The sequence below is a fragment of the Panthera uncia genome, chromosome D2 (assembly GCF_023721935.1).
Source record: "Panthera uncia isolate 11264 chromosome D2, Puncia_PCG_1.0, whole genome shotgun sequence".
Taxonomy (NCBI): domain Eukaryota; kingdom Metazoa; phylum Chordata; class Mammalia; order Carnivora; family Felidae; genus Panthera; species Panthera uncia.
In genome coordinates, this window is record NC_064818.1 from 45,951,149 (window position 1) to 46,174,098 (window position 222,950).

At 40.2% G+C, this 222,950-nt stretch overlaps 5 protein-coding genes and 1 long non-coding RNA gene across 18 annotated transcripts in view; 3 read left to right on the top strand and 3 right to left on the bottom strand.

Moving 5' to 3' along the window:
• Positions 1-18,562, bottom strand: part of NCOA4 (nuclear receptor coactivator 4) — a 24,875-nt gene extending 6,313 nt beyond the window's left edge. For 2 of the 5 annotated variants that reach the window (XM_049645367.1, XM_049645365.1), the window contains exons 1-5: positions 9,988-10,088; positions 3,205-3,359; positions 1,808-1,948; positions 1,545-1,633; positions 968-1,076 (exon numbers count right to left, since the gene is read on the bottom strand). In XM_049645367.1, coding sequence (XP_049501324.1) covers positions 968-1,076; positions 1,545-1,633; positions 1,808-1,948; positions 3,205-3,345 — 480 coding nt within the window. In that variant the 5' untranslated portion in view covers positions 3,346-3,359; positions 9,988-10,088. The other 3 variants (XM_049645368.1, XM_049645366.1, XM_049645370.1) reach the window with 3 other exon arrangements.
• Positions 18,563-20,601: 2,039 nt separating this feature from the next.
• MSMB (microseminoprotein beta) lies at positions 20,602-25,935 on the bottom strand (the record flags this gene model as incomplete). The annotated part of the gene is made up of 3 exons (XM_049646001.1): positions 20,602-21,071; positions 25,026-25,153; positions 25,736-25,935. Coding segments are annotated over 3 exons (513 nt in total), but the record flags the coding sequence as incomplete, so codon positions are not given.
• An 18,254-nt stretch (positions 25,936-44,189) lies between these two features.
• Positions 44,190-54,832, bottom strand: LOC125932800 (uncharacterized). Its single transcript, XR_007460755.1, has 4 exons — positions 54,584-54,832; positions 49,436-49,535; positions 46,044-46,133; positions 44,190-44,717 (listed from the first exon to the last, which is right to left on the bottom strand). It is a non-coding gene; the product is annotated as an uncharacterized LOC125932800 (long non-coding RNA).
• A 76-nt stretch (positions 54,833-54,908) lies between these two features.
• On the top strand, positions 54,909-116,917 carry WASHC2A (WASH complex subunit 2A). 4 transcript variants are annotated; one of them, XM_049645372.1, is made up of 31 exons: positions 54,909-54,998; positions 55,090-55,212; positions 56,004-56,168; positions 64,679-64,741; positions 67,128-67,301; positions 70,400-70,493; positions 71,294-71,352; positions 72,572-72,619; positions 75,000-75,110; positions 75,885-75,966; positions 76,513-76,584; positions 77,560-77,678; positions 78,131-78,188; positions 79,456-79,515; positions 79,898-80,071; positions 82,731-82,858; positions 84,154-84,240; positions 87,460-87,561; positions 89,086-89,217; positions 92,438-92,607; positions 96,958-97,060; positions 102,254-102,406; positions 105,274-105,456; positions 108,300-108,428; positions 108,559-108,639; positions 109,253-109,378; positions 110,535-110,597; positions 110,955-111,167; positions 112,835-113,452; positions 114,250-114,427; positions 116,199-116,917. In XM_049645372.1, the coding sequence occupies exons 1-31, from the start codon at positions 54,996-54,998 to the stop codon at positions 116,336-116,338; spliced, it is 4,011 nt and encodes a 1,336-aa protein (XP_049501329.1). In that variant the 5' UTR covers positions 54,909-54,995; the 3' UTR covers positions 116,339-116,917. The 4 variants fall into 4 exon arrangements, with proteins under 4 accessions (XP_049501329.1, XP_049501330.1, XP_049501331.1 ...); XM_049645373.1 differs by having other exon boundaries at positions 76,525-76,584; XM_049645374.1 differs by lacking the exon at positions 110,535-110,597.
• Positions 116,918-119,153: 2,236 nt separating this feature from the next.
• ZFAND4 (zinc finger AN1-type containing 4) lies at positions 119,154-207,796 on the top strand. Of its 6 annotated transcripts, none has more exons than XM_049645378.1 (10): positions 119,154-119,248; positions 128,367-128,667; positions 172,712-172,787; positions 176,016-176,083; positions 179,424-179,610; positions 187,978-188,125; positions 198,223-199,398; positions 200,134-200,188; positions 205,769-205,886; positions 206,868-207,796. In XM_049645378.1, the coding sequence occupies exons 2-10, from the start codon at positions 128,406-128,408 to the stop codon at positions 207,001-207,003; spliced, it is 2,226 nt and encodes a 741-aa protein (XP_049501335.1). In that variant the 5' UTR covers positions 119,154-119,248; positions 128,367-128,405; the 3' UTR covers positions 207,004-207,796. The 6 variants fall into 6 exon arrangements, with proteins under 6 accessions (XP_049501335.1, XP_049501333.1, XP_049501334.1 ...); XM_049645376.1 differs by lacking the exon at positions 119,154-119,248 and adding an exon at positions 119,312-119,762; XM_049645377.1 differs by lacking the exon at positions 119,154-119,248 and adding an exon at positions 119,312-119,713.
• Positions 207,797-215,974: 8,178 nt separating this feature from the next.
• The window catches only part of MARCHF8 (membrane associated ring-CH-type finger 8), a 122,635-nt gene continuing 115,659 nt past the window's right edge, over positions 215,975-222,950 (top strand). The window contains 1 exon segment of the mRNA XM_049646378.1: positions 215,975-216,350. The gene's annotated coding sequence lies outside the window, so the exon portion shown is untranslated.

The following is a 222,950-nucleotide window of genomic DNA, read 5'->3' on the forward strand; positions in this document are numbered from 1 at the left end:
TTTATATATATATATATATATATGTTTATATATATATATATGTATGTATCTCCAAGTTACTTAAGGACATACAAGACTGGGGCGCCTGGGTGGCTCAGTCAGTTAAGCATCCAACTCTTGGTTTTGGCTCAGGTCATGATCTCTTGGTTCAGGACATCAATCCCCATGTCAGGCTCTGCGTTGACAGTACAGAACCTGCTTGGGATTCTCTCTCTCCCTCTGTCTCTGCCCCTTCCCCGCTCACTCAACTAAGATAAATAAATTTAAAAAATAAATAAAGAGGGGGGCACCTGGGTAGCTCAGTTAGTTAAGCGTCCGACCTTGGCTCAGGTCATGATCTCACTGTCAGTGAGTTCGAGCCGTGCATCATGCTCTATGCTGACAGCTCGGAGCCTGGAGCCTGGAGCCTGCTTCGGATTCTGTGTCTCCCTCTCTCTCTCCCCCTCCCCTGCTTGTGCTCGCTCACGCTCCCTCTCTATCTCTCAAAAATAAAATAAAAAGCAGCACCTGGGTGGCTCAGTCGGTTGGGCATCCAACTTTAGCTCAGGGCATTAGCTCATGGTTTGTGATTTCGAGCCCTGCATCAGGCTCTGTGCTGACAGCCCAGAGTCTGGAGCCTGCTTCAGATTCTGTCTCCCTCTCTCTCTTCCCCTTCCTTGTTCGCACTGTCTCTCTCTCTCTCTCTCTCAAAAATAAGTGAACATTAAAATATTTTTTAAAATTTTAATAAAAAAATAAAGAAATACAAGATGAATTCTGGCGATTATCCATGAATCAATACCACATTCCAAGAACTACCACAGCCTAATGCTCACATCAACTTATTCAGAACATGAAACTTCTGAAGTTTTATCAAATTCTCAAGAAAGCCACTATTCATAGGAAAAATGTGATGTTTTTAAGACCATCTGTGAGTCCACAGATCTGAGAAGTGCACTATGAATTATCTGAGATCAACAACACTCACAATGGTCTTGAGGGATCCAAATGTGGTGATGGCCTGGCGCAGAGCAGTTGTGTCCGCTTCAAAAAGTAGGACAGTCGAATCTTCAGGTTTGAGGGTCAGATTGCCCAGTCTGGAGAAAAAATAAAACCTGGCTTTTTTAAGGAGTAACTATTTAATCCAAAACAAAGCCAAACTGTGAGTAATCTGAAATGACTACTTTTCTAAGAAACTCATCACAGGTAGATGACTTAACTACGCACCACCCAGTGTAACATTAAATATATAAAGCAGGATGACCTTATCACAGAAAAAAAGAAGTTAAATCCAAGACATACAATGAGTTACAGAATTGACTTTTTTAGCGGCGCCTGGGTGGCTCTGTCAGTTGAGTGTCCAACTTCATCTCTCAGGTCATGATCTCACAGTCCGCAGGTTCTAGTCCCACATTGGGCTTTGCGCTGACAGCGCAGAGCCTGCTTTAGGATGCTCTGTGTCCCTCTCTCTCTGCCCCTCCCCTGCTCTCAATCAATTTTGACTTTTTAAAAAATGTATCAAAGTCAAAGAGCCAAAAGTCAAAACAAGCAAAAAACATCTTTACCTCTCTAGGCACACAGAGACTTGATTGGCTAGATCTTTGTTTTGGGTGCACTCCAGTTGATGAATAAGACAATTGAACTGGCCCAGTAACTGTAAGAAAAATTGAAACCGTCTAGCCACACTGAGTATATCCAAGTTAACAAACAGCACTTGAAATTAAACTTTTACCTGATCTATATTAATGCTACATTATAGGAAAGGCATTCTCTGGAAACCAAAAGCCACAGTCAAAACCAATTACAGCCTTGCAACCAACCACCTTACCCAGTAGAGCTGTTGGGCCTGCTGCTGAAGTGTCTCTTCTTTAAGCTGATAGATGAGATCCACCTGTTCATACAGCCACACCTCACGGCTTCGAAGGCATTCCAGGTGACGGCTTATGCAGCTGTGAATCTGGGCTTTGACCTAGGAAATGCATACCTGTTAGCTTCACTCCTGTTATAAGCCCGAAGAATGGTGTTACCCACAGAATGGTGAGGTACTTAAACTTTGGGGGGGGTCACACATCCTTTTGGTTATCCAATGACATCTATGGAGCATCTCCCCAGAAAAACACATACTATATACTCAAAATTTTGCCTCTAATTTCAGGGTTTAGGGTCCCGAAGTCCACCCATGAAACCACCAAAGCCCCATGGACCCAGTTTAAGAATTCCAGACATAAAGACATTCACAGGCTCAAAAATCCTCATTCAATACACCCTCCCTCTGAAGAGGAACCGGCTTATTTGGGTGGCCTAAAGTAATCAAGAGAAAATAAATGATATGCCATGTAACACTGATCCCCCTCAGTTTTCCATATAATTTGAAAACCTATAGTCTGACAAATTCATCAGTGGAGTAAGATAGGAGTATTAACTTAATAGCTAGCCCTTATCTGTTTTCTCACTCTACAAATGAGCAATCCATTTACAGTAAGCCAATTCAGTAAAGAGATGTGCCACTACATGTCAATAGCTACAAGACCATTAGGGCAGACAGTTTAAGTAAAACTATAAACTAAATGTTTCTGGAAGCATAAACGGCGATTCAGAAAAGGACAAATGTAAAAATCCTAAGGAAAGAAACCAAAACAGCCATAAAATCTGAGAATTCACATAAGAAACGATTTTTAAATAAGTTTTTCTATATAATAAAGTTTTATTTCAAAGTCATGTAATACTTGGTCTTCCAAGTATTGGAAGTATTCCAAGTATTGGTCTTCACCAACACGGTACTAGTAGGCCAATGGAACAAAAAGATTTCATTCTGGCTTGCTCTAACAGATAAAGTTATTTACAGAACCATGCCACCAACAAAACCATGCCACCACCAAGTTAAAGGATGGTAGGGGACATGATGAAGTGCCACCCTTTATGCAACAAGGACACAGCTGAGCAGTAGTGCTCATTCATTTTGTTATGTTTTATTGATGGCAGTGCTTGGCACAGGGACCACACACAATGCATGCGGAACTCTTTACAGTGGTACAAGGTTTTCCAGACTCTTCTACCATATGTTTAATTTCCCCTGGGGATCAAAAGCATTAACATTTCAGGCATACCGTGCAAGGCATGGGGTGAAACTTTCTGGATGGCACTGAGAAGTCAAGCCCTTGGCCATGCTCTAACCAGCCCTGTGCTAAGAGCCCAGACAAGGGAAGAAAAAAGCGCACATCACACCTCTCGCAAGTTATCTTTAATTTGCTGTTCAGCCCGGAGAACTCCACCAATAGCAAGCTCCAAGTCCCTCCGTGCATCACAACACCTCAAAAGGGGTTCTCTATTACTGGAGCAGCCACTCTGGTCCTGTGAGGTACTCATTCTGCTCACTGTTCCTTTGAAAGAAAGAAAGAAAAAATCTAAATTGCACTGTAATTGCAACCAAAAACCACCTTTCAATCATCCCCCAACTGATCATTCCAACCAGTTCCCAATAACTAGCATAATTAGATTACTTCCAACACATGACCCAGCACACAGTATACTCAAAAAATACTGCTTCTTCCTTCCTGCTCAACACTACTGCATTCCTGACATATAATTCTAGGCATCTAGGTTAGTGACACTTTACATGTGAACAAACTGTTCCTAAAACACCAATTTTCCTGAACCGATAGAGCAATTATGTAGCCTCCAAAAAGTTAAAAGAACACTGGAATGTAAATTTCTATTTATAACACATGTAAAATCATAGGAGGCATGTGTTCTTATTTTACAGATTTAGAGGTGAAGACTAAAAGGTCTAGAAAGATCCATAATTATTTTGAAAAGTAGCGACAAACCAGTAATTGGTAAACAGAATTTAGAACATAGTTTAGATCTGGCATTTGCCTATATTTATTGAGAAAGAGGAAATTTTAATGTATTTCCTCTTTTCTCTTTTAGATGGGACTTTTTTTTTAATTTAGGAAGAACTAACTTAGGGATGGTTTCATAGCTAAGAAGTTTTCAAGAATGTAAATCTAACAAAATACTTTCATAGGATTCTGATAAGGGAAATGCTTACAGGCATTGGTGTGGCTGCTACAGGAATTTTCTACAATCCTAGGTTTACAAGAGATAAGAAACAGAAGTGGAAAGAACAGCACATAACCAATGACATAATAGGACACTGAAACAGAAGCATTGGAAAACAATGAAGCAAAAGCTTAAAAAAACCGCTGGAAGAAGTTTGTGTCTATCCTGGAAAGATCTAGAATCAGAGATCATTTGTAAACACTTAGAAAAAAGCAGTAATCGGTGTAGCCCAGCATGTGTTCACTAAGTCACTAAGCCCTGTGATACCAAAGTTTCTTCCTTCTTGAATAGTTTTACTAAACTGGCCACTCAACGTAATCCTGCAGCCACAATCTATCTGGATGCTCGACAGTGCAGCCTGTGACAAGGTTACATACGGTCTTCGAGGACAAAGTGAATATGAGCTAAACAGAACTACAACTAAATGGATTATTTTTTACAAACAACTCAAAGGATAACAGACTGAAGCCAGTGTGTGAAGTTTTTAGAGGTATGTTTTCCCCTATTACTCAACTGTTTTCCTTAAGTACCTGGATAAAAACAGAAGACAGACATTAAAGTTGGGGTTAACACAGGACTTTGACAAAAACAGAGTCCAAAACAATCTCGACATAACTGTTAAATCTTATAAAACAGAATGTAAATTTTTAAAACTTGAATGGGGGAAGATAAAGTAAAAGAGAATAAAATGTTTTTAAAAAGATGAAGATTTGTAATTGAAAGTATAGCTCTACATGAGTTAGCACTGTGCAGGGTCTAAGAAAAATAATGAACTATTTGCATTTACCAACAGTATAGCATTTGTCACAGGACTAATCTGTTCCATATTTATTACATTAAATTTGAAATTTTTTTCTGAATAACACACTTTAGAAAACGCATTTAAAAAAGGGAAAGGGACTCTAAAAATATGAAAAATTTCTCTAGGAAGGGAAGCTGTTCACCCTAGATAAGTTTCTGGGAGGACATGATTACTACACTCAAATACTTGGCGACCTGTCAAAAAAGACTTAGATTTGTTCAGAATCACCTACAGGGAGTAGAGGAGGATTAACATGAGACATCTGAGACATATATAAAAGAACTATCGGTTCTGAAGGCAAGGACCTTCTGAGAGATGGCTGCTCTTGGCTCAACAGCAGTCTACCCAGCGCAGAGTCCTCCAGATGACTGACACCTCATCTGAGACAAAGCGAACTTTGGCCTAGACTGCATCTCCATGCCTAGGTTTAGGACCAGATAGCTAGCTAGAAACTAGAAAGGGACAAAAGCAGTGTGATCCCCACCCTCAGAAATAAAATGATGGGGGGGGGCACCTGAATGGCTCAGTCAGTTGAGCGTCTGACTTTGACTCAGGTCATGATCTCACGGTTGACAAGTTGGGAGCCCTGCGTTGGGCTGTGTGCTGACAGCTCACAGCCTGGAGCCTGCTTCGGATTCTGTGTCTCTCTCTCTGCCCCTCCCCCATTCATGCTCTGTCTCAAAAATAAAATAAACATTAAAAAAAATAATAATAATAAATAAAATAAAACGATGGGAGGAAGAAGCCTAACAGGCTTTCTTTTTACCATCTCAGGAAAAGATCCAAGTGAGGAACTAGAGATCCTATAAGAAACTGAAGGCAATTCATGAAATTTCCAATTGTTTTGTTACCTTAGTCTGTTTCCCCATAATGACTTTTTTTTTTTTTAATTTTTGAGAGAGAGAGTGCGTGGGGGTGGGGGGCAGGGAGAGAAGGGCAGAGGAAGAGAATCTTTTTTTATTTTGAGAGAGAGGGGGCGCAAGTGAGTGAGGGGCAGAGAGAGGGGGAGATAGAGAAGTGGGGCTCACCCGATACGGGGTTTGTGAGAGAGAGAGAGAGAGAGAGACAGAGAGAGAGAAAGAGAGAGAAAAAGAGAGACAGAAAGAGAGAGAGAGAGACAGAGAGACAGAGAGAGAGACAGAGAGAGAGAGACCTAAGCAGGCTCCACACTCAGCACGGAGCTCAATCCCATGACCCTGGGATCATGACCTGAGCTGAAGAAATCAAGAATCAGATGCTCAACTGACTGAGCCACCCAGGCGCCCCTCCCCATAATGACTTCTAAAAAGCAAGGGCTTCCTTAACTAAATTTGAGAGGAATCGCTGTGGAAAATTTTTCCAACCCTCAAAACACCAACACCAGCTGTAAATACTTTGCTAACTTTTTTTTTAATTTAATGTTTACTTATTTTTGAGAGAGAGAGAGAGAGAGAGAGAGACAGAAGGTGAGCTGGGGAGAGACAGACACAGAATCCAAAGCGGGCTCCAGTCTCCGAGCTCTCAGCATAGAGCCTGATGCGGGGCTGGAACTCAGACCACTGAGATCATAACCTGAGCCAAAGTCAGACACTTAACCGACTGGACCACCCAGGCGCCCCACTACTTTTCTAACTTCTTTTTCACACTGGAAGCTGCCATGTGTTACGCATAGGAATTAGTGTACACTTGGTGCACGCTGGAGGGACTCTGAAAAATACAAGTGAACACAACACAAGTGCAACACAAGTGAAACGCTGGCTCATACTTGGAGAGCTGGAGTCACCTCATTACCACAAGTTGCTACACTTTGCACTTAAGAGTTCTATGCAAGGCATGTTTAGTTGTCTTTCCAATTATTAACCAAATTTCACCTGTGCCAAATTTCCCATTCTTAGGTCCTCACCATTTGTGTGGAATGCCACAATGCCTGGCACAGTATAAAATTTAATCAATAAAATTAAACTAGAATGCACTTCACAATGTCAAAACCCGAGCTCTACATCATATGGGTGGCACATTCAAATGCATTTAAGTGCTGACTGTTATTACTAGATCCCTATAGATGTTTTCAATTCAATCACAAGTACCATACAACTGTCTAATGAGAACAAAACATGGCAAATTGGTTTTTCTCCTTATCAGCTATGGACAGAAGGCAGGATGAGATTTTAAGTTACAAAACTGATTTTTCCCACATATTTATCACATGTTTTCAAATTAAAATGAGTGTTATCCTTCAAAACAGTCATCTTGTTAAGAATAAGGATCTTTAGGGTGCCTGGGTGGCTTGGTCGGTTGGGCGTCCGACTTCGGCTCAGGTCATGATCTCACGGTCTGTGAGTTCGAGCCCCACGTCGGGCTCTGTGCTGACAGCTCAGAGCCTGGAGCCTGTTTCAGATTCTTTGTCTCCCTCTCTCTCTGACCCTCCCCCGTTCATGCTCTGTCTCTCTCTGTCTCAAAAATAAATAAACATTAAAAAAAAAAAGAATAAGGATCTTTAGAGCCCATTTGTCAGTCGCTAAGAAAACCTGTTTCATTTCCTTATGATCAGTCCCAGGATGCTTGTCTCTCTGCTGCCTTTGGCAGTCTCCCCCACCTCCCTGTGCAGCAGTGGAGGGGACAGTCAGCTTCTATAGCCTAGATCCCAAGAAAGTAGTTATGCAAAGGCTTCCCTTTTTGTACTGCAGTGAGGAGGAAGCCCTCAGAATGGAAATCAAGAACACCACTACACAGGTGAACTCAAATCACAATGAGGGGAAGACTGACCTAGCTTAATGAAAGCTTTATGAAACATCACATCCAAAGAGACATGTATGAAGTAACTAGTGCATATGGTCATTTTCAACAATCCACCATTTGTTTCAGGTTTGAGAGCCTATTTTGCCTATTTTCTTACCTGTAAAAAGACTGGACCAAATCAGCTCTCAATCTAAAATTCCAATCAATTAAAGACTATTAAAAATGTTCTTTTTTGGGGCACCTGGGTGGCTCAGTCAGTTAGGCGTCTGACTTCGGCTCAGGTCATGATCTGACAGTTTGTGAGTTCAAGCCCCACATCAGGCTCTGTGCTGACAGCTCAGAGCCTGGAACCTACTTCAGATTCTGTGTCTCCCTCTCCCTCTGCCCCTCCCCTGCTCGTGCTCTGTCTCTCTCTCTCTCTCTCAAAAATAAATAAGTATTTTTTTAAAAAAATCTTTTTTTATTCATCTTTATAATCCAAAATACTGCCCTACCACCTTCAAAAGAAGACTGCCTTAAATGTATATTTTTTGAGACAAAATCTAAAATTTAAGTGCTTCTAAAACTTCCCCGCCTCTAGGATTCCTGTCCTAGGTTTGAGGGTAGGGGGAAGTAGGAGGGAGAGACACACGTACCCCTAAAATAAAGCTCCCGGAGAACCCAGAACTCTCCCAAAACAAGAATTCTACAAACTATATATGCCATCTTTGCACAGTGGTTGGCACAAATCTAATTATGAAACCCAAAGACCTTGAAACCAGAATTGAGCAACTAACCACAAATGAAACTAAGTCATTATCATATGATTTAACCATAAAATTTCCAAAAAGCAATAGCCCTCTTGTGACCAACACAAACCACAATTTAAAGTTGAAAAACCCGGGGGCGCCTGGGTGGCTCAGTCGGTTGGGTGTCCAACTTCGGCTCAGGTCATGATCTTGCGGTCCATGGGTTCGAGCCCCGTGTCGGGCTCTGTGCTGACAGCTCAGAGCCCGGAGCCTGCTTCGAATTCTGTCTCCCTCTCTCTCTGACCCTCCCCCATTCATGCTCTGTCTCTCTGTCTCAAAAATAAACAAACATTAAAAAAATTTTTTTAAGTTGAAAAACTCTTTGCCATCTCTTTAGTAGACTATTCTCATTGTACAGATGAAACCACAAAAGCCCAGACAGTTTAAATGATCCATCTAAAGGACCACAGCCATAACAGGTTTGGGTTTAGAACTGAGGTTCCTAAGGTCTAGTCCGGGATGCTCTGTAACCAACTTGTTCTTCTTTTAGTGTATTATCACTCACAAATTATTTTTATTTGCCAATTCTAGAGTCTGAAATTAACATCCCAAAAACAACAAAAAGAAATTAACATTCCAATAGAATACTATTGTACTACTGAAATAACTTACATTAAGATTCTGTCCATTTTCATAGTCCTCAATAAATTAAGACAGTTTTTCAGAACTTTTTTCCTTAAATAATGCTAACAAAATAAATAATGCTCGTGCACATCATGACAGGTTCAGAATAATCAAAACACTGCCAAGTACCAGTCCCAAGCAAGGAGGACAGGAGCAGCAGCCCTGGATCTGATCCCACATCTGTATCACAATCACTCAGAGTTCCATCCGTCTGTCTGAACAAAGGCTTAAACCAGGTCATCTCTAACTGCACCTTCCAGTTCTCAGTGTTTGTCACCCTTCCCACCTAACCTCCTCTCCAAGAAAAGAGGTCCACTTTTTAGTTATTTTCCTGGCATCCAAATCATTGCTAGAAACCCACACACTAAAAACCAATCCACAGCATACATCTATGTTTTATTGACTACTAAATTTGAAATACTGCCAATTTAGTTATCTTTGATGAGACAATATATAATAGACCGTTGGTACAAATTTTCAGGAAAAAAAATTATGAAGTAATAGTCCACATTCCATTTTACCTTGAGACATTTCTTCACATGTTCTTTCTTCTTGTTAAAAAAATTTTTTAAGGTTTTTTACTTCACAATTCATTACCTCAAAGGCTATATATCTTACCCTAGCCCCAGCCCACTTTTAATTCTTTATCAAGAAAGTATTTTTGAAATTCAGGATCTGATTCTCCGTAATTTTTTTATACCTGGCAAATAAGGTTAATGCCTGAAGAGACTTACACAAAATAAGATAACAATGAAATCTCCATAGCATATTTTAAGATTACAACTTCAGAGCTTACTGCCCTAGGATCTGTCTACCTTCATACACGGAATTACAAGCAGTCAACCCCAGCACATCAAATTTCCGAAGCAGTAACTGAAAACTGACCACAAAATTCCCCACCTAAAGCCAAGACTTTTCTAGTTCAAAAGCAACAATGACTCATGCAACTTTCCAGGTTCCCCCACACTTTCTAAGAGCACAGTAGCCGGTATGAGCCGCAGCCCGCAGGGTCACCTCTCAGCACGCATGCGCGCAGCCAGGGCCACAGAGCCCCTTCCTCTGCCCGGCGCGCGGAGTCGACTCAGAGCGCTCCCGCTGCGGCCCTGGGCTGCCCGACGTACCCCGCAGGCCCAGTCTCCGCGCGCCACCTGCCTGGTGAGCCGGAGGCCCCTTTATCCCGGACTCAAGGACCGAAGGTCCCCGAGGCCACGGGCCGCGCCCCGCCCCGCCCGCTAGTGGCAGCAGCCCACGGCGGCCGGGAACGCGCACGTCGGCGCCAGGGGCGGGCCTGGAGGACCCGCCCGCTCGGACGCCCCCATCCTGCCCCTCCAGCCGGAGGCCCCCCGCAGCCTCTCGCAAAGCTCCACCCCCTCCCCGCCGCTTCCGGAAGCCAGGGGCCCACAGACACCAGGGGGCTCCTCTCCAGCGTCCCCTCCGCCCTGCTGCTCCAACTCTTAGCTTGTGTCCACCTCGCTCTGTGCCCCAAATCGTCGAGACTTTGAGGACTTAAGGGTTTTGCTGCTAATCGTTACAGAGAAATAACAAACGTGGGTCAGTCAGAAGGCTTACGGAGTTATTCTTGGAATGTCCCTTCCCAGTAGCTTACACTTCCAGAGATCACCCCTGTCAGCCCAGCTGGGGTTCGGCCCTCGTCTTTTGTTCCAGGCCCTCTCAGACATCCCCTCATATCTGTGACACACCTCTACCTGTACCCTAGTGTCTGTCTCTCACAACAATCACATGCTCGCACACAAGCCACACACAGTCCAGTGCCGCTGTTAAAAGTCATGAATGCTCTTCATTCAAAAAAAAGCTTGCTTAGAGCACCTACCAGATGCCAAGCACTATTCTAGGTGCTGAGAATACGAAAGTTAAAATGAGAGCCCTACCTAGTGAGGCAGTAATACAAAAGAGAATGGACTCTGGAGGTAGACCATTTGAGTACAAAACTTTGCTTCCCACTTAGGTGCTGTGTGACTACAGGCAAGTCACTTAACCAATCTGTGCCTCAGTTTCCTGGTCTGTAAAATGGGGACATAATAATGGACCCAACTCAATGAGAATTACATGAATTGATACATGGAAAATGTTTAGGACGCTACCTGACACAGTATTCCTGTATGATTATCATGCTAATGGTACTTCTAGTCTGGTGCCTTTTTCTCCAAAAACAATCCTTACAGTCTGCATATCCAATCAGGCCAGAAGACAAAATCTAGACAGCACAGTCATTCCCTTCCAATCAATTATATTAATGCAAAATACTTGCTCTTGTCTATGTATATGAAATGATTTTTGTAAATAATAAGAGTAAAGAAAAACCACATGACAAAAAGCAAACACAAAAGGTCATCACCTTCAATTACGCATCCCTCAGATTTCAGATGAACAGAGTTTGTGGAGGCGCCTGTTTTATCTATCATGCACAAAGTTTCTGGGATCAAATTTCAGACATTACCAAAAATAATGAGAAAACAATTTCTTAAAGTTTTTTTTATTCATTATTATTTATTTTGGGCAGGGGTGGGGAGGGAGAGAGGGAAAGAGAGGATCCCAAGCAGGACCCACACGCTGTCAGTGCAGAGCCTGACACGGGGCCTCAATGCCATGAACCATGACACCATGACCTGAGCCAAAATCAAGAGTCAGATGATTAACAGACTGAGCTACCCAGACACCCCATGACCCTTTGTACTTTAAGTCAAATGGTTAGAAAGGAGGAATTCTCAGTCTATCAAAACAGAACTGATGTCAAAACTTTTTATCTTTTAGGTGTCCCTATAAAATACTCACAATGTAAATACAATAGAAACTATGTTGACCATCACCTACATAACTGATAAGCCCTACACTCACTCTAAAAGATCCTGACCAACGCCTCTACACCCTAAATGCTCCAGCTCTCCCTCACTTGAATTCCCAAGTTACAGTTACTAAAAGTCAGTGTTTTGTCAGCTTATGCCAACTTTAGTTGTTACTACAATGATGTGATTTATTAAGTATTACATAAACATAAGAAGACTGGGGAGGAAAAAAATCATAAAAATCTAGAAGAATTCTGCATTCAAACCACTTTGCAGGCTCCTCTTTACTCCCTTAAGCTTTATTATTTGCCCTTGCATCTTTATACAATGTTTACATTCTAAAGGGTATTTTACTCTCTTCTGCTTCAAGATTTCTATGCTTGCTATCTCAGAACAAGTGAACCATCCACTCCCAGTAGATCATCTCATCTAAAGAGAACATAAACTATAACTTTCCAATGACTCCCCACTTACCTACAAGATACAGTCCAAATTTTGTATAAAGGCAATAAAGTTCTCTATTTTCTTGTTCCAACATGGCTCTCCTGCTGTTTCCCCAAAGGAACCCCCACACCGTGATCTGCTACACAGCTGTTCCATGAAAAGTCCAGGCTGGTTCACCTTGTCCAGCTTGGCTCTCCCAACTCTCTCTGCCAGCAATACCAGTTCCCTTCTCCCCACCTGTCCACTTTCTAACCATGCCCAAGTCGCCACTACTGTGAAGCCTCTCCTGACCAAGCACCCCTGTCCTCAATAGTTTTAGCCAACAGGGTTAGCTGCTGCCTCCTCTGGATTCACTACATTCTGAACAGGTTTCCAGTATGACACCTGTAACATGCCACATTATTACACATTACATGCCTGCCTCCTTAGCTTGAAGATTCCCAAGAGAAGGTATCATATCTTACTTGGCTTTGTTCACTCTAATGCTTAACAGATAAGCCTGGTAAGGGTGTCTTGGCATTAACCCCCTTCCACTCTACATGCTCTACTGAATTGACTTAAAGAGAATGGTGTTCCTGGAGTTGCACAGTACTGTGACCCTAAACTCAACAGAGGCTTAATATATGTTTGATAAGTGGATGGATGAATGAGTGATAAACAAATGTTCAAGTTCAGACTTATATAATAAGTACAGTACAGTTCTTCTTTAAACACAGATAATCACCTTGATGTGACACTAAGGCCTGCATTAATTCAGAAGGGTTTTTCAGAGGTGGAAATGTTTCTAGCAGAAGGCTTAATTTTAGTTTTCTTTCAAACAAGACAAAACCGGCAAGGGTATTGCTACCGAAACCATGATCCCAGGATATGCACAGAGAAAAAGTATCTTTCCTGACACCAGATCTATCAAAGCTCAGCTATACAGATCCACAAACATCAGCAAATCTGTAAGTTAAAGGGGAAATATTAACTATATTTACAGCCAACTCTGGATATTTTTTTTCCCCTCAAGATTTTGCAGTACCACAGAAATTCTAGCTGACACCACAGAAGTTTGGTAGGCTTTCAGAACTGAGGCCCTGCCCTATTTTCAACTTGAACCTTCTGGCCATAATACAGTCAAGGATAGGAAAACATGTTACTTATCCACTATCGCAGTAATACCATTTTATCCCCGATTTTATGATAAGTATCTTGTGGTTTTTCCCACAGAAGTGAACATGTGATATAATATTTTCCCTTCCCTAAAGCTTGTGGGACTAGCAATAATGCCAAAGTCAAATTCAAAATATACCTAAGGTTATGTTCTTATGAAATCAGTAATTGTCCAAGTATTAAAAGACTTAACTTCTTGGGGTGCCCGGGTGGCTCAGTTGGTTAAGCGTCCGACTTCAGCTCAGATCTGATCTCGCCGTTCGTGAGTTCGAGCCCCCACATCAGGCTCTGTGCTGACAGCTCGGAGCCTGGAGCCTGCTTCCGATTCTGTGTCTCCCCCTCTCTCTGACCCTCTCCCTCTCACACTCTGTGTGTGTGTGTCTCTCTCTCAAAAATAAACATTTAAATTTTTTTTTAAAAAAAGACAACTTTTCTATGACCTTACTGACAATCAAAAACCTTTTAACCTATTTTGTCAGCTATTCACTCCTTCAATGAACCAAATTATCACATTTGTAGAGGACTCTAAGTAATGCTGGATAAGAGGACTGGAAGCCTCAAAAGTGCCCCCAAACATACTTCTACCCCCAGAGAAGAATATCTTGATTCCACTGAATAATCAAGTCAGGCAAAATCAGGGATGATGGCTTGGGATAAGAATGGCTAAGAGAATTAGAATGAATCATTCATATCAGAAGAAAAAAGAGTACTCTCAAAATAACAATTTTATTCACTTGCCAGTGAATCTACTGAATTCAAAGAGAATAAATACCATGTCAGGCTCCGAGGTACTGTAGGCTAGACGGGATGTTATGACTGAATGTTATAATTTAACAAGCAAAGACAAGCTGAGAAGGACTATATGGCAGCGCCTTTAACTGATAAGCACAGAAACACTATTTAAAGGGACTCAGTAGAGTAAAAGTGCTCAACTTGGCCCCCAGATCAGCCTAGGCCACTGGCATTGTTTCTGTGCTCTATGTTGAAAAAAAGTATTCAGACATACTCATAACTGAAACAAAGCCTAAATGAAAATGTGGACAAAAGCTTTATGAAAACTAAAAAGTAGCAAGAAGAGTAACAAAAATGTCATGGACATCTATAATACCTTCCTGAAAACTGTGCTTAAGCCAATACATACACACTGGTTCGTGCCTTATGGTCACTTTAGACTTGCAACCTAACTGGTATATAAACAGAGACAATGATTCCACTAATTTCAGCAATGCCTCAGAAAGTACAGTCTGAACCAGGAACACATTCTATTGTGCTCATCATGCATAGTGACAAGTCTCAATTCTCTGAGGCTCAGTATACTTCTTTCAAATAACTCAAAGATTAATATATTTTAATTTTTTAAATTCCAGTGTAGTTAACATAGTTGTATTAGTTCCCAGTGTACAATAAAGTGATTTAACAATTTCATATATTAACTCAGTGCTCATCAAGATAAGTGTACTCGTAATCCCCCAAAGATTGATATATGTAAAGCACTTAGAATAATGCCTAACACATAGTAAGAGCTATATAGGCATTAAAGTTTCCCCCATTATCCAAAAGCAGGGCATTCTGTGCAACCTTTCGTAAGTTGAAATGGCATAAAGAAGCAATTACCATTAATTAATATGGAAAAATTTTTGAGCATTTCCAGGCCCCAAAAATAACCTCTCTGAGGATTTTCTGATGCCTTACAACATATCTTTCTAATGGATGCACAAAATAAATTGACACAAAGCACTAATGCTCACAGACACAGTTCAAAGCTGTGGTGGCTTGCTGCTGAGATGCTGAGTGTAGTTCCCAGGGAAGGAGCTTGGTGGCACCACTCTAGCTGCTGGGGAGGCACGCCGCCTCTACATCGGCTCACTGCAAAATAAATGCTGAACGCTATATTCCCTTTTCACTGTTTTTTGTAAAAGCAAAACTCCTCTTTGGATTTCTTTGGTTAGCAAAAAAAAGATAACGAGTGCAGGTCTTTTGTAAAAGCAAAGTGGTATAACACATGCTTTAAAAAATCAAGGGATATCTGCAGCTACTTTTATCACTCTTGGTCAGAGAATGGGGTATGATAATAAAGAAGACATTTTATTATGTAGCTCGTATATTCAATAAGTCACCATCATCTCTCTCCAGTATTCCTGCAGAAACCTCATGACTGCTGCCCACCCCACCCCCACCCCCACCTACTCTTCTCTTTGCTGGCTCAGTCCAGCCACCATTGCTTCCTTGCTGCTCCCCCAGCATACCAAGGATGCTTCCACCTCCGGGCCCTTGCACTTTCTTCCAGAGGGCCTCATGTCCACTCTTTCACTTCCTTAGGGGATCTGATCACTTCCTTAGGCTGTCTTCCCAGTGAGGCCATTGCTCACTATCCTATACAGACTAAATCTTCCTTCCACAGTCACAGTTAATATATTTTCTTTTTCTCCATAGTACTTACCACAATCTGACATGAAGAAACCATTTATTTTCTGACCCCACTTCAGAAAACACACTGAAAGGTAAGTTCCACACAGGAAGAAACTTTGTCTTTTTGTCCACCATTATACAGTAGGTATTCAATAAATATTCGTTGAATAAATTCAGTAAACATTTAATATATCTTTGTGCCAAGGCTTTCTTTTACACATTATCTCATTTAGTCCTCACAAATATTTAAGGTACATATTATTGCAATTTTAAAAATAAAGAACCTAAGGCTTAAAAAACAACAAAAAAAAGAAAGTAAGGATTGAGGGGGTTAAATACATTACCTACAATCACAAGCTTCCAAGTGGAGGAACCAAGATTTAATCTTTAATCCCAGGTCTGAGTCATAACTCCTTAGCCACACAATGTATGTTAAAGGGGTCATTTAGGCATTGAGATTTTATGTATTCATTCAACAAATATTTACTGTGTGCTTAAGCTGACTATACTTATGATAGTCCCTGAAGCCACAACGGTGAACTTGCTATCTAGAGGAGAATTGTGCCACTGAGTCACCAAAAACTCAGCAGAAAATACTAATTATTTGAAATAAGAGACAGAGTTAAAAATCCATCAGCAGCGGCAATGACTGGCTCTGAATGTTCTCCAGTATGGTAACGCTTCCCTTACTCTAGGAGGGGAATTATTATAAAACATTAGCCAAGAGGCTTTTGAATGGGGGTAGGGATGTGTCAGAATATCCTGCACGGTTTTCTGAAGCCCCTACACAAGTTCCTGAGATTCTGGTACAACTAAGCCATTTAATAAAATGGGGTGGAGTGGGAAGTCCTACCTAATTCTAAAATAAGATCGCTCCGCCCCCCCCACCCCCCACCCCCACCCCCACCCCCAACCCCGGAGAATCACATTTTCCTTCCCTTACATAGCTCACCATGCTTTTCCACTTTTGAAATACCTGTTTGACCAACCGTGATAATGTAATAACAGAGGTTTATTTAAACACAAGATACCAGGAGCGCCTGGGTGGCTCAGTCGGCTGAGCGTTGGACTTAGGCTCAGGTCATGATCTCATGGCTCAGGGGTTCCGGCCCTGCGTCGGGCTCTGTGCTGACAGCTCAGAGTCTGGAACCTTCTTCAGATTCTGTGTCTCCCTCTCTCTCTCTGCCCCTCTCCCACTCGTGCCACGTCTCTGTCTCTCCAAAATAAACATTAAAAATCTTTTAAACACAAAATACCATAGGGCTGCTCCGATGGCTCAGGCGGTTAAGCCTCCGACTTGGGCTCAGGTCATGATCTCATGGTTTGTGGGTTGGTGCCCCACATGGGATTCTGTGCTGACAGCTCAGAGCCTGGAGCCTGCTTCGCATTCTGTGTCCCCCTCTCTCTCTGCCCCTCCCCCACTCACGCTCTGTCTCTCAAAAGTAAACAAATATTAAAAACGCAAAATACCATAAAACTTTAGACCCCTATGATTTTCCCTAGGGACTCAAAGACAAAAGTCTCATAAAAAGGGGGAAAGGAGAAATAAAATGTGAGGGATATTACGGGGCTAGACCTTACATATATTATCTCATTTATTTATCTTAACAACTGGACAAGCTAGCAAACATCCCAAAGAGCAAACCAAGTTAACTTCCCTAAGCCCCAAGATACACGCACCACCTCCCACTTCCACTGTACCATCTGGCAAGTCTTCCTCAAAGAGTCTGACAGTCTTTAAAGTTCAGAAATGGCATGCTAGGCCCCCAGTGCAGAAATGAGCCAACTATGATCACCCGTCTCACCCTCACCCCAGGAAGTTATTCAAGAGACCTTACAACCACATTTCCAAATTACCAGATAGGTGGTGGAAAGCTAAATCAGTCCAAAGACAGTTACGCTACAGTGAACCTTACCCTGATTAGAAAATACCGAAAAATGCTACTGTGAAAAAAGCTCTGCTTTTGTGACCTGACAGCTCTAGCGCTCTGACTGCTGTCATTCTTGATCGCATCATCCCTGGTTGTATCACATGGCACGTAACGCTGTTTTATATCATTGTTGCCCCGCCACAGGAATTTAGTTTCACGAAAATAAGCGCTGTGCCCCTTTGTTTTCATTGCTATAGCCTTAACCCCCTGAACACCTAGGCAATGAATAAATGATTGCTGGTGGAATGAATCAAGGAATGAGCAAAACTTGCTCTTCTCATCTGTAAAAAGGAGAGGATCAAGCTGCCTCTCGGGCTGTGAGTATTACATGAGATGTGCTGGCACTCAAAGGGCTGAAAAAAACATGACCTTCCTCGCGTTTCCACCCAGCAGTGTAGGAATGGATATGCCTCCGGGCCCATTCTGGAGAAACGGGAGTCTCTCTGCCCCCATGAGACCCTGGCGAGAGCAAGCAAAACCTTGCAGCTGTCACTCCCGGGGCCAAGAGAAGGCGGGCATAAAGAAGGTGGTGGCCCCCGGGCAGAGTGTTGAGGCCCGGGGAGAGCGCAGCCTCCGGCCGGCCGACAGTCAAGAAAAGGTGACCCCCGGACAGGACGGGTCGAGGGAAACGCTGGCCGGGAAAGGCAGGCCCAGGCCCGGTGGGCAAGCGGTCATGGCGCCCTGGAACAGCCCGCGGTGTGAGGGCTGGAGGAGTCGCGCCGGCCCGAAGGGCCACTGTGGTTCTTACCAGCTCCAAGCGCAGCGCCCGGCGACCGGAGTGGAAGCTTCCTCGGAGAGAGACCGGCCCGAACAAGTAAAGGGCCGAAAGGAAGAGTTCTCGCGAGAGCACAACCTTCCTCCCACGCCTCACGCCACACGTCTGACAGTCTCGCGAGATCTCTCCTCGGGTCAGCCCAAAGCCCTTGTCCGCCCTCTAGAGAGCACAGAGCGCAGGCGCACACTCGCCCCCGGCGCTGGAGGTCCGCGTCCTTTCACCGTTCCTGAGTAAATCAGGTTAAGTGAAGCAAACGTGTTGAGGGCAAACTCTGTGCCAAGGATGATCCTAAGTTAATGTCTCGTATCAAATGTCCTCATAGATAGATTTTAGTTTTAATAAACAGATGCAAAAATAAATCAAAACACAAAAGGACAAATCTTGTATGATTCCACCCAACATAAGATACGTTGAACAGTCAACTTACAGAGACAGAAAACGAAATGGTGGTTGCCACAGGCTGGGGGAGAGGACTTATTGTTTAATGAATGCAGACTTTCAGTTTGGGGTGATGGAAAGTTCTGGAGAATGAATGCTAGCGATGGCTGCACAACAATGTGTATGTAATTCCACTCGACAGTAAACTTAAAAATGGTTAAAATGGTAACTTCTATGTTCTGTATATTTTGCTTCATTTTTTTAATTTTAGTAAATAAATAAATGTCAGAGTCAGATTTCAAACCGTATCATCTGAGTCCAAAGTGTATGTTTCTTTGCACCACATCACACCACTCTGCACACCCCATGACCCTGTACCGCTTCTCAAAATTTGCCCAGTGTGGCATTACCCACATTAGAGCTTTTTTGTTAGTTTGTGACCAGATATAAATACAGGAATCTTTCTGTGGTCAGTTTTGACAGAGGCCCCCAATACTTAGCTCTCTGCTCCCCATGTTTGCCAGCAAGGTGAAGGACCATCAAAGTAGGTCCCACCCAAAAGTGACAAGGGGCAAGGCAATCTAAGCAGAAAGCAATGGGAAATGTGGGTTCAGATGCAGAAGCTAAAAGGCAGTCAGAGCCTGTATTGGAGCTTTGGAGAAGGAGGAGTAAGGCATGTTGGAGCAGCCCACAAAAGCCCCAATGAGGAAGAAAATCACCGTAAACACTGCCACAGGCAGAAGGAGCCAAGACTGTCCCTGACCCTTAACTCTCCTGTCCCCCTCCTCAATTCAGATGCAGACTCTGGATTTATACTTTTTTGTAACTACAAGTGACCAAAGCACTTTTTGATTACCTTAGGACCAAAATTCTCTTCAGGGCCCTACCTAGATTGCTCAACTAGTCCACATAGCATATTTAAACAGATAGGGTTAAGGGGCAGAGGAAAAATAAAGCTCTTTACCGACTGCCCACAAATTGTTCAACAGAGGACTGTTTGCTTGTTTGTGATCTGTCACGTACACACAGGCACAGGACTCTAAGCCCCAGGGCAGCGGGGACCTTGTCTGTCTTGTTCATTGCTGTAGCCCCAAGCCCAGAGCATTACCTGGCCCAGGCACTCAGTAAAGACCTATTGAGTAAACAAATGTTCTCTAACACAGAAACAGCAAGAGATGATCAACAGTATCACTGTTTTAAGTTCCTAAATTTTGGGGTGGTCTGTATGCCGCAAAAGATACTACAGCTCTGTACTCAAGCCATTTCCATCTACAGAGCAGAGTGCCTGGCCTTTTAATACCCCATCAGGATGTGTGTGGTCCTGGAGGCACTTCTCCCAGGCTGCCCTGCTCCAAACTGCCATAACCTCAGGGTGCCTAGCTGGCTCAGTTAGTAAAGTATGGGACTCTTGATCTTGGGGTCATGAGTTCAAGCCCCATATTGGGCCTAGAGCTTACTTAAAAAGACAAAAACAAAAACGCAAAAAGCTGTCCTAGTCTCAAGCAAGCACAGAGGTATATGAGGGACACGGTATAGAGCATGCTCTCTGAAGAAGAGGAAGGAAGGATAAACATGAAAAATGTTTCTCCAAGAAAATGTGGGATCCGATTTCATCTTGAAGACACATGTATTTTTTGGATTGTTCACCAGATAGCTGGATACCAGGGCAGCACATTGCAGACACATTAGAAGTGACAGTCGCAGCAGCGGTGCCCCGAGCAGGGGACATACGGTGATCTATTGCAGTATACATTATAAAAACATAACTTCTATTCACATTTTCCATCTCCTTGCAACGTTTGCATGCTTTATAATACATGTAATTTATAAACTAATGCATACATAATTTATGAACTAAAAGCATACACAGATTCAAGTGTTTTCTCAAAACCTTTTTTACGGGTAGATAAGGTTACACAATCATAGACTGTTAGAGGCCAAAAAGAACAAGGCCTGGCCTGGGAGAACATGGGCCCTCTCAGGCTGGAACCCCTAGGCCCATTGGAAGCACATTACATTACAGGACAATACAGGTCCTCTCTGGATCATTCTGTTCCACCACCTTATAGCTGCAGATCTCCTTGTTGAAGATTTTCTGGCACTTGGTTTTTGTCATAATGCACGGTTGTAGCAGGGCTGTCATTGAGACAAGAGCAAGGCCTGCTAGAAAGGATAGGATGCCCAGCCTCCCCAGGACCAACTCTGTGACGGAAACACCCACACTCCAACTGTCTGGGATACCCCTCAGCAACCTAAGGTCACTCTAAAGTGCCGCCTTTAGAAACCTAGACCCAAACACATAGAACCTGGACTAGCAACCCATAGACCATCCCTGGAATCATTCCTAAATTCCATCCTGCTTGCACAGAAGGACAACAGTAAGTTCTGACAGGTCCAGAAGCAGATCTGGGCCCCTGTGGGGCCCGGCAACTTGTGCCAGCCTGACTCTGCTTGCCCTCCCTACTCAGGAAGTGCCTGCAGTACTGATGTTTGAGTATGGGAAGGGAATGGTTGTCCCATCCCTGGCATGGAGGCCATTTAGGTAGGAGCTGGTTCAGCCAAGAGGAACAAAGACTCACTCCAGGCAGGGATCATGGAGCTCAGAAAGAATCTGATGAAACCTGGATGTCACCAGACAGAAAACCAGTTCTGAATTCAAGCTTGGAGGCTTGCTGCTCTGAAATCAATACTCAAAAGACAAGTGACGGTGGGAAAGGAAAAGTTGCTTTATTTAGAAAGCTGGCAGGGTGCCTGGGTGGCTCATTAGGTTAAACGTCCGACTTTGGGTCAGGTTATGATCTTGCGGTTTGTGGGTTGAAGCCCCCTGTCGGGCTCTGTGCTGACAGCTCAGAGCCTGGAGCCTGCTTCGGATTCTGTGCCTGCCTCTCTCTCTGCCCCTCCTCTGCTCGCGCTCTGTCTCTCTCTCTCTCAAAAGTAAATAAACAATAACAAAAAAAAAATTTAAAAACAGAAAAAAAGCTGGCAACCTAGGAAGATGGTGGACTAACATCCCAAACACCATCTTCCTTGTCCATGTGAAGCCAGAGAGGATTTTTTTTTAATGTTTATTTATTTATTTGGCTAGAATTCACAAACTGTGAGATAATGACCTGAGCTGAAACCAAGAATCGGACACCTAACCGACTGAGCCACCCAGGTGCCCCGAAGCCAGAGAGTTTTAAGGGGATAGTGCAGGACATGAGGGGGGACACCGTGTGCAGGAGAAGCTGGTGCTCAGGTGGGTCATCGTACGCTGACATGATGCTGAACAGACATGCTACCATCAGTGCCAGCTGTTTTCAAGTGCAGTCAGGACTTACCTCCGGGGAAAGTCTGATCCTTCATTCCTCAAGGCCAGCCAATTGTCTGCAAAATCTCAAGGAAAATAGTTTGGTTCTGCTACAAATCAAGGGGCTTAGGTCGGCAAGCAAGCAGTGCATAAGCTTGAAGCAAGTTAACTTTTTTTTTAATTTTTTAAATGTTTATTAATTTTTGAGAGAGAGAAACAGAGTGTGAGCTGGGGAGGGGCAGAGAGAGAGGGAGCCACAGAAACTTCAGCAGGCTTCAGGCTCCGAGCTGTCAGCACAGAGCCCGACGCAGGACTCAAACCCACGAACCATGAGATCGTGACATGAGCCGAAGTCAGACACTTAACCGACTGAGCCACCCAGGTGCCCCTTGAAGCAAGGTAACTCTTAAGACTGATTGGTGGGCTATTACATGGGGACCATCTCCCTGGGAAAATCCACCCACACATTCAAAGGTGCAAACAATTTTAGGGTTCACTGCCCTCTGGAAATACACCCACAAACCTCAGATTTAAATTGCCCCTCCCCAAAGTGTACACAGAAGAAGCCCCCATGGCTCTTTGTGATGTTTCCATCCAAAAAGTGACCCTTGACTTATTTTAACAAAAGAGAACTTTTCAATACTCTCTCCCAAAGAGTAGAAACCAAAGTGAGAACTGAAAAAAGATTTTCCCAGGGCACCTGGGTGGGGGTCCTGGGCAGTTGGGGGGAGACCAGGGAAGTCTGGGCCTGGGCCTCCTACCTCAGGCTGGATCGCTACTGGGCAGCTTGAGATCTGGACAGCGTTCCCCTAGAAAATACAATAGGTCAAAAAATTCTCCCAGATAAAATGTAATCACACCCTCTATTTTGCTATAGCAAAACAAAAACAAAAACAAAAACAAAAACTTCATGAGAAAAACTCAGTAGGCTGTGACAAAATTACAGGGAAAAGGAGTTGACTCTGAACAGTAGGGAGAAATGTAGAACAATGTGCCCAATGGGATAGGCAATGTCGCAGGAAGGAGGGGAGGCTCATCTTGAGCCCAGACTAAATGTCAGCTACTGACCCAGGGTCAGGGAACACAGAACCAGCATAGAGAAGGCATTAAAATATTGAGTCAATTAATGTATATGCAAAAGCTATTTAATATTTATACTCACCTGATTATCCCTATTTTATAGTAAGTAAACTTTTACAGGCTCAAAGAGATTAAGAAACTTATCAGGGTCACACAGCTGCTTTACAAGAAAATGGAGATTCAGACTCAGTTCCTCTGGCATCAAGGCTCTTCTCACTTCACTCTTTTCTACACTAGGTAGGTGGGAACCTGGGAAGAGGGTCGTATTGGCATAGCTGTGATGATGGAGCGCTGGAGGCAGGAGAGAGTGCCAAATCTGGGGGACATGGATGCATTGGCCACTTTGGAGATGCACTCTTATGTCAGAGAGTCATTAGCCCTTAACCTGGTCCAAAACAATCACACTCCAGAGTCACACTAACACTTGATACAAAGACAACGTCAAATTTCTGGAAACACAAAACCAAGGATTAGCTGTAATATGCAGTGACCCAACCAAGGCAATACCTGGGAACCTGCTTCAGCTAGCCAGCCAGTCAGTCTCCCAATCCAATATCCCTCTTATTCCATTAAGCACTTAGCATAGGGCACACTCAATAAATGTGTTTGGAACTATCCAGACACTTAACTTCTGTAGCACACTCAAGTATTTGATTTAAAGTGCTTATTTCTCTACTCACTGGTGGTGTCATAAGACTCCCTGAGGTACTTGTGTTTTGTGGGGTTTTTTTTTTTTTTAATTTTAAATTTTATTTTAGAGAGAGAGCGCATGTGAGTGAGGGAGATGGCGGGGGAGAGTGAGAGAGAGAGAGAGAGGCTTTTAAGCAGGCTTCACACTGAGCGTGACCTGAGCCAAAATCAAAAGTCAAAAGACAAGAATCAAAAAAATCAAAAAACACTAAACTGACCCAGCCACCCAGGCACCCCAGGCGCTTGCTAAATTTCAGATTCCTTATGTCCTACAGATTCTGATTCAGTAGGTTCTGGGATGGGCCCCAGGAATTTGTATTTCATCAAGCTTCTCAGCTGAGTCTGTGATCAGGCAAGTTTGGGAAAATGCTATTTATGCCAATGCTTCTGTCATCAGAGCTGCTCCTGTTCTTGCAAAACACTATAGGCCAAGGTTGGCGTGAAGACATCAGGTGGATTGCAGGGGAGGGGTGTGGAGAGTGGCTCTTATGGATATAGCTGCTGAGGAAACAGGAAAATTAGGGCCACAGTGTGGGTACTCTCTATCACCCCAAGCACCCTACCTACCAGTAAAAAAGGTTTTAAGCAAACACTTGAATCTGTGTATGCTTTCAGTTTATAAGTTATATGTATTATAAAGCATGCAGACATTGCAAGGAGATGGAAAATAAATGTGAATAGAAGTTATGTTTTTAAATGTATACTGCAATAGACCACCGTATGTCATACGTGTGTCTTCAAGATGAAATCAGATCCCACATTTTCTTGGAGAAACATTTTTCATGTTTATCCTTCCTTCCTCTTTCAGAATAGACACTTCAAGAAAAAAGAAGGCCCTCCTCTTTAATCAGACAGCTATTGTGAGCCTGGGGCCAAGTTTTTTGTTTTGTTCTATTTCTGTTGGATTATCTCTGCATAAATGCCTCATTTCTCCACTTTGCTTTGGTTCTGATCCCCAAATGCACATGTGAAACATCGTGAGTATTTTAAAATTTATGCCTGGGCCCCACCCCAGAACAAAGAGATCAGAATCTCTGAGCATGGGGTCCAGTCTGCCAAAGTTTTAGAAAACTCCCCGTGTGATTCAAATGTTCGACCAAGGGTGAGAGCCACTGCTTTAGATCCTTGGCGATCCCAGTGTGCTTGAGGAGTGGCATCAGCACCCCCTGAGGCAGTATTACACATGCCAACCCTCACTCCCACTCCAGGCCCACAGAAACAGAACCTGTATTGTAACGAGATTCCCAGTGAGGCTGCATGCACATTACAGTTGGAGAAGCACTGCTTTGGAATAGTTGATGGTTTTCAACCCTGGCTGCATGGAGGAGTTGATGAAGAATCTTTTAAATGCGCAGCTCTGGGGCGCCTCGGGGACTCAGTGAGTCAGGTGTCCAACTCTTGATTTCGGTTCGGGTTGTGATCTCACCGTTCGTGAGTTCCACCCCCATGTTGGGGTTTGTGCTGGTATCGCTGAGCCGGCTTAGGACTCTCTCTCCCTCTCTCTCTGCCCCTCCCCTGCTCATGCTTTCTCTCTCTCTCTCTTTCAAAATAAATAAACATTGAAAAAAAATTTTTTTAATGTGTAGCTCCTACCCCAGAGATTTTGATTTACCTGGGATGGGGCCTGAGCACTGGTAAGTTTCAAAAACCTCCAGGAAATTCTCAAACAGCTAGGGTTGAGAACTACTGTCTTATATAAATGGCATATTGCAATCCCTCATTTTATTTTATTTTTTCTCTATCTGCCCTAACCCTCCTTCTCATCTGTAGACTCAAAGGCCTTCATCTGCCAATGGGTTACACCTACCAGGCTGCAATAATATAATAAACATTGAGAAGCCAGGACTTACCATTAGATAAACCGCCTGGAGTGTTCTTATTAGGTATGACACAGCACTGAGCATTGCATAAAGTCACAAAGTTGGCCAAAACCCTGAGGCTGCCCAGAAGAACGTTATGCAATGTAAAGCAGAGGTGGGAAGGAGAACCAATGAATTCAGATGGTAATCACTGAGTGAAGTGTCCGGTACCAGGATCCCAGCTGGACTGTGGCAGGTGGTTTAAAGGTGGAGCTCAGGCAATCTGGCAAAGGAATAATACTCAGAATTACCCTCAGGTAGTCTAGCAGAGGAATAAGACCTAAATATATTACTTAAAATAAACTGGAGAAAGAGCTAAAATGTGAGCCCCAAGTCATAGAAAAATGAGAGTGTGCTATTTTATTACAGAGAAGGTTCAAGAAACCCTTGTGGATTAGTGATTTTTAGCTGCTTTTTTCAGAGTATGTATAATTGAAAGTATAGAAATGAGGCAGTAAAGGGACTTTCAAGAAGATGATAAAACACTGACAAAGATACAGAGACAAAGAAAACGCAGTAGGAGACCTGATGGCGCTAACTGGGTTAGCCAAAGTTCTCAGACCATGAGGCTAAGAACCTCATTTCCAGAAAATTTTTTTTTTTAATTTTTATTTATTTTTGAGAGCAAGAGACAGAGTGTGAGTGGGGGAGGGGCAGAGAGAGAGGGAGACACAGAATCCAAAGCAGGGTCCAGGCTCCTAGCTGTCAGCACAGAGCCCGACACGGGGCTCAAACCCATGAACCATGAGATCATGACCTGAGCTGAAGTCAGATGCTTAACTGACTGAGCCACCTAGGCGGCCCTCATTTCCAGAAAATTAAGGCATCTTGAGGGCTGCAGGAATGTATCAGTTCATCTAGGCTGATACTCTATCTGTGGGACAAAGAAAAGTATCAAGTATGAATTTTAACATGAGAGTTTCAGGAACCTTTTTAAAAGTAAGATGGGCTGAGGGTCTTTGTTCTGTAAAATGTATAAAATTAATTATGAACTGATGCTTCTTAAAGTAGTGCTACTGATACAAGAATAGAAAGACATAGGGAACACAAATAGAAAACCCAGAAAATGTATTTATAAATATATGTTAAAGTTTAACTAAAATAAGCTTAGCCTTTGAAATCTGTACAGAATGATTATTCAATAAATGGTATTTGATAGAAGAAGTGGTAGACTATTTGGGAAGAAACAAAACTAATTTCCTACTTTATTTCCCACAATGAAATATATTCTAAAAGGATTCAAAGGCTAAATTTTCACAATAAGATCATGAATGAACCCAGGAAATACAGATACTTATCTTATTCTAAGGAGAAAAGAAAAATAAATAGGTTTGAATATGTAAAAGTTGTGAGTCCATAAACAAAATTGGAAAGCAATGAATGACCAAATTTGGAGAACAATTTTGTTATATGAAGACTTTCTGTATATCAATGGGAAAAAAGAAAAACATCCTAGCAGAAAGATGGCAAAGGAAATAAAGCGGCAATTCACACAAATGATGACCAAAAACATGAAAAAGTTCAACTTACAGATAACACAAGAAATGTAAACACATTGATAAAATTGAACCATATGGGGTGTCTGTCCAATTGGATGGGGCCCCCAAATGTGGGTCCATGATGGATCGGGTGAAACTGGTGAAAGAATTCGTCTGAGGCAGAACAAAGGAGATAGGAATTTATTGAATACACCACAAGGGAGCTGCAGGCAGGACAGCCGAGGAGAGGCTGCCTGCAAGGAGGCAGTGGGAAGGGGCAGCTTTTAAAGAGGGAAGATGAAGGGTACTTGGGTGGCTCAATTGGTTAAGTGCCTGACTTTGACTCAGGTCATGATCTCGTGGTTCGTGGGGCTCTGTGCTGACAAGTCAGAGCCTGGAGCCTGCTTCAGATTCTGTGCTTCCACCTCTCTCTGCCTCTACCCCCTCCCCCTCTCAAAAGTAAATAAACATTAACAAATTTTTTTAAAGAGGGAAAATTTTTAAAGAGGGAAGATGAGGAGGTATGGCATTCTTCCATTCTCCCTTTTTTGGAATTCTCCCTTTTTTGGTAACTAAGCCTGGTAGTAAGCAGCCCATTGGTCAGTTAGAGTTTATGGACATTTTGAGGTGGGTCACCTGACGGGCTTGTCTGTATTCAGCCTGGTGGTGGTCGCTGTGGGCCCTTTCTACATTCCATCCCTCAAGCCTGCTTGCCTAAAAGTAACCTCTACACACAACAGAATAGCAAGAATAATTATTTAATTTCTAATACCCAGGGAAAATAGAGGTATCTATGGGAAGTGAAATGCACAAGGATGGTTTCTGTGAGAGCAAATTTCCCAATGACTGGCACAGTGCCTGGCACGGAGCAGCCTCACAGGATAGGATGACACCAGGGTTAATACAGGTATTCCAGAGCAGGAGAAAGATCCTGACATTGTCACTCAGTGCCACAGTTAGAGAGAGCTCATCTGCCACTGGTAAGGTGCTGGCAGGAAGGTTATTCTTCTCCCCACCCCCTCATAACCCCCACTCCCCCACCCCCCCCCCCCCCCACCCCCCACCCCTCCACCCCCCCCCAACCCCAGGAGCCTGAGTGATGGGAAAAGGATGTTGTGAGCAGGGGTGAGGAGGAAAGAAAACAAAATGAGCAGTTCTCCTCAGATGTCTTGTAGCCAGCTCTGTCAGATTGATTTTCAGCGTTTGCTCCTATTTCAACTTTCATCTTTATAGCCTTAGTTTTCCCTTTATTTTAAAATTTATTTCAGATGCACACATGCACACATACACACACACACAATTCACACATGTGATAGAAACAAAGAGAACGTGGTGATGAGCGAAAGAAAAAGTTCTGCAGTTGTACTGTCCAAAGAGAGCTACTGTTAGCATTTTGGAGGCGTTCCTTTAAGAGCTTTCTAGATATATTTCCATGTAGCAAAGGCAAGAATCACATGCACGTATCCCCAAGTTGGGACATCATACATATTGTTATACATAGGCCATCACATATTGTTATACACTCTGCTTTCCTCATTTAGCAATGCTGTGGCTGTGTTTGCATGTCAATAAATACAGGTCTGATCACTGTTTCCGTGAGGACATTTTATTCCATGGAATGGCTGAGCCCACATTTATTTGGTCAAGCTCTTGTTGAACACTCAGTTTGTTTCTTACCTTTTTTTTTTTTTTAATTTGGAACATGAAATTAGGAATTTTCTCCCTTAGATTTTATCCTTTAAATAAAATTTTCTCCACACTTATGCTAATTTTCTTAGGATAAATTCATAGGGGTAGAATTTCTGGGTTAAAGGTATTATTATTTCATTATTTTCTAATGTGGTAGATGGAAAATGTATTTTAGTTTTAATTTACTTTTCCTTGATGATTGGCAAGACTAGACATTTTTTGGTATACTTATTGGCCAACTGTATTTCTTCTTTTTTGAGTAGCCCATTCATGTGTGTACTTTACCTACTTTTCTGTTTTGGGGTGCTTATTTTTTTTCTGGCTTTACTAGTCTCTTAATATTTTAAGGATATTTAATTTTCAACTGTTACAAATGTTACCAATAATGTCCTCAACTTTTCATTGACAGAACGCCGATTCTGGAGTTAGACCTAAGGGATGAGAAATTTTCCTTGTTTTTGATTTTTACCTTGAAAATTATATGTTTTGACATACAGAGATTTTAAACATTTATTTAGATTTGTAAAGTATCTATTATGTGGTTCCTGCCTTTATTTATGTATTAGTTCATGGTTAGAGAGGTCTTGAGGCCTCTTTTGGGGGTTTATCACATTTTGAAACATTTTAATTCTGAACAACTAATGTATGCATAAGATAAACACATTTTTTAAAATGCCTTTCTTACACCTGTCTCCCAGTCTTTCAGTTTCTCTAGATGGGTCTCATGGCTGTTGCTGTTTCTACCTTTCTGGAGATGGTCTGTACATATATGTGCATGTGCATGCTTTGTAGAGGATAATTCATAGGGCATTATGCACACTGTTCTGCATCTTGCTTACTCCTCTTAGTGCTCTATTCTTTTTGTGTTCCCATGCCTTTAAGCCTTACTCTCACTTTTTAAAAAAACTTTTTATCTTGAAATAATTTAAGACTCACAAACAATTGCAAAAACAGTACAGGGGGTTCCAGTGCACCATCACCCAGCTTCCCCTACTGATAATATCTTAATCATAGCACATTTTCAAACCCAAAAACTTGACATCGGTACAGTTGTGAAATAGCGTAACTAAACTGTAGACTTTATTCTGATTCCCTCAGGTTTTTTTCAGGTGTGTCCAGCTCCCATTGAACACTTTTCACTTGGATGTCTGGGCCTTCTCCACCATGTTACTTTTTTTTCCCCCAATATTTATTTGTTTTTGAGAGAGAGAGAAAGAGCACAAGCGGTGGAGGGGCAGAGAGAGATGGAGACACAGAATTGGAAGCAGGCTCTAGAGTCTGAGCTGTCAGCACAGAGCCCAATGCGGGGTTCAAACTCATGAACCATGAGATCATGACCTGAGCCGAAGTCAGATGCTCAACTGACTGAGCCATCCAGGCACCCCACCACCATGTTACTTTTGAAGCAGGGTGAGGTAATTGGAGGGACGTGTGACATATCACATTGGCTCTGTCACTTGCCCAAAGTAACATCGGACATTTCCTAACGTCTTCACAATTAACAACCTCCACTGGACGGCTTTTATAAAAGTCCTTGATACATTTTCGTTTTATGTCTTTGTGTGTGTGTGATAAATCGGGTGTAGTAGGAAAAGTCTAGGATTCATACACTTTTAAGATCTTTTACGTATTTGTTCCATACCTTTTCCCATAAAGGTGGAAATAAGGAAATATAAACAGATGTAAGAGATCAGGGCAAGGAAAAAATGATTTAAAATTGGCCAGCTACTCCATGGCTTCCTGGGTGTGTGATCCTGGGAATGCAGGTGAAAGGAGTGGCAGGAATTTCCTCAGTGTCACCTGGGGAGTACTTAGCATGACAGGCTTTGCAGGCAGACAGACCTGGACTAGAATCCTGGTTCCAAAATGTTTGCTATACGATCTTGGGCAAATGACTTAACCTCTCTGTGCCTAATTAATCATCTAAAATGGGGATTATAATAGCACCTATTCTGGAGTTGCTCTGAAAATAAATGAGATAAAACATGCTAAAAGTAAAAAGTCAGATCAGGTCTCTACTCCACCAGTTTTTCGTTTCGCTCAGAGTCCAAGCTAGAGTCCTTCCATGGCCTGTCAGCCCCTCCAAGATCCTTCCTTGCCCCCTCACCCCTCTGGCCTTGTCTCGTACATTCCATCCCAGCTGCCCTCGCCCTCCTTGTTGGCTGCAGACACCCCGACCTTTATTCAAGTGTCACCCTCTCCATAGGCCCCCTCCTGAGCAACCACACAACATCACACCCACATGCCAGCCCTCACACTACCTTCTTCCTCACCTTCCCTCCTTTATGTTTCTACAAAGCACAGATCATCACCTACCTAAGGCACAGTGATCTGCTCACTTGTCATTGTCCGCCTCCCCTCAGCTACACCATCAGCCCCTTTAGGGCAGGCATTTTAACTCTTTTGTTCATGGCTTTATTCCCAACACTCACAAAAGTGCCTGGCACATTGTAGGGGCTTAACAAATACTCGTTGAATGAATGAATGACCAAAAAGTGCTTAGTACAGTTCCTGACACCCACCATATGCACTGTAAATGGGAGCCACAGCTGCATTGCTGCTGTTGTGTAAACTGAGAACAAGGTCACAGTCATCAGGCCTTCAGTGAGATTTAAATCAAGCCATATAGAGGTGCTTGGGTGGCTCAGTTAGTTAAGTGTCCGACTTGATTTCTGCTCAGGTCATGATCTCAGTGTTGTGAGACTGAACCCCCCATTGGGCTCAGCACTAGGCTTAAGATTCTCTCTCTCTCCCTCCCTCTCCCTCTACCCATCCCTCCAGCTCTCGTGTGTGCATGTTCCCTCTCTCTCTAAAATAAAATAAAATAAAATAAAATAAAATAAAATAAAATGTTCATTGTAACAAACTGTATTATAGCTTTTAAGCAGCAATGACTGTAAAGTAGCATCTGACAGCTGGAATAGCTCTCCCAGGATTGTGTGCTCTGGCTTTACAGACAAGGACTGAGACCGGGCGGGGGGCGGGGCGGGGGTGGGGGAGATCGAGTGATTAGCTAGTAAATTGCAGAGTTCCATACACTGCCAGAGGGAAATGACTATAGTCTCGGGGGACAGGGCAAAGGATGGAGGAAGAACGAGGGTGGGTGCACTTCACGTCATCATCCAAAATATAGAAATAGTGGTACCAGGCTGCTTCCCTCCCAGGGGCTATTATGAAGATGAAGACTCAGGGAAGTGACAGATGGCAGACCAAACACAAAACACCCTATAAACTAGACTTTCCTTGCTGTAATTATAACAAAGAATGCTCAGGAGTTTTCTAGTAGACAGCTATTGGTCTAATTCTTAATCTCGTGGGATGAGATGAGCTGTCTTTGGAATGGGAAGTACTGTTTTGCTGGCAGAGTCTGAGTCTTGCTAACACTTGATTGATCAAGTGGCAATGGGAGAGAATATGCCATCCTCTATCACCACCTAAAACCTAAAAGCTATTTTCTAATGTTTATTTATTTTTTGAGAGAGAGAGAGAGAGAGAGAGAGAGAGCACACACTCAAGTGGGAAAGGGACAGAGAGAGAGAGAGAGAGAGAGAGAGAGAGAGAGAGAATCCTACAGGCTCCATGCTGTCCCTGCAGAGCTGGATGCAGGACTTGAACTCACGAACCATGAGATCATGACCTGAGCCGAAACCAAGAGTCTGACTCTTAACTGACTGAGCCACCAGGCGCCCCTAAAGGCTGTTTTACGATGGGCTTTACAAAGCAGGCTTCAAAATGGAATCTTCCTAATGGACACTGTTCCTATGGAGAATTTCTCATGGAACCTATAAAGCCAGACAAGAATGGTCAAGGCACATTTTCCCACTGTGCCTCAGGCATACCTTACATCTTCTCAGCGGCTGTTTCCAGGAATTGGGACTACAGTGAGAAGTGGTGTTACCTCACCTGACTGCAGTTTGCCATACAAAGGAGTATGGACTCCATAGGATGTCAACCAGCATGTGAGCTCCTCAGCACCCCATCTATCACTGTGCCCACACAACCCCTACCTGCCTCAGCTCTACCCCATAGAGCTGGCTCAGCAGTCCTAGAGCCACATGGCCAGCTGGGCCCCCCTCGGGCTGATGCCACATCAGGGTTGGGTTCCTAGGATTAGCAGAGCCCCCACTCGCCAGTCTTCAAACCTAATACTTGTTTCCCATCGGGCACTCTCCCATCCTTTTCAAAATGCTCCCAGATTGTTATCCCTTCTCTTAAACCTCACGGCCACCTGTGCCTTCTTTACACCCAGAAGATACCCTCACTTCTTATCTTAAAGAGAACAGAGATGAGAACCGCCCCTCCCATCTGTTCCTTGGGCTTTCCCTCCAGGTCCCTTGCTCTGGATCCCATTCCCCCTACACATCTTCCCAGGGACTTCCTCCAGCCTCCCTCATGACAAGTGGGCTCGAAGGGGCAGATGGAAAAACATCCAGTATGGGAGAATTGCCGAGTTCCCAGCCAGGGAAAGAACAACCCTCCATGAAGGTCCACCCAGCCCCCTGTCAGTTTTTCATTTTAAGTCCTGTGATGCGCCATGGCAAGACCAGCTTCTTTCTTAGTCAGGATCTTGTCAGCTGTGTTAGAAAAATGAACTCAAATGAGCACAGGCAAAAGGAAGTGTTTTGGTTTCAAGTGTTCAGTCCAGAGGTGAACTAGCTTTCGTATGTAGGATCTCAGACTGTGTCAGACCTTATAGTTTTCACTCTCCAGAAACCAGAAAGATGGAGGCCGACCCTATTCCATGTGTTAATTTATGCAAAATGAACATTTCCATTTACTTTTCAAAGACAGTAAGATAAATTCCCTTCTATGTGCCCAAAGATGCAGCAGAAGGTGTTTTATAGCATCAGGAATGCTGTAGGGTGAACCCCTCTCTACATTGGGCAAGGGCGGCAGTGGGACAGAGATTGTGCAGTTCCAAGAGAACCCCACGGTGTGGCTGTGAAGCCACTGGAAGAAAGCAAGTGGGGTGCGTTTCCAGGGCCAGCGGGGACGCTGAATGCCATGAACCATGTCTACCAGGGGTAGGTGTCAGAAGAATGTTTGAGGCTAACAAGCCCGAGACCAAGAAGACTGCTGGTAGGTAATCTTTTTTTCCCCTGGAAGGCAATTAGAAAGCTTATCAGAGGAATGTGAACACAACAGATAAAACGCTGAAGCAAAGAGGAGGAGCTAAAGCGAACAGGTCTGGGATTAACCACTGAGAAATCCGGGAAATGAGAAACCAGGTTTTGCTCCAGACAAAGGAGGCCCCAGGCATTTCCTGGGAGCCTCAGAAATCTTTTTGTCAAGTGGATTAAAGGCTATGTAGTCAAGGGTTGTGTGTTTACAGTTTAGATCAACTGCACAAAGACCCTCAGGAACCACTGCCTCCCTGACCTTGATGGGTGTTGTCCCAAAGACAGCACCCCGTGTGAAGTCAGTGCTTGCCTCCTTATGAGGATAAGGTGATGACAGTAAGGCTCTGGTAATGGACAGTGGTTCCTTCTTTCTGGAGTGCTATTCACAATGTTGAACAACAGGCGTGACTCAACCACTAACCCATTGGTCTGTCTGGGGGACCCTGCCGTGCCAGGTATTACCTCTTCCACTTCTGTCTGGTGAGGTGTGGAGGGGCCTAGATACCCTGAAAGGCGAGTGGAGTCACACAGGGGTCTCCACCAGTAGCTCTGAACTGACGCATGCCAGCATCGTCAGTCCTGATCCCCTCTTGTCAAAGCAAATGTGGCACCAGCGCAAGAGAGAAGACAGTCACCAGCAGGCTTCACAGTCTCATTGTGAGCACTGCTGCCCAGAAGCCCCACAGGATAGAGGGCTAAGAGGTAGGAGTGGAGCAGAGCCAACCATGAGGACTTTCACAATTGCCTGCATGCATCACCTCCCCGAGTTTGCGCTAATTGCTGCACTGCAAAACAGGTATTCACACTCCCATTTTACTGGTGGGATAACTGAGGTTTAGATGGATGAAGAAATCTCTCCCAGGTTTTCAGGTGGTGAGAAAGAGGCAGAATTTGAACCCAGGCCTGTTGACTCAAAGCCTGTGTTCCCTCTACAGCCTGACGCTGCATCCCTCACACACCTACCTGACGGGCCTGCAACAGTTGGATTCAAGTGAAAAGAATTAAAGAACCGCCGAGCTGGAGCACCAGGATGGCAGCTGCCACCTGGATGGGGCCTTCAGGCCAGGGCATCCACTGGCCTCCTCCTTCCCCTCCTCCTCCCTTGACAATGAATGTGAGCCACCCATGACCTTTGGCATTGGGGAATTCCAATAGATGCCAGCGAGCCTAATAACTTAGGAAACAGCCTACTTGTTTTCATTTTTATTTTTCAAACCATCCTCCTTTAAAGTTTATTTATTTTTTTTTAAGAGGGAGAGAGAGAAAGAGAGAGAGAGAGAATCCCAGGCAGGCTCCTCCCTGTCAGCACAGAGCCCATCGTGGAGCTCGAATTCATGAATTGGGAGATCATGACCTGAGCCAAAATCAAGAGTCTGACGCTTAACTGGCTGAGCCACCCAGGCGCTCCAAAACCACCCTCCTTTAACAGGTGTTCACTAGCAATATAAATGCCTGTCGGATATAGTTACTAATCTTTGCCATGGTGGTCCAGGTAAAAAGGAACATACACTGCTAATTCAATGGGAGAACTTGGGCAAGTTGCCCACCTTCCCTAGGTCTTGTTACCAGGCAGAGAACCGGTTCTGAGCTCCGGCTCTGCTGTTTGCCACTTGAAAATCAACACTCAAGAGATAAATGACAGTGGGAAAGGAAAGCTTGCTTTCCTCACGAAGCTGGCAACCTGGGAGGATAGTGGACTAACATCTCAAAGACCATCCTCCCCACCGGCGAAGCAGAAGGGCTTTAAAGGGGAAGGCCCAGGAAATGGGGGGTGAGGTGTAGGGGCCTACGTGCAGGAGAAGCAGTGCCCAGGCAGTTAGTCATATTTTGACATGACCCTGAACTGACTGCCTGGCATCAGTGGCATCAGCTGTTTTCAGAGGTGTTTATGCATTACCTTCTGGGAAAGTCTCAAGGCCAGTGGCCTGCAAATCTCAAGGAAAGGTTAGTTCTGCTACAGACCAAGAGACTTAGGTCAGCAAGCAAGGAGCACATAAGCTTGAAGCAATTTAATGCTTAACTCCCGGTTGGAGTGCTGTTACAGTGTCAGATTCCTCTTTGGCAAATGAAGGAGTCAGCCCTCTATTGGGGTGGCAAGCTCAAATGTGTACACAGCCAGTCAGGTAACATAAAAAAAGAAGAAGAGACAACTTCCCCCAAACAAATTTGCTTTCTCTCATTTTCCTTGAAATGCATATCACCTCTAATCTATTTCACTTTATCTCAATTTTGACAGACATATGTATAGCAAATACATTTTGATGACCTTAAAAATAAAAGTTATTTCACCAGCAAAAATGGGCTTAAGAATAGTAGAGAATTGCAACTTGGGACAAGCAAGCTATGGCAAAAACCATAGGCTAGTCCAACAAAGGAAAGGAATGTTATTTTATGGAGAAGGAAGAGGAAGTTGGGAGGGGGTGTTTTGAAGGAAAGTCTCTTGGAGAAAAGCAGGAGTACAGGGTAATGACAGTTTCTAACTGGCTTTGTTGCTGATGTAGGAGATGCAATGTACATTTCTCCCGTTGGTGCTCCTAACTGATGATTCTTTCCTGTTGACAATTCTGTTGAGGTCTGAACTGACAGTTCTTCCAGTAATTGATGCAGAGTAGTAGGACTGGAGAGCTCCCCCTGCTGGCCTCCTGGCTGCATTTTAGTAAGCTTTCCCTTGATCAATTTTCAGTTTTTACTGTAAGAGGGAACTGGGCAAATATGGTGATAAATGCCTCCTGACACTCAGCACAGTTTTTTTTTCTTGTTTTGTTTTTTTAATGCTTACTTATTAATATTTGAGAGCGACAGAGAGAGCACAAGCAGAGGAGAGACAGAGAGAGGGAGACACAGAATCTGAAGCAGGCTCCAGGCTCTGAGCTGTGAGCACAGAGCTCAATGTGGGGCTTGAATGTGAGATCATGACCTGAGCTGAAGTCAGACGCTCAACCAACTAAGCCACCCAGGCGCCCCTCAGCACAGTTTTCAAAGACAGTAGGGATGATGGACATGTGCTGGCCCAGGAAGAAAACTCTCACCCCTAGACTGTGTACTTATGCTCTCCCTTTCTAAAATGTTCTTCCCCTAGATATTCATAGGCTCACTCCCTCACTGCAGGCTGTAGCTCAGAATAGTCTTCTGCTTGCAGTACTCTCTTCTTCCACACTGCTTTTTATTCATAGCATTTACCACTACCAGATACTATTTTATGTATTTGTTTATCACCGGCTTATCCACTGAAATGCAAATGCCATGAAGTAAAAACTTGACATATCTTGCTCATCACTGTATTCCCGGCACCCAGAACAGTACTCAACAAGTATCTTAAATGAATGAATGAATGAATGAATGAATATTAACAAGTTACTTTCAGGGTAAAGGGTTGGAACACTGAGGGGTGGAGGCTTTACTTTTCATTTTACACTTTCTGTACTATCTGAACTGTTCTCATCTCTTGCATATATTACTTTAAAACAATTTTTTTTAACATTTATTTATTTTTGAGATACAGAGAAAGAGCAAAAGCAGGGAAGGGGCAGAGATAGCGAGAGACAAATTTGAAGCAGGCTCCAGGCTCTGAGCTGTCAACACACAGCCCCACGGGGGGCTCGAACCCACGAACCATGAGATCATGACCTGAGCTGAAGTCGCACATTTCATTGACTGAGCCACTCAGGAGCCCCTCGTGTCAATTTGATTCTTAATCCAGCTAGAAGGACCCTGGAAGGGGACAGGAATTCTTGCTCCCTGCCAGGAATAAAACCTACACAGCTGCTACCTTGATCTTGAATTTCCCAACCTCCAGAACTGTAAGAAATAAATTTCTATTGTTTAAGCCACACGGTTTGTGGTATTTTGTTATGGCAACCCAAGCCGACTAATGCAACAGGAAAGAAAACAATCCAAATACAGTAAGTTCATTTTAAAGTCCCATTCATGTTTGAAGTAATTAAGTACACTATCCATAAAATTCTAGGTGAAATGAAAATGGTATTAGATTTCTGATGTATTTATAAATGTATTACATTTATTGCACAATAAACATACCTAGGTTGAGATGATATTTGAGGTCATGGCCACTATCCTCCTCGGTTAACCTCCCACTGGTTGGTCAGCACATGTGCTATCTTCCCAACTACTCGGAAAGGTCCCTCTCTTTTCCTTTCGACCCAGGTACTCTGTTTCACAAAGCCCAAGCTCACACCTCATACAGGATCTAATTCCATATTGCTTTCTCCAGTCATCTTTACTTTACCCTTATCTCCCTTCCCACCTACTACATTACAGAAAAGAAAACTTAAAAGTGAATAAAGATATTTTCTTATCTGGTTTGTCCTGAAGTTAAAAGGAAAGATTAAGTTAGATAAATAATGATAATATTTAAGGTAGATAAACATACAGTCCTGTGTCTATTTCCCTCAAATCAACTGCACAATAATGGGATGGTATGGACAAATATCAGCCAACAAGGCTTGCCCCTTCCTCCCACCCTACTCTACTTCCTGGTACCTCTAGACTGAGGGTAGGGTACTTTGGACAGTAATTCAGGAAGAAGTGACTCAATGCTGAACTGTTAATTTCAAAATGGACTTTCATAGCCCATGGCGGAGATAATAGCTTTAGAAGAAAAAGGTTTTGGGGGCCGTTAACGAAACCAATTCTTAGCCTGAACACTAGGCACAGAAAAATACCTACCACCAGCCAAACTAGATGAAGATCCCATAGTCCTGGGAAGAAAGAGAGGTGGAGAGGGGAGTAATAGATTGAGTCACTGATGGGGGTCCCTGAAAGGGAGCTCTTGCCCTACCATTTACCCACCCAGGCAGGTAGCAGAGGAAAGGGTGATGGCCATAGAACCCTCAGGTAAGTGGGGCAGTCTTTGAGTAGGAAAGGAAAGTTGTATTCACTTCTTGTAGGGCCAAGGGAGAGCAAGCCAGGTCTTCAAGCATCCCCACAACAGTGCACATGGTGACAGCAGCACTATGGACAACAGCTGCTCCGTCTCCTGTGCTCCCAGCATGGTGAGGGAACATATCTAAAACAGGCCCTGTGGCCTCTTAGAGGATATCAGGCCTGCAAGATCCTTGCAATGAAGACAAACAGAACTTCTAGTGCATGGAAGGATATTTTTGGAAACATTTCCAATATGTTTTTCTGTTTTGTAATTCCTCTTGCCTTATGGCTTCCCACCCATATGTCAGGGACAAGGTGGCTGCCACCTGGAACAAAGGGTCATTGTTCCATTTGGGGCCTCAACTGCTGGCTTCCCACCCATATGTCAGGGACAAGGTGGCTGCCACCTGGAACAAAGGGTCATTGTTCCATTTGGGACCTCAACTGCTGGCTTCTGTTTTGAGTTCCTACCCAGACAATGATCTTGAAGGTCAGGCCTGTTTCAGAAAGAGATTCAAGGTTCCTTAAGATTAGGATACCATGTATCTGGGTTTATATCTATTATCTCACTTTTTAAAAAAAATCTATTTTCACATTTTTAAAAAAGTTTATCTATCTATCTATCTATCTATCTATCTATTTATTTTGGGAATGCGTACATGCACCTGAGCAGGGGAGGGACAGAGAGCAAGAGAGGGAGAGAGAGAATCCCAAGCAGGCTCCCAGCTGTCAGTGCAGAGCCCAACTCATAACTCTATCCCATGAACCTTGAGAGCATGCCCTGAGATGAAATCAAAGGTTGGACACTTAACCAACTGAGCCACTCAGGCGCCCCTATTGTCTCACATTATGAAGAAGAGCCCCCTTTGGCCTTTTGGGAGCAATGGGAATGTTCCAAATTTTTATTGTGGTGGTTATATGACTACTCATTTGTCAAAACTCATACAACTGATGACTCAAAATAGGTGAATTTTACTGTATATAAATTATACCTCATAACTGATTTTTTAAAAAGGCACAGGATGCTGAAACTAGCAAATGGAAGTTGAATGAGGAACAGAATACTGTATCAATTCAAAGTAACCCCTCTAGATTGCTCATTAATTACAATTGAAAAAAGAGCAATTTCGATAGAGCCTAAGTGATACTACCTAAAAAACAATCCAATCTAATTGCCAACAATGGGGTTAAAATAAGCCTCTTGCTATGATGCCCTAAGGACATGCCTTGGTGGAATTCCTGCCAAAAATGCATATCTTTATCTAACCACAAGGAAATATCACGTGAACATGTTCTACACAATAGCTGGCCCATACCCTTCAAAATATCAAGGCCATGAAAGATGAAGAAAGGCTAAGGAGCTGTTTCAGATTAAAGGCAACTAAATAAATATGATCGTGGATTGGATCCTGGTCTCAAATCTAGACTATTTGGACAATTGGTAAAGTTCAAATATGGAGTGGATTAGGTCATTATTTTATTGGGGCGTGTGGGTAGCTCAGCCAGTTGAGCGGCTGACTCTGGATTTTGGCTCAGGTCATTATTCCAGGGTTGTGGGATTGATCTTTGTGTTGGGTTCTGGGCTGAGCATCCTGGAGCCTGCTTAAGAGTCTGTCCCTCTCCCCTGTTTGCACTGTCTTTCTTTCTCTCTCTAAAAAAAATAAATAAATAAAAATAATTATCTGATCAAAGTTAAATTTCAGGATTTTGGAGTGCCCGGCTGGTTCAGTTGGTGGAACATGTGACTCTTGATCTCAGGGTAGTGAGTTTGAGCCCCGAGTTGCATGTAGAAGATTACCTAAAAATAAAATCTTAAAAAAAATGAAGTTTTAGAATTTTGAGAAGCGTACTGAGGTTTGTTTGAGAAAAAAGCCATTGTTCTCAGAATAGTGACACAAATATCCATGGGTAAAGGGGCATGATGAATGCAAATTACGCTCAGATTGCTCAGGCAGAGACAGAAAGATGAAAGGAGAGCTCAACTGGGACATAATATTAACAGTTGGTGATTCTGGGTGAAGGGTATACAGGCTTTTTAAAAAACGATTCTGTAACTTTTCTGCAAATGTGAAACTGAATTTTAATTTCATTACAAGTTTTTTTTTTTAATTTTTTAATGTTTATTTTTGAGAGAGAGAGAGAGTGCATGTGTGCCCGTGTAAGCGGGAGAGGGACAGAGAGGACGGAGGATCTGAAGCAGGCTCTATGCTGACAGCAGAGAGCCCGATGTGGGGCTCGAACCCATAAACCATGAGAGCATGACCTGAGCTGAAATTGGATGCCCAACCAACTGAGCCATCCAAGGCACCCTGAAATTAAAAGGTTCAAAAAGTGTCCTCTTAACAGTCAATAAGCACATAAAAAGTGAGCACCACTTTATGCTCACTAGGATGGCTGTAATCAAAAAGATAAAAGCAAATGTTGCCAAGAATAAGGAGATATAGAAACTAGATGCAGTTCCTTAAAAAGTCAAATATTAGAGTTACCATTTAATACAGCAATTCCACTCCTAGTGTTGCAGGATTCTTTACCTCAATACCTGGGATTTGTTGTCTCGCCACTTCGAAGAATGAATAGGTGGACAAAAAATGAGCAGTAGGCAAGTTTCTTAGAGTAAAAGATCAGAAAGTAAGAATACTACGAAAGCTCTCTTTACAGAGAGGGGACACTCGAAAGTGACTATAGGCAGGGGTTCTTGTTTTATTAGGTTCTGGTTCCCCCCCCCCCACCTCCCCACCCTGGCTGTTTCCTATTCAGCTCCTACCCTCATTGGCTTGATAACTCTAGGTGCAGGTTTGTCCATTCCTGATTGGCTCAATTCCATTGTATGAAGGGTGGTCCTATGGCCATATCATTACTTGTGGGTCTTAATGTTTTATGGCCTATTACTGATTAGCCCTAAAGTTAGCTCTTTTGTCAAATTCCTGAGGGAAACCTGAAGGGGAATAGGTGGTGTCTGTTACATTCTTTAGAGGAACCTTATATCTGAGGGGGTTTGCTGTGGTCAGACATTCCCAGAATCTTCCAAAATATGTATTTTTCCCCACCCAAGGACTTCAGGTCCTAATCTTTCCCTCTCTGCCTATTTTTATCCTATCATACTAGGTAGATACCCAAGAGCATTGAAAACAGGTACTCAGATATATACTTGTACTCAGATATATTAATGTTTATAGCAGCATTATTCACAATAGCCAAGAGGTAAAAACAATAGGTAAAAACAACCCAAATGTACATAAACAGATGAATAGATAAACAAAATGAAATAGAACAGTATTCAGCAATAAAAATAATGAAGCATTGAAAGAGGACTTAAATCACCTCCATCTTGACCTCAGTCAGTGCTTTCTAAATCATTAATTCTTCTTTCCAGCTTATCTCTTAACTCAGAAAAAAGACCTGGAGGGCAAAGCATTCCCTTGATGGGAACCGAAACCATCCACTCCAGCAATAAGGACTGCCCTGAGCCAGCAAGCCTTTTGCATGATTGACTCCCAGACAACCTGACAGACCTCACCTTTATGTCCAACTGCACTCACACACCAACCTTTGTCCCATATTTTCCTAATATAAACCTGGAAGTATATTCAGCAGTTTAGAGACAGTCTTTGAGATGTTAGCCTGCTCTTTTCCCAGTGTCAGCCTCACTGAAACACATTCCTTTCTTGTTTCCCCACCATTCCTCTCTTGCCCTTTTGGTTTTGTCAGTGGCAATTGGTTGAACTTGGTCTGTCTGGGACCCCTGGAGCCAGGTGTTCTTGCATCCCAGTGCACTGGCTATGATCCAAAGAGACTACATGACCAGAGACAATGAGTATCTCTCAGAAACAGTAAGAGACAGCAGGTTGAAGACCACATGGGCACCCCCTCCAAAACTTTGACTTTGTGTAATCCCTACAACCTAGGCATGCATTGGAGAACAGAAGAAAATTCCCCAAAAGGGATGAGATGGAATTATCTACCATCCCAGTGCGATGGGAGCTTGAAATCAAATTTAAGTCGATGTGTACAAAGTAACAAGATGGGGTACTGTAATATTGTGATTTATAATAAATATATATTAGGTCTTCATCCCTATGCCTAGAACAAAGTTCCTGGAACCCTAGGGACTTCTTAAATGATAAGAGTGATAAAGGTGTTTTCTGTTATTCATAACAAGCCCTTTTCCGCTAAATCTGAATTTATGCTAATGAGGTGACATCTGAAAGCCCTTCAGTGTGGGGATTGGTTGCTAGCAGAAACAATTTTGTTATCAGAGGCTTGACCTCAGGGGAAGGGAGGGCCTGGAGGTTGACTCAATTACCAGTGGCTGTTTTAATCAACTATGTCTCTGTAATACTGAAGCTTCCATAAAAGCCCAGTGGAGTTCTGAAACCTTCTGGGTTGGTGAACACTGGGATGCACTGGGAGAGTGGCACCCAGAGAGGGCATGAAAACTCCACTACCCCTCTCCACATACCTTGCTCTATGCATCTCTTCTATCTGGCTGTTCTTGAGTGGTATCCTTTTATGATAAACCAGTAATCCTGTAAGTAAAATATTTGTCTGAGTTACATGAGCCACTCTAGCAAATTAATCGACCTGAGGAGAGAGTCATGGGAACCTCCAATTTATACCTGTCAGTCAAAAGCACGGGTAACAATCTGGACTTGAGATTGACATTTGAATTGGGTGTGTGTGGGGGGCGGGGGACAGTCTTGTGGATTGAGCCCTCAACCTGGGGGATTGGATGATATCTCTAGGCAGAAAATACCCTACCCAATGACACACACATTTGGTGACCAGAGCAGAAATGAAAAAGGCCAAGGGCTCTTTTAGCTCTGGAAAAAATGTTAATGAAGCATCTCTTCATAATTACATTTATCTTCCTAATTTTATTAAGTTTCTTTTTTTATTCAAAAATAGATTTTGCATTTTCTCACATCCTTTATGGCAACTCTTGAGATGATTCTACAGTTTTGCTTTTTTGACTTTTTTCTTCTTTTTATCCTCTTTTACGCATTTTGCCCACTCCCACCTCGCACCTCTGGCTACCAGCAATCTAATTCATCTGTTTTCTGTATCCATGAACTCATTGTGTTTTTGATTCCACATATAAGTGAGATCATAACAGTATTTGTCTTTTTCTTGTCTGCCTTATTTCACTTAGCATAATGCCTTCAAAATTCATCCATGTTGTTGCATACATATAGATATAGATATATAGATGATATATAGATATGTAGATATAGATGTAAATATAAATAGATATAGATATAAATTGCTCCTTGATGAGTCACAGATTAAAAACTATGCCAGGTAAATTGTTGGACAAGGATACTTTATTTGCAGCAAATAAGGAGATCACAGGGAATAACTTCCAAAGCTGTGACTCTCGAGCCAAGGGTAAATGGGTCCCTTTTATTTAGGGTTGGGATGAATATTTAGATAGGGAAGCCTTGTCATGGAATGTAAAGGGGAACATAAGGCAGTGCATGCAACTTAAGGAAGCATGCCTATATCACACATTGTATGTTATGTAAATGAGGCTTGTGCTCATCCTTGAGCAGAAGTTTTAGTATTATAATGAGGTAAAGGAAGTTGTCAGTCATTCTGCAGGTCACTCCATGGTCCATCTGTGCGGCGCGAGTCCAGGGTTATGGTCATATTGGTCTGGATGGCCTGGGTTGGCAGAAGGTCTTGTCAGGGTGGTCACTATCACTTGAGGGGTGCTTTTGGTTTCCATCAGCCTGAGTTAAAAGATGAGCTGGATAGAAGAGCTTAAGGAAAAATGTGGGACAAAGGTCAGTGAGTATAAGCAGGTGGGCAGTAAAGGTCAGGTGTTGGGTTCTAGCTGGTCACACAGTGAACATGAGGGTGCATATATCTATGAATTAGTATTCTCATCTTCTTAAGATAAATGCTCAGATGTGAAATTGCTGGATATGACAGTCTATTTTTAATTTTTAGGAAACTCCATTATATTTTCCACAGTGACTGCTCCAATTTACATTCTCACCAAAAGTGCACAAGCGTTCCCATTTCTCCACATCTTCACCAACACTTGTTATTTCTTGTCTTTTTTTTAAACAGGTATGAGGTGATATCTCATGGTGATTTTGATTTGCATTTCCCACTCACAACTATCAAAATGGCTAAAATCAAAAACACAAGAAACTACAAGAGTTGGTGAGGAAGTAGAGAAAAAACAACAGTGCCTGTACTGTTGGTGGGAATACAAAGTGGTACAGCTACTATAGAAAAGAGTATGGGGGCACCTGGGTGGCTCAGTTAGTTAAGCATCCAACTCTTGATCTCAGCTCAGGTCTTGATCTCAGGGTCATGAGTTCAAGCCACATATTGGGCTCTGCACTGGGCATGATGCCTACTTAAAAAAAAAAAAAAAAGAGTATGGAGGTTCCTCAAAAAATTAATAAAAGGGGCGCCTGGGTGGCGCAGTCGGTTAAGCGTCCGACTTCAGCCAGGTCACGATCTCGCGGTCCGTGAGTTCGAGCCCCGCGTCAGGCTCTGGGCTGATGGCTCGGATCCTGGAGCCTGCTTCCGATTCTGTGTCTCCCTCTCTCTCTGTCCCTCCCCCGTTCATGCTCTGTCTCTCTCTGTCCTAAAAATAAATTAAAAAACGTTGAAAAAAAAAATTAATAATAGACTTACCATATGATGCAGTAATTCCACTGCTGGGTATTTATCCAAGGAATTTGGAAACACTAATTCAAAGGGATATGTGCACCCCTATGTTTATTGTTTAAGATCTGGAAGCAACACAAGTGTCCATCGATAGAGGAACAGATAAAGAAGATGTGGTGTATATATGCAATGGAATGTTACTCAGCCATAAAAAAGAATGAAATCTTGCAATTTGCAACAATAGGGCTAGATCTAGAGAGTATATGCTATGAAATAAGTCAATCAGAGAAAGACAAATATCATATGACTTCACTCATATGGGAAATTTAAGAAACAAAGAAAAAAAAGAGAAAACCAAAAAACACATTCTTAATAATACAGAACAAACAAATAGATGGTTACCAGAGGGGAGGTGAGTGGAGATGGGTGAAATAGGTGGAGGGGATTAAGTGCACACTTACCCTGGGGCGCCTGGCTGGCTCAGCTGGAAGAACATGTGACTCCTGATCTGGGGTTGGTGAGTTTGAGCCCCACATTGGGTGTAGAGATTACTAAGAAAAAAATAAATAGACTTAAAAACAGAAAAAAGAGCATACCTCTCTTGATGAGCACTGAGTAATATATAGAATTGTTGAATCACTGTATTGTCCACCTGAAACTAATATAACAGGACTTGCTAACTCTACTGGATTTAAAAAAGAAAAAAGATCAGTGTTTGCCAGGTGTTTAGAAGAAGGGAATGATGAATAGGTAGAGCACAGAGGATTTTTAGGGCTGTGAAAATACCACGTGTGATACAATAATGATGTGGGTTTTTCATATAAGACTTTTATTATGTTAAAGTATGTTCCCTCTAGATCTACTTTATTGGTTTTTTTTTTTTTAATCATGAATGGATGTTGTACTTTGTCAATGGTTTTTCTGCATCTATTGAAATAATCATAGGGGCTCCTGGGTGGCTCAGTTGGTTAAGTGTCCAACGCTTGATTTTGGCTCAGGTCATGATCTCATGGTTCATGAGACTGAACCCCACATTGGGCTCTGCACTGACAGCGCGGATCCTGCTTGGGATTCTTTCTCTTCTTCTCTCTCTGCCCCTCCCCTGCTCTCTTTCTTTCTCAAAATAAAAGTAAATATTTAAAAAAAGAAATAATGTTTTTTATCCTTTCTTTTATTGATGTGATGTGTCACGTTCATTGATTTGTAAATATTGAAGCACCCTTGCATCCCAGGATAAATCCTGCTTTATTCTGGTGAATGATTTTTTTTTTTTAACTGTACTTTTGGATTCGGTTTGCTAATATTTTGTTGAGGATTTTTTGCATTGCATTGTGTTAATAATGCATGCGTTTTCATAAATATTTTTTTTTTTTTTTTTGTGGTGGCTTGCCACTTAATTTTTAAGAGCTCTTTTAATATCCCTTTAATATATTAGCAATATTAGCCATTTGTCTGTCATATATGTTGCAAATATTTTCTCCTGGTTTGTCAATTGTCTTTTGGTTTTGTTTGTGATGGCTTTTGGCCACGAAAAATGTTTTATTTTTATGCATTCAAATTTATCAATTTTTTTTTATTATTCTGGATTTCGAGTTATAGTTAGACTTCCCCCACACTGAGGCTAAAGAGGAAGTCATTCATGTTGTTTGCTAGTATTTGCATAGTTTCAGTTTTTACATTTAGGTGGGATCAGGCACATTCAAGGGTGTTATGACCATAGACTCAGTTTTTATATTTAGATTTCTAATCCAGTTGGAATTTATTTTTATGTAGTGTTAGCTATGGTTCCACTCTTATCTTTTTCCAAATGGTTACCCAGTTGTTACAGCACTATTTTTTAAAAAGTCCATTTTTGCCCCAGTGGCTTGAGATGCCCCTTTACCAATATTCTAAGTTTCCAAATGTGCCTGGGTCTATTTTGGGGCATTCTATTCTATTCTACTCTACTCTATTCTACTGGTCTGTTTGTCTACTCATGCACCGATGTAACAGTTTTATTACAGAGGCTTTATAGTATATTTTCTTGTCTTATAAGGCTAGGCCTGCTCAGGTTTTCCTTTTCATTGTTGCCAAAATATTTTTGCATGTTTGCTGAAAATGCATAACCTGAATTAATCATGAGGAAACTTAGGAGAATTTTATAAAAGAATTGGCTAGCATTCTTCAAAACAATATTAAGGTCATAAACAAAAAAGAAAGATGAAGGAATAAGGAGACATAATAAATGTACTATGTGGTTCCAGGTAGATAAAAGGACATGGGACAAAGATGAGGTTTAAATGAGGTCTATAGATTAAGTAATAATAATGCATCAATGTTAATTTACTGTCTGATTGTACTGTGTTTATGTAGGTTATGAACATCTGGGGGGCACCCTGGGTGGCTCAGTCCATTGAGGGTCTGACTTCAACTCAGGTCCGATCTCACGGTTTGTGGGCTTGAGCCCTCCATCGGGCTCTGTGCTGACAGTGCAGAGCCCGCTTCAAATCCTCTGTCTCCCTCTCTCTCTGCCCCTCCCCCATGCATGCATGTTTGTGTGCATTTTGTCTCTCACTCTCAAACATTGGGGCACTTGGGTGGCTCAGTCGGTTAAGTGTCCGACTTCGGTTCAGGTCGTGATCTCATGGTTCATGAGTTCGAGTACCACTTCGGGCTCTGTACTGACAGGTCAGAGCCTGGAGCCTGCTTCAGATTGTGTCTCCCTCTCTCTCTGCCCCTCCCCTGCTCGCATGCAGTCTCTCTCTCTCTCTCTCTCTGTCAAAAATGAATAAACATTAAAAAGAGACCATTTGGGGAAACTGGGTAAAGGATATGTGGGAATTTTGAAAATTTTTTTATAAACCCGAAATGATTTCAAATTAAAAAGTGAAAACATTAAGGGCACCTGGGTGGCTCAGTTGGTTAAGCATCCGACTTTGGCTCAGGTCATGATCTCATGGTTCTTGGGTTTGAGGCCTGCATTGGCCTCTGAGCTAAAAGCTCAGAGCCTGGAGCTTACTTCCGATTCCGTGTCTCCCTTTTTCTCTGCCTCTCCCCTGCTGGCTCTCTATCTCTCTCTCAAAAATAAAGAAATATTGAAAAAAGTGAAAACATTAAAAGATGAAAAAATTTAATTGTATATAATATTTATTTATTATATTTTATTTATTATAATTTACTTATAAAGTTTTATTATAATTTTTATATTTTACTTATTATAAGTAAATTTATTTATTATAATTTATTTATAAAATATTTTAACATATATAATCAACCTCTTGGCCAAATATAGGAGTTGCAGACTTGTAACAATGGGTGAGTAGAACTATTTCCTAGTAGTGTTGCTTTCATTAAACTGTCAATGCAGGAACTGGACTCCCAGGATTACAATTCTCCTTGATAAGACTTGCCAACCACTTCCGGGAATAATGTTAGCATTATTCGAGGGTGCAGGTGAGATGCCTGCCTTCTGATGTATTTGGGCAGGTAGCTGAGCCAAGGGGAGGTTGAATAAACATGTAGAAGGGTTAAGGTCCTATAATACCAAAACTCTAAAGGACTTGCAGCAGATTGAAAATTCCAACTCTTGAACAGAGAGCTCAGTGATTAACAGAGGCGGGCAGAAGGGTTGTGCTAGAAATCCATTCCTGAGGGCCCTGAAAGTGCTGCTTGTTGACATATCGAGTCAGAGTATAGTATCAGCAAGTAAAGCTGCTTTATCTCCAGAACTCATCAGCCTCTGTCACTTTGTGTATGGGTCAGCTTTTCCACCCAGGTCAGAGAGCAGGGATCCCTTTGACAGAGGAGCATGTTGTCCATACTGTGGGGCGCCTGGTTTCTGGGTTTTCTGACTGGGAAGCATTTCTAGCCTCACCTCATGTGGAGCCTCTGAACTGCCCGTTCTTGGAGAAAATCTTCTCTTAGGCCCTTTAAATGACTCTTAGAAGAACCATGGCTTGCCACTAGAGGGACTTCTGTAGAAAACAAACAAACAAACAGGGTGGCTAGACTCTATTTTCAAGAAAGTAGAGTTAGAAAATCAATCCTTATATTACATATAGCATATTTGATGGTCAAACTCAAACATGGATATTTTAACTCTGGGAGTATTTCAGTGTAACATCTGAGAGCTATGCATTATAAAAGCATACAATGTTTTTTTTTTTTTTTTTTTTTTTTTTTGCCAGCTTTCTCAGCCTGTAATGCCCTAAAGTTGTAAAATTAATCACACTGAACAAAGAAAATTTTACAAATTGTTTAATACCTTTGACTTGAATCCTATCTTTACTGAAAAGGCAAGCAGCTAGTGGTTTACATTGTTATGTGTACCTTAAACTAAGCTAGAAGTTATTATAAAATGGAAGATTTTTGTGATGTTCAGTATTTCAAAAATACTTCCAGTAAAGAATAATTACAAGTACATTTTAAGAGTTGTAAACCCACTTTTCAGGCAGTAGTTTGTTTAGCTAAACTAAGGGTTTTGCCAGAAATGAAGAACAATGTCATAAGTAATTTTGTGTCTCATTAAAAAGAATTTGGTGAGAGAAGGGCGATTGGCAAAACCTATCTCAGAGGTAAGAAATCTAACCTTAACAGTGGTAGAGCTTGACACTGTTGGGACACAGTTGGACACATTTGCTGTTCACGCTTCGTTTACTAGTGCAAAATGATAACAGTAGTAGTAATTTTGAGAGTTTCAATTTGGCCAAACTATTAGATATATAATTCATAAAATACTAAAATAGTATTTAAAAAATAACTACCATTTCTTTAAAAAGAGCATATAACTTACAGTTAGTAGATTTATTGGGTCAGATCTATATTATTGGATTCTTAGTCTTGTGGGTCCTTATAAAACAAAACTCATAAGCCCTCTGGAGCAATCAGAACTACAGAGAGCTAGCAGTACATGCAAAGGGACTGGGGGTTTGGTTAGAGATGGTTGGTTACAATCCCAAACTCTAATACTATAGTCACACCATTTATACCACTCAATTACTTAGAAAACCAGCTGGATTTGAACACTTTTTAAAAAATGTTTATTTATTTTTGAGAGAGAGAGAGAGAGAGAGAGAGCAGGGTAGGGGCAGAGAGAGAGGGAGACACAGAATTTGAAGCAGGCTTCAGGCTCTAAGCTGTCAGGACAGAGCCTGACCTGGGGCTCAAACTCACGTTCGTGGGATCGAGCCCCACATTGGGCTCTGTGCTGACAGCTCAGAGCCTGGAGCCTGCTTCGGATTCTATGTCTCCCTCTCTCTCTGTCCCTTGCCTGCTCACTCTCTGTCTCTGTCTCTCTCTCAAAAATAAAAACATTTAAAAAAATTAAATAAAATGCTGGATATGTCAGTGGCTTTTCTCATTAAATCCTCTAATATTAATGAACAATGAAATATCCATTAAACTATTAGGAAATAAGATATACTGGATTATGCAATGCTGAGTTTATGTCTTCAACAAAATTGTTATACCTTTCCCTGACTTTAAGCAATATCCACACTATAGTCATTCATTAACTGAAAAATAAAGAGTATGCCATTATTTCCACTATGTGAAAAATAAAATCTTGTAAATCATAAAAAAAAAACCCAACTCGTATTACAACTACTTAAAATATTGTAAACTTATCAAAATGCACAGGAAAAAAGTTTTTTGTTTTTAAGTAGGCTTCACACCCAACATGGGGCTTTAACCCATGACCTCTTAGATCAAGAGTTGCATGCTTTACAGACTGAGCCAGCCAGGTGCCCAGAAACAAGTTTTAATATACTGTACAATGGGTAGATTCATCTGAATTCTCAGGCATGGTTATGGCAGAGCAAGAGCTCTCTAATATGAACAGATTCAATAAAAAGCATGACTTAAAAACATTTGAAAAGGTCTATGGGAGAAGTACCAGTAAAGAGAGCAGTATTGAACACACAGGAAGTGGAGTTCAAGATAGCATTATCCAAGGGGAGGCTGGAAAGCTTCCATCAAGAACACAGTGGCCACTAATCTCGGGCAAGAGTAAGGACAGTGTTTCCAGAGACTGAAAGAAAGGGAGCATGTAGCCGGTTGTTTTTGCTTTCCTAGCATCTCTTCTCTTTGCTTTTGGTTAACAGCACCAATTTCAGTCCCCCTTAGAGGTGGAAGGAATGGGGGTATGACCTAAGGGGAGCCAATCAGATTTTATTTATCTTAGGAATTTGGAAGTTCAGAAGAGAAACACAAGAAGGGAAATGATTGGGGCTGTCATTCTGATGGCAGTGGCTCAAAGGGGACTCCCGATTTCCTCTGGTTTATGCCCTTCCTAAGACCTGCTTGCTTAGCTTTTCCTTAACTGTGAATTCTGTAGGTTTTTTCTCCAAATTCTATTTTGTTGGTGTTTGCCAGTTGAATTCTGTTGTGTGCAAATAAAGAACTGTATGAGATACAGGTGTGTACACATTGAAACATCTTAAGTATGAGGTAAGAAGTCTATTCTCTCTTGCAGAGGCAAGTGGGGTAGATAATTTGAAAAACGTGATGAGCGGCGCCTGGGTGGCTCAGTCAGTTAAGCATCCGACTTCGGCTCAGGTCATGATCTCCCAGTCCGTGAGTTCAAGCCCCGCGTCGGGCTCTGTGCTGACAGCTCAGAGCCTGGAGCCTGTTTCAGATTCTGTGTCTCCCTCTCTCTCTGACCCTCCCCTGTTCATGCTCTCTGTCTCAAAAATAAATAAATGTTAAAAAAAAAAAAAGAAAAACGTGATGAAATTATGGAAGGGAGCTATCAAGTATAAAGATCAAAGATAAGCAAAAGGACTGCTAATCAGTGCTGAGAGTTCAGCCAAATTTGCAGAATATGAATTTGTAGTGATTCCATTCACGAACCTAGGCGCAGGAAAGGAGAAAGGACATCATTGCACTGATTTGTAGTTAGGAGCTAGCAGAACTATGTGTCAGAACCTTGACATACAGATATTAAAGGGCTTTCAAGGGAAGTTGAAGGCTACTATCATGGGCTCTACGCAGAACAGGCAAGGAAATAAAGCTAAGAGGGTGGAATTGGGGGACAGAAGGAGAACTGAGGGATGGGTTTGGGTTAGTTGAGAACAGACGAGGAAGTAAAGGCTGCTTTATTGCAGTCCAGATTTAGAAGAAAATCAGGTGATAAGGTTCAGGGTGTAGGTAAGCAAGGTGCTTAGAGAATCGGGATATTGATTGAGGTTACTGAGGCACATCGAAGCTAGGGTCATTATATGGCTCCTGAAGTTGCCCATGATGATGTCAGACGAGATGCCAAGTGCAGTAACCAGTTCACCTAAATTTTACCAACCAAACTCAAGAGGTTTTTGTTTTTCTTTTTTTATGAATGTGAGGGAACAGCTAGAGGTTGATAGATGGTCACTTAAAAATAAAATTCTTTTTTTTTAAATTTTTTTTCAACGTTTTTTATTTATTTTTGGGACAGAGAGAGACAGAGCATGAACGGGGGAGGGGCAGAGAGAGAGGGAGACACAGAATCGGAAACAGGCTCCAGGCTCCGAGCCATCAGCCCAGAGCCTGACGCGGGGCTCGAACTCACGGACCGCGAGATCGTGACCTGGCTGAAGTCGGACGCTTAACCGACTGCGCCACCCAGGCGCCCCAAAAATAAAATTATTTTGGGGTGCCTGGGTGGCTCAGTCGGTTGTTTCTGACTTCCACTCAGGTCATAATCTCATGGTTCATGGCTTTGAGTCCTGTGTCGGGTTCTCTGCTGTCAGCACAGAGCCTGCTTTGGATCCTCTGTTCTCTCTTTGCCCCTCCCCTGCTCATGCTCACTCTCTCTCTCTCCAAAATAAATACACATTTAAAAAAAAAAGTTCCTTTAAAAGAACTAAGACTAGCTACAGGGTAACAGTGGCTAACTATGTAGGTTCCCAGCTTGCTTCTTTACTGGTTAATTCTGAAGAAGTTATTTATCTTCCGATGCCTCAGTTTCTTCAACTATAACATAAAGATAATAGTACTTGGGATGCCTGGGTGGCTCAGTCGGTTAAGCCTCTGACTTCAGCTTAGGTTAAACCTCTGACTTCAGCTCAGGTCATGATCTTGCAGTTCGAGAGTTCGAGCAGTGCATCAGGCTCTCTGCTGCCAGTGCAGAGTCTGCTCCAGATCCTCTGTTTCCCTCTCTCCGTCCCTCCCCTACTCGTGCTTTGCGTGTGTGTCTCTCAGAAATGAGTAAACATTTAAAAAAAGAGACAATAGTACTACTTTCTGGGTCACTGAGATAATTAAATAAATTAACATGCATCAAATAGTAAATACCGAGCACTTCATAAATGTTAGCTATTATTATTAAAGGGAGACAGATCCAAATACACTATAACACAATGTAATATTTTATGATATGTGTACAAACAGAAAATAACTGACAGGGGCATTAAAACTATACTTGGGATACTCGGGGAAGTTTTCACTGAGGTGTTAGAGGCAAAAACAAAAGAAAGCGGTAAGATCCGTTTAACGCTCTCCCTAAGGCAGACATTGTGATAGCTGTTTTAAGAATATCATCACATTTAATACCATGTCCCTGCAAGATATGTATCTTCCTTTTACTGAGGAGGAAAGCTAACGGAGATTAAATAACTTACCCTTGGGTACAAAGGAATGAAAAGAAACTGGAATCTTTATTTAGATAATTTAGTTAGTTGGTCTGGCACAAGCGGGACTCTGCAGAAGGAATTTAAAGGATGCGTGAAAATAGCCTAGCAGGATCACTGAGCGCTAGTGGGGAACTGGGAAGGTTGAAGATACAGTCGCAGCAGGGATCAGATTATAAAAGGTATTTGCTTGTCTTATGAGACGTCTGGGCTTGAATCTGTGGGTAATGTCCAGGGAGTAAAGGATTTTAACCAGGCCCTAGGCAGTGAGTTGACACCAAGCAGGTCAGCGGGCATGATGATGGCCAGACTGGCCAGTCATTCTTCACTTAATGAGCGCCTGTGCGCCAACCCCGCGAAGGGTAGCGGAGATGCAACAAGGAAAAGACGCAGCCGGGTGTAGCTTTCGCCCTGCTCACCTCGCGCAGAGGCAGAAGCCCCCAGGCGGGTTGTTCCACAGGTTTCTTTCGGGCTTCCCCCCTGAGCCGAGCCGGGCCAGCAGCGTGCTCCTCAGCGGCCGTCTGCGCTCGCGGGGTCAAGTGCAACCCGGCCGAGCGCTTCCCTTCAGCACCCCGTGGCGTCGGCATCCTCCCTGCTCCCAGCTTCCATGCGAACCCAGCAGCAGGCCTGCTAACTCAAGCCTGTAATCTGCAGACCCTTTTTTCTTCCGGCGGCACCACACATCCGGTCACATGTGGGGCCGGTCACGTGAGAGTTGGTCACGTGCTGGGGCCGCAGGGCTCGGGGCTCGGGGTTTGGCTTCCGCAGACCTGCGGACCTTAGCGGGTGCGGTCGTGGCTGCCCCGGAGGCCGCGGAGCTGCCCGACTGGGATGGTGAGGGCGGCGGGCCCGGGTCGGGCCGGGGTCGGGTCGGGGCCGGTGCCTTCCCCAACCTCAGCCCGTCTTCTCATTCTTCCCGCTGCAGATGAACCGGACGACCCCCGACCAGGAGCGGGCGCCGGCGTCCGAGCCCGTGTGGGAGCGGCCCTGGTCGGTGGAGGAGATCCGCAGGAGCAGCCAGAGCTGGTCGCTGGCGGCCGATGCGGGCGTGAGAGGCGGGCCCCAGGGAGGGGAGCGGAGGGCGGGCCGCCTGGGGTGACCCCGCGGCTTGCGAGCGGGAGGACCGGAGACCCCGATTCCTTCTCCACTCGGTGTATTCTGCTGCCCCTGTTCATGCGTTCATAACGCATCCCTCCCCAAAAACGCCACTGTGGCAGTCCCTAGGCACCTGGGCGGGGGCGGGCCCATCGTCCTTAGCCGGCTGAGTTCCCCCACTCCGACTGCAGCCCAGATGCAGGTCTCTTCCTTGTTTGGGTTTTCTAGGGCTGCTCCCATCTCCGTCCTGATGGAGGCAGATAGGTTATCTCTGCGCCGCGGGTTTGCTAGGGCACAAGTGAGGCCATTTCACTTTGGGACCTGGACTGTGTGGGGAGGTAGACAAGCCTGTATATGGATATCCTCGAGTGGGACTTTAAAGGCCGGGGACCCAAGACTCCCGAAACTGAGATTCCGAAGTCCCATATGAACACGATTTTTTTCTTTTTATAAGAGTGGCAGTTTGTTATTTTGCCCTTGATCTGGGATTTCTGTAGAATGATAACCAAACAAGACTTTAAAATTCGTCCAGAATCGAGATAGCAAGTGTCGGTGTACTCCTTGCCGCTGTTTGGATGAGCTTTGTTAATGTTTTTCAGTGATACTTGGTTTTGGGTGTTGTCGAAAGCAGCATCTCTTACATTCTAACACACAAAGGTGAAAGGAAATGGGTTCTTTTTTGTTTTGACACACGGAGTAGACTCATTTGATATTGATACTACTGTATGTTTATTTTTTAAATAGCTACTACAGTTTCTACAGGAATTCTCACAGCAGACTATCTCTAGGACCCATGAAATCAAGAAACAAGTGGATGGGTTAATCCGGGAAACTAAAGCCACAGATTGTCGCCTACATAATGTCTTCAACGACTTCCTTATGCTGTCTAATACCCAGTTCATTGAAAACGTGAGTTACTTAATTGTGTCAGACTTATAAATAGTGTTTTCTGGAGGAACAAGAGTCCCTTGGGGTATTAAATGATGTATTATTAGGTACCCTCCTCAATTTTCATGAACACAGGGGTTCTTGGTAATTGAAGCTTCTTTCTCTAGGATTAATGCCTTTTTAAATTAGTACAGTTTGTTTTTTCAGGCCTTTAAAAAAATCTAATGATAAAATTACCTTCTAGTTTTTCGTACCCTTTTAGTTTTGAGGATAGTCAGCACTTGTGCTGGTATTCCCCCAAGCCTTATTGTGGCCATGTCCCTTAAGGAGAGCTGTACACCTGCCTGGTCTGATCCTGGTCTGACCAGCATGTGACTGCACTATTGATTGTGTCCATTATGTTCTGATGAATTCTGTTAAAGGCGTATGTGTGCCTACTTGAAATACTCTTTTTTGTTTTGGATTTTTTTTAATGTTTATTTTTGAGAGAGAGCCAGCAAGAGAGAGAGAGAGAGAGAGAGAGAGAGAGAGAATGAGAATGAGAATGAGTGGGGGAGGGGCAGAGAGAGAAGGAGACAATCCCAAGCAGGCTCCAGGCACTGGGGTGTCGGCACAGAGCCCAATACGCTGGAACTCGTGAACTGCGAGATAATGACCTGAGCTGAAGTTGGACGCTTGACTGACTGAGCCACCCAGGTGCCCCTGGAATATTCTTGATTAATGTTTTGTTATGATGGCTGAACCTGTGGTACAGAATCAACTCTAGAAAGATTACTGGGCTTTAAGCCATGTGTGATTTTCCCTATATGTATGTATGTATTGTATTGTATTGTATTGTATTCTATTTTTTTAAATAACTTTTTAAATTTATCTCCAGGTTAGTTAGCATATAGTGCAACAATGATTTCAGTAGTAGATTCCTTAATTCCCCTTACCCATTTAGTCCATCCCCCCTCCCACAACCCCTCCAGTAATCCTCTGTTCTCCATATGTGAGAGTCTCTTATGTTTTGTCCCCCTCCCTGTTTTTATATTATTTTTCTTTCCTTCCCTTATGTTCATCTGTTTTGTATCTTAAAGTCCTCATTGAGTGAAGTCATATGATATTTGTCTTTCTCTGACTAATCTCGCTTAGCATAGTACCCTCTAATTCCATCCACATAGTTGCGAATGGCAGGATTTCATTCTTTTTGGTTGTCAAGTAATACTGCATTATATATATATACACCACATTTTCTTTATTCATCCATCGATGAACATTTGGGCTCTCTCCATACTTTGGCTATTGTTGATAGTGCTGCTGTAAACATTGGGGTGCATGTGCCCCATCGAAATAGCACACCTGTATCCCTTGGATAAATACCTAGTAGTGTAATTGCTGGGTGTAGGGTAGTTCTATTTTTAATTTTTTGAGGAACCTCCATACTGTTTTCCAGAGTGGCTGCACCAGTATGCATTCCCACCAGCAGAGCAAAAGAGATCCTCTTTCTCTGCATCCTTGCCAACATCTGTTGTTGCCTGACTTGTTAATGTTAGCCATTCTGACAGGTGTGAGGTGGTATCTCTTTGTGGTTTTGATTTGTAGTTCCCTGATAATGAGTGATATTGAGCTTTTTCATGTGTTGGTTGGCCATGTGGATGTCTTCTTTGGAGAAGTGTCCATTTATGTCTTTCACCCATTTCTTCACTGGACTATTTGTTTTTTGGGTGTTGAGTTTGATAAATTCTTTATAGGTTTTAGATACTAGTCCTTTATCTGATATATTGTTTGCAAATATCTTCTCCCATTCTGTCGGTTGCCTTTTAGTTTTGCTGATTGTTTCCTTTGCTGTGCAGAAAAATTTTTATTTTGCTGAGGTCCCAGTAGTTCATTTTTGTTTTTGTTTCCCTTGCCTCCGGAGACATGTTGAGTAAGAAGTTGTTGTGGTCAAGGTCAGAGAGGTTTTTGCCTGCTTTCTCCTGGAGGATTTTGATGGCTTCCTGTCTTACATTTAGGGCTTTCATCCATTTTGAGTTTATTTTTGTGTCTGGTGTAAGAAAGTGGTTCAGGTTCATTCTTCTGCATGTCGCTGTCCAGTTTTCCCAGCACCATTTGCTGAGGAGACTGTCTTTATTCCATTGGATAGTCTTTCTTGCTTTGTCAAAGACTAGTTGGCCATATGTTTGTGGGTCCCTTTCTGGGTTCTCTGTTGATCTGAGTGTCTGTTTTTGTGCTCTTCCCTATATATTTATCGACTTCCTAAGTACTAGTCCTAGGAATACATAGTTAAATTAGACAGAACCTCTCTTTATTATTTGTTTATTTAAATTTTACTTATTTTTGAGAGAGAGAGAGAGAGAGAGAGAGAGAGAGAGAATCCCAAGCAGGCTCCATGAACTGTGAGATCATGACCTGAGCTGAAATCAAGAGTTGGATGCTTAATCAGCTGCGCCACCCAGGCACCCGATAGAGCCTGTCTTTAGAGAAGATCACAATCCTCCATAATAGTGTAATTCCAGAATAGGAAGGAAGCAAGTGTGGCTAGAGCCTAGTGAGTGAGTGAAGGAGGGACTGTTAAGATGAGGATGGAGAGGAAGCTTAGTTAAACTGACCTATATTTCTCAGAGGGAGGTTAGCCTAACTTTCTGAGTGTCAGCCATAGATCATCTGTGGAAAAAGGATTATTAAGTAGGTTATTTCCTGAGATTGTTTAGGTGTAAAGTGATAGAAAGGATTTTGAAAATTGCTAAATTGTAAAAGCTCTATTCAGGACTTTTAAGAGAAGACCAAAGAGCATCATGCAAGTATCTTAGGCAACACGGTTGTGCATTTTTTTAGTAGTTCAGGTTGAATTGCCGCTACTAGCATTTTTGGGAGTCTGTAAAATAAGGATCTTAATGAAGGTATTAGAGATCTCTTTGCCAGTAAGTTTAAGATAGAGCCAGTATTTTAGTAAAATCTGTAGTCACTTTTTAGTCATCTATGTAGAATGTCCGTGCTTGGTCCTGAGCATCTTTCTCACTGGCAGAGGCAGTTTAGAGGTGTATATGCAGCCCATCATCTTTCCATGAAGCCAAATTTGGTGTCCATTCTGGTATACTTGTTGCTCTCATTCTGTACTTTTCTTGCTGGATCAGGTGCTCATTTCTTCTCTGCGATCAGTGTTAGAGACCTAGATGGGGCATGGAGTAGAATTGGGAAGGGTCTACGCAATGTGCCTGTACCACATGGTATTGGATTAGCATCTGTTTGAATTTTTGGGGTTAGGTGGGTATCATAAACTGTGTTTTCTGAATCACAGTCTTCATGTCTTCCTTGTCTTTTGTTCAACTGTTCTTTTCTGGTGAAGTTTTTTTTTTTTTTTTAAGTTTATTTATTTATTTTGAGAGATGAGTGCAGAGAGAGAGGGAAAGAGGGAATCCCAAGCAGGCTGTACTCTGTCAGTGCAGAGCCTGATGTGGGGCTCAATCCCATGATCGTGACCTGAGCTGAAATCAAGAGTCAGATGCTTAACCTCCTGAGCCACCCAGGTGGCCCCTGGCCAAGTTATTTTAGATTTTGAGTTTTTCTTGATGTAGCAGAGTTTTTTTTGTGGGTTTTTGTTCTCCTGAAATTTTTTTTTTTTTTTGTAGTAGTTCTTTATTTCTGTTCACTTTTTGGATTCCCTTTTTGCCACCCATCTTTACATTTCCCTAGTCCTTAACCTTCTTCCCCTTCCATTCTGCAGCCAGAATTCCCCTCTCAATGTACCTGTTGCCACTGCTAAGTTTAACTGCTTCTCACACCTCCTGTAGTGCAATGTGTTACATGTTCTTCTCATTCGTGGCAGAACATGATGATGTTAAGAGTACAGCTGGGGCGCCTGGGTGGCTCGGTCGGTTAAGCATCCGACTTCGGCTCAGGTCATGATCTCACGGTCTGTGAGTTCAAGCCCCGCGTCAGGCTCTGTGCTGACAGCTGAGAGCCTGGAGCCTGTTTCAGATTCTGTGTCTCCCTCTCTCTCTGCCCCTCCCCTGTTCATGCTCTGTCTCTCTCTGTCTCAAAAATAAATAAACGTTAAAATTAAAAAAAAAAAAAAAAGTACAGCTAACGGTTAATCAAACTCTGAAAAAATCTGCATGCTGTTAATACATTTGGCAGTGATTTGGCTTTTTATGTATTTTCTTCAAACCCTGACATTGGTACTCATGTATTACAATTCTGGTTTGGGCGCCTGGGTGGCTCAGTCGGTTAAGCGGCCGACTTCGGCTCAGGTCATGATCTCACGGTCTGTGGGTTCGAGCCCCGCGTCGGGCTCTGTGCTGACAGCTCAGAGCCTGGAGCCTGCTTCCGATTCTGTGTCTCCCCCTCTCTCTGACCCTCCCCCATTCATGCTCTGTCTCTCTCTGTCTCAAGAATAAATAAATGTTAAAAAAAAAAAAAAAATTCTGGTTTGAATGATGTTGCCATTTGGTTTCATGATAGTTTATTGGAAAGGTATTCAAAGGTAGCTTTCTGGCTTTTAGGAATTAACCTCAAAAGCAGGTACTAGGTTGAAAAATGCATTACAGAGGTAGTGAAACTAAAGAGCAATCAGGGCTTTCTAGGGCAACAGAAATGAGTTCCTTTAGTAAAGGCTCAAGAGGGAATTCTGAAGGAGGAAAACTACTAATTAACAGTGGCCAGTGCTTCAGTGTGTTATCAGAAGGGATTCATTAAGCTGTTAATTTAGGAATTTTGTTCTAAAACATTGAGTGACCTAGAACAACTTTTTTTTTTTTTTTTTTTAAGGTTTATATTTTTAGTTATCTTTACACCCACTGTGGGGCTTGAACTCATGACCCAAAGGTAAAGAGTCTCATGTTCTACCGACTGAGACAGCCAGGCACTTCAGATGTGACTTCTTTAGTATAGCGCTTCTCATGATTATAATTTTACACTTATTGATGTGCTCTGATGTGTCAAACTATCCTACTAAATCAAGCCCCACATTTTTTTGTGAATGTTGTATTCCTTGGGGCCAGCACACTTCTTCTTTTTTTGTTGTAATTTTTATTTTTTAATGTTTTTTTTTTTTTTTTTTTTTGAGAGAGACCGAGCACGAATGGGAGACAGGCAGAGAGAAAGGGAGACACAAAATCGGAAGCAGGCTCTAGGTTCTAAGTTGTCAGCACAGAGTCTAAAGTGGGGCTTAAACCCATGAACCGTGAGATCGTGACCTGAGCTGAAGTCGGACATTTAACCCACTGAGCCACCCAGACACTCCATGGGGCCAGCACACTTCTGATTTGTAGAAACCTAGTGAATATTTGAATGAATGAACGGGAGAACACATAAATGAAAAGGACTAGGGCTGTGTATAATTTGTTAAGAAATCGTCAGCCCCTGGTCCCTTTTCTCCAGTTCACCACCTCATCTCTTCCCCATCTCCCCAAATGAAGAAAAGATCCTTTAAGGGAAAATATTTGAGATGTTTAACAATTCTGGGAATGGCTACCTGATTTAAAAATGATCAAAAAACACATGAAGCTGTGAGATTAGCCTGGTCACAGTGAAGGAAGTTAGTGTGGATTGTCTGCTGTGTGCTGAGTACTTGAGATCCATAGTTCTTATCACTCTTGGAAGATCCCATGGGTCTCGTGTGTTTGCTGGTTGGTTTCGTAGAGGTCATGTGTGGCCTCCAGCCACAGGCTACTGATGTTTCATGAGGTAGTTTTTAATGAGAGCAGGAGGAAAAAAAGTAGGACTTTGGAGCTATTCAGTCATGAGCGTGAAGCTCAACCTTTTAGTTTAAATGGTCTCGCTATTTAAAACCTGAAGTGACTTTGGTAGGTGCCATGTCTGAAAATCTCAATTTTAAGACCTATTTACTTTTTTGTCCCTGTCTTTGAAAATTAACCCCTCCAAATTTCTGCTCTTTATAGTTCTTTTTTAAAGTATGGAAAAAGAAGCAGCATCTGAAATTTCAGATGGTGGAGAGGTGCCTGCCAACATACTGGCATATAAATTCTAAGTCCATTTCCCACGCAGACATTGGCCTGTAAGTTTTTTCTTTTTTTTCCAAGTTTATTTATTGGACGCCTGGGTGGCTCAGCCGGTTAAGCATCCAACTTCGGCTCAGGTCAAGATCTTGCAGTTTGTGGGTTCGAGCACCATATTTGGCTCTGTGCTGATAGCTTGGATCCTGGAGACTGCTTAAAATTCTGTTTCCCTCTCCCTCTCTCTGTCCCTCCCTGCTCACGCTATGTGTGTGTGTGTGTCTCTGTCTCTCAAAAATAAACATTAAAAAAAAGTTGATGTATTTATTTTGAGAGAGAGAACGGTTTGGGGAGAGGGAGAGAGAGAGAGGGAGAGAGAGTGAATGAGAATCCCAAGCAGGCTCTTGATACAGGGCTGGATCCCATGAACTGCAAGATCATGACTGGAGCTGAAATCAAGAGTTGGATGCTCAGCCAACTGAGCCACCCAGGCGCCCCAAAGTTTTTTCTTTCTTGTTATAAAAGTAATAACACTTGTAGGAGAGATTGGCATAGATAAAAAATATCAAAGTGTAAGAAATTAAAACCACAAAAAGTCAACCATAATTCCACCTCTCCAAATTAAGCAACCATTAAACACTTTGACATATTTTTCTAGTGTTCTTTTTTTTTCAAATTTTGTAACGTTTATTTATTATTAAGACACAGAGAGAGACAGAGCATGAGCATGGGAGGGGCAGAGAGAGGGGGAGACAGAATCTGAAGCAGGCTCCAGGTTCTGAGCTGTTAGCACAGAGCCCTACACAGGGCTTGAACCCACAAACTGCAAGATCATGGCCTGAGCGGAAGTTGGATGCTTAACTGACTGAGCCACCCAGGCGCCCCTCTAGTCTTTTTTTTTTTTTTTTTTTTTAATGTTTATTTTTGAGAGAGAGAGAGAGAGAGAGCGCGTGAGCAGGGGAGGGCAGAGAGAGACACACATACACAGGATCCGAAACAGGTTCCAGGCTCAGCTGTCAGCAGAAAGCCCCATGCGGTGCTTGAACACACAGAGTGGTGAGATCATGACCTGAGCCAAAGTTGGATTCTCAACTGACTGAGCCACCCAGGCACCCCTAGTCTTCTTTTTTTAACTTTAATCTTTCCTATACGTACATATTTGCAGACTGCATTTTTCTTAATGATAATTATTAAGCATTTTAAGTCTTTTGATAGAGATTTTTTAATATAAATTTTTTAATGAAATTTTTCACATGTCTAGAAAAGAACAGATAATAACCATAAATGCTAATAATATGCACCAGCCTGCATTAACAGACTTTTTTAAATGAGTTCTATTTTTTTTTAATGTTTTTATTATTTATTTTTGAGAGAGAGGGAGACAGAGGATCCGAAGCGGTCTCAGTGCCGACGACAGAAAGCCCAACGTGGGGCTGGAACTCACGAATTGTGAGATCATGATCTGGGCTGAAGTTGGACGCTTAACCGACTGAGCCACCCAGGCATCTCTGCATTAGCAGACTTTAAGAATTTTCCGTTTGCTTCAAAGGCACCAACTCCTCATTTTTTATCTTAGCTCTAAATACTTTAGGTGAGGGCCCCTTTGTACCTCTGTGTTTTTATTCTTACGTGGAGAGTGTAGATCTGCATGGATGTATATGAGTGCTTATATGTGAAGTATGGGATAGGAGTGTTACCTTGTTTTTTTTCCCCCATATAGGTAAGCTTTATTGTACAGTTCTTTTCCTCACTTACTTACATGTGTGAACGTATGTGTATCTATGTTTGTGTTTTTATGAATGTAAAATTAGCCTTATGTGTAAATGCAGATCAGTTTCTTGCGTCTGTATTTTATTATGCTTATCTGCTGTGTGCCGGGATCACAATCTTAAATACTGCAGATTTCTAATAAGTCTTCTTAGAACACGTCCCCATGTCTTCTTTTTAACAGTTAAAAAGTAAAGGAAATCACAAGGAGGTACTGGAGCCCTAGCTCTGTTTTGAGCCAGCCAGGTGCCCTGCCATAGCTCTGTTTTGGAAAAGAGATGCCTGCCTGCCCATGCTGTATGGGCGGAATGCCTGGCCTTCTGGCAAATCCTTGGTGGGCTCGGCCTGTCTGCTTTCATATAAGTGGGATAATAAGAGCTTATCAACCATTTGAAGCAACAGGATGGAATAACTTTTACCATTTCCATTGCTCAGAATGTTAAAGTTCTTGTTACCTAGTAGGTAAGTTCTACCAGTTGACATTTTCCGTAGCCTCTCATTGAAGTATGTGTGTCATTGCCCTGTCAGCGTTAAGTGTTAGGTGAAGCCAAAAGGTATGAAAACTGGAGTCTTCATTGTTTTTGTGACTCTTTGGTCAACATGAGATGGAGCTTTTTTCATGTTTTCCAGTCATTGTATGTCTTTAAATTTAATTTTTGGTGAATTAACTACTGTTCTTTGCTTGTTTGTCCTTGACCAATAGCCTCAGTCATTTGTTGAGTAATCCTTTCTTCTGTGTCTGCCTTTATTGTGTGTTGAATTCTTATATTACGATTCGTTCCAAATGATATTTTGACCATTTAAAAATGAATTTGCTTCCCTATTTAGCGTGTATACGATGAAGAAGTGGAGGAGCCGATACTCAAGGCTGAGACAGAAAAAGCAGAACAGGTACTTTCATTAGATCCCTCTTTGTTGAGTTCTTGACTTAGGGAAGAAAGTGGTGGAAATTTGTAATGTGGCCGGTGGGGGATTGTGGGCAGAAGGATGGTTCCTGGGGCAAATGGGAAGGGCTGCTCCTGACACCCCAGGAATGGAACTGTGGTTTGTTTCTGAAATGTAGTGTATTAAGAAATATGTAAAGTTTTTGAAGTCTGGCATCAGAGCAGAGTGCAGGAGATTTTCTGTAAAAGGCCAGATAATGTTTTATGTTTGGCTGGCTCCCTTGGTCTCTTGTCTCTTTCCCTTCTTTTTGCTCTTTCTCCTCCTTCTCCCTGCCTCTCCCTGCTCCACCCCCAAATGTGGAGGTTCTACACAATAGACCTTGAGGGTTCTACAACAATAGACCACAGACTGGGCTGTACGTTGTGAGTTCTTTGAAGACCATGCTTCCCTATTGTCTTATGACACCATTGACTCCTGCCAGTTGTAAATGACTGAGGTGAATGCTGGTTTAGTGCACAGCTTGCTGCAGGATGTGTTAGCCCAGAGAGCACAGAATGTGCAGTGAACATTTACTGACTCCAGAAAGATTGCAGGGAGCTGGTAACTTGAACACATACTTGACCCTCAAGAAGTTATGGTCTTAGTTGGAGCAGTAGGACATAACATGTTGGAGCTGCTAACTGTTCTGGAAGATCAGATGAGAAGAGCTCAGTGGTATAAGCAAGGAGAACCTACAAGGATAAGGTGTTAGCTCGGTGAAGAAGGAAAGGCCAGATTTTAAGGCCGAAATGGCCTTAAAAAAGAGAGAGAATGCCATGCACTAAGTTCAGAGTTGGGGGATGTGCCTGGTATTTTACAGACAATGATAGTGGAAGATATTGGTGGTCAGCAGGAGGAAGGAAAAGGAAGTGAGTGGTGGGTTCATAAACCAGGCTAAGGAGTCTAGGGGCAGCAGTTTCTATCTTTTTATCTCTGTGGCCTTCGCATGTTTTGGATACATAAACACTCTTCCTGGGTGTTGTCACATCATGGGCCAAAGCATAGATAAGACCTTCTGGACTTTCTAGCCTTCTGGCAGAAGTTGTATTCTTTTCCTCCCCCTTAGAAAAGCACTGGAATGTAAGTTCATAATCGGAGTAGCCTTGACTCAGCTCTAAGAGAAAATATAAATCACTTGAAAAAGTTGGTACTTCATCAATAGCTATTATGTATGTGAAGCTGTTAGGATAGGATATTAGAAACCAGCTACAGTTCTGCCTATTCCCAGGTTAAAAAAAAAAAAAAAGTTACTTTGTTTTTAATGATTAACTCAAAAGATTTGCTGACCATGTAAATGCAGTGGTTTGTGGTTACTTGGTTACACCAAGTCAGGGTTCAGTTTGAAGTGATGAGTATTTAGTGAACTATTTTTAAAAAGCCCCTATGTAATTATTTCACAAACCTGTTTTCACACACTTAGTGCAGAATTAGCTATTTAACTAGAACCAAGCATACTACAGTGGAAAAAAGATGCAGCCAGAACAAAAAAGCTGGATTAGAAGGATTTCCATACTTGAGGTAAAAGTATAAAAAACTCATAGAGTTTTCCCTTTGTCCCTTACAACAGCACTGTATGGTTTGATTCCTTCTGTAATTATGTATCAATTTCTAGAATATTTGTGAAGAGGGGAAATGACACTAAATTCTTTTTTCAATATTTCTCACAACTGATGACACAGTTGAGTGTGTGAGGGGACTGTCACTGACAGCTGCTGTTGTAGGAAACGGAGGCCTGTGGAGTGTTTTCAGCAGGTTGGTGATATGTACAGACTTTTGGTGGGGGCATTGTTCTCGGATGGTGTACAGGATAAGTTGGAAATGATACTGACCCTCTGTTGGTCTGAAACACATTTATAAATAGCCATAACTACTAGTTTTTTGTTTTTTTATTTTCACTAATTGAAAGATGACATCTCTGGCTGGAGTCCCTTTCTTCTCAGTTTTAACTTCTGAAATTGTCCCAAGGCCCATTAACCAAGGTTAGTGGGATCCAGTCATGGTGAACCTGAAAGTCTGGGCCCTTTGTTCCTCCAGTGGTAGGGGAGTCGGGTGCCACTGGAGGGCTTGTGACATCCCATTCACAGGGGATGTTTACATAGGTTACCTAACCGAACTGTCATACATAGTGTAGTAGTGCTTTTGTTGCTATAGATGGTGAACAGGGAGTTCTGGGACCTTCGGTAGTGTGATCCATGTCCAGAAAGTGACAAACTGGGGATTTAAAACTTACTCCAAAGTCTGTCAAGGCATTCAGCAGAGTCTGACTTGTTAACATTTGTAATTGATTTCTTTTTGTTTTATTAGGGCGGTATCAATAGTTTGGAGATCTGTACTGAACAGTATTTTTTTGTAGGAGAAGACCCGGGAACAGAAAGAAGTAGATCTGATTCCTAAGGTTCAGGAGGCTGTGAACTATGGTTTACAAGTATTGGACAGCGCATTTGAACAACTAGATATAAAAGCAGGAAACTCAGACTCAGAAGAAGATGATGCTAATGAACGGGTGGAACTGATCCTTGAACCAAAGGTAAGGACGTTCAGTTCATGTTACTTGTTATTACACTTGTTGTGTTTGGGGCACTTTACTTGGGTACAGAATTAGTAAGACATGGGCTTGACTTTTAGGAAGTAAGTATGGTACTTAGCAGTCTCACATTGACTCCGTTAGAAACACTTGCTTTACCGGATCGTTGATGGAGCACCCAGCAGGTACAAGGCAGCATGCCAGGGCAGGGGAGTACAGAGGTGCAGGGCATGGCTCCTACTCTCCAAATGCCTATTATAGCATGACCAGTTGGTGGGAGAGAGGAGACATCTACATGAGTCACCGTCATAAGTGCTCTGGGAGAGAACTGCTTCTAGCTGGGGAAATGAGGGTACAGATGAGACCCGAATTGGGTTTGGAAGTATGAGGAGATTGTTGGGAACGTGAACTTCTGTAGCTTGTGCTGGGGAGACGGCACAAGTGCTGAAAGACATTTGGGTTGTTTGCGGGTTTTGGCTAGGATGAATAAAGCCGCTGTGAGCGTCCACGAATAGACTGTTAGCCGTGAATATAGTTACTGCTTTCCTGTTACTTTATCTCAGATCTGCAGAGGAGACTTTGGGGCAGCACAGCCAGGCAGAGGTAAACATAGAAGGTTGCTGTATTGATTTTGAGAGAGAGTCCTTGTGACACACAAGTGCTTTATGGGTTGGAACATGCCCCAGAGCCAAGATCTTCTGTCGTTCGTTTCGCCTCACATTTCTCTTCCAGTTTGAGCCTGCGGTGTTGTACCGTGTTGGGGCTGTTCCTCTTGCACTGGTATACTTGCTGGCTTGCCTTTTCCTGTAGGGATTTGGCAGTCAGCAGTGGACCCTGGGTGATGTATTGCCTGGGCCACGCTTGCTAGTTCCAGCTTGTACACCCCTTTCTCTTCTACTGGAGGACTTGGGAATGCCTCCTGAGTAAGTGGTTCGCCCAGTAGCACTCTCTTTTGTTTGCACTGAATTGGTTGCTGTTGCATCTTTAACTTTTTTTTTTTTAATTTTTTTTTTTTTAACGTTTATTTATTTTTTTGAGACAGAGAGAGACAGAGCATGAGCAGGGGAGGGTCAGAGAGAGGGAGACACAGAATCTGAAATAGGCTCCAGGCTCTGAGTGGTCAGCACAGAGCCCGACACGGGGCTCGAACTCATGGACCGCGAGATCATGACCTGAGCTGAAGTCGGCCACTTAACCAACTGAGCCACCCAGGCGCCCCGCATCTTTAACTTTTACATTAACCTTCCCAAATTCTCTCTTGTGTTAAACTTCAGAATTGTTTTCTCCTGCACCCCCAGGGTCTTTTCAGTAGGGAAGAGAGATGATGGCCAAATGTCCTACCTTACAAAGGATAAGTCAGCCTTTCCTGTGGAGAGGGGAGGTTGTCCTGGGGTAGAGTGCTTTCTTGCTTGCTTGCTTTCTTACTTTTTTTTTTTATGTTTATTTATTTTTGAGAGAGAGACAGAGGGAGAGAGACAGAGATCGAGTTAGGGGAGGGGCAGAGAGAGAGGGAGACACAGAATCTGAAGCAGGCTCCAGCCTCCGAGCTGTCAGCACAGAGCCAGATGCAGGCTTGAACTCACGAATTGTGAGATCATGACCTGAGCCCAAGTCGGAAGCCTAACTGACTGAGCCACCCAGGCACCCCTGGAGTGCTTTCTTGAACTTAAATTTTAATGTAAGCATCTTGGGTGGGACTTAAGTTGAGGACTGGAATGGAAGGCTGTCCAACAGGTACTCCGTTCTACCCTGTCTCTTTCATTTCATTCTGTTGTTTTATAATCTGGTCTTAATTTTACCAACTTCACTTTTCTAAGTTATGCAGTGGGTGCTGCTGGGGGATATTATTATTCTCTTCTTTGGGTGATTTTTTCTCCCAGACAGGTTCTCAGTCTTTTTGATGTGTGCCTTTAGTTCATTGTGTTGACCAGAGGTACTTGCATAGTTGCTATTCTATTTCTCCTCATCTAGCCCATGCTTTCTGTGCTCTGTTCCAGCCTTCTCTTTGCTCTGATGCGATGTAAAGGAGTCCCGCTGCTGGTCCACACCTGCTCCCACCCCCAAACCTGGACATACCCACCTGCCCCTCACAGTCCTGTAAAAGCAGTTGGGTTATTTCCTCAGTGTGCTTCTTTCCAAATTTAGGACTAATATTGATGATTCTCAAGAGTGGTTAGTTGATTGGTTGATTTTTGCTCACGAGCGCCGCTTTTTAGGGGAGGAAGGCAGAGCTGGGATGTATCAAAGCTGGCCAGAACTTTCAGTTTCTTTCCTTCGTCCTCCTTTTGAACATGTTACTATGAAGTTGTAACCCTTATTTGGTTACTACTGGTAAACTTTTTGTGTGCCTCTGCCTTTTTTTTTTAAATTTTTTTTATTTTTTATTTTTTTATTTTTGGGACAGAGAGAGACAGAGCATGAATGGGGGAGGGGCAGAGAGAGAGGGAGACACAGAGTCGGAAACAGGCTCCAGGCTCCGAGCCATCAGCCCAGAGCCTGACGCGGGGCTTGAACTCACGGACCGCGAGATCGTGACCTGGCTGAAGTCGGATGCTTAACCGACTGCGCCACCCAGGCGCCCCGCCTCTGCCATTTTTAATGTAACTAGGCACTTGAGAAGGGAGATTCTGTGTGATTTAGCTTTACTTTGCTGTTTTTACCTAAGATTTGACTTTTTAAAAAATCAGTGCGGGGCGCCTGGGTGGCGCAGTCGGTTAAGCGTCCGACTTCAGCCAGGTCACGATCTCGCGGTCCGTGAGTTCGAGCCCCACATCAGGCTCTGGGCTGATGGCTCGGAGCCTGGAGCCTGTTTTCGATTCTGTGTCTCCCTCTCTCTCTGCCCCTCCCCCGTTCATGCTCTGTCTCTCTCTGTCCCAAAAATAAATAAAAAACGTTGAAAAAATCAGTGAGTTTTTTGGTTTTGTTTTTTTGTTTTTGGTTTTGTTTTGTTTTGTTTTCTGTACTTTGAATCCTGCTGTGTTTCTTATTCTCCGCTCTCATTATGTCACTTGTTTGGGGTAGTCACATGGAACAAGATGTCAAATGGAAAACTTAGTTTTCAGCCTGAAAATTTAATGGCTATTACCTTTCATTGTTTACAGGATCTGTACATTGATCGTCCTTTACCTTATTTAATTGGGTCAAAGCTATTCATGGAGCAGGAAGATGTAGGTCTCGGAGAGCTGTCTAGTGAAGGTATTCTTTTGCACCAAATATTTTTATTACCTTTAACATTTATATCTTACCTTTTTATTTTAAAACAATTTCAAACTTACCTGAACGTTGTCAGAATAGTACAAAGAACTCCTCTATACCCTTTACCCAGGTTTACCAGTTGTTAACATTCCATCACATTTGTTTGCTCTTTCTATATATACATAATATTTTTTTCTGAATCTACTTGAGAGAGATCGTGCGGACATCACGCCCTGGTACTCCAGAATATTTCTGTATAGAAAACACTTTCTGAAACTGAAAATAGTCTCATATATAGCCACAGTGTGTTATCAAAGTCAGGAAATTTTACTGGATGTAATACTATTAGCTAATCCTCAGTTGTATTTCAAATTTTGCCAGCTGTCCCAATTGTGTCCTTTATAGGCTAGGCTCTTTTTTCCTCTGGCCCAGGCTCCAGTTCAGGATCACTCACTGCATATAGTTGTCAAATCTCTGGTCTTCTTTTAGTCTGATATAATTTCTCAGCCTTTCTTTGCTTTTTACAGCTTTGACATTTTTGAAGAATACAGGCCAGTTTTTTCCTTTGGTCATTAACTTTTTTTATAATTCATAAGTATCTTGTGGGGAGATCTTTTAAGACTCTGTAGATGTTTTATCCCTCACTATAGTGAAGATACTTTTAATTACAGTTAGTCTGTGTAGGTTCTTTTCTCAAAATCTTGGTGATGCTGATGTATGGTGGTTTATGATTTTAAGAAGGAACTAAGGATGTTTTATTATTAATATGGGTGATAACCCTTTATCTTTCTTCTAACCAGAGGGGTCAGTAGGCAGCGACCGTGGCAGCATTGCAGACAGTGAAGAGAATGAAGAAGAGGTAAGGGCTTCGTGGTGTTTCCAGGTCGTGGTGGGCAAGAACCTTAGGGTGTGTTTAGCAAGCTAAATAAATGTTTGTGAATTAGCAATCTCTTTGCACAGATTTTTTTAACAGCGATAGTAAAACCATATTCTGTGTTCCCCCCACCCCCCTTTTGGGACTGAGTTTCCTTTTTGTCTTGTGTACAAAAGCAAGGAAAACTGCTTTAATCCCTTTTACTGTTCTCTCTCCTCCCTCCTCCCTCCTCCCCACCAAAGCCTCTTCCTGCCAATATATTTTGAAGGGGGGCACCTTGGATATTTTGGTAGAATCTGCCTGGTTCTATCTTTGAGTAGTTGTAGGGGAAAAGACCATATTTTAAACTTTTTTTTTTTTTTTTTTTTTACTATAAAACCTAGACCAGAAGAATGCTTAAAGCATCCACTTACATTTTCACTTTGCTGCTGGTCCTAGCATCTTCATAGCCACAGAGCATGATCTGACTCCTGCTCTAGGACCTTGGCATCTGTGGACCTTGACCACTGTTGTATCTGGGGTTGTTCCTTTAGACGGAATATTTGTTACTGATGTTTGAAGAGCAGTTCTTGAGTGTTAATTCCTAAAAGGAGACAATATTGTATGCATGCTCCTTTCTTCTCCTTTTCTCTTATTTCTACATTCCCCCTCCCCTGCCCTCCTGCCACTGGCCCTGCAAGCAAAACACTTCACAGTGGGACATAAGGGTTTCCTAAAAAATCTGGCTGTAAGTGACGGTCATTAGCTGAATTCCTGTGCCTTTAGCCATTGATGCAACTCTTCACCCAATTCCTGGTAGGAAACACTGATAGTCCCCTACTGGGCCTGATGAAGTAGTTCTGCTACGTGGAATATAGAGAGTGGAGAGTCCAAAGTGTAAAATCACACAAACCAACTTTTGATAATTTAATTAATTAAATGTGCCACTCTGACTTTAAATTCAGAGGTTAGCAATGGTAGCGCACATAGGTATGAGCAAATTGTTAGAGATGTTTAAATTAACTACAAAAGTTCCACGTTAGCTGGAACAACTCTTGGTGATACTGCCTACTGTCCACCTTATCTGCGCCCTGATACTTCAGGGGACCAGTAATCAGTACAAAGAGACCGAATATAGATGTGCCCTGGAGACTTAGGCCTGAGGTCATTTCTGTGCTTGTGACAAAATTCTGTATTAACAACACAGCTTTTTTTCCCCCTAAAGGAGTCAGATGAAGATTTTGCCACTCATAGTGACAATGACCAAAACCGGGTAAGGCTCATGAACTGAAGTGACTTTGCTTTTAAATTTTAACCGAAGCATAGCATATATACTAAATATATGCTAAAATTACTTTGGAGGAGAGCTGGGTTGGGGAACGGGTGAAAGAGGTGAAGGGGATTGCACTGAGTAATGTATAGAATTGTTGAATTACTTTATTGTACACCTGGAACTGATGTTAACACTGTATGTTAATTACATTGCAACTAAAAAAAAAATAAAAAAATAAAAAAAATTACTTTAGAATGACTTATGAGAAAGCAAGGATTAGTAAGCTAATTTTCTTTCAAGAATTTCATGTGTTTTTTTATTTTTTATTTTTTTAATGTTTATTTTTGAGAGAGAGAGACACAGAGAGAGCAACCGCGAGCAGGGGAGGGGGCAGAGAGAGAGGGAGACACAGAATCCAAAGCAGGCTCCAGGTTCTGAGCTGTCAGCACAGAGCCTGATGTGGGGCTTGAACTCATGAACTGTGAGATCATGACTTGACCTGAAGTTGGATGCTTAACCGATTGAGCCACCCAGGTGCCCCAAGAATTTCATGTTTTTAAGTTAACTACCGTCTTGGGTTTTGTTTTGTTTTTTCAATTTTGCTTTATACTTTATCTTCATTTTTCTTAGAAAACAAAAAAGTGAAAAACAAAAATTGGGAAACAGAGCCTCTAAAAAGGAAGGCCCAGTTACTCAAACTGAACTATTTCACCTGAATCCTCTTCCTGTATTTTAAAATTTGGGATAATATAGCAGTAAGGTTAAGGAACACTCAAAAGATGAATATCTAATTCTACAGTTGTACCATAGCTGTCTTAATTTTTGTATACCCTTCTAAGGACATATTTTTTTCACAATATGCATAGTTTATCTTCTGCAATTTTAATGTATCACAAGTGTTTTCTTACAATTTTAAACTACCTTTATAATTTGCTTTGTGAACTCTGTGTTTTTAAGCGTACTGTTACGACGACAGTCTCTTTTTAGTTACAGACTCTTTTGTAGTCTCTAAATTTATATGGGAAATAGTTTATTTCTAGGATTTTATTTTTGAGATAGTAGTGCATTCATGAATATATTTCCAAATGCAGAAATCCTTTGCTTATGTGAACTGTTTCCTTAGGAATGAGAATTATAGTAAAATGTAGAATTGTAGTAAAGGCTCTTGATACTATTCTCATTACTTATCATGCATACTGATTTTCCCATAATCTTATCAGCACTGGGATTGTGATTTTTGCTAACATAATATACGTACAGTGGTATTTTGAGATAGTCCCAGTTTGCACTTCAGTTTCCTAATTGGGGCATATTTTTTCACAAACGTTTTCAACTACCAAATGAAGGATTTAGTCCCTTTTGGTTGGTAGTTGTATTTTCCATTCACAGAGGTGATTTAATAATCAGTCTTTAGAGAATATTTATTTCTATAAAACATACTAATATGGTTGATACATTCAGACATTTATTTGCTTATTTTGAAAAAATTTTTAAAGATTTGATTTTGAAGTAATCTCTACACACAATGGGGGCTCGAACTCCCAACTCTGAGATGAAGAGTTGCATGTAAGCAACTAAGCCAGCCAGATGCCTGTAAATTCAGACCTTTAAATAATACAATATAGTGATTAAAAGTGTTGGCCTAACCATGTATTTGTATTGTTAAAGATAGACTGGTTTTGTGTGCCACAGCTAACCTCAGGGTTCTGAAGATTAAAGTAGTCAATAAAGTACTTTCAGCATAGTGCCTGGCACAGTTTATTGATTTAAACATTAACAATTTTTTAAAAATGTTTTTTTAGTTGTACAAATTATGCATACCAGTGGCTGCTTTTATAAAAATTATAACTTAACAGGTAAAGCTTACTTTGAGCCCTCTAGTGCTCATTTTCTCACACTCTTCAGAGGTAATTGATGTGATGGAAGAAAAGTGCTTTTCTTTGCTTTTAAATGTATCTGTGTCAGTAGAGAGGAGGTCCATGTTGGGGTTGGGTGGGCAGGGTATCTTGCTGGGATTCTCATCTAGCACTTTTTACAGTTGATGCTGTGGACACCTCTCCAGTTGTTACAGCTTATTGCTTTTAATGATTAGTGTTCTTATCAAGATAAGACTATGTTTATTTAGGTTATTATTTCTCTAGTGGTGGACATTTTACATATTCAGTGTTCGTCATTCTGTGTACAGTATTTACGCTGTAAATAAATCTTGTATTTTACTTGTTTTAGTACATTTGTTACTTTGACTTTTGCTGCATTACCATCATCATCCTTATTTGACAAGCTGTCACCATTTTGCCTTCAGGTTGAGTGACAGTATCTCTTTTTCAGCTTGATGACCTTATTTATCTGCTAGTTCTAATCTCATGGTTTGTCCTCCTAGCACACTGCACAAATGAGTGATGAAGAAGAGGACGATGATGGTTGTGACATTTTCGCTGACTCTGAGAAGGAGGAGGAAGATATTGAGGACATTGAAGAAAATACCAGACCTGTAAGAAAGACCATAGTCACTCTCTTGGCAGGGTTTTAGAAATGGCACTGAGGACTCATTACTTTTATTGTCATTTTTATTGATAACTGTCTCTTTTTGCATATTTGTAATTCCATTTACACTTTTGAAAATCATGGTTGAGTATTACTAGTTGCTGTACGAGTACCACTTTCTCTTCCAGTTGTTACGATTTTATAAGGTAGATCATTCAAAAATCTATTTGATTCCAGGCTTTTAAGACCCTAATACTCCTTACCTTCCCCCCCCCCCCTTATTCCTCACAGTAGTTTTCTGTCTCTCTTCTAGTAATAAAGTGAAGTATTGAAAAAAAAAAAAAGGGGGGGAGGGAGCCTGGGTGGCTCAGTCAGTTAAGCATCTGACTACAGCTCAGGTCATGATCTCACAGTCCATGAGTTCGAGCCCTGTGTCGGGCTCTGTGCCGATGGCTCAGAGCCTGGAGCCTGCTTCGGATTCTGTGTCCCTGTCTTTCTGACTCTCCCCCATTCATGCTCTGTCTTTCTCTGTCTCAAAAATAAATAAACACTAAAAAAAAATTAAAAAAAAAAAAAGGAACAAGGAGCATGTCTATGGAAAGAGTCCTATTCCTCAAGTGATCTATATAGGGTGCTCTATGTTTAAATTCATTTAGTTAAATTTTTAATCCGTTTAGTCCCTTTGCTTTTGTTTACATACTTTTGTTAGTTATTACAAGTAAACTGTGCTAGTTTGTGTGTTACCAAAAACAGGTGATACTTTGGTCTTTTCTGTGTGTAGAAAAAAAGTCGACCTACGTCATTTGCTGATGAGCTGGCAGCTCGAATCAAAGGGGAAGCTGCAAGCCAGGTGGAAGAGCAAAGTACGTCTTTGAGATGGGTTAACTTGGTGGGCGAGTGCAGGACCCTCTGTGGGGCTTCACTGAGAGCAGATTTCTCTGTTTAATTTTACTAAGGCATGAAAGGTTTGCCCTTTTTTTGGTTTACAGACTCTTGGATAATTAAACATTGTGGACCCCTCCCTGCCCCCTGCAAGAAAAATGCATATGTACGCATCTGTATAACATTTTATTTGCAGTTTCAGGGGACTAATAGATAACCCAGGAGAATCACAGGCCCCACATTAAGAATCTTTTGCTTAATATTTACTCCTATATCTTGACTAAATATAAATGTACCATATAAAGTAGTGATTTAACAGGATGGAAAGACATCAGAATAATTCGTTCAGCTTGAGTCCCTGCCGTGTAAGGTGCTGACTGAAGTACATGGACTCTGGGGGAGCTGAGACACAGAGTTGAATGTCTTGCTCTTAACTTAGGGGCCATGAGCATGACAGAAGTGTAAAACATCAGTATATAAATACTAAGGGTAGGCTGAGTGTGGTTAGAACTGAAATATTCTTCAAGTTTTGTCCATAGGAGAAGGAAAACCTCGGAAGACACTGAAGGAGAAGAAGGACAGGAGAACTCCCTCAGATGGTAGGCCTTTCCCCTCAATTGTGTTATTTTAGGAGGCTCTTGATTCAGGAATTCGCTTTCATAATTTGTAGAATACCATTTTGTTTTTTTTGTTTTTGTTTTTTTTTTTTTTTTAATTTTTTTTTTCAACATTTTTTATTTATTTTTGGGACAGAGAGAGACCGAGCATGAACGGGGGAGGGGCAGAGAGAGAGGGAGACACAGAATCGGAAACAGGCTCCAGGCTCCGAGCCATCAGCCCAGAGCCTGACGCGGGGCTCGAACTCACGGACCGCGAGATCGTGACCTGGCTGAAGTCGGACGCTTAACCGACTGCGCCACCCAGGCGCCCCTAGAATACCATTTTGAATATTCACAAATGGAGTCTCTCTCTATTTTCATTCCCAAAGCATTTAAAAGTGTGCTTTGGGATGCTCGGAGGAGAGTTCAATGTGGAGTAAAAATGCTGTAAGGATTTGAATTATTTTATAGCGATCATTAGCTAGAATTCTCCAGAAGTATAGAAACTAGGGATCTCTAGTGTTTGTTTTCGATAAAGAATATATTGGACCCTTTTATATTTAACAGTGACATGCATTACATTCCTGCTTGATTGTCAGTCTACAGATCTTTGTTCAGTCTGCCCTTGTTTCCCCCGTATTCTCAGTGAGATAGGTCTGAAGGTGATTGAACCATGTACTTGCTTCCGGAGAAACTGATCTAGACAAAAGAGATCACTTAACGGAGTTCATTTTGCTTCAGACATTTACGGAGTTGAGGGTGGGAACCCAGAGAGCCTTTTAAGGGATTCATTGGACTGCTTAATAAGTTTTTGTTTGAAATTCCTCAGAATGCTGGCACTCAAGTACTTCTTGTTACATGTGGTTAGGTACACTCCAGGCCAGGCTTGGCGATGTTGTAAAGGTCGACCTCGGGAATTTGCGTTCCAAACCCATCTTTAGCAGTCCCTGCTAAACATTCCTTTCTGCTTGTTAGACGAAGAGGACAACTTATTCGCACCCCCCAAGCTGACTGATGAAGATTTCTCTCCATTTGGCTCTCGAGGTGGCCTGTTCAGTGGAGGGAAGGGACTTTTTGATGATGAGGATGAGGAGGTGAGTCCGTGGTCATCAGTGGAGCTCGCCATAGTTGCATCACGGGTCTATAATTAGGTATGAAAAAAATGGCTTCTTAATTGCAAGTTGCTTCTACTTTCTTATTTTGGGAGATTTTGAACCAAGAATCACAAAGTGAGAAAATACTGTACCCTGATGTCCTGTGTGAGATGGAGAGAGATGTGAGAGTGTTAATAATGAATAATTTACTTGATCGAGGAGTTGTTTCTTACCTTATTTGCTGTCTTCTTCTGTGTTTTAGTTCCTGGGTAGGCCCAAACCATTTAAGGGTCTGATTTTGCCATAGTCTTTACTTTGGAATTGAATTTCTTTCAGGACAGTAAATATGTATCTTTAAACATTATGAGGTAGTTTTCTTTAGAAATCCACAATGCAACTACATTTTCGTCTGCTTTTTTGAAGTTTTGTGTCCTATGCTTTATTACAACCAGAGTGATCTCTTCACGGAAGCCCCTCAGGATCAGGAAGCTCGAAGCTCTGTTAATGCAGGTGAGCTCGGATTTAGGCTGACTCTTCTTGTTCGGGAACAGATTTCCAAGACAGTTTACTTCTCATTAGAAGATGGAACCCCTGAAGTTGTTCCCAGGCCTTGCTTCTTTGTTAGGCAGGAAGCTGTTCTGCTTGCCTTGGTCTAGTAAAAAGCAGCTAATTTTCATGTCTAATGACTAATTCATGTCTTGGAAAAGCCAAAAGTGCCACTTATAAACCAACATCATGGTTTTGTCTCTTCCTTAGGGGAGAATTCATAAAAAGTCAAAGAAGGAAAGTAGTCTTGAGCAGTGTTGAGGATATTTTAATTTAATCATGTTTAATTCAGTAGTCTTTTATGTTTATTTATTTTGAGAGAGACAGAGACAGTGTGAGCAGGGGAGGGGCAGAAAGAGAAGGAGAGAGAGAGAATCCCAAGCAGGCTCCGCACTGTCAGTGCAGAGCCCAACATGGGGCTTGAACTCGCGAAACTGCGAGGTCATGACCTGAGCCGAAACTGAGAGCTGGATGCTTAACCGACTGAGCCACCCAGGCATCTCTAATCATCTTTAATTCAAAGAAACACTTCTAAAATTCTGTATATAAGTTGGAGGTCATTAATTCCATAGTCTGGTGTGCGTCAGAATCCTCTGTGGAGCACCCGTGAAAAGGGAAAAAAAAAACTTAACAAATTTTATTCCATTAGGCATGTGGTAGTTCTTAGGAACTGGGACTTAGTTATGTGAAGTGAGCGGTCTCCTTGGGCCATCAGTCATCAGATTTTGGACTTGCTGTGACACTGGCTGGCTTGATGTCCTGCTGCCTGCCCTCCACTTCTCAGCATCAGTGGATGCTAGTTTCCCTCTTTACTGTTACTGTCTTCATATTTTTTGTTGATGTCTCACGTTTTTTGCTGTTCTTTCTACTTGTTTCTTCTCCAACTGGAATGGATAGAGGCGAAACTGTTAAGGAGCCCGGCTTGCTCTGCTTCTGCCTTCCCTGTTGTGTTCTACCCCTTCCTTGGCTTCCCCAACTAACCCCACTGCTATTGTTTGATCAGAGTGATCGTCCAAGGGAATCACAGCTTAGATTATATTAACGCCAATAAAAAAGTAATGCTGGTAGAAGAATAAGCTAAAGCTAAGGAGTTTTAAAATGGCTCTTTTGGGAAAAATTAGTTTTAAAAGGTCTCCACTTAGCTGTGTATTGTGTTGCATATATTTTAGGTACATTTAACAAGAAAAGTCATCTTTTCTGAAATGGTTATTTTTTTCTTTCTCATTTTTAGTGTCTTCATCCTCCAAACCCGGAAAGAAAATCCCAGCAGGAGCTGTTTCTGTATTTTTAGGTACCCTAATTTAGAGTTTCTTTTTTAAAAAGCAAATAAGTACTGTTTTGTCATTTTTAAAACTGTCATCTAACTGCTTGCTGGAGAGGAGGCGGTTCGGAGGGCAACAAATAGCCTATGGGAAGAGCTCATTTACTAGTGTTAGCTCATATTCTCTTAGAAGTCAGTGGCCTTGGACTTGTGTTTCAGTGACCAGGTGATTTGCATCGTGGGATGTTCCGTAGCAGTAAAGGATGGGGATGCCTGGGTCCTATTAATGTATTTTGGGGATGAATGGAAGCTAAATGTTCTCGGTGGGTGGTCCTTTTTTTTTTTCCTGTAAAGCCAGGGGACCCACACACACCAGCTCACAGCTATGGCTGCCCTGTCCCTCCACCCACAGGCGACACTGATGTGTTCGGTGCCACCTCTGTTCCATCACTGAAGGAACCACAGAAGCCTGAGCAGCCTGCTCCAAGGAAAAGCCCGTACCCTCCAGCCCCTGCTGGCCTCTTCGATGATGACGATGACGATGACGACTTCTTTTCGGCATCCTCCAGCAAACCTTCCAAGACAGGTACCTGGTCCAGCCTCTTTTTCTGGGAATTCAGCCAGGGAAAGAATGTTGACTGGAAAAGGGCATAAAGCTTGTCGTGTTGTCTGTGTCCTGCCGTGCCAGGGTCCCTCCTCAAGCCCTCCTGCCACAGAGTCATGGTGCCTTAGAAGTCTCTGTTTTATCAACCAATCTTTCCTGCTTTGGAAACTAATTACTAGGATTATCTGCTTCATGGAGAGCTGAAATCTGTTCCCCTGTAATACCTGCTGAAGATTTCTAGTTGTGATCTTTGCAGTTGCAAAGTTTTTATTTTATTTATTTATTTTTTTGATGTTTATTTATTTTTGAGAGAGAGAGAGAGAGCGCGCAAGCAGGGGAGGGGCAGAGAGAAGGAGACACAGAATCCGAAGCAGGCTCTGAACTGTCAGCACAGAGCCCGACGTGGGGCTCAAACCCACGAACTGTGAGATCGTGACCTGAACCGAAGTTGGATGCTTAACTGACTGAGCCACCCAGGCACCCCTGGAATTACAAAGCTTTAATCACACTTTCTTCTGGCAGCACTTAGTAAATTATATGACAGAATGCCACATGTTAGCTGTTCAGTTCCCAGCCTCTCTGGCCAGAAAGCCTACATATCCTTGATCTTTTCTTGTATGGCAGGGTTTTCAGCCCCTTGGCCACTTTGGCACTCTCCTTTCTTCTCCCCTCAAATTTAAGCCTGTCTTTTCATGAAGTCTCTCTCCTAAATTATTTGTTCATTTATGTGCAGGTGAGTCTCCTGGGACTCTTGTCAGAATGCAGATTCAGATGCAGTGGGTACGGGCTGGGGCCTGTGATTGTACATTTCTAACAGGCTCCCTGGTGGGCAGAGATTGCTGGTCTGTGGGTCACACTTGGTGTTTTTCCAGAAAAGAAGGATAAACTACTAGGTGCACACAGTTTCCAGCAACATGAGGACTCTTATAAAGACTAGATGAACCAGGATTCAGTGAGAAGCATGTTTCCTGGACTTAGCTCCTTTTCCAGGGGTGGCTGTGAGAAGTAAGGATAGGAGAAGAAACCTGAGGGAAATAACCACCTGGTTATTACAGAAAGAGTGCAAACGGACGCATAACACACTGAGATCTAGGCCAACTAAAATGACAGTGATTAAAGCTGGTTGTCCTCTCTTGGTCTGGGAGGGCTCTCACTTAGTGGGTTATCACTGAGAACTGATTAAGAGTCACAAGTAAGTTGGCAGCTGCTGCTCCCCTGGGACGTTCACAAATCAATGTCCTCCTTTCAGTGATGCACAGCTCAATCAGTGCAGCAGTGCTCCTGGTAGTGAAAGGTCAGAAACTCCCCAGGTGCTCATCCCTAGGTTACATTACGGTTCTCTTGTTTAGTGGAATTTGGTAAAGTGTTAAAAAGAATGAAGTTTGTATATGTTAACATGGGAAGATTCCCTAGGCAGATTAAGTGAAAAACATAAATTCTAAGACCTATTATTAGAATCATGTTGTCATTTATAGCCTTACCTGTGAATCACTAAAGTGAGTATGCTAGCATATCCTCTGGGGGAATTAGATGTGTGTGTTCCCAGTGGTCGTCTTGTTTGGGTGGGCAGGTGGAGTTATGGGGGAGATTCCAGTAGTATTTGCTTTTATATGCCCCTGTAGATTGACTTTTAATTTTTATTTATTTATTATTATTTTTTAAAGATTTTATTTTTAGGTAATCTCTACACCCAACATGGGCCTTGAACTCATAACCATGAGATCAACAGCGACATGCTCTACTGACTGAGCTAGCCAGGCACCCCAGTAGTTTGATTTTTTACAAAGAGGAGTCAACCCTCACTTCACAGATTCCTAGGACAGTTGCTTCTTTTGTTGTTGTTGTTTAATTATTATTATTATTTTTGAGAGGGAGCGAGAGTGTGAGAGAGAGGGCATGGAAGCAGGGGAGGGGCAGAAGGAAAGGCTGGGGTGGAGGGAATCCCAAGCAGGTTCTATGCCCAATGCAGAGCCCGACATGGGATTCCATCTCATGACTGAGATCATGACCTGAACCAAAATCAAGAGTCGGATGCTTAACCAACTGAACCACCCAAGTGCCCCCACCCCCCAATTTTTTTTTTTTGGGTGATTGCTTCTTAAATAATCTTTCTTTCTTTAGGTCTCTATTTACCTTTTATGCTAGTCCAAGCTACTCTAAGCATAAGATGCTGGCTGCTTGGATGAGTGTATGAGCCAGGTGGTTAAATCGTTGGTCCTGTGTTTCATTTGGGCTCTTTTGTGTTCTTTAAAAAATCCAATGTAATCCACTTCAAATTGCTTCATAACTAATAAAAAAAAAATAATTTTCTATTTACTTCTTGGGAGGGAAGGATTTTTTTTTACTTTATTAAAAATTTTTTTTTAACATTTATTTATTTTTGAGAGACAGAGCACAAGCAGGGGAGGAGCAGAGAGGGAGGGACACACAGAATCCAAAGCAGGCTCCAGGCTTTGAGCTGTCAGCACAGAGCCCGACGCGGGGCTCGAACTCATGGACCGCAAGATCATGACCTGAGCTGAAGTCAGCCGCTTACCCAACTGAGCCACCCAGACACCCCGGGGAGGATTTTTAATCTGTGAATTTAGTGGTGGGATTTTTGACCTTAGTATAATTTTGTGCCGTGGTATCTTTTCTAAAGACAAAGTCAAATCCACTGCCAGTATCTTTGATGACGAGGAAGGAGACCTGTTCAAAGAAAAAGCAGCTGCTTTGCCAGAAGCCACTGTGAATCAGACAGATGAAAAAAAAGCAAGGGCAGAAAAAAAGGTGAGTGGGAAAGAAGACTTAATGTAGTTAAGTCTTGTTAAGTGTTGTCCTGGGACATCTTGTTAATTCATCTGGAACCCAGAGGGAAGTGGTGTTTCCTTTCAAGTGTATGGTGTCTTAAGATCGTGCAACATCCAGCAAAGGTGAAAGAAGAATACAGTGAACACCCAAACGCCTACCACCTAGATTGAGCACTTGTTGGATTTGAGCACTTTGTTGGATGATCTATTGATGATCTTTTCCTGAATCACGTTAAGGGGTACCAAAGGATGTTTTTCCAATTCTCTCCTTTCTTCTACATTAGCTGACATTTTTCCAAACAGAACAGAAGAGCTTTCTCTCCCTCTTTCCTGCTTTTTTAGTTATCCCTATAGGATCATGGATGCTATTCAACCTATTATAAACTATTAGCATCATTTTGTTTGTTTTTTGGGTTTTTTTGTGTTTTGTTTTTTTGATACTGAAATGAACCTGTATTTGGCCAACCGGATGCATCCCCATCAGCTTTAAAGCTCTTTTGGCTGCTGTCCCTTTCCTTAGTATCTTCCATGGTTAGATCTGTCTTCCCTCCCCTCCCCTCCCCTCCCGTTCCCTCCTTCCTTTTTTAAACTTGATTCATTTACTTATTTTTAAGTAATCTCTACTTCCATTGTGGGGCTCACGCTCACGACCCTAAGATCAAGAGTTGCATGGTCTTCTGACTGATCGAGCCAGGTGCCCTGATCCATCCTCTTTCTAAAGCACATCTTGTGTGTCCTCACTGTGAAACCCTCACCTTCCCACTGCTGACCACCTAGGTCCCAGCATTCAGAACCCAGCAGGCTCCTAGGGTGGCCTACCTTCCTATGTTGGCTCCAGTCATACATGTGGCATTTGCTCACTGTAGGTAGGCAGTCTGTTCTACCCCAGTCTGTTGATCCAACAGATGTGCCCTCTGTCTCAACTTGTTCTTCTCTTCTCATGCGGTTCCCTCTGTTTGTAGTGTCCGTGCCTGTACTATGTCCTGCATCCAGGCTTTGTCCTGAAAGATTTATCAGGGAGCTGTTTCTGTCTTCTTTCCTAACTTATACCAGTTTTTAAATTCTTTCTTGTGAAACTTCTTTTGCATTAATTCTTAGTACAAATTTGATACATGTTTTAGGTCCACAGCATCGTTATTCCCTTGGCACATGGCCTAGTGCTTTATCCTAGCAGAGACTCAGAGTGTTTTCTACGTGAATGTGTGAATAAGCCCTCCTTTCCAGTTCTCTTGTTAACTCTCAGGTTTTTGTTTTTGTTTTTTTTTCCCATCAAAGGTTACCCAACCCTCCAACAAAAGTCCCAAGCCCTTGTCAGAAACAAAGACTCAAAAAGGTTTATTTTCAGACGAAGAGGACTCTGAGGTAAGGAATTCTCTTTCTTAGTTCTGGGAATTAGTCCTTGGGTATGACATTAGAAATTTTTTTTTTTTTTTCCTTAACATTTATTGTTTTTGAGAGACAGAGCACAAGTAGGGGAGGGACAGAGAGAGAGAAAGGGAGACACAGAATCTGAAGCAGGCTCCAGGCTCTGAGCTGTCAGCACAGAGCCCAGTGCGGGGCTCGAACTCACGCACCGTGAGATCATGACCTGAGCTGACATTGGACATTGAACCAACTGAGCCACCCAGGTGTCCTGAAACTATTTCTGAACGAGGATTTTGTCAGTAGATGTGTGAGACGTTTTATTAAGTATTGTAGTTCTTTCTTTGAAATTAATATGTTTTTTAAAATTTTTTTTTTAGTTTTTTTTTTTTTAACGTTTATTTATTTTTGAGACAGAGAGAAACAAAGCATGAACGGGGGAGGGCCAGGGAGAGGGAGACACAGAATCTAAAACAGGCTCCAGGCTCTGAGCTGTCAGCACAGAGCCCGACGCGGGGCTCGAACTCACGGACCACGAGATCATGACCCGAGCCGAAGTCGGCTGCTTAACCGACTGAGCCACCCAGGCGCCCCTGAAATTAATATCTTGAAAACTCATGTTTAGAGTGATGCTTTTCACTCTTAGCGGTGTTGAATCCAGTACATCTCATGGGAGGAAAATACTCTGTTCAGGAGGCTCAAATTGAAGGCTCTTTTTTGATCCACAATGAGTGAGATGCTTTTAACAAGGACTCGACATACCATTTTCTTTTCAGTAGTCTCACTGAGTAGTGGGCGTAGTGCCATAGTGTTATGTATTCTGGCGTAGCCTCTTATGACCAGGAACAGTGTGGGCGGGCAGTGCTTGCTGCCAGCCTCGGTCCTCACAGGCTCCCGCCTAGAAACCTCTTTCCAGTGGAACAGCATCAGCTCTCAGAAGTGTCACTGCTTTATCTGACTCTCACAGGCCTAGGTTCTTTGAGAACGAATTTTAGGCTAGGCCTTTAGGGGATCAGAGACCTGTCTGAGAATGTAACAAATCCTCTTCACAGAAAAATGTGTGGACACGGCAGAAATTTACATGTAATTTCAGGAAATTGTAAACTCTGGTGTAAGCTCTTACGATTACTTTGCACTAACAGCTAGGATGGACGAACAAATCTTTGGAAGTGGAGTGATTGCCAGTGATGTAAATAAAACCTGTGAGGCTTATATTTCATTGACGGCCAGTGTACAGAAGATAGGAATTAACCAGACTCCAGTTAAGCCAAACTCCTGACCCATCGGCACGGCATGTTGGGGCCTCACACTCTGGTCTCATCCACACTCCCAGCCTCCTGCTCATCAAGCACAACCACACTGACCCCTGCTCTCTGGGAGTGCTGTTCCCAGAAACTGGATGCCTTGCTTCCTTACTTTCTATAGTTCTTTTTTGAGGTCTCCCCCAATGGCCCTTTGCATGATTACAAACCTGCTAGCATGTGCCACGCTGCACTCCTTGCCCTCTCTTCCGTTCTGTTCTTCACGGTATGTGTTGCCGTGTGACACTTCTTGTGTGCTTGTGGGTTATCTCAGATAAGCTGAGAATAAGCTAGAATGAGCTGCATGAGGGCAGGACATTTTGTTTCCTCCTCATACACCTAGACTAGTGCTTGGCACTTGAGAAGCCAACAGATAGTTGTCGATTACATGAAGAAACCAAATGTGAGCAATTTCCGTGACTTAAAAGGTGTTCCAGTTCCTTATTACTGTGAGATAAATCACTCCAAAACTTAGTAGCTGACAACCCCAGTAAGTTTTATGATCTCTTACGGTTCTAGAAGTGGACTGGGTTCAGCTAGGTGCTTTTCACTTAGGGTCTCTCACATGCTTCCAGTCTGAAGGTGGCTGGGCTGAGAATCCTCTCATATGTCTGGTACCTGGGTGAGAAAGACTCAGACAGCTGGGGCTCTCGGGGCACCCCTCTCTATCTCCATGTGGTCTCCTAGCATGGCAGCTTCAGGGAATGTGGGTTCTCAGGGGTGGCGCAGGGCTTCAAGGTGAGATTCCCCAGAGAGCTGTGCAGAGGCTGTGTTGCTTTTTGTAACCTAGCCTTGGATGGCAGCATTATTGAGGCAGTCACAAAGGCCCGCCAGGGTTTAAGAGCAGGAATGCAGACTCCACTTGTTGATGGCAGGAGTATAAAAGAATTTGCAGACAGGTTTCATAACCACCACCAAAGCCTTTGTCCCATGTACACAGTCATAGATTGTCTTTATTGGGTACTATCAGAGTGCCTAGGCAAGAAAAAGTGAAGCAGTGCAGTGAGATCTTTCCTGAAATGCAATCTTGCTAGTGTGTAAAATGCAGGAGAGGCGTGGGAGCCTGTAGCTTCCCCTATGTGGTCTCTTTACCTCAGCCAACCCGTGGAACTCCATGGGGTCCAGGCGAGTCCATTGGGCCGAGAAGAGTTCTTCTCAGTTAATGAAATCTGTAGGTCTATGTTTGAGAGTAGATGTGGATTCCATAATAAAAAGAAATTATCCAGAGAGGTCTTAGAAACTATGTTCTTGTGCTATTTAATTGTCTGGCTCTTGTGTATTCACGTTCCTGTCCTGAGGGAATAGGTGTCCCATTTTATGTTTCTAATTCATGCAGCTCAGTTTGTATCATAGGCTGACACCACCACATTTTGGAAGTTTTTTAGAGTCTACAAGATCTTTTGCAAAATCTCTTAGCTATAGTTCAAGTAGAATACCAAACATTTTAAAATAAAATATGAATTCGTATTTATTTGAAAGAAACAGTGTAATACTCTTCTAAGAGGAGAAGAGGGTGTTAGTAAATAAAACAAAGTCCTAAATCCAGTAATTTGGGAATCTAGCTCTATTTCCGGTATTGAATCTGTTTCATCATTCTGATTCTTAGGACAAAAAAAGGAAGTCTTTGCTACTTTTTTAGCACAATAAGAGATTGATTGGAAAATGTCCACGTGGGAGTATAGAAACCTCCAGTGAGGCCACCTGGAGTTCTATGGTGGCATCTTCTTTCTCACATGTGGGTTCTGTGCTGCACTCTGCTAGGAGAAACTGACACGTGTTCTCAGCCACTTTCTCTGTCACGAAGAGACCTAGACTCACGCAGCCATTATATTATAGTCTTCAATGTTTTATGTTTAATTGATACTTCAAAGAATGTGGTCTGTCTTGTTAACCAGGAACTTTAATCTTGATCCAACAGGATTTGTTTTCTTCACAAAATGTGAGTAAGTCAAAAGAGGCATCTCTCCTGCCTAGCAAACTCCCCACGTCGGTCTCGCTTTTTGATGATGAAGATGAAGAGGTAAACATTGTTACTGTAGTGCAAGATAAATAAGTTTTTGAGGAGTAGAAAACCATTGCTGATGTCGATTTCTAGTCAGAGGCTCATACAGTAGAACAAGGTGATAGGGAGGCAAATTATCTGAGGCTCACATAACAAAAATATTTAGTTTTTGTCTCAGTGATTCCTTCCTTGAGTCCTCTTAGTTGTACAATGGGCAGGACATTAGATTCTTGGCCCAGCTCTTGTGGACGGCTTTGTAGATTTCATTTTAAAAATCTACCTGTAAGAAATATAAAGGATGGATCTTTGTTATACGCAGCGATCCACAACGTCTTGGACAAAGCAGGAATAGGAGAAAATGCATGTCCTCACCTTGTTTTTCTTTCCTACCCTGCATGAGAGAGCAAAGTGGGGGAAAGAAATAAGAGGGAAGACAAACCAAATCTTCCCTCTTATGCAGTACTGTGCCGTGGCCAAGCTCATGGGCTTTGGCACCAGACCCCTGCTTTCACTTGCAAGTCAGGGACCTTGGGCAAGTAACTTCAACCTCCTGAACCTTATATAGCTTAATAGAGTATAAGGTCATTGTAGCAGCCGACACAACTAATGTACAGCTCTTGACACTGTACCTGGCACATCAGAAATATTAGCTCTTGTCGTTAGTATCCCCATTGGATGCCAGTTCATTTTTGGCACAGCCGTTCCTTATTTTCCCATACTCTACCCTGCTTAAAGTCTCCTTTCATTGAATTTTTACATATCAGGATTATTCACCTGCTGTAGTATATTGTTGAGAGTGTTCTTCTAACTTGGGTTCAGGCCCTCTGATGATTTTGTTTCTATTACCTTAGTGAAAATACCTTAATAGATACTTTGGGAATGCCTGACTATACAAAACTTGGCAAATGCCATTCAACCTATGAGAATCAGCTCTTCAGTAGGCCAGTGATTATATCTGGTAAATTATTTCTTAAATTTGTGTTGTCTTTTTAAAATTAACTAGAAACACAAGTCATGCCTTCCCTCTGTCCCAGGTGTGTGACTTCAGTAGGTATGGAAGAGTGGAAAGAGCTCCCTATTTCTCTTTATTGTTAATAATCCATTGCTCTGGTTTCTAATTCAGAGAAAGGTCCAAGTTGTTGGCTGCCACACAGGTTGTACTGGTCTCCCTAATGAACATACAGGGCCCACCCACAGCGGGCCTGAGTGGGGCCGGATTTCCTCCTCGTTCTGTGTTCTTATCCTCAAGTTACCCTCCTCCTGCTCCTTCCCAAGTGTTTTGCCTTTGAGTTCCATGTGGTCTGTTTCCCTTCTGTGAATGGAGAATACAGTGAGAGAAGATAGTAGACTGTTATTTTAGGGATATACATAAGAGAGAAGTGGGATTTACTGGCATTTTGTGATTTTTTTGTCTCTCCAAGGTGTTATACATATTCTGTACCTGACTAGAGATTTATTCTCTAACAATTTGACATGGAAGATCGAAGTGTTTTGTTTTATGTGTATGAAGTTGTCATACTCTTCTGTCATTTGTTTTTCTAGGATAATCTTTTTGGGGCAACAGCTGCTAAGAAGCAGACATCATCTCTTCTAACTCAGAGCCAAGAGAAAGCAAAGCCTTCTGAGCCCTCCAGAAAGAAAGCATCTGCCTTATTGTTCAGCAGTGATGAGGAGGTGGGTTGCAAGTTTCTCCTGGAGAAGAGCAGGAGGTTGTTTGATGGGATTTAAGAGTTACAGCTATCCTGGGACGCCTGGGTGGTTAAGCGTTAAGCGTCTGACTTCAGCTCAGGTCATGATCTCATGGTTTGTGTGTTCGAGCCCTGCATTGGCGTCTGTGCTGACAGCTCAGAGCCTGGAGCCTGCTTCAGAATCTGTGCCTCCTTCCCTCTCAGCCCCTCCCCCACTCGTGTGCGCGCTCTCTCTCTCTCTCTCTCTCTGTCTCTCATAAATAAATAAAAATTGAAAAAAAAAAGTTACAGCTGCTAAATATTTTCTTTTTCTACCTGTTTTATATCCAGTGAAGTTCAGTTACCAAAGACTATGTTCACAAAACTGTCTCTTCTTTTTCTGGAAGAAAGGTATTTAGTTTAAAGGTTAATGTTTTCATGACAGTTGAGAATAAAGTAAGTATGCCCCTCAAATTATAACATATGCTAATTCACATGAGTTAGGCCTTATTTTATTTTATTTAAAAAAATTTTTTATTTATTTTTGAGAGAGAAAGTGCACGCACATGCAAGAGGATGGCAGAGAGAGAGAGAGGGAGAGAGAGAATCCCAAGCAGGCTCCATGCTGTCAGCACAGAGCCCAACATAGGGCTCAATCTCATGAACCGTAAGATCATGACCTGAGCCAAGATCAAGAGTTGTATGCTTAACTGACTGAGCCACCCAGGCACCCCTAGGCCTTATTTTATATTGTTAAATGATCCTTATGTTTCATTAATCAAGAATTATAGCTAGACATGTAATATTTATGCAAGCTTAACTTCTTTTTTATGAGTCTTTTTTTTATTTTTTATTTTTATTTTTTAGTGTTTATTTTTGCGAGAGAGATAACAGAGCACAAGAGGGGGAGGGGCAGAGAAAGAGAGAGACACAGAATCCGAAGCAGGCTGCAGGCTCTGAGCTGTCAGCACTGAACCCGAAATGGGGTTCACATCCACAAACCGCGAGATCATGACCTGAGGCGAGGTCAGATGCTTAACCGACTGAGCTACTTAGGCACCCACCCCTTTTATATGAGTCTTAATATTTTCATTTGCTATCTAGATACAAGTTAGCAAAGTCACTAGTGAATATGGTTTAGCTGCTAATTTAGCTGTACAGAAAAAGTCTTTAAAAACCCTGAGCATTTGGGGCATCTGGATGGCTTATTTGGTTGAGTATCTGACTTTGGCTCAAGTCATGATTTCACGGTTTGTGAGTTCAAGCCCTGCATTGAGCTTGCTGCTATCAGTGCAGAGCCTGCTTTGGATCCTCTGTCCCCCCTCTCCCCTTTCTGCCCCTTCCCCCCCATGCTTTCTCAAAAATAAATAAAACATTTTTAAAAATTAAAAAAAACAAAACCCTGAGCATTACAAATCTCCCTGGGGTGCTTGGGTGTCTCGGTTGAGCGTCCGACTTCACTCAGGTCATGATCTCATGGTTCGTAAATTTGAGCCCCACGTTGGGCTCTCTCTGGTCAGCACAGAGCCTGCTTCAGATCCTCTGTCCCCATCTCTCTCTGTGCCTTCCCTGCTTGTATGTATGTTTTCTCTTTCTGTCTCTCTCAAAAATAAACTAAAACATACTAAAAATCTTCTAGCATTACAATAATTGCTCTTTATTTTAACATTGTAAGAAAATTATGAGGGTATGATGTGGATGGAGAAACTGTAGCTATATCAATGTTTTCTATTGGAAGTAATTTAAAATGACACAACATAATTTGCTTTTTCTCTTCCAACAGAATTTATCATGGATTTTCAATTTTTTCTTCCTAACATTGTTAGTCGTTGCTCTCCTTATAATAATGGGCAACCATAAGTGGAAATTTTCCTACCACAGTATTATAATGATTTAGGGAAAATGAAAACAAAATTGACTTTTGAACAATGTGTGAATTTAGGGGTACTGACTTCCTGCGCAGTTGAAAATTGACATATAACTTTGGACTCTCCAGAAACTTAACTACTAATAAATAGTCTACTGTTGACCAAAATCCTTACCAATAAGGTAGACAGTTGGTTAACACATATTTTACATGTTTTATGTATCATACATTCTATACCTAAAATAAAGTAAGCTAGAGGAAATAAAATGTTAAAATCCTAAGGAAGGGAAATACATTAATGATACTGTACATATATTTATTGAAAAGAATCCATGTGCATTTCAAACCCGTGTTGTTCAAGGGTCAACCATATTAGCTAAAGCTGGGAGCAACAGTACTTGGCTGAGTAAAGATACCCAGTGTTCTAGAACAGTGATTCTCAGCCTTGGCTACCCATTGGAATCAGCTGGAGAACTTTAAAGAGTACTCTTACTGAATTCCAGGGCTGGAGATTCTGAATTAAGTAGTTTGGCAGATGGTCTGTCCTTGGAATTTTCTAAAGTTCTCCTGGGAATTCCAGTGTATAGTCACTCTTGAGCCTTACTGCCCTAGAGGAGCACTTCTCAGACCATAACATGTGAAGAAATCACCTGGGCATCCTGTTAACAAATGCAGGTTCTGATTCAGAAAGTCTGGGATCAAACCAGAATTCTGTATGACACATGCTGCTGGTTGTGGACCCCACTTTGATTGGAGAAGCTCTAGACTGTATAGAGACCAAAGGACCACTTATGTAAGTGTTCAGGAGTTCCCAGAGGTGAGAGCATAGCCAAGTGGGGTTCCCCTAAATGCTTTCTAAAGGTCAATTTCAGACTTTTGTTGATGGAAGGGGTCACCAGCATCTTTCATTGTGTCTTGTTTATATGTGCATTGCGTGAGCATTCTATACATTTTTGTACAGCCTGCTTCAAGATTTTTGAATCGAAATGTATAATTTTCCTCCAAAGTTGAGTGCTCTTGATTTTTTTTTTTGACATTCGTCTTCTCAATTTCTTTATAAATAATTTTGAATCTCCTAAGGGTAGACAACCTACCTTTTCCTAACCCAGAATAGGACCATAGAGGGGAGAAACATAGTGTAGTAATGGAGGAGGAAGGCAGAAAGTTTGCGAGGTCAAAGAACCCAGCTGTCTAGATTTGAGTTCAGAGGAAAGTCCCAGTCATGAGTTCTCTTCAAGAGTGATGTACTTGATTAAGTATTTAGTGTAAATACAATTTAATGGAACTTAAATTTTATTTTATTTCCAGGTTCCTTCATCTGAATGGTCACTGGGTTTTAATACATATTTTATATTTTAAGGATCAGTGGAATGTTACTGATTCACAGATGAACTCAGCGTCTGACAACAGATCTAAAGGAGAACTAAGGGGCTCTGGGACCAATCAGGAGCAGGAGGCTAAGGCTGTGAAAAAGACCAGCCTCTTTGAGGAGGATGATGAAGATGATCTGTTTGCTGTTGCTAAGGACAGGTGAGGTAGTCATTGTAAGAAATCATTTAGCAAGTGTCTGTGGTAATAAGTAAAGGTATTTGATACATAAGATGTCAGTTACTTGGGGGTGACATGATGATCATTCATTACCTAGTAGTTATACAAAGGAGAATGTGTTTGATTTTCACTTGTAAGGTATTTTCCCCCAATACTGGGAAATGTTTTTGTTAGCAGATTTGCCTAATTTCTTCTAATTATTTTTTTTAACCCCTAAATATTATTTTTCTTAGTTTGTTAGGGATTTAAGTGCAGCTTGTTATCTTTTGTTTTTCCTCTGAGATGCCCTGTAGAATGTAAAGTTTGGTCTGGGTTACTTAAGTTTCTCATTTGAATGGAAATCTGCTCAGCATTGAAAAACATCCTGTTAGGAGGATGATTCTTTGCAGAGCAGTGCTTTGTCACACCAGTGGCTGGTAATTCTTAGCTGATCTAGGTGGTGTCCACATGAATACTTGAACTAAAGCCAGCAGGATATTTCATAGACTGAGCATGGGCTGTATTGGTGTTGTAACATGTTGCTTTACAGACAATAGCAAGTGTAGGAGGGGATGTGGAATGTGGGGAAATAGGTTCTATTTACAGAAATGGGTTAGAAAAAAGCTTAGGGCAGAAAACCGCCACCAATGGGATCCGTGTCTCAATGGGATCACGAGTAACTTGTTATCTTGCCTGTAGGAAATTACTTTCCGTCTGACTCCAATATACTGTTGTACCTTGATCACAAACTCCACTTGTCCCCCAGACCCTTTGCTTCTTATACACACAAGTTAATGATTACTTCCGATTGTTTTCTCCACGTCTCTGTGTGTAAGATCTTTTTTTCTTCACGTTCACCACGTGGGTAATATCTTGTGAACTCAATAAATACAGAGACAAAACCCCTGTCAGGGCTCGTGTCTCCTCCCGGACATCAGCCTCTCTCATATTCAATTCTGTGTCCGCTCTCTTGCTGGACCAGAGAGAACTCCAGACTCATAGTCTGTGACAGTGGAAGAATTGGAGCCCTCACACAATGCTGGTGGGAATGTAAAATGGTGCCACTTTGGGGAACAGTCCAGCAGTTCCTTAAAAAGTTAAATATGGAGTTACTCTAGGACTTAATTTCATTCTTGGGTAGATGCTCAAGAGAAATGAAAACATGTCTACACAAACACATTCATATGATTGTTCATTGTAGCATTATTCGTAGAAGCCAGAAAGTGGAAATAAGCCAAACATCCCATCAACTGACGAGAGGATGCAGAAAATATGTTCTATCCATACAATGAACTCTGACTCAGCAATAAGAAGGAATAAAGTATTGATACATGCTACAACATAGTTGAACCTTACCTATCGTGTTAATTGAAAGCAGCCAGTCACAGAGGACCACATGCATGGTTCCCTTTGTATATAATGTCCAGAACAGATAAATCTATGGAGACAGAAAGTAAATTAGTGTTTGCCTGGGGCGAGGAGAATTGAGTCTGTTAACAGGCATGAGGTGTCATTTTGGATTGATGGAAATACTGTGAACCTAGATTGTGGTGATGGTTGCACAACTCTAACTATACTAAAAACCAGTGAAGTGCATATTATAAAGGGGTAGATTTTATGGTTTGTAAATTATATCTCAAAACCATTCTGAAAACAGAAAGAAGCTCTGTGACTTTAACAGAGTTGTGAAATACTGCCTGGTTAGCTGGGCACTTAGGTGTCCTGGCTTGCCTGGACAGCCCTGGTTTGTGCCTGCCATTCCAGCATGACGACTAATAATAATTTCCCTTTCACTCTCAGAAATGTCCTGGTTTAGGCAATAGGCTCCGTGGTTATCTGAATGTTTTCTCATGTCTGTACCTTTCAAATAAATCAAAATACTTAACCTGTTATTTATAATGAGAAACACCCTAGTTCGCTGAGCAGCATATTTTTCTTCTGAGGACAGATCTCCATGGGAGGGCCAAACTTAACCAGCAGTTGCTGAGTATGTGGAGTGAGAGCCAACGTTAAGGACTGGCTGTTGTTTCCTATTAGAGCTCTGGCCAGAGAGCTAACTAGTTTTCTGTAGCTTACCTTCAGAATCTGTCATCAGATATTTTTTGTGGATTGGTTTGGTGTTTTGCTGTGTTTTGTTTTTTTTTTAGAAATTACTTGTTCATGGGGCTCCTGGGTGGCTCAGTCAGTTAAGCATCCGACTTTGGTTGAGGTCATGATCTCACGGTTTGTGAGTTCGAGCCCCACGTCGGGCTCTGGGCTGACAGTTCAGAGCCTGGAGCCTGCTTCAGATTCTGTGTCTCCCTCTGTCTGCCCCTCCACTGCTTGCACTCTGTCTCTTGCATTGTCTCAAAAATGAATAAACATTAAAATTTTTTTTTAATTAAAAAAAAAGAAATTACTTGTTCACGCTTAGTTGGTTAAGTGTCTGACTTTAGCTCAGGTCATGATCTCACAGTTTGTGAGTTTGAGCCCCACATTGGGCTCTGTGCTGACAGATCAGAGCCTGGAGCCTGATTCAGATTCTGTGTCTCCTCTCTCTGCCCCTTCCCCGCTCACACTCTGTCTCTCTCAAAAATAAATAAACATTAAGAATAAAAAAAAGAAATTGCTTGTTCAGAAAATCATGCATGGGATATTTTCCTGCTATAGTTGCTTAATGAGGTTTCTGGTATTTTTTTTTTTTTTATATATAGTGTTTTATTTATTTTTGAGAGAGAGACAGAGTTCAAGCAGGACAGGGGCAGAGAGAGAGGGAGACAGAATCCAAAGCAGGCTCCAGGCTCCAAGCTGTCAGCCCGATGCGGGGCTCGAACCCACAAACTGTAAGATCATGACCTGAGCCGAAGTTGGATGCTTAACTGAGCCACCCAGGCGCCCCTTGGTTTCTGGTATTCTTTAGGCATCTGATATAGTGATTGCTCGTCATCTAGAAGTCAACTGTTTTGGTTATAATTTATATAAATTTTTATTGGTGTATATCCATAAAGGTATATTAGATACTACCGTACTGTGTGATTACAAATTGGCTTTTTGCTTTTATAACTTATTCAGGGTATAGTCTTAATGTTTAACCATTCTTTAGTGTGTATGTCCAATTAAGTGCACTCAACTATTTGGTTAGTTTTGTTCCCTAGTCTGTGATCCTTAGTTTTTTTGTATTTGTTTTTGTTTTTGTTTTTTTTAAGATATAGGCAGAAGTAGGTATTAAACTAATGAATAAGTTTCCTAGTGTCTTGCTAATAATTAAACTTACAAAAAAGGTTATAATATAGACCTATCAGTGTGTATGTTAATTATATTCTAACGTAAGTAGATATAGATGGTAAACAATTTGGTGAAATAACATGTTAGTATTACTTTTAGCTAGCTAAAATTGAATTTAAAGTTTGCATTACTTTGGTAATTCTGTAGTGTGCTAGTTGGATGATTCCTTATCACATGGTGAAAACTGGAACTTGACCTTTGAGTAGTTAGAATGCTTTCTGTTCTGGATTCCCCATGTCTATTGCTAAGCCTCCCTGTGATTCTCCACTTTCATATATCTGTCCCTTAAAAGCTCTGATCAGTATTTGTTCTGTTTATTGGTTACCTTCTCTGTGGAGCCAGGGCAGAATCTAGGTGAGAAGGTAGGTGAAGACCAGCTAGAGGAAGGTGGTGACGAGAGTGTGGCTGAAAGGGCCCAGTATATTCTCTCTCTCTCTTTCTCTCAATATTTTAACTTCACACTGTTTTTGGTTTTGTTTTGTTTTGTTTTTAAGTAGGCTCCACACCCATCATGGGGCTTGAGCTCATGACTCTGGAATCAAGAGTCACATGTTCTACTGACTGAACCAGCCAGGTGCTCCCCCCCGCCCCAACCCCACTATATTCTTTATTGAAAACAAATGCTGGAGATCTCGTTTCTGTGTATCTAGAGAATTCTAGAAAGCTAATGGTCCTTATAAGATTGAATAATGCAAATCTTTGTAGTATTTTTACTCCAAACCTACCTCTCCTCCCAGCATCCCCATACATGCTTTTAAATACTTGCAAAGCTAGTGCTCGCTTCAGCAGCACGTATACTAAATACTTGCAAAGCTAACAGTTAGTGCTCCTACAGTGAATCAAAGGGACAAGTAGAGAAGGCCCCTGAACTCTTCCACATAAGGATGAGAGACAGGCTGATGATTTGCTAGACACAAATGGCACCTACTTCAAAAGTTTTTCTCATTTGCTTTCAACTACGTAAGGTCAGCAGATGTCTTGGGTGTTTTGGTGGTAGGTGGGTTCCTGTAAGTATGGCCTGGAAGGAATATTGTATATATTTTTTTAATCATACCTGCCTTTAATTTGACCTTTTGCTTGATTGTATAGCCAAAAGAAGACCCAGAGAGTGTCACTCCTCTTTGAAGATGATGCCGATAGTGGAAGCTCTCTCTTTGGCTCTCCTCCTGCATCTGTTCCTCCTGCAGCAACGGTATTCTTGACCTCCTAGACCCAGGAAATATCCTTGCCATGATCTTATGTGAATAGTGATACTTCCCTGAATCAGCTCCTAAACCTGACCTTGTGGGCTAAGTCTAATGGAAAAACCTATTTGCCTAGTTTTAGAAATAGATCATCTAGTTATGGTATTTGATGAAGCACATGTGCAAAGCGTGGGGGAAAGGGTTCCTTCATGTCCTGCAGCCCCTTCAGCATCAGGGGTGGGTTTCTGAAGTCTGAGGGGAGAGCACCGTTGCAGTTCTGGGCAGGTCGCCAGGCTTAGCCCCAGTGGCATGGAATTGTGCAAACATTAGACCAGGTCAGTTAAGGCACACATTATTCCTTTCAGGAACATGTTTCAAGTACCAACGCTTTGGTCCCAGTTTATGTGAATAGCCAGTCAGTAAAACGGAAGGAAATTCTGGCACCTGCCAGAACAAGGATGAACCTTGAGGACTTTATATTGAGTGAAATAAGCCAGTCAGAAAAAGGCAAATAGTATATGATGCTACTTACATGAGGTACCTGGAGTAGTGAAATTCATGGAAGCTGAAAGTAGACTAGTGGTTGCCAGGGGCTAGCAGGAGAGGGAAATGGGGAGTTGTTCAAGGGGACAGTTTCAGTTTTGCAAGATGGAAAAATTCTGGAGATTGGTGGCATAACAATGTGAATATTTTTAACACTGCTGAATTATAAATGGTTAAGATGATACATTTTGTTTTTTGCCATGGTTAAAATTTTTAAAAAAATTAAAGTAAAGGGGGCACCTGGCTGGTTTAGTCAGTAGAGCACACGGCTCTTGATCTCAGGGTCATGAGTTTGAGCCCCATGTTGGGTTTAGAGATTACCTACATAAATAAACCTAAAAAACATTAAATATATATGTTTTTAATATTTATTTTTGGGAGGGAGAGAGAGAGAGAAAGACAGAGAGAGGGAGAGCGAGCAGGGGAGGGGCAGAGAGAGAGAGACAGACAGACAGAATCGTGAAGCAGGCTCCAGCCTCTGAGCTGTCAGCACAGAGCTTGATGCGGGGCTTGAACTCATGAACCGTGAGATCATGAGCCACCCAGGTGCCCCTAAAAAAACATTAAAAAAGTTAAAGTATGTAATAAAAAAAAGTCCATCAGTGGCATCTGGTGTAAAGGATCCCAGTGATTACATCTAAATGACATCACTACCACAATCACCTCAGCTAAAGATTTAGCCAATCTCGATGTTAGTTATATCAAAAAGGAGTATTAAAGAATGAGAGGAAGCTGGTATTATGTTACATTTATCCAGGGAACCTGGGCATACTGGGATCCTGCCCTGGCCTGTCATTCATCTTTCCCCAGCTCATTCCTTAGTGGGTGTATGTGAGTGTGTGCACATAGAACAAAATGAGGCCAAACAGCTATTTTACTGCCAGCTGGCAATTGCTAACAGCCCCGAAGGGAAATGTAGAACTTTTTAGGCTAGACCCCATGGATTAGAACTCCTTTATCTGACCTGGGTTAGCCTAAAAGGCCAAGAATCAAACCAACTCACAGCCTGCTGTCAGGCCTTCGACTCCCAACTCCACGCCATTCAAATCTGGCACGTGATAGAGGCAAAAAGACACTTAAGACCAGGAAGAAGGGATGAGCCCGTGGGACCCCTCCTACATTGGAGCAGCCACCACGGCAACTCTGCCACCCATGCTTGATGAGGAAGGCCCTCCTCCTCCCACCGTGGTGATGGGTGACCAAGTCCCTGTTACCTGCATAGGTTTGTCTCCTGTCTCCTGCATGAAGGAGAGATAAGACTGTAAAGGAGCCTTTGAACTTCTGTTTTCTAGAGGCTGATACTTGGTTTTTCCATTCCTCCTAAATAATTTTTGTTTCAAGTTTATTTTACATTATGCAGTAATATGTGGATGTCTTCTTTAAAAAGGTTTAGAAAATGCACGGAGAATACAAAGTCCTTATGCTCCTGCCAGAGTAGTCATTGGTAACAGTGCATTGTCACCCCTTTCAGGCCTGTTTCCAGGCATTCACTCTATTTAGTTAAATGAGGTCATGTTGTACATTTTCTGTAAGTTGTTTTGTCCTGCGGCATGTTTTTCATTTCCATAAGCTTTAGCTTCTTTTTTCACCACTATCAGTATTCCGTAGTGTAGCTGTCCCAGGGTATGTGTGACTTATTTTGCCTTTGATGGAGTAATTGTCACTGTTTCCTGTTTATTAGGGATCTCTCTCCCCCCCCCCTTTTTTTTTTAAGTTTTTAAATTATTTTAAAGTTTATTTATTTATTTTATTTTTTGAGAGAGCACAAGTGAGAGAAGGGCAGAGAGAAGGAGAGACGGAATCCCAAAAAGGCTCTGTGCCTTCAGCGCACAGCCCAGTGCGGGGCTGCAGCTCACTAACTGTGAGATCGTGACTTGAGCCGAGATCAAGATCAGGACGCTGTGCCACACCAGCGCCTCTAGGGATGTCTCTTTCCATCCCAACTTCCGGGTCATCTTTAGCCTTGACTACTGAGATAATTTCTTATCTGGCCTCTCCTCGAACGCTCCTTCCTTTCATCTGCCCTTCTTGCTGTTGCTCTGGTTCTGTTCTTAAAGGCAGCCTGATCCTATCATGTCCTTGTCACAAATGCCTGAGCCTGCAGTGCCACCCGTAATCTCATTCACACTGGACTCATCTCTTCCAGCCTCACTCTCCGTGTGCTTTAGGTGACTCTTGCTGTCCCAGATTACTCCAGAGAAGGTTGTTGTCTCTCTTATCGGGAAGCAGTTTTCATTTTGTCAGACATAGTGCAACTGTTAACTTGTCCTGTGGAAGCTTCCCAGACCAGGCACTTGTCAGTTGATGATTTAGGGACTTTTTTCCTCCACCGTATTCCCGCTAAGTGGGTGTGCACAGCTTGCACCAGAAGCCTTCAGCATTGGGAGGAACATGCTGTGTTCCCTGGGCCCCGGGGCTCCCTCCTGCTGCTTCTGAGGTGCTCGTGATCTTTTCTTCGAATCACCCATACTTGGCGTCTCCCTAAAGATGACATCAAGTGGTTCTGTGGTTAAAAGGGTCAGGAGATCTGAGTGGTTTTTCATTGTAGATTGTAAATAATAACTTCTTCTCTAGATAAATGAGCAATAACCTAATAAATTTTAAAGGGCATGGAAATGGAAAACTTCTTTCAACCTGTAGTAATTATGACTGTTAAATAAGACAGAGGGTCAAAGATCTACATCTCACGTAGCTGAACAAACTGTACACAGATTCTTACCATTTGTGAAATACAGTTCCCTTCAGACAGCAGTGTATAAAACACTTTTTTTTTGTTTAGAGATCCTAGAATATTTTAAAGTTAGCTGTGACTCTGTTATAAACCTGTCAAAGAAATTAATTTCACGATGAAGATGAAGTCAGCTTTATCTTTAGGAAGATTTGCAACCGATAGTTTGGGTGGCGTTTTCCTTGGTTTAAGGGGCCATACTAAAGTCTCATTTTTCACCCTGACCGGTTTGCGTTGAAGTTGTATGTGGTTTTCAGAGAGCCCAGTGCATTCCACCAAAAGTTTTTCCTTTAATCACTTCAGTATTGCCTTACCTCTTCTGAAATTGTTTTGTGGGTTTCCAGCCTTTTATTTCAGGTTAAAACTGATTATACATTTTAAGGACCTCTTCCTAACAATAATTAAAAATCTTACTCTATTTTTTCTTCATTTATAATTTTTTCTCTCTCATAGTTAAGGAGCATTCTTCTTTGATTTCCCAAATCTGTCTTCCTAACTTGATTTAGATATTGCTTCAAAGCTTACTTCCTCATAACGTCTCACCTAGTTGGTATGATAGAGTTATAGTTTTTCCTCAAGAATTTTTGATCATTTTCCCCAAGGATGCTGATAACTCTAGGTGAGTCACATAACCTCAGTTTTCTAATCCCTGAAATCCCTGCCTCCCCCATCAGGAACATGACAGATTGAGCAAAGTACTCACAAACTGGTGTGGACCATCTACTTGGTATCAAACACCATGACTCGCTGTTGAATTATATTATCCTTTCAAGGGAATAGACAGACATATGTGATAGCTATTAATGTAAGTTAAGAAGAAAATAAAAGCGAGGTAGACAGATAAATAATCTTACCAGTGTAGCAACTGATACTTACTGAAGAAGGTAGAGAAACCTTTATGGGGACCTCAAGCTGGGCCTTGCTTGAAAGATGAGGATTTGCTTCTACAGACAGTAGGGAAGGGTGCAAATTCACGGTAGGTTTAAGGAATAGTGAAGATTGAGGGCACCTGAGTGGCTCTGTCGGTTAAGCGTCTGACTCCTGATCTTGGCTCAGGTCATGATCTCACGGTTTGTGAGTTCAAGCCCTGCATCAGGCTCTGTGTTGATGGCGGAGAGCCTGCTTGGGATTCTGCCTCTCTTTCTCTCCGCCCCTCATCTGCTTGTGCTCTCTCTCTCAAAATAAATAAACTTAAAAGAAGAAAAGGAATAGGGAAGATTGGTAAGATGCAGGTAAACAAAGGGAGAAGATGAGGTATTAGTTGATAGTCACATTTAGCATTTACTTAATGCAAATAGTGCAGCTTTGGGGCGAGAGATGAAGCAATCTGGTGCGTATTTTCTTTTAGCAGAGGCAGCTCTGGATGACATCATTGACCTGAAATGCGGGAGGACGGAGGCAGAGAGGAGAGACTAGTGGTTATCTGGGAGTCAGACATAAGGTTCTAATCAATAGCAGTATCTGTGAAGTGAATGGACACACGGAGACAGGTGCAGGCGTTACAGTGGCAGAAGCTGTGAAGTGCTGTGTCTATAAGTGAGGTGGTGGCGTTTATTGCTTCTCCCTGTTTGTGCCCCCTTCACTTCCCGCACTGTCTCTCCCTCCACATTTCACTAACTCCCTCAAGAAGATTGTGGTTTCACCTTGTTCTTTATGTTGTCATGCTAGTAAAGCACACTTTTTTTTTTAATTAGAGAGAGAGAGAGAGAGAGAGCAAGCAAGCGAGCACACAAGTGGGGAAAGGGCAGTGGGAGAGAGAGAATCTTAAGTAGGCTCCACGCTCCGCGCACATCCCAATGTGAGGCTTGATCCCACAACCCTGAGATCATGACCTGAGCCCAAATCAAGAGTTGGATGCTCAACCGACTGAGCCACCCAGGCACCCCCACAGTTTTGTTTTTAAGGATGTCATTTGCTTTTCTTTTGGTAGAAAAGAGAGACTGTCCCTGAAGTACCACCTTTGCTGTTCAGCGACGAAGAAAAGGAGGCACCATTCGGAGTGAAACCTGGGGATAAGAAGGTTGATGGTGGCAAAGACTCATCAGCAGTGGGGAGCACTCATTTGGTTGAGGAGTCAGAAAAGGTAGACTTCTTTTTTTTGCATTTATATTCTGAGGTGTTTGTTTCTCATGGTTGGTAAAATGCAGACACACCCACACACAAATGCACACACCCTTACCTTTTTCTGCCACAGAAAATAAATGGCTACTTTGTTGAATATTTTGAAAATACTGAAAAGTCTGAAGAAGAAAATCGGATCCCTCCATTCGGGGAAACCTTCAACATCGTTCTTGCTGTTGGGTCTCTTTTCTGGGCAAATGTGCACACAGTGATGTGCGTGTCTCCTGTTTTACATTCTTTTGTCATCTTGTGCCCATGTCCGTTTTGCCTTTCTCTCTCCAGGGTGTTCTTCCACATCTTGTTTTTCATTTTGGTTTTCTCTCTGCATGTTTGCTCTTTCTGACTTGTTCTCTTTGTAGCATTTCTGTTATCCCTGCTTCCACTTGTACTTGAATTAAAATGGCAGTTTTAAGATTTTAGTTTCCCATTCCTTTACATTTAGTGGGTGTTGGCTGTGAATTAGAGAGCAAAGTGAAATTTATCTCCCTTCTAAAACCTTTGCTTTCTTCTCCTGGGTGGTCTGTTATCTCCTGCAGGAGCCTGTGAAAAGGCTGCTGGCTGCACCTGGAGGTCAGTGATGTGCACCTCTTTTATTTCTAACCTTTCCTGTTCTCTGCGTGTTCAGCTATTCACATTTAACCTCTGTTTCAGGACCTGTGTGAAGAATATTGTATATACTTTTCCTGTTGAGGCTCCTTAGAGCTGCAGTGATACAAATTTTTCACTTGTGCCTGAGACACTGTGACATTGTCTACCTGTAGTTTCTATGTGGACCTGTTCTCTGTTCCTGTAGCCCAAGTTACCCCAGTCATAGCCCCTTCCATACTTGAATTCTAATTGCTTATTGTGCTGCTGGCCCTGACTTGAGTGGAAGCTCCTTGAGGATTGGGACCAGGTTTCTTTTGCTCATCATTTTATCTGTAGTACTTAGCATGTTACCTCACACATACTAGCCACTTTTATTTTTATTTATTTATTTTTTAAGTTTTATTTACTTTGAGAGAGGGAGAGCATGAGCAGGGGAGGGGCAGAGAGAAGGAGAGAGAGAATCCCAAGAATCTCTGCTTCTCCCAAGCAGAGAATCCACACTGTCAGTGCAGAGCCTGACACGGGGCTCACACTCACAAACTGTGAGATCATGACCTGAGCCGAAATCAAGAGTCACCACTTAACCGACTGAGCCACCCAGGCACCCCCATACTAGGCACTTTAAAAAATTTTTTTTTTTTTTTAACGTTTATTTATTTTTGAGACAGAGAGAGACAGAGCGTGAACAGGGGAGGGGCAGAGAGAGAGGGAGACACAGAATCTGAAACAGGCTCCAGGCTCTGAGCTGTCAGCACAGAGCCTGACGCGGGGCTCGAACTCATAGACCGTGAGATCATGACCTGAGCCGAAGTCGGACGCTTAACTGACTGAGCCACCCAGGCGCCCCTAGGCACTTTTAAATTACATATTTCTTCTGGGGTGCCTGGGTGGCTCAGTCAGTTAAGTGTTCAAGTCTTGGTTTTGGCTCAGGTCATTATCTTGCGGCTTTGTGGGTTCAAGGCCCGCATCAGGCTCTACACTGGCAGCTCAGAACCTGCTTGGGCTTCTCTCTCTCTCTCTCCCCCTCTCTCTCTGCCCCTTCCCCATTCACACTATCTCTGTCTCTCTCAAAATAAATAAACTTAAAAAAAAATAAATTACATATTTCTTCAAACAAGCATAGTTTTCACAGTTTAACCACTCAAATTAGGATGCATTTCACAATCAGTGGCATATTTTAGACTTGTTTTTTTCTTTCTCAGTGGTTCATAGAGTAATAGTGGATCTTAAAATCAATGGTATCTTACTTGAAATGTGGAACTTGTTGAATGAATAAATGCTACATTTTAGGATCATTTTAGTGATTCTTATAATTGCATAATACAGTGTGAGCCTTCTACAATTTAAGTAATTTTGTCAGGTTTCTTCTTGGGACTTAGGTATTAATTAAATACTAGGAAATAATATGATCCACTCCTAGTGATGGATATTTGTGCTTTCTCTATGACTGGCAAGTTATTATTATTATTATTATTTTTTAATTTTAATGTATTTTATTATTTTTTTGACATTTATTTATTTATTTATTTAATATATGAAATTTATTGTCAAATTGGTTTCCATACAACACCCAGTGCTAATCCCAAAAGATGCCCTCTTCAATACCCATCACCCACCCTCCCCTCCCTCCCACCCCCCATCAGCCCTCAGTTCTCATTTTTTAAGAGTCTCTTATGCTTTGGCTCTCTCCCACTCCAACCTCTCTCTCTTTTTTTTTTTTTCCTTCTCCTCCCCCATGGGTTCCTCAGGATCCACATAAGAGTGAAAACATATGAGTTTCTCAGGATCCACATAAGAGTGAAAACATAGGGTATCTGTCTTTCTCTGTATGGCTTATTTCACTTAGCATAACACTCTCCAGTTCCGTCCACGTTGCTACAAAGGGCCATATTTCATTCTTTCTCATTGTGACTGGCAAGTTATTTATAGCTCATGAGCAACTGATGTAGATCAGGGTTGTAAATATGTATATCTCTTGATAGGCTGGAGGGACCTGTGACTTTAAACTGGTTGGAAAAATCATCTTTGGCTGTGAATTACCTGTGTAAGAGTCTCTGTTGGAGTAGCTGATTGAGAATTGACCTTAGTATTTTGTTACTTGGGATTAATGTGATTAGCTATAGTGCCCTGAAACATGCAAATGTCGCAGTTACTGAATTAATGAAGAGTTGGGAAGGCCCCTCAGTAGAATTTGTATTTCTAGATGTTACTTATTTTTTTTTTTACTGTTTCCATTTTCAGGGAGGACCTTTGACTGTATCTACTCAGGAGTCGGTCGAGCATTCTGATTTATTTTCTTCATCATCCCCCTTGGACAAAGGAACCAAAAGTAGAACCAAAACTGTTCTTAGTTTATTTGATGAGGAAGAAGATAAAACAGAAGATCAAAACAGCATCCATGCTCCAAAGAAAGAAGTGGGAAAGGTGAGCAAAAAGCAATAAAGTTTCAGGGTTTTGAAAGGGTTAAAGAATCTCATTTTAAGGTGTCAGTTCTGTCATATGAGTTACTAAAGAATTGAGGGTTCTGGTTTCTCTTCATCTTCACTAGCACTTGTTGATTTTTTTCTGTAATGGCCACATGTGAGTGAGGGTGTGGGGAAACTAGAATCCTCCTGCGTTGCTGTTGGGAATGTAAATTAGTGTAGCCACTTCAGAAAACAATTCGGTAGTTCCTGAAATTGTTAAACATGAGTCCCCCACAAGGCCCAGCAATTCCACTCCTGGGTATATATCCAAGAGTAATGAAGACATATTCACACACAATTAGAATGTAATGTTCTTAGCGTTATTTATATTTATTGTATTTATATTTATATATATATTTATATTTATTATAGTCAGAAGATGGAAAGAACTCAAAGTCCATCAGTTGATGAGTGGATAAACAATGTAGTGTATCTATTCAAAATGGCATATTATTTGGTAATAAAAGGAATAAGTTACGGATACATGCTGCAACATGATGAACCTTGAAAACATGCTGAAAGAAAGAAACCAGTGATAAAGGACTACGTATTTTATGATTCCATTTATTTGAATGTCCTGAATGGGCAAATCCATAGAGCTACAAAGTAGAAGTGGTTGCCGGGGTCTGGGGGAATGGATGGATGAGAATGGAGAGTGACTGCTAATAGGTTTGGGGTTTCTTTTGGGGTAATGGGAAAGTTCTAAACTTACCTGGTGGTGGTGTTTGCACAACTCTGTGAATATACTAAAAATCACTGAATTACACGCTAGGTGAATTTTATGGTGTATGAGTTTTATCTCAATAGAGATATTTAAAAAAAAAGGAAACCCAAACAGGTGCCAGGCCATATTGCCAGTGCTTTTCGTAAACCAAACTGAGGAAATGGTCCATGTTGATTTCTATAAAAAAGTGTTTTATTATTTTTTATTACAGTAGAAGTATAACCCTGTTTATGAACGAGAGCTACACAGAGTGAATATGAATTACTTGCTGTATTTTCTTCCAGTCTTTTACTCTGTGTGATTTTGTACTGTGATTTTCATGGTCGTGAAACTTTTTAAAAAATATTTTCATTTATTTATTTTTATGTATTTGTTTACTTTTTAAGTTTCTTCATTTTTTGAGAGAGACAGAGAAAGTGAGTGGGGGAGGCAGAGAGAGAGGGAAAGAGAGAATCTCGAGCAGGCTCCACACTGCCAGTGTGGAGCTTGATGTGGGGCCTGAACCGTGAGATTGTGACCTTGAGCTGAAACCAAGAGTTGGATGCTTAACCAGCTGAGCCACCCAGGTGCCCCAATGGTCATGAAACTTTTAAACTTAGCTACTGTGTTACTGTGTTGCTGTGGGTTTTTATGTGTAGTCAGTAATAATAATTAGTGAATTTTTAATGTGACACATCTCCTCAGTTGTGAGGGTTCTTTTGTTTCATCTGTGGTCGTGATACTAAATGTTATGGGTGAGAGAGTCTGCATTGTGTGAATGGAAGTCTCTGTTCTTGGATTCCACACAAGATTTATGTGAGGCTCTGCTTTCAAATAAAAACAGCCAGAAGGGAAGTAGCACGAAGGAATTTATGAAAGCGGAAACACTCTCAAGGTGGGAGAGCGGGCATGTTCTGTAAGGTGAAGCCTGTCCCCAGTTTGTTTTGAGATTGGATGTTATAGGGTCTCTCTGGGCTGGGAGCTGGGGTGGTCTCTAATGGAGGCTGCTTCCAGTCCTTTGGGGAGCTCCTCCCACAGGTTGGGAGAGGTAGTTTTTGACCCTTCAAAGATTGTATAGGAAAGGTCATGGCAGCCTTTCTCCATTGTCGGGGTGGGGGGGTTGTACCCGCAAAGCAAAAGCATTGTGACCAGTCTAGGGGTTACCCTGGGCAGAGGTGGAAGAGGAGAATGCGCGTTCTGCACTTGTGGGTCTTTGGTCTGTCAGCCCCAGGGTCTTGCAAGCCATAAGGTCAGGATGTTGTGTCCTCAGGTTTTTAATGTGTACCTTACTTATCATTGTCCTTGTGTCCAGCCTTTGTTCCTATCAATCCCCTTCAAGGACTTGGGTCTCTGACTCGGGGCATTCCTTCCACTGCTCTGTTACAGTAGCTTGTACTTAACATAAAGAAGAGCTCTTCTGAATCAGCCCCCTGGAAATAACAAAAACAAAAAAGCAAAAAATAAAGAAGAAATAGGGAAGTATTTAAGAATGTCATGTCTGGGATATTACAGTGTCAAATCAAGTAATGTGAATAGTAATTTTCAAATGTCAGCTACCCTATCAAGCAAAAATAACTTGTTTGGAAGATAGTGGGATGGAAGGTGGGTGGGCATAGGAGAAGGTTGGCTCATCATCCCTGTGCCAGGTCTTTAGAGTAAGACGCTGACAGATTAGGGATACACACTTGACCACTGTGTAGTTTCTGGTATTAAGTCAGCTGCTCTTCTTCCCTTTGGAAATGAGATGGAGAAAACTTACTTGATTCTGTGTTTTCACCCTTAAAATGTTTCTCATTATGGAATTAATGGGTTGTTTTATAAATAAAAAGTTCAGACATTTGTAACAGGCTGAAGGAGGATCTTTCCAGATGATGTATATGTTAATGTATTCCAGATCTGCATTTGCAAACGTATTTCCCACTATCTCTGGGAGCTCCATAGCCTTGTGTTGTGTGAATGTGTCATTCCCTTTGTGATTGGCACTTAGGCTGTGTCCAGCCTGTAGTCATTGGAAACAGCTGCAGGGGATATCTCTGTAGTTGCATGTTTGTAGCTGTGATTTCCTTGAGGTAAATCCTTACAACTCCTCTTTTTTCCAGGGTCCTGATCCTGATACCCGCCCAAAGAGCACAGGTGTCTTTCAGGATGAAGAGCTCCTTTTTAGTCACAAGCTCCAGAAGGACAATGATCCAGATGTTGACCTCTTCTCTGGCACCAAGAAAACCAGGGTCAGTTTCAAAAGGTTCTTCACATCATGACTTTGTTACTGTATTAGATATTATAAGTCAATAGCTCACCTGGCTCTTTTTGTAAACTGCTTTTGTTTTGAATATTGAATCTGAGTTTTGTCTATTCCAGTTACTAGAGCCAAGTGCTGGGAGCCTATTTGGGGATGATGAAGATGATGATCTTTTCAGCCCTGCCAAGTCACAGCCTTTGGTATCAGCCTTTTGCTTTCAATACTGGGGTGTGGGGAAGGCCTCTGGGAAGGAAATTAATGTGTACTTACAAGAGTAAGGAAAACATGCAGAGAATTTTGGCGCTTACCAGTGAAGGAATGGCAAATGGCACGCTGATGATAGCGTTTGTGGTGTCCTCATCTTATGTTTCCTGATTAACATTAAAGCATTAACTAACCCAAGCTCTTACTGTATTACAGATTTGTTTGGTTTTTAAGTTGTTTATTGAAAGACCAGTGCGTGCCACACGGTGACTAAATACCCATGCCTTTCAGGTGCAAAGCTTTAAATTTGAGTGTTAGCCTGTTTGTGTCATTTGTCCCCACCCCAGTAGATTTTGTTAAGCACTCTCTATTTTGTTTAGCATAGTAGGAACTCCCGAGAAGGTCACGGTCTTTAGAATGCCATTTCTGAAATGCTGCATTAGTTGTATTAGTTCACCTAATGTTGAAATGTTCAAATGTTGTATTAGTTCAACTCTCATTCGAGAAATGATCCAAAACTCAGAAGCCAGATTGTTTTTATGTATTATGATTTTTCTTTAAAATTTCTGAGATAGATGACAGGTGGTTGGTATTCTTTTTCTTTTGAAGATCTCAGAAAAGAAGAAGGTAGTGAAAAAAGACCACTCTGTATCCTCTGTCAAGAACCAGAAACATCCTGAATCCACTCAGCAGGGTATCAAAGAAAAAAGCACATTGAAACCGGAAACACCTCAGGTTAGAACTGCTTAAGGACTTTCAGCTCTTGCTTGTATCCCAGGACAGAGGGACTCCATCATGCATACCCAAGGGTATTCAGAGTTCTCTTGATTAGGGAGGAAATAACAGCTAGGACGACTACTCTCTCTTTATTGTATGGTTTAAAAAAAAATTTCTTTTTCTAATTAAAACAATTTTTAAAGTAAAGCTCTACATCCAGTGTGGGGCTTGAACTCATGACCTAGAGATCAAGATTTGTATGCTCTACCAACTGAACCAGCCAGGCTCCCCTACTGTGTTTTTGTTTTCTTTTGTTTTGTTTTAAACACACTTCTCTGCCGCCTCATCTATTCTCACTGTACACTCCAGTCTCATGAAGCTATACTTGTGATTACTGTTTTTGGACGACCTTCAAATTCAGTTCCAAGGTAGAGTTAATACAGGGTTGAAGAATCTTCTTCCCCTTAGAACCTCCATTTCTCCCTTTGGACTACCTTGGAGTAGAATTACATTAGAATTAAACATAAATTGTATCCAATTCCTTGGTTCCCCTTGGTTCCCCTATTTTCTTGGTTACCTCTTCTGAGGTCACTGCTGATAGGTCTCTGTTCTCAGCAGTCTTCTCTCCGGAGCTCCTCCTGGGAACAGGCCATGACTAGAAAGTGAGTTCTGGTTCTGGATTGCAGCTGTCTCTGGATGTCTCAGAGGCTTCAGTGTCCTGAGCTGTGAAAACAAAGCCCTGGGAATAGCACGTCTCCAACGACTTGTCCCAAGTTTCAACTTCCTTTACTTCTAGAACCTCAGTGCGTTAGGTTGTGGGTGAATTTTCTGTGTGCTCTGTGATATTTGCTGTGTGGGATAACCAGCATGGTAATTTTGCCAACTGGTCAGATTTTGGTACTCTGATAACCCTGTGGTTCTTACGAATCTAATTCATGATCTTTGTCTGCCTTTACTCCATTCACGGTCTGCCAGCGTTCCACTCACACAGCAGAAGAGGCCTAAGTGAAAGATTTTGAGGCCCCAGGAGAGATTTGAATGCCTTTCCCTAATTAGAATCACAGAAAGTGACAGCTTCACCTTCCATCAAATTTAATAGACATAAGTGTAATCCAAGAGACACTTTTCTTTCTATTTCCCTAATGGATTGTTAACCAAATGTAATTTCACACAGGACTCACCAGGTCCCGCTCCATTTAAAACCAAAGAACCATCCCCTCGGATCTGGAAAATACAAGTAATTATAACGTGTCTGGAATCTTCACTGCCTGCCTTGTGGCATCTATAAACTTTTTTGAATATTTACTTTTGTCAACTGTTGCCAGGCATTTTCGCATCTCTTCCCCACCCTCTAGTTGTTGCTTCTTGTGTGCTGCGTCTGTAACATCTTTTCTTTGGTCCCAGTGGTGGGTACAGGTATATAATCCTCTGTTTTAATTCTAAGACTTGATCGGGAGACTTCCCTGCATTTTTCTCTCTCTCCTGTTGTATTATACATTATGTACACCGCGTCTCTTGTCACGTGTTACACTAGTAATCATAGACTGCTGAGTTTAAGAAGACATACAGAGTAAGTGTCATTTTTCTCTTTTAGGCAAATTTAGCGATTAATCCAGCAGCCTTGCTGCCTGCAGCGGCTCCCCAGATCTCTGGAGTAAAACCTGTTTTGCCAGAATTGGCTTTTCCTTCATCTGAACCCGAGAGGATCCACGGTCTGGAAAGTATGCCCGCTCTTCCTAGTAGTGGGGAGGCCGGTGTGAGTTTCGATCTTCCAGCTCAGGCAGACACCTTACACAGTGCAAATAAGGTGATGAAGCCACCTTTGCTTGCTTTCTTGCCTTTTTTTTTTTTTTTTTAATCCAGAATAACTTGTATATTTCTAACTAGTCCATCAGTTATACAATCATAGGCTGCCTCCCATTTGAAGGAGGCACCTCAGCCTTCCTTCAGCCTCTCCACCCTCCTTACACCTTCCTAATTCTGCATCCACTTTTCCATTGCCCGTGTTTGTTACTTTTACATTCTGCTCAGTATCCACAGTGAAGTCCCACTGTCTCCAAGCTCTCCTGCATTGCCACCTGCAGGCCTAAACAGAGCAGATCGTGTCCCTCCTCTGCTGGCTCCTTACTGCCCAAAGGAGGACATTCAGGCTCCTCGGTTTGGTATTAAAGCCTCTTACAATCCACGCTAACCGAAAGTTCCACCTTGCCCACCAACCACTCCACACCGTCAGCCTACACTGCAGTCACACCAGGCACCATTCCTTGAACACACACACAACCACCCACTGCTGCCAGCAGCTTGTGCTGCTACCTCTGTCAGCAGTGCTCTTGCTCATCGACAGACTGCTCAAACTTCACTGCTTCTGTGATATTTCCCCTGGTGCCCTCTTGTGTTAGGCTCCCTTCTCTGAGATCCCATGGCAGTTACTTCCCGGCTGGTATGGTCCTGTCACCCTGTTCCACAGGACTGTGTGGGTATGTGCTGCATGGACTGAGCTTTTCGAGGTTTTGCTTTCATTTTAGTTGGTTCTCTTTTTTCTACCTAGTCTTCCTTCTCTAGAAAATCTTAGCTGATGTCTGAGTAAGCGACAGCACCTAAGATAACTCTGGTGAATACATTCATTTTAAGCGTTTCCAAAACTCTTTTCCTCGTGAAAAATAAAATATCCTTCTTTTTGTTCTATTTTTTGTCAGCCTTTGGTGAGGGGGAGGGTAAGTTTACATCGGCTACTTCATAAAATTATTTGTGAAATTTCCTTGAAATAGGTAAACATAGCCAAGTACTTTGGCCAAAGAAGCTTGTACCTTCTTAAAACTACTTGATTGTATATTTTGGAAAATATCACAAATACTGCATTATTGCTAATGAGTAACTTCTGTTTTGAGGTTATATTAAAAGTTCTGATTTCTAAGCCACATTTTTTATGTCAAATATTCAACATTTAAATTTAGTGTTTGTTGACTTGAAGAGAAGAGCACGTTAGATTCCCTGTCTTTGATTGTCTCTTATCTTCCTGGTTTTGAAGCCTGATTGTAGGCTAGCCTCTTGTAAAGGTTAGCACTAGAATTCCCCCTAATTCTCTCTTGAAAGAGACCCACATGTAAACCAAGGGCAGAGTAAGGGCCGTGAAGGGTTGTGGCACACAGAGAACCAGCATGCCTACTTTGCAGGGTTCCAGCAGCAGATGAAGCCTTTTGTATGAAATTAAACAGAAATTTCCCTGCAAAGACTCCATGGGGAACACTAAAGGATTAAGAGTAACATAGTCTTGGAGTAGCTATTAAACGTCTTTGGAAATCTTTAGGAAATAATCCTTTCTCTGTCTTGGATAATATCTTGATTGAGGGATTGAGGTAGACCAGACAACCTTATAATATTTTGAGTCACTGATTATTTGCTACATTAGCTTTGAACACCTTTTTCTTCTTCTTTTTAATTGTTAGATCAACATGTGGTTTTTTGCCATTGCAGAGTCGGGTCAAAGTGAGAGGGAAGCGTAGACCGCAGACCCGTGCGGCTCGGAGGTTGGCTGCCCAGGAGTCCAGTGAGGCCGAGGATGTGAGTGTCCCCAGAAGATCCATTGCACGCTTGGCAGATGGCGACATTTCACCAGGTGACCCTCAACCACAGCCCAGGGCAGCTGGGAGAAAAGACATCTCTGAGGAGGCTGAGGCAGCTGCCACTCCAACTTGGGCAGGTGGTCCTGTACCTGAAGTAGACAGAAGCCCCTTTGCGAAATCTCTGGGTCAGCCTCTTGAGGATGACATTTTTGATTCTGGAGATATCTTTTCCAAGGGCACTGGCTCTCAGCCCACGGGGAGAAGAAAAGCCAAGACAAAGGCAGCAGATGGCCTGGCCAACCCAACAGGGGGAAGTAAAGAGAAGAGCCCCATGTTTCCCACTCTAGGTGAGGCAGGCAGTGATGATGATCTCTTCCAGTCTGTTAAACCAAAACCAGCAAAGAAAACAAATCCTTTCCCGCTCCTGGAAGATGAGAATGATCTCTTTACAGATCAGAAAGGCAAGAAGAATGAGTCCAAATCCAACGGTCAGCAGGAGGCCATCGCAAAAGCACAAGATATTTTTGAGGTAAAAGGACATGAGAGTACTTTCTGGGCCTGTTTCTGTGTTAAGACAAACACCCGATTGGCTCATTTGAGCCATAGGTTGCAATAAGCTCGTTTCATTGCTGCTTGCTACCTATTTGCTTAGTACTTACAATTAGGATCTTTTATTAGTTCCTCTGAAATTTACTCAGAAGTAGGTTTTTGTTTTGTTTCACGTGGAGGTGGTTCTTGGCTGGCTATGGCCATTGATACAAGTCTTGATTTTCATAGTTTTTATCAGCATGTTGCTGCAGTCAGCTTTCTTGGCATGCTGCTCTATGACATATATAAAGCAGCGTCAGTGCAGCTTAAGTGTTTCGCCTCTGGTTCTTGGGGAAACAGGCCCTAGCTGGAGTACAGGCAGTAAGGCCTTCAAGTGCTACTCTCTGAGCAGGTGTTTATTGAACATCTGGGTACTGGAGACACAAAGTGAACTAGGACCAGTGTGTAAGGGAAATTGGATACAGGTAGGGCAACAGATAAATAAAATGTTTTCAGGTAATGTTAAGTGGCATAATGAAAACAGCTCCGGTCAGTGGGACAGAGTGATGGAAAGGGTAGGAGGCACTCCTTCAGAAAGGACTGGAAGAGAAAGCCTGTCTACAGAGTTGGCATTTGAGCTGGGACTAGAAGAAAGACAAGGACTGGGCCAGGCAGAGAGCTGGAGTGGGGCATTCCAGGCAGAGAGAGCAGGTCACGTGGCTGTTGCAAACTACAGTGGCAGTTTGTGTTTCTACAACTTGATTTAAAATTGTTTTACTTCTGTTTTGGCTCAACAAGGATGATATATTTGCTACAGAAGCAATTAAACCCTCGCAAAAAGCAAGAGAGAAGGAAAGAACATTTGAATCCAACTTGTTTGATGATAACATTGATATCTTTGCTGACCTAACTGTAAAACCAAAAGAAAAGTCCAAAAAGAAAGTGGAAGCTAAGTCTATATTTGATGATGATATGGGTAAGTTTGATTTTCTACACATGACACAGAAAGTCATTGCCATTCAGGGACTTGATACTTCTCCTACCTTTGTTTCTGCCCTTTCCTGGAAATCATTCCCCACTGGGTTTCCTTTGGCTTGCTGTATAGTCCTGAGTTAGGCTGAGAATGGATAAGTAAATGGACTAGTTATTTTGGTGAAACAACTTTTTGTTCTGATGGACATCAAGGAATTTGAAGGAGCCCGGATTTTGATCTTAGTATAATTTAACTTTTATATCAGTGTGCCCCCTGCCAATTATCTGTGATAACTCAGAACATTCTGATGTTACGAAGGGAGGCTCAGAAACTGCCCCACATACTGAAGTTGGCTGAGGTGGCTGCCTCAGGTGTGGGGCACTTGTCTGAGTTAGAGTTCTAACTGAAGAGTGAGTGTCAGTCTTTCAGAGAATGGAGGGGGCCAGTGCAGGAGGAAAGTGGTGCTATACATGAAAGCAGGTTATAACTCAGACTTAGCATCTCACAAAAGATCTTCTGTGTTTGTAAACATGCTCATTTGGGCAAGCCAAATGGCTAAACTCAAATGTGGGGCTTCTGATATGTCTGGTGTTGATGGGTAGGACTTGAGTTGAGGCCAAATGCACACTGTCTCCTCCTTCCCCCCTCTCTCCCAGGTCTAGACCTTGGGGTTAATTGGGAGAAAGCAGCTGCACTGCCACATGGGGCCTGTTCCTGGAGTAAGCTGTGTGCTGTGTCTCCACCTGCTTCCCACCACAGGGGATGCAGAAGAGACTTCGCTGTTTTTCGTTTTGTTTGTTTGTTTTTAATTACAAAAAAAGTAATACATACCTGTTGTAATAGATTAGTATTATTTGGAAAATTTAAAATGTGAAAATCCCTAGAGGTCACCATTGTTGAGTGTTGGATGTATATATCTTTTCAGCTGTGGTGATGTTAATACAGCTTTGCATACGTAAAAATATATGCTTATTTTTTCCAGAATATGAATATATTTTATCTGTTCTGCAGTCCTTTTAGTCACTTACTGTCTTCCCATGCCAGTACATAGATATCTATCTGCTTCCTTGTTGTTAGTGGTTGTGTAGTATCCTTTTGTATTTAGCCATTAGCACATTGAAGGTGATCTAGGTTGTTGCCAAGTTTTCTTTGTTACAAGTAATGCCAGGCCTTTAACATTTGTGTATACGTATCTCTATGTAAACATGCTCAAATCTCTGTAGGATGGAATCTTAGCAGTAACATTGCAGGTGAGTCACAAAACACTACAGTCAGTGAAACAACTGAACACGAATGTAGTCATAAAGACTTACATTCTTAGAATTGACATGTCTCAGATAGGTGCATTTATTTTAAAAGAGGGTGACTCCTATGTTGGATTTCCCTTTGCTTATTTGTATTGCCCTTTCCTTTGAAAACCTTGTGGGAAGAGAATATAGAAGTAGGTATAATGTCACGTAAAGTCAGGGGCTGGATTGGAGTTCCAGTTATCCTTCCCTTTTTCCTGTCCTCCATGTGAACACGCATACATTTGTAGTTGAGAAAATTGTGATCTGCGAGAACTTGTGATTTGTATGTGGTCGTAAAACTTAATTAGTAGCAAAGCCAGGACCAGTATCTAAGAGGCTTGGCTTTTAGTGTTCTTGGTATTCCATACTGTTATCAGACTTGAGTATTTGGTGATTTATGTAGATGTGTCTTAAAAACACCCATTTTCTTGCCTGTTCAGCAAATCTTTTTCTTTTCTTCTTTTTTTTTTTTTTTCTTTTTAAAGATGATATCTTCTCCTCTGGTATCCAGGCTAAGACAACCAAACCAAAAAGTCGATCTTCACAGGCAGCACCTGAACCAAGATCTGAACAGAAGGTGTCCAACATATTTGATGATCCCTTGAATGCCTTTGGAGGCCAGTAGAGCAGGGTATCACATCTCACTCTTCAGCTACATCCTTGAGTTATTGATGCTGTCTTACGTGCTCATCGTCTTAATTGAATTAGAAAAAGCGAATAATGAAACAGTACACCTTTCTTACCCAGCATACTTAGTATTTTTCTGCCCTGGTTTTAATCATGCTTAATACTGCAAAACAAAAATAAATATTTCACAGTGTTGTTTTGTTTTTTTTTTTTAAACTATATTTTTATTTAATTAGCCTTGATGGGGTCACAGTATGATTTAGGGCATGTTGGAGAAGAAACCTCTGTGTGCCTTTCATGAGTGGGCGGGAATTCCAGAGGAAGCAATGGCAGACAGATGATCAGGAGTCTTCCTTTCATGGATAAAAGCCCTAGCTTAGAGCCTAGGCAGGTGATAGAGGAAGGGGATGGGATTATGTATTTCATGACTCTTTGCAGTCTGAGAGGAGGTTTCCTCTTATTCCAATGAATTTTGAAAATGCCTCTATAGGTTAATTAAGGCAAGGTTTGGTAAACTGTGGCCCTCTTGTCTGTTTTTGTAAATAAAGTTTTATTGGAACACAACCATGCCCATTCATTTACATGTTGTCTATGGCTGTTTTCACCCTACCTATGATGCTGGAGTTCAGTAGTTATGACAGGATGGCCCACAAAACCTAAGATACCTTCTATCTGTCCCTTTACAGAAACAGTTTTCTGACCCTTGCTCTAAGGCATCCATTTCCATTTCTTTGGAACTTTGAAAAACGCAGAATGGACCCAGATACTGGAAGGAAAAGTGCTGAGGATGGAAATGTCCTCCTGTAGAGCAGCACTCACTGTTCCATAGAACTTTGAACTGATGGGAATATTCTATAACTGTTGTCTAATGTGGTAGCCACTAGCTACACGTGTAGCTGACCCCTCCTCCAGTCTGTGTTTTCTTGGACTATGCCTCCTTGGTGCTAAGTATTCAAACTATAACCATGGCACAGTCTTGTTCTTTTTGGTTTTTGTTTTTTTTTAATTTGTTTTATTATTATTATTTTTTATTTTTAGGGAGAGAATGAGGGAGAGGGGCACAGGGAGAGAGAGAGAGAGAGAGAGAGAGAGAGAGAAAGAGAAAGAGAAAGGATGTTAAGCAGGCTCCATGCTCAGTGCAGAGCCTGATGTGGGGCTCAATCTCAGGACCCTGGGATCATGACCTGAGCTGAAATCAAGAGTTGGATGCTCAACCAACTGAGCCACCCAACTGAGCCACAGCCTTTTTTTATTTAAAAAAGAAATTTTTTTAATGTTTATTTTGAGAGCACACGTGTGCTCGTGACTGAATGGGGAAGAGGCAGAGAGAGTGAGGGAGGGGGAGAGAGAGAGACAATCCCAAGCAGGCTCTGTGCTGCTAGCGTAGAGCCCAAATGCAGGGCTCTACCTCCCGAACCACAGGATCATGACCTGGGCCAAAATCAAGAGTCAGCTGCTCGCACAACTGAATGAGGCTTTCAGGCACCCCATCCACGGCACAGTCTCGTAGGCAGGCCCATTTGGTTTCACCAATCCTGAAAGCACTAACTTCTTCCTTGGGCACTTTTAAGATTGAACTTGGAATGGCTGATTTTGAGAGATTTGGTAGAGCTCTCACAGATCAACTCTTCGTGCTGCTCTGCTGTGAGAGTGACTTGATGGTAGAAGAGAGTGCTTATACCTTCTGTTCCTTAGGTTACTTGTGTATACCTACTCCTGAGGCTGACTCAGTAAGCATTTGTTAAATGGTTTTCTTTGGGAATGGTCAAATCTACTTATCCATCATTGGGACTGATTCCAGGAAATTCGTAAGAGAGGAAATACGCAAATTCCTATTTTGAGAGGCTTCAAAGGGGGAGGGAGATAATCATAAAATCTCTTTAAGGGGCTCCGATCTATTCAGTATTGGAGTTGAAGAAGGAACTAGTGTTGAGAGCCTGAAGATGAGGGTCCTTGGGTCTCCTCATAAACCCCAGGGTGTGCTCAGCATTGGACTGTTGGAGAGTAATTGATGGGTGGGGTCTTAGGAGAATGAGATGTTGGGGTTCATCTTAGATTCATTCCTCTGAGTCACAAGATGAGAATGATGAAGCTAGGAGGAGGATTGTTCACTATCGTTTGGGTGATTCACCTAGTGAAATAGGCCAGTTTGGGAAATCTGTTAAGGGTTGGATTTAGAACATGTGGGGAATGGAGAGAAAACAAAAGTGGGTGTGGGGGGGCATTTCAGGTTTGTAAGGCTTATGTCGTCTTTTAGGGTGTACACTCGGAAGTTCAGCGCCTTGGGAATTAGAACAGAAAAAGGAATGTAGCTGAGTTTACCCAACTCAGATTTAACTGCTCAAGGTGTCCATTCTAATACCTATCCTACACTTCTCAGTCCATGAATTGGATGAAGAATGACAGAGACCAACAGAGGGTATTCGCTTTTGTCCTTTTTAACCATGTACAGCAATGGCCCCATATTTCAGATGAGACCATTGAGGCCAGAAAGTTAGGAAACAGTGAAGCACAGGAAGGGTGATCTGTTAAAGGCAGGACGGCCCTGCACGGGGTCTGGAAAGGACCAACTGGAAGGCGTTTGCCTGCTACCCTCCTCACCCCAGCACTTGGGCCACGTCCAAGAGCGATCTTAGGATGGCCTCAGGCAAGGTGCAAGCCTAGCTCTCGGGCCTGAAGCCAATCTCGCCGCTCCCAGGAGGCCGTGCGGCTTGTCTCTGGCCCGCCCAATTCAGTCCTAGTCAGGTGCCCAGTGTTGGTAATAAAGGGCCAACATCCGGGCCTCTCCTAACCGACACCCACCATCGAACGCTAAAGAAGCCCCGGCTACCGAGCAACCGCCGGCGTCGGGCAGCCAGGCCCCGCCCCTGCCCGTGCCCTCGCTGATTGGAGGGTGACGTGAGCGCTGGTGAGTGATTGGTAGGCGGTGGCACAAAGGGGCGGGGGCGCGGCGGCGGCGGCGGCGGCGGCGGCGGCGGCGGCGGCGTGTTTCTCGTCAGTGCCTGCCGCGGCGTCGCTCGCGGGGCCGCGCCTCTCTGTAGGCCTGCGGGCGGGCGAGCCAGTGGACGAGACAGACGGGGAGGGCGCCCGGGGAGGGCGCCCTGGGCTGCGGGCCGCTGAGCGGGTTCGCGCTGCTGCCGCCGGCCTCCGCGGGCCGGAGAGGAGCGCCGGCCGCTCGGCAGCCGGGCCCCGCCCCCTCCGTAGCCGCTGCCCTGAGACCGGCGCGGCGCGACGCCTTTCCTGAGGAGTCTCCACTTTTCGTCCCTCCGCCGAAGCGACGCGGGTGTCCCGCCCCGTTCCGTCCGACGGGTGCTGAGCCGCCAGTCGCCGATTCTGACGCGGAGCTTGTGCACTACCCCCCCAGATCAGGCCCGTACGTGTGGGTAGCCGGAGTTTATCCTGGAGGAGTACGGGCTGCGCAGGTGACCCAGTGGGCTTGGAGTGTGTACTTTGAAGGCTGGAGTAGACGTTGGCCTCCAAGGATTTCCAAGACCCACTAGAAAGAAGTTTAGGGTACAAATGCATTTAAGTGGTGGATATAATTCTGTAGCGTTATTTATTTATTTAAGAGCGAGCTTAAGCGGGGGGAGGGGCAGAGACAGAGGGGGGTGGGGTGGGGGAGAGAGAATTCCAAGCTGGCTGCCTGCCCAGACAGCAGGGAGCCTGACTGGGGGCTTAAAATCGTGAACTGTGAGATCATGACCTGAGCCAAAATCAAGAGTTGGATGTGTAGCTTCTATTTAAAACAGGGGTGTTTTTCACCTAATTAGTAAAAGGCAGTTTGTTAAAAGCCAGTGTTTTAAAAGGTTGCATAACATTTTGGATCTCTTTGTGTTGGGGGAAATTTTTAAAAGATAAACGGCTCTCCTCTGGCTAATAATCTTTAGAACAGGGTAAAGCTGATTGCTAGTGAAATTACTTACTTCGGTGCTATTATTGCCTTACCTATCTTTAACTTCTCTCTTATCTTTGGTAATGTTTTTTAGAACTTTTTCAGAAGAAAGAAATATTTTTGGAATGAATTTGGGAATTTTTTTTTGATGCCATTACTCTTACTAGCTAAGTATGTTTTTTAATTGGTAAAAATTCTGGAAGTACTTTTTTTTTTTTCTCTACTCACCTGTTTTTTTTCCTTTTGCTCTTGTATAATTTAGCTGTTCACTTTCTTGCAACATTTCCCATCCTGTCTCTGAATCTTCATTGCCTCTCGTTTTCCAACAACATAGAGTTCCATAATATGTTTAGTTGAGAATGACCACACGGTTATTGTGTGTTAATACTGTTAGGTCTTTGGTCTGCTGGAACTTTTCATTTGCTCCTTTGCCATCATCTAGTCCTCCAGGCTGGCTTAACCAGATTTCATGGCCTCATTTTGTCCTCTGTTACTGTGATTTCTACTGCTCAGGAGAGGTATAACTATTTTTGAGTCATACATTTCAGGTTTTTTGAGTTGGCTGCATACGTCCCAACACAGGGCTTGAACTCACGACTCTGAGATCAAGATCTGAGCTGAGATCAAGAGTCAGCCGCGTAAGTGACTGAGCCACCTAGGCACCCCACATTTTAGTTTTGAATTTGGTTACCTGCCTTGCTCCTTTATGGATTTTAGAAGTTTCTCCATTGATTACAGCCCAAACTTACAGTAGGTGTCCCAGTGCAGTGTAGTGCTGCACTGGGTTGCTGTTTTTCCTTTAGCCCATAGTTGCTTTATCCATTCTCATTATAGATGAGTGACTTCCAAATCTGTTACCCTCCCCCAGCCCCAGCTTTTTTTTTTTTTTTTTTAAGTCGTTGTTATTTTTGTTTAATGTTTATTTATTTTTGAGAGAGAGAGCGTGTGTGCGGGAGAGGAGCAGAGAGAGAGAGGGAGACGCGGAATCCAAAGCAGGCTCCAGGCTCTGAGCTGTCAGCACAGAGCCTGGCTCAGGGCTCAAACTCGTGGACCTACAGATCTTGACGTGAGCAGAAGTCAGATGCCTAACTGACTGAGCCACCCAGGCCCCCCCCCCCCCCCCCCCCCCCCCCCCCCCCCCCCCCCCCCCGCACTAGCTTGTTTATTATATTCAGGGTATTGTGGAAGAGTACTGTGGTGAAGGAAATGCTCCTTAGATCTTCTGTCTCTAAACTCCTTGGGCAGACACTGGTTACCCATGCCTTTATTTCTGTAATGTTCATTTCAGCATTCCTGACCTCTGACTTCTGTTGCTAGAGCTGCTACTATGTAGGTAGGAGTGCTGTTGATTTTGGGGAAACAGACACAGGTAATTCTTCAATACGCTGTTTAATGTAGCATGATAAGTATGTTTTTAAGAATACACATGTAACCCAGAAGCACATTATAAAAGCAGTTGGTTCAGAGGTTACGGGTTAGCTTCATAAAAAGTTATTTTTCCTAAAAGCATTTCAGTGTATTTAAGATATAACGAAACAAAACCTGAACAATACAGCCACTTATTTGGCTTATATTTAAGAGTAATGGCCTTTTACCACTACCACGAGCAATGTTACTAGCACAGTATTTTGTATTATCATATTTATTACTCATTGTTTTGATAAATAGTGTGATAGCACTCCTAGCATCTGTGCTTCCAGCATCAGGTTTTCTTTCTGTGATGCCATCTCTTTAGGATCATTAGCAGTCTTTACAGTGTAATTCAGGTTCCCTAATTGATTCTGCATCCAGTTACTGTTATAAAAATTCACCCTATAGCAGAAATCACTGTATGTGCATGTATGTTATCTGTTGGACAAACTTTGGTGGACTTACTGTGGAGTGAATCATAACAGGATTCTCATGGGAAAGCAGCATTCCCCCAAACTTTTGGAGCATATCCAAATATTTCTTCATCTCTAAAACAGGGATTATATATATATATTTGTGTGTGTGTGTGTGTGTGTGTAAAATAAATAAATATATTTTTTTATTTTATATATATATTTATTACAGATTTGTTCTAAGGATCATTTGAGAGAGTGAATATTCATTGCTGTTTCGTTGAACAAACTTATTAATGAGTACCAATATATGCAAAACACTGTGCTAGGTGATGGGGTGGCAAATCAGATGTGGTCTCCCCCTTAAGTAGCTTATCGTTTAGGAGAATAAGAAAGCCATGTAAAAAGTGAAATTGATTGTTCTGGGTACAATATATGATGGAGGTTGGGGTACAAAGCCATAAAAGGTTTTGTGGAATAGTTGCTATTTGAGCTGAGTCTTGAAAGATGATTTAGGTGCTTGTCAGGTAGCCAAGTGTGGGGATGGCAGAGAGTAGAGCAAAGCAGGAGCAATGAGATAGAAGTGGATGTATTCTGAAGCTGCAGGTGCACATGATTAGAGGATAGAAGTACAGAGGTATTGCCAGGTGGGATGACATAGATGTATAAATAGAATGGGGCTGGAAGGTGAGATGTACGATCTTAGGGTCTTTCTCAGAAGTCTGAATTTTGTTCCTCTTCTTTTTTTTTTTTAATTTTATTTTGAGAGAGAGCGTTTGCAAGAGAGCAAGTGGGGGAGGGACAGAGAGAGAGAGAGAGACTTCCAAGCAGGCTCTGCACTTTGAGCACAGAGCCCGTTGCAGGGCTTGATCCCACAAACCATGAGATCATGACCTGAGCCTATATCAAGAGCTAAGATGCTCAACCGACTGAGCCACCCAGGGGCCCCTGAATTTTATTCCTACATACAGTGAATTTAATTTTGTAATTTTGTTCTATTGGCATTCTGTTCTGTAGAAGCCATCATAGGACCTGGAGCTAAGAAGTAACATGATCAGTTCTATACCAGTTAAAAAAATAACTAGGCTCCACTCCATATATCATTAGGAAATGCAAATTAAAGAGATACCACTACACAACTATTAGAATCCAGAACACTGACAACATCAAATGCTGACAAGGATATGGAGCAGTAAGCACTCTTGTTCATTGCTGATGTGAATGCAGAGTGGTACAGCCACACTGGAAGACACTTTGGCAGTTTCTTATAAATCTAAACACATTGTTAAGATCCAGCAGTCACTCTCATTGGTATTTACCAAAAGAGTTAAAAACATAGCCACACAAAAACCTGCACACAGATGTTTATAGCAGTAATATTCATAATTGCTCAAGTTTGGAAGCAACCAAGATGTATCCTTCAGTAGGTGAATGGATAAATTGTGGAACATTTAGACAATATGGAGTATTCAGTGTCATAAAGAAATGACCTATCAATCCATGAAAGGACATGGAGGAAACGTAAATGCATATTACTAAATGAAAGAAGCCAATTTGAAAAGGCTACATAGTGTATAATTGCAGCTATATGATATTCTGGAAAAGGCAGCCTATGTGGATGGTAAAAGTATCAGTGATTGCTGGGGATTTGGGAGGGTTGTAGGATGAATAGGTGAGCCACAGGATATTTTTAGGGCAGTGAAACTATTCTGTATGATACTGTAATGGTGGATACATGTCATTATATGTTTGTGAAAACCAATAGAATGTACAACAGCAAGAATGAACTCTAATGTAAATTATTGATGTTAGGTGATAATGATGTGTCATTGCAGTTTCTTCAGTTGTAACAAATACACCATTCTGGTGTAGGATGCTGACAGTGGGGGAAGTGGTGCATGCGTGAGGACAGGGAGTATATGAGAAAATATATCTCTACTTTTTGTTTAATTTTGTTCCTATTACCTTGATACCAAAACCAGACAAAGATATATTAAGAACACTAGATCACTATTTCCTATGCATATAGATAGAAAAATTTTCAAAAAATATTAATCAAATATAGCAACATATATAATTATACACCATATACAGATGAGATTTAGCTTAGGAATGCAAGGTTGGTTCAACATATAAAAACCAATGTTCTATTAAACACCATATTAATAGAATAAGAGACGAAAACCACATGATCATCCCAATAGACATTGGACAGAAAGGCATCTGGCAAAATCCAACACACTTCATGATTTAAAAAAAAAAAAAAACCCAGTTAAAGTAGTAGAGTAGATTATGTATGGAAACCCCACAGCTAAAATCATACCTTGTAGTGAAAGACTGAATGCTTTCCCCCTACAGTCAGGAATAAGACAAGAATGTCTACTCTCACCACCAAAATTCAACCCTGTATTAGAGATTTTAGACCAAGTAATTAGGTAAGAAAAGGAAGTAAAGAGTGTCTTACTGGAATGTTCAAGATTGGAAATGAAGAAGTAAAACATTTCTCTTTGCAGATGACATAATCTTTTATGGAAAAAATCCCAAGGAATCCACTAAAAAATTACTGGAACTAATAGATGAATTCTGCATGGTTGCAATGTACAAGATCAATATATTAGAATCAATTTTTTTTTAATTTTTTAATTTATTATTTTTTAAAGAGAGACAGAGAGCAGTCGGGGAAAGGGCAGAGAGAGAGGGAGACACAGAATCCGAAGCAGGCTCCAGGCTCTGAGCTCTTAGGACAGAACCCAATGCAGTGCTCCAACTCACAGACCGAGAGATCATGACCTGAGCTGTAGTCGGCCGCCCCACTGACTGAGCCACTCAGGTGCCCAAATATATTAGAATCAATTTTATTTCTCTATGCTAGCAATGAACAAATTGAAAATGACACCAACAATAACTTCATTTATAGTAGCATCAAAAAGAGTATAGTTCTTAGGAATACTTTTTTAAAGCAAAACTCATACTCTTAAAAACTAGAAAACATTGTTGAAAGCAATTTAAGAAATTTAAATAAAGTGAAAGGCATTGCATGTTCATATTTATAAGACTTCATATTGTTGGGGCACCTGGGTGACTCAGTCGGTTGAGCGTCTGACTTCAGCTCAGGTCATGTTCTCACAGTTTGTGGGTTCGAGCCCCACATCAAGCTCTGTGCTGACCGCTTGCTCAGAGCCTGGAGCCTGTTTCAGATTTTGTGTCTCCTCTCTCTGCCCCTCCCCCACTCACGCTTTGTCTCCCTATGTTTCTCAAAAATCAATAAATGTAAAAAAAAATAAAATAAAGACAATATTGTCAAGATGGTAATATTCACCAAATCTGCATACTTAACACAGTGCTTATTCAAAAGTCCAACTGGTGTTTTTGCAAAATAGACAAGTTGATCCTAAACTTCATATGGAAATTCAAAGGACCCAGGATAACCAAGAATCATGAAAGAGAAGAACAAATTAGAGAACTTACACTTCCTGGTTTCAAAACTTACTACAAAGGTGAAAAGAGAACGTGGTACTGTTATAATGATAGACATGTAACAGATCAATGGAATAGAGTTGAGGGACCACAAGTAAACCCCCACATTCCCGGTCAGTTGGTTTTTGACAAGGATATCAAGACAATTCAATGGGAACAGAATAGTTTTTCCAGCAAATACTGCTTGGACATCTTGCAAAAACTTGCAACAACTTGCAAAAGAATAAAAGTGGATCCTTATTTTATACCATCTACAAAAATTCAAAATGGATAGATCTATATGTAAGGCTAAAACTATATAATTCTCAGCAAAATGTGTATCCAAGTAAATCTTTATTCCTTTTTTTTTTATGTTTATTTTTGAGAGAGGAAGAGACAGAGCATTAGTAGGGGAGGGATAGAGAAAGAATCCACAAATCCAAATCCACATCCACACATCCAGGCTCCAGGTTTTGAGCTGTCAGCACAGGGCCAGACATGGGACTTGAACCCAGGAACCACGAGATCATGATCTGAGCCAAAGTCAGATGCTTAACTGACTGAGCTGCCCAGGCACCCCAAAATCTTTATTACTTTGGATTAGGCCAGGCGTTTTTGTTTTGTTTTAAGTTTATTTATTTATTTAGAGAGAGGGAGGGAGAGAGAAGCCCAAACGGATTCTGCATTGCTCTACATGGGGCTCCATCTCATGAACCATGAGATCATGACTGGAGCTGAAACCAAGAGTCAGTCGCTCACCCAACTGAGCCACCCAGGTGCCCCTAGGCCAGGGTTTTAAAATGTGATGCCAAAAGCACAAGCAGCAGAAGAAAAATAGCCAAATTGGATGTCACTAAAATAAACTTAGGCTTTGAAGAACACTGTCAAAGTTAAAAGGCAGCCTACAAAATTAGAGAAAATATTTGGAATCATGTATCTTTAAGAGGCTTGTGTCTAAAAACGCATTAAAAACCCTTTTACAATTCAGTAATAAAAAGACAACCAGAGTAAAAATGGACAAAGGATTTGAATACATTTTCTGAATATAGATATTTCTGTGTAGAAGGTATTCAAATAGCCAATAAGCATCTAAAAAGATGCTCAATAGTCTTAGTCATTAGAAAAAGGAAGTCACAATCACAATAAAATACTACTTTGCACCCACTAGGATGGCTTTAATCAAAAAAGCAAAAAAAAAAAAAAAAAAAAAAGTATTGGCAAGGATGTGGAGAAATCAGTGTCCTGGGAATGTAAAATGGCTCAGACCCCTTTTGAGAACAGTTGGCAGTTCCACAAATTGCTAAATGTGGAGTCCCTACCTAACCCAACAATTCCACTCCCAGACATACATGGGAGAGAAAGGAAAACGTATGTCCACCCAAAAACTTGTAATCCAATGTTCATATAGCATTATTCATAATAGCCCCACATTGGAAACAAGCCAATATGCCCATCAGCTGATAACTGGATAAATATGTGGTGTATCCATATGATAGGATGGACTTTTATTCAGCTATAAAAAAAGAATGAAGTACTGATGCATACTAAAATGGATGAACTTTGAAAACGTTATGCTAAGTGATAGAAGCTAATCACAAAATACAATCATAAAATCACACTGTATGATTCTGTTTACGTGAAATGATCAGAATGGGCAAAATGACAGAAAGTAGATAAGTGGTTGCGTAGGGCAGAGAGGGAAAGAAAGAATTTGGGAGTGATGTCTAAAGAGGATGGGGTTCCTTTTTGGGGTGATGAAAATGTTCTAAAGATGATTGTGATGGTTGTACAATTCTGTGATTGTAATAAAAACCAGTAAATTTTAGATTTTAAATAGGTGAATTTTATGGTGTGTAAATTATATTTCAATAAAGCCATTAAAAAGATATACTTACCTGTCCCGGAAGATGTGTATCACCTGTCCTATTAACTCCTCTCCTTACAAAGTTTTCACATTTCTAATAACTATTGATTTGATTATTCCTATTATCCTAATTATACACTTATAATTTATCTTAGGACTTTGTTGCATTTGCCTCTCATATTCATTAGCCATTGTATGTTTGTGTGTAAAGATTATGTCTAATGTCTGTTACCAGTATTGTCATCTCAGTGCTGTACTGATAGATAACTTCTGGAAATCCAAATGCTTATTGATTATTTAGTGAGTCTTATTTTTAAGGAACCTATTAACATGGTTGCTATGCTTTTCTTCAGTGTGATTCAAAGGTACAGTGGTATAAAGTTATATTTTGTATGGGTTAAAAACATAATTTTCATGTTTTAGTAAAGGATGTGCATAAAATTTTCAAAGTCTTGCAGATATATACCTCCATGCTGAGTTTGCTGGTTTAAATATTATTAACAACAATAATATACTTGTTGAGTATGCACTGTATATAAATAACTGTGCTGAGCTTTAGTAAGATACAGAAAAGTATTGTAAATATACCTGTTCTTAATAATCTTACAATCTAGGCGTGCCTGGGTGGCTCAGCTGGTTAAGCGTCCAACTTTGGCTCAGGTCGTGATCTCACAGCTGGTGAGTTTGAGCCCTGCGTTGGGCTCTCGGCTGACAGCTCAGAGGCTAGAGCCTGCTTTGGATTCTGTTTCCCTCTCTGCCCCTTCCCTGCTCACGCTCTGTCTCTCTCTCTCTCTCTCAAAAAAATAATAATCTTACGGTCTAATTGGGAGAGTGGTTTCAGAGACAACCGTGAAAGGTTTAGGATTAGACAAATTAAGTAATAAAATGAATTCTGGGGCTGTCTGGAAGATTATGGGCCAGAGTTGTTCAGAGAGTATGACAGGATGAACTTTCAGATTTGCTTGTTAAAAAAATTATTCTTGTTTTTTAGGTACAAAACTCAAAACATGAACAGCATTACATATTACCAATGTTCAAAGCTGATTTGGCTAGAACTGGAATACGGTTGCATACCACACGTTCCAGAGGAATTAGGAAAGTCAAAGTAATGGATAACAGAAAAGATCCTCCATTCTTCAATGAAGATAACCTGGGAACATTTTACTACAAACTTCCTTTCTGTGAAACCATGGAGCTCTTCATTGAAACATTGACTGGAACGTGTTTTGAGTTGAGAGTTTCACCCTTTGAAGCTGTTATTTCTGTGAAAGCAAAAATTCAAAGATTGGAAGGTACTAGTTTTTCTTTGTTTTTAGGGTAAGAGGATTACATTTGTTCATCAAGAGCATATAATAACTAACTTTTCTTATGGGGAAAATATCACACATGCATGGAATTAGAAAGAATAGGGTAGTGCACCCCCATCTATCCCTTACTTAGCTTTAATAGTTATCAATTTATGGTCTATCTTGTTTCCATTCCTACATTCTTCCCATCCGCTTCCCCTTCTACCAGATTCTTTTCAAGGAAGTCCCTGGCATCATGTTAATGGTGTGTAAAATAATATTTTAAAATAAATTTTCAACAGATTATGATGACATGCAAAATCTGCCACAACTACGTCACACTTACTTTCAACGGGAAATTGTAATTGAGTTCCCTTTTAGTGACCTTCTTTACCTACTTGTCAGATACTTTTCTTTTTTCAATGTGGAGATTTTCTAAGGGGTTTGGCTTATATTTTTGTAATTTGAAGTTTTCTTAGTATAGCAGGGATGCTGAATATTGTGCAGTGTCTCTTTGCTGTTTGCGTATTTGTGAAAGGTGTCATAGAGTACATTGTGTTAAAATTAGAGTCTTTTTTTTTTGTACTTTGAAGATTCCTAAATTAAGTGATATTTGCCATTACAGTTGTTAAAATCCAGTATTGACTAGAAAATTAAGTTGTTCTATATAACACTAAATGGATCTTTGCTTTTTGAGCCAGCTGGAACTTGCTATAATTTAGAGGTAGTAACTAGCATTGCCTTCTAGTCCAGTTTAGGTTCAGAATTATAGAAGGATGAGTAGGATTGGAATTTTTTATCTTTATAAAGCCAAGAATCCTGGTATCCGAGCTTCTAAATATTTGCTGTGTCTCCACTAACTTCTATTAAGTTAGTGATCAGCTGCGTCCAGTGATCACATCAGTATATACACTAATGGTACATGAAACATTTTTCCCCCAAGTGATTTGCTGAGACATGGAGTCAGAATAGGTTATTTTGACATTGTTCTGCTTTTTTATTACGTGATGGTGTAATGGTATCTTTTTAGGAGCAGGAAGACAAAACCCTCTTGTGTTCTAAATAATCTCTGTATTTTCCCCCCTTTCATGCATTTTGAATAATCTCCATGCAACAAAAGCACTTTAGGGAGAATGTTACTTAGGTACTTAATATCAAAAGTAAATTTGAGGTTAGAGAGATTAGGGACTCATCCAAGGGAAATGTTTAGTTACTAACAGAGTTGGGTTCATAGCTAAGGTGTGGACTCCTTGTCCTCTGTAGGAGTAGGCATTGCCAGTGTAAAAACAGTGACTTTGTAGTTATTGGATAGTTGAAAACAAATAGACATTTATAAAACAGATAGAGTTATTGGGAAATTAAATGAGGTAATGTAAATATAAATGCAAATCCCACTGTCCTAACAAAATACCATAGACTGGGTGGCTAAAACAACAGGAATTTATTGTCTCACAATTCTGGATCTGGAAAGTCTGAGATCAGGGTACTAGCATGGTCAGATTCTACTAAGAATCTTTCTGATTACAGACTTACTGACTTACAGATTTTCTTCCTGACTTAAAGACTCCCTTCTTGTTATATTCTCCTATGGCAGACAGAGAGAGAGAGCTCTCTGGCTTCTCTTCTTATAAGGGCACTGATCCCACCAGGAGGGTCTCACCATTATGACCTTATTTAAACCTAATTACCTCTCAAAGGTCATATCTCCAAATACCAGCACATTCGAGTTTGGGCTTTAAGATAACACATTGGGTGTGGGGACACAGTTCAGTCCATAGCACCTACAACAAGTTGTCAATAGATCTCAATTCCTGTTCCCATTCCTGACCCTCCTATCCCACACCCCTTTTCTTTTGTCCTAGTTGCCATACTTTTTTGTAACTTCTGCAGCCCATGGGCACTGACAGTCATTCTCTTCTTAAGGAGGCTTCAAGTAGGCATCTTTCATAAACAGTGAATTTTGATTTTTTTTCTGGGTTGTCTTTCTTTTTCTACCCAGGAAGACATTGGGGCTAAATTATCGGGTAAGACTCCCCAAGATAGAAGGATATGGAGTAGGGAGGATAGGAAGGCAGAGGTGACAGCACTCAGTTCATCCTTGAGGGAAGTGGCTCCTCTGTCCGACTGCTTTTCCTTTTTGGGTAGGTTTTGGTAAGTTCAGAACTAGAGCTTAGTAAGAGAAAGGAGGGTAGATGGGAGGGGTCTGCAGACAGAGCTCAAGGAATATTCTGGGTTAGGAACGATGAGGCTGTAGCAAGAAAGGAGCAGAACCAGCAATAGAACTTTAAATGGGCCTTGAAGGGACAGGAGCACTGAAGCCAGACTGCCTGATTTCATATTTCAAGTTGAGCAGATTACTTAACCCCTATTTATCTCAGTTGTGCTAATTTAAAACAGGAATACTGATAGTACCAATCTCAAAGAGTTGTTCTTAGGATTATTAGTTAATAAATGTAAAGCATTTAACATGTTCTTTATCAGGGGAAAATGGTCAGTCTGTGGAGATAGTGCAGTATGTACCCAAGGATATAAGAACTATGCCGTTGGGAGAAGATGTAATTTAGGTCTCTGAGTTTTTCAGAGGAAGCGAAATTTTTGGAGCTTTTCATTACCTAGAGCATTGGTATGCAAAGAATAGTACATACTTAGAGGATATGAAAAATAATCCAGTGGAATTTGGAAAGGAAAAATGTGCCAAGAAATGTAAGGGATTATTGTCATTTGGTTCTTTATTGCCGTGGGCAGTGGATTTCCTAGATTTACCATCCAGTCCTTGGCATTACTGCTGCCTAGTAAAGATTTCTCTTCTATGCATGGGATAGGATGACCTTCCCGGCCTTCTTATGAGTGTTATTAGTTCTGTGTTATTAGTTCTGACCAATGAACTATGTTCATTGTCTGTGTTATTAGTTCTGACCAATGAATTATGAATAGAAGTCTCCATTAGCCTGAGCCCCTGAGTAACTGTAGGGAGCAGAAGCACCCTGCTGACCTGCAGCGGACATGTCTAAGAAATCAATTTTTGCTTTAAGGCACTGATGTCTTTGGAGTGGTTTGGGGAGGGTTCAGCATAACTTACTTTATTCTGACTGATACAGTATCAAATAGGGATCATTTTTTTTTTCCCCACATAGATAACTGGTCTTCTAAATACCGTTTATTGAATTACTCTAATCTTTTCTCACCAAAGTAACTTCATACCTGTCACGTATGACAGTTTTATGTGCACACTCAACTCTTTGGATCATCTAATCTATGTCTGTCTCTTCATATGCCAATATCACACTGTCTTATTTATTATAACTTAACAGGTTTTGATAGCTGATGATATCCATTCACATTAAGGATCATTATATGTCTTTAGAGAATTGACCTCTTTATCACTATGTAATGCCTCTCTTTATCCCTGATAACTTTACTTGCTCCGAAGTTTGCTCTGTCTACAATCAATATAATTATTCCAGCTTTCTTCTGGTGAGTGTTAGCATAATGTATCTTTCTCCATCCCTTTACTTTTCCCCCCAGCTTTATTGAGGTACAATTAACAAATAAAATTGTATCTATCTCTATACTTTTAACCTATGTATTTAAACTTTGTATTTAAAGTGGATTTCTTATAGACATTATGTAGTTGGGTCTTGGTTTTTCATCCAGTCTGATGATCTCTTTTTTAATTGGTTTATTTAGGCATTTGATGTTTAAAATGATTATTTATATGGTTGGATTAATAGCTACCATATTTGTTACTGTTTTGTATTCATCCTCCTGGTTCTTTATTCCTTTATTTACACTCTTTTCTGCCTTTTGTGGTTTTAATTAATCCTTTTATATGGCTCTGTTTTCTCTCTTCTTAACATCAGTAGTACTTCTTTTTAACTTATTTTAGTGGTTGCAATAAAGTTTACAATATATATTTATAGAAAAGCCAAGTCCACCTTTCAAATAATGCTATACTTTTTCATGAGTATTGCAACTACTTAATAAAAACTATTCCTAGGGCACCTGGCCGGCTCAGTAGGTACAGCATGGGACTCTTGATCTCAGGGTTGTGAGTCTGAGCCGCACATTGGGTGTAGAGATTACTTAAAAACAAAATCTTGGGGTGCCTGGGTGCCTAAGTCAGCTAAGTGTCCGACTTTGGCTCAGGTCATGATCTCACGGTTCATGGGTTTGAGCCCTGTGTTGGGCTCTGTGCTGACAGCTCAGAGCCTGGAGCCTGCTTCAGATTGTGTGTGTGTGTGTGTGTGTGTGTGTGTATGTGTGTGTTTGTGTGTTTGTGTGTGTTTGTGTGTTTGTGTGTGTGTGTGTGTGTGTGTCTGTCTGTCTCTCTCTCTGTTCCTCCTCCACTCATACCCTCTGTCTCTCTCTCAAAATAAATAAATAAACATTAAAAGAAAATCTTAGAACAACCCCCCCAAACCTAAGTATTCCTAATTCTTCTCTTTGTCCCTTATCTCATTGTTATCATTCATTTCATTTATGCATAAGCCATAATTGTTACAGTGTTATTATTCTGAACAAACTATTATCTGTTAGATCAATTAAGAGTAAGAAAATGAATAGTTTTTATTTTACTTTAGTCCTTCTTTGATGCTTTTCCTTTATGTAGATCCAAGTTTCTAACTGTATCATTTCTTTCTGAAGAACTTCTTTTAATATTTCTTGTAAGGCAGGTGTATTGTGCCCAGTTTTTATTTATCTGAGAAAGTCCATTTCTCCTTCATTTTTTTTTCCTCCTTTACTTTTGAAGGATAATTTTATAGGGTACAGAATTCCAGGTTGGTTGTCTTTTTCTTTCAACATTTTATTATTAAAAAAAATTTTTTTTTAGTTTATATAAGTAATGTCTATACCCAATGGTGGGGCTTGAACTCATGGCCCTGAGATCAAGAGCCTTATGCTCCACTGAGCCACCCAGGTGCCCCATTTTTCTTTCAACATTTTAAATAGTTCCTCTACTCCTTGCTTATAGGATTTCTCATGAAAAGTTCCCTATAATTATTATTTAGGTTTTTCCTCTGCCTTCATTAAAGAGTTTTGTCTTGGGGCACCTGGGTGGCTCAGTCGGTTGAGCATCCGACTTTGGCTCAGGTCATGATCTCATGGCTTATGGGTTAGAGCCCCACATTGGGCTCTCTGCTGACAGCTGGGAGCCTGGAGCCTGCTTTGTATTCTGTGCTTCCCTCTCTCTCTGCCCCTGCCACTTGCGCTCCGACTCCCTCTCTCTCTCTCAAAAATAAACATTAAAAAAATGTAAAAAAAAACCTTTAAAAAAGATTTTTCTTTTTGTTTTTGCTTTTCTGAAGTTTGATATGATATGCCTAGGTGTAGATTTAAAATTTTTTATCCTGTTTGATGTTCTTTGAGCTTACTGATCTATGATTTGGTATATATCGTTAATTTTGGAAATTTCTGGGGCATTATTATTTTTCTTCTGTTCTATTTTCTTTTAGTATTCCAGTTATATGCCTTTTGAAATTTTTTCACAGTTCTTGGATGTTCTGGTTGTTTTCATTCTTTATTTTCTCTCTATATTTCAATTTGGGAAGTTTATAAAAAGAACTTTTTTTTTTTTTTTAAAGCAGGCTTCATGCCCAATGTGGAGCTTGAACTCACAACCCTGAGATCAAGAATTAGATGCTCTATTGACTGAGCCACTCAGGATCCCCTCTATCTACATTTCTTTAAGCTCAATGATTCTTTCCTTGCCATATCCAGTCGGCTGATAAGCAGGCCCATCAAAGGCATTTTTAATTTCTGTTTGTTTTTTTTTTTTATTTAAAAATTTTTTTAAATGTTTTTATTTATTTTTGAGACAGAGACAAGGCATGAGCAGGGGAGGGGCAGAGAGAGAGGGAGACACAGAATCTGAAGCGGGCTCCAGGCTCTGAGCTGACAGCACAGAGCCCTACGCGGGGCTCGAACTCACAGAGTATGAGATCATGACCTGAGCCGAAGTTGGACGCTCAACCGACTGAACCACCCAGGCACCCCTCTGTTACTGTTTTTTTTTAAGTTGAGTTCTAAGAATATCTTTTCCCTTAATTTTAAGTTTTGTTTATTTAAAAAATTTTTAAGTCATTTACATGCAAGTTAGTTAACATACAGTGTAATAATGGTTTCAGGAGTAGAATTTAGTGATTCATTGCTTACATATAACACTCGGTGCTCATCCCAACAAATGCCCTCCTTAATGCCCGTGACCCATTTAGCCCATCCCCTCACACAACATCCCTCCAGCAACCCTCAGTTTATTCTCTATATTTAAGCGTCTTTGATGGTTTGCTTCTCTCTCAGTTTTTATCTTATTTTTCCTTCCCTTCCCCTGTGTTCATCTGTTGTGTTTCTTAATACATATGAGCGAAATCGTATGATATCTTTCTCTGCCTTACTTCCCTTAGCATAATACCTCTAGTTCCATCCATGTTGTTGCAAATGGCAAGATTTCATTCTTTTTGATTGCTGAGTAATACTCTATTCGTGTGTGTGTGTGTGTGTGTGTGTGTGTGTGTGTGTGTGTGTGTGTATACATACATCTATACCACATCTTCTTTATCCATTCATCAGTTGATGGACATAATTTGGCTATTGTTGATAGTGCTCTTATAAACATTGGGGTACATGTACCCCTTTGAATCAGCATTTTTGTATCCTTTGGATAAATACCTACTAGTGCAATTGCTGGGTTGTAGGGTAGTTCTATTTTTAATTTTTTGAGGAACCTCCATACCGTTCTTCAGAGTGGCTGCACCAGTTTGCATTCCTACCAACAGTGTGAAAGTGTTCCTCTTTCTCTGCATCCTTGCCAACATCTGTTGTTTCCTGAGTTGTTAACTTTAGCCATTCTGACAGGTGTGAGGTGGTATTTCTTCACTGGATTATTGTTTCTTGGGTGTTGAGTTTGATAAGTTCTTTATAGAGTTTGGATAGTAACCCTTTATCAGATATGTCATTTGCAAATATCTTCTCCCATTCCATCTATTGCCTTTTAGTTTTGTTGATTGTTTCCTTCACTGTGCAGAAGGTTTTTATCTTGATGAGGTTCCAATAGTTCATTTTTGCTTTTGTTTCTTTTGCCTCTGGAGACGTGCGAATTAAGAAGTTGCTGCTGCCAAGGTCAAAGAGGTTGCCTGTTTTCTCCTCTAGGATTTTGATGGTTTTCTGCCTTACATTTAGGTCTTTCATCCATTTTGAGTTTATTTTTGTGTATGGTGTAAGAAAGTGGTCTAGATTCATTCTTCTGTGTGTCACTGTCCAGTTTTCACAACACCGTTTTCTGAAGAAACTGCCTTTTTTCCATTGGAGACTCCTCCTGCATTGTCTAAGATTAGTTGGCCATATATTTGTGGGTCCATTTCTGGGTTCTCTATTCTGTTCCCTTGATCTATGTGTCTGTTTTTGTGCCAATATGCCAATACCATACTGTCTTGATTACGGCTTTGTAATACATCTTGAAGTCCAGGATTGTGATGCCTGCAGCTTTAGTTTTGTTTTTCAGCATTTGACTATTCAGGGTCTTTTCTGGTTCCATACAAATTTTAGGATTGTTTGTTCTAGTTCTGTGAAGAATGCTGGTGTTATTTGGATAGGGATTGCATTGAATGTGTAGATTGCTTTGGGTAGTATAGATTCTGTTATTGTTTTTTACTTCTGGCATCTACTTTTAATTCTTTCTTACACTTTCAATCTCTCTGTCTCCATTACCCATCATTACCCATCTATTTTTTCATGTTGTCTACTTTTTATTAGATTTTTATTAAATTTCTTAACATATCAATCAGTTATTTTAGTCTCCCTGTCCAATAATTACAAAATCTGTCATATCTGAGTCTGGTTCTGATGTTTGTTTTCTTTGTATATACTGTGGTTTTCTTTTACCATGCCTTGTAATTTTTGTGTTGAAACCCAGATGTAATGTATTAGGTAGTGGTAACTGAAGTAAATAGGTCTTTAATGTGAGTTTTTGTATTAAACTAGCTAGGAGATGGGGTTTGTTTAATGTTTGTTGTAGCTGTAAGTGCCAGAGGCTTCAAATTTCTCTGGTTTTCCTGTTTTGTCTCTTATCTTTGGGTTTCCCTAAGAACTCCTCCTTCGAAAGAATTTGTGTCTTATAATTCACCTATAACCTGCTGCTATTCTACTAGAGCCCTGTTAGTGTAGTGGTAAAGTGTTGGGGACCAGAAACCATCTATAGTCTTACAATTCAGTCTCAGTTTTCTGGTGGGCCTGTATCCCTGGGCCATGACCTTCAGTGTGTTTGTTAGTGTCTCCCACCTATAATCACTTGGGTGTTATAGGAAGACTAGAGGGGTCTGGATTTTCCTATCTCTGTAGATTTTGGGGGTGATGGTTTGCCTTCCTACTTTATGTCTCCAGTAGATCAAAGAAAAGTTGATGGTTTTCAATGTGCTCAGCTTTTTTTTATTGCTTTAAGTATGGAAGTGGCAACTTACAAGCTCTTTACATGTAGTGTCTGAAACTGGAAGTCTCAATATTGTTTTAAAGGTAACTGATGAGGTTTTGGGGTGATGGTGGGGTTTGTGGGGTTGGGAGCCGATGGCCAAGAAAGAATTCTTGAAGATGTCCTTGGTGCAAGAAGGTGATCTTATTAAAGCATGGGGCGGCGGGGGGTGGCGCCTGGGTACCTCAGTCGGTTAGGCGTCCGACTTTGGCTCAGGTCATGATCTCGTGGTCCGTGAGTTGGAGCCCTGCTTCGGATTCTGTGTCTCCCTCTCTCTCTGCCCCTCCCCCGTTCATGTTCTGTCTCTCTCTGTCTCAAAAATAAATAAACATTAAAAAAAATTTTTTTTTAAAAAAGCATGGGACAGGACCCAGTGGCGGGAAGAGCTGCACTGGGGTTGTGCAGAGTGACTCCTTATGTACTGTGGAGTTTTGGGGGAATAAAGTCAAGAGGAAGTTTCTTAAAGGGATTTCCATATGCTAAAGAGGATTTACAGATTACTGGAGGCCTAGCTGTTGTCAAGCTAAGGTTGTTTTTCTTTCTAGCAAAGCATTTAAGATAGTAGGGAGTTCCTGATGAGGCTATTGATGAGATATTTGTTAACTAATGGAGACTGTCAGGTTAACCTTTTGTTTTCTGTCCTTTCCTTTGTTCTTGGGCAGCCAGGAGTGCCTGAGGAATATCACACATATCCCACCTTGGGGGGCGGTGTTGTGCTAGCTTGTGCTTGGCCCTCAGCTTGCCTTATGGTACTCATCAGTAACCATTTATGATTTAAGATTTTTTCCAAGAACTGTGTTACCTATATCCTATAAGTTTTTAAGTTGACTTTCATTGTTATTAAATTTTAAGTGCTTTTTTGTCAAAAATACTTATTCTGTTGTTTAAATAATATTATACTCAGGTGCTCTGCAGCCATAGCAATACATAGGATTAGATACATTTGATCATTTCTTGTAGTTTATACATACTCCGAATATTCTGACTAATAATATTGAACATGTTTTCATTGGTCTCCAAGTTTAGAAAACTCTTTCCATTTTTTCGTCAAGGTACAATTTATATATTATAAAATTCACCATTTTGAGTATTGTATTAGTTTCCTAGGGCTGCCATCACAAGGTACCACAAACCTAGTGGCTTAAAAAACAGAAATTCATTATCACACAGTTGTAGAGGCTAGAAGTTCAAAGTCAAGGTGTTGACATTGTTGGTTCCTTCTGAGTGCTCTTGGAGAAAATCTGTACAATGTTTTTTTGCCTAGCTTTGGTTTGCTGGCAGTCTTTCTTGTTCCTTGGCATGCAGAAGCACCATCCCAGTTTCCTTACTTATCATCTCCCTAGGTATGTGCATATTTGTCTCCAAATTTCCCTTACTTACTTATTATTTTTTTAAGTTTATTTCTTTTGAGAGAGAAAGCACAAGCAGTGGAGGGGCAGGGAGAGAGGGAGAATCCCAAACAGGCTCCATCAGAGCCCAATGTGGGGCTCAGGGCTCAGACTCCTGAACCACAAGATCATGACCTGAGCTGAAATCAGATGCTTAATTAACCAACTGAGCCACCCAGGCACCCTTCCCCTTTTTATAAGGATACCAGTCATATTGGATTAGGACTCTCCCTAATGACCTCATTTTAACTTGGTTGCATCTGTCAATACCCTATTTCTGAATGAGGTCACATCCTAAGGTATTGAGGGTTAGGGTTAAGACTTTTAACATATGAACCTTTGGGAGATAGTTCAACCCATAACTCATACATGGTTTTATCATTATTGGCAAACGTTGCTGTCATGTAACTACCACCACAGTCAAGATAAAGAACAGTCCCATTGCTCACCAAAATTCTGTGCCTTTGTGGTTAACCTTTTATGTAAACCCAGCTCCTGGCACTTACTGATCTGTTTCTGTCCGTATAATTTTGCCTTTTCCAGAATTTCATATTAATGAAATCACACTGTATGTAGGCTTTTGAGTCTGGTTTCTTTCACTTATGTATAATACATAGTGCATTTGAGATTTATCAATATTGTTACATGTATCAATAATTTATTCTCTTTATGGCCAAGTAGTGTTCCACTCTATGACTATAGCATACTTATTCTCAAATTTAGGGACATTTGGGTTGTTTTCAGTTCGTGGTGATTATGAGTAAAGCCATTATAAACTTTGAAGTAGTTTCATTTCACTTGGGTAAATACCTAGGTGTGGATTTGCTGAGTTTACAGTAAGTGTACATTTAATTTAATAAGAAACTGCCAAACTTCTTTTGCCAGAGTGGCAGTACCGTTTTGTATTTTTTGGGAGTAATGTCTAAAAGTTCTAGTTGCTCTGCATCCTCATCAGCACATGGTATTGTTTGGGTTGTTTTTGATTTTGTTTTTTGCAATTCTAATAGATACTGGTGATATCTCATTGCACTTTTACTTTGCATCTCCCTAATGGCTAATGATATTGAGCATCTTTTTCTTTGCTTATTGGTCATCTGTTTGTCTTTTTTCGTCAAGTGTCTGTTTAGTGCTTGCCCATTTTTCATTAAGTTGTTCGTTTTCTTACTGTGTTTTAAAAATCCCAGTAGTTTAAAATTTTTCATTATGGTTCTTAAGTTTCTTTGACTCCAAGTTATTCAGGAGTATATTCCTATTTCCATTATTAGAATTCAAAAATGTTCATTTTATTATTAACCACTAATTTAATTGCAGGTGGTCTGAATAAATAGAATACTTATGGTAAATAGAGTATTCTTATGTATAATTGTCTTTGAGTCTTATAGTAGCCTGGGGCTCTTTAAAGATTCATGTGTGGTATAGAAGAAACAGGAAGAAAAAACCTGAGGAGCTGAATTATTGTTGTAACAAGTTCCATTGTAACTTGTCCAGAAGTAGAATCAAACAGACTTCTGATTCTGGCCATATGGTAGAAACCCTTTTTAGTACAGAACACATAAATTCTGGGTAAGAGTTAAAAAATTTTTTTTCCCAATTTTTTTTCCAATTTTTTTCCACTTGTATTAATATAATGGAAACAATAAGAGGCCTGAAATGACAAAATGCAGTTTTGGAGCAGATGTTTGTTTCAAAAACATCTCCCAATCTCTGAAGACCCCACAGCCTTGAAGCAAAGGGGAAAGGAGAGAAAATCTGGTGTACAGTGGAAGGTTGGCTCAGAGATAAATACGTTCCCCAAATCCTGTGACCACTTTGGTTTGGTTTTGTTTTGCCACCTACTTTCTGGCACTACAAGATGTGTTCAGATCATCTTGTATATGCACTGCACTGTCTTAGAATCAGCCATTTCTCCAAAGAGTCCTGGTTCCTTTTATTGGAGTAGTATTAGAAACCAAGATCTGGGCATGACAGTCGATTTTTCAGGTACAGTAATAGAAATCAGAAGACATTGGAATATTATCTTTAGAAGGCTGAGAGAAATAGCAATCTCTATCTAGAATTGAGTTGGTCTTTCCAGGATGAGGACAAAATAAAGATATTTCCAGAAAAAACAAAACTTGCATTTTTAAACAGAAGACCCTTGCAAAAGGAACTGCTGAAGGATATATCTCGGAAGGCAAATGATCTCTAAAGGAAGTTGGTGATGTAGGATGGAATGGTTACCAAAGTGGTACACTTCTGGGTAAATCTAAATAAACATTTACTTAATAAAACAGTAATGTATAGAGGTTTGAAAAAAGCAAATTAAAATCCTGGTAACAATGACATTAAAAGTCAAGAAAGAGTTGTTTGCACAGTGCTAATAACGCTCTTAGCATTGTTCATGAAGAGGATAAAGATGTGATTAGCTCTAGACTTCATTTTATCAAATATGATAATTGAATTTCTAGAGTAATCACTAGAGATTAGAAATAGAGTTATATAATTTCCAAATGGTAGCAATGCCTTAACCTTCTTCTATTTATCTAAATTAATACATGAAAGAGGTAGGCAATTAAAGCAGAACAAGTGAAAGGCACACAATAAGATGGTAAAAATAAATAGGAATATATCAGTAATCCCAAAAATGTAAAATGTATTAAAAAAACCTCTCTAATTGAATGACTACAATTGATAGATTGGTTAAAAAAAAAAAAACAAAAAAACCCCCCCAAAAAAAACCTATGTGAAATGCTATTTACCAGAGACTCAATCTAAAATGTAAGAACCTCAAATGTTGAAAGGACTGAAAAAGATTCATTAGGCAAATACACCTGATGAAAGCTGGTGTTTCTGTATTAATAATTATGTAAAATACATTTTAAAGTGAAACATGAACAAATCATGTAGAGGGATGTTCATAGTAGTGGTGTTGGTTATGTTAAAATTCTAGAAAGGGACTGGTTAAGCAAGCAAGTTGTTTAACCATCTGACTATTGATTTTGGCTTAGGTCATGATCCCAAGGTCATGGGTTTGAGCCCTGCATCTGGCTCTGCGCTGACAGTGTGGAGCCTGCTTGGGATTCTATAGTATATTGGGATCATATTCAGTATTATTTTTTATGTATCTTTTAAAAAAATTTTTTATGTTTATTTTTGAGAGAGAGAGACACACATACAGTGTGAGCGGGGGAGGGGCAGAGAGGGAAGGAGACACAGAATCTGAAGCAAGCTCTAGGCTTTGAGCTGTCAGCACAGAGCCCAGTGTGGGGCTCGAACCCGTGAACAGTGAGATCATGACCTGAGCCAAAGTTGGACGTGTAACCGACTGAGCTACCCAGGTGCCTCTATATTTTATGCATCTTAAGTAAAGTTCAAGCTTTGTGAGGGCAGGGTCTTCTTTCTTACTCACTTTTATATTTCAGCTCAAAGAATAATGTTTGATATAGAATAGGCGTTCAGATATTTGATGAATGAGAGAAAGAAATCCAGAGCGATGCTTAATACTTCTTAACTGTATCTAATTGAAAGGTTGGTTGTCTTCTGGTGTTATTTTCCTGTTTATGAAATTAAAATATGCAATCCTTTCTATGTATATACTGTTCCTTCTGTAATTCACTTTCATAATCTTCTTTCTTTTCTGTTTTTTGAGAGAGACAGTGTGCACACAGGGGGACAGAGCACAGGGAGGAGCAGAGGGAGAGAGAGAATCTTAAGCCACCCATGCACCCATTTTTGCTTTTTCTGAAATGACTACATTTCCTACAGTGTTTTCAAAATTGCTTTCAAGATCTTTGTTTTAAAAGTTTGCGTGTCGGGGTGCCTGGGCAGCCCAGTTGGTTGAACGTCGGATTCTGGATTTTGGCTCAGGTTGTGTTCCCAAGGTTGTGGGATCGAGCCCTGTGTTGGGCTCCACACTGAGCATGGAGCTTGCCTAAGATTCTCTCTTTCCCCCCTCCCCTGCCCTTCTCCCCCACTCGTACTCACTCTCCCTCAAAAAAAAAAAGTTTGCATGTAATATATGTGCTTATCATATAATGTAACCTTAAGAATTAAAATAGTAATTATCAGTGTTGAATAGATACATGTGTATTTAATATTAAGAAACCAGGAATGGACATAATTTTTGGTGTATTTTTCTCTTTTTTTTTTAATATATGTTTTTGAGAAAGAGTATGAGTGGGGGAGGGGCAGAGAGAGAGGGAGACGTAGAATCTGAAGCAGGCTCCAGGCTCTGAGCTGTCAGCACAGATGTGGGGCTGATGTGGGGCTCAAACTCATGAGCCACAAGATTGTGACCTGAGGTGAAGTCAGACACTTAACCCGACTGAGCTACCCAGGCACCCATTGATTTTCTCATTTTAAAAAAGCAAGCTTTTTAAAAATTAATAAATTTTGTTAGAGCAATTTTAAGTTCACCAAAAATTGGGCAAAACATAGAGTTTCCAAATACAACCATGCCCACCCCCCAACCTCTCCCATTGTGAACATTCCACACCAGTGTAGGGCATTTGTTATAGCTGATGAACCTACACTGACACATCGTTTTCACCTAAAGTATGTAGTTTGTATTAGGGTTCACTCTTGGATGTTTTACATTCTTTGGGTTTTCACAAATGTGTAATAACATGTGTTCACCATTATATTATTATATAGAATAATTTCATTGCCCTAAAAAATCCTTAGTGCTCTGCCTTTTTCATTCTTTCTTCCTTATAACCACTGGCAACCACAGTCTTTTTATTGTCTATTCCATAGTTTTGCATTTTCCAGAATGTCATATGGTTGGAATCCTACAGTATGTAGGCTTTTGAGATTGGATTCTTGACCTTAAAAGTAGGCATTTAAGTTTCTTCCATGTCTTTTCATGGCTTGATAGTTCATTTCTTTATAGTACTGAGTAATATTCCATTATCTGTGTGTACCACAGTTTATCCATTCACCTAGTGAAAGACATTTTGGTTGCTTCCAGGTTTGGATCATTATGAATAAAGATCCTGTAAATATTTATGTGAAGGCTTTTATGTAGGCATAAGTTTTTAACTTTTTTGGATGGACACCAAGGAGTGTAATTGCTGGATCATATGGTTAAGTGTATGTTTAGTTTTGTGAGAAACTGCCAAAGTGGCTGTACTATTTTGTATTCCCACCAGTAATGAATGAAGTTTCCTGTTGTTGCACATCCTTTGCCAGCATTTAATGATGTCAGTGTTTTGGATTTTGGCCATTCTAATAGGTGTATGGTAGTAACTTGTTTTAATTTGCATTTCTCTAATGACATATGATGTCGAACGTTTTATAAATGCTTGCTTGCCGTCTATATCTTCTTTAATGAAATGTCTGTTCAGGTCTTTTAACTCTTTTTTGTAAGTTTATTTATTTTGAGAGAGAGAGAGCGTGTGCGCACATGTGCCTGTGCAAGTGGGGGAGGGGCAGAGAGAGGAAGAGAGAATCTCAAGCAGCAAGCAAGAATCTCAAGCAAGGCTTGAACTCACAACCTCAGGATCAAGAGTTGCATGCTCTTCTGAGTGAGCCAGTTAAGTGCCCCAGAAGTTTTTAATTTTAATGAAATCTAGCTTATCATTTGTTTCTTTCATGGATCATGCTTTTGGTATTGTATTTAAAAAGTCATCATCATACTTAAGGTCAGCTAGGTTTTTTAGCATGTTATCATTTATAGTTGGCATTTTACATGTAGGTCTCCAGTGTATTTTGTTTTATTTATTTTTGAGACCGAGAGAGACAGAGTGTGAGCAGGGGAGGGGCAGAGAGACAGCGAGACACAGAATCTAAAGCAGGCTCCAGGCTTTGAGCTGTCAGCACAGAGCCCAACGCAGGGCTTGAACTCACAAACCGTGAGATCATGACCTGAGCCGAAGTCGGATGCTTAACTGACTGAGCCACCCAGGTGCCCCTCGAATGTATTTTGAATTAATTTTTGTGAAGGATGTAAGATTCGTGTCTAGATTAATTTTTTTTGCATGTGGATGTTCAGTTGCTATAGCACCATTTGTGGAAAAGACTGTGGGCTCCATTATATTGCCTTTGCTCCTTTGTCAAAGATCAGTTGACTATATTTATGTGGGTTTATTTCTGTTTATTACTCTGTTGGTCTGTTTATTCTTTCATAATTACCCCACTGTACTGATTACTGTAGCTTTATAGTAAGTCTTGAAGTCAGGTAGTGTCAATCCTCCAGCTCTGTTCTTCCATATTTAGTTGGCTCCGGAGCTTTTTGCCTCAGTTTGTTGATATCCATAACATAACTTTTTTGGATTTTGATGGGATTGTGTTGAATCTACAGATCAAGTTGTGAAGAACTGATGTGAATCCTCCTATCCATGAACATGGAATCTCTCTCCATTTATTTAGTTCTTCTTTGAAATCTTTCCTCAGAGTTTTATGGTTTTCCACATATGTGCCATATACATATTTTGTTAGATTTATACCTATTTTTCAGTAGATGCTAATGTAAATGGTGATAAATATATATATTTTTTAAGATACAGGTGTTTTTATCAAATAGTAATATATTTTTAATTTCAGATTCTACTTGGTCATCACTGGAATATAAATAAGTGATTGACTTTAGTATATTAACCTTGTATCCTGCAATTTTGCTCTAATTGCTTATTAGTTCCAGTGGTTTGTTGTTGTTGTTGTTGTTGATTCTTTTAGATTTTCTGCGCAATCATGTCATATACAAACAAAGACAGTTTTATTTCTTCCTTTCCAATCTGTATGTCTTGTATTTACTTTTATTGTTTTAGGTAGGGCTTTAGCTAGTCCTTGCATTAGCTAAGGACTTCCAGTACGATATTCAAAAGCAGTAGTAGGAAGGGGACATCCTTGCCTTGTCCGTGATCTTAGTGGGAAAGCTTTAAATTTCAAATCATTAACTTTATAGTGTTTTCGTCAAGTTGAAGAAGCTCCCCTCTATTTGTAGTTTGCTGTGAATTTTTGTCATGAATGAATTTTGGATTTTGTCAAATGCTTTTTCTGCATCTGTTGATATGATCATGGGATTTTTCTTCTTTAGCTTGGTGAGATGGTAGACTACATTGATTTTTCAATGATCCACAAGCCTTGCATAATTGGGATATATCCACTTGGTAATAGTGCATAATTCTTTTTTATACCTGTTGAATTGATCTGCTAATATTTTGTTGAGGCGTTTTTTCATCTGTGTTCATGAGAGATATTGGTCTGTAGTTTTCTTTGTCTAGTTTTGGTATTAGGGTAATGTTGGCCTCATAGAATGAAAATTACGAAGTATTCTATCTGCTTCTGTCTTCTGCAATCACTTGTAGAGAATTGGATAATTTCTTTCTTTAAATATCTGGTAGAATTCACCAGTGAAACAATTTGTCCTCAGTGCTTTTTGTTTTGGAAGGTTATTAATTATTGACTCTATTTCTTTAATAGATAAAGGCACATTGAGACTGTTTGTTTCTTGCGTATGTTGTGTGGACAGAATTGGTCCTTTCATCTAGACCATCAAATTTGTGGGCATGGAGTTGTTCATAGCATTCCTTTATTATTCTTGAGCTCAGATATTCTTTCCTTAGCTGTGTCCATTCTACTGATGAGCTTATCAAAGGCATTCTTCCTTTCTGTTACAGTGTTATTGATCTCTCTAGCATTTCCTTTTCTTTCTTAGAATTTTCATTTTTCTGCTTACATTGCCCATCTACTCTTACATGCTGTCTCCTTTATTTGTTAGAGCTTTTAGTTTAATAATCATAGTTTTTTTATATTTCCTGTCTGATAGTTCTTTGCTCTATGTGAGCTTCGTTCTGATGCTTGCTCGATCTCTTCAAACTGTTTTTTGCCTTTTAGTAGGCTTTGGTCTTTCTTGATAGCCAGACCTGATATGCTTGGTAAAAAGACTGCTGTTAATAGGCCTTTAGTAATATGTGGTAAAGTGTGGAGTAAGATGGGGCATAGGGAAACTTTCTACAGTCCTATGATTAGGTCTCAGTCTTCTATTGAACCTGTGCCCCTGGACTGAGGACTTGACGAAGGCCTGTTATTACCTTCCACCCTGTCCTTCTCCCCTGCTTTAGGTGGCACAGGAGGGCTAGACTGAGCTGAAGTTGAATATTTCCCTTCCTCTACAAGGAATGCTAGAGCAGGCTGGAGTTAGGTGTTTCCCTTACCCTCCCATGCAAGGCTAGAATGGATTGAAGTTATTTACTTCCTTTCCCTCAGGTCAGTTAGGGTCTTATAAAACCCCAGCAGATTAGGCTGTGGTAAAATAGTTTCTCCTGAGGGGAAGAATATAATGCTCTGGCATATTTCAGACTAGTTACTTTTTCTCTCCCCTACTGGAAGCAGTAAGATATTTTTCTCTGATAGTCACTGTAAAAACCTGGTCAAGCTCCTGGAAGTAATACTCACAAAGTGTGGGGCCCACCATGCCTGGGTTTCCTGGAGTTTTTAACTCTCATACTTATCCACACTGAGCCTCCAGTAATTCATCAAGAATAGTTAAGGTTTTCTTTCTTTCTTTCTTTCTTTCTTTTTTTTTTTTTTTAATGTTTATTTATTTTTGAGAGAGAGAGAAAGTGCGAGCAGGGGAGGGGCAGAGAGAGAGGGAGACACAGAATCTAAAGCAGGCTCTAGACTCTGAGCTGTCAGGAACAGAGCGTGATGCAGGGCTCGAACTCACGAACCACGAGATCATGACCTGAGCCGAAATTGGACGCTTAACTGACTGAGCCACCAGGTGCCCCTATTGTTTATTTATTTGAAGGCTATTGATTTTGTATGTTAATTGTATATACTGTTAATTTATTGAATTATCTTTTTTTGTAATTTTCTCATAAATTCACTGGTGTTTCAGGTATATTATCTACCATATCATCTGCACTATAAATAGGTTCATTACTTTTTTAACTATTCTTTGGCCTGTCATCGATTTCTCTTGTCTAATAATAACTCTAATGCTGTGTTCAACAGATATATGGAACATCCTTGCCTTGCTCCTGATCTGAGTGGAAATACTTCTGGTATTTATTCATTCAGTTAGATACTCTCTTTAGGTCTATTTGGTAGCGTTTTAACATGTTAAGAGGATATCTCTCAATTCCTGTTTCCGTGTTTTTTAAAAAATATTATGAAGGGATATTGAATTTTGTCAAAGGTTTTCTGATCTTCACGGTTTTTTTTTTTCCCTCTCAGAAATGTTAATGTGATGATATTAATAGATTTCTGGGGTGCCTCGGTGGCTCAGTTGGTTAGACGTCTGACTTCGGCTCAGGTTCATGATCTCATGGTTCGTGGGTTTGAGCCCCGTGTTGGGCTCTGTGCTGACAGCTCAGAGCCTGGAGTCTGCTTCAGATTCTGTGTCTCTTCTCTCTCTGCCCCTCTCCCGCTCATGATCTGTCTCTCAAAAATAAATAGATTTCTTACTATTGAACCAACCTGCAGTCCTGAAATATATCCTACTTGTTCACAGTAAATTCTTCAATTGTGTTATTGGATTCGGTTTGCTAATGTTTAGATTTTTATATCAGTATGAATGAGTGATACTGGTCTGTAGGAGTTTTTTTATTTGTTTTTAAATTTTTTTTTTTTTTAACGTTTTTTATTTATTTTTGGGACAGAGAGAGACAGAGCATGAATGGGGGAGGGGCAGAGAGAGAGGGAGACACAGAATCGGAAACAGGCTCCAGGCTCCGAGCCATCAGCCCAGAGCCTGACGCGGGGCTCGAACTCACGGACCGCGAGATCGTGACCTGGCTGAAGTCGGAACGCTTAACCGACTGCGCCACCCAGGCGCCCCTTTTTTTTATTTGTTTTTATTTTGTTTGTTTTTTGGTAAACTATTAGATTTAGGAGTTGATGCTATACTTGCTTTTTTAAAGAAATTAGGAAATTTTTATTTATTTAAAAAATTAAGACATTTTCATTCATTTTCAGTGCTCTGGAAAAATTTGTAGATCATAGGATTTATTTTGTCTTTAAAGATTTGGTTAATTCCTGTGAATCCATCTGGACTGGTGCTTCTTATTGTGTAGTAGTTTTTGAGTAACATTCCCTAGTTCTTTGGAAATTTGTCTGCTTAAGCTTTCTAATTTTAATGACATCCATTTTGTTAATCTGTTGTTCCCTAGAAAATTATCCTTGCCATTTATTACTATTCTATTTTTCTGCCTCATTTTTTCATTTATTTATTTATTTATTTATGATATTTATTTATTTTTGAGAGAGAGAGAGAGAGAGAGCGCAAAGCAAAGCGTGAGGGGGAGAAGGCAGATAGAGAGGGAGACACAGATTCCGAAGCAGGCTCGAGTCTCTGAGCCGTTAGCACAGAGCCAATGCGGGGCTCGAACCCACAAACTGCAAGATCATGACCCAAGCCGAAGTCGAACGCTTAACTGACTGAGCAACCCAGGCACTCCTTTTCTGCTATTATTTTTATTTATTCTTTTTTTTTTCAATATATGAAATTTATTGTCAAATTGGTTTCCATACATCACCTAGTGCTCATCCCAAAAGGTGCCCTCCTCAATACCCATCACTCACCCTCCCCTTCCTCCCACCCCCCATCAACCCTCAGTTTGTTCTCAGTTTTTAAGAGTCTCTTATGCTTTGGCTCTCTCCCACTCTAACTTCTTTTTTTTTTTTTTTTCCCTTCTCCTCCCCCGTGGGTTTCTGTTAAGTTTCTCAGGATCCACATAAGAGTGAAAACATACGGTATCTGTCTTTCTCTGTATGGCTTATTTCACTTAGCATCACACTCTCCAGTTCCATCCACGTTGGTACAAAGGGCCATATTTCATTCTTTCTCATTGCCACGTAGTACTCCATTGTGTATATAAACCACAATTTCTTTATCTATTCATCAGTTGATGGACATTTAGGCTCTTTCCATAATTTGGCTATTGTTGAGAGTGCTGCTATAACCATTGGGGTACAAGTGCCCCTATGCATCAGTACTCCTGTATCTCTTGGGTAAATTCCTAGCAGTGCTATTGCTGGGTCATAGGGTAGGTCTATTTTTAATTTTTTGAGGAACCTCCACACTGTTTTCCAGAGTGGCTGCACCAGTTTGCATTCCCACCAACAGTGCAAGAGGGTTCCCGTTTCTCCACATCCTCTCCAGCATCTATAGTCTCCTGATTTGTTCATTTTGTCCCCTCTGACTGGCGTGAGGTGATATCTGAGTGTGGTTTTGATTTGTATTTCCCTGATGAGGAGCGACGTTGAGCATCTTTTCATGTGCCTGTTGGCCATCTGGATGTCTTCTTTAGAGAAGTGTCTATTCATGTTTTCTTCCCATTTCTTCACTGGGTTGTTTTTCGGGTGTGGAGTTTGGTGAGCTCTTTATAGATTTTGGATACTAGCCCTTTGTCTGATATGTCATTTGCAAATATCTTTTCCCATTCCGTTGGTTGCCTTTTAGTTTTGTTGGTTGTTTCCTTTGCTGTGCAGAAGCTTTTTATCTTCATAAGGTCCCAGTAGTTCATTTTTGCTTTTAATTCCCTTGCCTTTGGGGATCTGTCAAGTAAGAAATTGCTACGACTGAGGTCAGAGAGGTCTTTTTCTGCTTTCTTCTCGAGGGTTTTGATGGTTTCCTGTCTCACATTCAGGTTCTTTATCCATTTTGAGTTTATTTTTGCGAATGGTGTGAGAAAGGGGTCTAGTTTCAATCTTCTGCATGTTGCTGTCCAGTTCTCCCAGCACCATTTGTTAAAGAGACTGTCTTTTTTCCATTGGATGTTCTTTCCTGCTTTGTCAAAGATGAGTTGGCCATACGTTTGTGGGTCTAGTTCTGGGGTTTCTATTCTATTCCATTGGTCTATGTGTCTGTTTTTGTGCCAATACCATGCTGTCTTGATGATGACAGCTTTGTAGTAGAGGCTAAAGTCTGGGATTGTGATGCCTCCTGCTTTGGTCTTCTTCAAAATTACTTTGGCTATTCGGGGCCTTTTGTGGTTCCATATGAATTTTAGGATGGCTTGTTCTAGTTTCGAGAAGAATGCTGGTGCAATTTTGATTGGGATTGCATTGAATGTGTAGATAGCTTTGGGTAGTATTGACATTTTGACAATATTTATTCTTCTAATCCATGAGCACGGAATGTTTTTCCATTTCTTTATATCTTCTTCAATTTCCTTCATAAGCTTTCTATAGTTTTCAGCATACAGATCTTTTACATCTTTGGTTAGATTTATTCCTAGGTATTTTATGCTTCTTGGTGCAATTGTGAATGGGATCAGTTTCTTCATTTGTCTTTCTGTTGCTTCATTGTTAGTATATAAGAATGCAACTGATTTCTGTACATTGATTTTGTATCCTGCAACTTTGCTGAATTCATGTATCAGTTCTAGCAGACTTTTGGTGGAGTCTATCGGATTTTCCATGTATAATATCATGTCATCTGCAAAAAGTGAAAGCTTGACTCCATCTTTGCCAATTTTGATGCCTTTGATTTCCTTTTGTTGGCTGATTGCTGATGCTAGAACTTCCAACACTATGTTAAACAACAGCGGTGAGAGTGGACATCCTGTCGTGTTCCTGATCTCAGGGAAAAAGCTCTCAGTTTTTCCCCATTGAGGATGATGTTAGCTGTGAGCTTTTCATAAATGGCTTTTATGATCTTTAAGTATGTTCCTTCTATCCCGACTTTCTGAAGGGTTTTTATTAAGAAACGTTGCTGAATTTTGTCAAAGGCCTTTTCTGCATTGATTGACAGCATCATATGGTTCTTATCTTTTCTTTTATTAATGTGATGTATCACGTTGATTGATTTGCAAATGTTGAACCAGCCCTGCATCCCAGGAATGAATTTCATTTGGTCATGGTGAATAATTCTTTTTATATGCTGTTGAATTCGATTTGCTAGTATCTTATTGAGAATTTTTGCATCCATATTCATCAGGGATGTTAGCCTGTAGTTCTTTTTTTTTACTGGGTCTCTGTCTGGTTTAGGAATCAAAGTAATACTGGCTTCATAGAATGAGTCTGTAAGTTTTCCTTCCCTTTCTATTTTTTGGAATAGCTTGAGAAGGATAGGTATTATTTCTGCTTTAAATGTCTGGTAGAACTCCCCTGGGAAGCCATCTGGTCCTGGACTCTTACTTGTTAGGAGATTTTTGATAACTGATTCAATTTCTTCCCTGGTTATGGGTCTGTTCAAGCTTTCTATTTCCTCCTGATTGAGTTTTGGAAGTGTGTGGGTGTTTAGGAATTTGTCCATTTCTTCCAGGTTGTCCAGTTTATTGGCATATAATTTTTCATAGTATTCCCTGATAATTGCTTGTATCTCTGAGGGATTGGTTGTAGTAATTCCATTTTCAATCATGATTTTATCTATTCGGGTCATCTCCCTTTTCTTTTTGAGAAGCCTGGCTAGAGGTTTATCAATTTTGTTTATTTTTTCAAAAAACCAACTCTTGGTTTCGTTATCTGCTTTACAGTTTTTTTAGATTCTATATTGTTTATTTCTGCTCTGATCTTTATTATTTCTCTTCTACTGCTGGGTTTAGGCTGTCTTTGCTGTTCTGCTTCTATTTCCTTTAGGTGTGGTGTTAGATTTTTGTATTTGGGATTTTTCTTGTTTCTTGAGATAGGCCTGGATTGCAATGTATTTTCCTCTCAGGACTGCCTTCGCTGCATCCCAAAGCATTTGGATTGTTGTATTTTCATTTTTGTTTGTTTCCATATATTTTTTAATTTCTTCTCTAATTGCCTGGTTGACCCACTCATTCTTTAGTAGGGTGTTCTTTAACCTCCATGCTTTTGGAGGTTTTCCAGACTTTTTCCTGTGGTTGACTTCAAGCTTCATAGCATTGTGGTCTGAAAGTATGCATGGTATGATTTCGATTCTTGTATACTTATGAAGGGCTGTTTTGTGACCCAGTATGTGATCTATCTTGGAGAATGTTCCATGTGCACTTGAGAAGAAAGTATATTCTGTTGCTTTGGGATGCAGAGTTCTAAATATATCTGTCAAGTCCATCTGATCCAATGTATCATTCAGGGCATGATGTTTCCTTATTGACCATGTGTCTAGATGATCTATCCATTTCTGTAAGTGGAGTGTTAAAGTCCCCTGCAATTACCACATTCTTATCAATAAGGTTGCTTATGTTTGTGAGTAATTGTTTTATATATTTGGGGGCTCCCGTATTCGGCGCATAGACATTTATAATTTTTAGCTCTTCCTGATGGATAGACCCTGTAATTATTATATAATGCCCTTCTTCATCTCTTGTTACAGCCTTTAGTTTAAAGTCTAGTTTGTCTGATATAAGTATGGCTACTCCAGCTTTCTTTTGACTTCCAGTAGCATGATAAATAGTTCTCCATCCCCTCACTCTCAATCTGAAGGTGTCCTCAGGTCTAAAATGAGTCTCTTGTAGACAGCAAATAGATGGGTCTTGTCTTTTTATCCATTCTGATACCCTATGTCTTTTGGTTGGCACATTTAGTCCATTTACATTCAGTGTTATTATAGAAAGATATTATAGAGTCATTGTGATGTCTGTATGTTTTATGCTTGTAGCAGTGTCACTGGTACTTTGTCTCACAGCATCCCCCTTAGGATCTCTTGTAGGGCTGGTTTAGTGGTGACGAATTCCTTCAGTTTTTATTTGTTTGGGAAGACCTTTATCTCTTCTTCTATTCTAAATGACAGACTTGCTGGATAAAGGATTCTTGGCTGCATATTTTTCCTGTTCATCACATTGAAGATCTCCTGGCATTCCTTTCTGGCCTGCCAAGTTTCAGAAGAGAGATCGGTCACGAGTCTTATAGATCTCCCTTTATACATTAGAGCACGTTTATCCCTCGCTGCTTTCAGAATTTTCTCTTTATCCTTGTATTTTGCCAGTTTCACTATGATATGTCGTGCAGAAGATCGATTCAAGTTACGTCTGAAGGGAGTTCTCTGTGCCTCTTGGATTTCAGTGCCTTTTTCCTTCTCCAGAACAGGGAAGTTCTCAGCTATTATTTCTTCAAGTACACCTTCAGCACCTTTCCCTCTCTCTTCCTCCTCTGGAAAACAAATTATGCATAGATTATTTCTCTTTAGTGCATCACTTAGTTCTCTAATTTTCCCCTTATGCTTCTGGATTTTTTTGTCTTTTTCTCAGCTTCTTTTTCCATAATTTTATCTTCTAGTTCACCTCTTCTCTCCTCTGCCTCTTCAATCTGAGCTGTGGTTGTTTCCATTTTATTTTGCAGCTCGTTTATTGCATTTTTAGCTCCTCCTGACTATTCCTTAGTCCCTTGATCTCTGTAGAAATAGATTCTCTGCTGTCCTCTATACTGTTTTTAAGCCCAGCGATTAATTTTATGACTATTATTCTAAATTCACTTTCTGTTATATTGTTTAAATCCTTTTTGATCAGTTCGTTAGCTGTTGTTATTTCCTGGAGATTCTTTTGAGGGGAATTCTTCCGTTTGGTCATTTTGGATAGTTCCTGGAGTGGTGCAGAACTGCAAGGCACTTCCCCTGTGCTGTCTTGAATAACTCGTGTTGGTGGGTGGGGCCGCATTCAGACCCGATGTCTGCCTGGAGCCCACCGCTGGGGCCACAGTCAGACTGGTGTGTGCCTTCTCTTTCCCTCTCCTAGGGGCAGGATTCACTGTGGGGTGGCGTGGCCTGTCTGGGCTACTTGCACACTGCCAGGCTTGTGGTGCTGGGGATCTGGCGTATTAGCTGGGGTGGGTAGGCAAGGTGCACAGCGGCAGGAGGGGCAGGCTTAGCTCACTTCTCCTTTGGTGATCTGCTTCCGGAAGGGCCCTGCGGCAGCGGGAGGGAGTCAGACCCGCTGCTGGAGGTGTGGATCCGCAGAAGAACAGCGTTTGGGTGTTTGCGCGAGCAAGCAAGTTCCCAGCAGAAACTGGTTCCCTTTGGGATTTTGGCTGGGGGATGAGAGAGGGAGATGGCACTGGTGAGCGCCTTCGTTCCCCGCCAAACTGAGCTCTGTCATCTGGGGCTCAACAACTCTCCCTCCCGTTGTCCTCCAGCCTTCCCGCTCTCCGAGCAGAGCTGTTAACTTATAACCTTCCAGATGTTAAGTCCCGCTGGCTGTCGGAACACACTCTGTCCGGCCCATCTGCTTTTGCAAGCCAGACTCGGGGGTCTCTGCTTGGCCAGCGGGCCGCCCCTCCGCCCCGGCTCCCTCCCACCAGTCCGTGGAGCGCGCACTGCCTCGCCGCCCTTCCTACCCTCTTCCATGGGCCTCTCGTCTGTGCTTGGCTCCGGAGACTCCGTTCTGCTAGTCTTCTGGCAGTTTTCTGGGTTATTTAGGCAGGTGTAGGTGGAATCTAAGTGATCAGCAGGACGCGGTGAGCCCAGCATCCTCCAACGCCGCCATCTTCCCCCCTCTATTTTTATTTACTCTTATAACTTCCTTTGATTTACTATGTTCTTTTTCTTTTTTTGAGATGAGAATTTATTTTTATCCATGTATTGATTTTTATGTGTATGGTGCTATGGTCTTCATCTAATAACTGATTTAACTGTATTCCTTAGATTATTATTGTCGTTGCTTTTAAAAATTCTGTAATTTTTGTATTTTCCCCTTCACCCAAGAGTTCTTTACCAGAAGGTGTTTTAATTTCCAGATGGAAGGATCTTTCTGTTTTTGTTGTTGTTTTTGTTAGTAATTTTTAGGTTTATTGCATTGCAAGCAGAAAGTGTTGTTTGCAGTATTTCCATTTATGAAAAGTAATATTTTTCTTTACCTAATATATGACCAGTTTTTTTTTTTTTTTAATAAGTGCCATGAACTCTCTTGAGTAGGTGTATTCTTATTATTTAGGGATAATAAAGATCTATCTCATTGATTATGTTGTTTAGGTAATTCTATCTCTATATATATTTTGTCACACTTGATCTGTATATTGTACTGAAAGGTATATAAAAGTCTCTTATTGTGTTTCTCTCTGTCTCTGCATCTTCTAGTTTTTGTTTCATAAAGGTGGTTATGTCTGTTATTTGATACATAAAAAAATCTGTTAAGTGTTAATGTCTTCATTATGAATTTTAGCATTAAAAAATATCACTTGGTCTCCTGGGTGGCTCAGTCAGTTAGGCATCAGACTTGATTTCAGCTCAGATCATGATCTCACCTTTCCTGCGTTCAAGCCCCGCATCAGGCTCTGCATGCTGATAGTGGGTCCTGTTTGGGATTCTTCCTCTTTTTCTGCCCTTCCCCTGTTTGTGCTCTCTCTATCTCTCAAAATAAATAAATAAAAACTTTGAGGGGCGCCTGGGTGGCGCAGTCGGTTAAGCGTTCCGACTTCAGCCAGGTCACGATCTCGCGGTCCGTGAGTTCGAGCCCCGCATCAGGCTCTGGGCTGATGGCTCGGAGCCTGGAGCCTGTTTCCGATTCTGTGTCTCCCTCTCTCTCTGCCCCTCCCCCGTTCATGCTCTGTCTCTCTCTGTCCCAAAAATAAATAAAAAACGATGAAAAAAAATAAATTAAAAACTTTGAAAAAAATAAAAAAAAATATGACTCATTGTTACATTTATTCTTTGGGGTGTGAATTCTACTTTTTCCGGTAATCAGGATCACCACCACAACTCCCTTTTGGATTCTCTTAGCTTGTTTAGTCCTGTTCATCCCTTCAGTTTAGCCTTTCCAAATCCCTTTATTTTAAGGTGTATATCTTATCTACAGCCTATAGTTTGGTGTTATTTTTTTGTGACAAATTGAAAATCTTTTCTACTTTGTCACAATATATAACATTTCTATATTAGCCTTAATCTTTCAGTATTCCACCATTTATGTATTTTAAAATGCTGGTTGGTAATCTTTTGACTGAAGATTTTCTGACCTTATCTTGATTGGATGAAGTTCATGCTCTTATCGCATTCCTCAATTGGTGCGTGGTGCAGCAATGGATGCATCTCACGAATGCATAATTCTCTGGTAAGTTCTTGTAAGTTGAGAATTTTTTCTGTAGCTTTGTTAGGCAGCCTCTATCCAGACCCATCAAACAAGTTTGCTTCCCTCAACTTCTTCCAGCCCCTGGCAAGCATCATTCTACTTTCTAAGAGTTTGACTACTTTAGATACCGCATATAAATGGAATCGTGCAATATTTGTCTTTTTGTGATTTGCTTATTTCATTTACCATAGTGCCTTCAAGGTTCATCCATGTCATAGCATGTGACAGGATTTCCCTCTATTTATTTACTTACTTACTTACTTATTTATTTATTTATTTACTTATTTACTTACTTAATTTACTTATTATTCAAGTATAGTAAACATACAGTGTTATATTAGTTTCAGGTGTACAATATAATGATTCAACAATTCTACATGTTTCTCACTGCTCATTGAGATAAGCATACCTTTTAATGTTTATGTATTTATTTTTTTTGAGAGAGACAGATAAAGAGAGACAGAGACAGAGAGAGCAGGGGAGGGGCAGAGGGACAGGGAGAGAGAATCCCCAGCAGTGGAGCCCAACTTGGGGCTTGATTTCGTGACTGTGAGATCATGAGCTGAGTTGAAATCAAGTTGGCTGCTTAACAGACTGAGTCACCCAGGCGCCTCGAGATAAGTGTACTCTTAACCCCTGCTAGCAACCACCAGTATGTTCTTTATATTTAAGAGTCAGGGTTTTCTGTTTATTTGTTTGTTTATTTTCTTTGTTTGCTTTATTTCTTAAATTCCACATATAACTGAAACCCTATGGTATTTGTCTTTCTTTGACTTATTTCACTTAGCATTATACCCTCTAGGTCCATCTGTGGTGTTGCAAATGGCAAGCTCTCTTTTTTTTTTAATGTCTCAATAATGTTCCATCCTATACATACATACACACATATACACATACACAACAGATCTTCTTTATTTATCCATCAGTGGACACTTGGGTTGCTTCCATATCTTGGCTATTGTAAATAATGCTGCAATAAACATAGGGGTGCATGTATTTCTTTGAATTAGCATTTTCACTCTCTTTAGGTAAATACCCAGTAGCAGAATTACTGGATCACATAACAATTCTATTTCTAATTTTGAGGGGAACCTCCATATTGGTTTCCACAGTGGTTGGACCAGTTCACATTCTTACCAACAGTGCATTAGGGTTCTTTTTTCTTGACATTCTTGCCAAAGTGGTATTTCTTGTATTTTTGATTTTAGCAATCTGACAGTTGTAAAATGATACCTTATTGTGGATTTAATTTGCATTTCCCTTATGATTAATGATGTTGAGAATCTTTTTATGTGATTTTGGCCATCTGTATGTCTTTGGAAAAATGTCTCTTCGTGTCTTCTGCCCATTTTTAAATTGGATTATATAGATTTTATGGTGTTGAATTGTATAAGCTCTTTATATAATTCAGATATTAACCCCTTATTGGATATATCATTTGCAAATGTCTTTTCTCATTCAGTAGGTAGCTGTTTCGTTGTGTTGCTGGTTTCCTTTGCCGTAGAAAAGCTTTTTATTTTGGTGTCATCCCAATAGTTTTTTTTTTTTTAATTTATTGAAATTCAAGTTAGTCAACATACCGTGTAGCATTGGTTTGAGGAATAGAACCCAGTGATTCATCACTTACATATAACGTATAACACCCAGTGCTCATCCCAACAAGTGCTCTCCTTGATGTCCATCACCATTCAGCCCAGCCCTTCACCTACCTCCTCTCCATCAACCCTCGGTTGGTTGTCTGTATTTATGAGTCTCTTACGGTTTGCCTCTCTATTTTTATCTTATTTTTCCTTCCCTTCCCCTATGTTCATCTCTTGAGTTTCTTAAATTCCACATATGAGTAAAATCATATAATATTTGTCTTTCTCTGACTTATTTCTGTTAGCATAATACACTCTAGTTCCATCCACATTGTTGCAAATGACAAGATTTCATTCTTTTTGATCACTGAGTAATATTCCATTGTATACATATACCACATCTTCTTTATCCAGTAGTTCAATTTAGCTTTTGTTTATCTTTGTTGGAGGAGACCTATCTAGAAAGATATTTCTATGACCAGTGTCAATGAAATTTCTACCTGTTTTATTTTAGGAATTTTATGGTTTCAGGTCTCACATTTAGGTCTTTAATCTATTTTGAGTTTATTTCCATGTATGCTGTAAGAAAGTGGTCCACTTTTATTCTTTTGCATATAACTGTCCAGTTTTCCCCACACTATTGAACAGACTGTCTTTTTCCCATTGTTTATTCTTTTGTCATAAATTAATTGACCATAAAAACATGAGTTTATTTCTAGACTCTGTATTCTGTTCTGTTCCATTGATCTGTGTGTTTATTTTTGTGCCAGTACCATACTGTTTTGATTGTTGTATATGTTGAAATCTGGGATTGTGATACCTCCAGCTTTGTTCTTTTTCAAGATTACTTTGTCTATCAGGTCATTTGTGGTCCCATACAAATTTTAGGATTATTTGTTCCAGTCTGTGACAGATCCTGTTAGTATTTTGATAGGGATTGCATTAAATTTGTAGATTACTTTGGGTGATGTGGACATTTTAACAATGGTGGTTCTCCCAGTTCATGACCATGGAATATCTTTCCATTTGTTTGTGTGATCATTTTGAATGTGTTTTCATCATTTTTAATTTTTTTCATCATTGTTTTGTAGGTTTTGGAGTACAAGTCTGTCACCTTTGTGGTTAAGTTTATTAAATATTTTCTTTTTGGTACAATTGTAAATGAGATTGTTTTCTTGATTTCTGTTCCTGCTGCTTCATTATTAGTATATAAAAATGCAACAGATCTCTGGATACTTTGTATCCTGTGACTGAATTAATTTATTAGTTCTAATAGTTTTTTGGTGTAGTCTTTAGGGTTTCTTTGTATAGTATCATGTCATCTGCAAATAGTGAAAGTTTAACTTTTTCTTTACCAATTTGGGTGCCTTTTTTCGTGATTATGGTACCTAGGACTTCCAGTACTATGTTGAAGTAAAGTGGTAAGAGTGAACATCTTGTCTTGTTCCTGATCTTAGAGGAAAAACTCAGTTTTTCACCATTGAATATGACCTTTGCTGTGAGGTTTTCATATATGGCCTATTATGTTAAGGTATGTTACTTCTTGAGGGCTGCCTGGGTGGCTCAGTTTGTTGAGCATCTGACTCTTGACTTCATCTTGGGTTATGGTGTCGCAGTTCATGGGTTCGAGCCCTACATTGGGCTCTGCACTGGCAGCATGGAGCCTGCTTGGGATTCTCTCTCCCTCTCTCTCTCCCCCTCCCCTGCTGGTGCTGTTTCTCTCTCTCTCTCTCTCTCTCTCTCTCTCTCTCTCAAAAGTAATAAACTTAATAAAAAAAGTGTTTAAACTTACTTTGTTGAAAGTTTTTATCATGAATGGATGTTATATTTATTCGTATGCTTTTACTGAATCTATCGAGATGATCATGTGGTTTTTATCCTTTCTCTTGTTATTGTGGTGTATCATTTTGATTGACTTGTGAATATTGAACAACACTTACATCTTGGCAATAAATCCCCCTGGATTTTGGTGAATGATTTTTTTAATGTATTGTTGGATTTGGTTTGCTGTTTTGTTGAGGATTTTTGCATCTATAATCAACAGAGATACTAACCTATAGTTTTCTTTTTTTTTTAGAATCTTTATCTGGTGTTGGTATCAATATATGTGATGCTGAAGCGAGCACCTCTGGTGTTGGTAACAGTTTAATGCTGACCTTGTAGAATGTATATGGAAGCCGTCCTTCCTTTTCTGTTTTTTGGGGAATAGTTTGGGAGGAATAGGTATTAACATTTCTTTAAATGTTTGGCAGAATTCACCTGTGAAGCGATCTGGTCCTGGACTTTGTTTTTTGGGAGTTTTTTTTTTTTTTTAATTTATTATCATTTTTTTAATTAAAAAAAAATTTAAAGTTTATTTATTTTGAGAGAGAGAGAGAGAGAGAGAGAGAACAAACCAGTGGGGGAGGGGCAGAGAGAGGGGGACAGAGGATCCGAAGTGGGCTCTGTGCAGATAGCAGTGAGCCCCATGTGGCACTCAAACTCACAAACTGTGAGATCATGACCTGAGCCAAAGTTGGGCACTTAACTGACTGAGCCACCCAGGTGCCCCTGTTGGGAATTTTTAAATTACTGGTTCAGTTTCATTGTAATCTGTTCACATTTTCTGTTTCTTTCTGATTTAGTTTTGGAAGGTTATATATTTCTAGGAATTTATCCATTTAATGTAGGTTGTCCAATTTGTTGGCATATAATTTTTCATAATCTCTTATGATCTTTTGTATTTCTTTGGTATGGGTTGTTAATTTTCCTCCTTTTCTGGTTTTACTTATTTTTGTTGATCTTTTGTTGATCTTTTCAAAGATCTTTTTGTTGATCTTTTCAAAGAAACAGCTCTTGGTTTCATTGATCTATCATTTTTTTAGTCTCTTTCTCATTTATTTCTGCTCTAGTTTTATTATTTTCTTCATTCTACTGGCTTTGGGGTTTGTTCTTCTTTATCTACACCTCTAGGCATAAAGTTAGGTTGTTTATTTTAGATTTTTCTTGTGTCCTGAGGTAGGCCTCTATTACTACAATCTGCCCTCTTAGAACAGCTTTTGCTTCATCCCAGAGATTTTGGACTATTGTGTTTTTATTTTCTTCTGCGTCCATATATTTTTTTATTTCCTCTTTGATTTTTTGGTTGACCCATTCATGTTTAGTAGCATTTTACTTAGCCCTCATGTATTTGTGGTCTTTTTAGATTAAAAAAAATTTTTTTTAACGTTTGTTTATTTTTGAGAGAGAGGCAGAGTGTGAGCCGGGGAGGGGTAGAGAGAGGGAGAGACACAGAATCCAAAGCAGGCTCCAGGCTCTGAGCTGTCAGCACAGAGCCTGATATGGGGCTTGAACTCACAAACTGTGAGATCATGACCTGAGCTGAAGTTGGACACTTAACCAACTGAGCCACGCAGGCACCCCTTAAAAAATTTTTTTTAATGTTTATTTAATTTTGAGAGTGAGAGAGAGAGAGGGAGAGAGAGAGGGAGGGGAGGGAGGGAGAGAGATAGCGTGAGCAGGGGAGTGGCAGAGAGAGAGAGAGACACAGAATCCGAAGCAGGCCCCAGTCTCTGTCTGAGCTGTCAGCACATAGCCCAGTGCGGGGCTTGAACCTGTGAACCATGAGATCATGACCTAAGGCAAAGTCGGACACTTAACTGATTGAGCCATCCACGTGTCCCTCCAGATTTTTTTCTTGTGGTTGATTTCCTAATTTTATACTGTTATGCTTGGAAAAGATGCATGATATGATTTCAGATTTTTTGAATTTATGAGACTTGTTTTGTGGCCTATAATGTGATCTGGAGAATGTTCCATGTGTGCTTAAAGGAATGTGTATTCTGCTATTTTTGGATGGAATGTTCCGAATATATTTATTAGTCTGTCTCATCCAATGTGTCATTCAAAGCCACTGTTTCCTTACTCTGTCTGGTTGATCTATCCATTGATGTGAGAGGGGTGTTACTGTATTGTCAATTTCTTCCTTTATGTCTGTTAATAGTTGCTGTATGTATTTAGGTTCTTTTCATGTTGGGTGCATAATTATTTACAATTGTTATATTCTCTTATTAGTTTGTTCCTTTTCTTAGTATGTAGTACTGTTCTTTGTCTATCGTTACAGTCTTTATTTTAAAGTCTATTTTGTTTGATACAAGCATTGCTACCTGTCATTCTTTTCACTTCTATTTCCATGATAAATATTTTTCCATCTCTTCACTTTCAATCTGCATGTGTCTTTAGTCTCTAGCAGGCAGCATATAGATAGGTCTTGCCTTTTTATTCATTTAATCACCTTATTTATTTATTTATTTATTTATTTATTTATTTATTTATTTTGAGACAGCACAAGTTGGGGTGGGGCAGAGAGGGAGAGAGAGAATCCTAAGCAGTCCTCGCACTGTCAGCGAAGAGCCTGATGCAGTGCTCAAACTCACAAACTGAGATCATGACCTGACCGAAAACCCAGAGTCAGACACTGAATGGACGGAGTCACCCACGTGCCCCCATACCTTTCCTTTCTTGCTCTCTTTATGGTTTCATGGCTTTCTATAGTGATGTGCTTAGATTTCTTTCTCTTTATTGTTTGCATTTCTATTGCAGGTTTTTGATTATGGTTACCATTAGGCCCATATGTAACATCTTACACATATAGTCGTTTGTATTAAGTTGATGGTCATTTAAGTTTGAACCAATTCTAAAGACACTAAACTTCTACTCCCTCTCCGTGTTTATGTATGTGATGTCATACTTTACATCCTTTTATTTTGTGAATCCCTTGACTTTCATATATAATTGATTCTACTGGTTTTGTACTTTAACCTCCTTACTGGTTTTATAACTGATTAATCCACTACTTTTATTGTGTTTGTATTTACCTGTGAAATTTTTTTCCTTTTGTAATTTTCTCATTCCTGATTATGGCCTTTTCTTTCCACTCGAAGAATCTCTTTCATGTTTTTTGTAGGACTGATTTAATGGTGATAAACTCCTTTAACTTTGTTTAGAAAACTATCTCTCCTATTCTGAGTGATAGCCTTGCTAGGTAGAATGTTTTTGGTTGTAGGTTTTCTCCTTTCAGCACTTAGAATATGTCATGGCTTGCAGTTTCTGCTGAAAAATCAACTGATGGCTTTATGGGGGTTCCCATGTATGTAACTGCTTTTTCTTTCTGCTTTTAAATTCCTTCCTTTATCAGTAATTGCCATTTTAATTATTATGCATCTTGGTATGAACTTCCTTGGGTTGATTTTTTGGGGGCTCTCTGTGCCTCCTTGATTTGGATGTCTGTTTCCATCTCCAGATTAGGGAAGTTTTCACATATTATTTTTTCAGACAAATTTTCTGCCCTCTTTTCTCTCTCTTCTATAGCATGAACGTTATTATTATTACACTTGATGATGTCACTGAGTTTTCTTAACCTATTCTCATTTTTTATTCTTTTTTTTCCCCCTACTATTCAGCTTGGTTGCTTTCTATTACACTGACTTTCAGCTTGCTGATCTGTTCCTCTGCCTCTTCTAATCTACTATTGATTCCTCTATTGTATTTTTAATATCAGTTATTGAGTTCTTCATCTCTGATTGGTTCTTTTTTATGTTTTTTATCTCGTTATTGAAGATCTCACTAAGATCCTCCACTTTTTTCTCAAGTCCAGTAAGTATCTTTATGGCAATTAAATTGAATTCTCTATCAGGCATTTTGCTTATTTCCATTTCATTTAGATTTTTTTGCAGTGAGGTTGTCCTGTTCTTTCATTCAGCACATATTCTCCTGTCTCCTCATTTGTCCAATTCTCTGTGTTTGTTTGTAGATATTAGGAAAGTCGGTTACATCTCCTGACCTTGAAAGTAGTAGTCCTATGAAGAAGAGGTCCTGTAGTGACCTATAGTACAGTGTCCCATGATCACTGGAACAGGTGCTGCTGGAGTATCTCCTGTATGGGTTGCATGTGCCCTGCTGTTGTAGCTGAGCCTTGCTTGGCTTCAGTCCAGTTAGCTACAATGACCCATTTTGCCCTTTGTGGGCAGGGTTTGGTCCCTTTGCTATTCAGGGACCAGAATGGGGCCACCGTTAGCTTATAATTGGGTACTGTCAGCAGTCAGACCAGATGCCTGCCCCTTTGCTGTGGCTGCGGTAGCACTGAACTGCTGGGCGCTCTCCCTGTGTTGTCCTGAGAAGCTTTTGTTGGTGAATGGGGCCTGTAGACAAACTTGATGTCTTCCCTCTATCTGTTGGGGCTGCAGTAACCCCAAACTGCGGTGCTTTCTCCCTGTGCTGCCCCCTGAGAGGCTTTTTGTTGATAGGCAGCACTGCTGGTCAGGTCAGATACCTGTCTCCGGATTATCTCCTGGGGCTGTAAATGCACTGATCAGCGGGGCACTCTGCACTGGCAGTCATAAGGTTCAGCTGCTGGGGCTGCTGGTATGTTTGGCTATCTTTCCTTCTCCCCAGGGCAAGAGTCACTTTGGATTGATGTCGGTCCCTGGCAGGGCTGCTTGCAGGATGAGACACAGCAAGTGTGCCTTTGGAAGGACTCTTGGCTAGTGGGGTAGGTTGGATGGGTGGATCCACAGGAGAACTTGCATAATGTTAGGAAGTTAAGTGGATAGTGTTCACGCTGGTTCCTGCACATCTCTGGCTATGTAGGCCAAGGAAGGGGAAGAGAAATGGTGCTAGCCAATTCTTTTGTCCTTGAAGAAGGATCCTAAAGATACTCCTTCAGCATGTGGTCTGGGATTAATAAATGAATCTCCTCCATGTATATCCCAGGCACTTAAAAAATTTTATTTATTTATTTATTTTTAACATTTTTTTAATGTTTTTATTTTATTTTTGAGAGAGAGAGAGTGTGTATGTGTGAGTGGGGGAGGGGCAGAGAGAGAGGGAGACAGAAACTGAAGCAGGCTCTGTGCTCTGAGCTGTCAGTGCAGAGGCTGACACAGGGCTCGAACTCAGACTGTGAGATCATGACCTGAGCCAAAGTCAGATGACCAACTGACTGAGCCACCCAGGCGCCCCTAAAATAAATTTTTTTGATTTAACTTTATTTTTTATTTTTTAAAATTTACATCCAAATTGGCTAGTATATAGTGAAGCAATGATTTCAGTAGATTCCTTAATGCCCCTTACCCATTTAGCCCATCCGCCCTCCCACAACCCCTCCAGCAACTCTCAGTTTGTTCTCCATATTTATGAGTCTCTTTTGTCCCCCTCCCTGTTTTTATATTATTTTTGTTTCCCTTCCCTATGTTCATGTGTTTTGTCTCTTAAAGTCCTCATATGAGTGAAGTCATATGATTTTTGTCTTTCTCTGACTAATTTCACTTAGCATAATACCCTCCAGTTCCATCCACATAGTTTCAAATGGCAAGATTTCATTCTTTTTGATTGCTGAGTAATACTCCATTGTGTGTGTGTGTGTGTGTGTGTATACACACACATATATATATATATATATTTTTTTTTTTCTTTATCCGTTCATCCATCAATGAGCATTTGGGCTCTTTCCATACTTTGGCTATTGTGGATAGTGCTGCTATAAACATGGGGGTGCGTGTGTCCCTTCGAAACAGCACACCTATATCCTGTGGATAAATGCCTAGTAGTGCAATTGCTGGGCTGGAGGGTAGTTCTATTTTTAGTTTTTTGAGAAACCTCCATAGTGTTTTCCAGAGTGGCTGCACCAGCTTGCATTCCCACCGCAGTGCAAAAGAGATCCTCTTTCTCTGCATCCTTGCCAACATCTGTTATTTCCTGAGTTGTTAATGTTAGCCATTCTGACAGGTGTAAGGTGGTATCTCACTGTGGTTTTGATTTGTATTTCCCTGATGATGAGTGAGGTTGAGCATTTTTTCATGTGTCATTTGGCCATCTGGATGTCTTTGGAAAAGTGTCTATTCATGTGTTTTGCCCATTTCTTCACTGGATTATTTGTTTTTTGGGTGTTGAGTTTGATAAGTTCTTTGTAGATTTTGGATACTAACCCTTTATCTGATATATCGTTTGCAAATATCTTCTCCCATTCTGTCGGTTGCCTTTTAGTTTTGCTGATTGTTTCCTTCACTGTGCAGAAGCTTTTTATTTTGATGAGGTCCCAATAGTTCATTGTTGCTTTTGTTTTCCTTGCCTCCAGAGACTGTGTTGAGTAAGAAATTGCTGCGGGCAAGATCAGAGAAGTTTTTGCCTGCTTTCTCCTTCAGGATAAAAAAATTGTTTTTAATATTTGTTTATTTTTGAGAGAGAAAGAGAGAGAGAGAGAAAAAGAGAGAGAGAGAGAAGGGGCAGAGGGAGAGGGAGACAGAATCCAAAGCAGGCTCCAGGCTCTGAGCTGTCAGCACCCAGTGTCATGCACCCATGAACCTCGGGATCATGACCTGAGCTGAAGTTGGAACCCACTGAGCCACCCAGGCGCCCCACCCCAGGCACTTTTCAAACTGCTTCTTTTATGCTGTATCTCCATGAGATTGCTTGTTATACTGTCTCTTACGGGTGGGGATTAATTTTTTTATTGCCCTCCAGCTTTCCCGGAGCTGAGCCTGCTGAATTTTAAAGTACCTGGCTGTTAAGCCCCACTGGTAGGAAAAAAATGAAGTTAAGCCCCACTGTTTTTCAAAGCCAAATGTTATAGAGACTTGTCTTCCCAGTGAGGGTCCCTGTGCCTGGGATACCTGGCGTGGAGTCTGCTTCTCTTCCTTCTCTGTGCTTGTGGTGTCCCTCCCAGTTGTTTTCTCCTCAAGAGTTTGGTTCTCCACTAAGTCTTTGCTCTTCCTACTGTTTTTGATGTGGCTTCCTCTCTACAATTAACTGAAAAGTCTGTTTTGCCAGTCTTGAGATTGTTCTCTGGGTTGGTTGCACTGATGTGATTGCTATCTAGGTGTGTCTGTGGAGCAAGGTGAACTTAGGATTTTCCTTACCAGCCATCTTTACACAAGTCTATAGGATTTCCTTCTTTTTTAAGGCTGAATAACATTCCATTGTAAGTTTATACCACATTTTCTTTACCTATTTATCTGTTGATAAACATTTAGGTTGCTTCCATCTCTTGGCTATTATGAATAATGCTGCAGTGAACATGGGCATGCGTAATCTGTTCCAGATCCTGATTTCTTTTGAATATATACCCAGAAGTGGAATTAATAGATCATATGGTAATTCTATTCTTAATGTTTCAAGGATCTTCCATACTGTTTTCTGTTGCAGCTGCACAATTTTGTATTCTCACCAGTAGTGCACAAGGCACCAGTGTAGATTTTTCCACATCCTTGCCAATATGCTGTTTTCTGTTTTCTGTTTTTTTATGAACATCTTAATGGGTGTGATGATGTCTTACTGTGGTTTTGATTTGTACTTCCCTGATGATTAGTGATGTTGACCATCTTTCCATGTGCTTATTGTCCATATCCCTATGTCTTTTTTAAGAGAAATGTCTACTCAAATCCTTTTGCTCATTTTAAAGTCAGATTATTTTTGTTGTTGTTCAGTCCAGTCTAAGTCCTTTGCCTTATAAGTTCTTTGGTTTTTTTTTCCATGTAACTCTTGAGGATTTTATCTTTATTATTGAAATTGAATAATTTTATTACTAGAGACTAAGTCTTGGGCTTAATAATTCTAGGTTAATTTTCCCAGGTACCTATTGGGTCCTTTCCATTTGTAGATTCAGATTTTTTCTGTTTCTGGAAGCTTTTTAGGATTATTATTCTCAGTATTAGTTCTGTTCCATTATTTTCTTTTTTTCTTTTTTTTGGATTTTGATAATGTGAATATTATTCCTTCTTGGCCTGTCTTCCTTTTTCACTACTTTCTCTCTGACCCTTCTTCCTTCTTTATGTCCTTCTCATCCTCTTGGTTGTTTTCTTGCCTTGTCCTTTACTAAATGTGTATTTAAGTCTGTTATCTCTTGGTATCTTGTAATTTGTTCTTCATTTTGAGGTAATTTTGTCTTTTTCCTCCATTTCTTTTCTGAGTCTAGTTTGCTTTTTTTTTTTTTTTTGCAATTTCCTCCTTTTTTGTTTTTGTTTTTAGTGTTAGACATTTTCTGTTCTTAATTTTTGAAGTTCTGATTCAAAGTGCTCTTTCATATCTTCAAATGCTTGACTATGTTTAACTCTGTTGCAGGTGTGGCCTTACAGTTTTCTTCTGCTTTATAGTTATTTTTCTGGGTGAAATTTACTTTAGTTGATAGGTTTGGAATAAAATTAGAAATTAAAATTATATATTTAATATAGAAGTATATATTTACATACTGTATACTATATATGTTATACAACGTAAAGTGATATAATTTTTAAAATTATTATATAACTTAATTATCATTATCATTAGCTCTGTATGGATTTATAAATTTTTCTCCTGTTGGATTTTGTGGTATGGAGTGTTTCATAGATACTGTTTAATGGTGCTCTCTTATGTTGTTACGGCCATGTCCAGATATTTTAGTAGATGTTCTATGTTTGTTTTGTGCTGATGTGAGTTGGAGGGAGTTAAGAGTTTTCCAGTTTTGTGGTTCTTTTTTTGTCTTGCAAGACTCTTTTCACCACTTGCTCCTTCCCCACCCCACACTGAATTACTCAAAGACGCTCCTCCTCTTTTGTTTTTCTTGCCTCTCACAGAAGCTTCTTCAAATTGCTTGGCTTTAAAGTCCCTTCCTTATAGTCAGTGTTCTGATCTACCTGAGTCCTTTTTGTAGACTTTTCAGTCTTAGAATGGTTTCTTTTTCCTCATTATGATTTTATATTGGGCTTAATATAATGTCACTAGTTTCCATCTGTGTCTTCTCTGAAATTTTTCTCAGTCAGCCCTGCAGGGGCAGGAGCGTGATACTTCACTCATAAGGATTGGGTGATTGTCCCCTCTTATTCCCATTTATTTTGAAGTTTGGACATTTTCTGTCTTCACGATAGGAGAGTGAAGGGCATGGCTTTTGTGTAGAATCATTTCGTTTCTTGTTGTTCTGTATTGTTTTGGGAGGAAATATTGGGAGATGGGAGCAGGGGTCCACCAGTGTCTTTAATTATCCATAGGTCCTATTGATTCTAGTTTATTTCCTACATGCAGATATGACTATGTTCTCAACTACATAGTATCTGTGTGAAAACTCTAAAAAAAAGACTAAAGAAACATGTGACTCATTAGGGTTAGATGAGGTACCCTCTGATGGGATTAGTGCCCTTGTAAGAAGAGACACCAACGAGCTGAGCTCCCTTTCTTGTGCACACTCACAAGGAAGTCATATGAGTACACAGGAAGCCAAGAGAAATGGCCTTAAAATGAAACCTACTTTGCCAGAACCTTGATCTTGACTTCCCAGCCTCCAGAGCCTTGAGAAGTAAATTTCTATTGTTTAAGCCACCAGTCTGTGGTATTTGTTAGGGCAACCCAACCAGATTAACACACATACACACATTTACAAAAACACTCATACTCGTATATCACTTCTCACAGATTTATTTAGAATAGTGAACAATTGGATAGGTGAAAATATCTCTTATTAGGGGACTGTGTAAATAAGTTATGACAGAAAAATATTAGAGTACCATTCAGTCATTAAACACATAAATGTATGGGTTTTTTTTATTGATGTGAAAAATGCACATAATATATTAATTGAAAAAAGTAGTTTATGATACAGCTCACAAAATTTGTTCCCATTTCTGGTAAAATAAAAAAAAAGTTTTAAAAGGAAATATACCCAAAATGTTAAGAATAGATTCTACTGGGTTTAGGATGACATGTAGTTTTTATTTTCTTTTCTATATCTCCAAGTTGTCTACTTTTCACAAATGACTATTATTTTTATAATATTTTAATTTGTAAAATGTTTTAGAACACTTAATAAAACATTTTTATATATGTAATCTTTATTTTTTAAGAATATGTGTTTTATAGGAATTAATTTTTCTGGATTTAGTTGTATGAGAAATAAGAGTTGAAGTTTAAAGAGTTGAGATTTAAAAGCAAACCTTAAATGGGGTTGCCAGATTTTTATTTATTAAATCTGGCAACGCTGTCTTAAAGCAAAGTTGGTTAGCTCTGTGTATTTGAGATTTTTAAAGTGTGTCTGTTAGAAAGAACCCTAGTGGTTTTTAAAATTTTTGTTTTTATTTTTTTAAGTTTATTTATTTTGAGAGGGAGAGAGAGAACACGTGCTCAGGGGAGAGGCAGAGAGAGAGACACGATCCCAAGCAGGCTCTGCACTGTCAGTGTGGAGCCTGATGCAGGGCTCAAACTCACGAACCATGAGATCATCATGACCTGAGCCAAAACCAAGAGCCAGCCACTTAACCAACAGAGCCACCTAGGTGTCCCAAGAATCCTAGTGTTTTTTAATGTGCAAGAGAGGACACTGAGGCTCACAGAGGTTGATATTCTCCTCAAAGTCATTCAGCAACTCAAGTAGCCATTAGGATCACAGCTCAGTTTTGGATGTTTCTTTCACACTGTCTTGCCTGCCTGCCATCCTTATAATATTTATTTTAGCCCGATAAATGTTGGCTCAGTTCATTTAAAGTGTTTGCAGGAGTTGTACCTAAGTAGTGTTATTACTGTGTCTTTAATCCAGTTCTAAAGTTTCCATTAAAAATAATACCCGTATGATGTGGGTTGAATGTAAACAGGGTAGTACCTGGCCAAATTGCTTTATCTAATTATGCTAGAGAAATCCTATAGTTTTGATTGAAAAGTTGACCTAGGCAAATTTCCAGTTTGTTAAAATAATTTGTGAAATAATTTCTAGTTTTAAAGCCTTTCCTTACCTGACACTAATTTTTAGCTGGAAGAAAAAGAACTAAACTGTTTGATTTGAGAGATATAATTGTGTCCTTCCCACTTAGGGCCTCCTCCTTCTGTGACTGTATTCCATGATGATCTTTTGGAACATTTGGTAAACATTTAGTAGATACCAGGTCTTCTAACAGGCAGTACTACTGAAACATCACCAGACAGCGACTTTTGCTTTATGAAAACTGATTTTGTAGAGACTGATTAGCATAAAGGTTAAGCATGCAGTTTCTGGAGTTGGCCTTCGGGGGGCTTCACATCTCTAATCTATCTACTCTGTGTCAATCTCTCGATACTTCAGTTTTATAGCCTGTGAAATGAACATAATATTGATGCCTACTTCACAAGATTGTGGTCGCAGTTAAATTATGATAATTGTGGTTGCAGTGAATTTATGATAATACAGGTCAAGCACTTTTAACAATGTTTAGCTTATAATAAATGCTAGTATACATACCACTGTTATTATTCTAGTCAAGTTTTAGTATCATAAGAAAAAGTAATTTGAGAAGACCGTGTAGGAGGTATTGAAGAAAGTTTTTCATCAACATCAGTGTCCATTAAATGTCCTATTGAATAGATAATACTCTGGCTAGAATGGTACAGATATTCTTTGGGTGTTTAAATTTATACTTTGCAAAAGTATAATATTCCTTATTAATATATCTTTAACATCACAGAAATGCAAATAAACTCTCTTGTAGACTATAATTTTTAGCATTGAAAATGGTCTACAGCATACTTTTTTTTTTTTTCAATGTTGAGTTATTCTGTAATTAGTGTTCAGGCTCTACAAAAGAACATGTTAATATGCAATCACATATAAACACCGAGGTAGAAGGAATTTTCTAATACATTAAGGTTTATTGGAAATTATATTTTCTGTCCTTTTTTTAATATTATTGACTTTTCCACTTAGGAGACACATGAAAGACGCCATGTTAGTCACTAAATAATATTACTCTGGGAACACATTTCAGGGATATGACCCACCTTCCCCCATAACTAAATGAAGATTGTACTTCACAGCATTAACAAACATAAACTAAATTAGTTTAATTTCGTAAGCTAAATTAAATGTTCTATACTTTTAAACTTAGATAAAATTGACGTACTAGTTTCAGGTATACAACATAGTGATTCAATGTTTGTATTTATTGCAAAGTGATCACTGTAATGAGTCTTGTTCACATCCATCACCATACCTAGTTACAAAAGTTTTTTCTTGTGATGAAAACTTTAAGGTCTACTCTCTTAGCAACTTTCAGGTATACAATACAATACAATGCAATATTATTAATTATAGTCTGCATGTTATACATTATTTTATATATTTTATGACCTAATCATTTTATAGATGAGAGTTTGTACATTTTAACCCCTTTCACCCCTTTCATGCCCCCATAATATACTTTGAACAAACTGCACATAAATGAATGAAGACTGTACTTTGCAGCATTAACAACTGTCTTCAATTTTTTTTTTTTTTTTTTTTGAGAGAGAGAGAATGTGAGCAGGGAAAGGGCAGAAGGAGAGGGAGGAAGAGAATCTTATCTTAAGCAGACTCCACACCCAATGTGGAGCCCGATGCAGGGCTCAGTCTCACGACCATGATATCATGACCTGGGCCGAAATCAAGGGTTGGGTGCTGAACCGACTGAGCCAGCCAGGAGCCCTTAGGCCTTAAATGTTAAACTCTTCAGGGCTGATTTTGTGATATTTGTTTTTTAGTGGGCTCCCTAATGTTATACTTTAGCTCAGGGTAGACAGTTATTAAAACATACCATTCTAAAGTGAGTGGGGTGGACTCCATCTACTTTCAGTCATTCTCTTGATTTTAGCTAAGCACCTAGCATTCAATCTAGAAGTGTGTTTGATTTATTATTAGTAGTAGTTCTTTAATAAAATAGATTTGAATCATACTTTTTTGAAGATTCTATTGAATTTTTAACCGTATTTTTATAACCTTCCCCTAAGGTATACTCATCTGTCAGCAGCACTTAATTTGGAATAACATGGAACTTGAAGATGATTATTGCTTGAGTGATTACAAGTGAGTGTAATTACATATTAGCTGTTTTATAGATGCTCAGTATTACAACTCCGTATATTAGTGTTTTCCTTCTGAATCCTTGGATCCTGTCTCTTCTGAATAGTTCTGACCCCTAGATTTAAAAAAAAAATTTTTTTTAATGTTTGTTAATTTTTGAGAGGAAGAGAGAGACAAAGCACAAGTGGGGGAGGGGCAGAGAGAGAGAGGGAGACACAGGCTGTGAAGCTGGCTCCAGGCTTCAAGCTGTCAGCAAGAGCCTGATGTTGGGGCTCAAACTCACAAACCATGAGATCATGACCTGAGCCGAAGTCAGACGCCCAACCAACTGAACCACCCAGGCACCCCCTGACCTCTAGATTTAAGTGTAAATCCTGAACCTTAAGATGTGTTAGCTCATTACTGCATACTGCCTGATCTTTATCCTTTGATTCTGTTTTACTTTTTCATTATTTACACCAAGTTCCATATCCTCTGTCTTTTTAGATCTCTCTCTTTTGATCTTGTCTTCTGTTCTCCTTTCTTTTAATATTGGCCCATTCCCACCTAACTACTTTCTTTTTTCCCCATTTTTACAAGAGTATTGGTTGAGAATAAAAATCCTAGAAGATAGCACAGGCAGTAATTTCTCTGACATTGGCTGTAGCAACATTTCTAGGTATGTCTCCTGAGGCAAGCGGAATAAAATCAAAAATAAACTTTTGGGACTACATCAAAATAAAAAGCTTTTTAAAAAAATGTTTATTTATTTTTGAGAGAGAGAGAGTGCGAGTGGCGGAGAAAGAGGGAGAGAGAAGATCTGAAGCAGGCTCTGCGCCGACAGCAGTGAGCCCGATGTGGGGCTCAAACTCACGAACTGTGAGATCCTGACCTGAGCTGAAGTTGATGCTCAACAGACTAAGCCACCCAAATGCCCCAAAATAAAAAGCTTCTGTACAGAGAAGAAAACAGTCAACAAAACTAAAAGGGAACCTACTGAATGGGAGAAGATGTTTGCAATAATATCCAATAAAGGATGTATATATATCCAAAACATATAAAAACTGATAGGGGCACCTGGGTGGCTCAGTTGGTTAAGCATCCAACTCTTGGTTTCGGTTCAGGTCATGATCATGGTTTGTGAGTTCGAGCCCTGCTTTGGGCTCCATGCTGATAGAGCAGAGCCTGTTTGACTCTCTCTCTCTCCTTTTTGTCTGCCCTTCCCCTGCTCTCTCTCTGTCTCTCTCAGAATAAATGAATAAATAAATTTAAAAAAAAACAGGGGTGTCTGGATGGCTCAGTCGGTTAAGCTCCGACTTCTCGAGATTTCGTGGTTCATGGGCCTGAGCCCCACATTGGGCTCTGTGCTGACAGCCTGGAGCCCACTTCAGATTCTGTGTCTCCCTCTCTTTCTGCCTGTCCCTGCTCACACTCCGCCTCTCTCTGTCTCTCTCAAAAATAAATAAACATTAAAAAAAATTGAAAAATACTTATACAACTCAACACCCCAAAACCAAATGATCCAATTAAAAAATCAGCAGAAGATATGAACAGGCATTTCTCCAAAGAAGACATCCAGATGGCCAACAGATACATGAAAAGATGATCAACATCCCTCATCATCAGGGAAATACAAATCAAAACTACAGTGAAATATCACCTCACACTTGTTAGAATGGCTAAAATTGGCACAAGAAATAATAGGTGTTGGTGAGGATGTGGAGAGAAAGGAACCCTCTTGCACTGTTGGTGGGAATGCGAACTGGTGCAGCCACTGTGGAAGACAGTATGGAGATTCCTCAAAAAATTAAAAATAGAACTACCCTATAAGCCAGTAATTACATTACTGGGAATTTGGTCAAGGAATAAAAAAAACACATATTCAAAGGAATATGTGCACCCCTGTGTTTATAGCAGTATTATTTACAATAGCCAAATTATGGAAGCAGCCTAAGTGTCCATCAGTAGATGAATGGATACACACACACACACACACACACGAATAGTATTCAGCCATTAAAAGAACAAAATCTTGCCATTTGCAACAACATAGATAGAGCTAGAGAGTATAATGGTAAGTGACATAAGAGAACGACAAATACCATATGATCTCACTCATATGTGGAATTTAAGAACAAAACAAGTGAGCAAAAGAAAAAAGAGACAAAATAAATAGGTTCTTAACTATAGAGAACAAATTGATGGTTACCAGAGGGGAGGTGGGTAGGGGAATGGGTGAAATGGTGAGGGGAATTAAGAGTATACTTATCATAATGAGCGCCAAGTAATATATAGAATTGGTGAATTCACTATATTGGACACCTGAAACGAATATAATACTATATATTGTACTGGAATTAAAAAATTTAATTAAGGGGCACCTGGGTGGCTCAGTCGGTTGGGTGTCTGACTTTGGCTCAGGTCATGACCTCACATTTCATGGGTTCAAGCCTGTGCTGTCAGCACAGAGCCTGGAGCCTGCTTGGGATTCTGTGTCTCCCTCTCTGTCTGCTCCTCCTCTGCTCATGCTCTGTCTCTCTCTCTCCCCTTCAAAAATAAATAAGAAAACATTAAATTTTTTTTTAAATTTTTTTATTTAATTAAAAAATAATGAGAAATTAAAGAGAAAAACACTTGATAAAGATAAAGAGTATTGGGGAAGAGAGTTTTGTTCTTCACCAAATCTTTAATTTTTCATTAAGCCCTCCTTCTGCTGCTAAGTGACACTGTGTGCACCAGTGATTACAGATACACCATTCGCTTTGGTCTCTCTTGCTCTCTTCTCTTACATAATTCTTCATTCTTAAGAACAAAAGGGTCAGAGGCCATGTAGAATATCTAGAATAACACTGGGATTCTGGAGCTCTTATAGATTTGCTATTTTTCAATTTTCTATCTTATTGAATAGATCTGTTTTCTAACACTTTGGGTCTTGGACAAACTTCTTTTTTACTTAGGGCCTTGATTTCTTTACATGTGAAACGAAGGGATTAAACTACATGATCACAGAGGTCCTTTACAGTATTTTTATTCTGAGTTGTCGTGTCATATTTAAAGATTATGAGAACTTCTTGACTTTTTCATTATTTATGCAAGTAATTAACATTTTGCATTTATGCATATTGCTATATATATATTTTTTATTACAGAGGGTAAGTACTATGCCTGATAACCTAGCACATAATTATGTGTATATGTAACACCGAATACACTTCGATGATTATGGTTTGTTTTTGTGTTAACTATCCACAGCATTTCAGAAGGTTGTACCTTGAAGCTGGTATTGGCTATGCGTGGTGGACCTATAAATACTAGAAGAGGTAGGCATTTGTTAATTATGTATATTAAAGCAAGTTGACAATAATAATTTTTAAGCCAGTTGGTATTTTTGTAGTCCCAAGTTTTATCAGGTTCTCTTTCTGCTATCAGGTCTTAGAAGAATGACATTTGTTTTTCTAACTATTGTTCTTTAAAGCCTAAATGCCCAGACGCAGGAACCAGGGATATTAAAAAAAAATCTCACCAGTATAGGGAAAGGAAATGGAATAGCATAGTGTAAATATGTTGTTATCATTGTGTTTAGGTGGATACCAGTTTGTGCTTTTTTACCCACTGAGTCTTCAGCTCTGGATGTAATGGTTGTTATAGAAAATTCTAAAGTTGCCTGTTAGCCTGGTTTGTGCTGCGCTTGGGTTTCATGGATATTATTGTGGCCCTATTGAATCCTTTTTCAGAATGTGGGCGGTCTCTGGAAGTCATTCATTCATTTAACAAGTATATTTTATGCATCTACTAGGTGTTCAGTACAGTGTTCCATGGAAGAAAACGTTTCTGCTTTCTGACAGTGCTCACAATAAAGATGTAAAGACTTGATGTCATTCCAGGCAGTTACAAGTGCTGTGGAGGAAATAGGGAAGTGTGACAGTGTCTGTGGAAATAGGTTAGTAGGAGGATGATTGTGGAAAAGATGACATGAGCAGATATGTGATTAACAAGAGAGTTCTAAGCATGGGAAGAACTGGGAGTATTCACATTGGCTTCTGATTCAGGTTTGTCACATGAATTCCCACGAAGAAGCGGGATCCTTAGACTGCTCAGAGTACTCCTGCTCTGTGGACCTCATTTGGGGAAGGCCTTCATATTTGTTTGATCCTTTACTAATCCTGAAGACCGAGGTTAAGTATTGATTCCACTGCTGGTTTACATTTTCCATGAGTCGGATTTTATCTCTGTGTATCATAATTTGGGTTAGATTAGGGATATTATCATCTTTTTCCTAGCTGCTTCAAGAGGACTTTCTGAGATATGTTACTTTAGTTGTTCAACTATTTTGGATATGTTAGAAAAAAAGCAAAGGTAGCAATGTTAGAGTTGGTTAACTAGCACTCCTAATATCAGGGACTTTCTATAAATTGGGCTTGTAAAATTATCCTGTGTGACATAAGGCACTGTTTACAGTACCAACTCTGATGGTAGTGTAAGAACCCTAAAGTGTTTATGGAGCCATTATGGTAAGATAGAATTATGCAGTGTTTAGTGCCATGTGAATTCCACTGTATTAAAATTTGGAAAGTTGGTTATTTTGTATAGCATTGTCTTCAAACCAGGGTATTTTGTCAGAACATCTACTTTTATTAGGACCAGAATTAGTTTATGTTTATGAGAAGTGTAGGTGCTATAGATTTTGAGTTAAGAATATATGTATGTGGGTTTTATTTTGTTTTATTTACCTTTTGAGAAAATGTAAATAAAAAGCATCACTACCCTTAGGTAGTGGAAGCTGTGTAATACTTTTTTCCCCACAACTTTCTTTGCCTTCTTTATAAATCTGAAAAATCAGCACCTAGAACTTGTCTTTTTTTCATATTTTAAATTATATGTTTAATAATTTTGCCTTTGTTGAATCGACTTCTTTAAAATTAAAAGCTTGCTGTTGTCTCCCTACATCCTTGAGAACTTTGTTAAGAAGAAAAACTATATATACCCAGGTCTAGAATTTTTCCATATTGTATTTGAGAAACCATATTTATAGTTATTTAGTCTTACTTAAAAATTATGGTTTAGAAAATAGCTTTATTGTGTGAGTTTCAGTAATGGTTAGCTTTTAAAATTATGTTTGAATTAATCATTTTCAAAACAACATAGAAAATCCTTTCTAAAACTAAATTGTATCCTATATATAACAATGTCTTATACCTGGTGAAATCAAAGTGGTTTTCCTGTTATGAAAGGTGTATGCATACACACACATAGATGCACACACATATTCAATCTCAGTGGCTCCTTAAATAAGGCACACTATATTGATTTAAGTAAGGCTTTCTCATGGCTTTAGTAATGGCAGTAGCATTGTTTTTATTTCTTATTCATGTAATGGGGAAAGTGTAGCATTAACTTAAAAATGGCAAGAACTTGTTATAAACATGTCTTTTAATATTGCACATTTTGTGCCTATGCAAGAGTTGATCAAAACATCCAAATGTTTTTATGAAATAAACTAAACTTTATTATTTCTGGTTTTTGTGTTTAAGCAGTGGTCATTTTTGGATTTAGGGTATGAGAATGTCTTTAATATTTTTACCTTACTTTCACAACTTAAAGTTTCTTCTTGCTATAACTCATTGCTATAACTTTTGTAGAGGGTAGCAAAACACTGTGATTCTGTTAATAAATAAGCTGTTTTTATTAAAGTCAGGGAATTTAAGAAATCGTTGCCCTTTTAGGAAAGAGAAAATGTTTCTGCAGCTTGAAATGAGAGTTTTTGGGAGCAAACTTTTTTCCCTGTAATCATTACTTAAGTCAGAATCTTTTAGAACATTTACTCCATGAACTAGAAATCTCTTGAGGCCCTTCCCACCACAGGAGCAGCATGTGTGGCTGCTGTGGACAAGAGCAAGTTGTAATGATGGCTGCAGTATCAAACCTGAGGACCATTACAGGCCACGAGAGCCTATAGTAGTGGGGCTCCCCTGTAATCCTTATGCTCTGGACACATGGATACCTACCAAGACAGTGGGGTCCTGGGAGGATGCTTTCAAGAAGCAACATACTGACCATAACACACACTGCAGTTTTAGTATACTCAGTGGCCCCCTTGTGTTCTAAATTGTTGTTGCATTTAGCTAACTTCATGTCAAGAAACAGCTCTAAGAAGAATCTAAAACCAGAATCAAAGAAGAATCTAAAACCAGAAAGAAAAAGAAGGATTTATTTGCTTCTGATTTCTAACATATGTCTCCCAGTTATGTGTATGTGTTTATTTTTTAATGTAAAGTAAATGGAATTTATATTGCTTTTAAATTACTGATATAACCAATATTGGAAAATATGGGAAGCAGACGTGTGAAATGAAAATAGTCATAAGTAATTATGTCCTAGAATCAGCAAATATACAGACTCTCGTGGTACTGGAAAGTACTGATGTATTTGGTTAAGCCCTGTATGTAACATCCTAATAATGCATTTTATTTATTTCATATTAGTTCAACATAGGGAATGTTGTATTAACTACAAAAAGACCAGAAACTTAAAGAATATCACGTACTCTATGTTATATGCACACGATTGTTCCAATTCAGCACATTATATCCTGTCACTGTACTAACATGCATTAAACTTGATATAAATTGAAAGCTTGTTTATCGATTTTTCCATTTGTAGTTCCTATGGAAGATCCACTTAGGGAGATGGCTGAGTACATGGATTCCAGTCGAGATGAGGTCTGGGAGAAGACCTCCTGCAACAAACAAGTTACATTTTTGGTATACCGAGAAGGAGATCAGTTGAATTTCTTTCGTGTAGTAGATAGGGGAGATGGCACTTTAACACCATTATCTGAATCTTTAAGGTAAATAGGTTTTCATTTGCTTGTCTCACTTAGAAAAGGAAAACATTGTATGATATGCTCATAAACCTCAGTATTTGTGTTGTCAAAATAGTCTTATATCCACAAGATTGACTAAATTTCATGCGTTCTTGCCCCCCCCCCCCCCCCCCGCCCCAGGTATGTAATTCCGAAATTGTTCTTCATTATGATTGATATTTAGAGAGTCACTTATAAAACTGAAATTTGTTTACGGAGTAGGATTTTTTCATATAAAAATTTATTTCTGTCACTTTATGAAACTGTAAGATGCCTACCTACCTAGATGACAGAGTTTTGTTATAATTGTGTGTTATTGTACAACCTTGGCATAATAGAAAGGGTTGACCTAGAGTTGCTGGTTTTGTTTTGTTTTGTTTTTTCAAAATTTAACTCTACTGCTTAAAGGTAAAGTTAAATGTCTTTACTTCTCTGGTCTTATTTTCCTATTCTGTAAAAGAAGGAGTTGTTACATTCTTTTTTTTTTTTTTTAATTTTTTAAAATGTTTATTTATTTTTGAAGGAGAGAGAGACAGAGTGTGAGTGGGGGAGGGGCAGAGAGAGAGGGAGACACAGAATCCGAAGCAGGCTCCAGGGTCCGAGCTGTCAGCACAGAGTCCGACGCGGGGCTCAAACTCACAAACTGTGAGATCATGACCTGAGCTGAAGTCGGACCTCAACCGACTGAGCCACCCAGGTGCCCCAGGAGTTGTTACATTCTAAACTCAGAAGGAAACAACTTAAAGGTACTTAGCTAGGCAATAGAACAGTTAGGAAATCTTACAAGGTAACCTGTGAGTTTCTGTGTATTCTGTCTTACTTTGCATTCTTTATTGCCTCTCACTTTAAGTCACTAAACATTTAATGAACTTTTACAGCCAGTCTGTAGACTAGCCCTGGCTTACAGAGATAATTGTCCCTCCCTTCATAGAGCATGCAGTCTGCTATAACTAGTGTCAATAATATAATCTTTCCAGTTGTTATCAAAAGATATCAACATCTTTGGAAAGCCAGATGAGAGGACCTTCATTTTGCCTGAAAGGTAGGGAGTTAGGGACAATCTCTGAGAAGAAGCACCTTAAAAGAGGAGTAGGAGTTTACTAACCAGACAAAGGAAGGAAAAGTATTACAGGTCATTAAATTTAATTACATTAGTTGTGTTTTTTGGGTGTTGAATTATATAACTTCTTTAATATATTTTGGATACTCACCCCTTATCGGATATGTCATTTGCAAATGTCTTCCCCCATTCAGTAGGTTGCCTTTTCATTTTGTAGAAGGTTTCTTTTGCTATTCAAAAGTTTTCTATTTTAGTGTAATCCCAATAGTTTATTTTTGCTTTGTTTCCTTGCCAGAGGAGACATATCTAGAAAAATTTTGCTAAGGCTGATGTCAGAGAAATTACTGCCGATGTTTTCTTCTAGAAGTTTTATGGTTTCAGGTCTCACATTTAGGTCTTTAACCCATTTTGAGAAATGGTGTAAGAAAGTGGTCTAGTTTCATTCTTTTGCATGTAGCTATCCAGTTTTTCCAGCACCATTTATTGAAGAGACTGCTTTTTTCCCATTGTATATATTTGCCTCCTTTGTTGTAGATTAATTGACCGTTTAAGCATGAGTTTATTTCTGGGCTCTGTATTCTGTTCCATTGATCTATGTGTCTATTTTTGTGAGCACCATAATGTTTTGATTATTATAGCTTTGTAGTATATCTTGAATTCTGACATTGTGATACTTCCAGCTTTGTTCTTCTTTCTTAAGATTGCTTTGGCTTTTGGAAGGTCTTTTGTGGCACAAGTACCTAAATTTAATCCCATAGTATAAAAAGCTAGTGACAAAACCATGCATAGAAAAAATAACTGGTAGTCTGGATCTGGAGTACAGTTTTTGTGGCTCAGGAGTCCAGGCACAGTTTAGCTGGTTGCTCTGCTTTGGGTCTCCCAAAGCTGCAATCAGGGTGTTGGCAAAGATGGGCTTTTATCCAGAGGCTTGATTGAGGGAAGCAAATCTGCTTTCAATTTATTCATGTTGTTGGCGTAATTCATTTCCTGACAGTTGTATGACTGAAGGCCCTGTTGTCGTTGTGTTGGGTTTTTTGGTTTTTTTGTGTGTTTTTTTTTTTGCTTTTTTCCCCCTGGCTTTTGGTTAGAGGTTGCCCTCAGCTCCCTTCTGATTAACTCAGAATCAACTGATTTGGGGCCTAAATTACTTCTGAAAAATCCCTTTTGCCACATATTCTATTGACTAGAAGCAAGTCCTAGGTCATGTTCACCCTCAAGCGTAGGGGAGTATCCTAGGTATGAGCACCAGGGATTGGGAATCATGGCAATTTCTTTAGATTCTGCCCACCACAAGTTATGTGGAAGAGGGATTAGACTTATCATTTATTTGAAAGCGGACTGTGACAAATGGGTATTGACTGTTGACTCTAATTTGTTAGGATCTGGTTAGCATTACAAAGCACAGTAGTAACCATGTAGTAACCAGAACCATATAGGCCAGAAGTATAGAAGAGGGAGAGATGAAGCCTACAGCCTTAATCCAGTATCTCTTACTTGGACCATGAATAGAATTTTTTTCAAAACGTTTATTTATTTTTGAGAGAGAGCGCAAGCAGGGGAGGGGCAGAGAGACAGGGAGACACAGAATCCAAAGTAGGCTCCAGGTTCTGAGCTGTCAACACAGAGCCCGACGTGGGGCTCAACCTCACAAACCGCAAGATCATGACCTGAGCTGAAGTCAGATGCTTAACCGACTGAGCCACCCAGGCACTCCTGAATAGAATTTTTTCATACCAGTCTCTCCGTGTGCTAGCGTACTGTTATTTTGGTTTCCTTCCTTAGAACATCCTCTTTTGACTCTTCCCTAAAGGAGAAAATCTAAGCCCCTTAACTTAGTATGTAAGGCCCTTTACAACCGGTCATCATCAGTTTCTCAGGTCTCCTTTGTGCCATGTTTTTGTACATCTTTTACCATTTGCTAGAAATGTCATTTTCTCCTTTATCCCAATTTCTCCTCAGTCAGCTTCTATTTATAAAGGACATAGCCCAAATGTTGCTGAGGATTTTGATTAAAATTGTATTATTGTTCCTCTCAAGATATTTTTTAATTTTTCTCTTCCTTTCTACTCACCTACCAGAACTGGACAAGGAATAGGGTACAGAGAAAGAGGAGTAGAAATCTTTTTCTGGTTATACCTTGAATGGCATTTATCTTGACTATTGTAGGGGAGCCTTTCTTACTCTACAATAGGGGGCAGCAAAAATTGTTTCTAAAGGACCAAATAGTAACTGTTTTAGGATTTTAAGGTCAAGAGATAAAATCAAGGATACTATGTAGACACATAACAAGAGAGAAAACAAATTTCCACAAAATTCTTACTGACAAAATTCAAAATATAAGAATAATTGAGTACGTGTGTGTGTGTGTGTGTGTGTGTGTGCGCGCGCGCGCGTAATTCGGGTCCACTAAAGAGAATTGAATGGTTTTTTTGTGGGAGTAATATCTTACTTGAGGTTGCAAGCTAGTGTTATCTATCAAATTTGCAAAATTAGTTGCAAAAGTTCATCTGTTAATATGGATTGTAATGAGATTTTATGTATTTTATCTTTGAAAAATTTTTTCATACAGATAGGCATCGCCAACTAGTGATATCATGTATGATTTTAATTGAGCATGTTTCATTGTTTGGAAGGCATTTGTAGAATTCTATTACAGTGCTCACTGGCTGTTTGCCTTTAGCATGGCAGTATATTGCATATTAATCACTTCAAGATATGTGGAGCTCCTCAATCGCTCATTTAAATAGATTTTGAAATAGGGAAATTTCCTTTAACTTGCAATGAGATACGAAAGCACTGCTGGGAATTTAGAAAGTATGCCCACTATAAATTCGTGTGGGAATGTTCTTGCTTTGTTTTAACTTTTGAAAGCTTGCCGTTACGTGTGGTTCAAAGTAATGTTGATGTTGTCAGAATGACAGTACTGCAGCATGAGTTTCTTATAGGAACACGTTTTACCTTGTGATTTTAGGTAGAATTCAGTAAGAAACATTATCAAGTCCACAGCAAAAACTCATTTTCAAAGGCATTCCTTGTTTTATGTTAGCAGTTAAAGGCGGTTCTTCTTCAGAAGAATTCAGTGTTAGTCCTGAGCTAATAGAATCATAGTAAAACTACTGTCAAGACATTGAACTTATGGTTAAGTCCATGAGCCAGAAATGGTTACTACCGTGGACCCTACTGGTTCAGTAACACATGATAGATTCAAATATTTACTCCTGAATACCTGCTGGTGAAGAATAGAGTAACCATTGTCTCTAAACACCTTACATTTTCATTAACTTTGTAAATTTTTTTTCCCTGTTCCACACATATTTTTACTTCATTAATTGTAGGAGACTTCACTTCAAGTTGTTTTAGCCATTTGTTTGAACCTCTTTTTACCTGTAGTTGTTGCATGCAGACTATTCATAGAGGCTGGTTCTTCACTAACTTCAAAGTTGGTATTGATGCCCTGATAAGCAAAAACAACTGAACGGTACTCATAACTTATGTCAACTCATCAAAAGCCCAGGGAAAGAAATCTAAATCATTTGCTTTATTTTTTAGTTGACTGTTGTCAGTTCTTCAAGAAATTGTTCTTGCCAAAGCAGTAATGTTTAAACAAGTTTATTTTTTCTGGACACATTCCTTCAATTGCTGTGATCAAACCCAATTTAATTAATTCACTTTTGGCAAACAGATTTTCTTGCTTAGTTCATAAATAAGCCACTCAGAAACTTACTTTGGGTGCAGTCTCATTTTCATTTTTTATTTTTGTGAAGAAATTCTACTTTGATGAAATATTTCATTTTTAATTTTCTGATTTTTCTGACTCTTTTCCAGCAAGTTGGGAATAGTGTGATGAGTCCTTAGTGTGGTAATGCCCAAATAAGTTGTTTTTCTTTAACATGGCCAAATGTCACTGCATAATACACATGGGGCTTTGCCATTTAATTGAGTGAAATAATCCATTCTCTACTGTGCCTAAAAACTGTAGCATTCAAAGTCCACTCTTGTTTTGACAAGTTAGGTATGTGTATGTGCCTGTGCCTGTGCCTGTGCCTGTGCCTGTGTGTGTGTGTGTGTGTGTGTGTGTGTATAAATGTCATTGTACAGTTATACACATGGCACTCAAAATGCTGTTGAATTATGACTGTGCCACTGTGATTTGTAGTGTGCCAAACCACAGTGCCAAGCTGTGAGAGAGCCACATACAATTCTGTTGTGGCTACTCAACTCTGCCATTGTAGTACAAAAGCAGCCTTCTGTAATATGTGATCAGTGGTGTGGCAGTGTTCCAGTAAAACTTTATTTGTGGACACAAATGTGAATTTCATATAATTTAACATTATGAAATGTTATTTTGATTTTTTTCAACTATTTAAAAGTGTCAAAACCATTCTGTGGACCGCACAAGAATAAGTGGTAGACTGAATTTGGCCTGTGCCCATGGTTTGCCAACTCTTACTCTAAGAAGAAACAATGAGAATTGCGTGCTAATTTAATTCATTTGATAGAAAATCTAGTATCAATCGTGTTGAGTCTTAAATCTTTATAGTTAATCATGCCACCTTACTTCTTATTTAAGTGGGAAGAAATCAAAGGAGGCAAGGCGAGACTTAATTAAATGGTAACTTGTCTGTGAAAGTCATGTGAGGACTTGGCTTTGGGGTGAACAATATTCATGTTGGGAAAGATATTCATTTGTTCAATATTTTATTCTTTAATCACAATATTAGATTAAAATGTTTAGAAAAATTTAAATATAGCATTCAAGAAAATATCTAGAAATTTAAGAAAATACTTACAGTTTTTAAGTACAAAGAAAGATATTTGTAGATTGAATTTATAAATGACTGTTATCCTAGTCTAGTAACCTTTTTCTATTTTGAAAGAAATTGTGATTGGCTTTTCATTGCTCTCCTGAGTCTATGCTTTGTGAGAGAAAACACAGTAATGTGGTTCTTTGAAAAAAATTAGGTGAATTTAAAAGTGTATTTTTACTTGAAAATGGATCCAATGAAATAGTTATCATGACTCTACTTTTTAGAATACATATATGTACACAGTGTGCAGGCAAACACAGACACAGTGTTCTCTGTGGAAAACAGTAAAGGACCAATTTTTTATGACAGGAAAGTTGAGTCAGAAACCTCTTTCAGTATTCAGTATGGGTACTTAAGGTTAAAATAACCATAGAATGTATGACAGAGCACTTAAAATACTGCAAGATGACCAAGGATAGAATATACTTGAGTCATTTCTTCCATCTCCAAGGGTGCACTGGCAAAAATCTTCACTCCTTCCGCCTTTTCAGGTATAGTTAACTTCGAGACAAGAGCCCTCACATGTTGTAAGTTCTGTTCACTTTTGGGGGTTCACAGCATGATGCAGTAAGGTCTGTTGTTTGGTGCCTGAAGAAGCAACAGGAAATAGTATAAAGAATAGGTTTTGGAACCAGGGGATTTGAATGTTAAGTCTACCATTTAGTAAAACCTCTCTGAACTGCAGCTTCTTCATTTATAAAATGAGATATGATGTCACCATATATAGTTTTGTGAGGATTAGAAATGACATGTAGAAAGAGTCTGGCGGAGTAGCGTTCAGTAAATGATAGCAGTGTTAATTTAGTGTTGTTCCCATTGTGGCAGTTTTCATACTGTGGCATCTGCAGTAGGGAGAAGTGATGGTCACAGGTCAAACACTAGGGACTAAATTGCTTATGGAGACCTATTCCCACCATCCTTCCTTCTGCTACCCATACCTGCTGTGCATGTAATTAATCCATGTTTTCAAAATGTCGTCATTGTCACTATGTAAAGTTTTAAGAAAGGGGCTTTCCATTCTCGACTTTGCCTTTATGTGGTGGAGTATGTGTTTGTGAAGTGTTAGGGAATATGCCCTTATTTTTAAGGCCATCCTAAATTGTTTCCATTTCTTAAAACCGTATAGAACAGGAAATTTTGTTAACCCTCATACTTTTTTAGCTAAGATACATACTTTAGTTTTCCTATAGGTAAATCAGGCATGGTGATCAATACACATTCTTTTTTTTTTAATTTTTTTTTTTTTACATTTTTTAAGATTTATTTTTGAGAGACAGAGAGAGACAGAGCACAAGTGGGGGAGGGGCAGAGAGAGAAGGAGACACAGAATGCGAAGCAGGTTCCAGGCTCTGAGCTGTCAGCACAGAGCCTGACATGGGGCTCAAACTCACAAACTGTCAGATCATGACCTGAGCCGAAGTCGGACGCTTAACTGACTGAGCTACCCAGGCACCCTGACCAATACACATTCTTAATCTTCTCTATTTAAAATCTTAGTCATTCCATAAATATGCTGAGCTTGTGTTTTTCCCAAACCCTTATCATTGTAATTTTGCTTTATTGAAAAAGCTGAATGAAATTTCACTAATGTTTGTGTTCAGTTCAACAAATATTTATTGGCTATGTGTCAAGCACTGCGCTAGGCACTGAGACTAGGAAGATGAACAAGGCCTAATATCTGCTTTCACCTTGCTTACATAGTGGGGAGTGAGAGGGAAAGATAGACACAAAGTATAAATATGAGGATCGTGTGACAAGTGCCATTATATTATGCAGTCAAAGAGATGGGGCTCCAAATAATAATTACGTTATGAATAAATGTCATGGTGACTGGTCAGTAGTTCAGATGTTCTACATGTTTAATAATTTGTGTTATGACTTGACCGGAGTTTCTTTTTTTCATTTTAAAATATATGCTGTTCTAGGTGGTTATATTTCCAAATACTGAGAAGAATATTAAGTCATTCTTATTTTTTCATTGTTCTTTAAAACAGATATTTTCTGAAGACAACAATGTGTGTTCCTTTTTTAGTGAAAATCCTCTCGGGATGAATTTAAAAATCTGGACTTTGGTGTATTAATTTGTTTTTCATTATGGTTAATGGAATTCGGATCATCCTTTGGTCTAGGTTTCAAGATGATCAGCTTTGGCTGATAAAATGAAATCAGTGCAGTTTTGTGGAAATGGAGTTTGCTCTTGTGGGAGTAGATACAGGTGCCAGAAGACCTTCACTTGTTGTATACTGACTTCAGAAAAGCTTAGCTGTGCTAGATTTTCAGTAATGCTGGATCATGATATTTCACCCTATTTAATTTTTTTTCGAAGAAGTACATTGTTTGAAATAGATTTGCCTTGAATTTACATTGACAAGATTTACTCATCTGTCATTAGCAGCATCTGTAGTTTCTACTGCACATAAAGCATTTTTAGTCATTGGGCAGGAATCAGACACATCTCAATAGTAATTATTGTTTTCTTTGCAGTGGTGGTTCTGTGTATAATCTGTATACTGATGAGGATGAAGAAACTGAGCCTTCTCCTTCTGGGCAACAGATCATTGAAAATTCAATAACTATGAATAAGATGAAGCTGCTGAAGGCTAAGATGGAGAACATGAATCTCAGCAAAAAGGTGAAGCTGTCGGCATTTGGCCAGGCTTTTCTCTAGTTTATCCCTGCGGGGCTCACAGCGTTGAGGTCTGTGGGTAATTGTGAAAACAAATTATTGATAAAATACTACTCATTTCAAGTTTCTGGCCTCAGTTATTTATTGAGATATTAAAAGCAATGAATTGTTTTTTTAGGCCACCAATACATTTACTATGATATGCTGCACTTAAACTAATTCATGTTTTTTTTTAAATTTCAGAGGTCTGGTGCTAAGAAAGATAATAGAAAATAGCCTAATCTCAATCTTCCCATAGTTACTTTTTGAAATGCTCTGTTAATATTTGCTTATTATGGATATCTCTCCTATTTGGGTTTTGATAAAGAATATACCTATGTTCAGCTTTACTGGATACTGTCAGTTTTCCAAAGTGCTTCCAAAGTAATTGAACCAATTAGCATTCTTCCTGGTGGTGAATGAGAGTTGCACATATTCTTACCAACATTTGGCATGATCCTTCTTTTTTTCTTTTTGTCATTCTGGGTGATGTGTAGTGGCCTCACATTGTGGTTTTAATTTACATTTCTTTGACTAATGAAGTTGAGCACTTTTCACATGTTTATGGGTATTTGGATATCCCTTTTTATAAAATGCCCATTCAGATTTCTTGGGTTTCTCAATTTTCTCAATTTTCTATTGAGTGTTATGTTTTTACTTACTGAATTTTTTTTAGATCTTTATATATTCTAGATATAAGTCCTTTGCTATACACACACACACACACACACACACACACACACACGCATACACACACACACACACACACACACACACACACACATATATATATATATATATGTATCACTACTCTGTTACTTTGCTTTTCACTGTATTAATAGACCATCCCTTTTTCTTTTTTGAAATATATATATATAATAAGGTTTACAAATCTTTAATGTATAGCTTGATGAATTTTTACATTTATATATACTCAGGTAGGTACAACCTAGATTAAAATAAGACCTATCTTTCTCTCCAGATTTTCTCATAACCTTTCCCTACTTCCAGAAATAACTACTATTCTTATACATGTCACCATAAATTAGTTTTCTAGTTGTTGAACTTTGTATAAACGAAATCATATAGAATATTTTAATGTTTATTTATTTTGGGAGAGAGCAGGAGCGGGGGAGGGGCAGAGAGAGGGAGAAAGAGAGAGAAAATTTTTAGCAGGATCCACACTCTGCCTGGAGCCTGACATGGGGCTTGATCTCACGCCTGTGAGATTATGACCTGAGCCAAAATCAGTAGTTGGATGCTTAACCGACTAAGCCACCTAGGTGCCCCTCTTTTTTATTTTTTATCTGGTTTCTTGTGCTCAGCATAACACTTTCGCAATTCATCCATGTTGTGAGTATCAATTCTTTCTTTTTTACTGCTTTGTACTATTCCATTGTATGACTACTTCACTTTGTTTCTCTCCTCTTTTTGACACGTTGGGTTTTTTCTAGTGTTTGCCTTTCAACAGTAGAGATGCTGTGGACATTCTTATACATGTTTTTGGTGGACATATGCATTCCTTTATTTGGGTTATAAACCTAGGAATGGACTTGCAGAGTATTTGTGTAGCTTTAGTCACAATGCCAAACAGTTTTGGAAAAGTTCTGTAATTGTTCCTTTCTCATTTAGGTATATGGTCCATCCTTTTTAAAAAAAGTATAATGTGGGGGCACCTGGGTGGCTCAGTCAGTTAAGTGACCGACTTCAGCTCAGGTCATGATCTCATAGTTTATGAGTTTGAGCCCCTCTTCAGGCTGTGTCCTGATAGCTCAGAATCTGGAGCCTACGTTGGATTCTGTGTCTCCCTGTCTCTCTTCCTCTCCCCTGCTCACACTCTTTCTCTCTCTCAAAAAATAAATGAACATTAAAAAAAAATAAAAAACATAATGTGAAGTAGGGAAAAGATAATTTTTTCTAGATGGAGAACAGTTGATCTAGCTGTATTGAAAAAAATCTTTCCTCACAATCTTAAATTTTTATGCACCTAATAACAGAACTTCAAATACATAAAGCAAAAGCTACAAAGAGAAATAGACAAATCCATAGTTATTTTAGAAGAATTCCACACACTCTCAAAAAACTGGTGGAAAAGATGGAAAAATCAGAGGATGTAAGACTTGAACAACACTATCAGCCTACCTGCCCCAATTGACATTTATAGAATGCTGCATCAAAGAACAGCAGGGTACACATTCTTGTTCAGTGCACTCAGAACCATATTGTGTGCTGTCACACAAGTCCCAATGAATTTTAAAATATTCAAATTATACAAAAAGTTCTTACTCTAATGGAATAAAGTAAAGAATCAATAACAGATATCTGGAAAGTCGAATATTTTGGAAATAACACACTTCTAAGTAATTGATGAGTCAAAGAGACATTGAAAATCATTTTGCACTAAATAAAAATCTTCTGATAATATGATGAATTTGTTTTTTTAATGTGAAATCATTCTTACATTCTTAGAATGAACTACTCTTGGTTGTGATGAATTTTTTTTTTATATCTTTATCTTTAATTTGCTAATGTTGTATTTAGGAGTCTTGTTTATCCAGGGAATTGGTCTGTAATTTTTTTCTAACATGCAGCAAAGTTGGAAGAATTTTACAGTGAACACCCATTTATCCACACATAGATTTTATAATTAAAAATTTTAAATTGTTTTTAATTGTGGTAAAAATGTACATTTTTAAGTTTAATACAGTTCACTAGTGTTATGTATATTTGTATTATTTTACAACCAAGTTTTATTTTTTATTTTTTGAAGTTTTATTTTTCTTCTAAGATTTTATTAAATTTAAGTTAATTAACATACAGTGTATGATTGGTTTCAGGAGTAGAATTTAGTGATTCTACTTACATATAACACATATAACACTCAGTGCTTATCACAAGCACTCTTCTTAATGTCCATCACTCATCAGGCTCGTGTCCCACTCCCCTCCTCTCCAGCAACTCTCAGTTTGTTCTCTATAGTTAAGGGTCTCTTATGGTTTACCTCCATCTCTGTTTTTATCTTATTTTATTTTCCTTCCCTTCCCCTATGGTCATCTGCTTTCTTAAATTCCACATATGAATGAAATCATATGGTATTTTTCTTTCTCTACCTGACTTATTTCATTTAGCATAATACACTCTAGTTCCATCCCACATCATTGTAAATGGCAGGATTTCATTATTTTTGATGGCTGAGTAGTATTCCATTGTATACATATATCACATCTTCTTTATCCATCAGTCAATGGACATTTGGTCTCTTTCCATACTTTGACTATTGTTGATAGTGCTGCTATAAAGATGGGGGTACATATGCCCCTTTGAATCAGTATTTTTGTATCCTTTGGATAAATACCTAATAGTGCAATTGCTGGGTCACAGTGTAGTTCTATCTGTAACTTTCTGAGGAACCTCCATACTGTTTTCCAGAGTGGCCTCACCAGTTTGCATTCCCACCAACAATGCAAGTGGGTTCCTCTTTCTCGGCATCCTCACCAATACCTGTTGTTTCTTGTGTTGTTAATTTTAGCCATCTGACAGATATATGGTGGTATCTCATCATGGTTTTAATTTGTATTAACCTGATGATGAGTGATGTTGAGCATCTTTTCATGTGTCTGTTAGCCATTTGTATGTCTTTGGAGAAATGTCTGTTCATGTCTTCTGCCCATTTCTTAACTGGGTTGTTTGTTTTTTGAGTGTTGAGTTTGGTAAGTTCTTTATAGATTTTGGATACTACCCCATTATCTGATATCTCATTTGCAAGTATCTTCTCCCATTCTGTAGGTTGCCTTTTTGTTTTGTTGATTGTTTCCTTCCCTGTAAAGAAGCTTTTTATCTTGATGAAGTCCTAATAGTTTTTGCTTGCCTCTGGAGATGTGCCCAGTAAGAAGTTGCTACAGCCAAGTTCAAAGAGGTAAATGAAATCTTGTCATTTGCTTCTCTAGGATTTTGATGGTTTCCTGTCACACATTCAGGTCTTTCATCCATTTTGAATTTATTTTTGTATATGGTGTAAGAACGTGGCCTAGTTTTATTCTTCTGTAAGTTGTTATCCAGTTTTCCCAACACCATTTGTTGAAGAGACTGTCTTTTTTTTCCATCAGATATCCTTTCCAACTTTGTCAAAGATTAGTTGACCATGCAGTTGTGGGTCCATTTCTGGGGTTTTCTGTTCTGTTCCATTGATTTGTATGCCTGTTTTTGTGCCAGTACCATGCTGTCTTGATTACTACAGCTTTGTAATATAGCTTGAGGTTCAGAACTGTGACGCCTCCAGTTTTTTGTTTTTCAGGATTGCTTTGGCTATTCAGGGTCTTTTGTGGTCCCATCCAAATTTTAGGATTGTTTGTTTTAGCTCTGCAAAAGATTCTGGTGGTATTTTGATGATTGCATTAAACGTGTAGATTGCTTTGGGTAGTATAGACATTTTAATGATGTTTGTTCTTCCAACCTGTGAGTAGAGAATGGTTTTCCATTTCTTTGTGTCCTCTTTTTTCTTTTAATGTTTATTTATTTTAAGAGAGAAAGCATGTGTGGGAGGGACAAAGAGATGGGGAGAGAATCCTAAGCAGGGTCTTTGCAGTCAGCACAGAGCCCAACTTGATCCCATGAACCATGAGATCATGACAGGAATGAAAATCAACAGTTGGGTGCTTAACCGACTGAGCCACCCAGGTGCCCCATGTGTCCTCTTCAATTTCTTTTGTAAGCCTTCTATAGTTTTCAGAGTACAGATCTTTTACCTCTTTAGTTGGGTTTATTCTTTATTTTTTAAATTTTTATTTGAATCCAAGTTAGTTAATGTATAGTATAGTAATAATTTCAGGAATAGAATTTAGTGATTCATCACTTACATATAAAACCCTGTGCTCATCCCAACAAGTGCCCTCTGTAATGCCCATCCCCCACACCCAACACCCCTGCCAGCAACCCTCAGTTTGTTCTCTGTATTTAAACAGAGTCTCTTATGGTTTGTCTCCCTCTCCATTTTTATCTTAGTTTTGCTTCCCTTCCCCTATGTTCATCTGTTTTGTTTCTTAAATTCACTCTTAAATGAGTGAAATCATATATTTGTCTTTCTCTGACTTTTTATGCTTAGGATAATACCCTCTAGTTCCATCCATCTTGTTGCAAATGTCAAGATTTCATTCCTTTTGATTGCCAAGTAATACTCCGTTGTATATATATATATACCTACCATATCTTCTTTATCCATTTATCTGTTGATGGACATTTGGGCTCTTTCCATACTTTGACTATTGTCAGTAGTGTGGCTATAAACATTGGGGTGCATGTGCCCCTTCAAATCAGCATTTTTGTATCCTTTGGATAAATACCTAGTAGTCCAGTTGCTAGGTTGTAGGGTAGTTCTATTTTTAATTTTTTGAGGAATCTTCATATTATTTTCCAGAGTGGCTGCACCTGTTTGCATTCCCATCAGCAGTGCAAAAGAGTTCCTCTTTCTTCACATCCTCGCCAACATCTGTTGCCCGAGTTGTTAACTTTTAGCCATTCTGAAAGGTGTGAGGTGGTATCTCATTGTGGTTTGATTTGTAGTTCCCTGATGATGAGTGATGTTGAGCATCTTTTCATGTGTAGTTAGGTTTATTCTTAGGTATCGTCTTGGTTTTGGTACAGTTGTAAATGGGATTGATTTCTTGATTTCTTTTTCTGCTTCTTTGTTATTGGTGTATAGAAATGCAACAGATTTCTGCATGTTGATTTTATATCCTGCAACATTGCTGAATATTTACCTTTTCAGTTGCTCTTTATTCTTTCCTGCGATTACATGCTTCCTTCAAGGATTATTTTCCTTCTGAATCATTTCTTTTAGTACTTCTTTTCATTTAGTAAAGGTTTCTAACAGTGGATTCTCTCAGCATTTGTCTGAATACTTATTTTACCTTTTGTGTTTTGAAAAATGTTCAGTCTTTCAGAAATGTGGTAAGAGTAGCACAGCAGACCTGCATAGGCACTTTAGCTTGACCCATTAATTAACATTTTTTCACATTTGCTTTCTCCCTATTTTTTCACCATTCCATTTGGGAATTAGTTGCAGATATCATTTCCCCCTAAATACTTCATTCTGCATATATCTCTGCAGAACAAGGGTCTTCTCCTACATAACCACAATACAGTTACCATACACATGATTTATCATTGATACACATTCTGTCATCTATATTCTAATTTCTCTTTGTCCCAGTGGAATATCCTCAGTTTGAATTTGTCTGATTGTTTCATCATGATTGGATGCAGGTTAAACATTGTTGGCAGGAATATTACTTATATGATGCATTCTTCTCAGTGCAAAACATCAGGAGGCACATGTCAGTTTGCAGTAATTTTACTTTTTTTAAAGAAAATTTGCAATTTTAGTTGATATTCCCCTTTTATCCAAGAGTTGTTTAATAGCATTTAGAAAAATTCTTGGTGAGAGAAGCTTTTTGCTTTGTCATTGTTTTTGATTTCTAGTTTTATTGAAATTAAAAACAATGATTTTATGGAAATCAGATAATGTTGCTTATATTTCTACTTAATAAAACCTGATTATTTGTGATCTAATATCACTCTGCATGAATATTCCATGTATACTTCAGAAGATGATTCATTCTCTATCATCAGGGTAAAAGTTTGATAGATAACTATAAGATTGACCTTGTTGGTCAGTTGTTTGGATTCCCCATTTCCTTTGTTTTGGTCAGCTTAATGTTTCTTTGATAAAAATAATGATACCTGAAAGTCCATTATTGGTGGACGTTGGTGTATTTCCTTTTTCATCTTCCATAGTTTTTTGCTTTAAGAAGGTACTTGTGTTACTGTTTCATAAACTTTTATTTTATTTATTAAAAAAAGGTTTTTTAATGTTTATTTTTGAGTGAGAGAGAAAAAGAGACAGAGTACAAGTGGGGGAGGGGCAGAGAGCAAGAGAGAGACAGACAGACAGACAAACAGAAAGACAGAATCGAAGCAGGCTCCAGGCTCCAACCCGTCAGCACAGAGCCCAATGCAGAGCTTGAACTCAACGACCTCGAGATCATGACCTGAGCAGAATTTGGACGCTTAACTGACTGAGCCACCCAGGCGCCCCTACACGGTTACATTTTAATTATACTGCTTACTGCAGCTGTTATAAAGTGTTCCATCCCTTTCAGCTTAAATTTTCCTTGCCAGATATCAGGCCCATAACCCTTGATAACTTACTGTCTTCATTTACTTGGTATACCTTTTCCCATGTCTTTTAGAATTCACTTATAGGCACACTTTTTTTTTCTCCAAGTAATCTCTACCCTCATTGTGGGATTCAGACTCACAACCTCAAGATTAAGAGCTTACCCTCGTTAGATGTAGAGATTACATAAAAATAAAATCTTTAAAAATTTTAAAAATCAAATAAAGTTAACTTTTATTTAAAAAAAATTTTTTTTTAACGTTTATTTATTTTTTTTGAGACAGAGAGAGACAGAGCATGAACGGGGGAGGGTCAGAGAGAGGGAGACACAGAGTCTGAAACAGGCTTCAGGCTCTGAGCTGTCAGCACAGAGCCTGATGCGGGGCTCAAACTCACGGACTGCGAAATCATGACCTGAGCCGAAGTCGGCTGCTTAACCAACTGAGCCACCCAGGTGCCCCAAAGTTAACTTTTAAATTGCTTTTTGGTGTATCTTTTATATACATTATAGAGTTGGCTTTTTGCTTTGTGAACCAGTTTGAAATTTAAAAAAGTAGGTAACTTAATCACATTTATATTTAGCAGTATGACTTTCATATATGGTCTCAAATGTCTTATTTTGATATATTTACAGTATTCTAATGGTCTCTTTTCTTTTGTGTATGTATGGATATGTGTGTGTATGAGTGTGTACTTTTTGGTACTTCAGAAGCCTTTTGTTCTATTGTTTAACTTTATTAAAAAAATTTTTTTTAATGTTTATTTATTATTTTTTTTTGAGGGAGAGAGAGACAGAGACAGAGCATGGGCAGGGAAGGGGCAGGGGCAGAGACAGAGGGAAACACAGAATCCAAAGCAGGCTCTAGGCTCTGAGCTGTTAGCACAGAGCCCAATGCGGAGCTTGAACTCACGAACTCTGAGATCATGACCTGGGCCAAAGTCAGGCACTTAACCAACTGAGCCACCCAGGTGCCCCATCTATTGTTTAACTTTAGATTAATATTTATTATCATGTCCTTTATCTGCTTTTTCCTTACTTAACCTTCTACTCTTTTATTTTCCATTTTTGAGAGATATCTTTTGACTCTTACTTATTACTTATAATCAATGAACTTATTTTGCTTTCTTTTTTTTTTAAATTTTTTTTAACGTTTATTTATTTTTGAGACAGAGAGAGACAGAGCATGAACGGGGGAGGGTCAGAGAGAGAGAGAGAGAGAGAGGGAGACACAGAATCTGAAACAGGCTCCAGGCTGTGAGCTGTCAGCACAGAGCCCGACGCAGGGCTTGAACTCACAGACCACGAGATCATGACCTGAGCCGAAGTCGGCCAGTTAACCGACTGAGCCACCCAGGCGCCCCTTATTTTGCTTTCTTTATCTCTCCATTAACTTTTTTTTTTAAATTGAAATATAGTTGACACACAATGTTACATTAGTTTCAGGTGTATGGCATAGTGTTTGCACAGCTCTGTATATTCTGCTGTTATGCTCACCACAAGTGCAGCTACCATCTGTCACCCCAGAACGCTATTGACTGTATTCCCTATGCTGTACCTTTTATCCTCCTGACTGAGTCATTCTGGAAACCTGTATCTCCCACTCCTCTTCATCCCCTTTTGCCTATCCCCCTACCTCTCTCCCTCTGGCAAATGCCAGTTTGGTCTCTAAATTTATGGATCTGTTTCTGCTTTTTCTGTTAGTTTTATTTTTTAAATTCCATATGTAAGTAAATCATGTTGTATTTCACTTTTTCTGACTTAGTTTACTTAGCATGATACCTCAAAGTCTATGTGTATTGTCACAAATGACAAGATTTCATTCTTTTTATGCCCGAGTAATATTCCGTTATACATACATCGCACATTTTCTTTATCCATTTATCTATTGATGGGCATTTAGGTTGCTACTTTATCCTTCCATTTTTAAATTTATCCATAACATCATAAATTGTTGTGATACTTTTATTAAAACTTACTATATTGAGGACCCCTAGACCACTCTACAGTTTGATGATTTGGTAGGAAGACTCACAGGACCAGCATATAGTTGGATTCATGGATAAGATTTATTACGGCAAGAGGGTACAAAGTAAAATCATCAAAGGGGAAAGGCTTATGGCTCAAGTCCAGAGAAAACCAAGCACAAGCTTCCCAGAATCCCGTTCCCAGTGGAGTCTCATAGGACATGCTTTATCCCTCTGTCAATGAGCTGTGTCAGTACATATGGAATATTATTGTCTGCCAGGGAACGTTATTAGAGAGTCTGTGCCCAGGGGTTTTATTTGGGGCAGTTCATGTAGGCACCCTCTGTCTAGGATGTACCAGTACCAAAAGGCCAGACACCCAGAAGGAAAGCCAGTGTTTAGCATAAACCATAGTGCTTGCACAAACAAGTTAGGCACCTTTTCTGCTAGGGTGGTGGGAACCCTCTTGAAATACAAGTTCCCAGAAGCTAGCCAAGGGCCATCCTGGAAGGCAGGCCTTTTCAAGGATAGCAGTGTAGGCCTGTTAACTCTTTTCTGTAGTACCTATGTAGCTGACACTTACTCATCTTACTAGGAAAAATTGTTGGGGACCTAAAATAGGTGAGTAACATCATATCTAGTATACTCAGTGAATTTTCTTCTCAGCAAAACTCTGGAAAATAATCAGTAGTGAGGAAGATAAATAAAATTATTTTTAATATTTTCAGAAAATTATACTCCGTGGAGGAAGAGAGCAAAATTCATCTCAGTTTTAAACTTCAGATTTTAATCTTTTAAGACGTTTTAGATTGAGGTAATCAAAATGCCAGTGCTGCAGTAAATGACATTTTCCTCCTTCATTAATTTTTGTTAATGGGTAGACAAAAATGACTGTAAGGAATTATATATTCACTCTTTTTTTTAGCCTAAGAAAGCTGTCAAGGTAAAACCTCGTCCACCTATAGCTCCTCGACCTTCTGGTAGTTCCACGGCAGCTGCTCGCCACAGATTGTTAAGGGTTCTCCCCCACATTGGGCAGTCTTGTTTACCTTCTGCTGGGAATGCATGTCTACCTGAAACTTCCAGCAATGCTGTTTCAAGTTTGGCAACTGTGCCCCCCACTGATAGACCCATATCATCTATTGCTAGCGATTTTCTTAAGGAAGAGGATAACTGGGAGATGAACGCACTGTCTCATTCCAATGGTAGCATCAAACTACCACCTCGGATACCCCATACCGAGTTGGAAAATGACAAGGAGCTTGCTGATTCTGTTCTCCATCTTGGATCATTCCTGCCTAGGTGGACGAAACACTTTTCAGGAAATTTGTCATCCAATAAAGAGGATGACACTACCTTATTTCCAACTTCAGAAGAATGTGTTACTGAAGAATCACTTCCACCTGAAGTGGGTTCATTTGCTTTATTTACAGAAGGAAACACCGATGAACAGAGCATTGGCTTAGAAGGCACACAGAAGGTAAATCCAGAGTTCTTACTCTGTAATGATGATAAAGGGTTGAAAGCTGCAGAACAGCATCTTAAACATGTTGCAAGAATATTGAGCAGTGAATCAGTAGAAACTACAGTTCTCGACCACCATGAATTAAGTCCTCACAAGAATAGACTCTTGTCACCTCTTCGCTGTTCTACACCAATGTCACTCCATAATTCTCTGGTGAAACCACAGAGACAGTCCAAATGTTTTGAGTCTGGGAATCTCCAGTCTTCTGCTTCACAAAATGTGCTTCGGTCGCTAGATGTTCGAAATATAACTGATTCTTCTTTCTCTAGGACTACTCGCTTTCGTGCTGTTAAAGTTGATTCACCTGGGAAAAGAGCTGATATTATTTCTAAAGTTGAGGCTCGGGATATCACAGAAATGGCAAACAAGGCTTCCAAAGAGCCTGTTGGTTGTGTAAATAATATAGGTTTTCTTGCTTCGCTGGGCCGGAGTGCAAGCAGAGATAGCTTACAGAGCATGCGTGGGGCAGGCAGGATTCGGACCTCTGGAATGGGGCTGTCTACAAGTCTCCAGCATTCTCAGGAAGAAAGCTTTAGGAAAAATTCTCCCCTGTTAGAACCTACAGATTTTTTTCTAGTAAGTATTTGTTTGCAATATGTTCTACTAGTTAACCTTGTAGTTACTCATCATATTACATGTTTGTTTTTTGTTTACTTAAGGGAGGAGGCTGAAGGTTGAATTCTTTTTATAAGTTTCTCTTAAAATGTTAATCTAGTTTGTAGAAATCTTTTTGATAGTTGAATTTTAAATAAGGTGTTAGCCCTAAATTGAGAATTGTAATTTGAAAAATAATTTTGTGTCAACAATTTATCATCTATTTTTAACACTAAATATTTTTTAAAAATTTTAATGTTTATTTATTTTGAGAGAGAGAGAGAGAGAGAGAGAGAGAGAGAGAGACTAAGCATAAGTGGGGGAGAGGCAGAGGGAGAGAGACACAGAATCTAAAACAGGCTTCACGCTCTGAGCTGTCAGCACAGAGCCCAACGTGGGGCTTGAACTCACAAACTGTGAGATCATAACCTGAGCCGAAGTTGGACACTTAACTGACTGAGCCACCCAGGTGCCCCTAACGCTAAATATTTTTAATTTTTTCCATATAAGAACTTTTATTTACACCATCAAATTTTCTTCTCTTAAAGAAAAATACGTACAGTATTGCTGCATGTGAGAATCAGATGTCAAATTAATTTAATTAAATGAAAGCCCAACAGCAGTTCCATAATAAAATACAAGTATTTCATGTTTAGTGATCTTTTCTTCTGTTCTCCATTAACTTACCTCTGTAGATGTTTTGTGTTTTGATTATAGTCTGCCCATGGCATTGGAATGAATGGAAATAACACAGCAGCAGGGAAAAGAGTAGGTAAGCTACAGATAATTGTGAAAATATAAGCCTAACAATCACTTCATTATGCATACTGTTTTTTTCAGAGAGAAATAAGAGGAAGGTTCTTTGTGGTATGTATGGAGTAAACTCTCCCTAAACTTTGTTCCACTGAGGAAAATGGCTATTAGAACTGACTGTAGAACATACTTGAAGAATAAAACAAAAATTGAAATTGAGGTCTCTGTTGCCTGGGGAAAGATATAGTCTAAGTGAAAAGACAGGAAGGATGAAGAATTAATGTGTAATTCCACAACCCTCTGTCACTGGCCACTCTAGAGCCATGCTGGGCTGCTGGTTGGGTTTCGAAAGAGTATCCTAGAGAGGTGTTTCTTGACATCATAATCCAATATGAAGGAGAGTAGGAAGAGCTCCTTTTGATGAACTAATTATTTCTGGATAAAAGAAAAAGACGGTCCTTGAATCAGCCCTTTCCAAAGCACAGTAGCAGAAGTAGCTGCAACATTGGCACTCCTTTCTGCCAATAACACCTTAAAGGTGCATTGGCCAGTCCTAATCTCCAAGGAAGCCATTATGATCATCATCTTTTGAAATTTTAGACTCAGACTAGGGGTGGGAGCTCATTACCAAAGATGTACCACCTTTCTAGCCTCAGGGTTCTAAAGGATACTTTATATGAAAGTATATAAAACTGATGTCACAACCAATGTAATATATATTATGGTTATCACATGAGTTTTATGCCTTTAAAGAGTACTTAGGGTTTATTTTTCACTTCTACATAAGGCCCAGAGTTTTAAAGTCTTAATATATCCATGTTTTTTCAATTTTTTAATTGTGGTAAAATATACATAACATAAAATTTACCGTCTTAACCATTTTTAAGTGTATAACTCAATGCCATTATATAAAACATTCACATTGTTGGGCAACCATCACCACCATCCATCTCCAGAATTCTTTTTATCTTGAAAACTTGTACCCATTTTTAAGTCCTCATCCCCCCGCCCCGCTCACCCCAGCCTCTAGCAGCCATGATTCTATTTTCTGTCTAATTCTCATTCCTTGAAGTACCTCATATAAGTGGAATCATACAGCATTTGTTTTTTTGTGTGTACCTGACTTCACTTAGCACTGTGTCCCCAAGGTTCATCCATATTGTAGCATGTGTCAGAGTTTCCATACTTTTTAAGACTGAATAATATTTCATTGTATGTATATACAGCATTTTGCTTATCCATGTATCTGTGGATGGAGACTTGTGTTGCTTCCACATTTCAGCTCTTGTGAATACTGCTGTTATGAACATGGGTGCCCCAATATCTCTTTGAGACCCTGCTTTTCATTTTTTTGAGTATATACTCAGAAGTGGAATTGCTGGCTCACATGTTTATTCAATTTTTAATTTTTTGAGTAACTGCCATACAGTTTTCCATAGTGGCTGCACTATTTTACATTACCACCAACAGTGTATTAGGTTTCCAGTTTCTCCATATTCTTACCAATACTTGTTATCTTCTGTTTTGCTTGTTTGTTTGTTTTTGATAATTGACATCCCAATAGGTATGAGGTAGTATCTCACTGTGGTTTTGGTTTGCATTTCCCTGATGATTAGTGATGTTGAGTATATTTTTATGTGCTTAGCCTTTTGTACATCTTCGGAGAAATGTCTGTTCAAATATGTTGCCCATTTTTAAATTGGGTTGTTTCATTTTTTATTGCTGAGTTTTAGGTGTTCTCATTCTGGATACTGGTCTCTTTATCAGATATGTGATTGGCAAATATTTTCTTCTAAATATTTCTCCCTTTTTTATTCTACTGATAGTGTCTTTTGATGCACAATAGTTTTTAATTTTCATGCAGTCCATGTTGTTGGTGTTTTCCTTTGTTGCCTGTGCCTATGGTATTGTGTCCAATAAATCATTGCCAAGTCCAACTTCATGAAGTTTTCCTCCTATATTTTACTCTAAGAGTTTTATGTATGTCTTCCAGGTAGGTCTTTGATACATTTTGAATTAATTTTTTAATGTATATATTTTTGTATATATGGTGTAATATAAGGGTCCAACTTTATTCTTTTTCATGTGTATATCCAGTTTTCCCAGTGCCATTCATTATGTGTATATCCAGTTTTCCCAGTGCCATTCGTTAAAAAGACTGTCCTTTCCCCATTGTCTTGGGTATCCTTGTCAAAAATCATTTCATCCTATATGTGAGGGTTTATTTCTGGGTTCTTTATTGCCTGTCTTTATGCCAATACCACACACTATAATTTATCTACTTTTTTTTTTTTTTTCAACGTTTTTTATTTATTTTTGGGACAGAGAGAGACAGAGCATGAACGGGGGAGGGGCAGAGAGAGAGGGAGACACAGAATCGGAAACAGGCTCCAGGCTCCGAGCCATCAGCCCAGAGCCTGACGCGGGGCTCGAACTCACGGACCGCGAGATCGTGACCTGGCTGAAGTCGGACACTTAACCGACTGCGCCACCCAGGCGCCCCTAATTTATCTACTTTTAACTCTAATTTGAGCTTCTGTGCTTTTTCATTTCTCTTCTCACCCTTCCTCTGAAATAGTTGATGCTGTGGTCACCAAAGATAACCACAATTTCAATCCAGTGGATGCTTCTGTATCCTCACCTTGTTTGATTCTTGTGGGCCTCCTTCTTGAAATAGTTTCTTTTCCTTTGTTTCTCTCTGTTTCATTTCTTTCTTTCTTTCTTTCTTTCTTCTTCTTCTTCTTCTTCTTCTTCTTCTTCTTCTTCTTCTTCTTCTTCTTTTATTCTGGGCTATCATATTGCTGTAGAGTTTTGTTTTTGTTTCATTTTGTTAAACCTGATTTTCTTTTTCTTTACTTGTTTTACCAGCCCTCTGCTTGTCCCCAGGTATACATTCTTTTGGTTAATTTTGTTTAAGTCAAGCCATCAACTACTGCCTGCAGTGATGATTACCCAAACAAGGGCCATGTAACTTGCTGCCATTTCCTTTCAGTAATAACTGTATCATTCTGAATGTCCTTGAAGAGTCCATGAGAGTTTTGGTATACATTTTATTTAATTAATTTGTTAAATTCTTCCACTGGTTTTCTTTGCTTTTTACTATAGGGTCTCCCTTGGAAATCTTACCCATCCTCATAGTTCCAGTTATCATTTTTAGACATATGATTACCAAATTTTAGACATATGATTTTAGACATATGATTGCACCTGGAAATGAAATAGAGGTTGAAATAGAGCATTTTATTTTATTTTATTTTATTTTATTTTATTTTATTTTATTTATTTTTAAATTTATTTATTTGAGTTCAAGTTAGTTAACATACAGTGTAATATTGGTTTCTGGAGTAGAACCCAGTGATTCAAACTTACGTATAACACCCAGTTCTCATCCCAACAAGTGCCCTCCTTAATGCACATCACCCATTTAGAATTTTTAGAAGCAATTGCACCTGTGAATGGGTCTAGTGCTTCATTCAGAGTGGGTATGATGTGGTAAGTGACAGAAAACAACTCTGGAAAGTTGGAAAGGTATCATATTGGACATACAAACCCTGAATGCCAGTCTGAAGAATAGTAGCAAACCTATATATTAGTGATGGGTCCTGACTTGGAGTAGGTAACTAATAAATGGTTTTCTCCGGTAGGTAGAAGCACGTATAGAAACTATTCTTGTAGGAGAAGACTGCAGTTGTGTGTCTGTGCCAACTCGTACTGTGTCTTGTGTTTCTGCACATTCAAAAAGAGTTCTTGAATGAAAAAAGTTTGGGAAACATTGAGTTAAGCAGTTCCAAGGAAAGAAAAAAGGAAAATATGACTACACTGAACTAATTAAATAATTATCATTAGATTATTCCATTGAGGAAGAATATCCTAAACCTGAATTTCGAAGATAATTACAATCAGATGAGCTTCCAGAAGATATCTGGTATTATATGCCTTTCCTCTGTGACCTGTGCAAATGCTTATTTTCGTTTTTTAAGAAGTGGAAAGTACCCCATCACCTTTGTTCTTGATAACTCTTAAGTGCACTTGAAGAAGAAAGTGCTAATTGAGTTGGTGCCAGGGCACCACTGGGAATCATTCACTTAGTTGTTTTCAATTTTGTTTCTACCATTAGGAGTCATTCAGTTAGTTTCCAATTTGGGGCAAGATCTAGGAAATGGGAAGGTATTTCAGACTGGTAATAAAGCTGACTTAAAGTTACTGGGTTTGTATATCCAGCATCCTTTCTGGGTGGCAAAAGGCATAGCACCAATTCATTGTAATTCCAGTTTTTTGAACCCTTGAAGGATCTTCAAAGACTTTTAGCTGCCATATAAACATTAAGCCGAGGTCTCTCAAACCTTTTTTAAATAGTGGAGAATAGGCACCAGTACCACCTAGACCCAGCATTTTTCTTCTCATTCCTTCCCCTTGTTCTGTTTTCTTTGTTTGCCTTTTGCTTCTTGGCCTTTTAGTGCCACCAAGCACCATGTGCTTGTACTGTTATTATAACAACTGTGGATGGTGACTTTGAGCCTCTCTGCTTGAGTCAGGTTTGTTGGAATTTTGCTCAGTTGTAAGAGAATTTCACCTAGTAGTTAAAGAAATTGATTTAATTATTCTTATGTAATAACAGATATGCTGTTTTTTAAACATAAAATCATTACAGTAGTACAAAATTCAGTAACTATTTTTTGGAAAGGTAGTACTGTGAAATTGAGCAGTGCACCATGTTAGTCACTATTGATAATATGGTATTTTATATAATTACAACATTTAAAAATTTCAGGATGCTTTTTACATGTGAGAACTGAATTGACCTTAAAACACTTAGAAACATAAGGGAGAAAACCACGTTATGTTATCTTAAAAATGGGGGTGCCTAGGTAGCTCAGTTGGTTAAGCATCCGATTTCATCTCAGGTCATGAACTCATGGTTCGTGGGTTTGAGTCCCGCGTCGGGCTCTGTGCTGACAACTCTAGAGCCTGGAGCCTGCTTCGGATCCTGTGTCTCCCTGTCTCTCTGCTCTTCCCCACTTGTGCTCTGTCTCTCTCTGTCTCTCAAAAATGAATAAATGTTAAAAAAATTTTTTTTAAAGAACAAATTGGAGTTTTGAAAGAATAAATAACTTGCCTGTGGTTTGACAACTGTAATTTCAATGATGTAATCAGGACTAAAAGACCAGTTTCTTGATACTCTGGTGCTCCTTCTTGGCGTAAAAGAATAGGGTGTTTGTATTACATATACATTGTTTCTCAGAGGCCTGATAAGGATGATTTTGAACCAGACTTTTTCTTAATTCTCTGTCAAGGTTTGGTGTACTTTACAATTACTGATTGCCCTTAGAAATAATCAGAAAAATACTGGTGTGTACAGAAGCCCTAAAAATGTAAGTCTCAGTCAGTAGAAACCCACCTCATCTTTAAAAATATAACAGTTCTACTGTATCCTTACTTGTAGATTTTGTAGATAATTTTGGATATAAATATAGCACAAATTAATTTTTTATGGCCAAGAAATTTGTTGTGATGGGGTTGTGTTTTGTGTTTTGCTTAATACTATTTCACATTTAACATTTTATGCCTGTAGTAATCAAGGTGTCCTTTCATTAATCAGGAGAATGTACTCATCACCTCCCACCCGTGAAAGCCCCAGTTCAAACAAAGAAGAAAGCAGCAAAGCATTGTTTTCTCTGTGGAAAGAAAACTGGACTGGCTACTAGCTACGAATGCAGGCAGGTTGGCTGACTGGAAAAGCTGAGATGCTTTTTTTGTGGTGACCCAGCATGGAGATACAATATAAAACCTTCTTTAAATTGGCTATTCGTAACATCATTAAGATGATGTTCAGATGGTAGCCCTTATTTGAGCTCCTAAGTGGCTGAAGTAAGGGCGAAGTAGACAGCTCATGAGTTTATAAATCATGAGATCCTCTCCTGCCCTCCAAGTTGGGAGATTTAAACCAGTGGCAGAGTGTACTTTGTCTTATGATAGATATGTGTGGTTTTTGTTTGAATGCAACTTGGAAGAATCCCTCCTCCAAGGTTCTTTTTTAAATTGAACAACAACAAAAAAATTTAAAGTAAATGTACTATTAATTTTAATGATTATATGGTACAGTTTTATTTCAAAACAGAGGAATAATCTATTCACAAAAAGTAATGAATTTTCTCATAATTATTTCTTTCATTAGCATTGATTAATATCAATCAATCACTCTGGGGATCGTGTCTGCCCTTAGTTTGAGTCCAGGCATTAAAAACAACTGCTGCTTTTTAGAGTGCATTATGTTCAGATAGAAACAGTTCATCTTGTTGCGAGAAACATTTTAAAAATCCTTTTATGACATAGTTAGGTTTTACGTAATTTTTTTTTGAGACCGAATTTGTTAGAAATTCAGTTCTCCCAGGTTTACTAGATACAAGAGAAATGGTAGATATATCTATCAGCTTTTGCAATTTTACCATTTCATAAAAATCTATATCCTGTTTCATTTCATAATAGATCCTTTATTTTAAACTTTCATATTCATGGACAGTTAATTCTCTTTGGGGGGCACTTGTGCTGGTTTATGAGTGCAAGGGAAATGTCAGTGCTGAAAATTGCTAAAGAGAACCACAGGGCTCCTGTTGGATACTGGAAGTCAAGCTCTCATCTCCCAAGGAGATGAGCCTCTCTAAAATGTGACTATTCACATGAACTTTTTTGTGCTTTAGATGTGGAAACAACTTCTGTGCATCTCATCGTTATGCAGAAACTCACGGCTGCACCTATGATTACAAGAGTGCAGGGAGGAGATACTTACAGGAGGCAAATCCTGTGGTTAACGCACCCAAACTTCCAAAAATCTAGCTCTTGCTCTGCGCCTGGGAATTGTATTACAGTGACAGAAGAAATACTGTTCAGACTGCATTATATCTGTTCGACTCCAAAAGATTTGCCAAATGAAAAAAGCATACGGTGCTCACTGTTGGAGAAAGAATGCTACTATATTTGACGTCTTTATTCTTTGGTCAATCAAATGTTTTAAAAGTAGTTTTAAAAACTTTAAACTATAATGATTTAACTTTGTTACTGCATGTCTTGTGTTAAGTATTTTATATTTGACATTGCAATTTTACTAGACAAGTCTTCAAAAGATGCACTTTAGGAAGTTATCACTGACTATGTAAACCAGCTTCCACAGTGTACAGAAATGTGCCGTCACGTAATGGCTCTACTCAAATCCACCACTTTTTTGAGGGGGGTGGGTGGGTGGTGGAGATTTTTTTTTTTTAAATCCCATGTGAAAATTTATTGAATTTACTAACAAGTTCCTTTTATTTCAAACTACTTTTTATAAAAACATTTCATTTCCCAGTGTAGTTTTAACACACATATTTCTTCCATATTCAGATTGGCATTCAGATATGTATCCATTCATAAAACACATCATGTTAAACATACTATATATTTCTTAAAAGATACTTTTTTGAATGGCAGTTTTACAATAGAAGGCGTCTCACTTGTTGCCATTAAATATAGAATCCACCTTTTCACTTTTTGAAAAATGGCTATATTTAAAACAAAATCTCATATTTTGGTTTGTTTTTCTTATATGTTGAGTGCTATTACCAGGAAAAATTCAAATAAATATTCAATTTCATTATGAGTTTGATTATTTGATTATGTACAATACTTTTTTCTTTTATAAAGACCTAAAAAAATGTTTTTTTATGTTTATCTTTGAGAGAAAGAGAGAGCACGAGCAGGGGAGGGGTAGAGAGCAAGGCAGACAGAGAATCTGAAGCAGGCTCCAGGCTCTGAGCTATCAGCACAGAGCCCGACCCGGGGCTTGAACTCATGAGCAGTGAGATCATGACCCGAGCCGAAGTTGGACACTCAACCAACTGAGCTACCCAGGTGCCCTAAGACTTTTTTAAAGAAAACTATTAAATAAATCAATAATTTATTCTACTTGGAAAAAGTGACTCTTAAGAATAAAGGTATTCGTTTAAGGTATAAGGGCCCTGCTCCCCAGATGTAACCAATACACTGTTCAAACTTTTGGGAGTTCACTTGCTTCATGGAAGCTTAGTTGAATCTGATCCTGAACCCTGGTAAACAGCTGGCAGGCAACCCAGATAGACTTTGCAACTCTAGCCCAACCCCAGTGGGATCTGAAGTGGTTCCAGAAAGCTAATTTAGGGTGCTCGACAGGGTTTCTTTCTCCATGCAAAGCTGAATGAACTAGACATTACCTCCATACTCCCAATTTTTATTAGTATGCTAGTCTGCTGAGACTGCCCTACCAAAGTATGCTTAGACTGGGTGGCTTAAACAACAGAAATTAATTTTCTCACAGTTTCTAGAGGCTGGAAGTCCCAGATCAAGGTTCCTCAGGGTGGTTTCCTGGTAAGATTGCTTCTTCCTGGCTTTTGGAGGGGTGTCTTCTCATTGTGTGCCTTTCCTTGGTGTGCAGACACGTGGAGCTCTCTGGTGTCTCTTCTTTTAAGGACACTAATCCTATGGGATCAGGGCCCCACTCATATGACTTCCCTTAATCTCAATTACTTCCTTAAATCCAGATACAGCCATACTGGGGGTTAAGGTTTAACATACGAATTTGGAGGGCACATACATTTAGTCCATACAGTCCATTCTTTTTAGTTATATCACTTATCTGAAATTCACCTACTCCTCTGCAGTTACCCTAGTCCATATTACCATAGGCTTCACCTGACCTATTGTAACTGCTGCCTAACTAGACTTCTTGAATTAGTTCTGTGGTCCTTTATATGATCCCATATTCTACACTTCAACTGTAGTGAGCTTGAAAAAATTGAGCATATCAATGCTTGAAATATATCAGTAACTTCTTCTTTTCTTAGATTAAAATGACCCAAATTCTTAATCATTCTTCCTAGTAAGGCCCCTGTGATCTGGCCCCCATCAATTTCTCCAGCCTCAAATTGCACTCTTTCTCCCAACTTTCTGGAATTTGCCCACAATGACTTTCTTTTAGTTTTCTCAGCCAGTTTCTCCTTAATGACTACTGGTTTTTCAGATGCTGACTCCATCACTACTTTTGGAAGAAAGCCTTCCCTCATGTATTCTTGTCTAGTACCCTTCCTCATCCTACCATATACTTTTCCTTCATGGAACCTGCCACAGTATCATTTTGACTTTGAATTGCACAAGATGGCAAGTCCATTGGAGCATCTGTTAGGTGTCAAGCACCATTGTTAAGTGCTGTAGATGTAGTGCTCCACTAAACATCCCTGCTTTTATTGCATGCTTACATTCTAGGGGAAAAATAAATACAAGAATATTCCAGATGGAGTATCAGCATGTTAGGATGCTGTATTCATTTACTAGTGCTACCATAACAAAGTACCACAGACTGGGGGGCTTACACAACAGATCTATTTTCTCACAATTCTGGAGGCTAGAAGTCAGAGATCCAGGAGTTGGCAGGGTCGGTTTCTTCTGAGAATGTCTTCGGTTTGCAGATAGCCAGCCACCTTCTCCCTGTGACATCACATGCTCTTCCCTCTATGCACAGCTGTGTTCTAGTCTCTTCTTATGTGGACACCAATCTTACTGGATCAGGACCACCCTAATGACCTTATCTTGCGGGCACACAGCACAGCAGATGAGTAATGGAAACAGGAAAGTTTGTTAAAGCGGAAACTGTATGATGAGATATGAGAGCCGGCAAGGTAGAGAGCTATGTGCTCTGAGGGTTGGGTTTATTGACAGTTCTTAACTAGGGGGCGGAATCGTTGTTACTTTGGGTGAGAAGCAGAGTTTCTCACTTTTTCTTTCTAATTTGGTCATGGGTTTCCTGTCACAGCATCCTCCATCTTGGGTCTGTCTGGTTTGATCTGGTTTCTTGTGGAGTGCTGCCAGGACAAGCCTCTGACTTTCCCTGATAGCTGGTCAGGACTTCCTTTTTGCTGGCCTCCAGGTATCCTGTTAGAACCTAACTGCCTATTCTAACACTGTCTCCAGTACAGTCCCAATATGAGGTACTGGGGGTTAGGAGTTCAACGTATAAATTTTATGGAAACCTGAACCAGACCAGAATAGATTCTATATATTGCTGTGATAACAAATTAACCCCCAAAGTTCTGTGGTTTAGCACAACAAAGTTTATTCCTCACCCACGCAAAATTGTGAGTCAGGCAACTTCCCAGGGTAGCTGATGAGGAGATTCAGGCTGATTCTCTAAGATTGCTGCAGCTGGGGGGGTGGGGGGGTGGGGGGGGGGAAAGCTAGAGGTTTCACATTGACTTTTAAATGATTTTATCTAGAAGTGTATTATATTCTGCTCCTAGCCCATTGGTTAGAACTAGTCTTATGGCTTTACCCATTTGCCAGAGTTATGGTGGTGGGGAATGGATATTTAATGAGCTGTAAAGGCTCTGCCACAGATGGTAATAAGTGCTAAGAACAAAAACCAAGCACAATAGGGTGACATAGATAGGACTGTTGTTTTAGAAAGGGTAGTCAGAAACATCCTGTGGGATGACCCTATTGAGTAGAGGCAGACGGAGATAGAAGTTTTTTGAATACATGGCAAGGGAGGTGGGCAGGACAGTAAGAGAGAGACTGCCACAAGGCAGTGCTGGGGGGCTGTTGTTAAGGGGAAGGTGAGGAGGTATCGAAATGTATGGAATTTTCCTTTTTTGGTACCTGTGTCCTGGTGTAAGTAACCCATTGGTCACCTAGGGCTTATGGATATTTTGAGGTGGGTCACCTAATGGGCCTGTTTGTATTCGGCTTACTCAGGTTTCCATTGCTCAAGCTGGTTGCCTAAAGGCACCCTCTGTACATCCACTGTGAGAAAGTTACACTTAAGTAAAGTCACAAAGGAAGTGAGGAAATGGGAGAAAGTGTTCCATATCTGAGGAAACCAAGAAATAGCAAAGAAGCTAGGCAGCTGGAGCAAAGCAAGTGAGAGGGACAACAGGAAATAAGGGGCTACATCGTGGAGGATGTGATAGGCATGAACTTTGGATTTTATTCTGAATTAGGAAAATACTGGGGGGTTACGTAATTGGACTCTCACTCTCATGATTGTGTAAAGAAAAGACTGGATGGAAGTCTTCCAAAGATGGAAGTCAGGAGACAGTGATCATCCATGTGGGAAATCATGGGGCTGGAGCTTGGGCTGATGCTGGGATACAGCACTCTCCTGGATGGTTTTTACCCCTTCTCTCCTCAAACCACCAGCACTCCTCTCCCTGTCCTCACTCTCAGCTTCTTGTTTTATTAAACTGGCAACAATTGGAAAATAAATTCTATATGCATCTAACAGCAAATGTACTGTGCCTTTCCATTCCCCTTGCTCGCCTGTCTATGGATGACCCCACCAGCCAACTCAAGGACTTCCTTCCTACAGTGGTCACTGTCTCCTGCATTGATATTTTCTCATCACTGGACCATTTCTATTAGCATATAAATATTTAAGCAAAACTTTAACCCCCACATCTCTTGCTTGCTGATATCTCATTCCCGTGCTCGTCTTTACAGCAAAATCTGCTTGCTGTCACCAGTTACTATCTCTGCAATAAGGCTTGTATCCCCACCACTTTATCTTAATTGCTCCGTTCTCAACCTCTCAAAGATCTCTCCACTGGCAAATCCAAAGGTCAGTTCTCATTTTACTCAGCTTCTCAGCAGCAAAGGAAATGACATGCTGAGGCACTTCCTTCTCCCTAAAAAATTGTCTTCGCTTAGACTTTAGGACTCCTCTGTTTTGTTTCTCCTTTTATCTCTGGCTGCTCCTACTATGTTTCCTTTGCTTACTCTTCCCTTCTCTGAAGTGCTGCACAAGCAGCCTTTGGATCTTTTCTTTTTCCTCCAGTTATGCAATCAATGTCCTAGGTCAGCAACTTTCTTTTTTTTTTTTATTTTAAATTTTTTTTTTTAAATTTTTTTTTCTTCTTTTTTTTTTCTTCTTTTTTCTTTTCTTTTTTTTCTTTTTCTTTTTTTCTTTTTTCTTTTCTTTTTTTTCTTTTTTTTTCTTTTTTCTCTTTTTTTTTTTTTTTTTTTTTTTTTTTTTTTTTTTTTTTTTGGATATTGAGGGGCAGGGGTTTAACGGGGGAGGGGCAGAGAGAGAGGGAGACACAGAATCGGAAAGAGGGAGGCACAGAATCGGAAACAGGCTCCAGGCTCCGAGCCGTCAGCCCAGAGCCTGACGCGGGGCTCGAACTCACGGACCGCGAGATCGTGACCTGGCTGAAGTCGGACGCTTAACCGACTGCGCCACCCAGGCGCCCCTAGGTCAGCAACTTTCAGTGATTTTCAAACTGTAAGGCCACACTGTTACTTGGTTAAAAAGTCAATTGAGTTGGGAGAAGTTTTTAAAAAGTGGAACAGAATAAAGTGGAAAAGAAATAGCGAATTATCCATTGGGAGGTGAATTTGCTTCTTGAAACTTTTTAAGTTATCTACATGTATTTGGTCAGTATGCGAACTATTCTGTATCCTGGGTTGAGGTCAGAAGGTATAAAGTTACTGCTCTGTGTGATCTCATTTAATTTTGTGGCTTTAAATACCACTGACCAATCAATTTATGTCTCTGTATCTCTCCCCAGAATTTTAGTGTCTTCTATGCATTTTCTAACTGTACATCTCTATTTGGATGGCTAATGGGCATGCCAAATTTAGCATGTCCAAAATAAAATTCTTGATTCCCCCCCCCAAGTCTGCACATATCCTTTGTTGATTTTAAAAATAAAAGCCAGTTACTTTACCAGCAAAAATAAATTTATTTGGGAATAGCAGAGAATTGAAATTCAGGACAAACAAGATACAGCAGAAATCTTAGGGTAGTCTAGCGAAGGAGAGGAACATTATTTTATGGAGATGAAGGAGGAAGCTAGGAGGGGTTGTTTTGAACAAAAATCCATTGGAGAAAAGAAAGAATTCAGGGTGACAAGGGTTTCTCATTGGCTGAATTTCTGGTTTAGTCAATTTCTCATAGGAGATGCACTGTTCATCTTTTCCTACTGGGACCTGTAACTGATGATTCTTTCTTGTTATCCCTTCTTCTATTGATTATTCTTCCAGTAATTGATGAGGAGTCATATGGCACAAGAGCTCCCCCTTCTGGTCTCCCAACTCCATTTTAGTGAGGTTTCCCTTTATTAATTTTCACACCTTTCTCCATCTAAGTAAATGACAGTTCCATTTTTTTGGTTGCACAGGCCAAAAACCTTGGAGTTCCTTCACTCTCTTCTCTTAGTATACATCTAATCAATCTGAATATCTCATTGGTCCTACTTTGGAATATATCAAACACTATGTGAAGCAAAATTGTCATTTAGCATAGCATAGGAAGGCCAAAATCAAAGAATAAACAGATATAGTGAAACCACATTTTTATGGTTATTAATAAAAAGGAAAGGCATTTACACTTGGAATCAGGAAACGGAATTCAAGACTGGCTCTACCACATCATAGCTCTGTAACACCTTAGCAGGTTATTATTCACCTCTTTCTCTGTTTGCAGATCCCCTGTTATTCCTTACATTCATCATTCTAGTGAGAACACTAGTACACCCACTGTGTTGCATGATATGCTGTTACAGAGTCGTATATAATTAAAGTATATCTTATCCTACTTACCAATGTATTTTGTTTGCCAGGAGACCCTAACTGAAAAACTAGAAATGGTTAGATATGTTCAGCCATTTGGTGGGGACTTCTTTCTTTCCTACAAACTCTCAGAGAGGGTAGGCAATTTCCTTCCCCATGTGGGCTGGAGCAGTAGAGAGCCCAGTAGTATATACTAGGAATCCCCATCACCACAAACAGGATGTGGAATTAACCTGCTGTCATAAAGCCAGTACACCCCTTGGGGTGAGTACCTGGTACCCATGAACAGTTGCCTTATTGGTAGCCGTCCATTCTAAGTGCAAAGATTTCTTTTTGGTTGTGCTTAGTTTCCTTGCTGACAATGATCAACTCCAGTCCAGGTGGTGAGAATCCAGACCCAGGACCTGAACAAGTTCAAGTTGTCATTTCTCCTTCCCTCAGGACTCTGACCTCCTCTATCACTACCCTGTTGCCAAAGGTCATATATGGTTAACATTTATTGAGCACTGTATGTATTGGGCACTTTAAAGTAAGGTGCCAGCATTATTTCATTTCATCTTCATAACGATTCAGTAGATACTATCTTTTAAGTAGATGAAGAGGTTCAGAAAGGTTAAGTAAATTGCCTAGATAGTATGGCTGAGCCAGGACTCATCCTAGCATTGTTTCCATGAGTTCTGCCTGACTGCAGATCCCTCTGGATCTATGAAGGGTCTTTGCCACTTCCTACAGATTCACATTGATAGGTTAACCAACTTTTTTGCTTCTCCAGCATGGTCTAGGCATAAGGTATACCACTGAAAGATACTATCCTGCCTTCACAGAACATTTGCTGCCAGAAGCAGCAGAAAAAGTCAAGCAGGCTGTGGCAACTGGACTTGTAACCTATTTTCCATAGTAAAAGATGAGTATGGAGAAAAACTCATCACTGTATTTTCTACTATTTGTATTATTGCATTCTAGGTGTGTTAAAGAAGAGGATACTTGACCTTGTACTGACCTGGAGGATATTTTGAGCCCACTGTTCTGACCCTGTCAATTTGCTCTTAGCCAGGTATGCAAAGTGATCAGGATTGTATGGAAGAGTTAATTATGCAACAGATCACTCCTGGACAACAGAACAATTCTGAAATATTTGAAGGTATTTGCGAATAAGTCACTCATGAATTTACGAAGAAATTGTACAAATTATTAGTCTCTTAGGCAATTAATAACGAATACTCTGAGAGAAATTGCCAGTGGCTGAAACTTTATTTATGTAAAGTCTGATGTAGGAAAACGACTTGGTAGAAATAGTTACTAAAGACAAAGTAAAAGCTATAATCGGGAAAGTCTGATGTGGACAAAGCTGAATGCTGAATAAAATGCTTATTTAGATGTTTGTATTTACACATACCAAGTCTGAGCCTCATGAAAATTATAGTACAATAGAATTTAAAATAAAAGTTGAAAGTCCCACAAGCCTTCCTCACACCCTTTGTTTGATGGGGGTGAGGATGGAGTACGCTGTGGAATACGCTGTGGAATAGCCATTCACTCCAGATTAGGGAGCGAAAGCAAACCAAAGAGTTCGTTAGGGTAAAGAAAACTATTATTGCCTATGCTCTTCTGGGCATTCGTTTGCTACCGTTACCTAAGGTAGTATTTTCATTTTTCCCTCCAAGTTCAACATCAGAATACCGGACTGAAATAATATACGCGGTCAAGCCCAGGGGTCACAAAGGGACGAAGCCGGAGCGGTGGGGGGGCTTCCCTCTTCCGCGTCCGGACTGGGGAGGACGCGCCGGGTCTTGCCCCCACACCGCTGTAAGACCAGAAGAGCGCAGAAGATCCGCGCCACCGCCGCTGCCGCCCACCCCTTAGCGCGCCGTCGTTGCCGGGCAACACCTCCACAACTCCGCCCCTTGGCGGACACGTGACGCGCGTGTCACGTGACGGGCCAGCGGCGTCCTCCCGCAGAGGGGTGTAAACAGGCCCGGTGGTGGCCGAGCTGCGGCCCTGCTGTGTCCTGGTGTCCGGCATGCTTCAGGCGAGGCGGGGCGGCCCAGCCGCGAGCTCAGCGCCCACCTGAGGTAACCCTTGCGGCCTTGGGACGGGCGTACCTTACGCCGCGCGCAGTCGCTGCTGCCCGCCGCCGACGAGGCCGGCCGAGCCCCGGACCCCGGCAGGGGGTGTGGCTGCCGGCGGTGCCGTCCACGACAGGTGGGTTGGGCAGAGGCGGCCGCCGAGGCCCGAGCTCTGCACGGCTCTGGGTCGCGGCCTCGGCGCGGAGCCGGCCGAAAAGTGGCAGCGACCCCGGGCTGTGGGCCCTTCCGCCCCGGCTGCTCGAGGCTGCCCGAGGCTACTCTCCGGGCCGCGCCGAACCGAGGGCCGCAGGATCCGTGGGGGCGCTGAGGACCCTGGGCTGCCAGCGTGGAGTCCCAGTTGAAGCCTGGCCTGGCCCTTGCGGGCTGTGAGACCTTGGCCAAGTCAGCCTCAGCCCTCGCCCTGGCCTGAGTTTCCACATCTGTAATGAATGTCTGGACTAGATGATCTGTGAGGACCTGCCACTTCTGACGTGTGTGATCTCGAGACACCCGCATACTTTGGAAGCTGCCAGAGGGAACACTTAGGTAGATATTTGTCTTTTAATTGCTGAGTTCCTGTTTGTCTTTAAATTTTCCACCTGACACGATTTGGATTCTTACTCACCTGGGTGAAGTTTTTAATAGAAAACTTACTAGACAAAGTCGTAATGGTTTATGTTACTGCGTTTCTTTTCAGGCGTTTTTGATGCAACAAACCCTTTTTTGAACCTCTTCTGGAAGCCCAGTTAGTTAAAAAAAAAAAAAAAAAAAAAGATAAAAACGAAACCTTTTTTTCTGCCTCGCTGTCTTCCTGTTCCACTGCACCACCTCTAAGGGCCCCCAGGGATCACAGGCTGAGAAGCATTGGTATACTGTTGGGGAAATGTTTTGAGTGTTAATTTGATAGGCTCTGGATGGATCTTTTGCTTATGTGGAGTTTTCTATTATTTTTCCTTCGATTTTGTTCGACTGTATGTCATGCAATTAGAGAGACAATTTAGTATATTCCTCATATAGATTTGGGAAAGGCCCTCCCAAATTTCCAATGGACGTTTCCTTTTCCATCTTTTCTTGCATTCCAGGCCCAAGGCAAGTAAGTGTGTGTTTATAATAGTGAGACCTTATGCGCATTGCTCGTTGTTGCTCAGGTGTAGAATGGGCGCGGAAGGCTTTTTTTTTTTTTTTTCCAAGACTTTTTTTTTTAGACCCAACTGAATGGATTAGGACATTACCTCTGAAAAATACAAAAGTTGAGAGGGTACATGACTTACAATCGTAGAGTCATGGAATGATATGAATGTATTACAAATTTTGAAACCCTGGAGCAAGAGAATTTTGGATTTTGAGAGAACTGAGTTTAGGAGAAAAGGAGGTCATGTTTCATATGGTGCGTGAACATATAAACAGAATATGAAGGGGTGGTCGGTAGACCAAAAATTATAAGGATGATTTTGTTTAAGAGAAATGCTTACTTTTTTGGATTGTTGTTTTCAAGGACTGGGATTGATGAGAGATTTACTGAAACTTGAAGTTTTATATTGAAAGAGGAAAACCATAAACTTTTACAAGTTGTACACTTGGTGCTTCTGTGAAGTGAGCAAGATTGGAGGTTGAATGGACTATGAATGGAACCCAAGGTGACCTAGCAGAATATGTTTTCTCTTTTCTTTTTTTTTTTTAATTTTTTTTTAATGTTTTATTTATTTTTGAGACAGGGAGAGACAGAGCATGAACGGGGAGGGTCAGAGAGAGAGGGAGACACAGAATCTGAAACAGGCTCCAGGTTCTGAGCAGTCAGCACAGAGCCCGACGCGGGGCTCGAACTCACGGACAGTGAGATCGTGACCTGAGCTGAAGTCGGACGCTTAACGGACTGAGCCACACAGGCGCCCCTGTTTTCTCTTTTCAAAGTAGACCTACTTCCTTGATCTTTGGTGTAGGTCTAGGTAGGTTACTTCTTTCCATCGGGGCTCAGTTTCTATCACAAAGTGAGGAAATTGGATTGATTACTGCTCCATTTTTTTTGGCTTCAATTAGGGTTGCCAGATGAAATACAGCTAACCTAGTTTAAATTTTAATTTCAGATTAACAGTGAATAAGTTTTTAGTATAAATATTTCATAAGGCATGCGTTACTAAAAAAAAAATTGTTTATTTGAAGTTCAAGTTTAACTGGGCTTACTGCATTTTTATTTGCTAAATCTGGCGGCAGCCCTCCTTCCAACATTTTTTGTCTTCTTTAACTTAGCTCCAGGAAGGAATTATAGATACATAGACAGAAATGAATTGATTCAACCAGTTAAGACTCCCTATTTGTTATCAGCAGTAGTGCCTAGTTTTTGAGAAACAGCTGTTTCACTTGTGGTCTCCATCCCCCCCCAAGCTCCCCCCACCCCATGTATGTCCCTTTTCTGCCGTAAGCACATAATGTTTAGGTTTATACTTTTTGTAGGAAACAATTTAAATATCTGAAAGCAAAAAAAAAAAAAAAGTTGTCAAAATTTCTAAAAGTAACAAATTTAGGTCATGAAATAGCATGCACTATTTTTTTTTTCTATAAAAGATAGAACTCTACCTGTTCTCCAGTTACATGATTGACTTCAAGACATGGTCTAAGGCAGTGGACTATTCAGGAAGTTCTTACGCCTCTGATTTGGCCCTCTGTGATTATGGAATGTTAATCAGTATATGCACTATAAACATTTTATATTTTAACCGACCATTGTTAATCTTATCTTTGCTATATTTTGAAGAGTTTCAATGTTGAAATTCTTTTTCAAGGAGTATAATTATTTAATTCCTCAGTTTTTGAGAATTTTAAAGAAGACTAGGCCAGATCTTTACTCACCTCATCTTGAAATTCCTGAATTTTCAGATTCATTCATTCATTCGTTCAATAGTCAACAAAAAACTGAGTGCCTTCTATGAGCAGACTGATGTAATCAGTGTTCTGAATCTTCAGGTACTTATCTTTGACAGAGGAGTTAAATCACATACATTCCAGGGATAATGTGATGAGGGCCTTGAAGTGATACAAATACTATGGAAATTGAGAGGAGGATGTGCACGCATCAGGCTGATGGATTGAATGGCAGAACCTCCTAGAGGAGATGGTATTTAATCCAGATTGCTGTGGTAAAGGTGGGATCAGGAAGGCAGGCTGACAGAAAGGGAGAAGCAGGAAAAGGCAGAGAATCCATCTTTTCTGTTCTACAAAGCATACACTTCATTGGATTAAAAATAATTGATGATCTTGTTTATATGTGGTTTTTGGTTCACTACGATACTCCTCATCTGCATGAAGTATATTGGGATGAAACTTCTTCAGTGTGTATCTATATTAGAGAGATATTCAGATATTAGTGTAGCTCTCTGAAAAAAATGTTTATGAAATACGTCACACATACAGAAATAAGTAATTTGCATATACAAAGCTCAAAAAATGGAATATTATCAATACCATTGAAACTGTGTGCCTTTTCCTGATTAGACACCTCCCCTTCCATCCCTTTGGAAGTAACCACCAGACTGAATTCTACCATTTCTTTGCTTTTCTTCATAAACTTATTTTATGTGTATACACCCCCCAGAACGTTTACTTTTGAATGTTTTTGAACTTTATATAAATGGCATTGTAGTATGTGGATTTTTTTCTGCGTCTTTTCCACTGAGGTTTCTATGTTTCATTCATGTTTTTTCCTCCAAGTTTCCACCCATGCTAGTTTTTACCAAGTGTAAGCGTTTTGCTGAGGTAAACACCTATGATTGGGATTGTTGCTTGTAGGGGATGGGCCTCTGTAATTTTCCAAGTATTGCCAAATTACTTTCCCTTGTAGTTGTGCTGTTTTACTTTCCTATCCTCATTGTATGAGAGTTCCTACTGATACCCTATCCACATGCTCTCTAGTGTTTACTATGAGCAAATCATATATCTAATAATAAATTTCTAATGGGAGTGTGTAAGGAAGTCTTACACCTCAACAATAAAAGAAGAACTCAATTTAAAAACAAAGGATTTGAATAGACATTTCTTCCGACACGGCATACAAATGACCAATAAGCACCCGAAAAATAGCTTGATCTCATTAGCCACCAAGGAAATGCAAATCAATATCACAGTAAATTACTGTGTTGTACCCACTGGGATGACTATAATCTAAAAGACAGATAATAACAGGTGTTGTAGAGATTGTGGAGAGACTGGAATCTTCATACTCTGTTATTGGGAATGGAAAGGGATGTAGCTCCCTTGGGAAACAGTCCAGTAGTTCCTTAAACAGCTGAACACAGGGATAGCAAATGACATAGCAACCCCACTCCTAGGTTTATACCCAAAGAAAAATGAGAATATATATTTACACCAAAACTTGTATGCACATGTTTACAGTATCAGTATGCATAGTAGCCAAAAATAAAAGTAACTTAAATGTATACCAGTTGATAAATGGATAAATAAATGGTGGTTTATACATACAGTGGAATGTTACTCAACCATTAAAAGAAACGAAGTACAGATTCGTGCTACAACATAGATAAACTTTGAAGACATTATGCTAAATAATAAAAGCCAGTCACAAAAGGCCACGTTATTTTATGGCTATGTTTATATGAAATGTCCAGAATACACAAATCTATAGAGTCAGAAAATAGATTGGTGATTGCCCAGATCTGGGCATTTGGGGTGGGGGAAGAGGGAAGATTTGCTGCATAATGGATTTCTTTTATGATGATCAATGTCCTAAAATTGATTGTGGTGGTGGTTGCACAATTCTGTGAGTATGCTAAAAGCCGTTGAATTGTACACCTAAAAAAGTCATTGGTGGAAAGAAAGATATTGAAATAAAACACAAAAAAGGTTGCCATGTTGTGAACAGCCCTAAGGCCCATGCAATAAAGGCTCAAGGCTTGGCCACAGCCACATGAACTTAGAAGCAAATTCCTCCTTCCTTCCTTTTATATAGAGCCAAGCCTTCAGATGATCCTATAGCCTGGCCAACATTTTTTTTTCTTTCCAAGATTTTCTTTAAATTCAAGTTAACATATAGTGTAGTATTGGTTTCACGAGTAGAATTTAGTGATCCACCCCCTACGAATCATCCCCAGTGCTCATCCCAAGTGCCCTCCTTAATGCCCATCACTCATTTAGCCCATACTCCCACCCACAACCCTCAAGCAACCCTCAGTTCTCTATAGTTAAGAGTCTCTTATGGTTTGCCTCCCTCTCTATTTTTGTTTTATTTTGTTTTTCCTTCCCTTTCCTTGTGGTCATCTCTTTTGTTTCTTAAATTCTACATATGAGTGAAATAATATGGCATTTGTCTTTCTCTGACTTCTTTCACTTAACATAATACACTCTAGTTCCATCCCATCTGATTGCAAATGGCAAGATCTCATTCTTTTTGATGGCTGAGTAATATTGTGTATATATATATATATATATATACTTATCAATTGATGGACATTTGGGCTCTTTCCATAATTTGGCTATTGTTGATAGTGCTGCTATAAACATTGGGGTGCATATGCCTCTTCAAATCAGTCTTTTTATATCCTTTGGATAAATACCTGGTAGTGCAATTGCTAGGTGGTAACTTTCTGAGGAACCTCCAGACTTCCAGAGTAGCTACATCAGTTTGCATTCCCACCAACAGTGCAAGAGGGTTCCCCTTTCTCCGCATCCTTGCCAACATCTGTTGTCTGCTGAGTTGTTAATTTTAGCCATTTTGACAGGTGTGAGATGGTATCTCATTGTGGTTTTGATTTGTATTTTCCTGATGATGATGTTGAACATTTTTTCATGTGTCAGTCATGTGTATGTCTTTGGAGAAATGTCTGTTTATGTCTTCTGCCCCTTTCTTAACTGGATTATCTATTTTTTGGGTGTTAAGTTTGGTAAGTTCTTTATAGATTTTGGATACTAACCCTTTATCTGATATGGCATTTGCAAATATCTTCTCCCATTCTGTAGGTTGCCCTTTTGTTTTGTTTTGTTTTCGTTTTGTTGATTGTTTCCTTCGCTGTGCAGAAGCTTTTTATCTTGATGAAGTCCCAATAGTTCATTTTTGCTTTTGTTTCCCTTGCCTCCAGACATGTCTAGTAAGAAGTTGCTCCACTACCCAGCAGTTTTGACTGCAGCCTCATGCAAACGATGAGCTAAGCTGTCTAAATTCCTGACCCAGACTAATTGTTAGATAGTAAATGTTTATTGTTTTAAATGAGTTTTGGGGTACTTTGTTTTGTGCACAATAAATAATACGTGGGCAGTGATTTTGCATTATGTGTTGCCTTTCATTTTGGTGTTGTGGAAAGCTGTGATGGTTAAATTAATAAACTATAATGGACTCTTTTATCATCATTTTGTTAACCACAACTTGTGACTAAGAGTAATTAGTACATTTCTTAAAAAAAATTTTTTTAATGTTTATTATTTTTTGAGAGAGAGAGAGACAGAGATAGAGAGCAAGCAGGGGAGGGGCAGACAGAGAGGGAGACACAGAATCCGAAGCAGGCTCCAGGTTCTGAGCTGTCAGCACAGAGCCTGACGCAGGGCTTGAACTCACAGACTGCGAAATCACGACCTGAGCTGAAGTCACTTAACCGACTGAGCCACCCAGGCGCCCCAAGGGTAATACATTTCTTGAGATATCCTCTAAATTATTGGGGGGGAGGAATTTATGCTTAGAATAGTTTAAATTTGTTTTATTATAGTTTTCTTGTTTTATTATAATTCCCAAACTTTGTAATCCTATGTGATAAATTAATAATCTTTATCAACTAGGACAGGGCACTTCCAAACCATATATCAGTACAGAGTATTTCTCATATTGTCATGATCTTCTGGTAACCATTTTATAAAAATTATGGATGGTATTAATATATTTTAGGCAGATTTGTTTTATTATTTATGGCTTTAGAAAAGCACTCAAAAAATAGTTATTGAGGCAAACTTGAGTTCCCTAGAAGCAGCCTCATTTTACTGAAACCATATGAAAGGAGGTTGAAGAAGACTTTTTTTCTTTTCCTTTGAATATTTCTGAATTTCAGTTGAAGAAAGATTGTTTGACTGTATGGGTAAGGAATTCACAGTGGGTTTTGAAATTTTTATTTTATTTTATTTTATTTTATTTTATTTTATTTTATTTTATTT

What these genes read in the sequence shown, in the direction of transcription:
- WASHC2A (XM_049645372.1), top strand. An exon ending in AACTGATCCTTGAACCAAAG is followed by an intron (nt 67,302 to 70,399) that starts GTAAGGACGTTC and finishes CATTGTTTACAG; the next exon opens with GATCTGTACATTGATCGTCC. An exon ending in TTGATGATGAAGATGAAGAG is followed by an intron (nt 87,562 to 89,085) that starts GTAAACATTGTT and finishes TTGTTTTTCTAG; the next exon opens with GATAATCTTTTTGGGGCAAC.
- ZFAND4 (XM_049645378.1), top strand. Translation starts at nt 128,406, where the DNA reads ATGTTCAAAGCTGATTTGGCTAGAACTGGAATACGGTTGCATACCACA. An exon ending in AAAAATTCAAAGATTGGAAG is followed by an intron (nt 128,668 to 172,711) that starts GTACTAGTTTTT and finishes CCTTCCCCTAAG; the next exon opens with GTATACTCATCTGTCAGCAG. An exon ending in TATTGCTTGAGTGATTACAA is followed by an intron (nt 172,788 to 176,015) that starts GTGAGTGTAATT and finishes AACTATCCACAG; the next exon opens with CATTTCAGAAGGTTGTACCT.